The following is a 288,358-nucleotide window of genomic DNA, read 5'->3' on the forward strand; positions in this document are numbered from 1 at the left end:
TATATAGTGCCCCCAGTAAATGCCCCCATAGTGCTCCTCTCCCCCCTTTCTTCCTAGTGCCCCCCATAATGTACCAGTATAAAATGCCCCATATATAGTGCCCCAGTAGATGCCCTCAGTGTCCCCCATAATTTGCAAGTATAAAATACCCCTTCTCAGTGCCCCCCATAGATGACCCCATAGTACTCCTCTCCCCTCTTCCCCATAGTACCCACCATAATGTGTCCCAGTATAAAATGCTACTGTACAGAGCCCCCCCATATAAAATATCCCTTCTTTGTGGCCTCAGTAGATGCCCCTATAGTGCTCACCAATAATGTGCCAGTAAGAAGTGCCCCCAATAATGTGCCAGTAATAAGTGCACCCAATAATGTGCCAGTAATAAGTGCCCCCAATCACATGCCAGTAATAAGAGCCACCCATCATGTGCCAGTAACAAGTGCCCCCCATGTGCCAGTAACAAGAGCCCCCCCATGTGCCAGTAACAAGAGCCCCCCCATGTGCCAGTAACAAGAGCCCCCCATGTGCCAGTAACAAGATCCCCCCACTATTGTACATATAAAAAAAAAAAAACACTTATACTTAACTCCATGTCAGCGATGCAATGCAGGCCTCTTCCGGCCTGTGTCCCGCGCTGTATGGCTCAGGCGGCGCGGTGACGTCATCACGACACCTGCGTCGGCCTCTGATAGGCTGCAGGCACTAGGCCGGCAGCCTATCAGAGGAAGGGGAAGGGACACGCCTCTCCCTCTCCTGCCGCACTAGCAAAGGCATCTGTATCGCTGTCCTGAGGACTGCTGCTCCCCCCCCGAGCTGCTCGGTTGGGGGGGCACATGGGGGGGCACAGCGTGATGTAGCGGGGCCGTGGCCCCCTCTGGCCCCCCCTTGGCGACGCCACTGATCACTATTTTGTGGAAGCTGATATATGGCAGGCCTCAATCAGTTATTAGTTGAAGCTGGTATATCACCCTCAAGCAGTAATTTGTGGACGCAGGTATATGGAAAACCTCAATTACAATTTTGTGGAAGCTGATATATGGCAGGCCTTAATCAGTATTTTCTGGAAGCATAGAAATGCATTATAATATACTTTCTATGTTAGAAAGTATGTTATAAGTATATCATACAACTCTGTGTATCACACCTATCGATAGCACAACGTTACCAGTCCTTAAAAGGACTTTTGTGGCCCTATTAGCTAGCTTTTGGTGTTCCTAAGTTCCCAACAGCCTGCTCTGCTCCAAAATGCAACCTCTCCCTACACTGGCAAAACACATAATGTAAAATGGCTGCCAGATTGGGTTCTGTTATCGGGTTGGGGGTGTGTCCATGTGCTGAAATGTCTCAATTGGCTGTCCTGTCCCACCTGATGGATGTGTCATGGGTCAAAGTTCAGTGCAATGTAAAAGAATATGGCGCGCGCGGACATCGCCATATGTTCGCATGTTTAGCGGATCGCAAACGCGCAAAGTTCGCCGTGAACTGCCCGCTGGGCAAACCGCAAGGCCATCACTACTCAGGATATGAGAGGAAAATTTGGATGAAAAATTCCTTCCCAACTGAAAGACAGGCGATCTATTCTTTCTGGTGGATCTGCTGTATTCAGGGAGCAGAGCTTCTTGAGCTTTGTATAGGAGGCTTTCCCCTTAGAATCTAAATGGGGGTACCCCATCTGCACACAATCTGTTAAAAATACAGCCGGTGAGACTTCATCTATGACCTAATTAACAGATCCGTCTGAATATTCAGAATACTTTCAATGTGGATGGCTGTCTATGGTTTAACATTCCACTGCCCAAGTCAAAATTTGACTGCATTGACTGTACCCTGGATCAGAGCGAGTCCTGTGCCAATTGTTGATATAGCACATGGTGGAGATTATCTATTTGCTCCCCCACTAACTGATTTTTGAGACTCTCCTAAATGAAGAGCTAGATATATTGCTCCCAGGTCTCTGATATTGGATCACAGATACATCTCGAGGAGACCGCCTCCCCTGAACTCAAAGAATGTGGAAGTGTACTTCCTGACCAGAGTTATTGGAATGGCCAGAAAAATCTACTTTGTTCAGTATTTCTACATGTCATCCAGAGTTTCTGGCTTAATCCCCACAAGACGAACCAGACTTGATAAACATCGGTTTCTTCCTGAAACAATGCTGGTTAGCAATGTACACTAATGGCCATGTTACGGTTTCTATCTAAAAGGTCAGGAAAGTATATATTTGTAGACAGAGCAACTGCCTGGCCTGATCTGATAGCGATCTTGACTAGTGACAGGAGCAGCGGTTGCACGTGAGGAGGGGGGCTTGCACAGAAAATGCTGGGGGAGCCCTGTGATGGACAATTAGAACTAGTTTTGAGCGAACTTGTGTTTTAACCACCTCAGCCCCCAGAGCTTAAACACCCTTAATGACCAGGCCACTTTTTACACTTCTGACCTACACTACTTTCACAGTTTATTGCTCTGTCATGCAACTTACCACCCAAATGAATTTTACCTCCTTTTCTTCTCACTAATAGAGCTTTCATTTGGTGGTATTTCATTGCTGCTGACATTTTTACTTTTTTTGTTATTAATCGAAATTTAACGATTTTTTTGCAAAAAAATGACATTTTTCACTTTCAGGTGTAAAATTTTGCAAAAAAAACGACATCCATATATAAATTTTTCTCTAAATTTATTGTTCTACATGTCTTTGATAAAAAAAAAATGTTTGGGTAAAAAAAAAATGGTTTGGGTAAAAGTTATAGCGTTTACAAACTATGGTACAAAAATGTGAATTTCCGCTTTTTGAAGCAGCTCTGACTTTCTGAGCACCTGTCATGTTTCCTGAGGTTCTACAATGCCCAGACAGTACAAACACCCCACAAATGACCCCATTTCGGAAAGTAGACACCCTAAGGTATTCGCTGATGGGCATAGTGAGTTCATAGAACTTTTTGTCACAAGTTAGTGGAAAATGATGATTTTTTTTTCTTTTTTCTTACAAAGTCTCATATTCCACTAACTTCTGACAAAAAATAAAAACTTCCATGAACTCACTATGCCCATCAGCGAATACCTTGGGGTGTCTTCTTTCCAAAATGGGGTCACTTGTGGGGTAGTTATACTGCCCTGGCATTCTAGGGGCCCAAATGTGTGGTAAGTTGTTTGAAATCAAAATCTGTAAAAATTGGCCGGTGAAATCCGAAAGGTGCTCTTTGGAATATGGGCCCCTTTGCCCACCTAGGCTGCAAAAAAGTGTCACACATGTGGTATCTCCGTACTCAGGAGAAGTTGGGGAATGTGTTTTGGGGTCTCATTTTACATATACCCATGCTGGGTAAGATAAATATCTTGGTCAAATGCCAACTTTGTATAAAAAAATGGGAAAAGTTGTCTTTTGCCAAGATATTTCTCTCACCCAGCATGGGTATATGTAAAATGACACCCCAAAACACATTCCCCAACTTCTCCTGAGTACGGAGATACCACATGTGTGACACTTTTTTGCAGCCTAGGTGGGCAAAGGGGCCCATATTCCAAAGAGCACCTTTCGGATTTCACCGGCCAATTTTTACAGATTTTGATTTCAAACAACTTACCACACATTTGGGCCCCTAGAATGCCAGGGCAGTATAACTACCCCACAAGTGACCCCATTTTGGAAAGAAGACACCCCAAGGTATTCGCTGATGGGCATAGTGAGTTCATGGAAGTTTTTATTTTTTGTCACAAGCTAGTGGAATATGAGACTTTGTAAGAAAAAAAAAAAAAATCATCATTTTCCGCTAACTTGTGACAAAAAATATAAAATTCTAGGAACTCTCCATGCCCCTCACAGAATACCTTGGGGTGTCTTCTTTCCAAAATGGGGTCACTTGTGGGGTAGTTATACTGCCCTGGCATTCTAGGGGCCCAAATGTGTGGTAAGTAGGTAAATGACCTGTGAAATCCTAAAGGTGCTCTTTGGAATGTGGGCCCCTTTGCCCACCTAGGCTGCAAAAAAGTGTCACACATGTGGTATCGCCGTATTCAGGAGAAGTTAGGCAATGTGTTTTGGGGTGTCTTTTTACATATACTCATGCTGGGTGATAGAAATATCTCGGCAAAAGACAACTTTTCCCATTTTTTTATACACAGTTGGCATTTGACCAAGATATTTATCTCACCCAGCATGGGTATATGTAAAATGACACCCCAAAACACATTGCCCAACTTCTCCTGAGTACGACGATACCAGATGTGTGACACTTTTTTGCAGCCTAGATGCGCAAAGGGGCCCACATTCCTTTTATTAGGGCATTTTTAGACATTTGGATCCCAGACTTCTTCTCACGCTTTAGGGCCCCTAGAATGCCAGGGCAGTATAAATACCCCACATGTGACCCCATTTTGGAAAGAAGACACCCCAAAGTATTCAATGAGGGGCATGGCGAGTTTATAGAAATTTTTTTTTTTTGGCACAAGTTAGCGGAAATTAATATTTTTTTTTTCTCACAAAGTCTCCCTTTCCGCTAACCTGGGACAAAAATTTCAATCTTTCAATTTCTGCCCCTCACAGAATACTTTGGGGTGTCTTCTTTCCGAAATGGGGTCACATGTGGGGTATTTATACTGCCATGGCATTCTAGGGGCCCTAAAGCGTGAGAAGAAGTCTGGAATATAAATGTCTAAAAACTTTTACGCATTTGGATTCCGTGAGGGGTATGGTGAGTTCATGTGAGATTTTATTTTTTGACACAAGTTAGTGGAATATGAGACTTTGTAAGAAAAAAAATAATAATTTCCGCTAACTTGGGCCAAAAAAATGTCTGAATGGAGCCTTACAGGGGGGTGATCAATGACAGGGGGGTGATCAATGACAGGGGGGTGATCAATGACAGGGGGGTGATCAATGACAGGGGGTGATCAATGACAGGGGGGTGATCAATGACAGGGGGGTGATCAGAGAGTCTATATGGGGTGATCACCCCCCTGTCATTGATCACCCCCCTATAAGGCTCCATTCAGATGTCCGTATGTGTTTTGCGGATCCGATCCATGTATCAGTGGATCCGTAAAAATAATACGGACATCTGAATGCAGCCTTACAGGGGGGTGATCAATGACAGGGGGGTGATCAATGACAGGGGGGTGATCAGGGAGTCTATATGGGGTGATCACTCCCCTGTAAGGCTCCATTCAGATGTCCGTATGTGTTTTGCGGATCCGATCCATGTATCAGTGGATCCGTAAAAATCATACGGACATCTGAATGCAGCCTTACAGGGGGGTGATCAATGACAGGGGGGTGATCAATGACAGGGGGGTGATCAGGGAGTCTATATGGGGTTATCACTCCCCTGTAAGGCTCCATTCAGATGTCCGTATGTGTTTTGCGGATCCGATCCATGTATCAGTGGATCCGTGAAAATCATACGGACATCTGAATGCAGCCTTACAGGGGGGTGATCAATGACAGGGGGGTGATCAATGACAGGGGGGTGATCAGGGAGTCTATATGGGGTGATCACTCCCCTGTAAGGCTCCATTCAGATGTCCGTATGTGTTTTGCGGATCCGATCCATGTATCAGTGGATCCGTAAAAATCATACGGACATCTGAATGCAGCCTTACAGGGGGGTGATCAATGACAGGGGGGTGATCAATGACAGGGGGGTGATCAGGGAGTCTATATGGGGTGATCACTCCCCTGTAAGGCTCCATTCAGATGTCCGTATGTGTTTTGCGGATCCGATCCATGTATCAGTGGATCCGTAAAAATAATACGGACATCTGAATGCAGCCTTACAGGGGGGTGATCAATGACAGGGGGGTGATCAGGGAGTCTATATGGGGTGATCACCTCCGTCATTGATCACTCCCCTGTAAGGCTCCATTCAGACGTCCGTATGCGTTTTGCGGATCCGATCCATCTATCAGTGGATCCGTAAAATTCATACGGACCTCTGAATGGAGCCTTACAGGGGGGTGATCAATGACAGGGGGGTGATCAATGACAGGTGGGTGATCAGGGAGTCTATATAGGGTGATCAGGGGTGATCAAGGGTGATCAAGGGTGAATAAGGGGTTAATAAGTGACCGGGGGGGGGGGGGTGTAGTGTAGTGGTGCTTGGTGCAACATATTACTGAGCTACCTGTGTCCTCTGGTGGTCGATCCAAACAAAGGGGACCACCAGAGGACCAGGTAGCAGGTATATTAGACGCTGTTATCAAAACAGCGTCTAATATACCTGTTAGGGGTTAAAAAAATCGCATCTCCAGCCTACCAGTGAACGATCTCCGCTGGCAGGCTGGAGATCCACTCGCTTACCTTCCATTCCTCTGAGCGCGCACGCCTGTGTGCGAGCGTTCACAGGAAATCTCGCGTCTCGCGAGATGACGCACGGATGCGTCCAGGAGGAATGAATCAACCACCTTCCGGACGCATCCGTGCGTTAGGCGGTCGGGAGGTGGTTAAGTTCAGCGTCTAAAGTTCGGGTTCGGGTTATCGAAGAATCGCGTTATGGATTCCACTACCACGGACCATAACTTGGTCCGTGGTAGCGGAATCCATAACGCGATTCTTCGATAACCCGAACCTGAACTTTAGACGCCGAACTTAAAACACAAGTTCGCTCAACACTACTTAGAACTAACATCCACCTTGATTTCTGGATCCGCTCCTTTAAGAGCTTAAGCAACTAGTTTCTGGAGTCTAACTGGAAGCTAAGGGCTGAGTTAGTGCCACCACTTAGTAAAAACACCAGGCAATGAAACCAAAGGCCATTGAATTGAAGATTAGATACCCTGGTGAGTGATGGCCAACCTGAGAACTTGCGATGAGTTGGCAGTACGTGCATATAATATATATGAGATCTTGGCTATAAAATCGTCCTGCTGGTGAATGTTACATAATGAAATTGTTCTGAGAAGGTATTTATTTAAACACAACCTCCATCTTACCTGTGGTTTTGGCACTGCATACACTCTTGAAAAGACCCCAGAAATGTCCTTGGAAAGAGGTCAAGATTTTCCTGTGAATTCAAGAAACAACCACCATATGAGGCTTTGTGAAGGGTTGACCATTTTGCCTTGGGGAAAACTCTTTAACCTGAGGGAGTGACCTGGGTCCAAGATTCCAACCAGGAGTCCGACGTAATCCTTGCCCAATTTGAGAAAAGGTTCCGTAAGCCTGGTGTCCTAAATTTGATGTTTCCCTGTTCCAAATTTCTACTTTCTAGTGCTTGGAGAGACTGAACACTTAGAACTTACTCTTCTCTATCTGACCCTTCTGAGCCCCTCTAAGGTGATCTTTGAAATGAAAATACAAGAATAAAACTAGACCTAGAGGTATATTGTGGAAAGGAGACCCCTCTGTAACAAAAATTTATTCTAAATATAATTAATTTGGTGCGGACAAAAAATGGCACTAACAGAATGTCCCTCTGCACAGAGTGTCTATGGGGATCACATTAACTGAGAGGGACATAATCACATGAAGTTATTTTTTCATTCCGACATGTCCCGCAATTTGCAGATCCCATGCGGACCCATTATTGCAATGGAACTGACAGACACGAACAGCACACAGTGTGCCGTCCACATCAGCACATCTATTTCGCGGCTCCGAAAGAGATAGAAAATGTCCCACCCTTTTCCATATTGCAGACAAGAATGGGCATTACCATATACACAGTGGATATAAAAAGTCTACACACCCCTGTTAAAATGTCAGGTTTCTGTAATGTAAAAAAATGAGACAAAGATAAATAATTTCAGAACTTTTTCCACCTTTAATGTGACCTATAAACTGTACAACTCAATTGAATAACTGAAATCTTTTGGGTAGAGGAAAGAAAAAATATAAAAATAAAATAATATGGTTGCATAAGTGTGCACACCCTTAAACTAATACTTTGTTGAAGCACCTTTTGATTTTATTACAGCACTCGGTCTATTTGGGTATGAGTCTATCAGCATGGCGCACTTTGACTTGGCAAGATTTGCCCACTCTTTTTTGCAAAAACACTCCAAATCTGTCAGATTGCAAGGGCATCTCCTGTGCACAGCGCTCTTCAGATCACCCCACAGATTTTCAATCGGATTCATGTCTGGGCTCTGGCTGGGCCATTCCAAAACTAATCTTCTTCTGGTGAAGCCATTCCTTTGCTGATTTAGATGTATGCTTTTATGCTTTGGGTCGTTGTCATGCTGAAAGATGAAGTTCCTCTTCATGTTCAGCTTTCTAGCAGAAGTCTGAAGGTTTTGTGCCAATATTGACTGGTATTTGGAACTGTTCATAATTCCCTCTAGCTTAACTAAGGCCCCAGTTCCAGCTGAAGAAAAACAGCCCCAAAGCATGATGCTGCCACCACCATGCTTCACTGTGGGTATGGTGTTCTTTTGGTGATGTGCAGTGTTGTTTTTGTGCCAAACATATCTTTTGGAATTATGGCCAAAAAGTTCAACCTTGGTTTCCTCAGACCATAACACCTTTTCCCACATGCTTTTGGGAGACTTCAGATGTGTTTTTGCAAAATGTAGCCTGGCTTGGATGATTTTCTTTGCAATAAAAGGCTTTCGTCTTGCCACTCTACCCCATAGCCCAGACATATGAAGAATACGGGAGATTGTTGTCACATGTACCACACAGCTAGTACTTGCCAGATAGTCCTGCAGCTCCTTTAATGTTGCTGTAGGCCTCTTGGTAGCCTCCTAGACCAGTTTTCTTCTCGTCTTTTCATCAATTTTGGACGTCCACTTCTTGGTACATATTTTCACCACTTTATGATGACTGTCTTCACTGTGTTCCATGGTATATCTAATGCATTGGAAATTCTTTTGTACCCTTCTCCTGACTGATACCTTTTAACAATGAGATCCCTCTGATGCTTTGGAAGCTCTCTGTGGACCATGGCTTTTGCTGTGGGATGCGACTAAGAAAATTTCAGGAAAGACCAACTAGAGCAGCAGAACTTTATTTGGGGTTAATCAGAGGCACTTTAAATGATGGCAGGTGTATGCTGACTCCTATTTAACATGATTTTGAATGTGATTGCTTAATTCTGAACACAGCTACATCCCCAGTTATAAGAGGGTGTGCACACATATGCAACCACATTATTATTATTATTATTTTTTTCCCTCCACCTAAAAGATTTCGGTTTGTTTTTCAATTGAGTGGTACAGTTTATAGGTCACATTAAAGGTGGAAAAAGTTCTGAAATTATTTATATTTGTCTCATTTTTTTACAGCACAGAAACCTGCCATTTTAACAGGGGTGTGTAGACTTTTTATATCCACTGTATATATATATATACAGTTGCAAGAAAAAGTATGTCAACCCTTTGTAATGATATTGATTTCTGCACAAATTGGTCATAAAATGTGATCTGATCTTCATCTAAGTCATAACAATAGACAATCACAGTCTGCTTAAACTAATAACACACAAATAATTAAATGTTACCATGTTTTTATTGAACACACCATGTAAATATTCACAGTGCAGGTGGAAAAAGTATGTGAACCCCTAAACAATTGACATCTCCAAGAGCTAATTGGAGTGAGGTGTCAGCCAACTGGAGTCCAATCAATGAGATGAGATTGGAGGTGCTGGTTACAGCTGCCCTGCCCTATAAAAAACACACACCAGTTCTGGGTTTGCTTTTCACAAGAAGCATTGCCTGATGTGAATGATGCCTTGCACAAAAGAGCTCTCAGAAGACCTACGATTAAGAATTATTGACTTGCATAAAGCTGGAAAGGGTTATAAAAGTATCTCCAAAAGCCTTGCTGTTCATCAGTCCCCGATAAGACAAATTGTATATAAATGGAGAAAGTTCAGCACTGCTGCTACTCTCCCTAGGAGTGGCCATCCTGTAAAGATGACTGCAAGAGCACAGCGCAGACTGCTCAATGAGGTGAAGAAGAATCCTAGAGTGTCAGCTAAAGACTTACAAAAGTCTCTGGCATATGCTAACATCCCTGCTAGCGAATCTACGATATGTAAAACACTAAACAAGAATGGATTTCATGGGAGGATACCACAGAGGAAGCCACTGATGTCCAAAAAAAAACATTGCTGCACGTTTACAGTTTGCACAAGAGCACCTGGATGTTCCACAGCAGTACTGACAAAATATTCTGTGGACAGATGAAACCAAAGTTGAATTGTTTGGAAGAAACACACAACACTATGTGTGGAGAAAAAGAGGCACAGCACACCAACATCAAAACCTCATCAAAACTGTGAAGTATGGTGGTGGGGACATCATGGTTTGGGGCTGCTTTGCTGCGTCAGGGTCTGGACGGATTGCTATCATCGAAGGAAAAATGAATTCCCAAGTTTATCAAGACATTTTGCAGGAGAACTTAAGGCCATCTGTCCACCAGCTGAAGCTCAACAGAACATGGGTGTTGCAACAGGACAACGACCCAAAGCATAGAAGTAAATCAACAACAGAATGGCTTAACCACTTAAGGACCACAGGTTTATACCCCCCTAAAGACCAGGCCCTTTTTTACAAATCGGCACTCCACAATTTTAGCGGTTTATTGCTCGGTCATGCAACTTACCACCCAAATGAATTTTACCTCCTTTTCTTCTCACTAATAGAGCTTTCATTTGGTGGTATTTCATTGCTGCTGACATTTTTACTTTTTTTGGTATTAATCGAAATTTAACGATTTTTTTGCAAAAAAATGACATTTTTCACTTTCAGTTGTAAAATTTTGCAAAAAAAACGAGATCCATATATAAATTTTGCTCTAAATTTATTGTTCTACATGTCTTTGATAAAAAAAAAATGTTTGGGTAAAAAAAAATGGTTTGGGTAAAAGTTATAGCGTTTACAAACTATGGTACAAAAATGTGAATTTCCGCTTTTTGAAGCAGCTCTGACTTTCTGAGCACCTGTCATGTTTCCTGAGGTTCTACAATGGCCAGACAGTACAAACACCCCACAAATGACCCCATTTCGGAAAGTAGACACTCTAAGGTATTCGCTGATGGGCATAGTGAGTTCATAGAACTTTTTATTTTTTGTCACAAGTTAGCGGAAAATGATGATTTTTTTTTTTTTTTCTTACAAAGTCTCATATTCCACTAACTTGTGACAAAAAATATAAAGTTCTATGAACTCACTATGCCCATCACGAAATACCTTGGGGTCTCTTCTTTCCAAAATGGGGTCACTTGTGGGGTAGTTCTACTGCCCTGGCATTCTAGGGGCCCAAATGTGTGGTAAGGAGTTTGAAATCAAATTCTGTAAAAAATGACCAGTGAAATCCGAAAGGTGCTCTTTGGAATATGGGCCCCTTTGCCCACCTAGGCTGCAAAAAAGTGTCACACATCTGGTATCTCTGTATTCAGGAGAAGTTGAGGAATGTGTTTTGGGGTGTCTTTTTACATATACCCATGCTGGGTGAGATAAATATCTTGGTCAAATGCCAACTTTTTATAAAAAAATGGGAAAAGTTGTCATTTGCCAAGATATTTCTCTCACTCAGCATGGGTATATGTAGCATTGCCTGTTATGCTAACATCCCTGCTAGCGAATCTACGATATGTAAAACACTAAACAAGAATGGATTTCATGGGAGGATACCACAGAGGAAGCCACTGATGTCCAAAAAAAAACATTGCTGCACGTTTACAGTTTGCACAAGAGCACCTGGATGTTCCACAGCAGTACTGACAAAATATTCTGTGGACAGATGAAACCAAAGTTGAATTGTTTGGAAGAAACACACAACACTATGTGTGGAGAAAAAGAGGCACAGCACACCAACATCAAAACCTCATCAAAACTGTGAAGTATGGTGGTGGGGACATCATGGTTTGGGGCTGCTTTGCTGCGTCAGGGTCTGGACGGATTGCTATCATCGAAGGAAAAATGAATTCCCAAGTTTATCAAGACATTTTGCAGGAGAACTTAAGGCCATCTGTCCACCAGCTGAAGCTCAACAGAACATGGGTGTTGCAACAGGACAACGACCCAAAGCATAGAAGTAAATCAACAACAGAATGGCTTAACCACTTAAGGACCACAGGTTTATACCCCCCTAAAGACCAGGCCCTTTTTTACAAATCGGCACTCCACAATTTTAGCGGTTTATTGCTCGGTCATGCAACTTACCACCCAAATGAATTTTACCTCCTTTTCTTCTCACTAATAGAGCTTTCATTTGGTGGTATTTCATTGCTGCTGACATTTTTACTTTTTTTGGTATTAATCGAAATTTAACGATTTTTTTGCAAAAAAATGACATTTTTCACTTTCAGTTGTAAAATTTTGCAAAAAAAACGAGATCCATATATAAATTTTGCTCTAAATTTATTGTTCTACATGTCTTTGATAAAAAAAAAATGTTTGGGTAAAAAAAAAATGGTTTGGGTAAAAGTTATAGCGTTTACAAACTATGGTACAAAAATGTGAATTTCCGCTTTTTGAAGCAGCTCTGACTTTCTGAGCACCTGTCATGTTTCCTGAGGTTCTACAATGGCCAGACAGTACAAACACCCCACAAATGACCCCATTTCGGAAAGTAGACACTCTAAGGTATTCGCTGATGGGCATAGTGAGTTCATAGAACTTTTTATTTTTTGTCACAAGTTAGCGGAAAATGATGATTTTTTTTTTTTTTTCTTACAAAGTCTCATATTCCACTAACTTGTGACAAAAAATATAAAGTTCTATGAACTCACTATGCCCATCACGAAATACCTTGGGGTCTCTTCTTTCCAAAATGGGGTCACTTGTGGGGTAGTTCTACTGCCCTGGCATTCTAGGGGCCCAAATGTGTGGTAAGGAGTTTGAAATCAAATTCTGTAAAAAATGACCAGTGAAATCCGAAAGGTGCTCTTTGGAATATGGGCCCCTTTGCCCACCTAGGCTGCAAAAAAGTGTCACACATCTGGTATCTCTGTATTCAGGAGAAGTTGAGGAATGTGTTTTGGGGTGTCTTTTTACATATACCCATGCTGGGTGAGATAAATATCTTGGTCAAATGCCAACTTTTTATAAAAAAATGGGAAAAGTTGTCATTTGCCAAGATATTTCTCTCACTCAGCATGGGTATATGTAAAATGACACCCCAAAACACATTCCCCAACTTCTCCTGAGTACGGAGATACCAGATGTGTGACACTTTTTTGCAGCCTAGGTGGGCAAAGGGGCCCATATTCCAAAGAGCACCTTTCGGATTTCACTGGTCATTTTTTACAGAATTTGATTTCAAACTCCTTACCACACATTTGGGCCCCTAGAATGCCAGGGCAGTATAACTACCCCACAAGTGACCCCATTTTGGAAAGAAGAGACCCCAAGGTATTCGCTGATGGGCATAGTGAGTTCATGGAAGTTTTTATTTTTTGTCACAAGTTAGTGGAATATGAGACTTTGTATGAAAAAAAAAAAATAAATCATCATTTTCCACTAACTTGTGACAAAAAATAAAAAATTATAGGAACTCACCATGCCCCTCACGGAATACCTTGGGGTGTCTTCTTTCCAAAATGGGGTCACTTGTGGGGTAGTTATACTGCCCTGGCATTTTCCAGGGGCCCTAATGTGTGGTAAGTAGGTAAATGACCTGTGAAATCCGAAAGGTGCTCTTTGGAATATGGGCCCCTTTGCCCACCTAGGCTGCAAAAAAGTGTCACACATCTGGTATCTCCGTACTCAGGAGAAGTTGGGGAATGTGTTTTTGGGGTGTCATTTTACATATACCCATGCTGGGTGAGAGAAATATCTTGGCAAAAGACAACTTTTCCCATTTTTTTATACAAAGTTGGCATTTGACCAAGATATTTATCTCACCCAGCATGGGTATATGTAAAAAGACACCCCAAAACACATTCCTCAACTTCTCCTGAATACAGAGATAACAGATGTGTGACACTTTTTTGCAGCCTAGGTGGGCAAAGGGGCCCATATTCCAAAGAGCACCTTTCGGATTTCACTGGTCATTTTTTACAGAATTTGATTTCAAACTCCTTACCACACATTTGGGCCCCTAGAATGCCAGGGCAGTAGAACTACCCCACAAGTGACCCCATTTTGGAAAGAAGAGACCCCAAGGTATTCGCTGATGGGCATAGTGAGTTCATGGAAGTTTTTATTTTTTGTCACAAGTTAGTGGAATATGAGACTTTGTATGAAAAAAAAAAAAAAAATCATCATTTTCCACTAACTTGTGACAAAAAATAAAAAATTCTAGGAACTCGCCATGCCCCTCACGGAAAACCTTGGGGTGTCTTCTTTCCAAAATGGGGTCACTTGTGGGGTAGTTATACTGCCCTGGCATTTTCCAGGGGCCCTAATGTGTGGTAAGTAGGTAAATGACCTGTGAAATCCGAAAGGTGCTCTTTGGAATATGGGCCCCTTTGCCCACCTAGGCTGCAAAAAAGTGTCACACATCTGGTATCTCCGTACTCAGGAGAAGTTGGGGAATGTGTTTTGCGGTGTCATTTTACATATACCCATGCTGGGTGAGAGAAATATCTTGGCAAAAGACAACTTTTCCCATTTTTTTATACAAAGTTGGCATTTGACCAAGATATTTCTCTCACCCAGCATGGGTATATGTAAAATGACACCCCAAAACACATTCCCCAACTTCTCCTGAGTACGGCGATACCAGATGTGTGACACTTTTTTGCAGCCTAGATGCGCAAAGGTGCCCAAATTCCTTTTAGGAGGGCATTTTTAGACATTTGGATACCAGACTTCTTCTCATGCTTTGGGGCCCCTAGAATGCCAGGGCAGTATAAATACCCCACATGTGACCCCATTTTGGAAAGAAGACACCCCAAGGTATTCAATGAGGGGCATGGCGAGTTCATAGAAATTTTGTTTTTTGGCACAAGTTAGCGGAAATTGATATTTTTTATTTTTTTCTCACAAAGTCTCCCTTTCCGCTAACTTGGGACAAAAATTTCAATCTTTCATGGACTCAATATGCCCCTCACGGAATACCTGGGGGTGTCTTCTTTCCGAAATGGGGTCACATGTGGGGTATTTATACTGCCCTGGCATTCTAGGGGCCCTAAAGCGTGAGAAGAAGTCTGGAATATAAATGTCTAAAAAATTTTACGCATTTGGATTCCGTGAGGGGTATGGTGAGTTCATGTGAGATTTTATTTTTTGACACAAGTTAGTGGAATATGAGACTTTGTAAGAAAAAAAATATATATATTCCGCTAACTTGGGCCAAAAAAATGTCTGAATGGAGCCTTACAGGGGGGTGATCAATGACAGGGGGGTGATCAATGACAGGGGGGTGATCAGGGAGTCTATATGGGGTGATCACCCCCCTGTCATTGATCACCCCCCTATAACGCTCCATTCAGATGTCCGTATGTGTTTTGCGGATCCGATCCATGTATCCGTGGATCCGTAAAAATCATACAGACATCTGAATGCAGCCTGACAGGGGGGGTGATCAATGACAGGGGGGTGATCAGGGAGTCTATATGGGGTGATCACCCCCCCTGGAAGGCTCCAGGAAGACGCCTGTATGTGTTTTGCGGATCCGATCCATCTATCAGTGGATCCGTAAAAATCATGCGGACGTCTGAATGGAGCTTTACAGGGGGGTGATCAATGACAGGGGGGTAATCAATGACAGGGGGGTGATCAGGGAGTCTATATGGGGTGATCACCACAGTCATTGATCATGCCCCTGTAAGGCTCCATTCAGACGTCCGTATGCGTTTTGCGGATCCGATCAATCTATCAGTGGATCCGTAAAAATCATGCGGACGTCTGAATGGAGCTTTACAGGGGGTTATCAATGACAGGGGGGGTAATCAATGACAGGGGGGTGATCAGGGAGTCTATATGGGGTGATCACCACAGTCATTGATCATGCCCCTGTAAGGCTCCATTCAGACGTCCGTATGCGTTTTGCGGATCCGATCCATCTATCAGTGGATCCGTAAAAATCATGCGGACGTCTGAATAGAGCTTTACAGGGGTGTGATCAATGACAGGGGGGTGATCAATGACAGGGGGGGGTGATCAATGACAGGGGGGTGATCAGGGAGTCTATATGGGGTGATCACCACAGTCATTGATCACGCCCCTGTAAGGCTCCATTCAGACGTCCGTATGCGTTTTGCGGATCCGATCCATCTATCAGTGGATCCGTAAAAATTATGCGGACATCTGAATGGAGCTTTACAGGGGTGTGATCAATGACAGGGGGGTAATCAATGACAGGGGGGTAATCAGGGAGTCTATATGGGGTGATCAGGGGCTAATAAGGGGTTAATAAGTGACGAGGGGGGGGGTGTAGTGTAGTGTAGTGGTGCTTGGTGCTACTTTACTGAGCTACCTGTGTCCTCTGGTGGTCGATCCAAACAAAGGGGACCACCAGAGGACCAGGTAGCAGGTATATTAGACGCTGTTATCAAAACAGCGTCTAATATACCTGTTAGGGGTTAAAAAAAATCACATCTCCAGCCTGCCAGCGAACGCTCGCCGCTGGCAGGCTGGAGATCAACTCTCTTACCTTCCGTTCCTGTGAGCGCGCGCGCCTGTGTGCGCGCGTTCACAGGAAATCTCGGCTCACGCGAGATGACGCCAATCGGCGTTAGTGTGACCTGGGAGCGCCGCAGAAATGACGCCTTTCGGCGTTAGCGTGACGGTAAGTGGTTAAACAGAAGAAAATACGCCTTCTGGAGTGGCCCAGTCAGAGTCCTGACCTCAACCCGATTGAGATGCTGTGGCATGACCTCAAGAAAGCGATTCACACCAGACATTCCAAGATTATTGCTGAACTGAAACTGTTCTGTAAAGAGGAATGGTCAAGAATTACTCCTGACCGTTGTGCACGTCTGATCTGCAACAACAGGAAACGTTTGGTTGAAGTTATTGCTGCCAAAGGAGGTTCAACCAGTTATTAAATCCAAGGGTTCACATACTTTTTCCACCTGCACTGTGAATGTTTACATGGTGTGTTCAATAAAAACATGGTAACATTAAATTATTTGTGTGTTATTAGTTTAAGCAGACTGTAATTGTCTATTGTTGTGACTTAGATGAAGATCAGATCACATTTTATGACCAATTTGTGTAGAAATCCATATAATTCCAAAGGGTTCACATACTTTTTCTTGCAACTGTGTATATATATATATATATATATAAAAGTATATATTGGCTACAGAATTTTTTTTGGCCTTCTTTAAAAATTTGGACTATGTGCAAGGATAATCATTATTATCTTCCTTTTCATTGATGTTGATAGACCTGTGAAATAATACACTGAAAGTACCAATAATGGCTCATGCACACAAAAGTAATTTTTTTTGTGCGTCCGTTCATTTTTTGGTTTTATTTGCTGACCGTATGTGGAACCATTCACTTCAATGGGGCCGCAAAAAAACGGAAATTACTCCATGTGCATTCTGTGTCCGTATGTCCGCATGACCATTCTGCAAAGAAAATAGAATATGTCCTGTTATTGTTACGGACAAGGATAGGACTGGTCTATTAGGGGCCAGCCATTCTGTTCTGCAAAATGCGTAATGCACATGGCCAGTATCTGAGTTTTTTGGATATAAAATTTGCAAACAACAATACATCCAACGCCCGTGTGTATGAGCCCTAACAGTGATTACTGACTACTACTGTAATACCAGGAATAGTGGAAAGTTTAATATATTCATTGGAAATTCATTAGGCAGTTAATTTGGCCACAAAATATATAAAGCATGTAAGACCACAAGGAGGGGACACCCTATTTTTTATGCCATGTGATTTTGCTACATTTGGTGCAATTTTTTTCTGTGCTGTAAAATCACGCATACATCTAAAAAAAAATACCTCCCATATTTGCTAAAGTTATAACTAGAGATGAGCGAATCGACTTCTGATGAAACATCCGAAGTCGATTCGCATAAAGCTTTGTTCTAATACTGTATGGAGCAGGAGCTCCATATAGTATTAGAATGTACTGGCTCCGATGAGCCGAAGTTTTTGCTTCGCAAAGTCTCGCGAGACTTTGTACAATAACTTCATAAATTAATTTATTACTGTAAAAAAACATTTCCCAAACTCAGGTTCAGTTCCAAGTGTTACCTTGGAACCGAACCAAAGTTCGGGAAATGTTTTTTACAGTACAAATTAATTTATGAAGTTATTGTTCGAAGTCTCGCGAGACTTTGTGAAGCAATAACTTCAGCTCATCGGAGCCAATACATTCTAATACTGTACGGAGCTCCTGCTCCATACAGTATTAGAACAAAGCTTTATGCGAATTGACTGTGGATGTTTCATCCAAAGTCGATTCGCTCATCGCTAGTAATAACTATTGGACACAATTCTTAATCACTGAATTCAGGTGTTTCATTCAGTTCCATTGCCACAGGTGTATCAAGCACCTAGCCATGCAGTCTGCCTTTACAAATATTTGTGAAAGAATGGCTCATTCTAAAAAGTTCACAGAATTTCAGTGTGGTCTTGGAATAGGATGCAAACATTGTAATAGGTCAGTTTGTTAAATTTCTATCTCCTAGATATACCACTATCAATTGTGAGTGGTATTTATCACAACGTCTGTTCATGTGGTTCTTGTATGCTGTGTGGGCTAGTTGCTGGTGGGGTGTATCTAGGGCCATGTAAGTGGAAGAGAAAACCACGGCACTCAAGTTGCTGTTTCGTTAAATGCTTATTTTTATTATTATTGAAGCTCTTTTGATTTTTTTGAACTTGTTTATCCATCCAGAGAAAAATATTTAGCCACTGGCAATGCTTCGGTCAATACTAGACCTTGATCATGGCCTTGGTCATGGTGCAAGGAGGTTTGTCAGGTTTGTTCAGAACTTCCTGCCCTATATGGTAATGCCCATTCTGACAAACCTCCTTGCACCATGACTAAGGCCGTGATCAAGGTCTAGTATTGACCGAAACGTTGGCCAGTGGCTAAATATTTTGATCTGGATGGATAAATAAGTTAAAAAAAATCAAAAGAGCTTCAATAATAATAAAAATAAGCATTTAACGAAACAGCAACTTGAGTGCCGTGGTTTTCTCTTCCACTTGCATGTACTTTGCATACCACTGAGCACCATCTTCACCACAGAGGTGTCCCGATCAACTTTCTCCTCATATCTAGGGCCATGTGTCAGTTTGGCAGCGCACACCTGCCTCTGTCTCGTGCATACTGTCCATGGATACTTGTGGTGTCCCATTGTATGCCATCTGGGCTGGTTGCCGTATACTGGTGGATATGTATCTAGGGTCATGTGTCGGTGTAGCAGTGCTTATTCACCTCTGTGTTGTGCGTACTGGCAAAGGATATTTTGTGGCATGAACATGACCAATTTTATTAGCTGTGTCTTCATTAACCTTGTTTCTTGTACATCATAGTACACAAGACCACCCAAAAACAGCTAAAAGATCTAAAAATGTAAAAATTAAAATGCCTGTTCAGTTAATAATGCATGTTATGCACAGGAATTCTGTTAGAAAAGCTATTTTGCCTCTTATTAAATACACAGTAAAAAGTATTAACACGTGTTCTCATTCCTTTTTCCTTTCTGATATTTGCTTTATATAGTTTTGGATGATCAGACAGAATCATGGGCTCTATATGGGTTGGTAGTGTTTTTTTTTTTATCATGGAGATTATTTCCTATTGGAGGAAATATTGTGCATTTACATTGCCCTATACACTACAACTGTATTATTTACCTCTAAAGATGAAGAAAAGTCAGAAGTGACTGCTTTTATGAATAATACCTCCCCAATAATGGTTGAATAAATTTAATGGCATCTGTCATTTTTACCTATGAAACTGGCTGACCTGTTATATGTGCACTTGAAGACATCTGTGTTGGTCCTATGTTCATATGTGCCCGCCTTGCTGAGAAAATGGATGTTTTCATATGTGCAAATAAGCCTCTAGGAGTAATGGAGATGTGGCTGTTACTCTCAGAGACTCTGCCCACTCTGCAACTGCCGCGCCCTCTCGACTTTGATTGACAGGGCCAGACGTGATTATATTTTCACTGCCTGGCCCTGTTAATGAAAGTGCAGAAAGTGTGGCAGCTGCAGAGAGAGCTGAACCCTTAGGAGTAACAGCAACGCCCCCTTTGCTCCTAGAGACTCATTTTGCATATAGTAAAACATCATTTTCTCAGCAATACAGGCGCATATGAACATGGGACCAACACAGATGCCTTCAGCTGCCAAGCGCAGATGTAACAGGTCAGCCAGTGTCATAGGTACAAAGCTGATGTCAGATGCCCTTTAAATGTATGTTTTTTTCTTTCCAGATTTTTTAACATTTTCAGATTTATGTGATACTAACAATAGGGTATACAAAGTATTGGGTTGAATCTAAATGATAAATCATGGGTATTGGGTTTGTAATGATAATTCATTTATTGAATTAGGATATGATTATGACAATCAAATGGCATATCATTTTGGGAAAAAAATAACTAAAATCTAATCTGGCAACATCATAGAAAAGATGCTTTATTAAAGTTTCAGAATTGTACAAATGATAAAATAACAATAAAAAAGCTGTACACAAATAAGAACACATATTGTACAATGATATCTAAAGAAATGGTTTGCTGTAATACCTACAATATTCATAATACTCAGTAGTACTGACCAGCTTACATCATACACTGTAAACTGCATTCCCTATAGAAATAATTGTGCTTTTACCTACATAACCAGTACTTATAACAAGAAATGTGCAAATATTATAAAATTAAAAAAGGCAAAAAGGCTCTTCGCTTATTCAAAATCTATCAGTTTGCGTTCGTTTGCTATAAACTTAAATTTAGCTACATATTATTAGCTTCATTATTAACAAAGGTAAAGTAATGCTTCTTCAGAGTAAAAGATCTACTTCCACAAAAGATGAATGCAACAATTTACAATACATTTACCAAACACGTTTTACTGTTTAATAGTGAGAACAGAATTATTTGTATCGTTTCTCAAAGAAAGAAAGAATCTACTTGCAAGGTCTTGACTTTGGCATATCCAAACATATGGTAAAATATGCTCTTTGTCAATGAAGGGGAATAAAATAATGTATAAATTATTGTATGACAGTGATGTCAATATATCTGGAATATACAGTGGTAATTCAGGTCAATTTAATGTCTAAGTATCATTGTACACGGACTGATATGTCAGGCAATTATCAGGAATGAACCAGAAGCTCCCAATAATTGCCTGATTAACAGTGGTGATGAGGCCAGCGTTTACATACAGGAATCACCTCCGCTGTATGAGGACAAGCAATCACTACAGCGATCGGCCCCATAGAAAACCATTGTTCCTGGGCAGCAGATCACCTTGTAGACAGTACGACCTGCTGCACAGGAACAACGATTTTTGGTGCCATCAAAATAATACGATCACCCGATGAACAGGTTATCTCTGGCACCTTATACACAGGAAGTTATCGGGAATGAGCATTTATACAAATGCTTATCTCCAATGATCAGCCTGATTATTGGTCCGTATAAAAGCACCATAACAGAGCAGACTATCAAGACCATAAGAATTCATACAAAATGGTATAATGTCTGCAACATTCAGCTTATGGGGCACAGCATGTAATATATCCTAGAATCTACAGTAGGTTCTCCACCTGTGGTGCATGTACCCCACAGGTTACATGTATACTGTTGTGGCTGCACCTCAATTCTAGCACAATTTGCAATAAATTTTGACACAGTTTGGCACTTCTCATTTTAGACATATTTATCAAGCAAGTAAAGCTACTTTCACATCTGCGTTTTTGCTGGATCCGGCAGGGCATGAGCATAAACGTATCCGGTCAATAATACAACCGTCTGCATCCATTCAGAATGGATCCTGTTGTATTATCTTCAAAATGAACCAGATGGATCCGGCGCTCATTGACTTAAAATCGTTTTAGTGGCGGATCATTTTTTTTTTTTCCGTGTACAAAAAAACTAATCCAGCACCATTGACTCCCATTGTGTAATGCCAGATCCGGCTTGATCAAAACAAACCAAATGTAACGGAATGCATTCTGGTGCACTCCGTTCCGGTTTGTCCAGTTTTGTCCCCATTGACAATGAATGGGGACAAAACTGAAGCCTTTTCCTCCGGTTTTGAGACCCTGCACCGGATCTCAAAAACGGAAAGGAAAACGCAGATGTGAAAGTAACCCAAGGGAAAAAACGAATCCACTGTGCTTCGCTAACCCACTGGGTGTGGTTTAGCAAAAAAGGGAATGACTTAAAATGAGCCCAAATTTTGGTGTTGCAAAGTAAGTCAATCAATAAGTGGCATTTAGGCCAGTATCTAGCCATCAATATTAAAATCTCGGAAGCTATTTATAGGTTTCACTTTTTCTACAACTATCTGTCATTACACGAAGGTGAAAAATGAGCTTTGGTAAAAATAAAACATGAGTAAAGCTCAGAAATTAGAACAAAGATGAAAAGTCTCCACATCAATTTAAAGATTACCATCTGTTTCTACCCAACATCTATCATATCTACGGTACATTCTTATTACAGTCCAGTCATGTGCAAACAGCATCATTCACTTATATAAAATCACACCGTCTATCTGATAAGTTAGTCCACTATAATATCGCTGTAGTAAAGGAATATACTGTAGGCGGGGTTGGACCAATCACAGAAGCTAAATAGCCAGTATTCCTAGGAATTTGCTACTGGTATGTAACCTCTTGAGCTGATGAACATTTCTACTGTAATTATTCCAGTGATTTTTCTTCCCCTATAAAGATCGGTGTAAATGACAAGATTTCTATTGTATATAATAAAATGATTACTCTGTTACCAGGTCACATGATAGTAAACCTAAGATTGAATTCATGCCTGAAACTTACATTATAAGTCTATCTGATAGCACATGGATATCCATCTTCTACTATAGCACTGATCTGTGAAATATATTTTAATATATTATTTTTTCCATACTTATTATGATGTAATGTAATATGTTTACTTTAAAGGGACCTCCCACAATTAGAAAAACGAGTGTGCCATCCATGGGCTGCGTCTGATATTTCAGCTCAGCCTCAGAATGGGCTTTCTGAAAAGAACAGCAGTCTAATCTTGGGAAATCTCTTTAATATTAAGGCAGCGGATGATTTTTATAGCTACACATACTGAATTTTCATGCAAATATGCCTATTATGCTTATGCATGCCCATATGCAAAACTATTGATGAAGCACCTCAAAACCAGCCACCATGCATGAAATGTTAAATATTATTTTGGAGGAGAGTGATGCATTCTGGAAACTCAGGACACTGTATCACAGATGGGAGTCATTGCTACTTATTTTTGAAAACGAGGAGTTGCAGATGGCAAGTCGTTGGGTCATTGTCAGAGTAATGTTATGGGCTATCCGCTTTCATCAATTTTGCAGCAGAGAGGTAATTGGAGTGTGATCTGTAAGGTGATTCTACAGCCAGAGAATTAGCGCAAACATGGAAAATTATTGTGTAAAAAGGAAGTACTGCTGGTATCTACAATCTAAGTCACTTGTATGCTGCTCTAAAAAAACACTCATGAAAAGTTTTGTATATTGCACATGGTCAAATCAAACTTTTTAAAAAATGTAATCAAGTCTTATTCCTACTCTCTCAATAGGTTTTTAAATCTATAGGTATTAGTAGTATATTCTTTATATACGTCAAAGAATCAAACTAGACAATGGAGAAAATGTCCATATGATGTTATTTCTACTCGTAAAGGTTGACTGGCTGACCTGTTACATGTGCACTTGGCAGCTGAAGATATCTGTGTTGGTCCCATGTTCATATGTGCCGCATTGCTGAGAAAAATGATGTTTTACTATATGCAAATTAGCCTCTAGGAGCAACGGGGGTGTTGCCGTTACACCTAGAGGCTCAGCTCTCTCTGCAACTGCTGCACCCTCTGCACTTTAATTGATAAGGTCAGGCGTTGTGATGTTTTCCCTACGTGGCCCTGTCAATCAAAATGTAGAGGGTGTGGCAGCTGCAGAGAGAGCAGAGCCTCTAGGTGTAACAGCAACACCCCATTGCTCCTAGAGGCTCATTTGCATATATTAAAACTTCATTTTTCTCAGCAATGCGGTCATATATGAACATGGGAACAACACAGATGTCTTCAGCTGCCAAGAGCACATTCAACCAGTCAGACAGTCTCATAGGCACAAATCTGCTGACAGATGCCCTTGAACTTCAAAAGAGGGATTATAAATGCATGATTGTATAACTCTATACATTTCATAATTTCTATAATTCAAAAGATAATAAACAAGGTAAATAAAAATCAGCTCTAGAAGATTTCTGCATACTGCAAAAGTGATACTACCCTCCCGGTACTAACTTTTCTATCCTCGCTCCCACCAATCATTATTTTATTTTTACTTACATAGCGCTAGCATATTCAGCAGCGCTTTACAGATATTACAATCACTTTCTGTCTCCAGTAAAGCCCATAATCTAAGTTCTCTATCAGTATGTCTTTGGAGTGTGGGACGAAACCGGAGTACCCGGAGGAAACCCACACAAACATGGGATGAAAATACAAACTCCATGTATAGACATTGATAAGGATCAAAATCACAATCCAATGTTTTGTCCTGCGCAGGTTTTTTTTCAAGCAGGGGATGTACCAGGTATTGCAGAACATCAGCCCACCCCCATGCAAGTGACTAGAACTGAGCTGCAATATCAGTCAGAACCCATGGACCAGAGCGAAGTACAGATGAGAGAATCAATTCTAAACAAATTCAATTTGTTACGAATTTCCCAACAGTCTTTGAGTCCAAACATTTTGGGATTCGTCCCACACAAAATGGCAGCCACAGACACAGGGGCACAAACTATGATCTTGATCCAACAATACAGTATCTCCTAGAACAATGGTGTCTAAAGGACGAAAGCACATCTTTTTTCGGCTTAAACAAATGATTACAAGTTTATATCACCTTTTTTGGAAGTATTACATTACATTAAATTATTAGCTACCAAATACATGATAGCCTTAAAGTCTATGGACTCCATTGAAGGCATTTTCTTAAACTATCAGGCAGCTGTTCTGAAGGCCCGTTCTGTAGTCCTTACCTCTGAACTCCTGATAGCACTTAAACACTCAATAAAGCCAAATTTGTATCAAACTGGTGGGAATTTAGCTATAATGAGTGTTTATGAGCTGTCAGGAAAGAACAGATAAGGGCTACAGACCGAGCAGTCAGAGCAGCATCCTGACAGATTTACTGTAAACAGCAGATATCTTGAAAACGAAAGCTTTAGAGAAAAAAACTCTTGAACATTTTTAATAATGGCCAATTGAAAAAACTATTTTTATCCCAAACGTGTAAAATGCTATGAAAAAAATTCCCCCTCAAAGGTATCCATAGCCTTTAAATCTATTTCCTATACAAAACAATTGCATGGAAGGCCATTGTGAAGTAGGTCAAAAGAAAAATACCATTCCGCTTTATGAAAATAAAAAGATTGCTAATTAATAGATGAAACATATGTACTAAGACCTATACTTAGGCTTATGATCAGGCGATAACTATTACTGCACTGACTGAAAATATTATTTATTCAGGGTAATCTCTGGATATCATTTTACAGTTTATTTATGGATATCTGAATAATTCCTTTACGTATTTTGCACTTGTCTTAAAGCACATGTATTATAGCCTACTGCTGCATTCCCATTTCTGTAGATTTTGCCACTGGAACCAGTCTACAGTTTGTCAGTAGGCACATTCTTTATACCATAAGGCCATTTCCATGTAGAATTTTTCAAACCGCTGACATATTTGAAAACCAGTAGCAGCATATGCATTATAAATCTGATGATGGAAAAGCAACAGGCTAATGGAGGGTTTACACAGGCCGAGGAGCAGCTGATCATCGGGAAGGAACTGGCTGTTCCCTCAGTGGAGGTGAAGCTCTGCATTTACATGCAGCAGTCACCTCCACAGTATGAGAACGAGCGATCACTCGTCCTCATACAGCTGCATTGTTTCAATAATTTAGGTGCTTGCACAAATAACAGCTTCATCCCATGAACAAGCATTTTTCTCGTTCATCGAGTGATCGGCTGCACCTTTACACGGGCAGACTGTCAGAAATGAGCATTCGCGGGAACATTCAACATTCGGGCTGTGTAAACCTGCCATAAGGTTGGAAAGGCAGGGTTACCCTGAAAAGGACGCTGCCCTGGAAGTAAGATGGTATAGGGCAGTTGGCTTGTTCATTTTATGACGCCTTTTTGTCCGTAAGTTCTTTCCTTTCTTATTAGAATGTTTGGTGGCAGGTTGGAGGTTTTCAATACTCGTCAGTCATATTGACTGTCGCCATATCAGTGTAGTAACAGTGTCATTCGAAGTACTGCTTCTTGAGCCATATTTACTGATACCACTAATGATCAGTTCAGATTATACAATAACTGACATGATTGCTCAGAAATGAAGAAATTGTAACAATTATTGCTACTGTACATGTAAACAGGTCTTCAGCTGAACACCTAGATAATATTCTAGGGGAGGGGGGTAATTTTATTTGTGTGTAATTACTACATATTATCAACACCTTTATGAATGGAGACACTGAACTAGCAGGCGGTATCGATGCTGTAGCAGAAAAATACAATTTGAAAAAGATCTTGTTAAAGAGCACCCATCAGCAGGGTCATCCCTATTAAACCAGACATACTGCCTGGGAAGGGGGGGGGTTGATCCTGCTATATGATACCTGTCCTATGGAAATCAGTTGTGGCATTCCATGCGTGGTCAGCATTGGAAAGCTTTGGAGCTGAGGTGCACCAACTTTTAGTGCACTATAGCCCTCATTTGCATAAAGAATAAAAATCTTTTTCTCAGTTTTCACGAGACAGGTATCATTTTAATCAGAATGATCAACCCTACCAGGTGATGGGTTGATCCTGCTGAGTGATGCTCGGGAGTACAGTTACTAAAATCTTTTATGTAAACTGCAAAATAATGCTTCAAAGTGAAATGTTTTCATATCTACCATGCTTTACTACATACAGGATGGAAGGAAATAGTTTTTTTCATGAGTTGTGTTTTTTTATGTATTAATGCAGCACAATATTGAAATGAATACTCCAACAACTGCTCCTCATTAACATTTAAATAAACATACAAAATATGATTTTTCAATAAACACATTTAAAACAGAATCATATAATAAACATAACTGATATATATCTATTCCAGCAGCATAGCTTCGCAATACTATAAATGTACTCTAGATTAAAAAAAAATATAATAATCAAATTAAAGAACACAAATATTTATACAAAATCACTGAAATCTTTGGTACCAAAAGTAAGGGCACCTATGTCTGGTAACAAAATTCTGAAAATTCACATAAAACTTAGAAATGTATTTGCTGCTCTACAGTAATACCATAGCTGATCTGAGGATCAGACAGAACTAATAAACGGCTTTAAGGAGGATATTCCAGAGAAGCCTCCTAACACTGAAATGTACGATCAAATCTAGAACCCATCGCCAACACTGGATGCAGCATTCTGTGGGTTGGTGATGAGACTGAACATTGGTGCACAATCTGTAACTTCCACGATATCTGTCAGTATATTCATGAAGTCAATCTTGTCCACAAAATGTTTCCAGTGCCGTCTGCTAAGCTAAAAGGTTCACTTTGAAATAATGTCAGATGTAAAGGAGTTTATAATTGATAGCCATTATCATAGCTATTATTGTCATTTCATTTTCCTCTACAAATTGGTCTCTGTCCTAATCTGCTCAGTTGTCTATGATTTTGTTCTCAGTCACATGTTGTACAAAAGGCAGAGTCACTCACATGGTTTATACCAACCTCCATGATCATGCTAGAGAGTCTACATCAAGTGACTCTTCATCATTACCTTTTGCAACATTCTTTTTGCTTCTACTCTACAAAAATGCTTAGAAAAATTACAAATTTATAATACAAGAGCAATCAAAATGAAGGGTCTAACAGCATTAAATGAATCCACGTGAATACTGATCGAAATGTGAATGTAAACTAGGTGCCTTAAGTTCTATCACTTGTAGTTCCATCATGTCAGCACAGACTCATCTTCATTCTTCCAGTTCCAGTGATTGTATATTCAGGTCTTGTAAACACTAGTAAAACATTCGAGTTTTCAACTCAGTGGCACTTACTCTGAACCAACACTGGTTTATAGCACCTTGAAACTAACACATCAGCTGGAACCCAACTGTGAGCAGGTATTCTAAAATGTCACACCATATTCTCTTCCATTAAAAAGAGCACAGCTCTAAACATTTCCCAGAAAATATCTCGACTGAGATGCTTTACTGATTGCATTTTAGTAAACGTTATTGCTGTTCACATTTCCCAGTGGTGAGTTTTAATGCCCCTTTGTTATGCAATAAATTTAATGTCTTGAATTCAAGCGGCATCCTGTGGGGTCCAGCATTAGAAAAGTATTTGTATTTCAGCTCATCGTAATAATGATATTTTACTAGGTTTCCATAAACATCCTTGGGGAAAGGCCAAAATCCGTAAAGATGGATTTCATCGCAAAACCGTGTAGCCAGCGTGTACATAAGAAGACCGGTGCTGGGTCTCTTGATCTGAACCTTGTTTGTTATCCAGTACCTGGAAAAAATAAAAAAGAGCAGATATTGAATACCGACACTTGACTACAATGCCAATCTATTCAGACATTCATGAAATTTCAAGAATTATTCCATTCCCAATTCAGCCTTTCATGGCTGAGATGAGAATAACCTTGGTAAGAGACAGTGGGCAGAGTCCTGAAAACATCTGAGACAGCTGATGCCCTGCTGTTTTCATAACTTCCACAGCAGTGAATGAGAGCTACACAAATAGTGTAGCACAACTATCCATGTTGTTTCTGGTAACTCGGGAGTTATGAAAACTGCACAGCTCACTGTCCTACGCTGTTTGATGGCTACTAATGGAAGTTATGAAGACACCAAAGCACAACCCTCTCAGGAGATTCGGTAACACCAACCTCCATCAGGTGCTTACTAAGATTTTTACAATCTCGACCATGAGATTAACAGCTTAGCTTGAACTTTGTCACCGTCACCTGAGCTCCCACAATGTATATCATAGTAAAAAGTGGACATATGAAGCATATATAGAATGATGTGATTTTTTCCCCTAACTATCTGGATACAGCAACTTCTCAAGTAGTGGTCAAGAAGCATGAAAATTATCATATTACTAAAATAGAGAGAGAAAAGAACCATCAACTTAAGGCAATTACACACATTGGATTAATGTAAGCTGAATCCACTGATTCCAATGGGGGCGGGTGTCATCTTCTCTTAATGGCAGATGACCAACAATGGAAAGATCAGACAAGTTGGATTTCAACATGTCAGATCCTTTTTTCTCAGGCGAGAAGTGTCTGGCAGGAGCTTACTCCCTGCTCCCATTTCAAAGCATGTGTATGGGGGGGGGGGGGGGATCAGGTGAAATATCTGTCAACCAGTTGACAGTCATCAAAAGTGTGTTGCAAGCTTTACTCTGAAAGCTTATGTAATAAAATGTTCTCAGAAAATTATATGTTTGTCTATTAAAAGGTAGAATAACCAACAAAAAGCATCAATATCAGATTGGTGGGGATCAAACACCTGGAACCCCATCGATCAGCTATTTCGGGAAGTGACCCTCGCCGGAAACTATACATATATATATATACAGTGGACTGAAGGATTGTCCACTGTGTAGTTTGCGATGCTAGTGTACTGCATCTCAGAATGTGAGGAAAGATGGATGGAGTCTTCTGTTTCCAAATTTGTCCACTGTAAAACGGTGGACGATGAAGGTGCCTCATGTTGGATCCACACCGATCAGATGTTGATGGCATATCCTCAGGATAGGTCATCAGTATCTATAGCCCAGATAATCCCTTTGTAGAGAGGGATTGATGAGTGTAAATGAACCCTGTAATTAGGAAGGCCGAAGTCACTTTCAAAAGCCCTAGTAAAACATGAATACTACTAAAAAATAATTGTCACATACCTTTCAAATTCCTGTGACTCTCCAATGCCATTTTGGTGTTTTCCCATTGGTTAAAGGTTTATTAGGATGCAGCAACATTGTGCCATATTCTTTAGCAACAGTGGAGATGTCGGTATGAATGGCACAGCACCGATCCAGCCAGCGATTGGCTAGCAAATTCATGCATTAAGTATGGCACATCGTTGCTGTAGTCTAGTAAACAAAAACTGCCTGGGTATCATTTAATCACTGACATCTGAGCACTAGAGAATTTGAGGGCTTAGTACCTGACAAATTGTTATTTTTAGCTGTATAATTATTATACTCAGAATTACAAAAAAAGTTTGAAACACCTCTTTAAAGGAGTTGTCCCAGTTATTTAAAACTAGCCCAAAGTCACTAAATGTGGGAAGTTTAAAAAAATGTAACTATACTCATCAGTTAATTCCAATGCCATTTCCAGCACTGCAGTTCCAGTTCTTCCCGACGGTCTTCCCGAGGGCCTCACATGACTTCTGCTGCCAACCACTGGCCTCAGCAGTGTTTTGTCAATACATGAGTAAAATAAATAAAATATACTGCTGAGGCCAGTAATTGGCTGCAGTGGTCATGTGAGATATATGGGCATGTCACTGCTGCAGCCATAATAAACAAAGGCTAATAGGAAGGATCAGAGCTATGTAACTGGAAAAGTTGGGGGAATAACTGGTGAATATATTGTTGTTGTTTTTTTTATCATATTTAGTTTTAATCACCTTTAGTGGCTTCATTTTTTTTATATAATTTGGACAACTCCTTTAAAAATAAAAAACATTTTTTATTTATCCCTCTTATTAAGAATATGAAGAATATGAGGGGTTTGTTATGCAAAGTAAAATCACATTGTCTTTCCATCTCCACTGAAGTGAGACTAACATGTTCGCCACATTCTATGCAATGTACAGGCCACTGGTAAAGTGCAAATAGAGGCTTATTGCTGCAATGAAATGAATGTGGGCACTGGTTTTGTGTACTTGCTTCAGATACTAAAATAAAATTGAATGAAAATTATAAAGCATTACTGTTTTAATCCAGTTTATTCTAGTATCCTGACAAACAGTGGTTGTCACGGCTGTGTCACGGTCGTGTTGTTGTTCGCCGTGACACTATAGCCATGCATGCTGTTTGCCTGGGGCAACATGTTGTTTGCAGCATGTGTGTACACTTTCCCTTTATGGTTGGTTCCCCTTCCCTATCTGGTGTGGGGTTAACTACCTGGCTGGGTGTGGTCACTAGGTGCTTATATTGCCTGTAGCTGGTAGCAGGAGTTTAGTTGTACTCCAGCCTTGGTGTGTGCTGGAGTTATGCTCCTGTGCTGGATATTTTATCTGTCCACATGAGGGTCCAGGCAGTTACTGGTGTGCTGGATTCAGTGTTTGTTGCCTGTACTGCGTCCTGTATGGTGTTCAGGTTCCAGTAGATATGCATGGATTCCAGTTTGCTACTCACTGTCATTTCTATATGTTTCTAGACCTGAGGGAGACTTCTGTTCATCTGTATCATGGAGGACCAGGTCGTCTCTAGTTCCTGACATTATTTCCAGGGATCATCAGGGCGAATCAGGGTCCGAGGTTCCGGTGTATGAGCCGTACTACCATCTAGGTTCACTCATATGGTTAGGAGTCAGGGCTAGGATGATGGTGGCATTAGGAGGTGCCTGCTGCCTTTCCCCGGTGTTCAGGCCTAGTTTCTGTTCCTGTTTTCCTACGGTGATCCCCCCCCCCCCACTCCCCACCGTGACAGTATGTCCCACAAGGTGGCCCTCAAGGACTGGGCAGATGGAATATCCAGCACAGGAGCATAACTCCAGCACACACCAAGGCTGGAGTACAACTAAACTCTTTCTACCAGCCACAGGCAATATAAGCACCTAGTGACCACACCCAGCCAGGTAGTTAACCCCACACACACCAGACAGGGAAGGAAAACCAACCATGAAGGAAAAGTGTACACACATGCTGCAAACAACACTTTGCCCAAGGCAACCAGCATGGATGGCTATCGTGTCACGGCGAACAACAACACAACCGTGACACAGCCGTGACAGTGGTATCACCCAAATGCATGCAGCCAAAAATTAAAAAATGCATTTCCTCATCAAGCCACCATGAGTGCATTAACAGAACTTGATAAACAGGAACATTCTTACAGAATCTCTTGATATGGAGCTAATACTGTTGTCTGTACTATCACATTTAACAGAAGAAAACTGAAGAGGTCTCTTCTCGATCATATAAAGAATTTCATTTATTTGCTGCCTAGAGAAAAATTCTTGACTTTTTCTATCACTATCTTGAAAGCTTATGTAATGAAATGCCATGAGAAAATGATACGTTAGTCTACTAAAAGGTGGAATAACCTACAAAATACATATTTTGTACCCGAGAGTCTTTTCTTCAAGTTGTATGGTTACAAAAAAAAAAATAGAAATTTAAGCTACATAGTTGAAGTGGGAAGAAAACAGACAACTGTAAATCCAGGAACAATCCACTGCGAAATACACTAAATTGAAAACATTAGCCACTTTAGAAGATAAGATAGCAGTTAGTACCATGAGGAAGCTCATGTTTTTACCTAGGGTATTGTTACATGTGATATTTGGACAAAGTGATCTCAGTTTTCCAGCCGCCAATAATTTTCAGACAAAGACTTGCAAAAATGTCAACGTTCATAAAACCGCGACTTTGTTTTCTATTTCTTTTCACATGCACACTGTCACAACCTATTGCCATCTCCAACATTTCCCTCAACTGCCCCGAGATGACCAAAATGTTGATTCATGAATTTACGATACTATCATGTGTCTAGCAATAAACAGACTAAAGGCTGCATTACACAGGTAGATTTTCTGCCAGATGATCACTAACAAGCGTTCATAGAAACGCTCGTAAGCGATCATCTGACAGCATAATACTGCCACTGATTACCCGATGAACAAGCAAACAATCGTTCATCGGGCAATCATGATCTTTCAGCCTGCTAAACGAACGTGATTTGCCAGTGGCAGATCGTGCTGTCTAATCACGATCTGCTGCCGGCAAAATAGAAATTATGGGAACGAGTGATGGGATAACAATTACTCCTCTCCATGCTGTGGAGATCGCTGCATGCTAGCGAGCAGGCGATTGCTGGGAAGAAACGTTTCTCTCCCGACAATTGCCTGTATGATAGCTAGGTCTAATACAGGGTTAACAGCTCTCCAATCTGATCTTGATGCAAATGTGCAGCTCATAATTACCTATATTATAATATGTCATATACATAGATTAGAAGAACGTATTAGTGAGGATCTGGGCACTGAGACACCCACCATTTATAAGGTAAACAGGCTTTTTTCCGAGTCTGTCCTCATCAACTCCACTGTGGAGAGATGATGATGACTACAGTCTTTCATAAGAAGGGTTGTCAGCTAACATTTTTACAGATTGGTGAAAAAACAAAAGGAATCATTAAGATTATAAGTGATACGTGGCTAGGGTTATGGGAGAGCCATGGCTCAGTGGTTAGCACTAGTGCCTTGAAGTGCTGGTGTCCTAGGTTCCAATCTGACCAAGGACAACATCTGACTGGGGTTTGTATGTTCTCCTTGTGTTTGTGTGGGTTTCCTTCCACTGTCCAAAGACATTGTGATAAGCAACTAAAGCTACTTTCACAACAGCGTTTTCCTTTCCAGTATTGAGATCCATCAGAGGATCTCAAAACCAGAGGAAAACGCTTTAGTTTTGTCCCTATTCATTGTCAATGGGGACAAAACTCAACTGAATGGAGTGCACCAGAATGCTGTCTGTTCTGTTACAATCCCATGACGCACACAAAAGCGCAGCGTCTTTAAGTGCGTCATGGGATACCGATCAAGACAGATTCGGCATATATTCGTTTTTTTAGACACAAAAAAAAAATGGATCTGGCACCCATTGACTTACAATGGATCTAGTGCCGGATGTGTCTTGTTCATTTGGGAAATAATACAACCAGATCCGTTCTGAACGGATGAAGACTGTTGTATTATATACTAGATGCGTTTTTGCTGATCTCAGCAAAAACTCAAATGTGAAAGTAGCCTAAGACTATGAGCTCCATTGGAGACGGCAAGCAATGAAGATGCCTGTAAAGTGCTGGAGAATATGTTGCTGCTATATATGTGAGTAAAGTAAATGAATGGCTGAAAATACTGGTATCAATATATTGGCAGCAATTTCTGTGAGCTGTACTATAAAATGATGATTATCACAATAACCTGTACAAGCTTCCCCCAGCTTCAAAAAATCCTGCAGCATTTTCCAAACATAGAATGGTCTATTGACATCTGTCAATGAAAAATAAAGCACAAAGATGCAAATTCACTTCAACTGCTTTCTTAAATCAACTTCCTTCTTATGCCATCCACCACTCAAGCCTCCAGACGCATTTTAACCCCTACAGCCACCTTGACATACCTGTACGTCACAGTGACGGGCTTGAATGGAGCCTGCTCCATACGTGGTAGGTGCTGGCTGTGTAATACAGCAGGCACCGGGCTGCAATGACCAGGATCGGCTCCAATGCTGAAACCGGTCATTTGACCCCTCAGATGCAGCAGTCAGTACCGATCGTGGCATCTGTGAGGTTAGGCAGAGGGATGCGGCTCTCTCTGCCTTCTGATCGGAGCCCTGGCAATGAAATTGTGGGGCTCCAATCAGTTACCATGACAGTCTGGGCCCTGGTGAAGGTTCTCCGGCATGTCAAGGTAACCTGCCTGCTAAGGTGCACATGAGAAACAGGTCAACAGGTAGAGCGGCACAATCACTATAAGAGATTTCTATTATGGCGAATGGGATAAGGGATCAAAAGACCCAGGTTCTAGCACAGGTGGGTAAAAGTAAAAAAATTAAAAAAATAAACCTATTTTACACATAAAAATATGTAAATAAAAAAAAACATAACCACGTCCAAAAATGTCTGAACTATTAAAATCTGACAATTGCGAGAAGAAATATCCGGACTGGAACTGATGACCCCCCACTCTCTGCGGCCAAGCCCTAATATAAATAAATTTTCAATCACCTCTAAATAATAAATAATCATTACAACTAGTCCACATTAAATAGGATCTGCCCCTATGAAGGTTCGAGAAATACCCTAGAGAGGGGCATGAGCGTCCTACCGCCCCTCGTGGCGGCCGTACCAGGCCAGGTATGTTGGGGGGGAGTGGGGGGGGTTCTGGTGTTTGGGGGGGGGGGGGGTTGGCTTTGTTTTGATATGTGTGACAGAGAATTGACATTAATTTAGGGTATCTTTTGATTTAGATGCCTTTGTATGTATGTACGTTGCCTAGCACCAAAGTAACACATTGTTTAAATGTACCTGTTAAACGTGCTCATTCTCTGTGACCAGATATCTTTTTTACATTGTTTTTATTTAAGAAAAGCAATAAAGACATTTATAATAAAAAAAAATCTGACAATTATATTCCAAATAGATACCTTTTAAAACATAACTTTTATTGGTATACAATTAAATCCCTAAATATAATGATATACACCATACGCTGCGCCAGTGGCTTGTGGCAGCAACATTGCCACATGTAAAGTGGAGCTTTTTAAAGGACGCCATGAGCGGCAACCCACCTCCTTCCCTCAGCGGTCCGTCACGTGACCGAGTCATGTGTATAGCTCGATGACGCGCAGAGACAGCTGCCGCCTTCCCCATTGAATCACGTGACCGCCGGGCCTGCCGATCATGTGTGAGGCTCTATAATGCGCGAGTCACGTGACCCTCGGGGAGTGACGTCAGGGAGGGAGTGTCCTTTCCCTCTTATCCCGCTGACGGAGAAAGGTATAGACCGGACAGCTGAGGTGAGGGAGCGGTCTGGCGCTCATGGCGTCCTTTAAAAAGCGCCACTTTACATGTGGCAATGTTGCTGCCACAAGCCATTTTGCTGCCACAAGCCACTTTGCAGCCGCATCCATGTGGATCGAGACATCACTTTGCAGCCGCATCCGTGTGGATAGAGACATGGGGGGCAAAGATGAGTATTGAGACTTATATGATTTAATGCATTACCTGATGGGGATTTAATTTCCCTTTTGCATGTGGATGTTTGTATTGTAGGCCAGTGTTAAGAGGTAGAACAACAAATCCCAGCAGCTGTGTCTTTTGCAAGTAGGTTTCTTTTATTTCATTCAAGAAAGAAAATGTCCTATAACCAGGACGTGTTTCGGTATGCAAGCCTTTCTCAACAGGTACATCCAACAAAAAAATCACAAACTATATATAGGTCTAGTACCGCCCACAGGGACGTCCTCACCCTGATGGGTGGTGTTTATAAATCTGTCAATCAAGTAACAAGACAGAAACAAATAAATGACATTTGGTAGAGATTGTTTCTAAACATCTTTTCATCACGAGGCGGAAGTCTAGAAGGGATACATAAAAAGTATATTAAGTATATGTGTAGATATGGAGACCTCATAAATGCATGACCTCATAGTCTCTATTCAGGCCCCTTGGGTGCAATGTATCAAGGGTGTGTATCCAAAAGGCCTCTCGTTTGAGGAGAAGCCTTTTGATGTCACCCCCCTCTCCCTGTTCTCTTCACCTACTCTAATACTTGAAACCGTTTCAAGTATTAGAGCAGGTGAAGAGACCAAGGAGAGGGGGTGACATCAAAAGGCTTCTCCTCAAACGAGAAGGCTTTTGGATACACACCCTTGATACATTGCACCCAAGGGGCCTGGATAGAGACTATGAGGTCATGCATTTATGATGTCTCCATATGTACACATATACTTAATATACTTTTTATGTATCCCTTCTAGACTTCTGCCTCGTGATGAAAAGATGTTTAGATTCTCCAATAAGGTAGAAACAATCTCTACCAAATGTCATTTACCGTATTTTACGCCCCATAAGACGCACTTCCCCCCCCCAAAAATGGGGGGAAAATGCCCCTGCGTCTTATGGGGCGAATGCTGACAGTTTTACATCACAGGCTGCGATGTACGAGCAAGCGGGGAGGGACTGGGAGGAGGAGCTGGTGCAGTCACTGTAGTCCGGCCCCGCCGCTCCAGTGCTGCACTATTCAAATATAAAATGTCTTATTCAATTAAAAGTGATTAAACATGCCCCCTCACTCCTAATATTACCGTACATCCTAACCGCTTCTGTAGAATGCAGGCAGGCAGGCCGGGCGGGCGGCAGCGTAACTCCCTGATGTCACGTGCCTGCGCCGCCTACTTTATGAATGAAGCAGGCGGCGCAGGCAAGTGACGTCAGTGAGTGACGCGCCGTCCGTCCGGCCTATAACAGTGTCCGTCATCCACAGATCCCCCCATAACAGTGTCCGTCATCCACAGATCCCCCCATAACAGTGTCCGTCCACCACAGATCCCCCCATAACAGTGTCCGTCAGCCACAGATCCCCCATAACAGTGTCCGTCATCCACAGATCCCTCCATAACAGTGCGTCATCCACAGATCCCCCCATAACAGTGTCCTTCACAGATCCCCAGTAATAGTGACATCCACAGACCACCATTAGTTCCAAACCCACCAAAAGCACACCTTTTGGTTAAAAATTTTTTTTTTCTTATTTTCCCCCCAAAAAACCTAGGTGCGTCTTATGGGCCGGTGCGTCTTCTAGGGCGAAAAATACGGTATTTGTTTCTGTCTTGTTACTTGATTGACAGATTTATAAACACCACCCATCAGGGTGAGGACGTTCCTGTGGGTGGTACTAGACCTATATATAGTTTGTGATTTTTTGTTGGATGTACCTGTTGAGAAAGGCTTGCATGCCGAAACACGTCCTGGTTATAGAACATTTTCTTTCTTGAATGAAATAAAAGAAACCTACTTGCAAAAGACACAGCTGCTGGGATTTGTTGTTCCATTATCCGTTGGAGGTTGCTCCTCTTCCGCGTGCAATTTTGAGCGAAGTGCTGGCCTGTTTCCTTCCTTGAGTGTTAAGAGGTGAGCCTGGGTTTGGGTGTGCAGTTAAAAACACAGCCCAACACAGGGATCACCACCTCTGAAACTGTAACTGAGCCTATTGTTAATAGGTCCCCTGATGAGTTGGACTGATGTCCAACGAAACGCGTTGGAAGGTTTAGAAGGACCAATCGTAGTACACGTATTATGACCAGAAGACCGATCTACTGGTAACAGGGCTCTCCACCACAGCGTGACGAAGCTGGGCAGTCTCCATTGCTGCGCAGGGACAGGGAGGGCCTTATAGGTTTCCACCGACAACTATGGGAATTGATGTGGATGGTGCCACTGACACCCTATATCCAATGTAGGGAGAGACTAGCTGTTAGAGACCCAGTATTAATCTCCCCCATCCCTAGCTCCTGGTTACCACTGGCGCAGCGTATGGTGTATATCATTATATTTAGGGATTTAATAGTATATCATTAAAAGTTATGTTTTAAAAAGTATCTATTTGGAATATTATGGTACCAGATTCTTTCACCAAGCAGTGACCAGTGCACAATTTGGTTGTGTTACAAACTGACTATTAAAATCTGAAATAATATTTCTCCTGTGCGGTATACTACGTAACTAAAAAATAAATATAAAAACAAAAACACACAATTCACCATTTTTGATCACTTTATCCCACCAAAAAATTGTATAACAGTGACCAAAAGTTGTATGTACCCCAAAAATGGTACCAATAAGAACTATACAGTTAATCCTGCAAAAAACAAGCAATCACACAGCTCTGTGGACAGAAATATAAAAATTACATGTCTTTCAGGAAATGACGAGCCAAAGAAAATTTAGATTTTTCCAAAGGATTTTATTTCTTTAAGTAGTAAAACAAAAAAAGCTACACAAAATTTGGCATTGCCATAACCATATTGAACTGCAGAATAAGGACGTCATGTCATTTGTAGCGCACAGTGAACGCTATCATATCAAAACCCAAAAAACCTTGCTGGAATTGTGGGGTTTTCTTCAATTTAACCCCACAAAGATTTTTTTTCCTTTTTGGAATACAAGACATGGTAAATTAACCCCTTCAGGAGCCTGCCATTTTTCACCTTAAGGACCAGGCCATTTTTTTCAAATGTGACATGTGTCACTTTATGTGGTAATAACTTTAAAACTCTTTTATTTATCCAGGCCATTTTGAGATTGTTTTCTCGTCACATATTGTACTTCATGACATAAAATTGAGTCAAATTTTTTTTTTTTTTATTTATAAAAAAAATGCCAAGTTTACAAGAAATTTCAATTTCTCTACTTTTATAATAGATAGTAATACCTCAAAAAAAAGTTATTACTTTACATTCCCCATATGTCTAACTTCATGTTTGGATCATTTTGTGAATGCCATTTTATTTTTTGGGGATGTTAGAAGGCTTAGAAGTTTAGATGCAAATCTTGAAAATATCCAAAACCCACTTTTTAAGGACCAGTTCAGGTCTGAAGTCACTTTGTGAGGCTTACATAATGGAAACCACCCAAAAATGACCCCATTTTGAAAACTACACCCCTCAAGGTATTAAAAACTGATTTTACAAACTTTTTATAACCCTTTAGGTGTTCCACAAGAATTAATGGAAAATGGAGATAAAATTTCAGAATTTCACTTTTTTGGCAGATTTTCCATTTTAATCAATTTTTTAACACTAACAAAGCAAGGGTTAACAGACAAACAAAACTCAATATTTATTGCCCTGATTCTGTAGTTTATAGAAACACCCCATATTTGGTTGTAAACTGCTGTACAGGCACACGGTATTGCGCAGAAGGAAAAGAACGCCATATGGTTTTTGGAAAGCAGTTTTCACTGGGATAATTTTAAGCTGCCATGTAACATTTGAAGACCCCCTATTGCACCCCTGGAGTAGAAAAAAAAAAGTGACCCCATTTTAGAAACTACACCCCTCAAGGTATACAAAACTGATTTTACAAACTTTGTTAACCGTTTAGGAGTTCAACAAGAATTAATGAAAAATAGAGATACAATTAAAAAATTTCACTTTTTTGGCAAATTTTCCATTTTAATAATTTTTTTCCAATTACAAAGCAATGGTTAACAGCCAAACAAAACTCAATATTTATGGCCCTGATTCTGTAGTTTACAGAAACACCCCATATGTGGTCGTAAACTACTGTACGGGCATATGGTTTTTGGAGGGCAGATTTCACTGGGATAATTTTAACTTACCATGTCCTATCTGAAGCCCCCCTGATGCACCCCTAGAGTAGAAAATTCAAAAAAGTGACCCCATTTTGGAAACTAGGGGATAAGGTGGCAGTTTTGATGGTACTATTTTAGGGTACATATGATTTTTGGTTGCTCTGTATTTCACTTTTTGTGAGGCAAGGTAACATAAAATAGCTGTTTTGGCACTGTTTTTATTTTTTGTTATTTACAACAATCATCTGACAGGTTGGACCATGTGGTATTTTTATAGAGCAGGTTGTTACGGACGCGACAATACCAAAATATTTTTTTGGTTGTTTGTTTCAGTTTTATATAATAAAGCATTTTTGAAAAAAAAATATTTTTAGTGTCTCCATATTCTGAAAGCCGTAGCTTTTGTTTTTTTTGGGCGACTGTCTTGTGTAGGGGCTCATTTTTCACGGGATGAGATGATGGTTTGATTGGTACTATTTTAGGGTGTATATGACTTTTTGATTGCTTGCTATTACACTTTTTGTGATGTAAGGTGACAAAAAATTTATATTTTTTTTCTACGGTGTTCACCTGAGGGGTTAGGTCAAGTGATATTTTTTAGAGCAGGTTCTTATGGCTGCGACGATACCTAATATGTCATTTTTTTTATTTATGCAAGTTTTACACAATAATATCAATTTTGAAACAAAAAAAATGATGTTTTAGTGTCTCCATAGTCTGAGAGCCATAGTTTTTTTTGTCTTAGGTAGGGTATCATTTTTGTGGGATGAGATGACGGTTTGATTGGCACTATTTTGGGGTGCATATGACTTTTTGATCGCTTGCTATTACACTTTTTGTGATGTAAGGTGACAGAAAATGGCTTTTTTTGACACCGCTTTTATTTTTTTACGGTGTTCATCTGAGGGGTTAGGTCATGTGGTATTTTTATAGAGCAGGTTGTTACGGATGCGGCGATACCTAAGGCTACTTTCACACTGGCGTTTTGGCTTTCCGTTTTCCAGATCCGTTCAGGGCTCTCACAAGCAGTCCAAAACGGATCAGGTTTTCCCTAATGCATTCTGAATGGAAAAGGATCCGCTCAAAATGCATCAGTTTGCCTTAGTTTGCCTCCGTTCCGTCTCCATTCTGTTTTGGAGGCGGAAACCAAAAAGCGTTTTGGTGTCCGTCTGACGAAACTGAGCCAAACGGGGGACGGATCAGTTTTCTATGACACAATATGGCACAATAGAAAACGAATCTGTCCTCCATTGACTTTCAATGGTGTTCAAGACAGATCCGTCTTAGCTATGTTACAGATAATACAAACGGATCCGTTCTGAACGATGCAGATGGTTGTATTATCTGGACGGATCCGTCTGTGCAGATCCTTGACGGATCCGCACCAAACGCGAGTGTGAAAGTAGCCTAATATGTATACTTTTTTTAAACCCAAAAAATCATGTTTTAGTGTCTCCATAGTCTGAGAGCCATATTTTTTTTATTTTGTAGGCGATTGTCTTAGTTAGGGTATCATTTTTTTTTAGGATGAGGTGACGTTTAGATTGGTACTATTTTGGGGGCATACGCCTTTTTGATCGCTTGGTGTTTTTTTTTTTAGCACCATTTTTATTTTTATTTTTTGACTGTGTTTATTTGAGGGGTTAGGTCATGTGATATTTTTATAGAGCCATTCGATACAGAGGCGGCGATACCTTATTTGTCTACTTTTCTTTTTTTCCCTATTTTTTACAATTTTGTTTTACTTTATTTTGGGAAAAGGACGCTTTTTTATTTACTTGAAACTTAATTTTTTTTACGCTTTATTTTTTGTCCCACTCTGGGACTTCAACTTTTGGGGGTCTGATCCCCTTTACAATGCATCACAATACTGTATTGTGATGCATTGGCTGTGAGTGTATTACCACGGTAATACACTTACAGTCTGCTTGCCTGTGAGATCCAGGGGGGTCTGGATCTCCCAGGCTCTCCCAGAAAGCATCCACGATGCCTAAGGAAGGCATCGGACTGCCTTCCACGCCATCGGGTCTCCGTCACAGCAGCGCGGGGACCCGATGACAGCTCCGATACCCGCAAGAACATCGCATGTGCCGCGGTCAGCGCTGACCGCGGCACATCAAGGGTTAATGCGCTGGCAACGGTGATTTCACCTATCAAGCGGGGGTCCGGCTATCAGTACATGTACGGTGCTGGTCCTTAGGTCACGGACATCTGCACCGTACATGTACAGCGCGGGTCCTCTACGGGTTAAATGATGCCATTAAAAATACTACTTATCCTTCAAAAAATAAGCCCTCATATGGCTATATGAACAGAAAATTAAAGTTATGGCTGTTGGAACGTGGGGAGAAAAAAACACAAATGGGCCTGGAACATAAGAGGTTAAAAACCCACTTCTTCCAGGAAGTTGTGACATAACTTGTCATAACATCTCCTCCTAGCTTCCAAACGTGCAGATAAACTGTCGGATCCAGCATCAATTGATTATTCATTCTCCCATCATTTGTACCTACTTATTCCCCATACACTGTAAGCTTATATGGGCGGTCTCTCTCTAGTTTGCACATCCAGTTTCCACTGTGCTTACATACAGTAGGTCTAGTCACACTATAAAATATGCGCTTCTAGCAAATAAGTTGTAGATATATTAAATGTTACTAGTGTAATATAAATACAAGCAGTTATATCATTTCAATAAACATATGCTAGACATTATTACAAACAGGAATATTATGAGTAATCTGGTTTCACAATAACGATGACCTATCCTCGGGATAAGTCATCAATATCAGATTGGTAGCTGTCCGACTCCCAACACATCCACCGATCAGTTGTTAGATGCGGCCGCAGCGCTGCGTTCTTTTAGTGTTTGCCTGCATTGTGATGGCGATACAGAGTACAGTAATTACATGTTGTCCCATTCACTTGAATGGGAGAGGAAGCTGTAATTACACTGCACCACCGCTACAATGCAGACGGTAAGCAGGTAAACACTGAAGAGGACCTACCTGATATTTATGACCTTTCCTGAGGATAAGTTATCAATATCAAGATTCATACAATCTCACTGCACTACTTGGAAAGCTCTTTAAAAGCTATTTATTATGCTATTTATTATGCTGCATTTCCGACTTATTCATGAATGTATGGCAGAGCCTGGATGGTGTTCAACAATAAATGAGGTTTTATGATTACATACAGATAATCCAAGTGCTCATTTAAAAATAGACACAGCGTTCCCTGCTAGGACTAATAATATCAGGCTATCATTGAAACAATGTGTTCTGAAATGTTACCGGCTAGTGTATGTAAAGGGAAAGCAACAAAAATAGAAAAAAGAAAAGCAAACATGCTTTGTCAGCTCAAAGGCTAGCTGTGGCCTGTGATTGCAAGAGCATGCAAATATATTCTCAGTGGGATAAAGGCTTTGAAGTTGCCCAAATGTTGGTAACAATGTTTGAAATTCTAACAGACAAGCTTAGTTCCTTGATCTTTGAGGCATGAGTTGCTTTCTTTGTCAAGCATATCAAAATTATGCAGGAAGAATGTGAAGAAAAGAATGAGAGAATATAGAACTTCTAGAGTAAATATACAAATGTTAGACAAACGTAGTTAAAATTTAATAAAAAATACATATACAGGAACGGCTACATATTGGCTTAATAGCTGAGCTGTCATTAAAGAGGGCAAGGAAATGGCAGTGGGAGTGCATCGGAGCTCAATTTGCTATCAACAGTTACACTTGAAGGATGACAAATCAAAAGAAAAGGAAAATAAAGCATTGTGCGAAAGACTGATTTAAATTACCATTTTGCTGAGGCTCAATATGATACAGACAGGAACTACCAGAACCTTTTGGAATGCATATGAGTCTGTCAAGACTGAATCATAAAGAGGCAACATTTTTTTTTCCCAATTCTGAGCTTGTTATTCCATAGAAGTATTCTGTTACATCTATTATATATAAATATTGAGATCCACAAACCTTAGAGATCATAAAATGAGCAGGCCAGGCTGCTTAAAGCATACCTGAAACATAAAAACGTCATAGTGCTCTTGGATGCTTATGTACCAAACCTCGGTGGTGTCTTTTCAGACACCTGCTTACTTCAAGCTACTAAAAGGAAGATGTTATCAATGTCTGCGACGTTATAGATATAGTGGAGAGGCAGCTCAGTCACGGTTATAATTTCTAAAAGCCTGATAGCTCACATTAAACTTTCCCTTCTTCCTCTCTCAATTGTTAGTACACTTATATGGTTAGACTGCTCTTACATAGCATAGACTGCTTGCTTGAATTAGTGCCAATGCTGCTGTAATCACAGGGCTTTATTAAAGGGGTGCTGCACTTTGTTTAAACTGGATAGATCATCTGGATAGATCATCAGCTTCTGATCGGACCAGAATAGGCATATTCTAGGCATATTCTATTAGTGCCGGCAATGTGTGGTCCGCAAAATGCGGAACGAACATTGCCGGTGTCCGTGTTCTGCGGATCTGCCGATCCGTGGATCGGCAAAACACACATGGATGTGTGAATGGACCCTTAATAGTAGGACTAAGGGGTATTCCAGGTGGAAGAAGGTGCACTATGTCCACTGGATAGGGGATAATGATTATATCTGTGGAGGTCCGACTGCTGGGACCTCCACCTATTGGGAAAATAGGGAACCTGTGCCCTCTGTAGGCATGGAGTCGCATGTCATGCATGCAAGCAAGTTAGTTAGTTAGGTATCAGGTTAGTTTTACAGCGAACATCATAGAAACAAAACCTATAAAACTATGACTATGACTTTTTTCCAGTGCCACCCCAATTGGATTTTTTTCCCTGTTTTCCTCTACATCAGGGGTGGGGAACCTCTGGCCCAAGAGCCTCATATGGCCCCCGGGATCAATTCATGTGGCCCCCAGCACCTTGCCAGAACATATAGTGGAAGCGGTCATTAGCATGCGGGAGGCAAGGGAGGTGAGAACAGCGCTGCACTGGCTGTCCTCACCTTCCCTGGTCTTCTTCCAGCCCCGCCCTGTGTCCTGACACATACAGCATCTGGACACATATGTGAACTATGACCTGACGCTGTGTGCTGTCAGGTCACAGTACAGTGCGGCGGGAAGAAGACATGGGAGGGTAAGTGAATATGCCAAGTGGCAGCACTGTCCAAAGCTGAAGAGGTAAGTTAATTTATTTTTTTAATCACCTGATCTGAGGTCTGATTGGATGCTGGGTGGGTCTGATAGAGGGCTGATCTTAGGTTAACGGAGGGTGGGAAAGGTCTGATCTGAGGCTTGGGGACTGATCTGAGGCTAAGGGATCTGATGGGGGCTGATCTGAGGCTAATTGAGGGTGGGAAAGGTCTGATCTGAGGCTTGGGGACTGATCTGAGGCTAAGGGGTCTGATGGGGGCTGATCTGAGGCTGGGGAGTGTTTGATATGACACTGGGGGGTCTGATAGGGGCTGAATCTGAGGCTAGGGAGGGTCTGATGGGGGTGTGATCTGAGGCTGGGAGGTCTGATGGGGTCTGATCTGAAGCTGGGGGGTCTGAAGGGAGTCTAATGTGTCTGATCTGAGGCTAGTAAGGGTCTGATGGGGGTGTGATCTGAGGCTGGGGGGTCTGATCTGAGGCTGGGAGGTCTGATAAGAGTCTGATCTGAGGCTGGGGGTCTGAGGGGGGCTGATCTGAGGCTAGAGAGGGTCTGATTTGAGACTGGGGGTCTGATCTGAGGCTGGGGGGTCTAATGGGACTGATCTGAGGCTAGGGAGAGTCTGATGGGAGTCTGATTTGAGGCTGATGTAGGCTGGGGGGTCTGATAGGAGGCTGATGGAGGTGGGGAGGTCAGATCTGAGACTGAGAAAAGGACAAAGGCAGGGACCGTTGCAAAGGAAGAGGCAGGGACAGTGGCAGGGAGAGTGAAAGCTGGGTGAACCCCTTTCTGGACCCCTCTGGGTTTAGCTAGGCTACCATTAATGCCAAATGAAGAACTAAATAAATTACATTCTTACCTAAAAAATTAGACTGCTATATGTGGTCAAAATGGTGCCTGTATTAAATGTAATATACTGTACATACTGCAGGCGCCATTTTGTGCTGCAAAAATACAGCACTCTAGATTTTTATTTTTTATTGAAGGACAATTTTTGTAATTTACCCCTTAGTCAGTTATATGTTTGACCAAATATAGCAGTCAAATTTTTAAGTTAAGAATTTTGTATGGCCCGCAAAGTATGTTACAAATATCCAAATGGCCCTCGGCAGCAAAAAAGTTCTCCACCCCTGCTCTACATCATATGCAATATAAAATGATGCGATTAATAAGGACAACTTGTCCGCAAAAAAAAAAAAGGCCCTCTTACGGGCTATGTGAATGAAAAAATAGGCAGGGTGTAAAAAATAAATATATTATGTACCTGTTATTTAAAGATACTTTCTATTAGTTACAGATGACACTTTTTAACCTCTTACGGACACAGGGCGTACAGGTACGCCCTGATGTCCTGGTACTTAAGGACACAGGGCGTACCTGTACGCCCTGCGTATTTCCGATCACAGCCGCGCAGCGGGCGGTGATCGGAACTGGGTTCCTGCTGAAATCAATCAGCAGGCACCCTGGGTCAATACCGAGGGGGGTCCTGTGACCCCTCGTATTGGCGATCCCTGCGGATATAACTTTTCTATGCCGCTACCGCGGCATAGAAGGGGTTTGTGTTTGAGGGAGCCCATCGAGTCCCCGCGCTACTGTGGCGGGGACTCGATATCTCCGAAGGCAGCCCGATGCCATGCAGAGGCTGCCCAATGCCTTGCACGGCTTTGGGGGCTGCCTTCTACGGGAGCAGAGGAGATCCAGCCTCAGGCTGGGTCTCCTAGGCAACCTGTTTGTGTACTACTCACTGTGATGCATTACAATACAAATGTATTGTAATGCATTGAAGAGGGGATCAGACCCCCAAAAACGAACATCAGAAATAAAGTAAAGAAAAAAGAAGTTACAAAAAAGTTTTAAAAAAAAATTATAAAGTAATAAAATTAATAAAGTAAAAAAAGAAAAAAAAATGCCCCTTTCCGCTTATTTTATAATAAAAAACAGAAAAAAAAACAAAAAACATATTAGGTATCGCCGTGTCCGTAATGACTGGCTCTTTAAATATATCACATAATCCGCCCTGTCCGATAAATACCATCAAAAATAAAAATAAAAACCTTTTTTGTCACCTTACATCACAAAAAGTGCAACACCAAGTGATCAAAAAGGCATATGCCCCGAAAATCTAACCATAACCTCATCCCGCAAAAAATGAGCCTCTACCTCAGCCAATCGCCCAAAAAATAAAAAAAAATATGGCTCAGAATATGGAGACACTATAACATCATTTTTTTTTTGTTTAAAAAATGCTATTATTGTGTAAAACTTAAGTAAATAAAATAAGTATATATATTAAGTATCGCCACATTCGTAAGAGCCTGCTCTATAAAAATATCACATGACCTAACCCCTCAGGTAAACACTGTAAAAAAAAAAGGTGTAAGAAAAAGCAATTTTTTGTCACCTTACATCACAAAAAGTATAATAGCAAGCGATCAAAAAGTCATACGCACCCCAAAATAGTGCCAATCTAACCTTCATCTCATCCCGCAAAAATCATACCCTACCCAAGATAATCACCCAAAAACTGAAAAAACTATGGCTCTCAGACTATGGAGACACTAAAACATGATTTTTTTGTTTCAAAAATGAAATCATTGCGTAAAACTTACATAAATAAAAAAAGTTGACATATTAGGTATCGCCGCGTCTATAATAACCTGCTCTATAAAAATATCACATGAACTAACCCCTAAATACTGTAAAAAATAAAAAAAAACAGTCACCTTACATCACAAAAAGTGTAATAGCAAGCGATCAAAAAGTCATACGCACCCCAAAATAGTGCCAATCAAACTTCATCTCATCCTGAAAAAAATTAGCCCCTACACAAGACAATCGCCCAAAAAAATAAATAAAACTATGGCTTTTAGAATGTGGAGCCACTAAAGTATAATTTTTTAAAAAAATGCTTTGTTATGTTAAACTGAAACAAATAAAAGTAGTCATATTTGGTATTGTCGCGTCCGTGACAACCTGCTCTATAAAAATACCACATGATCTAACCTGTCAGATAAATATTGTAAATAACAAAAAATAAAAACAGTGACAAAACAGCTATTTCTTGTTACTTTGACTCACAAAAAGTGTACAGGGAGTGCAGAATTATTAGGCAAATGAGTATTTTGACCACATCATCCTCTTTATGCATGTTGTCTTACTCCAAGCTGTATAGGCTCGAAAGCCTACTACCAATTAAGCATATTAGGTGATGTGCATCTCTGTAATGAGAAGGGGTGTGGTCTAATGACATCAACACCCTATATTAGGTGTGCATAATTATTAGGCAACTTCCTTTCCTTTGGCAAAATGGGTCAAAAGTAATAAAAATAGAATGGGCACTCATATACCTGGTACACTAGGTAGGCAATGCGACTCAAACAATGTAATAATAATATATTAATTTATTGATAGTGATTGTGTATATCAATATACAATTAATACCCTAATAGTTATACCCTCTAAATAAACCTAAATGGTTAAAATACACATAAAACTAATTGATAAAATGAGCATAAATCTATCCACTGTTATAGCTAATGGAAAGTCGGTCCAGCGTTAATAGAAGGCCCACACTAGTAGATCTTCCGTTATCTACAACAGTGGCTGACAGCAAATATGACTTCAGTGAAAATATAAAATGTGGATTATATAAATAAATAAATAAAAATTCAAGAGTGAAATTACGTGATATAGCACAGTGACTTGAAATGTCCAATAGATAAAATGTGACAATCTACTGGATCAGCATAATATAGTGCAAATGGTTAATAAAATAGTGAATATATAAATATATAAGTGTATAAATAACTCTAAGAAATCAATACAATCGCTGTCTCCCACTGGTAGTTCTATTCCTAAAATAGTCCTTCTTAATATTAGAACGTGTGACCTGAATTACGGCTTCATCCACATATTTGTCCGCAGGTAAGCTCAGTTTGAGCTGATAGGTTGTATAATTGAACAGCCGCAACAAATACGGCAAAATGCTTGCACAGTAGTATTAAAGTGTCCAATAATGTTGCAATGCAATCAAACAATAGTGCCAATGTAGCAAACAGTGTATCAGAATAGTTAAGCAGCAATGAACATATGTCCAGCAATATTAGGCCGATTCACATATATCGGAGCTGATAGCTCTTACTTACATATACTCCCACCGTGGCGTCCCACGTGGTGTAAGTTTCAAGCAAACTTGCCTTTCTGTAGCGCAGCTGAGCTGTCTGTTACGATGCTGTATCCTCCCGACTGTGAACTGGAATACTGGCTGTGTCACGCTGCAGGTGCACGTCCGGTTTCTTTTGGATATTTCACCTGTTTGGGTCAGTACTAATGCTGAAATCTTTAACCCATCAGTCTCTGTATTGTATCCGAGGAGACCTGCAGTTGAATAGTCCTTAGAACCGCAATTTTTGGGTTCCTTTAGAAAACCTTTAGAAAGCGCTTTCTCAATCCAGTATAGTATAAAGTTGTTGCCGGTATATTGTCAGATCCAATTATTCCTCACCAGACGCGTTTCAAAGGCTACCTGCCTTCTTCCTCAGTGGCTAATTTGGAACTGACTATGCCGGCTTTTTATCCTCCATAAGGCTCTTGATTAAACCTGAAATGGACCTGAAGGATCTGGGTTTCACAAGTACAATTGTTTTATATTGCGGTAATGTTGCGGTATGTTTGGGGTATATAGAAAAACCGCAAACATACCGCAACATTACCGCAATATAAAACAATTGTACTTGTGAAACCCAGATCCTTCAGGTCCATTTCAGGTTTAATCAAGAGCCTTATGGAGGATAAAAAGCCGGCATAGTCAGTTCCAAATTAGCCACTGAGGAAGAAGGCAGGTAGCCTTTGAAACGCGTCTGGTGAGGAATAATTGGATCTGACAATATACCGGCAACAACTTTATACTATACTGGATTGAGAAAGCGCTTTCTAAAGGTTTTCTAAAGGAACCCAAAAATTGCGGTTCTAAGGACTATTGAACTGCAGGTCTCCTCGGATACAATACAGAGACTGATGGGTTAAAGATTTCAGCATTAGTACTGACCCAAACAGGTGAAATATCCAAAAGAAACCGGACGTGCACCTGCAGCGTGACACAGCCAGTATTCCAGTTCACAGTCGGGAGGATACAGCATCGTAACAGACAGCTCAGCTGCGCTACAGAAAGGCAAGTTTGCTTGAAACTTACACCACGTGGGACGCCACGGTGGGAGTATATGTAAGTAAGAGCTATCAGCTCCGATATATGTGAATCGGCCTAATATTGCTGGACATATGTTCATTGCTGCTTAACTATTCTGATACACTGTTTGCTACATTGGCACTATTGTTTGATTGCATTGCAACATCATTGGACACTTCAATACTACTGTGCAAGCATTTTGCCGTATTTGTTGCGGCTGTTCAATTATACAACCTATCAGCTCAAACTGAGCTTACCTGCGGACAAATATGTGGATGAAGCCGTAATTCAGGTCACACGTTCTAATATTAAGAAGGACTATTTTAGGAATAGAACTACCAGTGGGAGACAGCGATTGTATTGATTTCTTAGAGTTATTTATACACTTATATATTTATATATTCACTATTTTATTAACCATTTGCACTATATTATGCTGATCCAGTAGATTGTCACATTTTATCTATTGGACATTTCAAGTCACTGTGCTATATCACGTAATTTCACTCTTGAATTTTTATTTATTTATTTATATAATCCACATTTTATATTTTCACTGAAGTCACATTTGCTGTCAGCCACTGTTGTAGATAACGGAAGATCTACTAGTGTGGGCCTTCTATTAACGCTGGACCGACTTTCCATTAGCTATAACAGTGGATAGATTTATGCTCATTTTATCAATTAGTTTTATGTGTATTTTAACCATTTAGGTTTATTTAGAGGGTATAACTATTAGGGTATTAATTGTATATTGATATACACAATCACTATCAATAAATTAATATATTATTATTACATTGTTTGAGTCGCATTGCCTACCTAGTGTACCAGGTATATGAGTGCCCATTCTATTTTTATTACTATTGTTTTCTGGTGATTGGGTACAACATCTGTTTGGAGCACCGTGCCATCCTAAAATCAGAGGTGAGCCGTCTCCTACTCTCGTTTTCTCAAAATGGGTCAAAAGAAGGACTTGACAGGCTCAGAAAAATCAAAAATAGTGAGATATCTTGCAGAGGGATGCAGCACTCTTAAAATTGCAAAGCTTCTGAAGCATGATCATCGAACAATCAAGCGTTTCATTCAAAATAGTCAACAGGGTCGCAAGAAGCGTGTGGAAAAACCAAGGCGCAAAATAACTGCCCATGAACTGAGAAAAGTCAAGCGTGCAGCTGCCAAGATGCCACTTGCCACCAGTTTGGCCATATTTCAGAGCTGCAACATCACTGGAGTGCCCAAAAGCACAAGGTGTGCAATACTCAGAGACATGGCCAAGGTAAGAAAGGCTGAAAGACGACCACCACTGAACAAGACACACAAGCTGAAACGTCAAGACTGGGCCAAGAAATATCTCAAGACTGATTTTTCTAAGGTTTTATGGACTGATGAAATGAGAGTGAGTCTTGATGGGCCAGATGGATGGGTCCGTGGCTGGATTGGTAAAGGGCAGAGAGCTCCAGTCTGACTCAGACGCCAGCAAGGTGGAGGTGGAGTACTGGTTTGGGCTGGTATCATCAAAGATGAGCTTGTGGGGCCTTTTCGGGTTGAGGATGGAGTCAAGCTCAACTCCCAGTCCTACTGCCAGTTTCTGGAAGACACCTTCTTCAAGCAGTGGTACAGGAAGAAGTCTGCATCCTTCAAGAAAAACATGATTTTCATGCAGGACAATGCTCCATCACACGCGTCCAAGTACTCCACAGCGTGGCTGGCAAGAAAGGGTATAAAAGAAGAAAATCTAATGACATGGCCTCCTTGTTCACCTGATCTGAACCCCATTGAGAACCTGTGGTCCATCATCAAATGTGAGATTTACAAGGAGGGAAAACAGTACACCTCTCTGAACAGTGTCTGGGAGGCTGTGGTTGCTGCTGCACGCAATGTTGATGGTGAACAGATCAAAACACTGACAGAATCCATGGATGACAGGCTTTTGAGTGTCCTTGCAAAGAAAGGTGGCTATATTGGTCACTGATTTGTTTTTGTTTTGTTTTTGAATGTCAGAAATGTATATTTGTGAATGTTGAGATGTTATATTGGTTTCACTGCTAAAAATAAATAATTGAAATGGGTATATATTTGTTTTTTGTTAAGTTGCCTAATAATTATGCACAGTAATAGTCACCTGCACACACAGATATCCCCCTAAAATAGCTAAAACTAAAAACAAACTAAAAACTACTTCCAAAAATATTCAGCTTTGATATTAATGAGTTTTTTGGGTTCATTGAGAACATGGTTGTTGTTCAATAATAAAATTAATCCTCAAAAATACAACTTGCCTAATAATTCTGCACTCCCTGTAATATATAGCAAACAAAAATCATATGTACTCTAAAATAGTAACAAAAAAACTGCCACCCTATCCCGTAGTTTCCAAAATGGGGTCACTTTTTTGGAGTTTCTACTCTAGGGGTGCATCAGGGGGGCTTCAAATGGGACATTGTGTCAAAAAACCAGTCCAGCAAAATCTGCCTTTCAAAAACCGTATGGCATTCCTTTCCTTCTGCGCCCTGACGTGTGCCCGTACAGCAGTTTACGACCACATATGGGGTGTTTCTGTAAACTACAGAATCAGGGCCATAAATATTGAGTTTTGTTTGGCTGTTAACCCTTGCTTCAAAACTGGAAAAAATGGATTCAAATGAAAAATCTGCCAAAAAAGTGAAATTTTGAAATGTTATCTCTATTTTCCATTAATTCTTGTGGAACACCTAAAGGGTTAACAAAGTTTGTAAAATCAGTTTTGAATACCTTGAGGGGTTTAGTTTCTAAAATGGGGTCATTTTTGGGTGGTTTCTATTATGTAATCCTCACAAAGTGACTTCAGACCTGAACTGGTCCGGAAAAAGTGGGTTTTGGAAATTTTCTGAAAATTTCAAGATTTGCTTCTAAACTTCTAAGCCTTGTAACATTCCCAAAAAATAAAATGGCATTCCCGAAATGATCCAAACATGAAGTAGACATATGGGGAATGTAAAATAATAACTATTTTTGGTGGTATTACTATCTATTATAAAAGTAGAGAAATAGACATTTGGAAATTTTAAAATTTTTGGTAAATTTGGTATTTTTTTTATAAATAAAAATGAATTTTTTGGACTCCATTTTACCAGTGTCATGAAGTACAATATGTGATGAAAAAACAATCTCAGATTGGCCTGGATAAGTAAAAGTGTTTTAAAGTTATTCACACATAAAGTGACACCGGTCAGATTTGCAAAAAATGGTCTGGTCCTTAAGGTGAAATATGGCCGTGTCCTTAAGGGGTTAAAAGGACCTGTCACCACAAAATGCAGTACAATCGGAAAGCACCATGTTTTAGAGCAGGAGAAGCTGAGTGGATTGATATATAGATTTTTTAGAAAAGATTCAGAAAAACTTGTAATTTATTAATTTATATCTTTGCTCCTTGGAACAGCTATCAGTACAGGAGGGACTGACAGCTATGTATGTATGAGCCTGAATAATTTAGCCTAAAAGCTAAAACGCCACATGGATGGGAATTGATCTCTATTACAATAACATAAAGTTACATTTACAACAAAGTTTTAGGCAAATATTATTGAAAATACTGTAAATGTTTCCTGACACTATTGTAATTATCAATAACTAATTTATATTAGTTATATCAATTTGACTGCATACAATCAAATGAGTATATCAAATTTATGACATTGTTTACACGTTTCTGACCAGCTCTGCAGGACGTGACTTAAGCCCCAGCGCCGTACAGGTATGGCACGCTGATCAAGTGGGTGCAGGAGCTGCGCTCGCCCAGTTAGCAGCAGGGGCCTGGCAGTCACTGACAGCCGAGCCACTGCTGTATACGCCGGCATTGGTGAAAACACTGATCCTGGCGCTTTAATCCTCTGTATGCTGCAGGTAGCGCTGACCGCGGCATGTATGGGGTTAGTGGAGGAAGGGGGCTCACTCCCTGTCCCCATTGGGTCCACGCACTGCGGTGACGGGGATCCTATGGCTGTGAAGGCACCCCAATGCCTTTCACAGACATCAGGGCTGCCTTCTATGGAAGCCTGTGAGACCCAGCTTCCTGGGGCTGGTAATTATACTGTTAATACACTGACAGTTGATGCATTACAATACACATTGTATTGTAATACATTGTAGCGGGGGAATCAGACCCCTAAAAGTTGAAGTCCCACAGTGGAACAAAAAACAGAAAAGTGTTTTGCATAATAATAAAATAAAAGCCCCCCCCCCACAATGCCCATGTCCCATAATAAAGTAATCTAAAATTGAAAAGATTTTGGGAAAAAATAGACATATTAGGAATCGCTGTGTCCGTATCGACTAGCTCTATAAAAATATCACATGATCCACCCCATGAGGTGAATGCCGTAAAAAAAAAACTAAGTGAAAACAATGCAAGAACAGACATTTTTTGGTCCCCTTGTCTCACAAAAAGTATAACACCAAGCTATTAAAAAGTCATATGTACCCCAAAATTGTAAGAATGAAATAGTTATCTGATTCTGAAAAAAATTAGACCCTACATAAGGCAATCGCTCAAAAAATACAAAAAATATGGCTCTCAGAAAATGGCAACAAAACAAGATATTTTTCTTTCCAAAAATGCTTTTACTGTTTAAAACAACCATAATAAAATAATTAAAAAAATAGACAAATTAGGTATTGACGCATCCGTAACAACCTGCTCTATAAAAATATCACATGCTATACCCCCTCAGGAGAATGCTGTAAGAAATAAAAATGAAAGGTGTGCCAAAACAGCCATTTTTTGGTCAGCTTGCCTCACAAAAAGTATAATAGCAAGAAGTCGTATGCACCCCAAAATGGTACCAATCTAACTGCCATCTCATCTAGCAAAAAATGAGCCCCTACCTAAGACAATCACCGAAAAGTAAAAAAAAATATGGCTCTTAGAAAATGGCAAAACAAAAACAAGATTTTACTCTTTTCAAAAATGCTTTTACTGTGTAAAACTTAACAAAAGTAAAAAAATATACATATTAGGTATTGCCACGTCCGTAACAACTGGCTCTATAAAAATATCACTTGATCTACCGCTGTAAAAATAAATAACTAAAAACAGTGCCAGAACAGTCATGTTTTGTCACCTCGCCTTACAAAATGCGCAATCTCGAGTGATCAGAAAGTCATATGTACCCCAAAATGGTACAAATTAAAACGTCACCTCATCCAAAAATGAACTGCAACATAATACAATCACCCAAAAAATAAAAACCAATAGCGCCAGTACACCAATCCATCAAAACTGCAAAAGCTGTGTGGCACTCCTTCCCCTTACCACAACATATGGGGTTTTGTCATATTCGGGGGAAAATGGGTAACAAATTATGGGGTTCATTTTCTCCTGTTACCCCTTGTAAAAATGATACACAAACCCTCATATATTTATGTAATTGGTAGTGGTGTATACTGAGACAAAATATAAAAAAATCCCAACATCCTCAAGGCTCATATTGGCATAAGGGGTTAAGTATGTGTGAAAATGTTTTCAGAATTCTGATTGTTTTCTTCATGCATACGTCCTTTATTCTTCAAGGAGAAACTAACAGAAAAAAAAAAAGGTAGGAAAAGTTTCTGTAAGGAAAAAAGAAATAACTCAATGTTCGGCAGCAGAGGTAAAAATACTAATTAATTAATGAGCTTTTCCATTGCTGCTGTTTGCTGTCTTTGCTTTAGGTCAAGAGAATCTTAGGAAGGGGAAATCTGCACAAGTCTAGGGTTTCCTCTAGAGTTCTCGTTGTAGGAAATGCACAGTGTTTAAAATGGACTCCTGGGGTTTATAAAGGGACAAAAACAAATGTAACAGAGGAAGAAGAAATGGGTATAATATGTGACTGTACAAACATTATAAAGCAGCTTCTACAAACTGTTTATTATATATATATATATATATATATATATATATATATATATATATATATATATATAGTATATATACACTCAACTAAAGAATTATTAGGAACACCTGTTCTATTTCTCATTAATGCAATTATCTAGTCAACCAATCACATGGCAGTTGATTCAATGCATTTAGGGGTGTGGTCCTGGTCAAGACAATCTCCTGAACTCCAAACTGAATATCAGAATGGGAAAGAAAGGTGATTTAAGCAATTTTGAGCGTGGCATGGTTGTTGGTGCTAGACGGGCCGGTCTGAGTATTTCACAATCTGCTCAGTTAGGCCTCATGCACACGACCGTTGTGTGCACCGTTTTGCAGCCGCATCCGTGATCCGTGTTTCCTGTCCGTCAAAAAAAAAAGGACCTGTCCTATTTTTTTGACGGACAACGGTTCACGGATCCATTCAAGTTAATGGGTCCGTGAAAAAACACTGATGCACACACGATTGCCACCCGCGTCCGTCATCCTTGTCCGTAGGCTACTTTCACACAGACGGATCCGCTGATCTGTCTGCATAAAAGCTTTTTAGATCGGATTTTTCACTTCGTGAAAACTTAGATCCGACAGTATATTCTAACACAGAGGCGTTCCCATGGTGATGGGGACGCTTCAGGTTAGAATACACTAAAATAACTGTGTACATGACTGCCCCCTGCTGCCTGGCAGGTGCTGCCAGGCAGCAGGGGGAAGACCCTCCCCTCCCCCCCTGTATTTAACTCATTGGTGGCCAGTGCGGCCCCCCCTCCCTCCCTTGTATTTAACACATTGGTGGCCAGTGCGGCTGGCCCCTCCTCCCTCCCTTGTATTTAACACATTGGTGGCCAGTGCGACCGGCCCCCCCTCCCTCCCTTGTATTTAACACATTGGTGGCCAGTGCGACCGCCCCCCCCTCCCTTGTATTTAACACATTGGTGGCCAGTGCGGCCGGCCCACCCCTCCCTCCCCCTAATTAAAATGACCGACCCCCCACCATTGGTGGCAGCGGAGAGTTCTGATCAGAGCCCCAGTTTAATCGATGGGGCTCCGATCGGTTACCATGGCAGCCAAGACGCTACTGCAGTCCTGGCTGCCATGGTTACTTAGCAGTTTTAGAAGCATTATACTTACCTGCGATGTCTGTGACCGGCCGGGCGCTCCTCATTCTGGTAAGTGAAAGGTCTGTGCGGCGCATTGCTTATAGCACAGACCTGTCACTTACCAGTAGGAGGAGAGCCCGGCCAGTCACATACATCGCAGTTAAGTATAATGCTTCTAAAATTGCTAAGTAACCATGGCAGCCAGGACTGCAGTAGCGTCCTGGTTGCCATGGTTACCGATCAGAGTCCCAGCGATTAAACTGGGACTCTGATCGGAACTCTCCGCTGCCACCAATGATGGGGGGTCGGTCATTTTTATTAGGGGGGGGGGCCGCACTGGCCACCAATGTGTTAAATACAAGGGAGGGAGGGAGAGGGGGCCGGCCGCACTGGCCACCAATGTGTTAAATACAAGGGAGGGAGGCCGCACTGGCCACCAATGAGTTAAATACAGGGGGGGAGGGAGGGGGGGTCTGCCCCCTGCTGCCTGGCAGCACCTGCCAGGCAGCAGGGGGCAGTCATGTACACAGTTCTTTTAGTATATTCTAACCTGAAGCATCCCCATCACCATGGGAACGTCTCTGTGTTAGAATATACTGTCTGATCTGAGTTTCACGATCTAACTGAAATCCAATGGTATATTCTAACATAGAGGCGTTTCCCATGGTGATGGGGACGCTTCAAGTTAAAATATACCATCGGATTGGAGAAAACTCTGATCCGATGGTATAAAAGGGACTCCTGACTTTACATTGAAAGTCAATGGGGGACGGATCCGTTTGCAATTGCACCATATTATGTCAACGTCAAACGGATCCGTCCCCATTGACTTGCATTGTAAGTCAGGACGGATCCGTTTGGCTCCGCACGGCCAGGCGGACACCAAAACTACTTTTTTTTCATGTCCGTGGATCCTCCAAAAATTAAGGAAGACCCACGAAAGAAAAAACGATAACGGATCACAGAACAACGGAAATCCGTTTTGCGGACCGCAAAAAAAAACGGTTGTGTGCATGGGGCCTTACTGGGATTTTCACGCACAACCATTTCTAGGGTTTACAAAGAATGGTGTGAAAAGGGAAAAACATCAAGTATGCGCCAGTCCTGTGGGCAAAAATGCCTTGTGGATGCTAGAGGTCAGAGGAGAATGGGCCGACTGATTCAAGCTGATAGAAGAGCAACGTTGACTGAAATAACCACTCGTTACAACCGAGGTATGCAGCAAAGCATTTGTGAAGCCACAAGACGCACAACCTTGAGGCGGATGGGCTACAACAGCAGAAGACCCCACCGGGTACCACTCATCTCCACTACAAATAGGAAAAAGAGGCTACAATTTGCACGAGCTCACCAAAATTGGACTGTTGAAGACTGGAAAAATGTTGCCTGGTCTGATGAGTCTCGATTTCTGTTGAGACATTCAAATGGTAGAGTCCGAATTTGGCGTAAACAGAATGAGAACATGTATCCATCTTCTGATGGCTACTTCCAGCAGGATAATGCACCATGTCACAAAGCTCGAATCATTTCAAATTGGTTTCTTGAACATGACAATGAGTTCACTGTACTAAAATGGCCCCCATAGTCAACAGATCTCAACCCAATAGAGCATCTTTGGGATGTGGTGGAACGGGAGCTTCGTGCCCTGGATGTGCATCCCTCAAATCTCCATCAACTGCAAGATGCTATCCTATCAATATGGGCCAACATTTCTAAAGAATGCTATCAGCACCTTGTGGAATCAATGCCACATAGAATTAAGGCAGTTCTGAAGGCAAAAGGGGGTCCAACACCGTATTAGTATGGTGTTCCTAATAATTCTTTAGGTGAGTGTATATATATATATATATATATATATATTATTATTATTTTTTTTTACAGTGTAGGTACTTCAGGGGAGGGGTATCAATTTTCAGTTTACCTGCCGCGATAGGTGTTTAACAACCAAGGATCACTGTGTAGCACTGCAGCCATAAAAAAGAATTGCTGTGACCCGACCCCAAAATCCAACCCTGAGGTCGTGGCACACTTGCAAGTTGCATTGTGACCCCATTCATTTCTATGGATGCACTGCTACACTGCAATCCTCGGTCACACAGCACCTGTCATGCCCAAGATCACCATGTAGCTCTAGCCTTAAAGAAGAGATATAACTACAAAAGGATGTTGGGAATATTACTGGGCATGGAGATGTTCTCTTGCAGACTGAGTAAATATCTTTAGGGCAGGCATGCTCAACCTGCGGCCCTCCAGCTGTTGTAAAACTACAACTCCCACAATGCCCTGCTGTAGGCTGATAGCTGTAGGCTGTTCGGGCATGCTGGGAGTTGTAGTTTTGCAACAGTTGGAGGCCCACAGGTTGAGCATGCCTGCTTTAGGGAAACAGGTTTGAAATACATATGTTAGGCTGTGCTGTGAACTCCGGCAGTGTGTTCCAGCGGAGGAACAGACATCCGGAGTTCACTATATCCGGCATATCCGGATTCCACCGCGTACCGCCGGATCCCTATTCACCATAATGGGATCCAGCGGTAATCTGTCGTCTTTCAGATATATATATGCCGACTTTCAGCTGGACAAAAAATGTTGCTTGTAGCATTTTTGTCCGGCTAAAAGCCAGCATGTACGCCAGATACAGTGACTGGATTACAGTGCCAGAGTTCAAAACGCAGATGTGGACCCGGCTTTATAGATTCTGTAGGCTGTGGTCTCATTTACAGAAAATTATAGTAAATGAATAGTTAAATTATAGTAAAAATAGCCTGCAGCCAGGAATTTCATGCTTCATTGTGCTGGCAGCATAATTAAGTGTGATGAATTATTATATCTTTTATGTATATGTATCACTACACTACATATGAACAATGGTAGAAAAGCTCTTTTGGCACCAAAGAACCCTGCAAAATCATTCTCCCTTCGTCGCAGTATGTCACTTTGCCTGGTATATGTCTAATGGCTAAGTGACTTCACTTTTGAGTTTTACATTTTTGTGCAATCATCAGCTGAAAAATGTTTGCTCAAAGAAAAGTTGATGTAGATGAAAAAATCTTTATTTAAATCTTTCCTTATATAAATGTTCCCGCCCGGTGTTATTAAACATGTACTTCCAGCTTCGAAGACTGTTATCACCAATATGGACTAAAATATGATCGCCTCAATAGTCTACTGTTAAATCCTGGCCAAACATGTTCTATTTGTGTTGTCAATGATGAAAGATCACAGCAATCATCAGCAATGTACATAAATGGGGCACTACAGGTTGCGCAAAATGTATGGATGTCCTATATAGCCCTGTGAACGGCTATGCTTTAGTTGACGGGTATAGTTGTGCTTGACCACAGTGTCACAAGACTTCTGGATGTAAAGGAATATTTCCTGTTCGCATTCTACATTTCTACATTTCTGACTTCAGTTTTAAAGCTTTTGTTCTATTCTGAAATGTGGTTTCTCTTTATCATATCAAAACCTCCCTCATGTTTCCTCATTAGTCTGAGACCTATGTCCATCCACACAAGTGTCAAGAATCTGTTCTAATCTTAAAGGGGTCGTCCCATGAAACATATTCTACAGCTTTTAAACCAGCACCTGGCTCTGAATACCTTTGTAAATGTAGCATAGCCACTGAGTTATTCAATGAAATCTATCTGTATAGTGCCACCTGCTGTTTGTTCTTTCTAATTTCTCTGTCTACCTCACTGAGGTGGACTTACATCCTCAGTTCCATCCTTCAACTTCCACGAGCTACAGCAGACAGGAAACACCCCTTGAGAAAGGACACACCCATTGAGCTGCCAGCTTGAAATACATCTAACAAAGCAATTGGAGCAATGAATAGGAGAGCTCTGGATCCATGTGAGGTACAATGATGGTTCTAGTTTTGTTAGAAACAGGTTGTCATGTATTATACGATGTATTATTTTCATTGTTTGCATTAATCATGGGATTATCCCTTTAAGCGAATTGTTTCTTACTTTAGGTAAGAAATGTGGCTGCTGTTGATACATCCCCTATACTCCTAAACACAGTTATGTCAACCTTACCCTGTAGCATTCGTACAAATGTAGTAGTAAACAAAAATGTCACTTTTCAAGCCTCTTTGGCATATGTGCAGTGAGCCCAGGAGGGGGGAGAGCGAGAGAAGGAGAGTGGTTGTGGCAATAAAGGCAGTGGTAGCTCTCATGGTGGCATTCCTCCCTCTGGTGCTCCATGGGCAGTGCAGTGTTGCGAGGGCTGAACTTTTGGGGTTTCCTGCCTGGTAGTGGTTGGGGTTCCCATGATGTTAGATAGATGGTAAGGGGATGCAAGGAAGTAGAGCGAGTGCGGATGGAGGGCTGGCAGATAATAATGGAGACAATGAGCAGGCCTGTTTGGTTACAACAAAGTCTTTCTTTACTAAATAGATGATGGAGGTTGTAATACAAACGCAAGCAATACACACAGTTGTGCATACCACAGAGAAGGCTTTTCTAAATAGCTATGCATGTATAGCCAGTAGCAATGATAGTAGTAGTCCTCTCAGAGTCTCTTTCTATAGGTGCTAGCGATCTCCCCAATCAACCAAGGCGTGCAAGTCCTATTGTAGTGTGTGCCTGAAGCAATTTACCTTACCCACATGCAGCAAAGTCCAAGTTATCTTCACTGTCCCTGCACACACACTCATCTAGTCCTCTACCTGTCTATTCTGCTTTATCTCAGAGTTTGTCTCCTAGCACAGTTGCTTTTTACTCTGGCAACTTCACACTCCAAATGACTGGTGTATTCCTTGAGAAAATCTCTTTGCTTGGTTCCAGCTTCTACCATATCTAGACTCATAGCCAAGTCAGACTGTTATGTAAACCAGCCAAACATAGCTTGAAGGGATGACCAGACTGTTTCCTGCCCATACATAGCCATTTGGGATTACACATTGCATGTGATATAGATATGTTTTCAATCAGCAGGGTCAACCATACCAGGCATTATGGCTGGTTTATCAGAGTCAATATTTATGAGGTCAGAGCAGAAACCCCCTGCGGCACCTAGTGCAGGACTGTGACTGTGATGAGAGGACATCCACTGCGTCTGGAAGAAAGAAGGTTTTTACACAAATATAGAAGAGGATTCTTTATTGTCTTACTGATGATATCCCTAAAGAATATTAATTGGAAGGGAAAGTATTCCCCGAAACGCATTGTGTGAAGTATCTCTGAAAAAATAATAAAGAAACGTTTGATGAATACTCCTGCAACTTACAACTTCTGATTGGTTGGTTCGTTTTGCGCCGAAGGATGACTGTATCTATTTTTGCACAGTAACTCTCCGTGAGGCTTCAGGCATACTCATCAAGGAGACCTACATCCGTGGCTGCACACCGACCTTTTCAGGGAATTGAAATTATTCCCATCACGTCTACAATAGGGTTGTGCCTATTACTTGCACAACCCTCTAAGGCAGGGGTGGGCAATTATTTTTTCGATGGGGCCACATGAGAAACTGAAAATATTTTGGAGGGCCGGGCCAAAAGGCTAAACTCAATACTGCATAAAATCACCGCGTCCTGGCACAGGCAGGCGTGATGACATCATCATGCCTGCCTGCGCTGGGATTTCACTACCAAATAGACCTCAGGCCTGTAGCCTATGACAAGTCTTGTCGCCATCTGCAAATTTTAAGGCGCATTGGCGACCATTTTGGTCGCCATCTGGAGCGCTGTATTGCATCAGTGACATGAACACTCTCCACATAGAATGTTATATTACATCAGTGACATCACCGCTCTCCACATATAAGTGATATTTTACATCAGTGACATCACCGCTCTCCACATATAATGTTATATTACATCAGTGACATCACCGCTGTCCACATATAGGCGATATATTACATCAGTGACATCACCGCTCTCCACATATATGTGATGAGCGGTGATGTCACTGATGTAATGTATTACTTACCGGTATATGTGGACAGCAGTGATGTCACTGATGTAATATATTACTTATGTGTGGAGAGTGGTGATGTCACTGATGTAATATATCACTTATAAGTAATATATTACATCTGTGACATCACCGCTCTCCACATATAAGAGGCATATTACATCAGTGACGTCATCCCTTGGCGCTGGGGTGCGCAGCCAGGGCCGGCCTTAGGTGTTCAGGCGCCCTGTGTGAGCTAACCTTGTGGTAGTGTTACCTGCAGTCCTATGTAAAACCACAGATAACACTAGTGCTAAATAATGTAGTAGTGTTACCTGCAGTCCTATGTAAAACCACAGATAACACTAGTGTAGATCATGTGGAAGTGTTACCTTCGTCCTTAGTGTGCCTCCCTGTGTCTATCGCACAGACTCCATGCTGGCGCTGCCTCCTCTTCCATCTTCTTCCCCGCACAGAACGTTCTGAAGCAGCTGCGTCAAGACATAGGAACACTGTGGGCAAGGTGATACACACAGGGAGAGACATACACACAGGGACGGGGACACACACAAAGGGACAGACACACTCACACACACACAAAGGGACGGACACACACAAAGGGACAGACACACACGGACGGACACACACAGGGACGGGGACACACACACAAAGGGACAAACACACACACACAGGGATGGACACACACACACACACACAAAGGGACAAACACACACACACAGGGATAGACACACACACACACAAAGGGACAGACACACACACACAGGGACGGACACACACACACACACACACACAAAGGGACAGACACACACACACAGGGACGGACACACACACACTGGCACACTCAACATCAGCAGCAAGTCCAACCCTTAATGACCCCCACAATCCCTGGGGGGGGGGGGGGGGGGGTGATGTAGTAACAGGCAGGAAAGCACACACTGTCCCCCTGTCCTATATGAGCCCCCCCCACCCCCACCAAATACCTGTAAGTTCTGTTAGTTGCTTGGCTTTGGCTGTGGCTGCTGGCTGGGGCTCCGCCTCCTTCCTCTTTCTGCCTGTGCGGCAGCTGCATCACGCTCCAGCAGCCACTGGTCTGCTCTGTTAAAGAGACAGGCAGGCCAGGCAGCAGAGCGGAGCGCAGAGCGGCCGCGGGCCCCGCCCCCTCCTCACTCCGGACAGTGACTCCGTGCTGTTACAGGGCCGGCGGCGGCAACAAAAATGCCGGGGGCCGGATTAAAAGGTCCGCCGGGCCGTATACGGCCCGCGGGCCGTAGTTTGCCCAGGTCTGCTCTAAGGTGAGCCTCCATTTGGAGTATTCATTTTCTACTTGTGCATACGGTATTTACCCTATGGTGTGCCTTTCTTTGTTTATTTAGTAAACAACGCCTGTTGAACACTTTCTCTCAGAGTTTGCCTCCTAGCACAGTTGCTTTTTTCTCTGGCAACTTCACACTCCACATGACTAGTGTATTCCTTGAGAAAATCTCTTTGCTTGGTTCCAGCTTCTGCCATATCTAGACTCATAGCCGAGCTAGAGTGTTCTGTATGCCAGCCACACATAGCTTGAGGGGATGAGCAGACTGTCTCCTGCCCATACATAGCCATTTGGGATTACACATTGCATATGATATAGATATGTTTTTAATCATCAGGGTCAACCATACCAGGCATTATGGCTGGTTTATCAGAGTCAATACTGCTAACAGATGCCTTTTAATATGTTAAAAGGCTTCTGTCATCAGGATCATGGTTATTAAACTGGCTGGTTTTAGACATGTGCTAATGTCTGCTGAAGCTAACAGTCTGTGTCCCTTCTTTCTATGTGCCTTTGTTTTTGTGCCAAACTTATTTTATTCAAATTAACCTCTAGGAGCAATGGGTGTGTCGCCCCTACTACTAGAGGCTCTGTTCTCCCTCCTCTGGCCACATGTTGATTGACAGGGCCAGATAGGAAGATGTGAAGGCTGCCTGGCCCTGTCAATCAACATGAGGAGAACACGGAGGGATGAGGAGGGAGAATTGCATAAAATAAAATGTAATTTTTCACAAAAACTGAAGCACATAGAAAAAAGGGACAAAGACTATTAGCTTCAGCTGACATCAGAACATGTGTAAAGCCTACGGCATACATATTAGGACATACTCAGACATCATCCACATCTCCCTCCTCCGTGAGGCAAAACTCCATCCTCCGTCAGCCCAAACGCCATCAGTCCTCCTGCCTCAGACCAAACTCCCTCCTCTGTCAGACTAAACTCCCTCCTCCCTCATCCAAAACTCTCTCCTACCTCAGACGTCAGCCAAAACTCCCTCCTCCGTCAGGCAAAACTCCATCAGTCCTCCTCCCTCAGACCAAACTCCCTCCTCCTTCAGACTAAACTCCCTCCTCCGTCAGCCAAAACTCCCTCCTCCCTAATCCAAAACTACCTCCTACCTCAGACATTAGCCAAAACTCCTTCCTCCGTCAGGCAAAACTCCATCAGTCTTCCTGCCTCAGACCAAACTCCCTCGTCGCTCATCCAAAACTCCCTCGTCGCTCATCCAAAACTCCCTCCTCCTTCAGATGTCAGCCAGAATATGACATATTTTCAGTTGTTTCACACTTGTTTGTTATGTATATAATTCCACATGTGTTAATTCATAGTTTTGATGCCTTTATAGTCATGAAAATAAAGAAAACTCTTTGAATGAGAAGGTGTGTCCAAACTTTTGGTCTGTACAGTACATAACAAACAAGTGTGAAACAACTGAAAATGTCATATTCTAGGTTCTTCAAAGTAGCCACCTTTTTCTATGATTGCTGCTTTGCACAATCTTGGCATTCTCTTGATGAGCTTCAAGAGGTAGTCCCCTGAAATGGTCTTCCAACAGTCTTGAAGGAGTTCCCAGAGATGCTTAGCACTTGTTGGCCCTTTTGCCTTCACTCTGCGGTCCAGCTCACCCCAAACCATCTCGATTGGGTTCAGGTCCGGTGACTGTGGAGGCCAGGTCATCTGGCGCAGCACCCCATCACTCTACTTCATGGTCAAATAGCCCTTACTTTCAAAGTTTTCCCAATTTTCCGGCTGACTGACTGACCTTCATTTCTTAAAGTAATGATGGCCACTCGTTTTTCTTTACTTAGCTGCTTTTTTCTTGCCATAATACAAATTCTAACAGTCTATTCAGTAGGACTATCAGCTGTGTATCCACCTGACTTCTCCTCAACGCAACTGATGGTCCCAACCCCATTTATAAGGCAAGAAATCCCACTTATTAAACCTGACAGGGCACACCTATGAAGTGAAAACCATTTCAGGGGACTACCTCTTGAAGCTCATCAAGAGAATGCCAAGAGTGTGCAAAGCACACTGTACTGTATATATATATACACTGCTCAAAAAAAATAAAGGGAACACTTAAACAACACAGTGTAACTCCAAGTCAATCACACTTCTGTGAAATCAAACTGTCCACTTAGGAAGCAACACTGAGTGACAATCAATTTCACATGCTGTTGTGCAAATGGGATAGACAACAGGTGGAAATTATAGGCAAATAGCAAGACACCCCCAATAAAGGAGTGGTTCTGCAGGTGGTGACCACAGACCACTTCTCAGTTCCTATGCTTCCTGGCTGATGTTTTGGTCACTTGGCGGTGCTTTCACTCTAGTGGTAGCATGAGACGGAGTCTACAACCCACACACTCAGGTAGTGCAGCTTATCCAGGATGGCACATCAATGCGAGCTGTGGCAAGAAGGTTTGCTGTGTCTGTCAGCGTAGTGTCTAGAGCATGGAGGCACTACCAAGAGACAGGCCAGTACATCAGGAGACGTGGAGGAGGCCCTAGGAGGGCAACAACCCAGCAGCAGGACCGCTACCTCTGCCTTTGTGCAAGGAGGAACAGGAGGAGCACTGCCAGAGCCCTGCAAAATGACCTCCAGCAGGCCACAAATGTGCATGTGTCTGCCCAAACGGTCAGAAACAGACTCCATGAGGGTGATATGAGGGCCCGACGTCCACAGGTGGGGGTTGTGCTTACAGCCCAACACCGTGCAGGACGTTTGGCATTTGTCAGAGAACACCAAGATTGGCAAATTCGCCACTGGCGCCCTGTGCTCTTCACAGATGAAAGCAGGTTTACACTGAGCACATGTGACAGACGTGACAGAGTCTGGAGACGCCGTGGAGAACGTTCTGCTGCCTGCAACATCCTTCAGCATGACCAGTTTGGTATTGGGTCAGTAATGGTGTGGGGTGGCATTTCTTTGGAGGGCCGCACAGCCCTCCATGTGCTCGCCAGAGGTAGCCTGACTGCCATTAGGTACCGAGATGAGATCCTCAGACCCCTTGTGAGACAATATGCTGGTGCGGTTGGCCCCGGGTTCCTCCTAATGCAAGACAATGCTAGACCTCATGTGGCTGGAGTGTGTCAGCAGTTCCTGCAAGACGAAGGCATTGATGCTATGGACTGGCCCGCCCGTTCCCCAGACCTGAATCCAATTGAGCACATCTGGGACATCATGTCTCGCTCTATCCACCAACGTCACGTTGCACCACAGACTGTCCAGGAGTTGGCAGATGCTTTAGTCCAGGTCTGGGAGGAGATCCCTCAGGAGACCGTCTGCCACCTCATCAGGAGCATGCACAGGCGTTGTAGGGAGGTCATACAGGCACGTGGAGGCCACACACACTACTGAGCCTCATTTTGACTTGTTTTAAGGACATTACATCAAAGTTGGATCAGCCTGTAGTGTGTTTTTCCACTTTAATTTTGAGTGTGACTCCAAATCCAGACCTCCATGGGTTGAAAAATTTGATTTCCATTTTTTAATTTTTGTGTGATTTTGTTGTCAGCACATTCAACTATTTAAAGAACAAAGTATTTCAGAAGAATATTTAATTAATTCAGATCTAGGATGTGTTATTTTTGTGTTCCCTTTATTTTTTTGAGCAGTGTATATCTAATGTGTGAAGACAATGGTCTGTGGTGCCAGCGCTTGCTGTCAACATATTTTCCATTCTATTACTATTGGTGATGGAGTTTAGGCTGAGGGTTGACACCTGATGTTTGACCCCTGATGGATTTCAGGCTGAGGGATGACCACTGATGTCTGACCCCTGACGGCTGATGGAGTTTAGGCTGAGGGATGACAACTGATGTCTGACCCCTAACGGCTGAGAGCTGACACCTGACAGCTGATGGAGTTTGGGCTGATGGAGGAGGTATTTTTTGACTGACATCTGAGGGACAAGGGAGTTTTGGATGAGGGAAGAGGGAGTTTTGGCTGAAGTCTGAGGTAGGAGAGAGTTTGGGCTGATGGAGGATGCAGTTTTGCCTGACGGAGGAGGAAGTTGTGGATGATGTCTGAGGATGTACTAATATGTATGCCGTAAAAGCCAGCTAGTTTAATAACCATATGAGACAAGTGTGTGTTTGGTTTCAACACATAAAGACAATGGTTGTAAATGATAAAAAAAAGGAAATCAGCATTACTCACCTATAAGGGTTCCTGCACACGGTGCCGTTTATGTGCGTCTATTCCATGCAGATTCTCATGCGGAAAAACTGCAGCGTAATATAGTACCAGCAAAGCGTATGAGATTACACAAAATTACACTGAAAATCTGCACAGATTTCCCTGCAGTTTTCTGTGCGTTACCACACGAAGACTGCACCAAAAAATGCATATGTAACTTGCAGGTTGCAGTTGCACAATTTTTTATGCAGATATCACCCTTGGAATGCAAAAACAATTGATATGCTGCATATCCACACTGCGAGTAAATTTCAGCATGGAAGAAAAAAGTAAAGAGTACAGTAGATCTGTCTAATCTCATACACTTTGCTGCTACTGTATTACTCTGGGGTTTTACCGCATGGGAATTTGCAAGGAAAAATGCACATGATCAGTACTATGAGTAGCCACCCTTAGATCCAATGTTGCTGCTCCAGTTTTCATGCAGAGCTTTGTTTATCTGGCAGCAGCGATGACATCAATGTAGTTGATGTGATGTCATTGCTACAGCCAGGTTAACAAAACACAGTGGAGAGAACTAGAGTGATCGCACAGGATCAATTACACTTATTATAAAAATAAAATAAAATAAAACGCACCAAGGAGGAGTTGGATGGAATGAAACTGTAAACGATTCCAATAATATTAGAGTGAAATGATAAGTTTATTGGGGGAAACTGTACAATTGAAAGGAGGCTCTAGTACCCTGTTGGGCCACCTCTAGCCTGGATACAAGATAAGCTACGGTCGGGCAGGGAGGCATACAGGGTCAGTATCCTGTGCCACACTTGCCCACAGATGTTTTAGCTGGTCCTGTAGATCCACCTGCACAATTGTAGACTGTGGAATCTGGTGTCCCAGCTGGTCTCATAAATGCTCAACTGGTGATAAATCTGACAACTGTGCAGACCAAGGAAGTATTGCAATCTGGTAGAGAAATTCCTGGGTAACCCTAGCTGTATGGGAGTGAGCATTATCCTGCTGAATATTCCCACTTGGAACCCCTGCCATAGGATGTCCTGCACATACTGCTGAGCTGTTAGTGTCCATCATAGTACTAGGAGTGACCAACTGTTGTATGCCATGACTCCCCACCACCAGCAGCTGGGCTATATGTCCCTCCATAGCAAAGGCAGGACTGAGGCGCTCACCACGAGGCCTCAGTACTCGAACCTGACTTTCCTCGGTTTCCAAACAAAACCTGGATTCATCACTAAAGACGATACAGTTCCAGTCCGTAGCAGTACAAGTTTTTCATTCACCACATAACTGCAAACAAAGGTGATAGTGAGTGGCAGTCAATGGCGGGACACGTAAGGAACACTGTGACATGTTTGTCAGAGGATCACATGATTCATTCTACTGGTGGTCTGTCTTGGCCATCTGGAGCCAGTTTGCCATATGTGTGTGCCCTCACTGCTCCCAACACCTCCAAGCAGGTAGTTCAGAACAACCTAAATGGCTGGCAATTGGTCAAAATGACTATCTTGCTTCTAATGATGTGTCCCTTCTCAAAGTCTGTCAACCGGGCAAAATGTCTTTGAGTGTGTCATAGAGGCATATCTTGCAGCCAATGATCTCTCACACCAGGAGGTACACTACCCAAAAGTAACTTCTGAGGGCCTTTTTATAGGGCAACAGATGAGCACTTTTACGCTTCTCTCATGGCACAACCCAGTGTCTAATCAGACCACGCCTGTAACCATTTACATATCTGTCTAAGACATCACTGCATGCCGAGATTTGCTGCAATCCAAAAATTTTATTTGGGTGCGCTATTTTATGGCATTTCCCACCAATGCCCTTTTTCTGTTGAAACAGGACAACCCTTTTACAGTACTTCAAAAGTGTAGCTTTTTCTTACTGACGATCCATCCTCTGGACAGATCATCAGCATCTTATCAGCGAGGGTGCGACACCCAGGGATCATTCGCTTCATTGGGGCTTAGCCAAGCCGAGGCCAGTGATAGTAGTCGTGACGTCACTGGGCCTGTGGGAAACAGCGAAAAGGCCGTGGCGCTACTCCCAGCACCGCTGCCTTCTCAAACAGCTGATCAGCGGGGGACCTATGTGTCAGACACCCGCCGATCAGATGCTGATGAACTATCCAGAGGATAGATCATCAGTAGGAAAAAGCTACAGGACCCCTTTAAGTCTACACTCATCTGCAATTTAACACATGCCTAATTAAAACAATCTGTCTCCCCATTTATATGAACATTTTCATAAAATTCCTAAAAAGTTCAACAAGCAATATACAAACAAAAATGTCTTGACTAAACAGGAACTGGAAGACATCTCTGAATGGCTGTCTTGGCTCAGTTGTGTTACATTAAGACTGTTCAATGCCTCCGAGCAGCTATCATCACCTCAGTACATTGCCAGTAAATATCACTGGATAAATTCTGCATACTGTGTGCTCCTTCTTCATCCTTGAGCAACACATTATCCTGTGTTTCCACCCTAGGCCCTGATAACATAATAGCATATGAAAACCCATTACTACAACAGACACACAGAATGTAAGGAAGAAATAAAGATTAATTGGCCCATTTCGTTTGTCCAATAATTTGTTTTCTTCCTGTTTAATGACTCTTTTCAGTTTAATCTCAGACAAACTATATCCCATGGTGATGTATATTACTTAGGGTACTTTCACACTAGCGTTTTGGCTTTCCGTTTGCGAGATCCATTCAGGGATCTCACAAGCGGTCCAAAACGGATCATTTTGCCCTAATGCATTCTGAATGGAAAAGGATCTGCTCAGAATGCATAAGTTTGACTCCGTTCAGTCTCCATTCCGCTTTGGAGGCGGACACCAAAACGCTGCTTGTGTTCGTCTGCTGAGCCAAACGGATCTGTTCTGACACACAATGTAAGTCAATGGGGACATATCAGTTTTCTATGACACAATCTCGCACAATAGAAAACGGATCCGTCCTCAATTGACTTTCATAAGTGTTCAAGACGGATCCGTTTTTGGCTATGTTAAAGATAATACAAACTGATCCGTTCTGAACGGATGCAGACGGTTGTATTACCTGACGGATCCTCACCAAACGCGAGTGTGAAAGTAGCCTTACATAAAATTGCATGCTCACACAATACAGGGTTGGTAGCATCACATATACATCCTTATTAAAATGACTGCTGTTAAAGTTTACATAAAACTTTTTTGTCATGTATTACGGGTCTGAAAATAAATGTAGTGTGAAATGTAGTGCAACCTTGTTTATTCAAGGTAACAGTAGCATTTTTTTTTTTCCATGATAAGGGTGTCCTTTGCTTTAATGCTGGGCAACCCCTTTAAGCTCTTCTTTGGTTATAGAAAACTCACTTAGGCTACATGCACACAACCGTATGTATTATGCAGTACATAAACTGCAGATTCACAAAATACGGATACTGACCATGTGCATCTGCATTTACCTAATAGAACTGCTTATTCTTGTCCGCAAAATGAACAAGAAAAGAACATGTTCTACAATTTGCGAAACGGCCATATGAATGCGGACAGCATACGGATGACATCTGTGTGCTGTCCAAATTATTTGAATGGGTCCACATGAGATGAAAAAAATGCGGATCGAACATAGGACCTAAATGCGATCGTATGCATATTGTATATTAGGGACTAGAATATCTAACAATTCCCTAAAATGCACATTTTATTAAAACGATCCCCCTTTTGAACAGGAATAACCTAATAATAAAGTCAGCTTGTTACAGGAAAATATCCACACCTTCCCTGCAGCCTGTCAGCAGACATAGACTGTCATGTCTGCTACTACACATATAGAGGGGTGCCTGGTAAACAATGAAGGGGACATGGAACCGTAAAGCAACTGCCCGATGGGGATGCAGGTAGTCAACATCAAAGTCCTGGAAAACCCTTTAGCTTCCAATTTTCAAGTGTTGGTATATCTGCTTGCTGATCAGTTCCAATCGGTGGACCTCCACCGATCTGATATTGCCGGCCAATCCTAAATGTAGGCCATCAATGTCCTGGAAAATCAGTTTAAAGGGGTTACCAGGAAAAGATATTTATGACTTATCCTCTGGACAGGTCATCATATCTGCGGGAGTGTGACAGCCAGAACCCCCGCTGATCAGCTGTTAAAAGAGGCCTTGAGCACTGAATCACATTACCATATACTGGTCACATTTAGATCAATAGGGCTGAGTTGCAATAACAAGCACTGCCACTATATGATGTACAGCACTGTTCTTGGAGCCAAATCTGCTTGGAGCCTGCATCGCAACGGTTCCCTGAATCAGCTGATCGTCGGGGATGCTGGGACTTGGACCCCCATCCAAAAGGCAATGATGACCTATCCCGAGGATAAAGGCAGATTTACACTGCCCAATATTTGGGCAGATTGTCAGAAAAAATGTTCCCACAAATGCTTGTTCCCAATAATCTGTCTGTCTAAATGTGCCAATGACTGAGCGAAACGTTCATTCATCGGATGATCCTGTTCATGGAGGCACACAAATTATCGCTTTTTGGGCAGCAGATCATGCTGTCTAAACAGCGATCTGCTGCCCAGAAACAATGATTCCGTATGAGGATGAGTGATCACAATGGCGTTCACTCCTCCCATACGGAGATTGACTGCTCTTTGACTGAATGAGCAGCAGACTGTCAGGAAAGATGGCTTCCTTCCCAACAATCGGCTGTTACATCAGGACACGTAAACCCGCCCGTCATCATTATCTTTTCTAGGATAACCCTTTAATCTCTTTTACTCTTGTTCACTCAGAGCAACACAAGTCAAATCTAGCATCTTTTAAGTAGTTGATTTTTATCTTCCCCCGAAAATGCCCTATTAGTTCAAGGTCATTAAAACTCTGTGGTTTGCTTACTGGAATTACTTAGTAATTATTTTTCTTGGCAACTACTAGAAACAGCGGCAAATCATTTTAATCAATTAAAGCCCTCATTTGTACTCTGTAAAATTCAACTTTTATATTAGTCTGGTTATCTGGGATATTTGTTTCTTTGTGGATACATCTGCATTTATAAGAAAATTGTGGAAAAACAAGAGTGATGCATGATAATGAGAGCCAAGCCACAGGAAAAAGGCTCATACAGTGGCTAACACTCTGCTGTATAATAACACAATAACAATACAATAGCGCTATCTCCCTTCTCCTGCCCAATAAATCTTAATAACTTATAATATCTTTAGCTTTCACTCATACATCTTACTATTATATTTATTTATTGCTTAAAATAAAAATAAATTCAGAATGACCATTAAGAGTGGGGCAGTCACAAAATACTGACCTAGAAAACTGCAGACAGCCTTTGCAATTACACCCTCTTGGCATTATTTTGGAAGCTAAATATTTTCAGTGTTGCAGCAAGGCTTTTCTTCTCCTGGGGCAGAAATTATCTATGAACCTTGGCCAACATAAGGTGGCTTATTGGCACCCTCCTTGGCATCCATTACACAAAGCATGTGCCATGCCAGCCACCACTGCCAGACAGCCCTTCAACCATAGTGTTAACACTGTTACCTTACCAAAACAGCCAGATCAGCATATCTACCATCCTAGCAAGTAGCCAGCAGAAAGCCTTATGCTGCCCATATACTTATTTTAAGCCCCCTAGGGGGCTTTAACAGTTTATAGCAAAAATGCTGTGTTACTCTTAAGCCTCGCCTCAGGTAGGGCTTAATAGGAACTTTAACCCCTTAGTGACCACCAATATGCCTTTTTTAAAATAATCACTACAGACATTTTGGCTGGGCCAGCCCACATTTTTACGTCAGCCTAGTCTAAGAGCTGCGGGTCTCCCTTGCAGCAGAAAGTGGGAGCTTGGCTCTCACATAAGATCAGCAGAAGCATCGATCCAGGCCACATAACCCCTTAGATGCCATTGTTAATAGCGCCTATTACATAGGTTGAAGACTCCCTATGTTTCTCATCGGCACACAGTAAAAATGAACAACGCAAAACTTATAACGTAAAAACTATGTGGCAGTATTGCTGTTTTGTTCATCCCCCAGAAAGCGCTAATAAAAATTAATCAGTAAGTTATATGTACCACAAAATGGTTCCATTAAAAACTACAACTTGTCCTGAAAAAAAGTCCCTATACGACTACATCGACAGTAAAATAAAAAAGTTAAAGTTCTTGGAATGCGACCAAGGAATAATGAAAAAATCACTTGGTCATGAACTCCCAAAACATACTTCTCCCAGTTGCCATAGTAATCAAAGTGCTCTTGCGATCTTGTAGCAGAGGGACCATTTGGTCATTTGAGGGAGCCCCTTAACTTAAATGACTGCTCATGTCGTGGTCAGAGTTGTCTCCAATCATGGGGATGGATGTCTGCCACGTTGAACTTCAGGCACTCACTGGATATAGTGCCCGATCATCTCTCGAGCAGGTGCCATATTTAAAGACCTGACATTCGTAGTACATATATGGCAGAGATTGGAAAGGGGTTACATTCACATACTGTTAATTTTACAACCACATCTGCTAGAAGATTTTTCCAAGCGTCTGCTACTCTTTCTATAAAATAAAATACTGTGACACTGCTTCTGACCTTTTCCCCAAGGAATTTCAGATTCTGCCCATTGTTCTATTGCTGTTTATTAAAAACATCCCTCCCGAACCTAACTAAAACTATTAACATACTTAGTGATGACTGTTTTGATCATTTTCATAGATTTTCCATGGTCAGGGCCCACACTTTCATACAAACGAGTTGAGTTAGAAATGAGCGTCACTATCCATTTCCACTAGAGGAACATGAATGTCACGTCATCAACAGGTAAACCATATATAAATTCTATTCAGTTATACAGTAGTAATGCTTTTTCCTTATCCAATGATTTCAGGCACAATTTCTGACATTGATATTCTGTAAAGACTTGGATATCTTTGTAATCTTTGATTCCTAGCAACAACATTAGCGGATGATGACAAGTTAAAGACATCAGCGCAAAGTCAGACAACCTAACATTCAGGAAAGTGAGAGGCCAACGGTACCGCTTGGAGATACCAAATCCAGCATGATCTGAAGAGACAAGGCACTTAGAAGAGCACTGTGATTCCTCAGTTTAAGCTATCTCTGATTTGTGTATACTTTACCACAGGTAGATAAAACAAGAAATACGGCAGCTCTGCAAATGAATAATAGAATACGGGTGCACACTTCAAGTCCCAACAAAAATATAAAAAGTGGAAAAAAGGCAGCATTTCAAAGTGGAAAAGATGAGAAACAGTTAGACCTTTTTCACACTGGCGTCCCGTGTGAGGGCCAGATAAGATGCGGGGGCGATTTTTCCACGCGAGTGCAGTATATTAATGCGTTTTGCACGCGAGTGAGAAAAATCGGCATATTTGGTACCCAAACCCGAACTTCTTGACAGAAGTTCGGGTTTGGGTTAGGTGTTGTGTAGATTTTATTATTTTCCCTTATAACATGATTATAAGGGAAAATAATAGCATTATTAATACAGAATGCTTAGTAAAATAGGGATGGAGGGGTTAAAAAAATAAATAAAAAAATGTAACTCACCTCATCCACTTCTCTTCTTTCTTCTTTGATGAGCTGTGATGGATCATGTGATGGACCATGTGATGAGCGCAGTGACGTCACCACAGGTCCTTTTCCTCCTGGTCATCAAAGAAGAAGACAGAAGAGAATCCAGTCTGCGCGAACAAGTGGATGAGGTGAGTTAAATTTATTTATTTTTTTAACCCCTCCATCCCTATTTTACTAAGCATTCTGTATTAAGAATGCTAATATTTTCCCTTGCTCTCACTTGCTTGCGGATGCTTGCGATTTTCACACAGCCCCATTCACTTCTATGGGGGCCTGTGTTGCGTGAAAAACTCAGAATATAGACCCTGCTGCGATTTTCACGCAATGCATAAGTGATGCGTGAAAACAATTGCTCATGTACACAGCCCCATAGAAATGAATGGGTCCGGATTCAGTGCGGGTGCAATGTGTTCACCTCACGCATTGCACCCGTGCAGAAAACCCGCCCGTGTCAAACGGGCCTTAGGGTTGAGTGAACCCGAACTGTAAAGTTCGGGTCAGTACCGAACTTTAGGTTTTTTTTGCACTCGGACACGAACCCGAACATTTTCGTAAAAGTTCAGGTTCGAGTTTGATGTTCGGTGATTTAATGCCGCTTGTTGAAAGGCTGCAGGGCAGCCAATCAACAAGCGTTTAACTCGTGTGCCCTTAGAAGCCATCACAGCCATGCCTACTAATGGCATGGCTGTGATTGGCCAAGTGCAGCAATGTGACCCAGCCTCTATATAAGCTGGAGTCAGGTAGCGCCGCACGTCACTCTGCTCTTAATAGTTGTAGGGATAGGATGCTGCTGCTGTGAGGGAGAGATTAGGAAAGACTCTGATATCTGCACTTAGTGTGAAGTCTGCGATCTACAGCGTTTTTTTGTTTGGTGGTGCAACATTTTTGTACCCTGCCCTGAGCCCAGTGAGACAGAATTATTTTTTTTTAATCCGTCTGTTAGTTAGGTGGGCGTCGGCGGCCATTTTGTGCACCGGCAGTGCACCAGCACTGCATATGTGCCAGGGACAATCATATAATCATGTTCTTGTAGTTCAGTGGCCGACATATACCCATTTTTAAAATGCACCTGCACTGCATATGTGTCAGGGGAAGGGAAAATAATACCGTCTGTGAGTTCAGGGACCCAGGGGGTGACATATCCCAATTTTCTTCTGTAAAGTACCCCTGTGCTGCATTTCTGAGAGTGAAATATAATCAGTTAAATCCATCTGTTCCATTGTGGGGTGACATATTTAACTTTATTGTTGTAAAGTACCTCTGAGGCCTGCACTGCATATGTGACACGCAGGCACATAAATTCAGCAAATCCATCTGTTCCATTGTAGGGGTGACATATCCACAATTTTTTATGTAAAAAAAACCCTGTGCTTCATTTGTGAGAGTGCAATATATTCTTAGTTAAATCCATCTATTATAAATAAAGTACCTTTTTGCCCTGTGCTGCATTCCTGACAGTCCAATAAAACCGCCAACTACTGCAGTTACATTTATTGTTGAAAAATTCAAATTGTTGTTGCTAGAAAGTACATTTGCGGCCTACACTGCATTCCTGTCAATCAAATAAAACCAGTAAATACGGCTGTTACATTTTCGGGCTTCAAATTCCCATTTTTGGGTGTAAAGTACCTCTGAGGCCTGCACATGTGAGAGGCAGGCACATAAATTCAGCAAATCCATCTGTTCCATTGTAGGGGTGACATCTTTTTGTCCCGTGCTGCACTTCTGGTAAAGAAATACAGTTAAATCCATCTGTTTCATTGTATGTGAGAAAAAAACTTTTTTTTGGCAATAAAGTACCTTTGCTGCCTGCACTGCATAGAAGACCGGGCAAAAAGTTTAAAAAATTTGTCTGTTCCATTGTTGGGTGACATTAACCCATTTTTCCCATCAAAATACCACTGCTCTGCCTAGGTGACAGGGACCTAAAATTTGTCTGTTCCATTGTTGGATGACATTAACCCATTTTGGTTGTCAAAAAAACCCTGTTCTGCATTGTTCACAAGAAAATTTTGTATAAACGTCTGTTACTTCGGTGGGTGACCGCAAAAAATTTGTGTCAAACAAGGGACATGGCCCTGGTCGTGGTGCTGCTGGTGTTGGTGGAGCTCCTGTTGCAGGGAGAGGACGTGGTCGATCTGTGCCAGCTACACACCCAAGTCAAACACCTTCCTCAGGTGCGAATAGGTGACAGAACCTTCAGCAGTATTTGGTCGGGCCGAATGCGGCTCTACGAATGGTGAGGCCAGAACAAGTACAGGCGATAGTAGATTGGGTTGCTGACAGTGCCTCCAGTTCCTTCACATTGTCTCCCACCCAGTCCCCTGCTGAAAGATCAGAATTTGCACCTGCAGCCCATGGCCATCAGTCTTTCACCTCACCCCCTTGCAAATCAGGCAAGCAGTCTGAGCCCCAAGTCATGCAGCAGTCTCTTATGCTTTTTGATGACTGCTGGCAGGGTTTCCCAGGGCCATTCACCTAGCTCTGCCCCAGAAGTGGAAGAGATTGAGTGCACTGATGCCCAACCACTTATGTTTCAGGATGAGTACATGGGAGGACCATCGCAGCACGTCTCGGATTATGACAAAACACAGGTGCCAACTGCTGCAGCTTTCTACAGTCTGCAGACCGACAAGGAGGGCAGGGGTAAAGAGTGGGTGGAAGATGATGTGGAGGATGATGATGTACTAGATCCCACATGGAATCAAGGTCATGCGAGTGACGTGTGCAGTTTGGAGGAAGAGGCGGTGGTCGCACACAGGCACCAGCACAGCAAAAGAGTGAGCAGGGTGCAAAAGCGTCTGCTCTGCATAGGTGACAGGGACCTAAATTAAAAAAAAAAGTCAGGTGACATTTTACCATTTTTGCCGTATACAAACTCCTGCTCTGCATAGGTGACAGGGACCTAAATTTTGTAAAATAGTCTGTTACATTGATGGTTGACATTAACCCATTTTTACTGATTGGAAGATGTGCGACTACAAGTGCACCCTGGTAGACACGCTGCTGATGGCATTCCCACATGACAGCGGGGGCTCATTGGAAGCACAAGGCGAAGGCTGAGGAAGAGGAAGAGGTTTCCAACTCAGCTGGGGCACCGCCAGCACCTCAGAAGGCAGGGTTAGCATGGCCGAAATGTGGAAAAGTTTTGTCAGCACGCCATAACAGCCAGCACCACCAGCTGATATGGAACGTCTTAGCAGGAGGCAGTATTTCAGCAACATGGTGGAGCAGTGTGTGTGCACACGCATACAAGTACTGAATGATGGGTCTGCCCTCTTCAACTTCTGGGTCTCCAAATTGGGCACATGGCCTGAGCTTGCCCTTTATGCCTTGGAGGTGCTGGCCTGCCCTGCAGCCAGTGTATTGTCTGAACGTATGTTTAGCATGGCAGGGGGTGTTATCACAGACAAGCGCAGCCGCCTGTCCACAGCCAATGTGGACAAGCTCACGTTCATTAAAATGAACCAGGCAGGGATCCCACAGGACGTGCAGAATAGACATGCATACCGGCCTCACCCAGCCATTGTTGTACTCCAGTGCACTTTCTCTTTGTTTTATTTTTTTATATTTCCCAATGTTTTGGGGTCTACTGAAATTTAAACAAAAATAAATAAATAATAAAATAAAAAACTAAACAAAAAAACTGTGTATGCTACCTCCTCCACCGCCGCTTCCACCTACACCGCCACATCCACCACCTCCTCAATCTCCTACTCCATATGGACTTCCTCCTCAGGCTGGGTCCCCTAGGCAACATGTTAGTGTATTACTCTGTGTAATACACTAACAGGCAATGCATTACAATACAGATGTATTGTAATGCATTGCAGAGGGGATCAGACCCCCAAAAGTTGAAGTCCCAGAGTGGGACAGACAAAAAGTTTTAAATGAGCCCCTACATAGGACAATCGCCCAAAAAAAAAAAAATATGGCTCTCAGACTATGGAGACACTAAAACATAATTTTTTTTGTTTCAAAAATGCTTTTATTGTGTTAAATGTACCGCGTCCGGTAACAACCTGCTCTATAAAAATACCACATGAGCAAGAGATCAAAAAGTCATATGCACCCCAAAATTGTACCAATCAAACGGTCATCTCATCCCTCAAAAAATGATACCCTACCTAAGAGAATCGCCCAAAAAAAAAAAAAAAATATGGCTCTCAGACAATGGAGACACTAAAACATGATTTTTTTTTTTTGTTAAAGAAATATTAGTGTATAAAACTTTAATAAATAAAAGAAGTATACATATTAGGTATCACCGCGTCCGTAACAACCTTCTCTATAAAAATATCACATGATTTATCCCCTCAGGTGAACACCGTAAAAAAAGATAAAATAAAAACGGTGTCAAAAAGCCATTTTGTCACCTTGCATCGCAAAAAGTGTAATAGCAAGCGATCAGACAGTCATATGCACCCCAAAATAGTGCCAATCAAACTATCATCTCATCCCAAAAAAATAAAAAAAAACTATGGCTTTCAGACTATGGAGACACTAAAACATGATTTTTTGGTTTATTTCAAAAAAGATATTATTGTGTAAAACTTAAATAAATAAAAAAGTATACATATTAGGTATTGAAACATTACTAACGACCTGCTCTATAAAAATATTACATGACCTAAATTTGGTATTTTTTTTATAAATAAAAATAAAATATTTTGATTCAAATTTACCGCTGTCATGAAGTACAATATGTCACGAGAAAACAGTCTCAGAATGGCTTGGATATGTAAAAGCGTTTTAAAGTTATCACCACATAAAGTGACACTTGTAAGATTTCCAAAAATCTGGTCCTTAAGGTGAAAAAGGATCCGGTCCTTAAGGGGTTAACAACTGGAAGACACCTATTAAATGAGAATGGACTTTTATAACTGCACACTTCCCCTTTAAGACTTCTGCATTTCACTAGTTTTGTCTTAAGCTGATCTACCTTGTTCCGCTTGGAAAGCTGAACAGTTAATAATTGAGAAAGTCAAATAAACACTTATCAGAGAAAATATACCAAGTTCTCTGCATGAAGAAGCGAAGGAATGTATGCATTTCAGTGTTGCTGTAGCTAAAGTTCAGTAGTAATGCTAAGTACTCCCCTGATGACTTGTACTGTATTACAGCACCAGAAAGAGCAGCTGGCAGAGACACAGATGAGTAGTGGCCAAGAATGCACTGAAGCAAATATTAAATTCAAATCTGAACACAGTTCACTGCCCCAATCAGAGAGGAGGAAGAACAACATTTGTATTGTGCTTCATATGCAGTGAAAGAACCACAGAGTGGCTATAATAGGCATATTTCTGGCGCACATTGCGGTGCAAAGGTAATTTGTGCCACAATCTGCGACTTTTCCCCCCTTACGGAAGGAAATGGCAGGCTACATTCACACCACCGTAGTGTTTTGTGGATCCGCGTTCCACAATTTGCAAACAGCACATGGCCGGCGTTATCATAGAAAATGGCTATTCTTTTTCGCAATTGTGGACAAGAATAGGACATGCTCTATTTGCGGCCCTATTGAAATGAATGGGTCCGCATACGTTCCGCAAAATTGCGTAACGGAAGCAGACTCATTTAGACGGTCATGTGAATGAGCCCTTAAAGGGAGTCTTTCACCTCCAAAATCAGTTCCAAAGAAGGCACACTCCTATGTGGGGTAAAAGCCCTGAAACATAAGCATACCTTTCTTGTAGAATCCAGTCCTCCAATCGTAAGAATTTTTTTTTTCTATGCAAGTAAGGTTTTTTGGTGCACCATGGGCAGGACTGCTCCATTTGGTTCATGTAGCTTTACCTGTATCAATGCTATGGAGTCTGAAATTTCAGGGACTGTCAATTAAATAAGAGGGGGAGGCGGAGCATTGGTGCGCTAAACGGAGTGGCCCTGCCAATGTTGCACTGAAAACCTTATTTGTATAGAAAAAAAAAGTATTTCTCAGGATTGGAGGGCTGAATTTTCACAAGAAAGGTAAAGTCATGTTTTGGAGTACCTACCACACATGGTGTTATGCTAACTTAGAAACAGACTCCCTTTAAATGTATAAGTTACAAAATTTGATGAATCTTTTTCGACAAAACTACCTGCTCTGCTCTTTCTGGTTTATAACCTGCTGCCAGCATAATGCACTGCATTTTGTGGTGATAGGTTCTCTTAGGTCTATACAGGAATATAAGGTACAATTTCTGTTCAGATATTTAACCCTCTAGCGCTGCAAAATCCTGGACACAAGTGAGCAAAAAGTCCACACAATAAAATAGAAAAAATGGATTGCGCTGCAGGAGAGTATGCTAAAATAATAAAGTCAAATGTATCTTTTTCTTTCTTGTGTAAATCTTCGGTCAAATGGGGTCATCCATATACATCAAACATAACTGTGGTGTAGAAATCTGGAAAAATAGAAACCGCACAATGGTGTAGTACTTCTAGAAAGGAGTATCACCTGGCCGCAGGTTATACTTACAAAACTCAGATGGTAATAAGCGTAGAAAACCAGCTCAGCACTTTCATCCACCCAGGAGCTGCACACCTCAGATGCCGTTCAGTAAGCCGCACAAACGAACAGGATCCGAACCGCTTGTGAGAAAACTTGCACAGGCACAAGCTGGATCTCAAATCAGCAAGATGTTACCAAATTTGCACTCTTCAGGGTCTCGGAAGAAGGATATCAACCAATGGTGAAGTACGTACAGCAAGGTTGGATAAAAAGGATTTATTATACTCACAAAAACAGCAGATTTGGGAGCAATTTAAAACAAGTACAAAGTGCCCGACCCGGGTCAGCATCTGAGGTGTGCAGCTCCTGGGTGGATGAAAGTGCTGAGCTAGTTTTCTACGCTTATTACCATCTGAGTTTTGTAAGTATAACCTGCGGCCAGGTGATACTCCTTTCTAGAAGTACTACACCATTGTGCGGTTTCTATTTTTCTAGATTTCTACACCGCAGTTATGTTTGATGTATATGGATGACCCCATTTGACCGAAGATTTACACAAGAAAGAAAAAGATACATTTGACTTTATTATTTTAGCATACTCTCCTGCAGCGCAATCCATTTTTTCTCTCTTAGGTCTATGTTCACACCTGTCTTAGAGGCTTTGTTAAGAGCCTTTATTAGCTCCATATAGACTCGAGTCCTGAAGCCTTAGAAATGGCTTTGTAACTACAGACTAACATATTTTTACCATATTCTTTTCTCATTTCTTTTGCTTTTAGCCTAATATTTTTAATAATATAGTAATTTTTATAGTACTGCAAATACAGTTCAGTAAATATATATATATATATATATCTATAAAAAAATGTGCATGTATTTTTATGTGCTTGACTATAGGCTTTTTCACATCCCTGTAAAAACACTTCAGAGACAGTAATCAAGAACTGAATAAATATCTGCAACATAACTCATGACTGATCCTGCACGATATCGTTTTCGGTTAGTGTTATCAAAGAAAAGGCATGAGAATGCAGAAGGAGAGATAACATTAAAGCAGTAACGTACCCCTCCTATCTCACATAAATGTCTGACATACACGTCTCTGTTTTAGCACAGTAACTACAACCCCAATTCCAGAAAAGTTGGGACGCTGTAAAAAATGTAAATTAAAACAGAATGCAATAATTTGTAAATCTCATAGACCCATGTTTTTTTCACACATATCACACATTGAAAGCGAGACATTTTACCATTTCATGAAATTTTTTTACTCATTTAGAACTGGATGGCAGCAACGCGGCTCAAAAAAGTTGGGAAATAGAAACAAAAGGCTAGATAAGTAAGTGGTACTAATAAAAAAGTAGCGATTATCTAAGTCACTTGACATTACTGCTATTACATAACAATGCAAGTCATTACTTGAACATGATTTTTAGCCCAAAATAAATAAAATGTCTCACAAAGTTGTCCATAGCCTTTAATTAATAAAAATAAGTTGAATGATATACATCATGGGATGCTTGGCACATCCTATATCATTGTCTATGAATCCCCTTGGAAAACTAAGTGATATTATTATTAAAAAAAGAGGTGCACTCAAGCATTGGTACTATATAACGCATGGTTTGAATACGAGTATTGTGGACTTATTAAACTATTTTAAAAAAATTATGAATATACAGTAAATTAAAGGCTATGGACACCTTTAGGGGCACATTTTTATTCTTGAATTCTACTTATCTTGAACTAAAAATCATTTTTCCAGTTGTATTTATGAATGTATGTTGTATGTATATTTATATATGCAGTGTAGGCATCAGTCATCGCAGTAGTCTGGACATGGCAAGCTTACTATGACAAGTACTTGTCACCCCATGATTCTGTTCGCGGGGTACCGATCAGAGGAGACAGGGAGCTACCTCCCTCTAACTGCTCAGATGCTACAGTTGCTATTGACAGTGTCATCTAAGGGGGTAAACTGCCGAGCCTGGCACTGAGAGCTGAGTGCAAGGTGGATGACACACACAAGCGATTTTATGGGCACCCAGCTCCTGAGTCCACCATGATGTAATAATACAGCACAGAACTTCTGTATCTACTAATGTGCTATGATGTAATTTTCAGCAGTTTGCCTTCAATAGCTTTCAGTTCCACTGCATCTGCAGACTGTTGCTTCTGTTTCTCTGTGAAACTCGTCAGACATCTGGTCAACAGCTCGATCTATAGCCCTTATCTCTTCACTACTGACAGCTCATAAACACTCATTTAATCTAAATTATGATCAAACTGATAAGAGTTTTGAGCTTGAATGAGTGTTTATGAGCTGTAAGAGAGCTAGGAAGTGTTGCAGATCAGGCCATCAGTGCAGCTCTCTGACAGTTTTCATTAAGAAGGAGAAGCAACAGTCTGCCGATACAGTGAAACTGAAAGATGTAAATGAACTGTTGAAAATTTTTAATAAATGCCAGTTGGAAAATTGTCAGTAGAATGCAATAATAAAAAAAATTGCCCCCAAAGGTGTCCATTGCCTTTAAGTCTCTAGTAGTAGGAACTTAAAAGGGTTGCCCAGGTTCAGAGCTGAACACAAACATAACCCCTTCTTCACCCCTCCAGCCCCTATGAATGGAGAATTGGAGCATTTTATGCTCCAATGCTCCCCCTTGCCCTGCACTGCATCGCACAGGGCAAGGGCTGTTTGTTTATACAGTACTTTTACACTGCCAAGCAGAGGCTTCCACCTAGCAGTGTTCCCACATACGTCACCGGCACTAATGGGCGGTCTTTAGCACTGTCCTAACCTGTTTAATGGTACAAGACCGCTGAGACCAATAATTGACTGCAGTGGTCATGTGGAGTATAGGGCACCTAAGTGCTATAGCCAAGTAACCATAGACCATCGGAGAGGACCGGCGCATAGTGCTGGAAGCAGCAAGGGAATAAACTGGTGAGTATAGCCTCTTTTGTTATTTTATCACAATTCCTAGTGGTGGGCCAATTTTTTAATGACCCAGAATGCATCTTATAACATTTTATGCACAACTATTCTATAGACAGTGGTAAAATTTGTTTGGATACTCTTTAAGACTACTTCAGGGCCCGCAAAGTCTACCAAACATGGCTGGAACCTAAAACATAAGCAGTGCTGTCCTAGTCTACCACTGGCGCTCATATTTCAATGTTCCATTGTTTTAGACTAGCAGTGCAAAGCTACAGGTTTGTACTTTATAGGTATAATAAATCATGCACCTAGGGAACAATATGGTGGTGAAGGAAGCTGGAGATATGAAAACTATGAGAAAAAATGTTAAATATGAAGGACGCATAAGGACACATGAGAATGAAACAATGTATATACAGCATGTGATCTATTCCATATTCAGCCTCTCCTAACTTTTATAGTCATTCTCATTTCAGCGAGATAATATGAATAGCTGTTCCATTTTGCCCGCTGTGAAGTAACGCAGAGAATAATTATCCATCCTTTGTTGAAACACAACTTAATATATTTAAATCTTTCACATTATGGTCATCTTTCTCCACAAAGCTGCAACCATGACAAAAGGTTAAACACTAATGCGTGGTATAATATTTCTTTATAGCATGGGTTCATGCTTTCACCATAAATCACTACATAGCATTATTCTCAATTGTAAAGTTACTCTACAAAATGAACACGCCACCAGTCAAATTATATATTCCTTTTCAAGCCTTCCCATAAATCATTCTTTTAGATAAAAAGTTACTTGAGAAATCAACTGTAACAATTGAAACTAGTCATTTTCAAGTACTTACCCTCTGACAGCGTGAATGAGCCTTAGCGATGGATAGGCAGTTCGTACTCTGAGTTTGTTTTTAAGAATTAAAGCATTAACCCATTCCACATGCTTCTCTCCACCTTTCACCATGAAAGCTGGTATCCAAAGGACGCTGTCATTAAGCATGGAAAGTCTATGAACAAATTTTGCCCGGTCGCTTTCATTGCGAAATCCCCCGAATGCTCTCTGTACCACTGATGGGTTCATGGTTATGAAGTCTGATTTGGTTCCAACATCGGCAGCAAATTCGACTACAGGAGCTAAATTGCACCTATATGAATGAAAACAAGAATGAAAACAAGAATGAACACGACATTGTACAAAAAACACTTTTGTCAGCAGTAAGTCATTTCATACATAAACATGTTGTCCGCTTGACTGTATTAGCACCTAAAATCTAAAATGTTGGTCCCTTCGGTGCCAGTTCCATTTTGGCCTGGGGAATCAGTGAGGTGGGTGGGGCCTATCCAAAGGGGTGGGTCTTGAAGGGCATCTATCAGCAGATTTGTACCTATGAAACTGGCTGACCTGTTACATGGGCACTTAGTAGCTGAAGGCCTCTGTGTTGGTTCCATGTTCATATGTGTCCCCATTGCTGAGAAAAATAAGGTTTTTAACCACCTCAGCCCCCAGTGCTTAAAAACCCTGAAAGACCAGGCCACTTTTTACACTTCTGACCTACACTACTTTCACCGTTTATTGCTCGGTCATGCAACTTACGACCCAAATGAATTTTACCTCCTTTTCTTCTCACTAATAGAGCTTTCATTTGGTGGTATTTCAATGCTGCTGACATTTTTACTTTTTTTGTTATTAATCGAAATTTAAAACGATTTTTTTGCAAAAAAATGACATTTTTCACTTTCAGTTGTAAAATTTTGCAAAAAAAAACGAGATCCATATATAAATTTTGCTCTAAATTTATTGTTCTACATGTCTTTGATAAAAAAAAAATGTTTGGGTAAAAAAAAAATGGTTTGGGTAAAAGTTATAGCGTTTACAAACTATGGTACAAAAATGTGAATTTCCGCTTTTTGAAGCAGCTCTGACTTTCTGAGCACCTGTCATGTTTCCTGAGGTTCTACAATGCCCAGACAGTACAAACACCCCACAAATGACCCAATTTCGGAAAGTACACACCCTAAGGTATTCGCTGATGGGCATAGTGAGTTCATAGAACTTTTTATTTTTTGTCACAAGTTAGCGGAAAATGATGATTTTTTTATATATTTTTTTTTTTCTTACAAAGTCTCATATTCCACTAACTTGTGACAAAAAATAAAAAGTTCTATGAACTCACTATGCCCATCACGAAATATCTTGGGGTGTCTTTTTTCCAAAATGGGGTCACTTGTGGGGTAGTTATACTGCCCTGGCATTCTAGGGGCCCAAATGTGTGGTAAGGAGTTTGAAATCAAATTCTGTAAAAAATGACCTGTGAAATCCGAAAGGTGCTCTTTGGAATATGGGCCCCTTTGCCCACCTAGGCTGCAAAAAAGTGTCACACATCTGGTATCTCCGTACTCAGGAGAAGTTGGGGAATGTGTTTTGGGGTGTCATTTTACATATACCCATGCTGGGTGAGAGAAATATCTTGGCAAAAGACAACTTTTCCCATTTTTTTATACAAAGTTGGCATTTGACCAAGATATTTATCTCACCCAGCATGGGTATATGTAAAAAGACACCCCAAAACACATTCCTCAACTTCTCCTGAATACAGAGATACCAGATGTGTGACACTTTTTTTGCAGCCTAGGTGGGCAAAGGGGCCCACATTCCAAAGAGCACCTTTCGGATTTCACTGGTCATTTTTTACAGAATTCGATTTCAAACTCCTTACCACACATTTGGGCCCCTAGAATGCCAGGGCAGTATAACTACCCCACAAGTGACCCCATTTTGGAAAGAAGACACCCCAAGGTATTCCGTGAGGGGCATGGCGAGTTCCTCGAATTTTTTATTTTTTGTCACAAGTTAGTGGAAAATGATTTTTTTTTAATTTTTTTTTTTTCATACAAAGTCTCATATTCCACTAACTTGTGACAAAAAATAAAAAGTTCTATGAACTCACTATGCCCATCAGCAAATACCTTGGGGTCTCTTCTTTCCAAAATGGGGTCACTTGTGGGGTAGTTATACTGCCCTGGCATTCTAGGGGCCCAAATGTGTGGTAAGGAGTTTGAAATCAAATTCTGTAAAAACTGACCAGTGAAATCCGAAAGGTGCTCTTTGGAATATGGGCCCCTTTGCCCACCTAGGCTGCAAAAAAGTGTCACACATCTGGTATCTCCGTATTCAGGAGAAGTTGAGGAATGTGTTTTGGGGTGTCTTTTTACATATACCCATGCTGGGTGAGATAAATATCTTGGTCAAATGCCAACTTTGTATAAAAAAATGGGAAAAGTTGTCTTTTGCCAAGATATTTCTCTCACCCAGCATGGGTATATATAAAATGACACCCCAAAACACATTCCCCAACTTCTCCTGAGTACGGAGATACCAGATGTGTGACACTTTTTTGCAGCCTAGGTGGGCAAAGGGGCCCATATTCCAAAGAGCACCTTTCGGATTTCACTGGTCATTTTTTACAGAATTTGATTTCAAACTCCTTACCACACATTTGGGCCCCTAGAATGCCAGGGCAGTATAACTACCCCACAAGTGACCCCATTTTGGAAAGAAGAGACCCCAAGGTATTCGCTGATGGGCATAGTGAGTTCATGGAAGTTTTTATTTTTTGTCACAAGTTAGTGGAATATGAGACTTTGTATGAAAAAAATAAAATAAAAATAAATCATCATTTTCCACTAACTTGTGACAAAAAATAAAAAATTCTAGGAACTCGCCATGCCCCTCACGGAATACCTTGGGGTGTCTTCTTTCCAAAATGGGGTCACTTGTGGGGTAGTTATACTGCCCTGGCATTTTCCAGGGGCCCTAATGTGTGGTAAGTAGGTAAATGACCTGTGAAATCCTAAAGGTGCTCTTTGGAATATGGGCCCCTTTGCCCACCTAGGCTGCAAAAAAGTGTCACACATGTGGTATCGCCGTATTCAGGAGAAGTTGGGGAATGTGTTTTGGGGTGTCATTTTACATATACCCATGCTGGGTGAGAGAAATATCTTGGCAAAAGACAACTTTTCCCATTTTTTTATACAAAGTTGGCATTTGACCAAGATATTTCTCTCACCCAGCATGGGTATATGTAAAATGACACCCCAAAACACATTCCCCAACTTCTCCTGAGTACGGCGATACCAGATGTGTGACACTTTTTTGCAGCCTAGATGCGCAAAGGTGCCCAAATTCCTTTTAGGAGGGCATTTTTAGACATTTGGATACCAGACTTCTTCTCACGCTTTGGGGCCCCTAGAATGCCAGGGCAGTATAAATACCCCACATGTGACCCCATTTTGGAAAGAAGACACCCCAATGTATTCAATGAGGGGCATGGCGAGTTCATAGAAATTTATTTTTTTTGGCTCAAGTTAGCGGAAATTGATATTTTTTATTTTTTTCTCACAAAGTCTCCCGTTCCGCTAACTTGGGACAAAAATTTCAATCTTTCATGGACTCAATATGCCCCTCACGGAATACCTGGGGTGTCTTCTTTCCGAAATGGGGTCACATGTGGGGTATTTATACTGCCCTGGCATTCTAGGGGCCCTAAAGCGTGAGAAGAAGTCTGGAATATAAATGTCTAAAAAATTTTACGCATTTGGATTCCGTGAGGGGTATGGTGAGTTCATGTGAGATTTTATTTTTTGACACAAGTTAGTGGAATATGAGACTTTGTAAGAAAAAAAAATAATAATTCCGCTAACTTGGGCCAAAAAAATGTCTGAATGGAGCCTTACAGAGGGTGATCAATGACAGGGGGGTGATCAATGACAGGGGGAGTGATCATTGACAGGGGTGGTGATCAATGACAGGGGGGTGATCAGGGAGTCTATATGGGGTGATAACCACAGTCATTGGTCACGCCCCTGTAAGGCTTCATTCAGACGTCCGTATGCGTTTTGCGGATCCGATCCATCTATCAGTGGATCCGTAAAAATCATGCGGACATCTGAATGGAGCTTTACAGGGGGTTGATCAATGACAGGGGTGTAATCAATGACAGGGGGGTGATCAGGGAGTCTATATGGGGTGATCACCACAGTCATTGATCACGCCCCTGTAAGGCTTCATTCAGATGTCCGTATACGTTTTTGCGGATCCGATCCATCTATCAGTGGATCCGTAAAAATCATGCGGACATCTGAATGGAGCTTTACAGGGGGTTGATCAATGACAGGGGTGTAATCAATGACAGGGGGGTGATCAGGGAGTCTATATGGGGTGATAACCACAGTCATTGATCACGCCCCTGTAAGGCTTCATTCAGACGTCCGTATGCGTTTTGCGGATCCGATCCATCTATCAGTGGATCCGTAAAAATCATGCGGACATCTGAATGGAGCTTTACAGGGGGTTGATCAATGACAGGGGTGTAATCAATGACAGGGGGGTGATCAGGGAGTCTATATGGGGTGATCACCACAGTCATTGATCACGCCCCTGTAAGGCTTCATTCAGACGTCCGTATACGTTTTTGCGGATCCGATCCATCTATCAGTGGATCCGTAAAAATCATGCGGACATCTGAATGGAGCTTTACAGGGGGTTGATCAATGACAGGGGTGTAATCAATGACAGGGGGGTGATCAGGGAGTCTATATGGGGTGATAACCACAGTCATTGATCACGCCCCTGTAAGGCTTCATTCAGACGTCCGTATGCGTTTTGCGGATCCGATCCATCTATCAGTGGATCCGTAAAAATCATGCGGACATCTGAATGGAGCTTTACAGGGGGTTGATCAATGACAGGGGTGTAATCAATGACAGGGGGGTGATCAGGGAGTCTATATGGGGTGATAACCACAGTCATTGATCACGCCCCTGTAAGGCTTCATTTAGACGTCCGTATGCGTTTTGCGGATCCGATCCATCTCTCAGTGGATCCGTAAAAATCATGCGGACATCTGAATGGAGCTTTACAGGGGGTTGATCAATGACAGGGGTGTAATCAATGACAGGGGGGTGATCAGGGAGTCTATATGGGGTGATAACCACAGTCATTGATCACGCCCCTGTAAAGCTTCATTCAGACGTCCGTATGCGTTTTGCGGATCCGATCCATGTATCAGTGGATCCGTAAAAATCATGCGGACATCTGAATGGAGCTTTACAGGCGGTTGATCAATGACAGGGGTGTAATCAATGACAGGGGGGTGATCAGGGAGTCTATATGGGGTGATAACCACAGTCATTGATTACGCCCCTGTAAGGCTTCATTCAGACGTCCGTATGCGTTTTGCGTATCCGATCCATCTATCAGTGGATCCGTAAAAATCATGCGGACATCTGAATGGAGCTTTACAGGGGGTTGATCAATGACAGGGGTGTAATCAATGACAGGGGGGTGATCAGGGAGTCTATATGGGGTGATAACCACAGTCATTGATCACGCCCCTGTAAGGCTTCATTCAGACGTCCGTATGCGTTTTGCGTATCCGATCCATCTATCAGTGGATCCGTAAAAATCATGCGGACATCTGAATGGAGCTTTACAGGGGGTTGATCAATGACAGGGGTGTAATCAATGACAGGGGGGTGATCAGGAAGTCTATATGGGGTGATCAGGGGTGATCAGGGGCTAATAAGGGGTTAATAAGTGACGGGGGGGGGGTGTAGTGTAGTGTAGTGGTGCTTGGTGCTACTTTACTGAGCTACCTGTGTCCTCTGGTGGTCGATCCAAACAAAGGGGACCACCAGAGGACCAGGTAGCAGGTATATTAGACGCTGTTATCAAAACAGCGTCTAATATACCTGTTAGGGGTTAAAAAAAACACATCTCCAGCCTGCCAGCGGCGATCGTTCAAACACATCTCTCTTACCTTCCGTTCCTGTGAGCGCGCGCGCCTGTGTGCGCGCGTTCACAGGAAGTCTCGGCTCGCGCGAGATGACGCGTATATGCGTGACTCTGCGCAGGGCTGCCACCTCCGGAACGCGAATCTGCGTTAGGCGGTCCGGAGGTGTATATGCAAATTAGCCTCTGGGAGTGTTGCCGTTACACCTAGATGCTCTATTCCCTCTACAACTGCCGCACCCTCTTCACTTTGATTGACAGGACCAGGCGTGATCACGCTTACACTTTTAACCATGTATCCCCTAAAAAGGTGCAAAAATTATGTACACAACAGAATGGAGAAAAAAGTTATGTATTTGACAGATACATACTTAAAAAACAAAAATGTATCTAGTTAGGAATGAGGGTAAATGTCCCGGTCTTGAATTTGTTAGGCCTCTTTCACACTTGCGTTGTCCGGATCCGGCGTGTACTCCACTTGCCGGAATTACATGCCGGATCCGGAAAAACGCAAGTGTACTGAAAGCATTTGAAGACGGAACCGTCTTCCAAATGCGTTCAGTGTTACTATGGCACCCAGGACGCTATTAAAGTCCTGGTTGCCATAGTAGGAGCGGGGAGCGGGGGAGCGGTATACTTACAGTCCGTGCGGCTCCCGGGGCGCTCCAGAATGACGTCAGAGCGCCCCATGCGCATGGATGACGTGATCCATGTGATCACGTGATCCATGCGCTTGGGGCGCCCTGACGTCACTCTGGAACGCCCGGGGAGCCGCACGGACGGTAAGTATACTGCTCCCCGCTCCCCGCTACACTTTACCATGGCTGCCAGGACTTTAGCGTCTTGGCAGCCATGGAAACCATTCAGAAAAAGCTAAATGTCGGCTCCGGCAATGCGCCGAAACGACGTTTAGCTTAAGGCCGGATCCGGATCAATGCCTTTCAATGGGCATTAATTCCGGATCCGGCCTTGCGGCAAGTGTTCCGGATTTTTGGCCGGAGCAAAAAGCGCAGCATGCTGCGGTATTTTCTCCGGCCAAAAAACGTTCCGTTCCGGAACTGAAGACATCCTGATGCATCCTGAACGGATTTCTCTCCATTCAGAATGCATTAGGATAATCCTGATCAGGATTCTTCCGGCATAGAGCCCCGACGACGGAACTCTATGCCGGAAGACAAGAACGCAAGTGTGAAAGAGCCCTAAAGGAGGTCACCTTATGAAGGTGAAGAGACCCAATGCAAAGTGAATTAGATTTCTAAATCGCTCCCCCCTTCCCCTCACAAATAATGGACACTATATAATAGGATATATAGATCATTTATGGGCATACATGATCACATCAGTGCCTTTTTATTAACCTAATTGTCTTTATTTCATTAGTATCTAATGCATGTCCATCCAATACTGAACCTTATGGTCTGTAGACTAATAATCCCATTCCCTTAAGAAGGTTTACATATTAGAACAGGTAATCTATTGGTCTGACTTTTAGTTGCCACAATATTTCAAACTTGTAACATTTTGTAACTTTTAACTTAATTGAGTAATAAAATTTGAACGCAATAAATGAAACATAAAAAAGCAGTTAAAACAGATTGAATCGAGCCGTTTATGTGCTACCGTTAATTGATAATTTACAGTGTGTTACAAAATGCATAACCTTGCTACTAATTAAAATGCATGGAACATGCAAATGGCATGATATGTTTCATAATAGACAAACATAAGCTATTTAGTGAGATTTGAAAGAATCCATGTACGTGACTCCATCTAATATATAAAGCTGAATATATGTGTGTGTGTATGTCCGCTAAAGGAATCCGCACCGTCGCATTTAGAATCACAAAATCAGGTGTCCGGGAAGGTTTTAGACCAGGTCTCAGCTCTCTAGGACGTACCGTTCCTGAGATATTCCCAAAAAATGCATTAGCCAATAGAAGCTTGGTCACATGACCCTTATCAGCCAAAAGAAGCTCGCAGGCCCTTAGTCTCCACATACACAGTTTTATTCGGTTTCCATAAGAACCCAGCCATTTATCTTCACTGCTGTAGGAGAGCTTTAAAGGAAATGTGTCACCAGGATAATAGCTATTGAAGTAAAGCCATGGCCTAATAGCACTTAGTACCTTATTTTAAGATGTCCCTTTGTTCCAGCAATAGATGTGTTTAATCTCAGAAAATCCAGTTTATTTGGTATGAAAATGAGCCAGTAAGGTGCCCAGAGGGGCATCACTCTTGCAAGAAGGAGCCCAAACACGCCCCCTGCCACAATGTGTCCACCCTCAAAATACTTAAAACCCTTTTCCCATGCCCTCTAAGCCAAGCCCTTTATCTGGTTGGGCCACTCCTGAGCCGACGGGAATTGAAAAAATTAAGGTAAAAATTAGGGGTGCACCGAAATTCCGGCGGCCGAAAATATCGGCCGAAAATGGGCCCAATCCATTTCGGCCGATATTGTTACATATCGGCAGAAAATATGGGGTTTGGGATTTGTGGGATTTGTCACCCGCGCCGGGCGGGCGGTTTACTTTAAGTCACTGCATCTTTATTTTACCTTACAATCGTGACGCTCCAGTAACAACTCTGCAGGCAGAGCGGAGGGCGGCGTAACGTCACTTACTCACGTGACGCGCCTGCTCCGCCTCCTTCATTCATAAAGTGGGCGGAGCAGGTGCGTCACGTGAGTAAGTGACGTTACGCCGCCCTCCGCTCTGCCTGCAGAGTTGTTACTGGAGCGTCACGATTGTAAGGTAAAATAAAGATGCAGTGAGTGATTAGTCTGCTGTGAGCAGCAGGGCTGGGGCTGTTATGGGTAGTGGGATCGGTCTATGGCACTGCTATGGGGAGGGGGGATCTGTGCACTGCTATGGGGAGGGGGGATCTGTGCACTGTTATGGGGAAAGGGATCTGTGCACTGTTATGGGGAAAGGGATCTGTGCACTGTTATGGGGAAAGGGATCTGTGCACTGTTATGGGGAAAGGGATCTGTGCACTGTTAAGGGGAAAGGGATCTGTGCACTGTTATGGGGAAAGGGATCTGTGCACTGTTATGCCCATAACAGTGCACATATCCCCCCCTCCATAACAGCGCCACCTACAGATGAATTTCATTCATGAAAAAGAATTATTAATAAAATCATTAAAAAAAAAGTATTTTAAAAGTATTTGGGCAAAAAGGCAGTTTCGGTTTCGGTTTTCGGTCAAGGGCATCCTGAATTTTCGGTTTCAGTTTCGGACCAGAATTTTCATTTCGGTGCACCCCTAGTAAAAATCTACTTCTGTCAGCTGCAAGGGTGGGAGGGAGGGTGACTTTTTCCCTGCAGCTTACACTCAGACAGCACAGTACTGTGGTCTTAGAGTGAGCTGTTCAAAAGGACACGCCCACGATCCAGTTAGGCCACGCTCCATATCCAGTTAGGCCACGCCCCCTCCCTCTTCTCAGCCGACTGAGATTGAAAAAATGAAGTTAAAAATCAACTTCTAGGTCCCGCTAAGCTATGCCCCGATCTGGTTAGGCCATACCCCTTCCACTCCTCAGCCAACAGGGATTGAAAAAATGAAGGTAAAAACCAACTTCTGTCAGCTGCAGAGGTGGGAGGGAGGGTGACTTTCTCCCTGCAGCTCACACTCAGACAGCACAGTGCTGCTGTCTTAGAGTGATCTGTTCAAAAGGACACGCCCCCGAACCAGTAAAGGCCACTGTTAAGGGGGCGGGCCCCTATGGAGGTCACTGTCAAGGGGGTGGTATGCTTTGAAAGTCACTGTTAAAGGGGAAAAGCTGCTGTAAAGGTCAAAGTTAAGGGGGTGGACTGCTGTAGAGGTCTAATTTTAAGGGATGGGCCACTGAGGGGGGGTCAGTGTTAAGGGGCGGGGTGCTGTAGATGTCACTGTTATAGTGGATAGTGTTGATATGTTTTAACGACACACAAACATTAAATGAAATAGATTTAATATACCCAAGCTAATCCGGGTCCTTCAGCTAGTGTATTATAAAGAATATTGGGTGATTAAAGGAGCACACGCATAGCACTGTAAGGCTTAGTTCACACTTTAGGAACTTTAGGAAAGGTACATGTATTGGTTTTCTCTTATCTATTGTTGAAAAAAGAGCCATTTTTGCAATCTTTTGGTTCAAAATGGTTTCCACTAAAATCAGGGGGTTTGGTTAGTTAGATGTCCATTACCCTCCAATTTTTTATGGCAGAAGGCAAAGGGAACAGACAGAAACCACATACACATGTGAACTAGCACCAAGTGGAACTATTACTGTGAAAATCAAGATTTCTTCAAGATTTTCCAAAAATAGTTTTGAAGTAACTTGAATGAAGCCAAATGGTACAGTTAAAAGACTCTAATATGAAACTCATAAAACTAAATTATGTATGTGCCTCTTTTTATTTTACTGTTAATAAAAATAGCATTACGCTTATAATGGGAAATTTTAAAAGGCTCCAAAGGCAAAGCTGTTCTGGACATCTGTTTTTTTCTTAAAGGGATTGTCCAACCAAAATGTGTTCAACATAAATAAAGATAACCACTGACTTGTTCACCATCGCTACGTTCCAGCGCTAAGGATACTATTCTCCCTTGTTTCAGTCCCTTGTGGACTGGAAGTGTGATCCATCCTTCATCATGTGCACCACTGCAACCATTCAGCCTCACCAATGCGTTGCTGCAGCGGTGCCTGTGACAACGGACAAGACATCACACTTCCAATTCACAAGGGACTGGAAGCAGCTGGGACCCTCAGCAATGGAATAGAGCATCGGTAAACAGGTGCATAGCTTTCTTTTTTATGTTAGAGCTATTATAACCCTTGATTCCTTTTAGTTTGGGGGTCAAACAAGCTCTTTAATAAACCTAATGTGGCGTTTGAAAAAGGGACTTACAGTGCCTTGCAAAAGTATTCACCCCCTTGACTTTTTTTTTGGTATTTTGTTACATTACAGCCTTAAGTTAAATGTTTTGTTAATCTGAATTGTATGTGATGGATCAGAACACAATAGTCTAAGTTGGTGAAGTGAAATGAGAAAAATATATAAATAAAACAATTGTTTAGAAATAGAAAACAGAAAATTGGCATGTGAGTATGTATTCACCCCCTTTGTTAGGAAGCCCATAAAAAGCTCTGGAGCAAGCAATTACCTTCAGAAGTCACATAATTAGTGAAATGATGTCCACCTGTGTGCACATGATCTGTCATTACATACACACAACTTTTTTTTTAAAGGCCCCAAAGGCTGCAACACCTAAGCAAGAGGCATCACTAACCAAACACTGCCATGAAGACCAAGGAACTCTCCAAACAAGTAAGGGACAATGTTGTTGAGAAGTACAAGTCAGGGTTAGGTTACAAAAATATATTCAAATCTTTGATGAAAGATTTGGAAAGAACATGGCACAACAGCAAACTTGACAAGAAACGTCCCACCAAAACTCACAGACCGGGCAAGGAGGGAATTAATTAGAGAGGCAGCACAGAGACCTAAGGTAACCCTGGAGGAGCTGCAGAGTTCCACAGCAGAGACTGGTGTATCTGTACATAGGACGACAATAAGCCGTACGCTCCATAGAGTTGGGCTTATGGCAGAGTGGCCAGAAGAAAGCCATTACTTTCAGCTAAAAACAAAAAGGCACGTTGTGAGTTTGCGAAAAGGCATGTGGTCTGATGAGACTAAAATTTAACTTTTCGGCCATCAAAGAAAACGGTATGTCTGGCACAAACCCAATACATCACATCACCCAAAGAACACCATCCCCGTAGTGAAACATGGTTGTGGCAGCATCATGCTGTGGGGATGTGTTTCAGCAGCAGGGACTGGGAAACTGGTCAGAGTTGAGGGAAAGATGGTGCTAAATACAGGGATATTCTTGAGCAAAACCTGTACCACTCCTTGCGTGATTTGAGGCTAGGACGGAGGTTCACCTTCCAGCAGGACAATGACCCCAAAAACCCTGCTAAAGCAACACTTGAGTGGTTTAAGAGGAAACATGTAAATGTGTTGGAATGGCCTAGTCAAAGCCCAGATGTTAATCCAATAGAAATCTGTGATCAGACTTAAAGATTGCTGTTCACAAGCGCAAACCATCCAACTTGAAGGAGTTGGAGCAGTTTTGCAAGGAGGAATGGGCAAAAATCCCAGTGGTAAGATGTGGCAAGATCATAGAGACTTATCCAAAGCGACTTGGAGCTGTGATTGCCGCAAAAGGTGGCTCTACAAAGTATTGACATTAGGGGGGTGAATAGTTATAAACATTGACTTTTTCTGTTATTTTGTCCTACTTGTTGTTTACTTCACAATAATAATAAAAAAAACATCTTCAAAGTTGTGGGCATGTTCTGTAAACATTTCAATCAAAAATGCTCAAACATGATGCAAAAATGTTAATTCCAGGTTGTGAGGCACTAAAATACGAAAAAAGTCAAGGGGGTGAATACTGTTTCAAGGCACTGTATTTAAAGCCATTACATTTCATTTTTTGTCTCCTGTATCACTGTAAGATTATGCTCTACCAAGTGGTGTCTCCTGGACAGTCATGAGAGCCCACAATCTGAATTTATTCGGATATCAAAATGGATGACTTCTAAGACATGACATGTTGTCCTTCTTGGCCCATGGGTTGTCTTCCTTGCAGGATAGATAGAATGCAATCTAAGCTGCCTATAGACATGCAATATCTGCAGGTCATATGTGTCTGGCCGTCAAAAAAAATTAGATTGTCAATAGATCTCAACAAATTTAGCTGTCAATGGTCTGCAGATACATATTTGTGCTTTAAGTTGACCATATACAGTCCTGATCAAAAGTTTAAGACCACTTGAAAAATGGCAAAAAATCATATTTTACATTGTTGGATCTTAACAAGGTTCCAAGTAGAGCTTCAACATGCAACAAGAAGAAATGAGAGTGAGAAAAAACATTTATTGAGCATTCAATTAATTGAAAATAACGATTAAACTGAAACAGGCTGTTTTTCAGCTGATCCAAATTTTAGGACCACATGCCTTTAAAAGGCCAAATCTGTGCAAAGATGTGGATTCATTGTCCTTTTCTGTCAGGTAGTCACACGTTGTGATGGCAAAGGCAAAAAAACTCTCCCTTTTTGAATGTGGTTGGGTTGTTGAACTGCATAAGCAGGGTCTCTCACAGCGCGCCATCGCTGCTGAGGTGGGACGCAGTAAGACAGTCATTTGGAATTTCTTAAATGATCCTGAGGGTTATGGAACAAAAAAGTCAAGTGGAAGACCCAAAAAAATGTCATCAGCACTGAGCCGGTGGATCCAATTGGCTGTCCGTCAAGACACTGGACGATCCTCGACCCAAATTAAGCCCCTTACTGGTGCTGACTGCAGCCCCATAACCATCAGGCGGCATCTGAGATTGAAGGGCTTAAAAAACAAAAAACGTCTTCAAAGACCTCGTCTCCTTGAACGCCACAGAACTGCTCGTTTGGACTTTGCAAGAGAGCACCAAACATGGGACATTCAAAGGTGGAAGAAAGTTTTTTTCTCTGATGAGCAAAAATGTAACCTTGATGGTCCTGATGGTTTCCAACGTTACTGGCATGACAAGCAGATCCCACCTGAGATGTTTTCTACGCGCCACAGTGGAGGGGGCGCCATAATGGTCTGGGGTGCTTTTTCCTTCAGTGGAACAATGGAGCTTCAGGAAGTGCAGGGGCGTCAAACGGCCGCTGGCTATGTCCAGATGTTGCAGAAAGCATTCCTCATGACTGAGGGCCCTCGTCTGTGTGGTAACGGGTTTTTCAACAGGACAACACTACAGTACACAATGCCCGCAGGACAAGGAACTTCTTTCAGGAGAATAACCTCATTTTTTTGGCCCATCCTGCATGTTCCCCTGATCTAAATCCCATTGAGAACCTTTGGGGATGGGTGGCAAGGGAAATTTACAAAAATGGACAACAGTTCCAGACAGTAGATGGCCTTCGTGCGGCAGTCTTCACCACTTGGAGAAATGTTCCCACTCACCTCATGGAAACGCTTGCATCAAGCATGCCAAAACTAATTTTGGAAGTGATAAACAACGGCAGAGCTACTCATTACTGAGTTCATGTTTGGAAGTTGGATTTCTGTTTTGGGGGGGTTTAGTTTTTTTTGGAGGTGTGGTCCTAAAATTTTGATCAGCTGAAAAACTGCCTGTTTCAGTTTATTCGTTGTTTTCATTAAATTGAATGCTCAAAAAATGTTTTGTCTCACTTCCATTTCTTCTTGTTGCATGTTGAAGCTCTACTTGGAATCTTGTTAAGATCCAGCCATGCTAAATATGATTTTTTGCCATTTTTCAAGTGGTCTTAAACTTTTTTTTATTTTTTATTTTATTTTTCAATGCTTTATTGAAAAAGTGATTCAGTAGTACATATAGATTTAAGTAAATGAACAATATGCAGTTGCATACAATATCGTACTGTGTAGCTACAAATATAGTAACTAAATTAACAAGGTAGATGTCACATTGTATAAGCGATAATAGTTGTAACTTATGTTTCTAATATAAGTAATATATCATAATACAATCAATGGTCATTGCTAAAGTACCAAAGGGCGCAGAATTTATTATGGGAGCGGTTTTCCCAAGCAGCTAAATCTTCGAATCTATAAATGGTATCCACCTTGTTTATTCAATGATCTAGTGATGGGAGATCCGGGGATAGCCAATATCGAGGAACTAAGAGGCGTGCTGCCGAAAGCAGTTTTTTAAACAGTGGTGTGACGCCGGTGGATGTGTGGGAGGCCTAAGAGGGCCAGTTGAGGTGAAAGCGGGGTTTTGGTTTTGCAAATTAGATTGCATTGTTTAAAGATTTCAGTCCACCATTTATACATTGGCGGGCAGGACCACCAGATATGAAAGAACTTGCCGCCCCCCTCACCACACCTCCAGCAGGCGTCAGAACCCGTATCATTGTATCTACAAGTGATTTCAGGTGTTTTATACCATCTGGTGAGGATTTTATAACAGTTTTCTTGTATCCTAACACACCTGGAAGAGATATGGGGTTCCCTGTAAAATCTCAGTTTGTCTTCCTTGGAGTGGGTTTTGAGCTAATAAGGCTTTCAAACCAAGTTAGGGGTCTCAAAAGGGCTTGATAAGGAACATTTTTTTATAAACTGGAGTGGAGAAATGAGTAGAGAGAAGGAAATGGTTTTGCTTCAGGAAAAAGGGAGATAAAGTGTTCCCTGCGTACCATTTTGCCATCTTCTCCAAAAAGGGAAAGTCCCGAGGTTTTAGAGTTTCGGACGGATGCAGGGGTACTCTGCTTCAGTTCTGGTGGGGCCAGGTCAATTAGGTCTTTTACCTGAATAAGTGGGGAGGGCAGTGGGATACCTCTGTCAGATTTTTGGAATTTGTCCCATGCTTCTAGTGTAGCCTTAATATTTGGGCTAATATTTTTGGAATTTGTCCCATGCTTCTAGTGTAGCCTTAATATTTGGGCTAATATTTTTATAATTAATTTGGCTCTTTTGGGAATGAACCAGAAGGACTCTAAACGAGGTGTGAGCTAGGGTGGTTTCCATACTTATCCAAGATTTGTGTGGGGGTTCTCTGAACCAGTCTATAACTCTGGTTAGTAGGGTGGCTGTGTTATAAAGCGAAGGGTCCGGAAGGGTAATACCGCCGAAGGATTTGGGGTTTTGTAGAATAGAGAGGCGTGTTCGGGCTTTCTTGCGGCTCCATATGAAAGAGCGAATTTCCCTAGCAAGGGATTTGAGGTAGGAGTTGGGGATAGAGAGAGGTAGAACTTGTTGCAGGTAATTCAGTTTAGGAAGAACTAATGAAGTGAAAATATTTTTGCGACCAAACCAGTAGAGTGTCTGAAGGTGGAGGTTGTTTAATTGATTTTGTATGGATTGTAATAATGGGGCGTAATTGAATTGGAATAGTTTGGTGAGATCAGTTCCAATTTTGATTCCCAGATAAGTTATGTAAGGGGTATCCCAATTAAAGGGAGATCGGGCTGCAAGGTCAGCTTTAGTTTGGGTACTCAATCCTATGCTCAATATGTGAGATTTTTTCATATTTATTTTAAGATTGGACAGTGGGTTAAATTTTTTTAGGGTGTCGTATAATAGTGGTAGAGACACTTTTGGATTAGAGGTAAGGAGTAGGAGGTCATCGGCGAACGCAGCAGTTTTATGTTCGTGGTTCCCTAATTTAAAACCCTCAATTTTAACATTTTGTCGGAAAGTTTGAAGGAGTGGCTCCATAGTCAACACGAAAACCAGGGGGGAGAGTGGGCACCCTTGGCGTGTTCCATTCCTAATAGGAAAGGAAGGGGAGATAGTTTAATTCACCAGCACAGACGTCGAGGCATTGGTATACATAGAAACATAGAAACATAGACTGTGTCGGCAGATAAGAACCATTTGGCCCATCTAGTCTGCCCAATATATCTGAATCCTATGACTAGTCCCTGGCCCTATCTTATATGAAGGATAGCCTTATGCCTATCCCATGCATGCTTAAACTCCTTCACTGTATTTGCAGTTACCACTTCTGCAGGAAGGCTATTCCATGCATCCACTACTCTCTCAGTAAAGTAATACTTCCTTATATTACTTTTAAACCTTTGCCCCTCTAATTTAAAACTGTGTCCTCTTGTGGTAATTTTTCTTCTTTTAAATATGCTCTCCTCCTTTACCGAGTTGATTCCCTTTATGTATTTAAAAGTTTCTATCATATCCCCTCTGTCTCTTCTTTTATCCAAGCTATACATATTAAGGTCCTTTAACCTTTCCTGGTAAGTTTTATCCTGCAATCCATGTACTAGTTTAGTAGCTCTTCTCTGAACTCTCTCTAGAGTATCTATATCCTTCTGGAGATATGGCCTCCAGTACTGCGCACAATACTCCAAGTGAGGTCTCACCAGTGTTCTGTACAGCGGCATAAGCACTTCACTCTTTCTACTGCTTATACCTCTCCTTATACATCCAAGCATTCTGCTGGCATTTCGTGCTGCTCTATTACATTGTCTTCCCACCTTTAAGTCTTCTGAAATAATTACTCCTAAATACTTTTCCTCAGATACTGAGGTCAGGACTGTGTCAAATATTCTATATTCTGCCCTTGGGTTTTTACGCCCCAGGTGCATTATCTTGCACTTATCCACATTAAATTTCAGTTGCCAGAGTTCTGACCATTCTTCTAGTTTTCCTAAATCCTTTTCCATTTGGCGTTTCCCTCCAGGAACATCAACCCTGTTACATATCTTTGTGTCATCAGCAAAAAGACAAACCTTACCATCGAGGCCTTTTGCAATATCACTTATGAAGATATTAAACAAAATTGGTCCCAGTACAGATCCCTGTGGAACCCCACTGGTAACATGACCTTGTTTTGAATGTTCTCCATTGACTACAACCCTCTGTTGTCTGTCACTCAGCCACTGCCTAATCCACTCAACAATATGGGAGTCCATGCTCAATGACTGCAGTTTATTGATAAGTCTTCTATGTGGGACAGTGTCAAAAGCCTTACTAAAATCTAGATATGCGATGTCTACTGCACCTCCACCGTCTATTATTTTAGTCACCCAGTCAAAAAAATCTATAAGATTTGTTTGACATGATCTCCCTGAAGTAAACCCATGTTGTTTTTCATCTTGCAATCCATGGGATTTTAGATGTTCCACAATCCTATCCTTTAATAGGGTTTCCATTAATTTGCCTACTATTGATGTCCGACTCACTGGTCTATAGTTGCTCGATTCCTCCCTACTACCTTTCTTGTGAATGGGCACGACATTTGCCAATTTCCAATCTTCCGGGACGACTCCTGTTACTAATGATTGGTTAAATAAATCTGTTAACGGTTTTGCCAGCTCACCACTAAGCTCTTTTAATAATTTTGGGTGTATCTCATCAGGCCCCTGTGACTTATTTGTCTTCACTTTAGACAGCAAACTTAGAACATCTTCCTCTGTAAAGACACATGCATCAAACGATTTATTAGTCATCCTTTCTAGTGGAGGTCCTTCTCCTTCTTTTTCTTTTGTAAAAACTGAACAGAAGTATTCATTAAGGCAGACTGCTTCAATAAAGGGCGTGGGTAGGCCGAATTTTACCAGAGTAAGGGTCCATTCACACATCCGTTGTTTCTTTCCTGATCTGTTCTGTTTTTTGCAGAACAGATCTGGACCAGTTCTGTACCCATTCATTTTCAATGGGTCCTGAAAAAAATCGGACAGCTCAATGGCAGATTTTTTTTCAGGACCCATTGAAAATTAATGGGTACAGAACTGGTCCAGATCTGTTCCGCAAAAAACGGAACAGATCAGGAAAGAAACAACGGATGTGTGAATGGACCCTAAGGCATAGAAAATCCCAACTGATTCTGTCAAAGGCCTTTTCGGCATCGGTGCTGAGGAGAACTAGGAGATGGGAGAATTTAGTAGCGTAGTGTATGGCGTTGAGAATTCTGACTGAATTATCTTTGCCCTCCCTGCCAACCACAAAGCCTGTCTGGTCGCCATGAACCAATGATGGAAGGATAGGGGAAAGACGGTTGGCCAACATTTTGGCTAAGAGTTTTAAGTCAAGATTTAATAAGGAGATGGGGCGGTAGTTTGCGCAGTGAACTGGGTCTTTACTTTCCTTGGGTATAATGGTGATAAGAGCTCTAGTCATATCCAGGGTAAGTGGAATGCCTTTAAGCGATTGGTTGCATATAGTTAAAAGATAAGGGGCAATGGAATCACTAAATGTACTATAGTAGAGGGCCGAGAGACCATCTGGGCCCGGGGCCTTATTTTTTGGGAGTTGCTTTATGGCATCTTTCAGTTCATCAAAAGAGAAGGGAGTTTCTAATATCCTTTTATGAGAGGGGGTGAGTTTGGGAAGTGAGACTGTGTCTCGAAATCTGTTAATGGCCTCTATGTTGGATGGGACATTGGCTGGAGGAATAGATTGGGGAAGGTTATACAGTGACTGATAAAAAGCTGTCACGGCTGAGGATGGGGGAAACCCTCAGCCGTGCGGTATCAGAAGATGGATGGTTGATGCAAGGCCAGGACAGGAATCAGGGAGCAGGTCACCTCCTATCAATCCCTAATTCTGACCCTGTCTCCTAGCCGTATGAGCCGACCCTGATGGTGGGAGGGCTCATACTCCGGAACCTAATATTCCTACTCGCCCTCAGGGTGGCCCTGGACTAGGAGAAGGGTAAGACTACCTGTTCCTCCAGGATACGGACGAACAGGAGTCTCACTGGCCAAGCTATAAAGAAAGGGGAAACATGAACAGCTTATGGCAATGGCAGGTAAATGCAACAACACAACACCTACCTGCCACAGACACAGAGCCTGGAACCTATGTGTAAGTGCTGCTGTCCACAAGAACTCAAACGGACACAGCACACACCACACCTCACACAGGAACTCAGGACCATAAGCTGCAATAACAAGGAGACCAAACACACACCTTCATAACACCATGTAACATAACTTATGACCACAAGGGTGGCCCTCACTGGCAGATGGTATATAACCAAGGGGATGACTTCAGCAGACCATGGCTGAAGTACCCCTCAGAGTCTGGCATCCAGCAGGAGCTAAATATCCCCAAGTGGCCACACCCACACACACACACAGTGTTCACACACAAATAAGGGAGTTAACCCTTCCTACACCAGGCAAGGGAAAAAGCCACTAAAAGGGGAAGTGTACAAACAACAATCACACCGCAGCTGTTACCGCCGGCAACGACATGCGTTGCAACCATGTCCTGGGAGTTAGCCAGAAGGCCAAGACACTGCCACCACATGTACACAATACAACACGTTGCCACGGGCAGCCACAAGTGAAGGGAAGTGCCACAGTGCACACCTACATAAACCTTGTGCACACCAGACATACAAAGTGCATACATACACACACACACACACACACACACACCCAACCAGGTGTAACCGCATGCACTTGACAGCAAGCTGCCTAGCAACAGCTCAGGCTGCTATACTGCCAAGTACAATCATGTTGCCAGCGGCAACCACACGTGAGGCAACATACAAGCAGCACTCACCATGTGGTTGACAACAGACCAAACCGCAAGCAACTGCATGCGGATCCAGAGTCGCGACCATGACCATGGTCGTGACAAAAGCTTGGAATTGGGAGGCAATATCTTTAGATGTTATGGCTATTTCTCCATTTTTTTATGGATTTTGCAGATATAGTTGTGTGTTTTCCTTTGTTTTATCCTATTCATTACAAACTTAGACGCTTTATCGCCATGGGCAAAGTACTTGACTTGGGAATTGAGGAAAAATTTGGCCGACATTGAGTTTAAGTGTTTTTTTAGTTCAGAGCGAAGTGTGTTGAGCTTGTAGAGTTGTTGGTCAGAGAGAGATTTTTTGTGGATAGATTCAAGTTTTCGTATATCCAGTAGGAGGTCATCAATTCGGGCCTTTCTTAGTTTTTTAAGATGAGAGCCTAGACTAATGAGTTGGCCCCGTATGTACGCCTTATGGGTGTCCCAATGGATGTGGGGGGAGGTACCAGGGAGAGCATTTAAGGAGAAGAAATCATTGAGGGCTTTTTGGATTATGGTTTTGGTTTTATCTCCAACTAGATGTCTTAGGTGACATTTGAGGGGTGGATAAAGTGATAAAAATTGGGGAGTGATCAGATAGGTGAATAGAATCTATGTGGGCTTTAGAGCATAGTTGGAGATGATTTTTAGTGACTAGTAGGTAATCCAATCTCTGATATGAGCCATGAGCGTTTGAAAAAAAGGTGTAGTCTCTTTCAGTGGGATTGAATATTCTCCAAACGTCAGCCAGGTTCAGGTTGTGGAATTTGTCACATAGGGAATTGAGAGTTCTCTGTGAGAGAGCAGATTTTTGTGTTGAAGAATCTAAAACAGGGTTCAGAGTGACATTAAAGTCACCTCCCATGATGACTGTACCCTCTTGGAAGGATTCTATGATTGGATAGATTTCATTGAACCAAGAAGCCTGGTTGACATTGGGAGTGTAAATATTGATCAAAGTATAGACCTGGTTGGCTATAGATCCTTTTATCATTATATATCTTCCATCCGTATCCTGAATGTGCGAACAGTATTGGAATGATGTGTTTTTGCTAAAGCCAATACTAACCCCTTTGGAAGAGGAGGAGCCTGAACCACAGTGGAACCACACAGGGAAACTGGAGCGAGATAGATCCGGATAGCGATTGAACTTAAAGTGAGTTTCTTGCAGGAATGGATGTGTTCCTCTTTTTCAAAAGCGAGAAAATTTGGCACCTTTTAGAGGGGGCATTAAAGCCCTTTACATTAAATGAGGCTATCGTTAAGTATACCATTCCGCTTCAATTTGTGTGTTGGTCCACCGCGATTCAAACTTCCAAAAGCAAAAAATATGTACCATGGAAAGTATATCTGTAAATATGCAAGTTAACAATAAAAGTGCAATTATAAGGTTCTGTGACTGAGAGGAGATGTTGAAGCAATTTGAGAGGCATCTACATAACAAATATGTAAAGTATAAACTAGAACAAAGAAAGAAAAGAAAACTTATATAAGAAAGCAGGTGCGCTAGTGCGCAAAACTTCGAGTAAATGAGTAGAAGGGGAATATTAATAACATGTAGTTATCACCCTATGACAGGATATAGATCCAGTTAAGGACGGAACGGATCAAGGAATATGAGTAGGGGTAGGGAAGGTAGGGCGAAGGGGAAGGATTATAGGTGAGAGGAGAAAGAGTCAGGCGGATAAGATACATTAGAAGGGTTGGAGAGAGGATAAATGGATCTCATAGAAGAGACACATAAGCGAAAGTCCATCTCACTCTCCTAGGGGTAGTCTTCTAGGCGTAGAGTGGGAGGCGTCTCTCCTGTTCTTGGAGGATTTTGGGGTGAGTTGTTTTTCCCATTGATTAGGGATAGGCAGGTCTGGCAAGGATGATAAGTCCTGGACCAAGTCCCAGTTTTGTATATCCAATGGACTGATGTTAAGGTGGTCGTAAACCTGGTCCAGGTCTGCGAACGTGGAGATATTGATCCTGCGACCTTCATAAAAGAATGACAGCCCAAAAGGAAAAGTCCATCTGTATGGCGTATTATGTGATCTAAGCCAATCCGTCAGGGGCTTCAGGGATCTCCTCTTCTTCAAAGTAGTTTGGGCCAGATCCTGATAGATAACAATTTTGTAACCGTCCCAAGAGATCTCTTCTGCTGAGCGGGCTTTATTTAAGATGGCTTCTTTAACCGGGAAGCTTAGAAATGTACATACAACTGCGTGCAGAATTATTAGGCAAATGAGTATTTTGACCACATCATCCTCTTTATGCATGTTGTCTTACTCCAAGCTGTATAGGCTCGAAAGCCTACTACCAATTAAGCATATTAGGTGATGTGCATCTCTGTAATGAGAAGGGGTGTGGTCTAATGACATCAATACCCTATATCAGGTGTGCATAATTATTAGGCAACTTCCTTTCCTTTGGCAAAATGGGTCAAAAGAAGGACTTGACAGGCTCAGAAAAGTCAAAAATAGTGAGATATCTTGCAGAGGGATGCAGCACTCTTAAAATTGCAAACCTTCTGAAGCGTGATCATCGAACAATCAAGCGTTTCATTCAAAATAGTCAACAGGGTCGCAAAAAGCGTGTGGAAAAACCAAGGCGCAAAATAACTGCCCATGAACTGAGAAAAGTCAAGCGTGCAGCTGCCAAGATGCCACTTGCCACCAGTTTGGCCATATTTCAGAGCTGCAACATCACTGGAGTGCCCAAAAGCACAAGGTGTGCAATACTCAGAGACATGGCCAAGGTAAGAAAGGCTGAAAGACGACCACCACTGAACAAGACACACAAGCTGAAACGTCAAGACTGGGCCAAGAAATATCTCAAGACTGATTTTTCTAAGGTTTTATGGACTGATGAAATGAGAGTGAGTCTTGATGGGCCAGATGGATGGGCCCGTGGCTGGATTGGTAAAGGGCAGAGAGCTCCAGTCCGACTCAGACACCAGCAAGGTGGAGGTGGAGTACTGGTTTGGGCTGGTATCATCAAAGATGAGCTTGTGGGGCCTTTTCGGGTTGAGGATGGAGTCAAGCTCAACTCCCAGTCCTACTGCCAGTTTCTGGAAGACACCTTCTTCAAGCAGTGGTACAGGAAGAAGTCTGCATCCTTCAAGAAAAACATGATTTTCATGCAGGACAATGCTCCATCACACGTGTCCAAGTACTCCACAGCGTGGCTGGCAAGAAAGGGTATAAAAGAAGAAAATCTAATGACATGGCCTCCTTGTTTACCTGATCTGAACCCCATTGAGAACCTGTGGTCCATCATCAAATGTGAGATTTACAAGGAGGGAAAACAGTACACCTCTCTGAACAGTGTCTGGGAGGCTGTGGTTGCTGCTGCACGCAATGTTGATGGTGAACAGATCAAAACACTGACAGAATCCATGGATGGCAGGCTTTTGAGTGTCCTTGCAAAGAAAGGTGGCTATATTGGTCACTGATTTGTTTTTGTTTTGTTTTTGAATGTCAGAAATGTATATTTGTGAATGTTGAGATGTTATATTGGTTTCACTGGTAAAAATAAATAATTGAAATGGGTATATATTTGTTTTTTGTTAAGTTGCCTAATAATTATGCACAGTAATAGTCACCTGCACACACAGATATCCCCCTAAAATAGCTAAAACTAAAAACAAACTAAAAACTACTTCCAAAAATATTCAGCTTTGATATTAATGAGTTTTTTGGGTTCATTGAGTACATGGTTGTTGTTCAATAATAAAATTAATCCTCAAAAATACAACTTGCCTAATAATTCTGCACTCCCTGTATAATGTCCCTTGGTGGGGCTGATGCAGCTGGTTTAGGCCTTAGGGCCCTGTGAGCCCTTTCAAGGATCACTTCATGAGCTGAGTCAGGACCCAAGATGGAAAGGCAGATTTGGGTTATGACATGCTGAATATCACCTGCAGCTGTCGATTCTGGCACACCGCGGAAACGCAGGTTGTTGCGCCTACCGCGATTTTCCTGGTCTTCAATGGCGCAATAGAGGGAGTTCAGGTTGCTTTGTATGGAGACTAAGTTGTTAGTGACCCCCATTTGGTGACTCACCAGGACCGACTGCAATTCCTCCAGGGCCTCGACTCTTCTTCCGATTTGTCGGACGTCCTGTTTGATCGCTGTGAGATCGGTGCTTAGAGGCTCCAGAGCTGCTGCTAGATAGGAGGTTAGAGCGTCTTTGAGGTATGATCTTGAGATAGGGAGATTATCTGTCTCGACCTCACCCTCTTGTGCCGGATCCAACGGATCTTTCTGTGAGCGGCTTGTGATGCGTGGTGAGGCCGGCTCCATCTTGCCATCACGAGCCACATAAGCGGAGGCAGCTTTTTTGATAAATTTGTCCATGTCACCTTTGCACACCGATGTCTTGTGCTGCTCTGCGGTGTCACCGGACTTGGATCCTCCGAATTTAACCATAGCTGGATCTCCAGGCGGTATATACAAGCTGTTAGGGTGATTTTATGTACGGAGCGTTCACTCAAGCAGTCATCTACTGCAGGCGCTAGCTCCGCCCCCCCCCCCCCCCCCCAAGTGGTCTTAAACTTTTGATCAGGACTGTACATCAGATTACAGGGGTTGTCCCATGAAAAGTATTACTCTGCAATGCATACAACAGTTCAAATAAAGTATTATTGCAATACACACTCAATATAAACCTCTTTTTTATTCCAGCGGCTGAAATTATAGTCCACCTTCTCCTGCATTTAGTGGTGGACTAAGGTGCTCAGTAGCTTCAGTAGTAGTAGTGTGTGTGAGAGAGGCTACTTTCTACCGTATGTAGGGGAAGAACAAGTGCTGGCTGCAATGTATTCTGGAAGATGTAGGTACTTGAGTGTCACATGGGACAAGCTGATGCTTATCCACTAAAACTAAGGAGACAAGAGCTCCAGAGAGGTGAGTAAAAACATATTAAAACAAGGGTGAAAATTGCACTGCAGAGCAGCACTTTTTGCATTGATATACTGTTGCAAGAAAAAGTATGTGAACCCTTTGGAATTATATGGATTTCTGCACAAATTGGTCATAAAATGTGATCTGATCTTCATCTAAGTCACAACAATAGACAATCACAGTCTGCTTAAACTAATAACACACAAAGAATTAAATGTTACCATATTTTTATTAAACTCACCATGTAAACATTCACAGTGCAGGTGGAAAAAGTATGTGAACCCTTGGATTTAATAACTGGTTAAACCTCCTTTGGCAGCAATAACTTCAACCAAACATTTCCTGTAGTTGCAGATTAGACGTGCACAACGGTCAGGAGTAATTCTTGACCATTCCTCTTTACAGAACTGTTTCAGTTCAGCAATATTCTTGGGATGTCTGGTGTGAATCGCTCTCTTGAGGTCATGCCACAGCATCTCAATCGGGTTGAGGTCAGGACTCTGACTGGGCCACTCCAGAAGGCGTATTTTCTTCTGTTTAAGCCATTCTGTTGTTGATTTACTTCTATGCTTTGGATCATTGTCCTGTTGCAACTCCCATCTTCTGTTGAGCTTCAGCTGGTGGACAGATGGCCTTAAGTTCTCCTGCAAAATGTCTTGAAAAAACTTGGGAATTTATTTTTCCTTTGATGATAGCAATCCATCCAGGCCCTGACGCAGCAAACCATGATGCCCCCACCACCATACTTCACAGTTGGGATGAGGTTTTGATGTTGGTGTGCTGTGCCTCTTTTTCTCCACACATAGTGTTGTGTGTTTCTTCCAAACAACTCAATTTTGGTTTCATCTGTCCACAGAATATTTTGCCAGTACTGCTGTGGAACATCCAGGTGCTCTTGTGCAAACTGTAAACGTGCAACAATGTTTTTTTATACAGCAGTGGCTTCCTCTGTGGTATCCTCCCATGAAATCCATTCTTGTTTAGTCTTTTACGTATTGTAGATTCACTAACAGGGATGTTAGCATATGCCAGAGACTTTTGTAAGTCTTTATCTGACACTCTAGGATTCTTCTTCACCTCATTGAGCAGTCTGCGCTGTGCTCTTGCAGTCATCTTTACAGGACAGCCACTCCTAGGGAGAGTAGCAGCAGTGCTGAACTTTCTCCATTTATAGACAATTTGTCTTACCGTGGACTGATGAACAGCAAGGCTTTTAGAGATACTTTTATAACCCTTTCCAGCTTTAATTCTTAATCATAGGTCTTCTGAGAGCTCTTTTGTGCAAGGCATCATTCACATCTAGCAATGCTTCTTGTGAAAAGCAAACCCAGAACTGGTGTGTGTTTGTTATAGGGCAGGGCAGCTGTAAACAACACCTCCAATCTCATCTCATTGATTGGACTCCAGTTGGCTGACACCTCACTCCAATTAGCTCTTGGAGATGTCATTAGTCTAGGGGTTCACATACTTTTTCCACCTGCACTGTGAATGTTTACATGGTGTGTTCAATAAAAACATGGTAACATTTAATTCTTTGTTTGTTATTAGTTTAAGCAGACTGTGTTTGTCTATTGTTGTGACTTAGATGAAGATCAGATCACATTTTATGACCAATTTGTGCAGAAATCCATATCATTCCAAAGGGTTCACATACTTTTTCTTGAAACTGTAGTTAAACTTATAGTGTGCATTTTTTAAATTTATGGGATCACCCCTTTAACACTGGACAAACCAACAGATTTTGGCAGGACTGGATTTCAATGTCATGAACTTTACTCTTGTGGCAAATGTTGGAGGAAAGAAGTATTGCTGGATTTTAACAAGCCTGATCCTTTTCTTGGGAAATAAACCAGCCACTAGAGATATATGGCAACAACATTCTCACCTCACCCTATTCAGAACACAAACTCACTCGGCTGAGCCAAAGGGTCATGTGTATAGGTTGCTGGGAGGGATAGTGTATGGCCAGCCTTATATATTTCTTGTTTGCAGACCTGGCCACCTCTCCATTCACTGCTATGGGACTGCTAGTAAGATCCGAGCCAGTGCTTAATTAATTTTTGGAAGTCCTATAGCAGTGTACGGAGCGTGGCCATGCATGCTTGGCTGCTCTCCCTTTACTTCTTAGTCCCCATTCTAGCGATAGGAGCAGTGTCGGACTGGGGTACTTAGGGCCCACCAGTGTAACGGATTCTGGGGGTCTATCTTAGGGCTCCTGCACACAAACTTATTTTTTTTCCCCATGTTTATACTGTTCCCTTCACTTCAATTGGGCCGCATAATGTGGAATGCACACACCCGGTATCCATGTTTTGCGTATCCGCAATTTGCAGATTGCAAAACATCCTACGGTCGTGTTCATGAGCACTTACAGTGATAACAGAAATATTAAAGATGAAGTATGATGGCAGACATTCGCAGCAAAATACACAGACATGACAGAACAGACATGTGGCAGAATTTACACATATATGGATATGCTGCACTTAAGTTAGTCAGAAACAAGACACATGCAGTGCACCCAAATCGCTCATTGGACACATGTGGGACACAATACACTTGGGTCACATGCCAAAGATGCATATGTCACATGCTGCACATACACCACTGATACATAGATCATATATAGCACACACCAATCACACATAGGAAACAAGCAATGCACACACCAAGACATTTATGCCTAACAGTATTAAGTATAGCACACTTAAAGGGGTTTTCTCACAGCAACTGGCATTTATCATGTAAAGAAAGTTAATACAAGGCACTTACTACAATGTATTGTGATTGTTCATATTGCCTAATTTCCATCACAATATACACAGCACATATCCGTGGTTATTACCACCGTGTAATTCAGCAGCAGTGGTCGTGCTTGCACACTATAGGTAAAGGTGTTGGCCTATGCGCACTTCCAGCCTTTCCCTATAGTGTGTAAGCACAGCCACCACTGCTGGATTACACGGTGGTAATAACCACGGATACGTGCTGTGTACAATGTGATGGAAAGGAGGGAATATGGAGTATGACAATACATTAGTAAGTGCCTTGTATTAACTGCATGATAAATGCCATTTAACGAAGTGAGACAAACCCTTTAACTCCTTTAAGCATAAATGTCTGGCATGAAATTTACCAAATCGTAACCTCCTCAGATTGCACATAATCTACAGTATATTTAAAAGGGTTGTCCCACCATAATGACCTTTTGCCTATCTACAGAATAGGTGATATCAGATTGCTGGGGTCTGACTGCTGGAACACCCACTGATCATGAAAAAAGGGGTCCTGAGACATTCAATTACATTACCACCAATCTATGTACACAAGAGTCTTAAGACCACGTTCCCTTGATAATGGGGGTCCCAGCAGTCAGACCCCTACCAATCAGAAACTTATCACCTGTTCTGTCATAGGTGTTGGACCTTTTCACATTCCCTATCTTTAAAGGTTTTCTTTGGATGTAAAAAAAAAAAAGAATAATTAAAAGTCTGACCCAAAATATGTGTCAAACTAAAATAGAAATGCTTGCCTGTTGAAGGGCCTGTTTCCACTTTTCTAGTTATCCTCTATCCACAGGATCGGGGATAACTAAGTGATCCGTGGGGTTCTGAACGCTGGAGCCCCCACTGATCCCCCTTCTTGATTGAGTGGCAGGTCGACCATATGCCCTGCCTCTCTATCCATTCTCTATGGGGTCACTGGAGATGGCGGAGTACAGCGCTGGCTATTTCCAGTGGTCCCAAAGAGAATGAATGGAGCAGCAGGGCATATTTGTGGCCTGCCACACCATCAAAAAGGGGGAACAGGACCCTGGAATCAGTGGGGGGGGGGGGTCGCAGAATCGGACCTCACTAATCATATAGTTATATCCTATGGTGTGGAGAGGATAACTGGAAAACCTGGACAACCCCTTTAAATCCTCCACCACTCCACCAGTATCTCTTTACATGGCAGCAGTGATGCCTGTAAATACAGAATATCATCACTACCACCATGTAAACCATTCGTGTCTGGAGAATGTGACACACTGTGCAGAATTTTTCAGTCGTAAGTCCAACCCCCTTTGCAGGTCATAACCTTTAACAAAGCCCAAGCAAAGGTGCTAGAGGAGCAATGTGAGCAAAGGGCATAAACAGAGAGTCATAACTGAAACAGAGGCATTAGGGTCACATGAGGCAGGGTAGTAGTATGGATCCTGGAGCAGGGGTAACTGGAGAAGAGGCAATATTAGCAGTGCATTTATCGTGGGGGCATCTGGAGCTGGGGCACTAATGGGGGTGAACATAAAGCAGAGGCATTAGGGTTGTTTCCTGAGGCGATCTGAGGTAATTCAACAACAACTTTATTCAGACACAAACAATATAACAAAGGTTATAAACTGTCATATCTATATAGCCTACAGGTGGCAGTTAACATGTTAACAAGTCTAACTTCTAACATCCTCCCTTTCTTGTGAAATCAAGTAATATATAACATAAGATGATTGGATACCACAATACATTCCAAAGGTGACAATGTTTTTTTATAATGTATCTAGCATACAAAATCCTTATATCTTGTTGGTGTTCTAATAACCCTAGTTCTAGTACGTCTTGGTGTGGCAGGAGCTTCACATTGTTGCATATGATCAACCATCCCTGTTTCTTTGGGAGTTGTCTCATCTGGAGATGTACCTGGTGTAATCACTTCACTTATTTCAATGTCAGATTTGTCATCTGCAGTCCTCAGAAACTTCCTATTCCTTCTGTACAACTGTCCATTTGCTTCCACTTTATAAGATTGTGGAGCAACTTTCTCCAAACAAATACCTTGTCGCCAAATTTCATCTGTTGACGACGGCGATGGTTGTATTCGCACTGGCTGACCAATTCTTAGTTCGGGAAGTTCCTTGGCTCCTTTATCATAATATGCCTTTGCTTTTTTGCGTCTTTCAGTTAGGTTCTCGACCACTCCTTTTATAACCTTTGGAAACAGCAGTTTCTGAGCAGTCGGAAGTAAAGTCCTGGTCCTTCTTGACATTAGCCGTTGTACAGGACTACTGCTGGTGCCTTCTGATGGGGTATTTCTCCAGTCAAGAACTGCCTTCCAGATATCCTTGTCATCTCGTTTAGCTTTCTCTATGAGTGTTGAAAATCTATGATTGAATGTGGTCCATCTAACTGAAGATTTTTCCGAATGTAAGAAACAGAAAATAATAGGAACATTTAAAAGAATCCTCTCTTGCAGCGCAATCCTTTCTCCTATCACATGCTTCTATTCCTAAGTGGCTAGAATGAGTCCTCGCTATCATTTCTGGGCGCATGTTTTTTGGTATGACGACTCTGTGTCCTTTATACAGAATTCCATTTTGTATGCTTATCTCATCTCTAAAGCCCCAGTAGTCCCTGATACAAATCTGTATTTTTTCTTTTTGGTCTGGCCATCCTGTAAGAACAGTAGTTTTTAATGCTTGTAAGACTTCATCTTGTTCTGTGAACTTCTGAATTTGTTGTAGGCGCAAATCAGACACTCTTAGATATTCTGCAAAGTTTATCTCTTCCAGTTCCTTAGAAAAGGCATCCTCTGATTGCATCAAGAAAATCTCATAATCTGGGGTGTCCTTGTCCATTGTTTTGTGAGGTAATGCTGCTCTTGATAAGAAGTCTGCAATATACATTTCTGATCCTTTTTTGTAAACCACATTAAGGTTGTATTTTTGCAACTGTAGCATCATGCGTTGTAGACGTTTTGGTGCTACTAGGAGAGGTTTTTAAAAAAATGCTCTCTAGTGGCTTATGATCAGTCTCAATGTTAATAATATTTTTTCCATGTAAGTACTGATTAAACTTCTGGCATGCATATACAATGGCAAGACATTCCTTTTCAATCTGGGCATATCTTTGTTCTGTTGAAGACAGTGTACGTGATGCAAACGTCACTGGCTGACCTCCTTGCAAAAGTGTTGCTCCAAGACATTTTTCACTGGCATCACATTGGACTGTTACTTCCTCATTGACATTGTAGTATCTCAAAACTGGATGTTTAGGAACAATATCTTTTATTTGCTTGAGGGCTTCATCATGGCTGGATTGCCAGGCCCACAAGCTGTCTTTGTCTGTCAGTCTGCGTAGTGGTTCACATACATCCGAAAGATGTGGTAAGAATTTTGAAAGGTAGTTTACAAACCCTAGCAGTCTCTGAACTGCTTGTACATTGTCAGGCTTTGGTACTTCTAAAATTGCTCTGACTTTTTCTGGATCAGGACGCAGGCCTTCTGCTGTGAGTAAATGTCCCATGTATGGTACCGAAGATAGCCTCAATCTCAGCTTTTTTTTATTGAATTTTAGGTTCAGCTTTCGTGCTCTCTCTAAGAGTCCAATCAAATTCTTGTCATGATCCTTTGTGGCCTCCTCTGTAGTGTCACCACAGCCATACACCAATATATCATCTGCAATAACTTCCACTCCGGGCAGGTCTTCTACTGCTTCATGTTGTCTACGTTGATATTCTTCTGGTGCAGTAGCAATCCCAAAAGGCATGCGTAGCCATCGGTAATGCCCAAAGGGAGTCCAGAATGTAGTGAGATAACTGCTTTTAGTGTCCAGTTTTACTTGCCAGAAGCCATCCTTAGCATCTAAGACAGAAAATACTTTTGCATTTGTTAAACTTAGCAGGATTTCCTCTATAGTGGGCATTGGATAATGTGAGCGTTTTAGTGCTTTATTTAAGTCTTTGGGATCAATGCATATTCGCAGCTTGCCTGGTTTCTTAACAGCAACCATACTACTTATCCATGTCGTAGGTTCTATGACCTTTTTTATCACTCCCAGTGTCTCTAATCTCTCTATTTTCGCCTTTAAGTCTGCTTTAAGTGGAGCCGGCACTCTACGTGGTTGGTGTTGAACAGGAGGTATTGCTTCATCTATTTCTAGGTGATACTCTCCAGGTAGACACCCTAGTCCTTTGAAAATGTTTCTGTATTCAGTTGTGATCATTTCATAAGAAAAGGGTGAAGTTGTAGTTGTTTGCTGGTCATCATGTAATAATACATTATGTTCTACATTCTGTGTAAGGAGGCCCATTTTCTGACATGTTTCTGCTGAGAGAAGTGGTTTGTGTTTACCTTGGACAACTTGGAATTGCAGTGTATATGTTTTATCTTTATATGTACAATTTAGATTACATTGGCCCATAGGTATCATATAGGTATCATTGTACCATTTTAATTTGACATTACTCTTCTGTAATGTTGGCTTTCCTTCTTTAACAATTTTGCAATAGTCTTTGTATGTCATAAGGTTGCAGGTGGCCCCACAGTCTAACTGACAGTGTAACCTTTCCCCTGCTTCTCTGTCAATGCTGAGTTCTAGTGGTACAAACCACTGTGACCCCGGACTGCTTACTGCTCCAATTTGATGAATAATAGTGAATATGGATTCTTCTGAGCTGCTGTTCTTGATCTGTGCAGGCATATGTATTCTGGCATTTGCTTTCTGCCTGCATAGAAAAATGGTTTTGCTTTTTGCATTTACTACAGGTTTCTCCATATGCAGGACATATGCAGGTCATATGTTTCGCCATATGCAGGTATAACTCCTAACAAGGGTCACCTGAGGCAAGGTAAAAGTGGTGATCCTGGAGAAGAGGTATTAGGGGGGCAACTGGAAAAGATGCAATATTAGGGGTGCATTTAGAGTGGGGGCATCTGTAGCCTTGGCACTTATGAGGGTGCATCTAAAGCAGAGGCATTGGGGGGACCTAGGGCAGAGTTACAGTCTCCTACAGCTCACTACTGTCACACACCTGATAAATCAGCCCAGCACCGCAGAGGAGTCCTTCTCTCCAGCAGCAACAGTTTTCTAACAGCAGGGAGGGCAGGAGGATGGCCAGGCATGTTCTCTCCGCCTTCACTGCGAGCATCCGGGAAGTTTAGAAGATACTGCGGGGCCTTGTGTACAATTTACACCAGTAGGAGGCTGCATCGCTGTGCAATACTACCACCTAGTGGCTACAATAATTATCTCTCCTGAGAAACAAGAGAAATAATTACTCCTCCGTCTTATCTCCGGGCGCGGGAGACTGGGGGCCCACCGAGGAATCCCCTGCCTCCCCGGTGGGCCAGTCTGAGCCTGGATAGGAGTGGGTCTCAGAGTTGGAACCCATGCCTATCTGCCATTTTATGGCATAAGCTAGCGATACGCCATACATGTTGTAATGGGAAAACCTCTATAATGAGATCTAATAATATGCTAGAGAACCTAAAAAGGAAGGTCAGATATAGCAAGTTGCTTGGCAGCCCAGGATACCTCCAAGATTTTTATGCATGGATGAGTGAAAAGTTTTAGGTGCATAAGCTCCAACACACATGCACTGGTTAGATAAACTGTTTATATTCAGTGCATAAAACTGCAGCCTAGGAATAGCTGTATTGAACTTCGTCTTAACAAAGGTTGCAAAATAGGAAATCTCAGAAAGCTCCATGAAGAAAAGGACTGCTACGTGGTTTATGTACAGAGTGAAATGTAATTGCCATTTATAATCAAGACAGTACTCTGGCACAGAGAGTCACACCAAGACCAGAAGTAAAATACTGAGGAGTGAAAGACAATGAGGAAATTCTAAAAATATACCCCGCGACTTCCCCCCCAAAGCTTTAGTTTCTGTTCACACTTCCGTCATAGGACTTTGGCAGCAGAAATACCGTAGAACAATCATCAGCACTAATCTTGACATCAAACAAGCAGGAACCCCCCAAAGCCATTATGAGTCAATAAGGTCAGGATTTATTACAGATTACAGAGTATTTTACTTTCCTCCTGAAGGTTCAATACTGTTACACATGAATATTATATACTTTCTGACCTTTATTTAATATTTGATAACCCTGCAACTATCAGGTCCCCTTTAATGCCAGTCTAAAATAATTTTACCGTCAGGGGTGGCCATAGAACCTACATGGAAGGTAATAGTCTAAAGCGCCAACAGTTAATTAATGCTGGGGGAGTCAAGAATTTGTATATTTGGCCGGCAGCTGCAGGTGCCTTCCTGACTCCAACTGTATTAACATCATGAGGCAGTAGAAAGATGGAACGTGGCAGATGGTGCTGGCCACCACACAGGGGAAGATTCTTGGGACGTATTTTGTGCTGCTGGGGCATTATTTTGCAATGCATTGTGGTATTTGGTTGTACTGGGGCAGTATACTGTGCTGCACTGTGGTATATTGTGGTCTGCTGGGGTAGTATTCTGTGCTGCAATATGGTATTGCTGGGCCCACCTACTTGTGTTGGCCCTGTCATCTGTCAATCTGGACCCTAATACAACATGCCCCCAATTTTTTTTTTTTTCCCAGGGCGACTTTAAGTTCCCAATCCGCCCCTGTTTACCGTACATGGTGCTCATCATATATCACAAATTTAGGGTTGTCACGATACCAAAATTTTGATTCGATTTCGATACCATAAAAAAGTATTGTGATACTCTATACCATTCGATACCACACGAAAAAAATTAAAACACCAAAAAAGCTGTGTGCATTTCCTATTTTATGGAACGTCCTGCCCATTTTTGGGGGGGACAAGGTGAGAAAAAAATGTCGGATCGCGCGTTTTTTTTTTTTTTTTCTGTTACGGCATTCACCGCATAGGAGATACCGTATTTTTAAATATTTTAATAGTTTGGACTTTTCGGGCATGGCGATATGTAATATGTTTATTTATTGTTTATATATTTTAAATGTAATTTTTTTTTAGCTTTTTAAAAAAAACATTTTATTTAATAACTATTAGCCCCCTTAGGGGCTAGAACCTGGGATTTTTAATCCCTTGTTCTATTCACCCTAATAGAGCTCTATTAGGGTGAATAGGACTTTACACTCTCCCTGCTGCCCTGTGCTTTGTGCACACAGCAGCAGGGAGCTTACCATGGCAGCCAGGGATTCAGCAGCGTTTCTGGTTGCCATAGTAACCAATCAGAGCCCCAGGATTTCACTGCTGGGGCTCTGATCGGAAGCTACCACTGCACCACCAATGAAGAGGGGGGGAGGGAACCATGTGACCACTGCCATCAATGATTATACTGGGGGGGTTGGGGAGGGGGGGCACTGCACCACCAATGAAGATAACTAACCTTTTAATACAAATATTGGCGGCGGGTGAATCACATACCCGGCACCCAGCCTCTATGACAAGGACCTGCGATCTCCGTCAATTAACCCTTAGGTGCGGAATCTGAGGGGTTAATTGCCGCGGATCGCAGCGCCTTGTCATAGAAGCTGGGTAAGTGTTACCGCCAGCACCCGCCGCCTACATTTGAATTAATGGGTTAGTTATCTTCATTGGTGGCGCAGTGGCTACAGTCCCTCCCCTGCTCTTCCCCTCTCTCTTCTCATTAGTGGCAGCAGCGACATAGTGGGGACGGAAGGAGAGACTGCATCCTTCTCCACTGTGCTGCTGAGTAGTGTTGAGCGAACTTCTGTTTTAAGTTCGGCGTCTAAAGTTCGGCTTCCGGTTAGCGAAGAATCCCGATATGGATTCGGAATTCCGTTGTGGTCCGTGGTAGCGGAATCAATAATCGGCCATTATTGATTCCGCTACCACGGACCCCAACGGAATTCCGAATCCATATCAGGATTCTTCGCTAACCGGAAGCTGAACTTTAGACGCCGAACCTAAAACAGAAGTTCACTCAACACTACTGCTGAGGAGAACATGGTGCGCAGCTTAGTATCGGTAAATGGCAAATCCCGGTATCGTATCGATCTGGATAAAAAAGCTAATTCAATACCTGTTGCAACCCTAATCACAATTGCATTGGATGTAGACATACAGCAAATCAGCAGCTGATCTGGACCGCATAAAGCACAATGGATTTGCCATGGAGGGCTTTAAGATGAGCTGCAGCCACAGTGAAATCCTTACTCCAGTACAGCACTGACAGATCAGCTCTGTACTAGAATAATGACTTTAAGGCTTTATAGCAACCAGGACTTTGGGTGCCTTTTTAATTAGGAAAACCACATACTTGAATAATAAAGTATGAGGGATCGGTCATGTCAAACTAATTTAATCAGTTTCTATGAGGAGGTAAGTTCTAGAGTTGACAGCGGTGAATCAATGGATGTCGTATATCTGGACTTCTCCAAAGCATTTGACACTGTACCACATAAAAGGTTAGTATATAAAATGAGAATGCTCGGACTGGGAGAAAACGTCTGTATGTGGGTAAGTAACTGGCTCAATGATAGAAAACAGAGGGTGGTTATTAACAGTACATACTCAGATTGGGTCACTGTCACTAGTGGAGTACCTCAGGGGTCAGTATTGGGCCCTATTCTCTTCAATATATTTATTAATGATCTTGTAGAAGGCTTGCATAGTAAAGTATCAATTTTCGCAGATGACACTAAACTGTGTAAAGTAATTAACACTGAAGCGGACAGTATACTACTACAGAGGGATCTGGATAGACTGGAGGCTTGGGCAGATAAGTGGCAGATGAGGTTTAACACTGATAAATGTAAGGTTATGCACATGGGAAGGAAAAATGCAAGTCACCCGTACATACTAAATGGTAAAACACTCGGTAACACTGACATGGAAAAGGATCTAGGAATTTTAATAAACAGCAAACTAAGCTGCAAAAACCAATGTCAGGCAGCTGCTGCCAAGGCCAATAAGATAATGGGTTGCATCAAAAGGGGCATAGATTCCCGTGATATGAACATAGTCCTACCACTTTACAAATCGCTAGTCAGACCACACATGGAGTACTGTGTACAGTTCTGGGCTCCAGTGAACAAGGCAGACATAGCAGAGCTGGAGAGGGTCCAGAGGAGGGCAACTAAAGTAATAACTGGAATGGGGCAACTACAGTACCCTGAAAGATTATCAAAATTAGGGTTATTCACTTTAGAAAAAAGACGACTGAGGGGAGATCTAATTAATATGTATAAATATATCAGGGGTCAGTACAGAGATCTATCCCATCAGCTATTTATCCCCAGGACTGTGACTGTGACGAGGGGACATCCTCTGCGTCTGGAGGAAAGACGGTTTGTACACAAACATAGAAGAGGATTCTTTACGGTAAGAGCAGTGAGACTATGGAACTCTCTGCCTGAGGAGGTGGTGATGGTGAGTACAATAAAGGAATTCAAGAGGGGCCTGGATGTATTTCTGGAGTGTAATAATATTACAGGCTATAGCTACTAGAGAGGGGTCGTTGATCCAGGGAGATATTCTGATTGCATGATTGGAGTCGGGAAGGAATTTTTTATTCCCCTAAAGTGGAGAAAATTGGCTTCTACCTCACAGGGTTTTTTGCCTTCCTCTGGATCAACTTGCAGGATAACAGGCCGAACTGGATGGACAAATGTCTTTTTTCGGCCTTATGTACTATGTTACTATGTTACTATTAGAAAATTCATTTTTGGGCTATTTAGAACAGTTTTAAATACATTTTTACAAAAGTTTAGTCACTCTTTAAAGGGGTTCTCCAGGCTTTTAATATTGATGACCTATCCTTAGCATACGGTAGGTCATCAATATCAGATCGGCAGGGGTACAGCTCCTGACACCCCACCGATCAGCTGTATGAGGAGATGGAGTGTGCACGTCTCCCTTCTCTCTTCCTGTTCACTGCTGCTGTCTATGGCAAAGCAGCAGCAGCGGGCAGGAAGAGAGACTGGAGACGGCACAAGCACACTGCGCGCGCCGTCTCCTCATGCGCACGTCGGACCCCGCCAATCTGATATTGATGACCTATCCTGAGCCTTTTTAAGTGAATGAAACAGAAACAACACGAGTAGCATATTGTAAATATACACACAATGATATATTCTTGCTGGAAAGTGCTAAATAAAAAGTATAAAATATGCAATAAAAATAATTGTCGTTTTTTACTGTATGCTGAGTCTTTGCAAGTGATTCCTCACATAATATGTCATATGAGGTCATTTTTGGCTTGATGGTTGCCACTTGTATTGGGGCCTAGGAGCTACAAGTTTCAACTATACAGTGCTGCCCATAATTATTTATACCCCTGGCAAATTTTGACTTAAAGTTACTTTTATTCAACCAGCAAGTAATTTTTTGACGGGAAATGACATAGGTGTCTCCCAAAAGATAATAAGACTATGTACAAGAGGCATTATTGTGGAAAAAAAAAACATTTCTCAGCTTTTATTTACATTTGAGCAAAAAATACAAGATGTTCCGCACGGTGGAAAATCTCAGAGGACGTGGTCGGAAGTCAAAAGTGACACCTGTGCTGGCCAGGAGGATAGTTAGAGAGGTGAAAAAGAATCCAAGGATCACCACCAAGGCCATCCTGGTGAATCTGGGCTCTGCTGGTGGCAATGTCTCAAGGCAGACAATCCAACGGACACTGCACACTGCTGGGTTCCACTTCGGCAGACAAGGCACACAAAAGCTCGCTTGGCCTTTGCAAAAGCTCATCTGGACAAAGAAGACTTCTGGTCTTCTGTGTTATGGTCAGATGAAACAAAAATAGAATTGTTTGGTCACAATAATGTTTCCTTCATTTGGCGTAAAAAAGGAGAAGCCTTCCACCCAAAGAACACCATCCCCACTGTCAAACATGGTGGTGGGAACCTAATGCTTTGGGGGTGTTTTTCAGCCAATGGACCAGGGAACCTAATCACAGCAAACAGCACCATGAAAAAAGAGCAATACTTGAGGATTCTCAACGACATCAGGCAGGCTGCAGAGAAACTTGGCCTTGGGCACCAATGGACATTTCAGCATGACAATGACCCAAAACACACAGCAAAAGTGGTGAAGAAATGGATAGCAGACAACAACATTAATGTTTTGGAGTGGCCCAGCCAGAGTCCAGACTTGAATCCAATTGAGAATCTGTGGAGGGAGCTAAAGATCAGGGTGATGGCAAGAAAACCCTCCAACCTGAAAGATTTGGAGCTCATTGCTAAAGATGAATGGGCAAAATACCTGTGGAGACATGCAAAAAGCTGGTCTGCAATTATAGGAAGTGTTTGATTGCTGTAATAGCCAATAAAGGCTTTTCTATTGATTATTGAGAAGGGTATGAATAATTTTGGACTGGACACTTTTTGCTCAAATGTAAATAAAAGCTGAGGAATGTTCCCCCCCCCCCCCCTCCCACAATAATGCCTCTTGTACATCGTCTTATTATCTTTTGGGAGACACCTATGTCATTTCCCGTCAAAAAATTACATGCTGGTTGAATAAAAGTAACTTTAAGTCAAAATTTGTCTGGGGTATGAATAATTATGGGCAGCACTGCATATACTGATTTTTAGATGCTCTTTATAGCATATTTAGATTCATCTGTGTAGCTCAATTCTGACATGTAATAGGAGGGTTTAATGACTTCATTGACTGATGAGAGAATAAATGTCGGTAAAGCACAGAAGCTCAGCAGCAGACCAGAACTATCTTGTACACACGTAAACGTACCTGTTCCTTCCCAACATTCTGCGAGCTTTTAAAATTATTAGTGTGGTCACAGGGGGCTTAGAGAATTGTTGTCAAGGCAACCGACTGGCTGACAAATCCTATGATTTTCTTGTTTTAACTGATTCTGAGATTCATGTAACCCTAAAATGTTATTTCGACTGCATGTCCTCACTATCCCTCCAGCTTTCCCTCAAGGGTGCCTGTATCTTCACCAATATGGACTACTGGGTCATATCTCCTTGTCTTCTTCAAATTGTCTTAGTTCAAATAGAAACAACATATATTATAAGACAATGACAACACAGTTATAGCTTTGATAGGAAAACGGTGATTTGTGCAGTGTGTAACAATTAAACAGCTTAAAGGAGTATTCCAATATTACACAAAACCTGCTGTCACATTAAAATGGGAAAAAACATTCCCGAAAATATCATTATTTTTTTTCATTATAAGACTTTGAAATTGAAATCCCTGGCAGGCATTTTTTGACCAGAAGAAGTTGTGCCCGGTCAAATATTCCCCCTGTGTAATACTGTACATGGACTAATGAAATGATTGGCTTGCCATGTAATACATGAAAGGTAGGATCCATCAAAGCAAGAGCGTCTCATTGCAACCGGCTCTCAGCTCTGGCTCATATACTCGTAGAGCCTGCACTTTTAATGACTCAGTGCACTTTTAATAACTCAACTTCTGCTCCTTCTGCATTTGATTCAAACTTATTCCAGACACAGTAAAACTGCTTTACAGAAATTCATTGGAGGGATTTATCATGAGGGTAATATTTGAAATCAGTTCTCCTTAAGTCTGCATTGGCATACTTTGCACCAAAGTTATCAATCGTTCCATGCTTGTTAAATTTTGGCACATCTTTAAACCTTAAGCTTTTGTCTAGAAATGTCACTCCAGTTTTTCTACACCCCCCCCCCACTACTGGAGAACAACAGTCCAGAGTACAACACATTTTTATAGCTAACCGTGGCATACTGTCTTACCCAGTTTTCCAAACTGGAGTGAGCGGTGTAAAAATGCAAACTGTTACATAATTTCTGTGTACGTAAACCCAAGAAGTCACAAGAACCTATTATGCAACTTTTTAAAGCCACAATTCTGAAGTGCAGGTTGTTATAAATTTACCCCAAGGTTTTTTACTTTTTACATTAATGACTGACTTGAAAACTGTACTACTTACCAATATACTGCTAGTCATATAAGACCTTCTTTTCTATTGTGCCCCTAGCAGGAATCCTCTGCAGCTAATCACAGTGAGAAATAGCTCTAAACACAGTTTGTGTAAAAAAGCTAGACCTACTTGATGATGAAACTAAGTTACCAGGACACAAAATATGAATGTGCATGACACATCAACCATTACTGGGCTGATTTCCTGTGACATTGGGTTTTTAAAGAGAGGGGAGCAATGAGGAACTGCTATGTTCACTCTCCACTATAGATATGGGGATAGAAGACTGATCCCTGAGTCCACTGTGCTTATATCCATTACTAAAGCTCTAAGGATGTGTAAAGACATGGACACTTCAGTTTTCATCATTTACAATACTCTTTTAGGCCAATATTAGTTCTGTCTGCTCGCAGCTCATCTGCTGCTCTACACTAGTTTGTTTCCATTTCCGTTATTAACGAAATAATAGGAAACGTTCCTTACCACAGAGGAGGAGTCAACAGTTGGCAGACTGTTATTTAGTTACAGAAAGTGTTTACTACTTCTCAACATATGCTGTACATTTTTGCCATTTTTTAATGTTTACACAAAACATCTGGAGTCTACTGCGTTACTGTCTGATCTTTGGTACTTATCTGCAAGAATTAGTTACCAGCACTCACAATTCTGTACTTCTAAAATAAAGCTGTCGCTCTTATAAACCACCTACTCATTTCCTTCATGGCTAGTACTGAGAAAAGCAGATGTTTTCTACTTGGTACAAGAACAATGTAGCTTTACGCAACTCAAGTGGAATAACTGCCTCATAGAATAAAGCTACTCATCACTAATACTATTGAAAGGTTCATGTCTGAGAGTTTTAATATAAAGTGAACTGTCACAATTTAATTATATTTGTTGCACAGTACCCATCCACATGCTGGAGATTTGTATAACCAAACACTTTTTATGTTTCTATTTTTCATTTCCAATATACAGTTCCCAGGCTATATGGTGTACCCAGGTTTAGACGAAAGAGCACAAGGCTCTGCTACAAATGCGAGGCCTGTAGTTACAGAAATACATTATATAGCATAAGAAGAAAAAATAGGTTTTGTCCAGCTTGTACTTGTGGCAATCCAAAGGCTTTTATTCAATAATCAGTAAAATCCAGGTACAAGAATGCAAGTCTACATGTTTCGGGCACAATGCAATTTTAGCCCTTACTCATGAGTAAGGGCTAAAATTGCATTGTGCCCGAAACATGTAGACTTGCATTCTTGTACCTGGATTTTACTGATTATTGAATAAAAGCCTTTGGATTGCCACAAGTACAAACTGGACAAAACCTATTTTTTCTTCATATCTGCATATTTCTCCTGTTCCGGGTGAAGGAGTTGGTCCGTGCTATACCAGTGGAATCCTTGGCAGGTGAGAGCTGCTCAAACCCCTGACTTTCACAATATTATATAGCATAAGTACTGTGAACGTTCTCATTTCCTTTGCCTACCAATCAAGTTTCGTAATTTGTAGGCTTTTATGAAGTCTAACCTAAACAAGGAGCACAAGAGGAAACTACAATACCCATGTAGGAAAAGTAAAAACCAGTAAACACCCATGTAGATGGCGTTAGTTAGATTTAAACTAGGACCTCTTTGCTTTATTGTTTAAATGCCAAGTACCAGGCTATTGCTGCTTGCGTTGTTGTTTTAATTTTTCCCATAAACAACTAGTACATGCAAATATAAGAAACTGTGCAATATATCTTATCAGAAAAAAAATTGAGATGCAGAATGCAGAGGAAAAATCTCTAAAAATGGCAAATACAAACAATGGCCATATACAGTGCCTTGCAAAAGTATTCACCCCCCTTGACTTTTTTTGTGTTTTGTTACATTACAGCCTTAAGTCTAGTTTCACACTTGCGGCAGGACGGATCCGACAGGCTGTTCACCATGTCGGATCCGTCCTGCGGCTATTTCGCCGTGCCCCCGGCCCGCCGCTCCGTCCCCATTGACTATAATGGGGACGGGGCGGAGCTCCGGCGCAGCACGGCAGTGCACGGCGAAAGCCGCCGGACTAAAAAACCTGACATGCAGTAATTTTAGTCCGGCGGCCTTTCGCCGTGCTGCGCCGGAGCTCCGCCCCCGTCCCCATTATAGTCAATGGGGACGGAGCGGCGGCCCGGGGGCACGGCGAAATAGCCGCAGGACGGATCCGACATGCTGAACAGCATGTCGGATCCGTCCTGCCGCAAGTGTGAAAGTACCCTAAGTTCAATGTTTTGTTAATCAGAATTATATGTGATGGATCAGAACACAATAGTCTAAATTGGTGAAGTGAAATGAGAAAAATATATAAATAAAACTATTTTAGTTTAGACATAGAAAACAGAAAATTGGCATGTGCGTATGTATTCACCCCCTTTGTTAGGAAGCCCATAAAAAGCTCTGGTGCAACCAATTATCTTCAGAAGTCACATAATTAGTGAAATGATGTCCACCTGTGTGCAATCTAAGTGTCACATGATCTGTCATTACATATACACACTTTTTTTGAAAGGCCCCAAAGGCTGCAACACCTAAGCAAGAGGCATCACTAACCAAACACTGCCATGAAGACCAAGGAACTCTCCAAACAAGTAAGGGACAATGTTGTTGAGAAGTGCAAGTCAAGGTTAGGTTCTAAAAAAAAAATATCCAAATCTTTGATGGTCTCCAGGAGCACCATCAAATCTATCATTACCAAATGGAAAGAACAAGGCACAACAGCAAACCTGCCAAGAGACGGCCACCCACCAAAACTCACGGACCGGGCAAGGAGGGAATTAATTAGAGAGGCAGCATAGAGACCTAAGGTAACCCTTGAGGAGCTGCAGAGTTCCACAGCAGAGACTGGAGTATCTGTACATAGGACGACAATAAGCCGTACGCTCCGTAAAGTTGGACTTAATGGCAGGGTGGCCACAAGAAAGCCATTACTTTCAGCTAAAAACAAAAAGGCACGTTGTGAGCTTGCGAAAAGGCATGTGGGAGACTCCCAAAATGTATGGATGAAGGTGCTCTAGTCTGATGAGACTAAAATTAAACTTTTCGGCCATCAAAGAAAACACTATGTCTGGCGCAAACCCAACACATCACATCACCCAAAGAACACCATCCCCACAGTGAAACATGGTTGTGGCAGCATCATGCTGTGGGGATGTATTTCAGCAGCCGGGACTGGGAAACTGGTCAGAGTTGAGGGAAAGATGGATGGTGCTAAATACAGGGATATTCTTGAGCAAAACCTGTACCACTCTGTGCGTATTTGAGACTAGGATGGAGGTTCACCTTCCAGCAGGACAATGACCCCAAACACACTGCTAAAGCAACACTTGAGTGGTTAAAGGGGAAACATGTAAATGTGTTGGAATGGCCTAGTCAAAGCCCAGATCTCAATCCAATAGAAAATCAGACTTAAAGATTGCTGTTCACAAGTGCAAACCATCCAACTTGAAGGAGCTGGACCAGTTTTGCAATGAGGAATGGGCAAAAATCCCAGTGGTAAGATGTGGAAAGCTCATAGAGACTTATCCAAAGCGACTTGGAGCTGTGATTGCCGCAAAAGGTGGCTCTACAAAGTATTGACTTTAGGGGGTGAATAGTTATGCACATGGACTTTTCTGTTATTTTGTCCTATTTGTTGTTTACTTAACAATAAAAAATAAAAAATCATCAAAGTTGTGGGCATGTTCTGTAAATTAAATGATGCAAATCCTCAAACAAGCCATTCCAGGTTGTGAGGCACCAAAACATGAAAAAAGTCAAGGGGGAGGGGGGTGAATACTTTTGCAAGGCACTGTTATTCCTCATGCACACAATAGCTTATCTGAAACAACAGTTACACTTAGGTTTAGAAGAAACAACATGTTACTTGCCTTAGGACAAATCCACCATCTTTTGTTATCTCCACAGTGGGTACATTACACAGGTATGACTCGATACACACAAACTGGCATACGGCCGTTTCACGTCAGCAGGTGCTTTCTCAAGGCCTTTAAGGGGAAACTGTCATCAACTTTATGCTGCCCTTACTGAAGGCAGAATAAAGTAGTGACAAACAGGCTAATATCAGTGGTGTATTACTCATGAGCTAAAAGTAAGTGGTTGCTGAGAGCCGCCATTATAATTACCGCAATCCAGGCCTGGAAAATAGTCACCACTGCTTGAGAAAAATATACATGATATACATGATTTCCTGCTTTCCCCAACCACCTACCGATGATTGCCAATTCTCTGCTAGGGATAAAACCAATAAGACAGCTGCCAATCATCAGCAGGTAGGTGGGGAAAGCAGGAAATCATGAATAATCATGACTCTTCTCAGACAGCCCTGACTCTTTTCCAGGTGCTGGCTGCAAAGATCAGAATGCGGGTTCTCTGCAACCACTTGGTTTTAGGTCATCAGTGAGATGCCTCTGAAATCAGCATATTTTATTCTGCCATCAGTGAGGGCAGCATAAAGTCGATGACAGATTCCCAGAGGGGATTCAAATACCCAGAGGTCCCACAGGAGTAGTTTGTATGTATACATTTCTGCTCCACTGAATGAGGAAGCTAATGGTGTTTTGACTCGGTAGTTCCACTGAGGTCAAGTGCTCCCAATTTTGCTTCTACCTGGTAAATACCCACCAGTAATTCTACCTCAAAGAGCAGGCCTGGGATTCTAGCTACATTAGAGATGTCTGCACATCTCAGCCAACACTACAGACTGGCCAAGAGCAGTATATAGAAAGCCTCAGGGGCAGATTTAGAGAATATATATGCCTGTCCCTGACTGCGTTTCTGAGTGTTGACAGTGTGGCTTATGTACTTAAAGGAGAGGCAAGGGGGTACCATACAAAGAAAAATTCTTTACAGGACACAACGTGAGTTTTATGCTACCCATCCCTTGATTTCAATCCTGGATCTTCCCCTTACCTCTTTATAAAAAAAAAACAATAAAAGAGCCCAAGAATATAGTGCTAAAACCTGTCCTAATTCAGAATACAAAATGGCCACTGTAAGACACAGAAACACCACAACATAAAACTATATAATTATGTAATGAACAAAGCAACAGAATTTAAACCATTATAACAAGCTCTGTCTGCTTCTGTACGCACAAAGAATTACAAGTTATCCGTGACAGAAGTTTTACCTGTATTTCCCTGCAGTCACTCGAGTCCCAACCTCGGCGTGTCCTTGAGCCTGAACATTCAATTCTACTCATAGAATGATTACCGCTATATCTTCAGCCCATCCTCTGTAGTGCATTTCCCAATAGTCTGAGAGAACAGAAGAATGCCCAACAGGCAAGGGTTCAACCATCCATATAGTATTTACAAGCGCTTAAGTGGAGATGAAAGAAATCAATTTGGGCTGAAAGCCAGAAACCCCAAAAACTCCAGAGACTAATGATATCACTTCAGTTCCAGAATCAGGACTATGACAGCATAAAGCATGAGAACCAGAGATGTGTATAACTGTGAAATGTGATAAATTCATCCTCATCAGATCATATCATATGAAGGGAGATATTATAGGAGACATTTTTATGTTTCATCATGATTTATTGAATTTCATGAAAAAGAATATAAATGTAAACAGTCTCGCAGGACTGAATACATACACCAAATTAACAGTAACAATCATGATAATACAACAGTACCATACAAGGTCTGAAACCGCTGCCTGCTCACCCCTCCTATAAGACTGCATCAATTGCCTCAGTAGTACTGACATCCAAGTTTTGATTGTCGGCTAAGACAAGCCTCCCCCCACAACCTTGAAAGATAAACAAAAAACTGCCCCTCCTGGATGTAGGCTGCTCAAGTATAGAGAGGGGTAAGTCTGAGGGAACCCAGAACAAAGAACGCAATGCATAAAACACCAAACAAAACAAGCATAGAAGAAAAGAAAGAGAAAGTGTAAGAAAGAAAAGCAAGTGAGAAAAATAAAAAGAAAGAGAATGAAAAAGAGAACGAGAAAAAAACGGGGGAGACTAGGGAAAGCAAAGAATTTTGGACTAAAACTGAATGCTTGTTGCTTCCGAAAACAGGTGAAGAATGTAACCTGAAAGGATTAACTGTAATCAAGGATTTTCCACCACTCTCCATCCAAGGAAAGATGGACTGAAGAATAAGGGGGTAAGCGGACTAAACAGTCTAGATAATATTTTCCTTTGTACCAACCCATTCCAAAATTTCAGCTTGATGTGTGCAGTTAATTTAAAGGAGATTTTTAATCCTGTTTCACCTGTGTCCTGAAATGCCAGTCTATAAAGTGGATGTGAATAGAATAATAGTAGAGTCTCAGATTTCAGAATCCCGCCATACCCTCAAATTTAGGGCGAATCAGAGTGTGCAATACCACTCTGGGCATTGATCTTCCCCCAAAAAAATGAAGTGCTGTCCATAATCTTTGAAAAGGGCTGATGGGGGTGCTACTAGTGCTGCCTGCAAAAGGAAAACGGCACAAATATCCATTTAAAAAAAAGTTCATCTGCCTAATAGAATGGTTTTATTAGCAATTCCCCACTTCTGCATCCGCCCTGTCTCTGAGTTGTTAAAGGGGTTATCTAACACGAAAAGAGTGGCCCAAGCCTGCCTGACCCAAGGTGGGGATGATACTCACATGATCCCTGCCACTGGATCCGATCTTTTGGGCTCTCGGGCAGGCAGTTCCGCTCCCATGTGCGCTGAGAACAACATCCATTGATGGAGACACACATGACCACTACAGCCAATCACAGGCCACAATGGTGACTTGCTCCCTTTGCGTCACATGTGACGCAGGGGGAGCAGGTCACTGCTGCGGCCTGTGATTGGCTGCAGTGTTTACGTTTGCCCCTGTCAGCGAATGTTGTCCTGAGCGCACGTAGGAGCGGAACTGCCTGTCTGCGAGCCTAACAGACCAGATCCAGTGGCAGGGATCAGGGGAGAATCATGTGTTGGGCAGGTCTGGGCCACTCTTTTAGTGTTGAATAACCTTTCTAACCACTGTAATATCTAGTGATGGACTTGCTGTGGTAGCTATATAAGCATCAATACGTTCATTGAGAGAATTAGGATCCATATCGGGGTACTGTTCATTAATATGTTCTGAGTAGAAATTTGATCTCTGGGACAGCAAAGCAATACGTGTTCAATATCCATGCAGTGCCAAAGCATTACACAATACTTCTGATATTATACGGCATACTAATACTAACTAAATAACTTCAAACTTAAATAAAAGGCAAATACAACCTTTAAGTGGAAATAATTTGGTTACAGTACTTATTAACTGCATCAGAAAATTCACTTATTATAAAGCAATTTTACCCCTTGTTAACCACAAGGCTGTGGCTAGAGATGAGCGAATCGAAGTTGACGAAGTGGAATTTGATCCGAATTTCAGGAAAAATTTGATTTGCACCAAATCGGAATTTCCTCACGCTTTATGGTAACGAATCACATTTTTTCCTAAAATGGCTACTGCACGTGTTAGGACATGGAGCAAGGAACTCTGGGAACGACGAAATCACCCACAATGCCATCCATGCAGCCAATCACCAGCCAGCCCTGTGATGTCACAGCCCTATAAATAGCCTCAGTCATCTTGGATTCAGCCATTTTCCAGTGTACTTAGTGCAGGGAGAGACATTAGCAGGCGCTAGGGACAGTGCTAGGAAAGACTTGAAATGTATATTTTGCTCAATAGAAGTTCAGGGAAAGAGCATTAGAAGTGTAGGGAAAGGATAGGGAGGAATTATTACACAGTATTGAAGCAGAACAGGGTTTAGTAAGGGAGTTTACAGCCTGGGTAATAGGATCAATCCTATTACACCTTGCTGCACTGTCTGCAGATCCAAATTGCCATTATACAGCTCTGTAATTCAGCAAACCGTTCCTGTAATTGAGGTGCAAGTGCTGTTTGATACAGCCATTAACAGGGTTTATTACAAGGAAATATTTTTACGTCTTAGTTGCCCTTGTGCGGTGCAGTTATATGTTTTAAAGCATTTTTTGGCTTGTATTAGTGGGGAAAAAAGGGCTTATTGTGTGATAAAGTGAGAAAATGACAGCCCTTTTTAATGTGTATTAGTGGCAAAAATTATATATTTGCGGTTGAGGGGTGCAGTTATATGTTCTAAAGCCCTTTTTGGCATGTATTACTACCCAAATTTTTTTTATTATTTCACGTTCAGCGGTGCAGTTATATGTTCTAAAACCCTTTTTGGTGTGTATTAGTGGCAAAATATATATATATATATATATTATTTGCCGTTCAGCGGTACAGTTATATGTTCTAAAGCCCTTTTTGGCGTGTATTAGTGGGGGGGGAAAAAGGGCTTATTAGCCATTGTGTGGTGAAGTGAGAAAATTTACTAACTTTTTTGGGGTGTTTTAATTTCCTTTTTATTTATTTATTTGATCTAACAGTATGTCAGACAGAGAAGTGCCAGGCTCTGCACAGGGGAGTGGCAGAGGCCTAAATGTTTCTGGAGCAGGCACAGGTCGCGAAGAGTAAGGGTGCATGGCAGCAGGAGTCGCAGCAAGAGGCCTGAGCTTCCGCTGTCATCTAGCGGTCGTGTCTTGACCAGCAACCCAGCGGTTCTTGAATGGTTGACTCAGTCATCCACTTCGTCCCAAGTGTCGGTGGGTTCCTCTGACACTTAGTTGGCATGGCCCGGGAGCAGGCCCTATGCCCTCACCCGTACTCAACCTGCCTCTGTCCTTTTCTGTTCCCTCAGCCAGACAAGTATTATATGCTGTGGGCTCAGCTCCACTATACAGCGAGGACGAGCTACTAGAGGACAGTCAGCAGCTACTGGCCAGCCAAGATGTGGTGGAGACATCCGCCGCTTCCTCCGCTAGGCGGGCAAGTAGTGATGAGGAGAGTGGCATGGGAGCTGGTGTAGCGAGCGGTCAGGCTCCTGACCCAGAGACTGTTGAAGAGGACATCAGTGACGTGCAGACAGTACTCGATGATGATGATGAAGCTGATCGCACTTGGGAGCCGGATGAATTAGGGGCTTCATCATCATCGGGAGAAGAAGGTGGCAACTTGCCCGTGAGGCAGTGGCGGAGCCAGAAAATCGCTAGCGTGGCCGGGAGTCAGCAGGGTGGCAGCAGTGGGAGGTCGGGAGCCAAACGTGCCCAGGGTAGACCACCAGCATCGCAGAAGCCTACCTGCCCTGAAAGTAGTGGTGCAGGGGTTCACGGAAGCAGCTGCAGTAGCAGTCAGTCAGTGCGGAGTATTGGGGGTAAAATCACCTACTCTGAGGTGTGGCAGTTTTTGTTAAGCCGCTGGAGGAGGTGAACATGGCCATTTGTAGAATCTGTGGGCAGAAGGTGAAGCGTGGCCAGGGTGGCAAAATTAGTACCACGGCCCTGCGTCAACATATGCAGTGTCACCTTAAAGTGGCCTGTGATGTGGTGGTCCAGCCTGCCGCAGCAACCACTGCATCACCCAGTGGCATGCACCCGATATCAGGCAGTCAAGGCTCCACCACCTCAGCCGAAGGGAGCTGTCTGTGCTTCCCATCATCTGCTGATCCTGATGCTCCTGCTCCTCCTCCTACTCCTTGTCAGTCGTTCTGTCAGCAATCAATCACCAAAGCAATTGCCAAGAGATAACAGTATGCGTGCACTCATCCAACGGCGCAGAAGCTGAATATGCTCCTGGCCAAGTTGCTGGTGCTGCAGTCCCTCCATTTCCAAGTGGTGGACTCTGCACCTTTCAGAGAACTGATGGCTTGTGCTGAGCTGAGGTGGAGAGTCCCAAGCCGTAATTTCTTGGCCAAAAAGGCAGTACCAGCCCTGCACTTGTATGTAGAACAGAAGGTGGGCCAGTCCTTGAGCCTGTCGATGTCTGACAAAGTGCACGGCAGCGCCGACGTGTGGAACTGTAACTACAGTCAGAAACAATACATGTCCTTTACAGCCCATTGGGTGAATGTGGTTCCTGCACAGCCACACCAGCAACTTGGCCAGGTGATGCCGCTTCCGCCTCCACGTTTTCATGTCGTTGGTCCTGCGACAATGTCCGCCTCTGCCTCCTCGCCCTCCACCGTTTCCTCCACTGCAGGGACAATTCACAGTGCCCCTCCAGCATACCACATGTGCAGGGCACGGTGGAGTCACGCTGTTCTGCACCTAATTTGCCTGGGTGAACAGAGTCACACAGGGGAGGAACTGCTCCGTGTCCTTCATCAAGAAACCGAATTCTGGCTTTCTCCGCGACAACTCAAAATCGGAACCATGGTGACCGACAACGGGAATAACATGCGTCAAGGAGGGCTGAGCCATGCGCCCTGCATGGTACACGTGTTCAATCTGGTTGTCAAGCAGTTCCTGAAATCTTCCAACCATCTGCAAGACATCCTAAAAATGGCCAGGAAACTTTGCATGCACCTCGGCCACTCGTACACCATAAAGCACACCCTCCTTGAGCTGCAGGGGCAGAACAGCATCCCCCAACATAGGCTGATATGCGACGTTTCCACCCGTTGGCATTCCACTCTCCATATGTTGGACCGACTATAGGAACAGAGAAAGGCCATAAATGAGTTCTTGATGATCCAAGCGGACAGGAGTACTCCCCTGTGTAACTTAAATGTCAGCCAGTGGCAGCTCATGCGTGACACCTGCCGTTTGCTCAGGGCCTTTGAGGAGGCCACGATACTTGTCAGTCGCCAGTACTACAGGATGAATAATGTCATTCCACTGCTTCCTGTCCTGGAACAGATGCTGGTAAATCTGGCTGGTCAGGGGACTGGAGAAGTGGCGTCTAGATCTCATGGCCACATGAGACTTGTGGGGGCTGAATTGGAGGAGGAGGACATTGGAGCACAAGCAATGTGTAGTGAAATGGGTGGTTTTTCTAAACAGGTGACAGGAGAGGAGGAGCAGGAGCAGCCAGAGGAGCTACAGGGGCGATGAGGAAGACGAGGCAGAGGACCCAGACACACTGTGGCAGTATGCAGTGGAGATGGAGGCAGGGAGTCCCTCCGAGTCACTTGCACAAATGGCCCGATGCATGCTCACTTGCTTGCGTAGTGACAGCCAAATTGTCACCATTCGGCAGGGGGATGACTTCTGGCTCTCCACCTTGTTGGACCCTCGCTACCGGTCCAAAATGGGGGCATTTTTTACACCCGCTGAGAGGGAGGACAAACTGAACTACTATAGAGACATCCTATATAGTCAGTTGGCCGCTGCCTATCTGCGCCATTGTCTATCCTCTCGCAGGTCTGACCGGGGGGGCCCTCTGCGCTCACGTTTCTCTGCCATGGCTGCTGTGGCAGGGTGGGGGGTGGGAGCAGTTCCAGCTCCATCAGCAGCAACTTGAGTTTAGAGTCGCTGATGAGCAGCTTTGTTCACCCGCCTAGTGAAGAAACTACTCACCAGCAGCAGCAGCAGCTAGACCTGGAGCAGGACCTGAACCAGCAGGTGGTGGCATACTTGGACAGCACCCTGCCAACCCACATTGAAGATCCGCTGGACCACTGGGCAGCCAAACTGGATTTGTGGCAGCAACTGTTTAGTGCGGCGGGGGCCATAGTTATCCCAAGAATAACTTGCCTGTCCACCCAAAATGTGGACCTTTGTCAAGATGAATCAGGCGTGGATCAGCCAGGATTTCCACCCACCAATGCCTGATGCATCAGACTAGATCATCCATGGTGCCATACCAACACGTTAACAAAAGAGACCGGTTTCTTCTGGCTACCTGCCTCAGCTACTATTCTGATGCTGCCACCCGCCTGATGCCACACATCTGATGCCAAGTGCTCCTTCTTTCACCCACCATCTTAGGCTGGTACTGTTATTGTCACCCACCTCTCCACTCTGTCACCGGGTCACTCTGTGGTCTCCTGATGCTGCTGCCATCTCCACACTATGTCACCTTGCCACTGTGTGGTCTCCTGATGCGGCTGCCACCTCCACACTATGTCACCTTGCCACTCTGTGGTCTCCTGATGCTGCTGCTGCTGCTACCTCAACACTATCACCTTGCCAGTCTGTGCCCTCCTGATTCTGCTGCTGCCACCTCCACACTGTCATTGTGCCACCCTGTGGCCTCCTTCTGATGCTTCTGCCGCCACCTCCACACTCTGAAATGGTGCCACTCTGTGGCCTCCTGATGCTGCTGCTGCCACCTCCACACTGTCATTGTGCCACCCTGTGGCCTCCTCCTGATGCTGCTGCCACCTCCAGACTCTGTTAATGGGCCACTCTGTGGTCTCCTCATGCTGCTTCCACCTCACCACTATGTCATAGGGCAACTCTGTAGACTTCCCATGCTGTTTCCACCCTCCCCACTTCATGACTGGGCCACTATTTTGCCTTTTGGCCTGGCTGACATCATCATTTATTTGACCCTTCTTCTGATCTGTCAGAAGGAAGGAAAAAAGAGATGCACAACGGATCCTGTCTATGTAACAGCTGTAAGGCCTGCATGACATGGTCCCTATTTTGCATCAGAATTGGCTTATGATTTGGTAGGCAAAAGCAGGAGTGGGTACAACACACAGAAGACATGCAAATATTCCATTCGCGTGTCATCTTGTTTTGGATCCTGTTTTCTTTGGCTTTAGCAATACTGATGGATTTCTGACCAAATGCTGACCAAGTGAAGGAGGATGCTTCACAGACAGGATCCTTTTGTTGGGGGTTATTGTTCTGACAGATTAGAGGAAAGGCAAAATAATCAGTGACGTCAACATGAACTTACTGCCGACACCCTCTCCACTCTGTCGGGGGGGGGGGGGGTCTCTACTTGTATAAGCATTTAATAGAACAGGTTCTGTAGAGATCTATGTGGAATCAGCTGCCAGCTGTGTAAATGGAGTGCACTTCTTCTTGACGCTAACATTGACCTGTAAGGCTGAGTTCACACTTGAGTTATTTGGTCAGTTTTGGCCCCTTAACTGCCCAAATTAGTGAAGTGTGCAGTCATTATAAGAGCGACGCCTGTTGTCACGGGTAGAGTCACGGGAATCAAGATAGAGCGGAGATGCACCCCCTGAGCTGCCACCCAGTCCCCTGTCCCTGCCTACTTGCACCACACACCCTTGGTGACGGAGCACAACTGGGCGACAGTCCCTAACCTACTAAGTGCAAGCAGAGAGAAAGAGACAGCAGGGAAGAGGACAGCCACTGAGAAGTTACAATAAGCGGACAAGAGATAGAACAAGAACGGAAGGCGAGGCGGGTCAACTAGCCGAGGTCAGTCCAGGAGGTCACGTCAGAACAAGGGAAGAGGCAAAGACAAATCCGTAAACAAGCCGAGGTCAAAATCCGAGAGGTAGCGTCAAGGTACAGGGAGCAGGCAGAAGAGGTGTCAAGAGGCGGATCGAGGTTCAATTCCAGAGGTAGCTTAATAACAATAAAGTACACAGCCTATAGGATGAAAAACACAGGCAACCTGTAGCCAGTAGGCCGCCTGTATTTATAGTGGGGAGTGAGGGTCATGTGACGTGGCCAGCGTCACATGACCGACAGACAAGCAAGTTGAGCACCGAGTGATCAGCTCGGCGCTCAAGACAGACCTAGGAGCAGGGAGCCTCCCAGCTAGCAAGGCCGCCCTGGCAACGAGGCCAAACAAAGATCCTCGCTCCCGAAGCTAAGCAGCAGGTATTAAAACTGAAGCCTCACGCTGGGGGGCAGCGTGAGGCTTCAGTTTTAATACAGTGCAGTGTGCAGCCCCAAACAGCATAAGGGGAATCGCAACACTAGGTCTATAGCATGCTGGCAGCGCGCAGCCAGCTGCATCATTGATGATTAGGAGCGACCTGTACCCCACATTGTGAAAGGGGATGCTGTATAACACTATAGTAACTGCAATAGACAAGTGAGGACTGCGACGCACTGGAATTTTTAACATTTAATCAAGTTACCAGTTTATTTTACTAGCACACCAATAAAAGTTAAGTATTAGGTACTTTGGAATAGGTGCTGAATTAATAGGTGTATATTAGTCCTTTGGACATCAGTAGTTATTATTATTTTTGGAGAAAGAGAGGTTCGGATTATCCATTAGTACAGATGAATTGGGCCAACACACTAAAAAGACCTTTTACACTGTCCTGCTATTTAAAAGAGTTGTCTAAGATTTTGATATTGATGATCTATACTCAAGATAGGTCATCGCTATCAGATCGTGGGGAGGCTCTGACTTCCAGCACCCCCGCTGATCATCTGTTTGTGAGTGCCGCAGCCCCTTCCTAGGCCAGTGACATCACGTTCATCGGTCACATGGCCTAAGCACAGCTCAAGGGAATGGGGCTTACCTGTAATACCAAGGACTGCAGCTATACAATGAGCAGCCCGGCCTCCTCAAACAACAGATTGGTGGGGGTGCCAGGTGTCGGAACCCAATCGAATTGATAATGATGACCTATCCTGAGTATAGGTCATCAACATCAGACACTCAGAAAAGCTCTTTAAGTTGCACCTCAAAGTTCAGATAATTCACAATAAATATGTGTTGACTACAGATGGAATAATTGACAGGTGTTAAACACATACAAACTACAGATTCAAAACTAGAGCCCCACAAGTGTGGAGAGGGAAAGCAACCGAACAAAGATCAAGAGCAGCATGTTAACAATACAGAAGCATAAATCGTCCATACATAAGGTTAATATGTAGGGGTGGCTCTAAACATATGTTAACAAGTACAAAAGTATCAATTCCCCTGTTGTCTTCAGAGCTAATGAGGCTAAATAGAAGAAAGAGGTAATACAAATACCGTATTTTTCGCCGTTTTTGAGGAGGAAAATAAGAAAAAAAGTTTTTTAACCATAAGGTGTGCTTTTGAACTAAGGGTGGTCTGTGGATGACACTATTATGGGGTATCTGTGGATGAGACTGCTATGGAGGCGATCTGTGGATGACACTGTTATGGGGGATCTGTGGATGGTTCTGTTATGGGGGGGATCTGTGGATGACACTAATGAAGGGGATCTGTGGATGGCACTGTTATGGGGGGGATCTGTGGATGGCACTGTTATGGGGGATCTGTGGATGGCACTGTTATGGGGGATCTGTGGATGGCACTGTTATGGGGGATCTGTGGATGGCACTGTTATGGGGAGGGGGCTGGCACTGCTATGGGGAGGGGTATCTGTGGATGACACTTATGGGAAGGGGGATCTTTGGATGACACTGTTATGGGAAGGGGGATCTGTGGATGACACTGTTACGGGGGGATCTGTGGATAACACTGTTATGGAGGGGATCTGTGGATGACCATGCTATGGGGGGATCTGTGGATGACATTATATAGCATCTTATGCTATATGTGTCATCCACAGATCCCCCCCATAACAGTGTCTCCCAATACTCTGGGCCATGCCGCTCACAGCAGTATTCATATGTAAACAGTAATCCTTAACCGAGTAAGGCAACTTTAACTTTAAAGCAGCGCTATCCTGTTTACAACCTTACAATCAAGCTCTCGTAGCAGGCAGGCCGGGCAGCAGCATAACGTCACTCACGTCACGCTCCTGCTCTGCCTGCTTCATTCATAAAGTGGGAGGAGCAGGTGCGTGACGTGAGTGCGTGACGTGAGTGCGTGACGTGAGTGCGTGACGTGAGTGAGTGACGTTACGCCGCCGCCCGCTCTGCCTGTTACCGGAGCTTGATTGTAAGGTAGATTGTAAGGCTGCGAGTTGCCGGCCTCCAGCCCCTCCTCCCTCCCCGCTGAGACATTGGTGCGCTATGGAGCCTCGCAGCCGGCGATGTATCAGTGTTAGCAATGCAACACTGGAAGCATTTGCCCCATAAGATGCACTGCCATTTCACCCCCTTTTAGGGGGGGAAAGTGCGTCTTATGGGGCGGAAAATACGGTAGTTGTACATAACCCATACAACCATAGTTTGTTAAAGGGAATGTGTCATCAGAAAATGATCTATTGTTTAAATCACTTTTTTTTTTTGTAGAATTTTTGATGATTTTTGGTTTAACTTCCCATGTCACTATATTTAAAAAAGGTACGGATGTAGCATCGCAGTCATAATGCGTTAACTAGATGTGATAACTCACCAAGTGTGTGACTGCTAACTCTCCGACATCTGTACCTAAATGCATGTAGCTTTCACACTAGTGATTAGACCTTATAGACCTTATTGTATACATAACACAGGATCCAGCATTCACAATCAGTGATATCACAGCTTATCTACTCCCTCCTGATCTCTGCACAGGTCATAGAGTATGCCTAGAAAAATCTCCCATTGAAGTCAATGAGGTCCCCTCGCGTCCATATGGCCCATATGGCTGCTCTCAAAGAACAGGAAGTCATGATATTTTTAAGCCTAGTGGCAAGTATGACAATTACATGATTTAGTAAAAAAAAGTCTTAGAGATATCAACCATAGATGGAGGAAGGAACCCTAAGCACCACCTCCTCTAAAGCATTGGTCTGAAGTGTCTGGAAATATACTGCATGAAAGAGTCTTTGGGGCATCAAATGCAGCACCAGCACAACCATATATCCTGCCTTAGACACTAACTGATAATTTGGAGACCTCACTACCATGTCTTGCCAATTCGACAATATCCATTCCTGTGGGCATATAATCTGGAGATGCTCTCATCTCCATCCGCCTCCAACTGCATTTAAACAGATGAAGCAGTATAGTTCTGTGTATGATGAATGAACGTGTTTATTATACTCACAGTATATAGCAATGACATATTCCGCTTTACAGACATCACTCTGTCCCCAATGGGCCCACGTATTTTCTATTTATAGGTCTCTTTATTTTCCACATTTGCTGGTACACTGCCGATCGCCATTATTTGTCTGTACAAGGTCTCTGCTGTCGAGACACAGCATTTTAGTTATTAGACCTATTTACAGTGGTGTCTCACTTAGCTACCACTACATGGCCATCACCCAGCCAAGCCCTGGCCGAAATGCAGGCAGGAGCTCAGTGTCCCTTCAATATACTAATGAAATAAGGCAACAAGTTAACACTTGATAACACATGGACATGGAGTTTTTGGCCACACTGTGACCGCGTTTTGCCCCCTAGCTCGACCATTCGATGACTGCTATATGGGACACGGATCCTAAGGTAATGGGGCTTTGCTGCAATATTTTTGTAATTGATACCACAGGCACCAAAAGTGCTTATAAAAAGAACAAAGCAAAAAAAAGCTCAATACATTATATTATGATTTCATTAGCATCAAACACATACATATTTAGATCGGTATCTCTAAATAAAGATAAACTCTACAGATAGGCTGAACCAATATTCAAAATAATTCATCAAGCAAGCGGTCTATGAAAGCGATCTCGAAATTGTCTAGGAATAACCACATATCTCATTGAGATTACTGATCCCTCGGGAATAGGAAGGCTGTGTTCGGAAAAAAATTGCTTAGCCCGCAACATAGTGTTTACACTTTGTGTAGGCGACAAATAGACTTAGATGTTTCCTGCTACTGAGAGTGAAGTCTAGCTGGATAGTGAAGCATTTTATACTTCATTTTACCATTTTTTAAACAAAAGCAAAACAATTAAAGTTGTATACCGTGTTATCCCAGAGACTGCAGCAGCACCTGCAGCATTTCTTTCTGGAGATAATCACATATTGTCACTTATGTGAAGGTCCCTTTACATGGCCCAATGGTGCAGGCGATTCCATTTTCCTTCCCAGCAATCTCGCCTGCTCATAAGTGGAAGAGACCGCTGCTATTACATGCAACAATCTCCTCGACAGTATTAAAGCCATCGCTCGTCCCCATACAGAATCATTGTTTAGACACCACGATCTGCTGCCGGGAAAAGATGACTTAGGTGACCACACCAAGGACCCTATTACCCAATAAACAAGCGTTTCGCTTGTTTATTGGGTAATCAGTGGCCCCTTTACACCATCAGATTATGGCTAACGTGCGTTCATACGAATGCCCATTAGCCATAATCCGCCCGGGCAGTGTAAAGGATATTTAACATTTCAATTCACTTTGTATCTTCCAGCAATTTTATATACTGCAGTATTTACTTATCTCACGGATGACCAATCACTGTGTTCATCTTGAGAATAAAACACAAGCCATATAGATCCACTGCAAAACTAAGGCTGTGCTAAAATTTGTGCTGTAGCCCTCCACTGCAAATGCCAACAGATTTTGGATGCAGCGTTATTCTTCCTGTCAAACGACGGATAACATGACAGAACATGATAGACCCCACAATTCAATGGGTTCCATTGGATGCTGGTGGTATCCTGATATCTATAAGCTGGACCCTACACTTCACCATGACTCCTGTTACATATGGAACTCACAAAGCAGATGTGAACAGAACTACAGCTATAGAAGAATGTGAACACTGTGGTAGTGAAGCTGTAGCTTACCCATGTGGATTTACATTAGGGTCCATATGGCATACAACAGCTAGCAGCAAAGGCCATCACTGAAAATTCAACAACTTTTAGATGAATATGAATTATTAAAAACTGCACTTAAAGATTTATATTCTCTTTTTTTGTTGTTAGAGAAATACTTGACAGTTTTTATGACAGTTGAATGTACCCTGAAATTGAAGGTTACATGTTTGAAAAAAATCGGTCTCAGAGCTGAGATCTGTGAGCATTCTGAGGGCTTGGGGGACAGAATCTCATTGAAAATGAGTAAAACATAGAGACACAGCTGTAACATCTAACTCCAGCGGAGAGCATCAGATCTTTGGTCAGGACTAGGGATGAGCGAATCGACTTTGGATGAAACATCCTAAGTCGATTCTCATAAAACTTTGTTCTAATACTGTGCGGAGCATCAGCTCCGTACAGTATTAGAATGAATTGGCTCCGATAAGCCGAAGTTATTACCTTGCGAAGTCTCACGAGACTTTGCATAACAACTCCATAAATCAATTTCTACTGTAAAAAAACATTTCCCCAACCCGAGTTCGGTCGATTCGCTCATCCCTACTCAGGACAGCCAGGAAAGGAGATTCAGCCTGAATAGGAATTTGCCAGGGAATACTGCTTCAGTGTGTGCCCATGTGTACAGAGACTGGGTGGGTAGCTCAGTGAGAACCAGATCTCAGGCACCAGACTGGAGCTACAAGAGGAGAAGATATGGCCTCCTGGTCCGGATGCAAAGTATTGACAGGAGAGTGTCAGAACTAGCCAGATACCAGAACAGATGGTAGCTTAAAGGAGCCCGTAAGTGTACAAGCCACAGTACTGTGAGTACAAAGGCAATCACATCCCCTGGTCAGACACAACCAGAAAAGGGCACCTAATGTATGCTGAAGCTAAGAACCATATTGGCCTGAAGTTGCCCTCAGAATAGTCAGTTGCAGAGACTATTGGTCATTTATCAATGTTTTAGGCTATTTTTTTGGCATAAAAATTTTGCAGATTTTGGGTGCAGCTCAGCAGAAGAGTGGGGGCCACCACAGCCTAACACAAGGATCAGCAACCTTCGGCACTCCAGCTGCTGTGAAACTACAACTGCCAGCATGGACACCTATTTGGCTGTTCTTGTAATTCCCATAGACGTTGGGACAGAGTGAGGGGTTGTGTCTGGCAAGGCAGGTATTTTCCTCCCAGCATGTGCGGCTGGGCTGGTTTCCAGCCAGGTGAGGTCAAATATCGGACCAAAGTTTAAGTGCCAGTACAGGTTTTGGCAGCACCTGGCTTTCCTTAAATAGGCAGCTGGGCTCAGCAGAGATGTCTCTGTTTTTGGGATCTGAGGCTTTGTGCCGTGCTGGAGGGCTGAGAGCCACATGCTGGGGAAACAGGCCCCCTAAAGCCTGCTGTGGACTACTGGAGGCAGGACTGCCAGCAAGGTGACTTGTGTTATATGAATTTTCCATTGTGTGTGAATTAACACCAAGACTGCAAAGTTACGTGCTGTTTTGTGCAATTGCCTCAAGTGTGAATAAATACTGACGTTTTGAGTTAAGAACTTGTATTGTGCCTCTGTACTGCGCCCGTTTACCCTATTTACTAGAGCGAAACCCCACAAAATGAAAAGAGGATTCTGGGAGTTGTAGTTTCAAAACAGCTGGAGTGCTGGAGGTTGCTGATCCCTGGCCTACCACATTTGGTATGCTCATGCACACAACCATAATTTTTATCCACAACCACTTTTTGCGGATAGTACATTGGCTCATTCATTTCATATTTTTTTTACAGGTCTGTGCAGCTGTTCCACAAATTATAGAACATGTCCCATTCGTGTCTGTATTGCATAATCTACTCAAGATTTCAGTTGTTGGTGCATGGACAGCAGAATAACTCCTCTTGCACAAGACCGTATGTATTTTGCGGTCCACAAAAAAACAGATGACATCCGCGTGCATTCCATATTTTGCGGAACGGAACAGCTGGCCCTTCATAGAACAGTACTATCCTTGTCCGTAATGCGAACAATAATTGGACAAGTTCTATCTTTTAGGCCTCATGCACACGACAGTGTTTTTTCACTGTCAGTGATTTGGCTTCAGTGGTCCGTGTCAGATTTTGCTTCAGTTGTATTTCCTTGTGTCTTCCTTTTTTTTTGTCTGACAGGGGAAAAAAAGGAAGGTTAATGAAAAGTGTAATTTTATTGCACCAAGGTCTTGTAGATAAAAACGGACGCGGACACGGATGACATACCAGTTGTGCATCTGTTTTTTTTGACGGACCTATTGACTTGAATGGGTCTGTCCTCCGTTTTCCACTGACAAGAATAAGACAGATTTATTTTTTTTGACGGACTGGATTCACGGATCACGGACGCGGAGAAAAAAAGGAGGACTATCAGTTTTTTTTTCACAGCTCCATAGAAATAAATGGGACCTCCGCTAAACTGTGAAAAATGACGGAACGGACGCGGATGTACACAACGGTCGTGTGCATGAGGCCTTAGCGGAATGGATATACGGAAATACGGAAACGGAATGCACACTGAGTACATTGCGTTTTTTTTTTTCCAGAACCATTGAAATGAATGGTTCCTTATAAGAACCACAAACGGAAACCACAAAAAAACGGAACGGAAACGGAAATAAAATACGCTTGTGTGCAAGAGGCCTAAGAGACACATTTTTACTTTGAGGTTGGATCTTCCTACAGTGGGGTTTTTACCAAGTCGTTAGTTATTGACCCCCATTATGTTATCCTGATTGCTGTTGTAAGTCATATAAACACTGTTCTAAATGTATATAGAAGTTTTATTGAGGCTATTAGGGCACCTGCACACAAAGCAGATTACGTGCATTTATTTCTCGCAAATTTTCATGCAGAAAAAATGCTACGTAATACACGTTGCTTATTTTTTAATTGTGGAAATTGAGCTGCCGTTCAGATTTTAAAATGTGCACCGTCAATTGTTTGTGTGATTCCACACCTTATATATAGTTCTTTTCCCCATATACTTCAATATTAAACAGAAAATCTGCACCAAATTGCTCAATAAAACCACATAAAAACCCACACAAAAAAACAACCAAAACCGCAATAAATTGGGTGGATTTATGTGTTTTCTATGTGGTTTCTGTGGGGATTTCAGGCGGGTTTTCTGCATACAAATATGCAACATGTGCAGGTGGCCTTACAGGTTGAATCTGCTTACTGCATCTTCTTCAGTAGAGAAAGAGTTCATCACAAACCAGTCTATTATGTTCACATGGCGTCTTTTGCAGTGGAACACTGGTGCGGACACTCGTGCTGAAATTTGCTGTCATGTAGTTTCTGCCTCCTATTCATTTCAATGAGAGGCAGCGCTGAGCATCGTGAAGTGGCAGCTTAAAGCCGTGGCCGCGCAGAGATGGGACAAGTCTGCTCTTGGAGCAATCCTCAGCGCTGCCTCTCATTCAAATTAATAGGAAGCAGAAAAGACGTGGCTGCCGGCAGGATTTCGGTAAAATTTATTCACGGCTGTCCCAAATTCCACAGTAAAACCTGCCGTATGAACAGCCCCTTGTTTGTCGTGAGTCCACCTTACAAATGGTATTTCCATGTGACCCATAAAGAGATCAATCGAAGGAAATAAAACCGAATCACAAATAATACATAGAATTTAAGGTATTGTAAACTCTATTTCCAATGCTTTCAAGAAAAATAAATCTGCCACAAAATGCAGCTTTCTTGAAGGTGAAAAATAGCATTAAGTACATCGCTCCATCTAGCCCAGGCTCTTTTCATTTTGTGACTTTGATATATCGTCGTCAAGTACCAGAGACTGATAAGCTCCTATGATACATATGAAGTGATAATCTCTAGAAACAGACAGCGGCTCACCTTATTACAAAGTCATGGCTGTCAATCTCCTTGCCACATCCGCTGCCGAGAAGAATTCCAGAATTCCCCACCACTGCACAGGTCTGAAAACGCCGGCTCTTCATCGGTGACACTTCGGGCAGAAGACTGTGCAGATTCTGTGAAATATTTAGAGTACGGCGTCTATCCAGAACATAATGAATTACGTCTCCCGGCTTGAAGCTGCTTTTAACAACAGATACGTCTCTCTCTGCGTCCAGAAATCGGAGAATATCTTTCCTATGAGAAAAGAACATAATAAGCATATCAGCATAGCCGAAACGCAGATTATACATACGCCAAAAACTCCAGCTAAAAACATAATTCAGCTATTTCTTGGTTAATTTTACTTGCAACCATCCAAAGGGAACGTGCTACGCTATACACGTATTCCTATCTGTGACTAGCATACTATACAGCAGGAGGAGCTGAGAAGATTACCGCATTTTTCGCCCTCTAAGACGCACCTGCCCATAAGACGCACCTAGGTTTTAGAGGGTGAAAATAGGTGAAAAAATATATTTTGAATAAAAAATGTGTTAAAACTTTTAATAAAATAACAGACCAATATTTCAATATTAATAAGGGGGTGACTTTATTAGTGGGGGTCAGTTTATTGGGGGGTGACTTTATTAGGAGGGGTCACTTTATTGGGGGGGTGACTTTATTAGGGGAAGTCACTTTATTAGGAGGGGTCACTTTATTGGGGGGGGGTCAATTTATTAGCAGTGGGGTCATTAGCGTTACCTTACAGAATCTTTCTGTCAGGGCACAGCTCTGCACTTATCCAGGAGCACGTAGTCAGGAGCAGGCAGTGTGACGACTGAGAGGCGGAGCAGGAAAGTGTGACAGGGAAGTCTGCTCCGCTCCTCGTCTGCCTGCTCCTGCGCTCCTCAACTTTCCTCCTCCTCCCTCCTCCATAACAGCGATTCGGGCCGGCCGGTCTTTACCACCCAGCACTTGCTGAGGCCGGCCAGTCCCGTCCACAGACAGCCCGCAGAAGTGACCAGTCCCTGCACCACAGCGGCGTCTGGTACCTGCCACTGAATACCCGTGGTGTGTCTGGCTCCTTCGGCAAGCACCAGCAGTGCGGCCAGCCCTTTGATCATCGCAGCGCAGCAGCGCGGAAGGTACACTGCTGTAATGCCGGACATGTTATTTCCCTATATTCACCCCATAAGACGCACTAACTTCGTGCGTCTTATAGGGCGAAAAATACGGTAATATATAGCAGAGGTCAGCCACCTCCGGCACTCCAGCTATGAAACTACAACTCCCAGCATACTCTATTCACTTCTATGGGAGTTCTGAGCATAGCCAAGCAAGCGTACATCCTGGGAAACGTAGTTTCACCACAGCTGGAGTGCCGCAGGTTGTAATAGATGGTAATGATGTGATTGATCCTGCCTATGATATGCCATCATGGATGAGCAGCCTGGCAGGAAAACTCACCGATATGTAGTATATGCAAGTGCCAAAGCTCGTCTCTGCAAGTAGAAACAACCAGTCCCGCTCACATTCTAGGACAGGTTGCTGGCAGCTACTTTAAATAATTCCCGAAGAGCCCCTTGAAATCACTGTTCTTTTTAGGCTTAAGGGCTCATTCACACGACTGTATAAATGAGTCTGCATCCGTTCAACAATTTTGCAGAACGGGTGCGAACCCATTCATTACAATGGGGCTGCAAAAGATGAGGACAGACACAAAAAAAATGGAGCATGTCCTATTCTTGTCCGTAATTGTGGACAAGAATAGGCATTTACTATCATAGTGGCAGCCATAAGCGGTCCGCAAATTGCGTAACGCACACGTGCCGATATCCGTGTTTTGCAGATCCGCAAATTGTGCACCGCAAAACTGTACGGTCGTGTGAATGTAGCCTAAGAGTCATGTGGGTGGTCCTATTCAGTGACTGAGAGCCTTCCTTGTACAGATGTAGCTGTCAATCACTGAACAGGACCGCCCATTGGACTCCAAAGCTCAGAATGAGCAAAGAGTTGAATGAATAAATTACAAGTTATACTGAATCTTTTCCCATAAAACTATATATCAATCTGCTCAGCTCCTCCTTCTGCCTGAAGATTAGAGAACATGTTCAATGTGACAGGTTCCCTTTAGGTTGTTTAAGTTAAGGCTCACACATCAGCTGTATGACAACCACTACTGTTTTACTAATATCAATGGACGTCAACAACATGATCTTGTTAAAGGGGTCGTCCGGTTTCAGGAAATCAGACAACACATGGGATCCTCCTGCAGGACATAAATTAGCATCACTTAGGCTACTTTCACACTTGCGGCAGAGAGATCCGGCAAGCAGTTCCGTCGCCGGAACTGCCTGCCGGATCAGGCAAAATGTATGCTAACTGATGGCATTAGTAAGACTGATCAGGATCCTGATCAGTCTTAAAAATGCCTGATCAGTCGAAAAAATGCATTGAAATGCCGGATCCGTCTTTCCGGTGTCATCCGGCAAAAACGGATCCGGCATTTATTTTTTCACCTTTTTTTCAGTCTGCGCATGCGCATACCGGAAGGACGGATCCGGCATTCCGGTATTCTGAATGCCGGATCCGGCACTAATACATTCCTATGGGAAAAAATGCCTGATCCGGCATTCAGGCAAGTCTTCAGTTTTTTTAGCCGGAGATAAAACCGTAGCATGCTACGGTTTTCTCTTTTGCCTGATCAGTCAAAACGACTGAACTGAAGACATCCTGATGCAAACTGAACGGATTACTCTCCATTCAGAATGCATGGGGACATACCTGATCAGTTCTTTTCCGGTATAGAGCCCCTGTGACGGAACTCTATGCCGGAAAAGAACAACGCAAGTGTGAAAGTAGCCTTACCTGACAGTACCGCCGCTCTGTTTACCCAGCTGAAGTGGTGATGTCACGTTGACAACAAATGACCACTGCAGCCAATCACTGGCCTCTACAGTGCACCACTAAAGCCAGTGATTGGATGCAGCGGTCACATGTTGTCAACATGACATCACCGCTGAAGCTGGGTAAACAGATTCTAGCCAGGAGAGCCGAAACAGCGCAGGATCTGTCAGGTAACTAACCCTAATGAAGCTGTATGATCTGTAACAGCGATACACATGGCGTTCAGCCCCACAGCATTCTCAAGGAGGTCTTTGCCTTATTTCTACAAGTCATACAGTATTTGCACAGTGGATTTGTTTTTTTGCACACTGTAGTTGCACTTTGTGCCTTTTGAATCATGTGATGTCACGCCTATTATGAATTACTTTTGCACTAGCACTTTGTATTTCCCAAATGATGTGATGTCATATTTATAATGAATACTTCGATCATATTTCTATTAATATTTTTAATTTTTTCTTTTTTGCACATTTCCATGTGAATTGGATAGGGTTGGTTCTTTGGATTTCTATCTGACATTTTTCCACTTTAGTTTATTTATTTGATCCACTTATTAGACCCCATATTTACTATATGCATTATGCAGTGGGGGGAGGGGGAGGTCTCACATATATCTCATTTGAGACCCGCTGGTTTCCTGTGTTGGTTTTTAATGAGTGTCCAATAAAGCTACGGTATATTTTATCATACAGTGTGCATTGGCCTTGACGTACTTTTTCTTTTGTCTTGCAGTTTTACATGTGGGTGGCACCTGAATTATTAGTATTATTAGTGGTGCCAGTCCTCTTACATATATGTGTGTGTGTATATATATGCTGCTGGTTGGGTGAATAAATCTTCCACTTTCTTCACTATTTGGAGTGCTGCCTTCATTTTTTTGCCATATATATATATATATATATATATATATATATATATATATATATATTGTAACTAATGCTGAGTTAACTTAGCAGAAACAGGACGACCCGTTAATATTCTGTCTGATCAATTACTTTACAGAAACCTCCCATCTATTTTAAAGCCCCTAATGATTTTTAAAACATGTGAACACATTTTCAAGTATGTTGAGCTGCCCACACACATAAGACTGGGTTCACTTTTTTGTACAAATGATGTATGTGTGTAAGGGTTTTGAACTAATGGTGGTCTGTGGATGACACTATTATGGGGATCTGTGGATGACACTATTATGGGGATCTGTGGATGACACTATTATGGGGATCTGTGAATGACGCACTGTTATGGGGGTCTGTGGATGACACTGTTATGGGGGTCTGTGGGTGGCACTGTTATGGGGCATCTGGGGATGGCACTGTTATGGGGGCATCTGGGGATGGCACTAATATAGGGGCATCTGGGGATGGCACCCTTATGGGGCATCTGGGGATGGCACCATTATGGGGGCATCTGGAGATGGCACCATTATGGGGGCACCTGGGGATGGCATGACACTGCTATGGGGGGGATCTGTGGATGATACATAGCATCTTATGCTATGTGTCATCCACAGATCCCCCCCATAACAGTGTCCCTGTGGGTCGGCATCTTGTTTTGTAATGGCACTGATACATCGCTGCCGGCGTGTGTATCAGCGGGAGGGAGGAGGGACTGGGGGCCGGCATCTTGTTTTGTAATGGCATCGGGGCCCGGTGCAGTCACTGTATTCTACTACACTGGGCCCCGCTCACTGTAGTAATCATATAGGCAATGTTAATTCAAGAATGAAGCAGGCGGAGCAGGCGCGAGACGTAGTGAGTTACGCTGCAGGCTCCCGTCCACTCGCCAGGCCTCCTGCCTGCTATGCAAGTTAGTAGTAAGTACCGTACTAAAGCCTGGATAGGAGTTGAAATAACATTGCCTATATGATTACTACAGTGAGCGGGGCCCGGTGTAGTAGAATATAGTGACTGCACCGGGCCCCGCTGCCATTACAAAACAAGATGCCGGGCCCCAGTCCCTCCCTCCCGCTGATACACACGCCGGCCGCGCTGTGCGGCAGCGATGTATCAGTGTAAAATTGCAGCATTCACCCCACTTTTGGGGGGGGGGGGGGGGGGAGTGCGTCTTATAGGGCGAAAAATACGGTATCTCAAACATATGCCTCAGATTGATCACCATAGGGTGCCATTGTAAAAAAAAAGTATCTGTTTATTAAAAAAAAAAATTTTTGCTGCACTCTGCAGGATGGCAAAGCACAGTATACTAGGTTTTTGTGCTTTTTTGTTAAACATGGGACAAAAACATGATGTGAACACAGCCTTCAATAAAGTTTGGAAAAACACTTGTTTAGATAAAAATTAGCTCCTATGCAAGCTCCACCACCCACCTCCATAGGTATTTATCTAATGTGTGTGAGAAGTTTAAAGGGGTTGTCTCACTTCAGCAAATGGCATTTATTCTGTACACGTTAATACAAGGGCACTTCCTAATGTATTGTGATTGTCCATATTGCCTCCTTTGCTGCCTGGATTCATTTTTCCATCACATTATACACTGCTCCTATCCATGGTTACGACCACCCAGCAATCCAACAGTGGTGGTCGTGCTTGCACACTATAGGAAAAGGCGGCAGCCTATGTGCACTCCCGTAGTCCTGGCCAATAGAGACTAGCGCCTTTTTCTATAGTGTACAAGCACGGCCACCGCTTCTGGATTACAGGGTGGTTATAATCCCTGGAAACGAGCAGAGTATAATGTGATGGAAAAATGAGTCAAGCCAACAAAGCAGGCAATATGGAGAATCACAATACGTTAGTAAGTGCCTTGTATTATGTCTACATGATAAATGTCATTTGCTGAAAAGTCCTGTGGCATATTACAAGATGTCGTTGAAAAGAGCTTCTCGGTCCCCATGGTAAGCCTTCCTGCTCTGTGGACTGTCATCTTAGTATTATTACGGGGACCTAGCTAATGAGAATATCTTTTTGTTATGTGGCCCAATGTTCTTACAGTATGATAACATTGAGCGTACACAGACTGCTGATAACTAAAACAACTTACTATTCACATCACATCTCCTAGTAGCTCTTCTTCATGGAAATAAAATTCCTTTTAACCTCCAGTGCAGACACGTCGGTAGAATAAAGGCACTTGTTAATGGCAGACTGTATAAGAATATCTTTATCATGGGAACCATGCCTCTTGTATGGGTGCACGTAAAGAGGACCTGTCACCGCTCCAGACCTGCCTGTTTTAATAGTGTCATATATTCCCCATGTACTAACAATTCTGGAGCATCTATTCTTATGGCTCTATGTTGTGTCATTCCTGTATTATTTCTACTAGAAGTTATGAATGAATTGCTATTAGCCTTCAGTAAGGGTACAGAGGGGTGGTAACCAGTTGGGGGGTGTACCTGCACAGACTGAAAATGGCAGCACTGATAGAGTGAGTCTGTACAGGTACACCCCCCCAACTAGTTACCGCCCCTCTGTACCCTTACTGAAGGCAAATAATAAAGAAACGGCACATCAGAGTCATAAGAATAGATGCTCCAGAATTGTTAGAACATGGGGAATATATGAAGCTATTAAGACAGACATGTCAGGGGCGGTGACAGGTCCTCTTTAATGTAAATACATACTGGAGCAAGCGGTTTTGTCACTTCAGCAAATAGCATTTATTAGGTAGAGGTACTGAATACAAGCCACTTACTAGTGTATTGTTATTAGCCATATGGCTTCCTTTGCTGGCTGGATTCATTTTTCCATCACATTATACACTGCTCGTCTCCATGGTTACGGCCACCCTGCAATCCATCAGCAGTGGCCGTGCTTGCATACTATAGGTAAAAGCACCAGCCTATGCTTGTTCCCACCGTTCCGGCCACTAGAGAGGCTGACACTTTTTCCTATAGTGTGCAAACACAGCCACCACTGATGGATTGCAGGGTGGTCGTAACCATGGAAACGAGCAGTGTATAATGTGATGGAAAAATTAATACAGCCAGTAAAGCAGACAATATGAATAATCACAATACATTAGTAAGTGCCTTGTATTAACTTCCTCTATATAATAAATGCTATTTGCTGAAATGAGACAACCCCTTTAAGTTACAGTCCAAGAAATCTACTCTCACTTAGGGACAAGCTTGGACAATATATACATGTCACCAATTTGACCCACTAAAGGAACTTCAGAACACGTCTTTATATTTGGAGCTTATTCGCTATCACAATCACAATCCTCATTGCGCACACTGCAAGACGGTTTTGCATGGTAACACATCTTATACTGTAAGACGATGGAACAATTGCATTCACGCAGAACAATTTGCTGCTCTTCTGTTAGCTGATCAGCTACATTTTTACAGCCCCTGAAGATAAACTAGTCATCTACGAGTTTTTTACACATTGAGAAATTATCATAATTAGTACATATCATCGACCATGCTCTGGTCTTAGTATAAAGTCCTTTGGTGTAAGATGTGCCAAAATAATTAAGAGGCACACATGGGTGAGGATCTGGAGTAGAAGCATTAATAAATGTTCCTCATGGACCTTACGCTTCTATTATTTTCTCAAATAAAAATCTGTATATTTGTGGGATATTTACTGATACACAGAAACCCCGACAAGTTGGTTGATGTCTTTTATTGCATTTTTAAAGGGGTTCTCCGGGAATTAAAAAAAATTAAATACCTAAATATTACTTTATTATAAATACATTCTCAAATACCTTTCATTAGTTATAATGGCTCGTTTTGTCTGGGGAGCAATAATCAGGAAAACAAAATGGCCACTGTCCCATTAGTTCACACAAAACCTGTCCTAATCACACATGTTACTTCACAACACTGAGGTAAAGAGTTGCCTCCTCCTCCTCCTTACTTGTCAGGGATTATGATCCTGAATACAGATGATAAGATGTTTACCTGAATCTCTGGGGAATTTAGTTCATGAGGAGACATAAGGTACAGAGAGAATAGACAGGATAAGCTGTGGTAATGGAGACTGTAAACAAGTGCTGCTGCTCATTAGCCACACCTCACCCTCCTCTCATGTGTCCTCATCTTCTCCATTCCCACAGAGATTCACCTGTATTCAGGATCACGATTCTTGACAAGCAGAGCAGAGAGGAGGATGAGGCAGCACTATGGCTCATTGTGGTGAAGCACCTTGTCCTCCTGTGTGATTAGGACAGGTTTTGTATGTACTGATAGGACGGCGGCCATTTTATTTATCCTAATGATTGCTCCCCAGACAAAACAAGCCATTCTAAGTAATGAAAGGTATTTATTATAAAATAATATTTAAGTATTTTCATTGTTTTAATTCCTGGAGAACCCCTTTAAGCAAAAAATTTCAGCTCCATGTGATTAATGCAAGGAAGCCTATGGGAAGTATTAAAGTATTTTGTAATTTTTTTTTCATACTTGAGGTGCGTAAATTTTTAAAGTGCACCATGCTCTGGGTCTAGCATTTTTTTTCCCCACTGTCTGCTGTTTTTCTTCCTTAGACCTCCTTTGGTTATTTTTTTTTGTAGTATAAAAAAATGCATTTGGAATGTGTGTTGATGTGTTTTAATGGCATTTTTGCATAGTGTTTTTTGTACCACTGTATTTTCTTCATACTGCTACAGAGGAAGAGACGTTACAGGGGGTACATACTTTTTTTATAAAAAATAAAAAAAACACAGGCAAACAAAAGACAAGTGAACACAGCTGTTGATAAAACACACTATATGAGCAAAAATTGCTCAAAAACGCTTTAAAAAAACAAAAAAAATACAACATACTGTGTACAGAGCAAATTGAGGCTTTCTTTTTTTTTTAACCCAAATACACAACACACAAATCTGTATGTGGCAGCACCCTAACACAAATGAGAACAAGATACAAACAACCACATGCTCACCCGTCCAAGGACTGGGGTCCTCTCATTATGGGACCCCAATGTAAACACCTGCATTTCAGCCACACCCCCACACCTGGTAACAGGAGCAAAACCAATCATAACCATGATGAAAGCTCCATTGGCAGGACTAGACTGACTATTTACCTGTAGGACATCTGGCCTTTTGTAGAGTAATCTATAAGGGTGATTTATTTAGAGTAAGGCCTCTTTCACACGGGCGCCATGTTTTTGGCCCGGATAAGATGCGGGTGCGTCGCGGGAAAATGCACGATTTTTCCGCGCGAGTGCAAAACATTTTAATGCGTTTTGCATGCGAGTGAGAAAAATCGGCATGTTTGGTACCCAAACCCGAACTTCTTCACAGAAGTTCGGGTTTGGGTTAGGTGCATTAAGGCGAGTTAAATTATTATTATTCTTTTTTTTAACCCCTCCAGCTCTATTGTACTATACATTCTGTATTAACAATGCTATTATTTTCCCTTATAACCATGTTATAAGGGAAAATAAAACAATCTACACAACACCTAACCCAAACCCGAACTTCTGTGAAGAAATTCGGGTTTGGGTACCAAACATGTCGATTTTTCTAACGCGCGTGCAAAACGCATTTAAATGTTTTGCACTCGCACGGAAAAATCGTCCATTTTCCCGCGACGCACCCGCATCTTATCTGGGCCAAAAACATGACGCCCGTGTGAAAGAGGCCTAAATGTAGTCTCTAGTCTGTGGGGTCACTCTTCAAGGCTGCTTCTCTGCAAAAGATCATTTCAGTGCTAATTGCCTAAGGACTTCTTTCAGGCATCCATAAGTCTCCACTTAGATACCACCACTGGACATGAGGAGACCTCAACACTCAAACACAATTCATATTGAGAGTGGTGAGTTTTGACATATTTTATGTACTCTCCCTAAGGCTACATGCACACGACCGTATGTTTTGCGGTCCGCAAATTGCAGATCCGCAAAAAAAAGAATGACGTTTCGTATGGCATCCGTTTTTTTTTGCGGATCCATTGTAATAATGCCTATCCTAGTCCGCAAACTAGAAAAAAATCAGACATGCACTATTTCTTTTGCCGGGCAACGGAACAGACATACTGATGCGGACAGCACACGGTGTACTGCCCGCTTTTTTTGCGGACCCATTGAAATGAATGGGTCCGCATCCTATCCGCAAAAAAAACGGAACGGACACGGAGACAAACAACATTCGTGTGTATGTAGCCTAATACTGTGGTTGTGAATAGAGATGAAAGAATTGATTGTAAACTAATTGAATTCTTCTTAAATCTCCCCCAAAAATCTTCTTGAATTTCGGATCCCAATATTTTATAATCCAGAAGACAGAGAAGAAGGTATCTGCTGCTAAAAAAGGGATAATTTGTGGACCAAATTACACATAGCCATATACACTCACCTAAAGAATTATTAGGAACACCTGTTCTATTTCTCATTAATGCAATTATCTAGTCAACCAATCACATGGCAGTTGCTTCAATGCATTTAGGGGTGTGGTCCTGGTCAAGACAATCTCCTGAACTCCAAACTGAATGTCAGAATGGGAAAGAAAGGTGATTTAAGCAATTTTGAGCGTGGCATGGTTGTTGGTGCCAGACGGGCCGGTCTGAGTATTTCACAATCTGCTCAGTTACTGGGATTTTCACGCACAACCATTTCTAGGGTTTACAAAGAATGGTGTGAAAAGGGAAAAACATCCAGTATGCGGCAGTCCTGTGGGCAAAAATGCCTTGTGGATGCTAGAGGTCAGAGGAGAATGGGCCGACTGATTCAAGCTGATAGAAGAGCAACGTTGACTGAAATAACCACTCGTTACAACCGAGGTATGCAGCAAAGCATTTGTGAAGCCACAACACGCACAACCTTGAGGCGGATGGGCTACAACAGCAGAAGACCCCACCGGGTACCACTCATCTCCACTACAAATAGGAAAAAGAGGCTACAATTTGCACAAGCTCACCAAAATTGGACTGTTGAAGACCGGAAAAATGTTGCCTGGTCTGATGAGTCTCGATTTCTGTTGAGACATTCAAATGGTAGAGTCCGAATTTGGCGTAAACAGAATGAGAACATGTATCCATCCTTTGATAGCTACTTCCAGCAGGATAATTCACCATGTCACAAAGCTCGAATCATTTCAAATTGGTTTCTTGAACATGACAATGAGTTCACTGTACTAAAATGGCCCCCACAGTCACCAGATCTCAACCCAATAGAGCATCTTTGGGATGTGGTGGAACGGGAGCTTCGTGCCCTGGATGTGCATCCCTCAAATCTCCATCAACTGCAAGATGATATCCTATCAATATGGGCCAACGTTTCTAAAGAATGCTATCAGCACCTTTTTGAATCAATGCCACGTAGAATTAAGGCAGTTCTGAAGGCAAAAGGAGGGTCCAACACCGTATTAGTATGGTGTTCCTAATAATTCTTTAGGTGAGTGTATGTTGCTGTCACTGTGACATTACTAATGCTGTCTTGGTGTTGAAGACCTGGAAAGGGGTTGGATGCAGTCCTAGGAGACTCCAGAGTGCCATACGTGAGTTTTCAGGGCTATCTGAGCACTTTCAATTCACATTGAATTTATCTGTACCAGAATCAAATCTGCTGACCAATTTAATCCCAAATTCATTTTAAGTAATTTGCTCATCTCTAGTTGTGACATTTTTATAGAAACCACTCTCAGCATTGATAAGACTGTTACAAGCACTGGTGGAAGCACACCATCCCTACACTTTCTACTCAGATATCAGCAATGTTGACGTGATTGCTAGTGGAGGCACACTAACTGGATGGGTATTACTGTTTGACCCTTCGGGCCCGTCCTCGTGCACAGAGGGCCACAGCGTCCCCTGTAAATGTCATCACGGTACTCATCGCTAGCACTGTTCCGGAGCTTCAGTGATCTTTACACCACTGTTTTTGAATTTATCTTGACGTGGAATCATTTTTTTTGCCTAAACATTTTTCAAAAGCTAATGTTAAAATGTGTTCACAATTTTCCGCAATCCTAATACCTTCAAGTGAAACTCAAACTGCCAGCTCCAGATGTTCCCATACATCCCCAGTGACGGCTGCAGACAGTCACTGCTACAGAACCATACACTACTGCAACTTACACAAATCTCAAATTTAAACTCAGCGGTGTAGTGATTTTTTCTGATGTCAGCAGCGCTGTCCGATCCAAGAGCGGGGGGAGGGGGGTCTCACAGTGTACTCTAAGAAGCTAGTGGCCATTGAAGTAAAAACTAGGAATAGATAGGACTAAAAAGTTAATTCTACATTACCCATGTTAGTGGTTGTGTCACAAAACATATTCTGCATTTTTCATACCAGCACTAGATCTGAACTATTTTGTAATTGGATACAATTAAAAATGTATACACCCACTGAATTATTAAATAAAATGTATCTGTACAGCGCCACCTGCTGTTTGTTCTTTTCCCTCATTTTTTGTGTGTCTCACTGAGCTGGTCGAACGTGCTCAGTTCAAATCCTCAACTGTTACCAGCCATATGTTGTGTTAGAAGCTGTGGCAGTTACAGGGAGAGGGCTGCAGAAGAAAGCGGCCAGGCTAAAGACAATCTAGCAAAGTGATGGCTAACCTCCGGCACTCCAGCTGTTGTGAAACTACGACTCCCAACATGCTCTATTCATTTCTGTGGAGTTCTGAAAATAGCCAAGCAAGTGTACATCTTGGGAGTCGTAGTTTGAGAACAGCTGGAGAGACGGAGGTTAGCCATCACAGATCTAGCAGAACAAGTGGAGCAATGAATGTGGAGATCTCTATATCTATCTGCAGTACAGGGCTGGTTCTAGGCCCCATTCACACGACCGTATTTTATATCCGCATCTGATGCACATTTTTTTGCGGAAGGAATGTTGGACCCACTCAATTCAATGGGTCCCCAAAGAATGCAGAAAGTACACCGTGTGCTGCCCGCATCTGTATGTCCTTTCCGTATCTCCGCAAAAAAAAAAAAAAAGAACACGTCCTATTCTTGTCCGTTTTGCCGAGAATAGTCATTGTTACAATGGGTCCGCAAAAAAAAATAAAAAAAAAATGGATGCAACATTGACATCATCCGTATTTTTGGCGGACTGCAAAATACATATGGTTGTGTATTATTATGTGTGATTTTCATTTTTTACATCAATTCCGGCATAACTCCTACTACTGATGTGATCAAATTCTATGCTTTTTGATAAATATACTTTTTTCTTTTAGAGAAATAGCAAACCAATGATTAATACGTATTGGCTATTTTGATTGGAAACTTACAGCAGAAGTAAACCAGAGAAGTGGTTCACATGGTTTATGTAAGATTTTAGTTTTAATTCCTCTTTGTAAAAATATTCCATATTTCTTAACATTAAAAACAGAAGTTTTGTCGTCATTAAGTTATTACAAATTAGTGAATGAATTAGATTATATTGTGTTGCCACTTTCTCTCTAAATTGAACTAATAAAAAGTGTCAATTTTAATTATCAAAACCCGAAAAATACAATTTGCGTGAACTGAGAGCAGCAGATGAAGAGTAATAGCTACTGGTGGCATGTAAACATGATCCATTCTGTGTTAATAAGAGATATAATGGAATCACTCGCTGGTACTTTTTACTCATTAGCTCCATCACATTCAGTTTGCTTCTCAGAGATAACACATTGCATACAAAGCTGTAATTGTTACTCTTAGAGATGCAGCCTGTTAATAGAATGAGACTTGATGGAGATATTAATGAGCACATTAAATGCCATGTTCTGGTCTCTCTTCTTGGCAAGAGCACAATCCATGACACTGTATGTTAGAAACTTAGGTTCTAGTTAGTGATGAGCAAAGTATTTAAAAATTCGGTTCAGCTGCTTCGCCGAATTTAACAAAAAAGTTTGCTTTGCGATGAATTACTTTGTCACGTCTTTTTAAGTAGTGGGTGCAATTGCGCCGCTCCCCGTCATTGTACCCCTCAGATACCGTGTTCATAGCTGATCGTGGCATCTGACAGTAATAGAGTGTAAAATAAAAAACTAAATAAATAAAACTTACCTCATCCATTTTATCGCGACGAGCCAGCTGCCGCCATCTTGATAGAAGATTTAGCGCAAAGTCTCGGGCGGCCCGTGGTGACGTCATACATCATTGCTCACGGGATTTCGTGCGAGATCTTCAATGAAGACAGAGGTGGCTGTCTCGTCGTGATTAAATGGATGAGGTAAGTATTTATTTTTATTTTTTACTGCCATTAAGGGAAACAGGTTCTGAGTAATATTAAAATGGGTTTATTTTTTATATTTACTTTAAAGGGGTTGTCCGAGTGTTTTATACTGACGGCCTATCCTCAGGATAGGTCATCAGTATCTGATCGGTGGGGGTCACTCCTGGCGCTCGCAGCTGACTCTAGGCCAGTGACATCACGTTCATCGGTCACATGGCCTAGTCGCATCTCAGTCCCATTCAAGTAAATGTGACTGAGCTGTGATACCAAGCACAGTCGCTATCCAATAGACGGCGCTGTGCTTGGAACTCTGCAAGGTTCTCACTGCTTCTCCGAGACCTCTTCAAACAGCTGATTGGTGGGGGTGCCAGGAGTCGGACCCCCACTGAGCAGATACTGATGACCTATCGTGAGGATAGGTCATCAGTATACGGCCTCATGCACACGACCGTATGTATTTTCCGGTCCGCAAAAAATGGATCCGCAAAAAATACAGATGACATCTGTGTGCATTCTGTATTTTGCGGAACGGAACCGCTGGCCCCTAACAGAACAGTCCTAATCTTGTCCGCAATGTGGACAATAATACAAAATGTTCTATTTTTTTGTGGAACAGAAATACCGACATACGGAAACGGAATACACACGGAGTAACTTCCATTTGTTTTGTGGACCCATTGAAATGAATGGTTCCATATACGGTCCACCAAAAATATGGAATGGACACGGAAAGAAAATACGTTCATGTACATGAGGCCTAATGGTCCCTTCACACGGGACGACAATCTAGCAGATTATCGTTAAGGAAGCATTCCTTCCCGACAATCTGCTGCTCGATGGTGGAGGAGACTGCTGCATTAACACGCAATGATCTCCTCCAGAGTATGGGAAGGATTGATCGCTAATGGCATCGCTCTTCCCCATATAGACTCGTTTCCCGGAAGCAGATTGTGTTTAGACAGATTGATCTGCAACTGGGAAACGATGACCGCCAGATCATCACTAACGAGCGTTACTAATAAGACTAGTTAGCGATGATCTGTTCAGTTGTTGGCCGTGTAATGGGCCCTTAAAACACTTGAAAAACATTAATATCCTTTGGATATACCATCAATATCCTGTCGGGAGGAATCTGGTGAGGGTGCTTGGAGTCAATCATGTGAGTAAAGGGGCCACAGTGCACGGACGAGTGTTTCTTCATTGTGTCCTGGGAGCAGTGTTGTACATTCTGTAGGTTCCTGAGGTTGCCTAACAAACAATGAGCGTGCTAAGAAGTCCAGTGAAAATGAATTAAATTATCACTCAACAGAGTCACTGTCCTCGTCAAAATCTGTTCAGTTATGCTCCAATATTAATTATTAACTAATTAATTATTAATATTAAATTCCTGAGTTGTTTGAGTCAATTTACTATAGAAATACTATATAATAACTACATTTTCTAAGAGGGTCATAACACTGTGTGTCTTTGGCAGAGGTAAGGCTGAGAATCTGCTGCAATGCTGGGACAACCCAACAACTTTGGCTGCGACAGAGCATGACCAAAGCTCACGGTGCAGCACTACAGCCTCATAAGATAATGGAGTAGTGTGACCTGCAAGTTGCCACGACCCTGACCTGATGATCGTAAGGAATCACAATTTTTTATGATTCTCAGGTCACAGGTAACTCACTGATTGCAACACAACCCCCATTTGTTTCCATTATGTTGCAAGACCTTAACTGCTAAGGAAAAAATGCATGTGTCAGGCTAGGTTCACATCACAGCTTCGTTTTCCGTTCTTTTAATCCTTCCGTTTGCATCCGTTTTAGCCATTTCTACCTGAGATCCATTATTTTACATGGGAGAAAAAGTCATCCACCAAAATAACAAATCTCAGAGGGAAATGGCTAAAAAGGATGCAAAATGAGCATAACGGATACTCAAAATAAAGGACCATTTTTTTTTTGTTTTGTTTCCTGTTCTTCTGACGGGATCAGAAGAATGGACAACGAAATGGTGATGTGAACCTGGCCTCACATGTGGATTTTGCCTGTGAATATTACAGCAGATGTCATTCATAGCACCATCATTTTGCAGACATAAAAATCTGCAGAAAGACCTAAAAATCCAGTGGAGAAATCCAATACCTGTGAATGGAGTTTTAAAAATCACATGTAGCAGTTTAATTTCCAAGGGTAAAACGAGGTTACAGACACAGGCGTGTTTAAGTAGACACTGATCATTCAATATAAGGCTCTATCTTCCTGTCTATAGTCCCATCTCTCTGCATAAGCATGCTGCTATGGGAACTGTCATACAACATTTATAGAAGCTGTGAGAAATAATATACACGTATGCTGCCTTGCAAATTCAGAAAGATTATCAGAAATCAGTCTCAAATTTACAAAGATATCAAACTGCAAGTGAAATAAGAATATGAGTAATTTCAAAATTATTCAAGGTAAAGCATTATTAATGGTGACAATTATTAGGCTTAATTCACACTTAGACTAGTCTAATATTACGCCAGATTAATCACAGTGACTGATGCTGGATGATGAATCTGGTGCACCTTTATGCTGTCTAACTTTACACGACCTACGGCATTAGTTGGCTTACTTTATGCCAGAATTGTGCACCAGAAGTTTGGCAATTGTTTGGTGCATGTTGTCTCTCTGTAAACCATGCCTCCTTTCTTATAGCCCACATCCCTTCCCAGCAAAGCCACATCCCGTTTTCCAGATGAACCTGATAAAGTGTCTAATACATAAATGTGGCGCAAAGCATGCACACCAGTTTTTATGCAAATTACTCCAGAACTGTGGAAAATGTTGCTTAATAAATCTCCTCCATTGTCTGCAGCTGTTTTCAAGCGAGGTGTTCACGCATCATGAAAAACTGCAATATCTCGATGTTTTGTACAAATGTGAATGGGAAATCTGTACCCCGTTGTAAAGGAATATGGTAAAATGGACCAACAATCACTACTTCCTGTCTTGGGAGCTTAATTTCTGGTAATAAAGAATCATTGTTAAAGGGGTTGTGCCAAGTCTTGAATTTATGCCCGATCCATGGCATATGGGGTAAGTAAGTGATTGGTAGGGGTCCAACCACTGGGACCCCCACCGATCCAGAGAGAAGAGGTCCAGTTTTGCTAATCTGATGGCGCGGTAGGTTAAGCACGTGCCCTGTTGCTTCATTCATTCTGTATGGGAGTGCGCGAAAACAGTCCAATAGAGAAAAAATGGAGCAGCAGGACGCATGCCAGACCGGTCTTTCCATCAGATTGGGAGAACTGGACCCCGTTCTCTTGGGCTATTGGTATGGGTCCAAAAGGTCAGACCCCAACCATCAGTTATCCCCTATCCTGTGTAGGGTCTGAGCCCCTTGTTCCTCCTCACTGCACAACTAACTGCATCAAGTAGACAGTCACTGAGAACCTGCCACGATAAGAGGACTGCATATGTTGCCATCTTCGAGACAAAAGGTTCATTATTTCTCTTTATGTCGCTTGACAGTCATACTGATATAACCCCTTCCCCCCCCCCCCCCCCCATAAATATTAAAGGGGTTCTCCGGGAATTAAGAAAATTAAAATACTTAAATATTACTTTATGATAAATATATTCCTGAATACTTTTCATTAGTTATAATGGGTTGTTTTGCCTAAGGAGCAATCATAAGGAGAAATAAAATGGCCGCCGTCTTATTACTACACACAAAACCTGTCCTAATCAAACAGCAGCACAAGTTACTTCACAACACTGATCTGTAGAGCTGCCTCATCTTCCTCTCTGCTCTGCTTGTCAGGGATCATGATCCTGAATACACCTGATGAGATCTCTATGGGAATGGAGATGATAAGGAGACATGAAGTACAGAAAGGAGAGTGGGGTGTAGCTAATGAGCAGCAGCATTAGCATGCAGTCTCCATTACCACAGCCCCACATTACCACAGTCTTTTCTGTCCATGCTCTCCGTACTTCATGTCTCCTCATGAACTAAATTTCCCAGAGATTCAGGATCATAATCACTGACAAGCTGAGCAGAGAGGAGGATGAGGTGGCTCTTTAGCTCAGTGTTGTGAAGTAACTTGTCCTCCTGTGTGATTTGGACATGTTTTGTGTTTTTTGTAGGGGTGCACCGAAATTCCGGCATCCAAAAATATCGGCCGAAAATATGGGGTGTAGGATTTGTCACCCACCATCTGCGGGCGGGCGCCGGGCGAGCGGTTTACTGCATCTTTATTTTACCTTACAATCGTGACGCTCCAGTAAGAACTCTGCAGGCAGAGCGGAGGGCGGCGTAACGTCACTTACTCACGTGACGCGCCTGCTCCGCCTCCTTCATTCATAAAGTGGGCGGAGCAGGTGCGTCACGTGAGTAAGTGACGTTACGCCGCCCTCCGCTCTGCCTGCAGAGTTCTTACTGGAGCGTCATGATTGTAAGGTAAAATAAAGATGCAGTGAGTGATGCTGTGAGCAGCAGGGCCGGGGCTGTTATGGGTAGGGGGATCGGTCTATGGCACTGCTATGGGGAGGGGGGATCTGTGCACTGCTATGGGGAGGGGGGATCTGTGCACTGTTATGGGGAAAGGGATCTGTGCACTGTTATGCCCATAACAGTGCACATATCCCCCCCCTCCATAACAGCGCCACCCACAGATCCCCCTCTCCATAACAGCGCCACCCACAGATCCCCCTCTCCATAACAGCGCCACCCACAGATCCCCCTCTCCATAACAGCGCCACCCACAGATCCCCCTCTCCATAACAGCGCCACCCACAGATCCCCCTCTCCATAACAGCGCCACCCACAGATCCCCCTCTCCATAACAGCGCCACCCACAGATCCCCCTCTCCATAACAGCGCCACCCACAGATCCCCCTCTCTATAACAGAGCCACCCACAGATCCCCCTCTCCATAACAGCGCCACCCACAGATCCCTCTCTCCATAACAGCGCCACCCACAGATCCCCCTCTCCATAACAGCGCCAATCATTAAAAAAAAAGTATTTTAAAAGTATTTGGGCAAAAAGGCGGTTTCGGTTTTCGGTCAAGGGCATCCTGAATTTTCGGTTTCAGTTTCGGACCAGAATTTTCATTTCGGTGCACCCCTAGTTTTTTGTGAACAGCAGCAATTTTGTTTCCTCTAATGATTGATCCCCAGATAAAATGAGCCAATATAAGTAATGAGAGGTATTTGGGAATATATTTATTATAAAGTAATATTTAAGTATTTTCATTTTCTTAACTCCCGGAGAACCCCTTAAATGTATTTTTGGCTTAACTTCTATGGAGCAGTCAACAATCTAATGTGTACGGGGAGCCCTCAACTCTTACTGGACAGATGATGAAGAGGTTCTGTAAAAAATGTAAAACATTTTCCTAAAGCTGTGACCCTCACTTTAAGTCTCATAAATTCTAACACTGCAGGTCTTCTGTCTGAAATGGGAGATCACAGGGATCTTGATCACCTAATACTTGCTGTTTAATTGCAATAGAAATGTTCAAATAATGATGTGGAGCCATTAAAATCAATAGCTGTGTGCCCAAAGTGTCCATTTTTCTTTATGTTCACAGAAAAAGTGCAATGTAATCCCAAGTAAAGCAGTACTGGATTCTGTTTTCTCAGTGACATACCTCTTCTAGTCTGTATATCTGATCACACTGGTTTATCAAATGGTATGTCAGTTTTTATAAATACATGCAGTATATAAGGCATATTAGATTTGATGTGACTATGCAATATTTAAAAGACCCCTGCCTAGAAGGACAAGGGTATTACAATCAGTGTGTGTGGAACTACTGTGTTAACTAACCAGTTTGATCTTGGGATAAATCTAGGGGCATTACCCTGGCAGTCTCCTAGTATTCACCTGCTGCAGGGTAGCCACCAGACCACTACCTTTTGCAACAGCCCCAGTGTGATTGACATCTGACCCATAGGAGTCAGATACACTGATGGTGTGCACTGAGGAAACAGGCAAAATTCATAGTCAGTAACAGGCTTAGGGCAGGGCAGGCAGAGTTTGTGCAAATCTGTGAAACAAGTCTGAAGGTCATGGCGGGCAGCAAAGGGTTAGTACGGTGATCAGGAATGGGTTAGGTGAGGCAGCAGAGGGTCAGAATCCAGGAATCAAGGAGAAGTAGGTACACAGGCAGACAAGCAGATTATAGCACCCATGCAGGATCTAGAAAGCTAGTAAACCTATTGCTCAGGCAGAGTGGGAAATACAGCACAGCATACATAGAAGAGCTGATTAACACATTAGAAGCAGCTGCACACAGAACCCAAGGAGGGTTAACCCTTGCAATACTGCTGTCACGACAGAGGGTAGGGATAAGTGCATCCCTAAACTCCACCCCACCTCTGTCCCTGCCTACTTGCACGGCCCCTCCTAACCGACAGCGTACAACTTGGCGGCAGTCCCTAGCTTAGATACGTGCAGGGGCCTAAGAAGATAGAGAAGTACCGTAACAGAGTCAGGCAAGCCAAAGTCAAAGCCTGGAAGTCACGCAGGTACACAGGGAGCAATACAATAACGAGGTCAAAACACAATCCGGAGTCAGATGCCAAGAAGTCACGTCAGTTCCAGGGAGGTCGCAAGGTCGAGGTCAAAAACAGAGCCGAGGTTAAAAACACACACAGAAAGGCACAATACAAAAATGCTGCTGAGGGTAACAAGACCAATCACAGGCAAACTGTGGCCAGAAGGCTGCCTGTTTAAATAGCCCTAAGTGATAAGTCACATGACGTGGCCAGTGTCACGTCACTCATGTTACACAATTCAATACAGCTGAGTGCCGACTCACCATTATCATCGCTCAGCTCCCCTGCAGCTCGTTGTCAAGGGGATGGAGGAAGCCGGCTGCGCTGAGGAGGAGTGCGCGTCCGGGTCCTCCCCGCCCCCTGGTTACTGTGGAGACGAGGACAACGGCTGCGTCTCCACTCCACTACATGCACTGGATGCCGGCAGCGCTGCAAAGGGGAAGCCCGTCGCCGGCTCCCTGTTACAAGTGCAGAATGAGGTGTGGTTCAATGAAAAATATCTCCTATGGACACAAGGACGCATGCACCCTGGAGAAGCAGGTTGGCGGTGGGCATGAGGCACCAGTATAACAAAGGGTTTTGGACAGTACCAACTATGGGGTTTCGCTCTGGTAGATAGGGTAAGCGGACGCAGTACAGAGGCAAAAGACAAGTTCTTAACGCAAAACTTCAGTGTTTTCTTCACACTTGAGGCAAATGCACAAAACAATGCGTTACTTTGCAGTCTTGGTGTTTACCTCACACACAATGGAAAGTACATCTAAGACAAGTCACCTTGATATCAGTTCTGCCTCCAGCAGTCCACGGCAGGCTTTAGGGGGCCTGTTTCCTCAGCCCATGGGTCTCAGCCCTCCAACCTGGCACTAAGCCTCACATCCCAACACAGAGATCCTGCTGCTGAGCCCAGCTGCCTATTTAAGGACAGCCAGGTGCTGCCAAAAACCTGGACCCGCAATTAAAATCCAGTCCGGTATTTGACTCCACCTGGCTGCAAATCAGCCCAGCAGCACACGCTGGGAGGAAAATACCTGTTTTCCCAGACCATTCCCCTCACTGTGTCACACACCATATACGCATGAAGGAAAAGTATCAGACATCGAGAACACTAGGGTTAGTTACCACTTAATAAGCATCCGATAGTTGTTCTTTGGTTCGAATCATATAGATTGTGTACAGGCATTCTACCTACAATTTGTACAGGTCACTTTCTGAGAAAGTAATATTCAGATCTTCTTTCCATACAAGGAAAACTGGAAAGGAGTCCATTATCTAGAACTGTTTTGTATAGCACTGAAATACATTTAGAGAGTGTAGATGGTTGTAATATTAGCTTTTCTACTATTGTATTGTGGGTGTGTTTACCTGAGAGGTGAGTTTAACCTTAGAAACATTCTTAATTAATTCTTCCCTACTATGCAGTATCAGATTTTTTTAACACTTACTAATGTATTGTGAGTGTCCATATGGCTTCCTTTGCTGGCTGGATTCATTTTTCCATCACAATATACACTGCTCTATTCCATGGTTATGACCACACTGCAAACCAGCATTGGTGGTCATGCTTGCTCCCATGGTTCTGGCTATCAGAGAGGCCGGCACTTTTTCCTTTAGCATGCAAGTACGACCACCACTGATGGATTGCAGGGTGATCGTAACCATGGAAACGAGCAGTTTATAATGTGGTGGGAAAATGAATGAAGCCAGTAAAGGAAGCAATATGGACAATCACAATACATTAGTAAGTGGCTTGTATTAACTTTCTCTACATGATAAATGCCATTTGCTGAAGTGAGACACCCCCTTTAATTCTGAGACTACCCCTTTGAAGCAGACTCACTCATCAGCAGTCAAAGCCATAGCCCGCCAAGAGATCCACTAGAGGCTATTTACAACAGATTAGGACCTAGTCGCCCCTGACAATCATCCGAACACAAAACCCTCCACTTCGGTATCTTTTTTAGCATTACCCCCCCCCCCCCATACTAACCCCCATCATGACTTATCCTATTCTAAAAAGTCCAAAAACCACCACCATAACAGATAGGGAGATCTGTCAGAAAGACCGGGATCGTCGAACGGTGTGTTGTCTTCGCGGATCGGGTTGACAGATTACTGGGAGGGGCTGGAGAAGATCCAGCGGTCATGGTCCATATTGGAAACAATGATAAAGTTAGAAGTAGGTGGAGCGTCCTTAAAAATGATTTTAGGGATTTAGTTCAAAAGCTTAGGGCAAGGACCTCAAAGGAAGTATTTTCCGAAATACTCCTGGTACCACGAGCCACACAAAAAAGGTAGTGGGAGATTAGGGAGGTTAACAAATGGCTCAAGAACTGGTGTAAGAAGGAGGGGTTTGGGTTCCTGGAGAAATGGGCCGACTTCTCTGTCGCTACAGGTTCTATCGTAGGGATGGGCTGCACCTCAATGGGGAAGGGGCAGCTGTGTTGGGGGAGAAGATGGCTAAAAGGTTGGAGGAGTGTATAAACTAGGGACCTCAGGGGGGATTTACGTTATAGGATGGGAAGAAGTGCAGAAAGAAACCGGGGGTGAGGTAACAGGACTGGGGGAGGAATGGAAGGAGTGACTAGACAGTTCAGAAGGAAAAGTGTAGGGTAAAAAATATACATAAATATATACCAGAGTCCACAGAAAATCTACTACTAAATGAGATAGACGAGGCTGCAAATCATAATGGGACAGTTATTATGGGGGACTTCAACTACCCAGATATAGACTGGGAAACTGAAACCTGTATATCTCATAAAGGAAACAGGTTCTTGGCAATAACCCAACTGGTTCAGGACTCGACTAGAGGGATGGCCATACTCGACTTAGTATTAACCAATAGACCTGACAGAAACACAGATGTGCAGGTTGGGGGACACCTGGGAAATAGTGACCATAAAGTAATAACCTTCCAATTATCATTCAAAAGACTTTCTTCAGGGAGGAACAAAAATACCAAACTTCAAAAAAGCAAAATTTAGCCTAACTAATTGGGACAAAGTCGTCAAAAATAAAAATACAGCCACAAAATGGGATATTTTTAAAAGCACCCTAAAATCTAATTGTGAGAGGTACATACCTTATGGGAATAAAAGGTTAAGGAACAAGAAGAAACCAATGTGGATAACTAGAACTGTAAAGAAAGCAATAAATGACAAAAATAAAGCATTTAAATCACTAAAACAGGAGCAGAGTGAGGAAGCACTGAAAAACTATAAGAAAAAAAATTGAATATGTAAAAAACAAATAAAAGCAGCCAAACTAGAGACAGAGAGATCAATTGCCAAAGAGAGAAAAACTAACCCTAAAATGTTCTTCAATTATATAAATGGTAAAAAGTATAAATCTGAAGGTGTGGGCCCTCTACAGAGTAATGAGGGGGGAGTTGCAGAGAGCAATGAGGAGAAAGCAAAGCAATTAAATATTTTTTCTCCACTGTATTCACTGAAGAAAATAAACTGTCAGATGAAATGCAGAAGGTAAAAGTTAATTCCCCATTAAAGGTGCCCTGTCTGACCCAGGAAGAAGTACAGCGGAGACTTAAAAAGATTGAAATAGACAAATCGCCAGGACCAGATGGCATACATCCCCGTATCCTGAGAGAATAAGGTAATGTCATAGCCAGACCCTTATTTCTGATATTTAAGAACTCTGTACTGACAGGGAGTGTATCACAGGATTGGCGCATAGCAAATGTGGTGCCAATATTCAAAAATGGTACAAAAGCAGAGCCAGGAAACTATAGGCCGGTAAGTTTAACATCTGTCGTAGGTAAACTGTTTGAAGGTTTTCTAAGAGATGCTATCTTGGAGTACGTCAATAAAAATAAGCAAAAAACCCATATCAGCATGGCTTCATGAGGGATCGGTCATGTCAAACTAACTTAATCAGTTTCTATGAGGAGGTAAGTTCTAGACTTGACAGCGGCAAATCAATGGATGTCGTACATCTGGACTTCTCCAAAACATTTGATACTGTACCGCATAAAAGGTTAGTATATAAAATGAGAATGCTTGGACTGGGAGAAAATGTCTGTATGTAGGTAAGTAACTGGCTTAGTGATAGAACAGAGGGTGGTTATTAACGGTACACACTCAGATTGAATCACTGTCACTAGTGGGGTACCTCAGGGGTCAGTATTGGGCCCTATTCTCTTCAATACATTTATTAATGATCTTGTAGAAGGCTTGCACAGTAAAATATAAATTTTTGCAGATGACACTAAACTGTGTAAACAGTGTCAGGTGAGGTTTAACACTGACAAATGTAAGATTATGCACATGGGAAGGAATAATGCAAGTCACCAGTACATACTAAATAGTAAAACACTAGGTAACACTGACATGGAAAAGGACTTAGGAATTTTAGTGAACAGCAAACTACAGTGAGCTGTCGAAACCAGTGTCAGGCAGCTGCTGCCAAGGCCAATAAGATAATGGCAAAAAAAAAATCACAGAAATAAGATAATAATGCACTTAGTAAAGTAGATGCAAGTATTATATATGGACAAAGTCCTCACTCTGATATGATAAAATCTGAGACATTTAGCCAATATATTTTGATCAAAACACATCTGTGCCCGCCTACCAAGCACCAAGGTGGTCTCAGGTCAGGCGGGTCCTACGCTAAACCTACCTAAGCCATTGGGCTTCTATGTTCAGGAGCGCAGATGCCGCACATATGGTGTGCTGCTCCAAGTGATTTTCTTTGATAATTAACCGCATAATCCATGTCTTAATCATTTTTCCACATTTGCACTCTATGCCCCCCCCAGGGTCTCTATATATATTCATCTTCTCAATCCTCTGTGACCTTATCCAGCCTACTAATTGCCCAATATCTTCTTAGTGCAGATAGTACCAGCGAGGCAGCACGTGACTCTCTTAGTCACGCTCCTCCAGTGTGACTGACCGTCTCTCCCTGCAGCGTCCTGGTGAGCTATAGCAAAGGTCACGTGATCGGAACCATTGCGATCACGTGACCTATGCCTCTTTGTTCTCCTCCTCCACGTCTCTCCCTGCAGAGTCCTTGTGAGCTATGGCAATGGTCACGTGATCGGAACTGATGTGATCGCGTGACCAAGGCCCACCCATCCTCCATCCATAGTCCCCGGCCACAGAAACACTCAGGGTCACCATGGAAATGAGCTGGCCACCCCGTGATCCAAGCCCGCCTCAATTTCCTCAGCAGCTTTACAAACGATCATAGGAATAGTCACGTGATCGGAAGAAATAGTCATGTGACCATAGAAAGAGTCACGTCACTGTGTCATGTCTTTGTGTCCCACTGAACTATGTGATCGGTATAAAACCGGTCAGGTTGGTTACAGACTCCCTTCAAATAGGAGTCAGAATACACCTGCCATCATTTAAAGTGCCTCTGATTAACCCCAAATAAAGTTCAGCTGCTCTAGTTGGTCTTTCCTGAAATTTTCTTAGTCGCATCCCACAGCAAAACCCATGGTCCAGAGAGAGCTTCCAAAGCATCAGAGGGATCTCATTGTTAAAAGGTATCAGTCAGGAGAAGGGTACAACAGAATTTCCAAGGCATTAGATATACCATGGAACACAGTGAAGACAGTCATCATCAAGTGGAGAAAATATGGCACAACAGTGACATTACCAAGAACTGGACGTCCCTCCAAAATTGATGAAGAGACGAGAAGAAAACTGGTCTGGGAGGCTACCAAGAGGCCTACAGCAACATTAAAGGAGCTGCAGGAATATCTGGCAAGTGCTGGCTGTGTGGTACATGTAACAACAATCTCCCGTATTCTTTATATGTCTGGGCTATGGGGTAGAGTGGCAAGATGAAAGCCTTTTCTTACGAAGAAAAACATCCAAGCCAGGCTACATTTTGCAAAAACACATCTGAAGTCTCCCAAAAGCATGTGGGAAAAGGTGTTACGGTCTGATGAAACCAAGGTTGAACTTTTTGGCCATAATTGCTTGGGGGCTGTTTTTCTTCAGCTGGAACTGGGGCCTTAGTTAAGCTAGAGGGAATTATGAACAGTTCCAAATACCAGTCAATATTGGCACAAAACCTTCAGGCTTCTGCTAGAAAGCTGACTATAAAGATGGACTTCATCTTTCAGCATGACAACGACCCAAAGCATACATCCAAATCAACAAAGGAATGGCTTTACCAGAACAAGATTAAAGTTTTGGAATGGCCCAGCCAGAGCCCAGACCTGAATCCGATTGAAAATCTGTGGGGTGATCTGAAGAGGGCTGTGCACAGGAGATGCCCTCGCAATCTGACAGATTTGGAGTGTTTTTGCAAAGAGTGGGCAAATCTTGCCAAGTCAAAATGTGCCATGCTGATAGACTCATACCCCAAAAGACTGAGTGCTGTAATAAAATCAAAAGGTGCTTCAATAAAGTATTAGTTTAAGGGTGTGCACACTTATGCAACCATATTATTTTATTTTTATATTTTTTCTTCCCTAAAGGATTTCAGTTTGTTTTTCAATTGAGTTGTACAGTTTATAGGTCACATTAAAGGTGGAAAAAGTTCTGAAATGATTTATCTTTGTCTCATTTTTTTACATCACAGAAACCTGACATTTTAACAGGGGTGTGTAGACTTTTTATATCCACTGTATGTACAGTGCCTTGCAAAAGTATTCAACCCCCCTTTGACTTTTTTCGTATTTTTTTTTACATTACAGCCTTAAGTTCAATGTTTTGTTAATCTGAATTGTATGTGATGGATCAGAACACAATAGTCTAAGTTGGTAAAGTGAAATGAGAAAAATATATAAAAAAACTATTGTTTAGAAATAGAAAACAGAAAATTGGCATGTGCGTATGTATTCACTCCCTTTGTGCAACCAATTACCTTCAGAAGTCACATAATTAGTGAAATGATGTCCCCCTGTGTGCAATCTAAGTGTCACATGATCTGTCATTACATATACACACCTTTTTTGAAAGGCCCCAAAGGCTGCAACACCTAAGCAAGAAGCATCACCAAACACTGGCATGAAGACCAAGAAACTCTCCAAACAAGTAAGGGACAATGTTGTTGAGAAGTACAAGTCAGGGTTAGGTTATAGGTTATAGGCTTTCAGGCACCTTTGTATACAGGTGAAGGATGTATAGATTCTGGCAACCTCACCATTATTTACTACAAGTACAGAGAGTTCATCTGTTTGTTACACTGAAGTAGAACAGTAGGGTCAGAAGCCACCGTTTTACTGAGGTCGGTATCAGGCAAGGAGCTGCATATCGGAAAAGCACATACAGTACAGACCAAAAGTTTGGACACACCTTCTCATTCAAAGAGTTTTCTTTATTTTCATGACTATGAAAATTGTAGATTCACACTGAAGGCATCAAAACTATGAATTAACACATGTGGAATTATATGCATAACAAAGAATTGTGAAACAACTAAAAATTTGTCATATTCTAAGTTCTTCAAAGTAGCCACCTTTTGCTTGGATTACTGCTTTGCACACTCTTGGCATTCTCTTGATGAGCTTCAAGAGGTAGTCCCCTGAAATGGTTTTCACTTCATAGGTGTGCCCTGTCAGGTTTAATAAGTGGGATTTCTTGCCTTATAAATGGGGTTGGGACCATCAGTTGCGTTGAGGAGAAGTCAGGTGGATACACAGCTGAAAGTCCTACTGAATAGACTGTTAGAATTTGTATTATGGCAAGAAAAAAGCAGATAAGTAAAGAAAAACGAGTGGCCATCATTACTTTAAGAAATGAAGGTCAGTCAGTCAGCCGAAAAATTGGGAAAACTTTGAAAGTAAGGGCTATTCGACCATGAAGGAGAGTGATGAGGTGCTGCGCCAGATGACCTGGCCTCCACAGTTACCGGACCTTAACCCAATCGAGATGGTTTGGGGTGAGCTGGACCGCAGAGTGAAGGCAAAAGGGCCAACAAGTGCTAAGCATCTCTGGGAACTCCTTCAAGACTGTTGGAAGACCATTTCAGGGGACTACCTCTTGAAGCTCATCAAGAGAATGCCAAGAGTGTGCAAAGCAGTAATCAAAGCAAAAGGTGGCTACTTTGAAGAAACTAGAATATGACATATTTTCAGTTGTTTCACACTTGTTTGTTATGTATATAATTCCACAAGTGTTAATTCATAGTTTTAATGCCTTCATAGTCATGAAAATAAAACTTTTGGTCTGTACTGTATCTCTCTACACAGCCTGAAGTTCTAGGCACCCATACAGCCTGTTACCTGGATTTACAGAATACCACCCTCAACCTGCATATAAGACTGTTTATTGTCGAATGTCAATTGCTGTTAAAAACCCTGCGTACAGTATAGTTCCTGGTTGGAGTTTACTACTGTCTTCTTCCTCATTTCCACACCAACTACCCTCATCATTTTGCACCACCAAGGTGCTGGCGTCACGATTTTACTCACTTCAGGGGCCCAGCAGCACAAGCACGCTGAAATCTGAATGCTGAAGTTTATATATCCCCACATGCATCACATGCTTGTTTATAAATGCTAACCTGATGAAGGGGATCATAATTCCCCGAAACGCATTGTTTTTATACTGCATGCATTTTAAATGAAATAAAGAAGATCTTATAACCAAAGACTGTCTTGACCGGGTTTTGAAGCGCCAAAGTAGGATTCTGAATCCTCCGTAAAAACACCTTTCTGGAAGGACTGGACATCCCTCTGCAAAGGAACCCCGACCTGCGGCAGAACACCCGAAGACCAGATCTTGCCTAATAAGCCTACAATAGGGTTGTGCCTATACTAGCACAACCCAAAAAGGTGAGCCTCCATTGTCTATTGTTCTTATCATATACAAGTCTTTGAACATACTACCCTATTGTGCGCCTCTTTCGTTGAGCTCTAGGCACGTCCACACTTCAAAGAATTTACCTCTTTAAAGTTAACAGATATGACATAATAAAAACCATATTACTGTATAAAGAATTTTGAGAAGAAAATATATTTCTTGGCTCGAGGCACAATCCACTTACATTGTTAACATTGTGTGTTAATAAAGGGAACAGCTGCACTTAGCAAGATCATATAGTAAAATTGCTCTTAACTGCAGCGCTAGTAAAATGACACATATAAAAAAAGCTGTATAAGTAATAAAAAGGATAATAATTTTATTAAAAACATGTAACTTTCTCCGTATGCTTCATTTTTTTTCCAGTGCATTAGCTGGAAAACAATTCACATGTTCAGACTAAAATTCTGACATCAGCTCTCGCATATGCCCAGGACGGCAGTGTTAATAAACAAGTCATCAAGCGTCTCCCGCACCCACACTCAATGCATACAGCGTTAAATAATAGATGCAAGCTGCTCCCGTCCGCAATATTACAGAATAAAATGGCCCTGAAGACGTTTCTATTTTTAACACCCCCGCTGCCACCAAGACCTTTCAGTTCTTTTAGTTATGCAGGTTTATACAATACACATTTAGGGATGAGCGAATCGACTTCGGATGAAACATCTGAAGTCGATTCGCATAATACTTAGTTTGAGTACTGTACAGAGTGAGCGCTCCGTACAGTATTAGAATGTATTGACTCCTATGAGCCGAAGTTATTACCTCGCAAAGTCTCGCGAGACTTCGCATAATACCTTCACGAAGGTACCATTTAGAACCGAACCTGAGTTCGGGAAATGTTTTTTTACAGTAGAAATTGATTTATGAAGTTATTATGCGAAGTCTCGCTAGACTTCGCAAAGTAATAACTTCGGCTCATAGGAGCCAATTCATTCTAATACTGTATGTAGCGCTCGCTCTGTACAGTATTCTAAGTACTATGCGAATCGACTTCGGATGTATCATCCGAAGTCGATTCGCTCATCCCTATACACATTTCTGCAAGGCTCCATAAATTGCACTTAAACTTGTATTTTATGACTTTTGTAAAGTGGCGTTGAACATTTCGTTCTCTAAGCATGCAATTGGCAATCTTTAAAAGGCATATTCCCATCTTAAGCACACAGGAAAAACAAAAATGCTTTATGGAAGCGCTCATTAGTACCGGAGGACCGGGAAGCAGTGAAGGCGCTGTACTCACCGCTTCCTGGTCCGCGGCTGTCAGCTGTGCTGTGACTGCGCACAGCGTGAGGGCCCTCTGTGATCTCATGCTGTGCGCGTCGGGTCACAGCATATCCGATGGCAGGAAGAACAAGAGAGAGCGCTAGAGGCGAGGATCGGCAGTGTCCAGAGCAGGAGAGTTATGGCTGGAGGCATGGGGGGCTGATCTATGGCTGCAAGCATGGGAAGCTGATGTGAGGCATGGGGGTCTGATCTGAGATCTGAATGGGGGGGGTCTTATTTATATTGGGGCTCTTACCTGAGGTCTGATTGGGGGTCATTCACATTGAGGTTTGAGCTGAAGTCTGATTGTGGGTCTGATCTGAGGTCTTATTGGTGTCATTAACATTGGGGGTCTGATCTGATGTCTGAATGAGGTCGTTATTAACATTGGGGGTCTGATCTGAGGTCTAATGAAATATATATATTTCTTATAGTCCTCCTCTAAAACCTAGGTGCGTCTTATGGGCCAGTGCGTCTTATAGGGCGAAAAATACGGTACCTAATCCACCAATGTGCCTTTGTAGGATAAGATCTGAAATAGTTGCCTCTGGGTGTGTGTTATTGAAATATTAAAATACCAACTAAAACCGTGATCTAACAGTAATAACAGGAAGCTTTACTTCCGCTGAAGATGACACTATGTAAACATGATTTCATGCATGCACCTCTGGTCTTGGCTGTCAATCTTGGGAAAGAGGGGGCTGGTTCTGAAGGAAAGGGGCGTCAGTATGGAGCACCAGGGGCATCGCTGGAGCGGTACTCAAACTGCATAGGCCCGCCTCCTGATGCTCCAATAGCTTATTTGCGTATTAATAAAAGTTCAAATTTCTCAAGAAGCTTACATAGAAGCTTCATCAACCTGATCAGGCTATATGCCTGGTTGTATAGAGTTGATCCTGATGACAGAGCCACTGTAATATAGAGCTTCCAAAACTGCATCAGAAACCTGACCGTATGGCTGTACCCCAAAGTTATGGACACACGTGGTGGGTCATAGTGATATACTGCGGATTTAAAATCCACACTGCATGTTAAGCTATGTGTGGATATTGTCGAGAAACATTTCCTCAATACGTGGAGGGCGTTTAAAAAAAGCCCATCCACTTCTCTGCTGCTGTAAACATTGCGGATTTTCTGCATGCAACACGGTACCTATAGGTGGGTGGTTCATGTCTGGGTGGAGGTCTGTGTTCTTTGATGGCAGCACATGTATCCAGTGATGTGTGCCTTTTCCACAGACTCTTGGTCCGCAGGAATAGTATAGTAGTGCTCCAGCTGTTGGAAAAATACAACTCCCAGCATCCCCAATTCATTTCTTTAAAGAATAGCCAACATCTGGCTTGCCGGAGGTTGTTGCCCCCTGTACTGGACTGAATTTTGACAGGAGACAGGAATATATAACATGCCCCTTAGATACAGTTTCAATATTCAATTGTGTTACTGATATTTAAACTGCCTCTGTCAGCAGATTTGTGCCTATGACACTGGCTGACCTGTTACATGTGCACTTGGCAGCTGAAGGCATCTGTGTTGGTCCCATGTTCATAGGTGCCCGCATTGCTGAGAAAGATGATGTTTTAATATATGGAGCAACAGGAGCGTTGCCATTCCACCTAGAGGCTCTGCTCTCTCTGCAACTGCCGCACCATCTCCAGTTTTATTGACAGGCAGTGAAAGTATCATAATGCCTGGCCCTGTCAATCAAGGTGCAGAGGACGCGGCAGGTGCAGAGAGAGCAGAGCCTCTAGGTGTAATGGTAACGGCCCTGTTGCTCTTAGAGGCTTATTTGAATATATCAAAACATCATTTTTCTCAGCACTATGGGCACATATGAACACGGGACCAACAGCTTCAGCTGCCAAGCGCACATGTAACAGGTCAACCGGTTCCATAGGTACAAATCTGCTGACAGAAGCCCTTTAAGAAAAGAGAAAATCTTACAATAAGACTACATGTACACGGCCGTTGTTTTGGTCCGCATCCGAGCCGCAGTTTTTGCGGCTTGGATGCTGACCCATTCACTTCAATGGTCCGCATCAGTGGCTCCAATCCGTGGCCCGCAAAAAAAATATACCATGTCCTATTCTTGTCCGCGCTTTGTGAACAAGAAGAGGCAGTTATATTAAAGGCTGTCCGTGTCGTTTCGCAAATTGCGGAACGCACACGGACGCCATCCGTGTTGTGCATATATAGCCTAACTAAAAGTTTTCTCCAGTCGGCCAAAACTTTGCAGTAACTTGGGACTAAGTGACCTGACATTTAATAGAAACTACTGCACAGCATACTGTACCTATAGAAAATAATGCGTGCTTCTGGTTAGAGAGATTCTCCTGCCATTGTTCTCGATGCCCTGTGCTAGATTTCTAAATGGACTCACTAATAACAGCGCCAGCGGGAAGCAGCTATCTGATCTGAAATAACCAGAGGTGGCAAGTTCTGTGGTTTAAACAAAATGTAGATAATATAATGAACGGCCCCTATTAAGATCAGAGCTCAAGAAGCTGCTTTCCTGAAACAAGCCAGTTCATATTACCCAATTCACTGAACAGAAAGCTCTGCTCTTCGCAACGACAGTAGAATAGAATTGCACAATGTCAATTGAGAAACTTGCTGTGTCTAAAAACTGACGCCGTCTGCTAAACGTCTCACACATCCAGAGCTGCAAAACTAATGATGTAAAGCTCCCGTGAAACCGCTCTCTAAAAGCTTTAGTGCCGTCACCGGCTTCCTTCATCTACTCTTGGCGCCATGGCATGATTCATATTGGTATCAGACCCATCTTCAGATTGTACAGTGTGCTTTTCAACGACTCTCTTTAGAAGTGCTAAAACGTGTGCACGCCTTGGTCGTTCCCGTGCATTCTTGTGAGCTTAAGGCCTCATGCACACGAACGTATTTTGTTTTTGTGTCCGTTCAGTTTTTTTTTTGCAGATAGGATGTGGACCCATTCATTTAAATGGGTCCGCAAAAAATGTGGACAGCACACGGTGTGCTGTCCGCATCCGTATGTCCGTTCCGTAGCCCCGCAAAAAGAATATAGAGCATGACCTATTCTTGTCCGTTCTGCGGAGAAGCATAGGCATTGTGTCCAACAGATCCGCAAAAAAACAGATGCAACACGGATGCCAAACGGACGTCATCTGTATTTTTTGCGGATCCGCATTTTGCTGCCCGCAAAATACATACGGTCGTGTGCATAAAAGATTTTCTAATTTTCAATGTAATTTGTCAAAATGGTATATACCGCCAAGAATGTTCCATACAAGCATGCATGACTGTCTACTGCCCCCCAGCTGTCCTAATGGAGGCCCCCGTCTGCCCCATTTCCAGTTCAGTAAACATATTCACCAGTCATCCTCCACGTCCATGGGCTGCATGAAGACGGTGACCGCTCCCTCTGCCTGTTCTAGGGTAATTTATATTCTGCACAGGCGCTGAATGGAAAAAGGACACATCCTGTACATGCGCAGTTACAAGCAGCAGAATTCCCTTTATCGGTGCATGCGCCTGACGTGTCTAATTACCATCCAGCGCTTACGCAGCACAGAAGGTAACTTAGAACAAACAGAGCAAGGGGTCACTGCCCTCTTGCAGCCCATGGATGTGGAGAATGACAGGTAAATAGGTTTACTGCACTGACACTGGGGCGGTCAGGGGCCTCCATCTGAACAGCTGGGGGACAGTAGACAGTCATGTGTGCTTGTATGGCGCATACATGACTGCATATGTCACTTTGAGAAATTACATTGAAAATTGGCCAAGCCCTTTTAAAAGGTTGCCATTTTTTAAAGGGACACTTCTGTCAGAAAGGGGAATTTTTCTTTAATACAAAATCTTTTTTTTTTTTTTTTTTTTTTTTTTTAGCAGTTCTATGCCAATGACAATTAAATATAAAATATTTTCCAACACAGAGAAAGAAAACTCCTATATGGCTCAGTAATCCATTGTCAGTTTGCTGCTGCTGTGAGGGGAAGATGATAACTGAAGGTTAAACCTCATGATAATAGTAGGTGTAGAAATGGGATAACAGTGTGACATTGTATTGTTCGCTTGAAAGCCTTGTATAAGGATGCCCAAAGAGGTGCATTACACTGATCTAACTGAGTCACTACAAGGGACTCTCTCTGATCATAGTGATAGCCTGACTAAGGCTACTTTCACACTAACGGCAGCCTTCTCCGGCAGGCTGTTCACTTGCCGGATCATTGCATGCGTACCGCCGGAGGTCCGCTCTGGCCCCATTGACTATAATGGGGGCGGGCTGCAGTTTCGTAGCTTTATTCCGGCCGCCTCTTGGGATGTTTGCCGTGCTGCCGCCGGAACTCCGGCCCGCCCCCATTATAGTCAATGGGCCAGAGCGGACCTCCGGCGGCACACGTGCACTAGCGGCAGCACGGATCCGGCAGGCTGTTCACCCGCCGGAACAGCCTGCCGGAGAAGGCTGCCGCTAGTCTGAAAGTAGCCTGAGAAAGTAAAGCAAGACAGTTTGCCATGCTAAAAGTCCAAAAAAGAAGAAGTTAAAGAGCCAGGATGGAAAGTGGAATACATGGTGTGATTTAAAAAAATTCTATCAAGGCATCCATCAACTTTTTTTTTCTTTAAATACATCAAATATTCACAGAAAGGTTATCTGATTTAAAAAATTTTACCGTAAGTGTGCATTTAAGAAAGAAACCAGATAACAGCTGATCCCCAGCAATCACTTGTTATCACTGGGGAAGCTGCGGAAAGTTAAATGCTTTGCTTGCAATAGCCACTTTAGTATTACATGGTGGACATTCAAGTGTGTGGTCATCTATGTAATGCAAGGGCAGACCTGGTCCACCAGACCTCTGGATTACAGAGGGAGGTCCTAAATGGGGACAACCTTCTTTGAAGCCCCTATGCCCTACTGTCTTGTTGCGAGAACCGCTTTTTAGTTAGCAAATGACAAAATGGACAACTGATGCACAAACTACATCTATTTCTGCTGTCTATCCTTCCAATAGGTGGACAACTTAACTTTTTTAACTTAAATTTTTTATGTATTTTCCAATATTCACTATTCAAAATGTATTTTTGTATTTACAATGTACTTTACTCATTGGGATTCAACGTAAAATAAACACAGTATGCATAAAAAGTACAGGACAAAAAAAAAAAAGCAACAATGCCGGGACTCATGACGGAAGTGCTTCCGCTGTTTTGGCTGCTTTGCTCCTATAACAGAGCAGAACAATGGAAATAAAGAATGTCAATGTGAACACAGCCTAAGCCTATCCTTTTTCATGCTATGTAAAGTCCATTTTTAGAAGCAGATCCATCCCGTAACATCTATTTTTCTCTTCTCGTTCGCAAGGTGGGTTATTAGGTGGGTAAGTGGATCCAGATTATGGCTGTATGTTATTGTGGGAGATCAGTTAGTTAATAATAATTGCATTAGATGATTTTCATCAAAATGTGCAACAGCTGGAAATGACGAGATTTAGTTGTGGTTTCAAAAGTACAACCACAAGATGCAATGAGTCGATAAAAAAGTGTGTTGTAAAGAATACACACATTTCAAAACATTACTTAAAGGTGTATACGGACATATGGATGAGAAACCTAAAAGAATTCTGCAGGTTCACTACATACAGAGCACTAATACTACATCCTAAACATTTTTGGGTCACATGGTTTTCCAATTTGTCCGTGAAAAATGTTGGCTGTCCATGATTTTGGGATAACCCTAACCTCTGCTGGCCATTGAGGCAGAAGCTTTGAGGCCTCAGGAGCCAGGAGAATAGTTCCTTGGCTGAAACTAAGTCAGACTAAAGAGTGGAGTGCAGCATAACAAAGGAATCAAAGTTACTAAGCTAGCCTGTCAGTACAGTTAAGTTGAGTTTGCCTGCCAGTTCATGCTAAAGCCTGCTGGAACCAACACAAAGCCTGAAAACTATTTGAAGAAACGTTTATTCAAGTAAAGCTGCCATTGAACTTCATCTCAAGGTCTGGACTCAAGTTATTCTTTCAAATCCCTCAATTATTCCCCCTTATTATTGCTTCAGAGCCAAAGCCTGTAGTCCAGCAGTGTCCAGGTAGGAGCAACGTGGCACACATGAAGAGACATTTAGGTTGCACTACACCACTCAACAATTCCTACTACACCTGGGACGCAATAGAGGGCCTGGGGGGAGGCGGCTCGTTGCACTGGCACCTGTTAGAAATTATGTATTCCTGGACAACCCCTTTCAATGCTCATTTGTATATGGATTGGGAGGACTTTTTCTCCAGAATGAAGCAGCGTATCACTAAGTGAAAAGTATCATTACATTCAGCTGAGTCTGGTTAAACAGTGAATTTTCTGCAAGCAATACACTTTAAATTGTAGATAACCCTAGAGACAGGTGTTCAAATTCCTGCAGTGCCACCACAGGAAAAATGAGGCATTACACAGGTAACACTGAAATCAATAGTCAATAGATGTGATACGTACTTGACGCTCTTTTCAGTCACTCTGACTAATAGACTGTTGAAGGGGGCTCTATAGTAACTCAGAATACCATTGAAAATGAGTTTTCTAAACCAGACAACCCCTTCAACGCCCCAACAGTAAATCAACAGGTTTAATTTCGATCTCAAGGTTTCTACGCATCATCAGTTACAATAAGGTTGACAATGTTATATAAACTTTAATCACGGTAAGTTACACTTTGGGTCACTCACCTTATTTCCAAAGCCAATGAAGAATTGATCTTCCAGCCTGCTCCGGCATGGCTAAAGACTGCTGACCCTTCTTTTCTCAAAATCTTATCTGAGCTATTCACCATCAGTCTACTCAACGTGAGCTCACCGTCACTGAAAAGTAAGAAAGACACAAGAGCTAATTAGCTTCATAGTCAATAAATATTGTTTATGCATGAGACGCTGAAACAAAGGAAGTTTATCTATCATCAATACATGAAAGACGAGGCTCATGGAGGTATTGTGCTTAAAGTGGTTCATAAATAATGATAAGCATAGCTACCCTTCATCAAGCCTTTAGTTACATAAGCTATTTTGGAAATTGTTGTCATACATTGTCCTAAGTAAACAGGAGAAGTCGGTGTCAGATGTGCCATAATTATTAAAAGGTGAAGGTCTCAATAATTGTGGTGTATTTGTGAAGATCCATGAGACAGCAAGGGAGCTGGTGTAAATCCTAGCATAGATTACAATAAATGTGCTGGCCTGGGCTGGCTATGCCTCCTTCTCCTCCCCCCTGACAACTTTTTAGAAAAGTGGCAAGAGAGGATGAAAAACCCAAAAGGTTACACAATTTTGTACAAGCGGGGAGTGTAACTTGTTGATGCCAGTTTTTGGTTTTTTTGCAGAAAGGGCTTGATAAATGTCCCCCAAATACTAAAATAAGAGGTTATTGTATCTGTGTGATCCCAAGTCTTCAGTGATGGACTGAACATGGACAAAACACCTATAAATAGCCATGAGTTTAGGATAATATCTGGTACACCTGTGTGGTTGACTAGGATAAGAATAAAATGTTTGCCTTTTTTCAAAAACAGCACCACTCCTGGTCAAAGATGGTCCCAGCAAAAAGGGCTGGGCTGCAATATCAGAATCAGCAAGTGTGATTCTGGAAAAAACCAACCTGTGTTCCTTATCCTGGACTACTCTTGATACATTTGAAGTTTGCAGTGTACATAGAAGGCTACTTTCCCATCTGAGTTTTCAATTCCGCTTTTGAGATCCGTCATAGGATCTCAATAGCGCAAGAAAACTCTTCAGTTTTGTCCCCATTCATTGTCAATGGGGACAAAACTGAACTACCCGAAACGGAATGCACCAAAATGCATTCCGTTCCGTTTGGTTGCGTCCCCATCGTGGACAGAAAAACGCTGCAACTGGATACGTCCATGACGGGTGCATGCGGTTGTATTATTGCAACGGAAGCGTTTTTGCAGATCCATGATGGATCTGCAAAAAACGCTAATGTGAAAGTAGCCTTAGCATCCACCTGCATGATTCAGCCCAATAGGAGAAGAAGGACACATATGTGCTATTTCTCAGTATCTTCATGTTATTGATACATTGGGGCAAATTTAATAATGTCATTGAAGCTAGACCTTGTTGTAAAAAGATGTACAATTTTGTGCATTTCTAGCACACGTCGTATCAGGTTTGAGAACTATTTACATTCAGTATTTTCCAACTGTCCGAAATTTGACAGGACTGTCACTGGTTTTCAGAGACAGTCTCAGAAAATTTCTGCTGTCTCATGTGGGTGTTCCCAGGTAGAGTCGGTGTGCTCCCAGGGGCAGGTTTTAGATGCCATGAATTTACCAATTTAAATGATCGTAAGGATGCTATTTATTAAGCGAATTGGCCAAGAATAATTTGCCTAAGGCTAATCTGAACACATATTTTATTCTGGACACAATAATGCCACATGCTGTGCTATTTTGCCCGCATTTTTGACACAATCTGTGATGGAGGTCTCAACAAAGCCTAAAACACAGACGTGATCACAATCTAGTAATTATGCTGCACATATGGGAGAACTTAACACCCCCCGCAAATACACCTTATTATTTTAAATATATCAATGCAAAAAAAATTATTTTTACGCTTTCTGACTTCTGTACTCACCCCTCTGCAGCTCTTGTCTCCTCACTTTCTGTGATTTTAGAAGGAGGAAAAAATGACTGTAAGGTGTCTGGTCTGTGTCACTATGATGTCACTACACCAGCATTCAGAGGAGGAGAAGAGGGAAGCTACTGAGCATGTCAGTCCACCACTGAATGCAAAAGGTGGACCAGAATTTCAGCCACAGGAGAAACAGCAGGGCGCACAACCAGAAAGGAAAATGTACATATAAAACCTAACAATATTTTTATATCATGTATATTGCAATAATACTTCATGTGAAATGCCCTGTTCACTGGAGTGCAATACTTTTCGTGGGATAACCCCTTTAACAATTCATTACTACTATAAATGATACTATGCCGCAAAAAGTACACATTAAATGTCTTTCTAACATAATAAAAGGTACCATGTGGAAGAAGTAAAACTACTGTTTAATAGAAATATGTTACAGAAAAAAATAACTTAAAGAGGTTGTCCGGGTTCAGAGCTGAACCTGGACATACCTCCATTTTCACCCCGGCGGCCCCCCTGACTTGAGCATCAGAGCAGTTCATGCTCTGATGCTCTCCTTTGCCCTGTGCTAAATCGCGCAGGGCAAAGGCATTTTTTGGAGATCCGGTGACGTACCGGGGCTCTCCATGGGGCTGCCAGGAAGCCCGGTGACGTCACCGGCACTAATGGGTGGGACTTAGCACTGCCCTAGCCAGTAAAACGGCTAGGGCAGCGCTAAAGCCCACCCATCAGAGTCGGTGACGTCACCGGGCTTCCTGGCAGCCCCATGGAGAGCCCCGGTACGTCACTGGATCTCCAAAAAATGCTCAGGTTTCCGCCCGGCAGTGTGTTATTGAAAAAAAAAGAGACCTTGCCCTGCGCAATTTAGCGCAGGGCAAGGGAGCGCATCAGAGCATGAGATGCTCCGATGCTAACATCAGGGGGGCTGCCTGGGTGAAAATAAGGGTACTCCTTTAAGTATTTCCAGTTATTGATAGACGCAACTTCATCACTTATTACTGGTGCACAAGATTCATATAAAGCGTAATTCAATAAGTCAACATAAATTACTGTATTTTTTGCCTTATAACACGGATAGCAACCAATCAGATTTCACCCTTCATTTTCCAAAGGAGCTATGAAAAATGAAAGGTGAAATCTGATTCATTGCTATGGGCAACTAAGCCAGTTCTACTTTGATAAATCCCCCCCCTTAGTCCTTTAAAAGCTTTAAAGGGACACTTCTCTCAAAAAGGGGTATTTTTTTCATTTAATATTCATCGATAAAATGAATTCTGGGCTGTTTTTTTTTTTTATCTAAGCTGTACTATGCCATTAAAAACTAAATATATTGTCCTTCTCTAGCAGTGATCAAAGAGAGATATAAGTACCTTATCTCCAAGGTAGTCGCATTTTAATAGTAGGTGGAGAACTGGAAGGACTGGCAGAATCACAGCTCTACCATTCTCTTCATGGGCCAAGATAAATATGTCGTAGACAGACAAGGACCACAAAATGAATAGAAATTCATAGAACTATCATTATACAAGCTATACACAGCTGCCATAAAACATACGCAACAAAATATCCATTACTAGGTGGAGAACATGAAAGGCATTATTAAAGGCAATCAAAATGATACATAAGTATACAAAGGACAGTATGTCAAACCATAGTATTGAGAACCTGAATAAAATACAAAAATCTGTGTATACTGATACACCCGACTATGTATTCAGTATCATAAATGTGTTTGCACTAGCCACACTAAGTAAGCGGGCTGTGCATGCACTTACAAACAGCTTGAAAGGCACCAGCAGTCAGCACAAAAACCTAGAGTGACCGAACTGAGACATGTCTGGAGGCAGACTCAAGCATCCTATACCACAGCCTCCATTGTGAGGTTTGACATGTGCCTCCTTTGGGAGTGTTTACTCCACATTTATGGTATTTAGCTAATATTCTTATTGAGTCAATATACACAGCATTGTATTCAGGTTTTGAACACTCTATAATCATGGTTTGACTTTGGGCTCATGCAAACGAACGTATTTTTTCTGTGTCCGTTTTTTTGCATCCTGTAAGCAGAACCTTTCAATTTATTGGGGCTGCAAAAAAAGATGAAAATGACTCTTACTGGTAATTCGATTTTCCCTTAGCCTCCACAACGGCACTTCCAACGTATAAAAGCCCCCTCCCCTTTACCATCGCCAGTTAATAACCTAGAACTCCAAGGTAGATGCATCATTTAATAAGGTTAAGTAATATAACAATACACATGAAAAAGGGTCAACAGCCCACAAAATACCAATCCCCTGTGCCGTTGTGGAGGCTAAGGGAAAATCGAATTACCGGTAAGAGTAATTTTCATCTTTTCCCCATGCCGCCACAATGGCACTTCCTGGAGGAATAACAAAGAACCCAATGTGTTATGGAAGCCTTGCTAGCTGCTCTACCCTGGTTAGTGCCCAGGTACTGGACCAATAATTGATTTGTCCTTCTGAAGTCCTTTGTAATTTCCAGATACAGAAGAAGACATCTTCTTACATCAAGGTTACTGAATTTCTTTTCCACTTCAGAGGTAGCCTGAGGACAGAATGAAGGGAGAGAAATTTCTTGACGGCAATGAAATTTTGATGCCACTTTAGGAATAAATTCGGGAGAATGTTTTAAAACAATTCTATCTTCCAGTATTGTAAGGTAGGGAGGCTGAAAAGAGAAGGCCAGAAGCTCCCCGACCCTTCTAGTTGTTGTAATAGCTAGTAAAAAAAACTGTTTTAAAGGTCAAAAGCCTCATAGATAAATCTCGAATGGGTTCAAAGAGGGAATCCGAGAGGACAGAAAGGACTAGATTTAAATCCCATGGTGGGATGTAGGATCTGAAATTTGGGTGTAATCTACTAGCGCCCTTGAGAAACCTTTTAATCAGATCCGTTTCAGCCAGTTTCTCACCCATAAAAGCACTTAATGCTGTCACTTGTACCTTTAAGGTGTTTATTTTAAGACTTGGTCAAGTCCTGATTGGAGAGAATCTAGAATTAGTCCCAAGTCTGGGGGCCTAAACAGGTCCCAGGAAGTCTTAGAAAAGGCCAGGAAGGCTTTCCAGGATCTTAGATATATTTTTGAAGTAACTGGTTTCCTGCTGTGCATTAAAGTATTTATTACCTTTTCGGAGAGTCTCTTCTTTCTCAAGATGAGAAAAATAGCAGTGAAATCCAGCTTCCCATAAAAAGATAAACTTTATTTACTTGTGGTAAAATCCAGACATCACTTGCACGTTCAGTCCATTCTCATGTACAGTCATGACTGTGACTATGACTGTACATGAGAATGGACTGTACGTATAAAGTTTATCTTTTTATGGGAAGCTGGATTTCTCAGCAATTTTTCTCAAATTGGTGTATGGCTGTGTTCAGGCCTTTTCCGTGCTTCCCCAAGAACAACATAGGTGAGCGCTGCAGTTTTTTCCTTTGTAAAGATTCTTCGCTCAGTTTCCAGGCTGTCAGATGGAGTTGATGGATGCTGGGATGGGTGACCTGACCCTGGAGTAGAAAATTCGGAAGAAGGCGAAGGATCCAATAATTCTCCCCTGCCAGGGACTTGAGAACCGGAAACCAAGCCCTTCTGGGCCAATTCAGAGCTATTAGTATTATCTGGGACTTCTCTTCTATCGTTTTTGTCAGGACTTTTGGAATTAGAGAGAAGGGTGGGAAGGCGTACAGGAGACCGTTCGGCCAACTGTGCGCTAAAGCATCCACGTGCAGAGGTCTGTCTTTGTAAGAGAGGGAATAAAACCTGCTGACTTTCTTGTTTTTTCGTGAAGCAAACAAGTCGATTTCCGGCATCCCCCATCTTGCCGAAATTTGGTTGAATATTGTCTCGTTCAAGCTCCATTCCCCTTGTCTCAGTTTTTCTCTGCTCAGGACGACCGCTAGATGATTTTCTTTTCCCTTTATATGGACCGCCGTCAGAGATCTTAGGTTTGCTTCGGCCCAAATATCTTTTCTGCCAATGCCAAGAGGAGAGGACTTCATGTTCCCCCATTTGTTCACATAAGCAACCGTGGTCGAGTTGTCGGAGAGTATCTTCACATGACTCTGGACCAGGGATGGAGTGAAAAATGTTAGCGCTTGCCAGATAGAGATGTCGCGAACATAAAATTTTCCGTTCGTGAACGGCGAACTCGAGTTTCCGCAAATGTTCGTGAACCGGGCGAACCGCCATAGACTTCAATAGGCAGGCGAATTTTAAAACCCACAGGGACTCTTTCTGGCCTCAATAGTGATGGAAAAGTTGTTTCAAGGGGACTAACACCTGGACTGTGGCATGCCGGAGGGGGATCCATGGCAAAACTCCCATAGAAAATTACGTAGTTGACGCAGAGTCGGGTATTAATCCATAAAGGGCATAAATCACCTAACATTCCTAAATTGTTTGGAATAACGTGCTTTAAAACATCCAGTGTGTGTATACGATCAGGTATGATGTTGTATCGATCAGGTAGTGTAAGGGTTATGCCCGCTTCACAGTGACAGACCAAACTCTGACAGACCAAACTCCCCGTTTAACGCACCGCAAACAGTCCATTTGCACAACCGCAAACTCCCCATTTGCACAAAGTTGGATACCAAGCTAGCCATGTCCCGTTCCTTGTCCTGACTGACGTCATTGAAGGTCTCTTCCTCCACCCAGCCACGTACAACACCAAGGGTCCCCGAAAGGTGACAACAAGCCCCCTGGGACGCCTGCTGTGGTTGGTCTTCCACCTCCTCAAAGCCACCTTCCTCCTCTGACTCCTCTTCTTCAGACTCCTCTCTCTGCGTTGCCGCAGGTCCAGCAATCGACGACGACAAGGCTGCTTCTGGTGGTGATGGTGACCATAACTCTTCCTCTTCATGCTCATCTACGGCCTGATCCAGCACTCTTCGCAGGGCACGCTCCAGAAAAAACGCATATGGGATGAGGTCGATGATGTTGCCTTGGGTTTGACTGACCAGGTTTGTCACCTCCGCAAAAGGACGCATGAGCCTACAGCCATTGTGCATGAGCGTTCAGTAACGCGGCCAAAAAATACCCAGCTCCGCAGAGGCTGTCCTCTTTTTTTTAAATTAAAATAATCAGTTCTTACCAGTTTAATCTCTGTTTTGTCCCCTATCAGGGGCCGGTGTATGGAATAGATTTTAGGAACCGGGAGATGGAAAATGATGGCTGGTCGGTCCTCTTACTTCCAATTTGGGGCACTGCGCGTGCGCCGTGCAATGTACTGTGCCACCCTATATGAGTGGTGTGTTAAGTAGCACTATTCCTATCAGTTTAATCCCTGTTACATCCCCTATCAGGGGCCGGTGTATGGAATAGATTTTAGGAACCGGGAGATGGAAAAAGATGGTTGGTCAGTCCTCTTACTTCCAATTTGGGGCACTGCGTGTGCGCCGTGCAATGTGCTGTACCACCCTTTATGAGTGGTGGGCACTGGCAGTGGGCACAGTACAGTCAGTGGGCCTGACACACACTGGCAGGCAACTGCAATTATATTACAGAGAAAAAATGAAATGATTTTTTTATCTGCAAGGTACTGTGCCACCCGATATGAGTGGTGGGCAGTGGGCACAGTATAGTCTGTGGGCCTGACACTCACTGGCAGGCAACTGCAATTATATTAGAGAGAAAAAATGAAATGACTTTTTTATCTGCAAGGTACTGTGCCACCCGATATGAGTGGTGGGCACTGGCAGTTGGGGTCATAACAGTCAGTGGGCCTGACACACCCTGGCAGGCAACTGCAATTATATTACAGAGAAAAAATGAAATTACTTTTTTATCTGCAAGGTACTGTGCCACCCGATATGAGTGGTGGGCAGTGGGCACAGTACAGTCTGTGGGCCTGACACTCACTGGCAGGCAACTGCAATTATATTATAGAGAAAAAATGAAATGACTTTTTTATCTGCAAGGTACTGTGCCACCCGATATGAGTGGTGGGCACTGGCAGTTGGGCACATAACAGTCAGTGGGCCTGGCACACCCTGGCAGGCAACTGCAATTATATTACAGAGAAAAAATTAAATAACTTTTTTATCTGCAAGGTACTGTGCCACCCGATATGAGTGGTGGGCAGTGGGCACAGTACAGTCTGTGGGCCTGACACTCACTGGCAGGCAACTGCAATTATATTACAGAGAAAAAATTTAATGACTTTTTTATTTGCAAGGTACTGTTCCACCCGATATGAGTGGTGGGCAGTGGGCACAGTACAGTCTGTGGGCCTGACACTCACTGGCAGGCAACTGCAATTATATTACAGTGATAAAATTAAATGACTTTTTTATCTGCAAGGTACTGTGCCACCCGATATGAGTGGTGGGCACTGGCAGTGGGGACAGTACAGTCAGTGGGCCTGACACACACTGGCAGGCAACTGCAATTATATTACAGAGAAAAAATTAAATGACTTTTTTATCTGCAAGGTACTGTGCCACCCGATATGAGTGGTGTGCACACAGTACAGTCTGTGGGCCTGTGGCCTCTCACACACGGGCAGGCAACTGCAATATATACTGTATATATAAAAATTAAAAAGCAGACTGATGTACCAGCCCTAAAAAGGGCTTTTTGGGGTGCCGTCAGGACGCTGTCCTTACAGCAGATGAGTCTGAGGACTGGAGTGGACACAGAACACTGGCCTAGCTAACGATTTCCCTATTAATTCAGCAGCAGCAGCACTCTCCCTGCTCTAACTAACACTGCAGCTTCAGAATGAATCTAAGATGGATGCTGTCCTTGCTTTTTGATAGGAGGTGGGAGGGTCTGGGAGGGAGGGTATGCTGATTGGCTGGAATGTGTCTGCTGACTGTGAGGTACAGGGTCAAAGTTTGCTCAATGATGATGTATAGGGGGCGGACCGAACATCGCATATGTTCGCCCGCCGCGGCTCGCCGGAAACTGTTCGCCGGCGAATAGTTAGGGACATCTCTATTGCCAGACTGCCTGAAGCTCTCGCATGTTGGAAGATGGCCGGATAGGGCTTTTCTGCCATAGAACTCAACCTGTCTTGCCATTCAGGTGAGCTCCCCAGCCCTGGCCACTTGCATCTGTAGTGACCACTAGTTGTTCCGACTGCCGCCATTCCACGCCTCTAGAATGGTTCTCTTTTTTGAGCCTCCAGGAGAGAGAGTGCCTTACATGGAAAGGAATCTCCAATTTCTTGTTTAACCCCTTAAGGACCGGGCTCATTTTCACCTTAAGGACCAGGCCATTTTTTGCAAATCTGACCAGTGTCACTTTAAGTGCTCATAACTTTAAAACGCTTTGACTTATCCAGGCCATTCTGAGATTGTTTTTTCGTCACATATTGTACTTCATGACACTGGTAAAATGAAGTCAAAAAAATTTATTTTTTTGCACAAAAAAATACCTAATTTACCAAAAATTTGAAAAAAATTAGCAAATTTCAAAGTTTCAGTTTCTCTACTTCTGTAATACATAGTAATACCCCAAAAAATTGTGATGACTTTACATTCCCCATATGTCTACTTCATGTTTGAATTGTTTTGGGAATGATATTTTATTTTTTGGGGATGTTATAAGGCTTAGAAGTTTAGAAGCAAATCTTGAAATTTTTCAGAAATTTACAAAAACTCAATTTTTAGCGACCAGTTCAGGTCTGAAGTCACTTTGCGAGGCTTACATAATAGAAACCACCCAAAAATGACCCCATCTAAGAAACTACACCCCTCAAGGTATTCAAAACTGATTTTGCATACATTGTTAACCCTTTAGGTGTTGCACAAGAGTTATTGGCAAATGGGGAGGAAATTTGAGAATTTCATATTTTTGTCAAATTTTTCATTTTAACCCATTTTTTCCACTAACAAAGCAAGGGTTAACAGCCAAACAAGATTGTATCTTTATTGCCCTGACTCTGCCGTTTACAGAAACACCCCATATGTGGCCGTAAACTGCTGTACAGCCACACAGCGGGGCGTAGAGGGAAAGGTGCGCCGTTTGGTTTTTGGAAGGCTGATTTTTATGGACTGGTTTTTTGACACCATGTCCCATTTGAAGTCCCCCTGATGCACCCCTAGAGGAGAAACTCCCTAAAAGTGACCCCATCTAAGAAACTACACCCCTCAAGGTATTCAAAACTGATTTTACATACGTCGTTAACCCTTTAGGTGTTGCACAAGAGTTATTGGCAAATGGGGATGAAATTTGAGAATTTCATTTTTTTGCCTAATTTTCAATTTTAACCCATTTTTTCCACTAACAAAGCAAGGGTTAACAGCCAAACAAGAATGTATCTTTATTGCCCTGACTCTGCCTTTTACAGAAACACCCCATATGTGGCCGTAAACTGCTGTACAGCCACACAGCGGGGCGTAGAGTGAAAGGTGCGCGGTTTGGTTTTTGGAAGCCAGATTTTGCTGGACTGGTTTTTTGACACCATGTCCCATTTGAAGCCCCCTGATGCACCCCTAGATTAGAAATTCCATAAAAGTGACCCCATCTAAGAAACTACACCCCTCAAGCTATTCAAAACTGATTTTACAAACTTTGTTAACCCTTTAGGTATTGCACAAGATTTAATGGAAAATAGAGACACAATTTCAAAATTTCACATTTTTGGCAGATTTTCCATTTTAATACTTTTTTTCCAGTTACAAAGCAAGGGTTAACAGCCAAACAAAACTCAATATTTATGGCCCCTATTCTGTAGTTTACAGAAACACCCCATATGTGGTCGTAAACCGCTGTACGGGCACACGGCAGGGCGCAGAAGGAAAGGAATTCCATACGGTTTTTGGAAGGCAGGTTTTGCTGGACTGTTTTTTTTTACACCATGTCCCATTTGAAGCCCCCCTGATGCACCCCTAGAGTAAAAACTCCAAAAAAGTGACTCCATTTTAGAAACTACGGGATAGGGTGGCAGTTTTGTTGGTACTAGTTTAGGGTACATATGATTTTTGGTTGCTCTATATTACACTTTTTGTGCAGCAAGGTAACAAGAAATAGCTTTTTTGGCACGTTTTTTTTTTTTGTTATTTACAACATTCATCTGACAGGTTAGATCATGTGGTATTTTTATAGTGCAGGTTGTCGCGGACGCGGCGATACCTAATATGTATACATTTTTTTTTATTTATGTAAGTTTTATACAATAACTTCATTTTTAAAACCAAAAAAATGTTTTAGTGTCTCCATATTCTAAGAGCCATAGTTTTTTCAGTTTTTGGGCGATTATCTTGAGTAGGGTCTCATTTTTTGCGGGATGAGATGACGGTTTGATTGGCACTATTTTGGGGTGCATATGACTTTTTGATCGCTTGCTATTACACTTTTTGTGACGTAAGATGGCAAAAAATGGCTTTTTTTACACTGTTTTTATTTTTATTTTTTTACGGTGGTCATCTGAGGGGTTAGGTCATGTGATATTTTTATAGAGCCGGTCGATACGGACGCGGCGATACCTAATATGTATACTTTTTTTTTATTTATGTAAGTTTTACAGAATGAGTTCATTTTTGAAAAAAAAAAAATCATGTTTTAGTGTCTCCATAGTCTAAGAGCCATAGTTTTTTCAGCTTTTGGGCGATTATCTTGAGTAGGGTCTCATTTTTTGCGGGATGAGATGACGGTTTGATTGGTACTATTTTGGCGTACATGCGACTTTTTTGATCACTTTTATTACCTTTTTTGGGAAGTAAGGTGGGCAAAATTTCAATTTTCTCATAGTTTTTATTTTTTTATTTTTATGGCGTTCACCGTGCGGGGAAAGTAACATGACCATTTTATAGATCAGGTCGTTACGGACGCGGCGATACCTAATATGTGTAGTTTATTTTATTTTTTTAATTTTTATTCAGTGATAAATGTTTTTTTTTTTATCTTAACTTTTTTCACTTTTTTTTACATTTTTGTGACCCAGACCCACTTGGTTCTTGAAGATCCAGTGGGTCTGATGTCTGTATAATACAGTACAGAACAATATATATTGTACTGTACTGTATTTTACTTACACTGAACAGATCTATGCTTTCAGCATAGATCTGTTCAGCACCATGGACAGCAGGACGCCTGAGCAGGCGTCCTGTTGCCATGGGAACCCTCCCCGTCTGCTCAGAACTTCGCAGACGGGGAAGGGTAAGCACGGGGCTGAGGGGGGCTCTCTGGGGGCTCTCTCCCTCTCCATCGGGGGGCTGCAAAGGCACAGCAGCCCCCCGATGGAGAGGGAGGGAGCTCCCTGACCGATGACAGTTAACTTTTTCCATACAGCGGTCCGTACGGACCGCGGTATGGAAAGGGTTAAACGGCTGACATCTTCACAGATGTCAGCCGTTTATACCAGGGTGCCAGCAATGTGCTGGCACCCTGGTACAACCACTAGAAGCCAACGATCGTTCATGGGGAGGCGGGCGGGGGATCGCGATCCCGCCTGCCGCACCGCCCGCCTCCCGCAACGCCCCCACCGCCTGCGACACCCCCCCCGCACCACCCTCCGGCATAAAATCGTGCAGGGGGGGGTGAAAAATATTTATTTTAGCCACTCTAAAGTTTCTGATCCCCGCGGTCAGGGACCGCGGCGATCAGAAACTGCAAAAAGCGCAGCAAACCGCAGGTCTGAATTGACCTGCGGTTTGCTGCGATCGCCGATACGGGGGGGTCAAATGACCCCCCCCTGCATTGTTACGGGATGCCGGCTGAATGATTTCAGCCGAAATCCTGTTCCAATTAACCCCTGGGGCGCCGGAATACAGATTTTAAGTCAGGACGTACCGGTACGTCCTGGGTCCTTAAGGACTCGGGAAATAGGGCGTACCGGTACGTCCTAGGTCCTTAAGGGGTTAAAGATATTTGTTTTCGGTCCCAGGACCGTAACAGGAAGGACTGTAGCGTTCTTGTGTGAGCCTGGGCCCATTTCACTGATGATATTGTGGAAGTCATGACACCCAGAATCATCATGATCTCTCTTATAGAGGTCTTGCGTAAACTTTGAAACCTTGCTACTCTTTGGATCAGGTTTTCCTGTTTTCTTTCAGGAAGAAAGGAGGACATTAGATGAGAATCCACAAGTACACCTAGGAATATCTTCCGGTAATCTGGAATCAGGTCTGACTTTTTTATATTGATGATCCATCCTAAATTTGACAATGTCTGGACTACAGTCTGTATCTGCAAGAGAAGGGATTCTGTCGTCGAGGCTGCGACCAACAAGTCGTCCAGGTATGGAATCAGGACCATCTCCGACAGATGGAAGAAGCTTGAAATTTCTGCCATAACCTTTGTAAATACCCTTGGGGCAGAGGATAGGCAGAAGGGAAGTACCTGGAATTGGAAATGACTGATCCTCCCCCGAATCCAGACTGCCATTCTTAAATATTTCTGGTAATGTCGATGGATTGGAACATGGTAATAAGCATCGGAGAGATCTATTGTTGTCATTACCCAGTCTTTGGATATTAGGTTGATTGTGGACCTGACTGTTTCCATCTTGAACTTTTTGTATCTTATGAATTTGTTTAAATTTTTCAGATTTATTATCAGTCGGAATGACTCTGGTTTCTTTACCAAAAAGATTGGAGTATTGTTGATCCCGAATATTCTAATTGCGAATTTTTATCGCGAATATAGGTACTTCGAAAATTTGAGAATATTTAGAATATAGTGATTTTTTTTATTGCAAGTTTTCGTAATGCGAATTTTCATCGCAAATTTTTCAATTGCTGAGAAAAAACATGATTCCTCCCTGCTTCTTGCTTGTGGGCCAATGACTCATTAGCCCACAAGCAAGAAGCAGGGAGGAATCATGACTTTAAATGGGAAAAATGATGAATATTCTAAAAACGAATATATAGCACTATATCGAATATATTTGTTTTTTCGAATATTCGTAATATACTAAAACAAGAATATATAGCAATATAGCGAATATTCGAGAAAAAAGCGAATATAGAGCAATTTAGCTAATTTAGTGCTATAATCTTCTTTGTCTAATAGTTGTAATTTTTTTCTCATCTGAAGCTCAACTATTAAAAAAAAAGATTATAGCACTATCAGCTAAATTGCTCTACATTTTTTTTTTCAAATATTCGCTGTATTGCTATATATTCTTGTTTTAGAATATTACGAATATTTGAATATATTCGATATAGTGCTATGACTCATTGGCCCACAAGCAAGAAGCAGGGAGGAATCATGTTTTTGCTAGGCAATTGAAAAATACACAATAAAAATTAGCATTACGAAAATTCGCATATTACGCGATCATTACCTTGTCGATTTTTTGAGTAAAAAAATCCTAGAATATAACGAATATTGGAATTTGCAAATATTCGCCGAATATTCTACAAAATATTCGCAAAATATTGTGAATTCGAATATGACCCCTGCCGCTCATCACTAGATTGGAGAATAGAAGCCCCTTTTCTCTTCCTATGGAGAAACTTGGACTATTGCCTTTTTCTAAAGTAGAAGTGCAATCTGTGACTAGTCTAGAGCTTCTTGTTTCTCCTTTCTTAATCTTGAATTTTCCAGGTACTGTACCTGTCTGGCGGAACATTTGATAGCTCCAGCCTGTATCCTGATGTTATTACAGACAGCACCAAATGTGATGCTTGAATTTGTACCTAGGCCTGGTTGAATTTTTTTTATCTTTCTGGCGTCATTGTGTGGTATTTGGACGGGAGGACTTATCTGAAAAGAGGAATCCCCTATTCTTGTTTCTTGATGATTGCCATGAGGATCCCTGATTCTTCTTTTTCTGATCAAATGCAGGATGTCTTTGGGGGCGAAAATTACGTCTCTGATGGAAGAATCTTGATTCAGTAGGGAAGCCCTTTTTCCTATCGGAGGCCTTTTCTAGGATATCGTCCAGGGTCTTCCCAAATAAACAATCCCCTTCACAAGGGATGGAACAAAGTCTATTTTTTGATGCCGCATCCAGGGGTGTATCTTGGTTTTGTGCTGCCCTAGGCGAAACTAAACTCGGGCACCCCCCTAATATAAATTTTATCCACCCCTTCCTGTCAAGGCCAAACCCCTTCCTCTGCAAACCCCACCCCTTCCTTTTTAGGCCCCACCCTTTCCTGTTAGAGCTTCACATCTTCCTTTCTGTATTTAAAAGTGAATAACGAAGGCCAATTTTTTGTGTTTTCTGTACCAAATGTTGCATCTATTATTTTAAGAGAATCTTTACATATAATAATATAAAGTGTAAATTCAACCACTTTACAAAGATCAGTAATCCAGGTCAACTATACTATATTGATCACAGACACTCAAATTGTTTGAATTAGCACGTGGTCAGTCCACATGAGCAGTAACAGCACCAAGGCTTCAACAGCTGTTACTGGACATACATACACAATTTGTGTCATTCATACAAGACAATGCCACTGTACATATCAACACATCCAGTCCATTACATTACTTTAGCCATTGGTGGCCGGGGCCTGGCCTCAGTGTTCACGGTGACCGTGTGCAGGATCCATTCTGCAATTGGAGGAGATAAGGCTCACCCTAGCGTTGCCGGCCCGTGACTCCACCTCCGTGTGACGTCACGACGGCAAAGCGCGGACGCAAAAGGCAGGGTAGGTCGGGAGGAAGTCAGGAGGAGGAGGAAGTAAGTCTTTCAACTTCTTCACTATGCGGCGTCGGCAATGCCGCTTGCATAGTGAAGGATCGGACAAGGGGCAAAAAAGTTTTTTAGCATATTGTGTAACTATCACTAAGCAAACAAGGCATTTTGCCGCCCCATTAGCAAGTGCCGCCCTAGGCAAATGCCTTATTTGCCTTGTGATAGATACACCCCTGGCCGCATCTCCATTCCATGATCTTAACCAAATTCCCCTACAGGAGGCGTTTGATAAAGCTGTGGTCTTTGCAGATAATTTCACGACATGAAAGTTGGAAGCTTGTTTCAGGATCAGGATGAAAGCTAGAATTTCCTCTCTTGGAGTGTCCGACTGAATGTGCTCTTCTAATAGAGTCAGCCATAACGATAGAGTTCTTGCAGTATAAGTAGCTGAGATTCCTGGACGTAATGTAGCCATAGAAGATTCCCAAGACTTCTTAAGCAGGGATTCACACTTTTTAACCATCGGATCCTTAAGGATTCCCAAGTCTTCAAAGGGAAATGCAGACTTTTTAGAAATTTTAGCAACTGGGGCATCTACTCTTGGGATTGTATCCCAAGAGCTGGAATCCTCCTCAGCAAAGGGATACTTCCTTTTGAACATTTTAGATGCTGCCTGTCTCTTTTCTGGATCCTTCCATTCGTTCAAGATTACATTTTTAATGTTGGAGTGAAGACCAGTTTCTTTTTCTCCCCTAGTCCTAGGAACATCTGATCCTGGATGGTCAAAGGTTCTTTTGATTCTTCCATATTTATTGTCGCCCTGATGTTCTTAAGTAAGCTCTCAGTCTCTTCAATGGAACACAAAGGGCGACCTGAGGAGCCCTCATATACACTAGAATCTGTATCTGAGGAAGCCTCTTGTTCATCCAGATCAGATCCCTGTTCTTCAGTCACAGAAGGAACCATTCTGGATGTGGATGGCTTAGGAGAGACTACTGCTAGTCTCGCATCGATAGCTGTCCCAATCTTTTCCTTAATTAAGGATCTCAGACTATCCACAATAGATGGAGATTCCTCGGAAACTACTCTATTTATACACTTTAAGCAAAGAGATTTTTTAGTGGCAGCGGATAAAGTTATTTGCACATTTGACATTTTTTATTCTGTGACGGATATCCAGATGATCTTAGACTCTCCCTCCCCTAAAAAAAAAAACCATGAGGGTGGAGAGTCAGAATTTTGGATATCCAAGGAAAACTTTTTATAGAAGAGCCATCACCCAGAAGATAAGACATAACACCCTGTGCACATATAGGGTGAATTTGACAATCTAAATGTCCTCAGGGAGGACACTTACCGGGCTGGAGGGCCTGGGGGCATCAGTGGTCTTTTTTGTCGACTCAATTTCTCCAGGGGTAGACATTGTGGTGCGGATGAGAAAGCCACTGTATCCTACTCTAGCACTGCGTTCAACAGTGGAACGCAGCGCGCCGCAGCCGGAAGTAGGGTCGGAGCGCTCCCAGCCCAGGAACGCCCCCAGCCACCGAATATCCAACACATGGCCCTCTTCTATAGCAGGGAGCCCAGGGCTGCCAGCACATGGCAGACTAACGCCATAGGGGAAGGAGGAGCAGCATAACAAAGCTCCAGGATCCTTCCCCCTGCAGTAGCCCTCCGGAAAAACCCGGGATAACTTACCAAAGGCTCTGCGCACAGTCAATCTCCACCTGCTTTTAGAGGGACAGGAAAACAACTGGCGAAGGTAAAGGGGAGGGGGCTTTTATACGTTGGTCTCCATTGTTTTCCTGTCCCTGAAGAGGCGGGTACCCTCCAGGAAGTGCTGTTGTGGAGGCGTGGGGAAAAAATGGAACTGTGCATTCCGTTTCTGTATGTCCGCATGGCGGTTCCGCAAAAAAAAGAGATCATGTCCTATTATTGTCCGCATTATGGACAAGAATAGGACTGTTCTATTAGGGGCCTGCTGTTGCGTTCCCGTAAAATACGGAAATCACACGGCTGGTATCTGTGTTCTGTGGATCCAAAATTTGCAGATCGCAAAACCATGGTCGTGTGCATGAGCCCTTACTCTGTACTGTCCTTTGTATATTTAAAAGGAGAGGGGCAGAGTGTGAGAGAGCAAAGTCCACAGAGTAGCAGTGAGAGTAATGTGAAAAGTCCTCCAGACTAGCCATACTGCTGGGATAGCATAGGGTAGTTGTAGTCTTGGCTTGAGTGCTGGTCTGACTGAGAGAGTTTAAGGGATTATCCCATGAATAACGTAAAAAAATGAAAATCAGACAGCATACAGTATATGACAATCTCTTATTAACAAAGCTAGAACCAGCCCTGTACCTCACATGGATCCAGAGATCTCCCCATTTATTGCTCTGCTTGATTTATATCCAGCTGGCAGCTCAATCAGAGTGTCTATTCTGCTGCAGCTCATGGGGTATGTTCATGTTTTCCCTATCATAGAAACCTAGAATGTGTCGGCAGATAAGAACCATTCGGCCCATCTAGTCTGCCCAATATACTGAATACTATGAATAGCCCTTGGCCCTATCTTATATGAAGGATGGCCTTATGCCTATCCCATGCTTAAACTCCTTCACTGTATTTGCAGCTGCCACTTCTGCAGGAAGGCTATTCCATGCATCCACTACTCTCTCAGTAAAGTAATACTTCCTGATATTACTTTTAAACCTTTGCCCCTCTAATTTAAAACGATGTCCTCTTGTAGCAGTTTTTCTTCTTTTAAATATTCTCTCCTCTTTTACCTTGTTGATTCCCTTTATGTATTTAAAAGTTTCTATCATATCCCCTCTGTCTCGTCTTTCTTCCAAGCTATACATGTTAAGGTCCTTTAATCTTTCCTGGTAAGTTTTATCCTGCAATCCATGTACTAGTTTAGTAGCTCTTCTCTGAACTCTCTCCAAAGTATCAATATCCTTCTGGAGATATGGTCTCCAGTACTGAGCACAATACTCCAAATGAGGTCTCACTAGTGCTCTGTAGAGCGGCATGAGCGCCCCCCTCTGTCTACTGGTAATTCCTCTTGCTATACACCCAAGCATTCTGCTAGCATTTCCTGCTGCTCTATGACATTGTCTGCCTACCTTTAAGTCTTCTGAAATAATGATCCCTAAATCCCTTTCCTCAGATACTGAGGTTAGGACTGTATCACTGATTTTATATTCTGCTCTTGGGTTTTTACGCCCCAGGTGCATTATCTTGCACTTATCAACATTACATTTTAGTTGCCAGATTTTTGACCATTCCTATAGTTTTCCTAAATCCTTTTCCATTCGGTGTATTCCTCCAGGAACATCAACCCTGTTACAAATCTTTGTGTCATCAGCAAAAAGACACACCTTACCATCAAGGCCTTCTGCAATTTCGCTGATAAAGATATTAAACAATATGGGTCCCAGAACAGATCCCTGAGGAGGCAGTTGAAGGATGAAACTGAGCATGTGCGGCCATCTCAGTAAGCAGGACAAAGAAATAATAAAAAGAACAAAGAGCAGGTGGTACTATACAGATTTCACTGAATAACTCAGTGGCTATGCAAATTTTTTTATTACATGCAGTTACAAAAGTATTCAGACCGAGGTGCTGGTTTCAGAACTGTAGAATATTTTTTTGTGGGACAACCCCAAAAATGTAAAATTCCAGACACAGAGGAAGTTAAAGACTCTGGACAGCAAGTAGTATACATGGAGTGACTTCGAAAAATAATATGCAGAAAAACATCCATTATAAGTAAAAAATACATTAAACAATGCTAAATGTTTGAGGGCAGAGTCCCTTTAAAGGGAACCTGTCACCGGGATTTTGTGTATAGAGCTGAGGACATGGGTTGCTAGATGGCCGCTAGCACATCCGCAATACCCAGTCCCCATAGCTCTGTGTGCTTTTATTGTGTAAAAACATTGATTTGATACATATGCAAATTAACATAAAGGAGTCATATCTTACTTGTGTGACCAGAGAAGAGTCATATTTTCAAGCTCTGACTCATCTCAGGTTCATTTGCATATGTATCAAATTGGTTTTTTTACACAATAAAAGCACACAGAGCTATGGGGACTGGGTATTGCGGATGTGCTAGCGGCCATCTAGCAACCCATGTCCTCAGCTCTATACCCAAAATCCAGGTGACAGGTTCCCTTTAAGCCCTTACAGTTATTTTGGTAGGCCTGCCAGCCCTGAGAGGTTTTAGTACAAAGTCTTCCTCATTTAGAGATAATTGTGCCCGCTGCGGTTTGATGGAGTAACCTTTAATAGATATTTTATAAGAGTATTTTTTCATCGCTTTTGGATCAGAAACAAGCAGTTTGTCTATGAACACCAATCAGTGTTCCTTCTGCACTGAAGCTGCTCTGTAGAGGAATGAGTTGAAACAGGAACATGAGCATCAATTATAGGAAGCGATCGGATGCAATTATTTCTGTACTGGGACCTATGCTTCCCCTCATAAGCAATATACATACTTACCGGTGATCAATATTAATCCTTGCTTGATGTCACAGTCGTAGATCAGCACTGGTGGTTTGGTTATGTACAGAATGTATATTGTGCTGGTATCACCAGAAGGTTGATAGTTCCTTCTGGTGGCATTGATACCACTTTATCCACCTTTGGCTCCTAACCTCTGGTTCTTCAGGAGCAAAAGGGGCTGAAGCAGAAAAACGAAGGAAGGGATTTATTATGAAAGGAATCTTTAAAGTCAGTTTCACAGGAGTCTTCATTACCGTAATCTGGGCCAAATTTATCGAATGTCGCATGATGTTGGGTAAATTTAGTGTATCTTTAAAGGGGCTGTCCATTTGAACTCATTGAAAGAAATCATACCCACCTGCTCTCCGTTGCTCTATCCAACTCCCTGGATCCGTTCAGCAACCTTCCTAACTTCTGAACTGAGTCAAGTGTGCCACTGTTGCCATTCACTGGCCTCAGCTGTGACGTGTCCTCAAGCGGCTCATCACTGCTGGGTCATGTGCTGCTCGAGGACACATCACCAGTGAGGCAAGTGATTGGCCACAGTAGCGCATGTGACCCCCATGCCGCGGCAGGAAGACCGCTGAACAGAGCAGTGGGAAACAGGTGAGTATGATTTTTTTCAATAGGTACAACACAGAAATGGCAGAAAGACTGGACAACCTATTTAACCACCTCAGCCCCCAGTGCTTAAACACCCTGAAAGACCAGGCCACTTTTTACACTTCTGACCTACACTACTTTCACCATTTATTGCTCGGTCATGCAACTTACCACCCAAATGAATTTTACCTCCTTTTCTTCTCACTAATAGAGCTTTCATTTGGTGGTATTTCATTGCTGCTGACATTTTTACTTTTTTTGTTATTAATCGAAATTTAACGATTTTTTTGCAAAAAAATGACATTTTTCACTTTCAGTTGTAAAATTTTGCAAAAAAAAACGACATCCATATAGAAATTTTGCTCTAAATTTATAGTTCTACATGTCTTTGATAAAAAAAAAATGTTTGGGTAAAAAAAAAATGGTTTGGGTAAAAGTTATAGCGTTTACAAACTATGGTACAAAAATGTGAATTTCCGCTTTTTGAAGCAGCTCTGACTTTCTGAGCACCTGTCATGTTTCCTGAGGTTCTATAATGCCCAGACAGTACAAACACCCCACAAATGACCCCATTTCTGAAAGTACACACACTAAGGTATTCACTGATGGGCATAGTGAGTTCATAGAACTTTTTATTTTTTGTCACAAGTTAGCGGAAAATTATGATTTTTTTTTTTTTTTTTTTTTTTCTTACAAAGTCTCATATTCCACTAACTTGTGACAAAAAATAAAAAGTTCTATGAACTCACTATGCCCATCAGCGAATACCTTGGGGTCTCTTCTTTCCAAAATGGGGTCACTTGTGGGGAAGTTATACTGCCCTGGCATTCTAGGGGCCCAAATGTGTGGTAAGGAGTTTGAAATCAAATTCTGTAAAAAATGACCAGTGAAATCCGAAAGGTGCTCTTTGGAATATGGGCCCCTTTGCCCACCTAGGCTGCAAAAAAGTGTCACACATCTGGTATCTCCGTACTCAGGAGAAGGTGGGGAATGTGTTTTGGGGTGTCATTTTATATATACCCATGCTGGGTGAGAGAAATATCTTGGCAAAAGACAACTTTTCCCATTTTTTTATACAAAGTTGTCATTTGACCAAGATATTTATCTCACCCAGCATGGGTATATGTAAAAAGACACCCCAAAACACATTCCTCAACTTCTCCTGAGTACGGGGATACCAGATGTGTGACACTTTTTTGCAGCCTAGGTGGGCAAAGGGGCCCATATTCCAAAGAGCACCTTTCGGATTTCACTCCTCATTTTTTCCTGAATTTGATTTCAAACTCCTTACCACACATTTGGGCCCCTAGAATACCAGGGCAGTATAACTACCCCACAAGTGACCCCATTTTGGAAAGAAGACACCCCAAGGTATTCCGTGAGGGGCATGGCGAGTTCCTAGAATTTTTTATTTTTTGTCACAAGTTAGTGGAAAATGATGATTTTTTTTTTTATTTTTTTTTTTCATACAAAGTCTCATATTCCACAAACTTGTGACAAAAAATAAAAACTTCCATGAACTCACTATGCCCATCAGCGAATACCTTGGGGTCTCTTCTTTCCAAAATGGGGTCACTTGTGGGGTAGTTATACTGCCCTGGCATTCTAGGGGCCCAAATGTGTGGTAAGTAGGTAAATGACCTGTGAAATCCGAAAGGTGCTCTTTGGAATGTGGGCCCCTTTGCCCACCTAGGCTGCAAAAAAGTGTCACACATCTGGTATCTCTGTATTCAGGAGAAGTTGAGGAATGTGTTTTGGGGTGTCTTTTTACATATACCCATGCTGGGTGAGATAAATATCTTGGTCAAATGCCAACTTTGTATAAAAAAATGGGAAAAGTTGTCTTTTGCCAAGATATTTCTCTCACCCAGCATGGGTATATGTAAAATGACACCCCAAAACACATTCCCCAACTTCTCCCGATTACGGAGATACCAGATGTGTGACACTTTTTTGCAGCCTAGGTGGGCAAAGGGGCCCATATTCAAAAGAGCACCTTTCGGATTTCACAGGTCATTTTTTACAGAATTTGATTTCAAACTCCTTACCACACATTTGGGCCCCTAGAATGCCAGGGCAGTATAACTACCCCACAAGTGACCCCATTTTGGAAAGAAGAGACCCCAAGGTATTCGCTGATGGGCATAGTGAGTTCATGGAACTTTTTATTTTTTGTCACAAGTTAGTGGAATATGAGACTTTGTATGAAAAAAAAAAAAAAAAAAATCATCATTTTCCACTAACTTGTGACAAAAAATAAAAAATTCTAGGAACTCGCCATGCCCCTCACGGAATACCTTGGGGTGTCTTCTTTCCAAAATGGGGTCACTTGTGGGGTAGTTATACTGCCCTGGCATTTTCCAGGGGCCCTAATGTGTGGTAAGTAGGTAAATGACCTGTGAAATCCTAAAGGTGCTCTTTGGAATATGGGCCCCTTTGCCCCCCTAGGCTGCAAAAAAGTGTCACACATGTGGTATCGCCGTATTCAGGAGAAGTTGGGGAATGTGTTTTGGGGTGTCATTTTACATATACCCATGCTGGGTGAGAGAAATATCTTGGCAAAAGACAACTTTTCCCATTTTTTTATACAAAGTTGGCATTTGACCAAGATATTTCTCTCACCCAGCATGGGTATATGTAAAATGACACCCCAAAACACATTCCCCAACTTCTCCTGAGTACGGCGATACCAGATGTGTGACACTTTTTTGCAGCCTAGATGCGCAAAGGTGCCCAAATTCCTTTTAGGAGGGCATTTTTAGACATTTGGATACCAGACTTCTTCTCACGCTTTGGGGCCCCTAGAATGCCAGAGCAGTATAAATACCCCACATGTGACCCCATTTTGGAAAGAAGACACCCCAAGGTATTCAATGAGGGGCATGGCGAGTTCATAGAAATTTTTTTTTTTTGGCACAAGTTAGCGGAAATTGATATTTTTAATTTTTTTCTCACAAAGTCTCCCGTTCCGCTAACTTGGGACAAAAATTTCAATCTTTCATGGACTCAATATGCCCCTCACGGAATACCTGGGGGTGTCTTCTTTCCGAAATGGGGTCACATGTGGGGTATTTATACTGCCCTGGCATTCTAGGGGCCCTAAAGCGTGAGAAGAAGTCTGGAATATAAATGTCTAAAAAATTTTACGCATTTGGATTCCGTGAGGGGTATGGTGAGTTCATGTGAGATTTTATTTTTTGACACAAGTTAGTGGAATATGAGACTTTGTAAGAAAAAAAAAATAAATTCTGCTAACTTGGGCCAAAAAAATATCTGAATGGAGCCTTACAGAGGGGTGATCAATGACAGGGGGGTGATCAATGACAGGGGGGTGATCAATGACAGGGGGGGTGATCAATGACAGGGGGGTTGATCAATGACAGGGGGGTGATCAGGGAGTCTATATGGGGTGATCACCACAGTCATTGATCACGCCCCTGTAAGGCTTCATTCAGACGTCCGGATGCGTTTTGCGGATCCGATCCATCTATCAGTGCATCCGTAAAAATCATGCGGACATCTGAATGGAGCTTTACAGGGGGGTAATCAATGACAGGGGGGTGATCAGGGAGTCTATATGGGGTGATCACCACAGTCATTGATCACTCCCCTGTAAGGCTTCATTCAGACGTCCGGATGCGTTTTGCGGATCGGATCCATCTATCAGTGCATCCGTAAAAATCATGCGGACATCTGAATGGAGCTTTACAGGGGGGTGATCAGGGAGTCTATATGGGGTGATCACCACAGTCATTGATCACGCCCCTGTAAGGCTTCATTCAGACGTCCGGATGCGTTTTGCGGATCGGATCCATCTATCAGTGCATCCGTAAAAATCATGCGGACATCTGAATGGAGCTTTACAGGGGGTTGATCAATGACAGGGGTGTAATCAATGACAGGGGGGGTGATCAGGGAGTCTATATGGGGTGATAACCACAGTCATTGATCACGCCCCTGTAAGGCTTCATTCAGACGTCCGGATGCGTTTTGCGGATCCGATCCATCTATCAGTGGATCCGTAAAAATCATGCGGACATCTGAATGGAGCTTTACAGGGGGGTAATCAATGACAGGGGGGTGATCAATGACAGGGGGGTGATCAGGGAGTCTATATGGGGTGATCAGGGGTGATCAGGGGCTAATAAGGGGTTAATAAGTGACGGGGGGGGGGTGTAGTGTAGTGTAGTGGTGCTTGGTGGGACTTTACTGAGCTACCTGTGTCCTCTGGTGGTCGATCCAAACAAAGGGGACCACCAGAGGACCAGGTAGCAGGTATATTAGACGCTGTTATCAAAACAGCGTCTAATATACCTGTTAGGGGTTAAAAAAAACACATCTCCAGCCTGCCAGCGAACGATCGCCGCTGGCAGGCTGGAGATCAACTCTCTTACCTTCCGTTCCTGTGAGCGCGCGCGCCTGTGTGCGCGCGTTCACAGGAAATCTCGCCCATCGCGAGATGACGCATATATGCGTGACTCTGCGCAGGGCTGCCACCTCCGGAACGCGATCCTGCGTTAGGCGGTCCGGAGGTGGTTAAAGGGGTTTCCTCACTTCAGCAAGTGGCATTTAACACGTAGAGAAAGTTAATACAAGGCAGTTACTAATGTATTGTTATTATCCATATTGCTTCCTTTGCTGGCTGGATTCATTTTTCCATCACATTAGACACTGCTCGTTTCCATGGTTACGACCGCCTTGTAATCCAGCAGCAGTGACCGTGCTTGTACACTATAGGAAAAAGCCCCAGCCTATGTGTGCACCCACGGTCCTGGCCACCAGAGAGGTCAGAGCTTTTTCCTATAGTGTGCAAACACGACGACCACTGATGGATTGCAGGGTGGTCATAACCATGGAAACGAGCAGTGTATAATGGGATGGAAAAACTAATGAAGCCAGCAAAGGAAGCAATAGGGATAATAACAATACATTAGTAAGTTTCCTGTATTAACGTCTTCTACATAATAAATGCTATTTGCTGAAGTGAGACAACCCCTTTAGTCTAACACTTCCGTTTTCAAATGTCACTCTGCTTTCTGTTCCTTAGTGGAATATGACTTTTAATAAATCTGAGTTGATAAGTCTGGCTAAACATGTCCACTTTACCATTCAGAGTAAAAAATATTTTTGGCAAGTAAGCCCCAAAGTCTCAAAGCTCTATTTGGAGAATTTGTAAATACAGAATTCAGGAGTCCAGAGCTTAAAGGGGTTTGAGGGAAGTGGTGGCAACCCCGATCCTTGAGCAGACCTGTGAAGGGAAGCCTATTTTCCTGCTACTTCTCGCTCCAGCCTCAGCTGCTCCACTGTGCTCCCGGGATGTCAACATCCGTCTAGACATTGCTGCAGCCAATCTCTGCCCATAGAGATGACCTGCTCTCCTTGGTCATGTGACACTCGGGGCGCAGTTCACTACTACAGCCACTCATTGGCTGCAGCTGTGTTAAAGGGAGTCTGTCACCAGATTGTGACCTTATAGACCGCTTACATAGCGCTCTAGCATAGCAGTCTATGATTCTAATGGTACCTTTGATGTTTTCTTGTGAAGTTCCCCCAAGGCAAAAACTGACTTTTATTCATATGTAAATTAGGGCTCGCAAGTGCCCAGGGCGGCGTTCACCTCGTTGGTGCCCAGGCTGTTCTGCCTCTTTTCGCCATATCCCCGCCCCAGCCTCTTCCTCTGCCCGCCCCGCTCTTCATTTGCGTCCTCCTTCTCTGCAGCGAGATCCCGCGCCTGCGCTATCCATTGCTTGGCCGGGGCATGCGCACTGCGATGCCCATTGTGGGTGTCTCTGGTCCGCCTCCTCGCCGCTGTTTCTCGCCGTTGGCCGGCGCAGTAGCTACTGCGATGCCGTGCCCACAATGGGCATCGCAGTGCGCATGCCCCGGCCAAGCAATGGATAGTGCAGGCGCGGGATCTCGCTGCAGAGAAGGAGGACGCAAAGGAAGAGTGGGGCGGGCAGAGGAAGAGGGTGGAGCGGGGATATGACGAAAAGAGGCAGAACAGCCTGGGCACCAACGAGGTGAACGCCGCCCTGGGCACTTGCGAGCCCTAATTTACATATGAATAAAAGTCAGTTTTTGCCTTGTGGGAACTTCACAAGTAAACATCAAAGGTACCATTAGAATCATAGACTGCTATGCTAGAGCGCTATGTAAGCGGTCTATAAGGTCACAATCTGGTGACAGACTCCCTTTAATATGGATGTCGACATCCTGGGACCACAGTGGAGCAACCAAGGCTGGGGAGAGAAGGAGCAGGGAGCCAGCGCCGGGAAACAGGTAAGGTCTGCCTAATAGAGGGGGTTTGTCAACCCAACCCTTCCTCAAAGTGCACAACCCCTTTAATAAATCCCCCAATGCATTCTGCACACGGTTGTACCCGTATTTTGGTCCACATGCCACGGATCTGCAAAATATGGATACTTTCCATGTGCAGGCAGTGATTATATGCCTTCCATGTGCACTAAGAATTTTTCTGACTTCCATCAATAGAAAAGACTATCCTCGCCTGCAATACAAACAAGAAAAGGACATGTTCTATAATTTACAGAACAGCTGCACGGATCCTCAAAACGTATAGATGTGTGCATGGCCCGATAAAAAAAAGAAGGGGTCGTGTGCTGTTCACCAAAAAATGCAGATAAGACACGGATGAATAAGATGGTCTTGTGCATGAGGACTAAGGATGTATTCTACAATTTTACATAAAGCAGCCAGAAATAGGCTGCCCTTGTGTAGCCTGCTGCCAGTAGAGGGTGCACGGAGTGCGTGGAGTTGAGCACAGGGAGAGGCGGCTTTATGCACGTCGAGGAGTGGGGTGCTAGGCGCATTCCTGTGCTGTGACTGCTTGTTGTGGAAGTGGCAAACCCTGCTGTGACCACTAGGGGGGTTGCTGTGAAAAGTAAAGTGAGGCTTCTGAGATTGCGGTACTGGGAAAATGGGCACAGGGGGTAGCGGCTATTTTGTCCATATATTAGTGACTGCCTTTGAGGATACTCTACACATCATGAGCAAAAGTTTCCCAACAGCCTCAGTGAAATATTAAATGGGTTTTTGTCACCTCAGTAAATAGCATTTATTATGTAGAGGAAGTTAATACAAGGCACTTACTAATGTATTGTGATTAGCCATATTGCCTCCTGCTGGCTTGATTAGTTTTTCCATCACATTATACACTGCTCGTTTATATGGTTACGACTAGGGATGAGTGAATTTCATGTTATGAAATTCGATCACGCTTCGTTTTGGTGGTAAAAGCAGAACTGCGTTATGGATTCAATTACCACGGACCACAACGGAATTCTATGACGGAATGCCCTTAGAGGATAGAATTGCGTTATGGTCCGTGGTAACGGAATCCATAACGCAATTCTGTTTTTACCACCAAACGAATTTCAAAATATGAAATTCGCTCATCTCAAAGTTACGACCACCCTGCAATCCACCAGTGGTGGTCGTGCTTGCACACTATAGAAAAAAAGCACCAGCCTATGTGCATTCCCTTCATCTCAGCCACCAGAGAGGCCGGCACTTTTTACTATAGTGTGCAAGCACGACCACCACTGATGGATTGCAGGGTGGTCGTAACCATGGAAATGAGCACTGTGTAATGTGATGGAAAAAGGAATCCAGCCAGGAAAGGAAGAAATATGGATAATAACAATACATTAGTAAGTGCCTTGTATTAACTTTCTCTACATTGTAAATGCCACTTGCTGAAGTGAGACAACCCCTTTAAGCTGGCTTCAGAAATGGGACATCGAGCAGTCTACACATGGACAGCCAAATGATTCTGTGACGGTCCTTTTGGCCAATATCATCAGAAATATATATGACCATGCACAGACAAGGATCACCAAATGCAGAAATGGGAAGAGAAAGTGAGAAAAACTCTCCTTTCACAAGGAGAAGTTGTTGATCAGATGATCCCACCGTAAACCACCATCAGTTAAAGACTTCTTTTTTCCAAAATGTTAAAAAATAGATGACCAGAGTGAAAACTGCCCAGTTACTACACCGATACTGTGAGATCGCACTTTTAAACGGTATTCTTAATGCAGAGCGGCATTCTGATCCGAGTTCACCACAAGAAAGAGAATCGCTCAACATATTCTTGTGGTTTTCCACATGCTCCATATATCATGGTCTTGACAGCATGGGTGGCCCAGCAGAGAGATTAATAGACCTATATGTCATGGCATATAGCTGACGGATTCCGCGAGTTGTTTTAATTTAGAACACAAACTGAAAAACCACCGTACAAAGAAACGTTTCATACAAAGCGAGAGATTTTATCAAAATGTGCGCTCAGTCAGAGAAGTTCAATTTCCTGTTAGGAAAAGTTAAAAGCGGACTTATTAGAGGAATCACCCCCTTCATGAGCTTGTGTGATCAGAATTGGAGCAGGGCAGCGGTGAGTGAGTAAACTGCCATCCCACATATATAATAAAAGCTGCTGCATTGTGGCTTCTGTGTCGCACCGCAACGATGGACACCCCAAAGAAGTAATACTGTGGGGCACGTGTAACACCAAACAGCCTTCAAGGAGGATTCCTGCAATCTCAAGTTATTTAGAGTTATCCCCTATCCACAGGATAGGACATACCGACCACATCAGTGGGGCCCCGTAGGAGTAGCAGGTCCAGTATGCACACTGCTGCTCCATTCACCTCTATAGTACTTCTGGAGATAGCCAAGTACAGTGATAGGCTATTTTAGGCCTCTTTCACACTTGCGTTGTCCGGATCCGTCATGTACTCCATTTGCCGGAGGTGCCCGCCGGATCCGTAACACCGCAAGTGAACTGAAAGCATTTGAAGACGGATCCGTCTTCAAAATGCGTTCAGTGTTACTATGGCAGCCAGGACGCTATTAAAGTCCTGGTTGCCATAGTAGTAGTGGGGAGCGGGGGAGCAGTATACTTACCGTCCGTGCGGCTCCCGGGGCGCTCCAGAATGACGTCAGAGCGCCCCATGCGCATGGATGACGTGATCCATGCGATCACGTCATCCATGCACGTGGGGCGCCCTGACGTCACTCTGAAGCGCCCCGGGAGCCGCACGGACGGTAAGTATACTGCTCCCCACTACACTTTACCATGGCAACCAGGACTTTAGCGTCCTGAAAGCCATGGCAACCATTCAGAAAAAGCTAAACGTCGGATCCGGTAATGCGGCGAAACGACGTTTAGCTTAAGACCGGATCCGGATTAATGCCTTCCAATGAGCATTAATTCCGGATCCGGCCTTGCGGCAAGTGTTCAGGATTTTTGACCGGAGCAAAAAGCGCAGCATGCTGCGGTATTTTCTCCGGCCTAAAAACGTTCCGGTCCGGAACTGAAGACTTCCTGATGCATCCTGAACGGATTTCTCTTCATTCAGAATGCATTAGGATAAAACTGATCAGGATTCTTCCGGCATAGAGCCCCGACGACGGAACTCTATGCCGGAAGAAAAGGACGCAAGTGTGAAAGAGCCCTTAGTCAGGCCCCATAGAATTGAATGGGGCAGCAGTGTGCACGCCCGACCTGCCCCTCTGTTCATTTCAGAGGGTCCTGCTTTGCACATGGCCATTGTTCTTATGTTCAGATAGTTGTTCCCTATTATACATTGATTGTTTTGCATCCACAAGGTCCAAAGTCAGGCTATGTGCCAATGTTTTTTTTCACCATAGTTATTCATTTTTTGGTGTCCGCATTTATTTATTTTTTAATCAATTTTCTAAGAATTGGACAAGTGACAGACAGAACACGCACTCTGTTGGTGGTTTTCACAGGACCTATAAGCTTGATTGGGTCGTGTTTTCTCTGCAACACGGACCAAAGTAGTGAATGTTTTCTTTTTATCCACTAACCCACAGTCCAGAACAAAGACATGTGACTGAACACGTTAAAATCAATGAATCCGTGTGCTGTTCGTGGATACGGGCTCGTGCACATGGCCATAGTTTCTGTCCGCATCTGATCTGCAGATCAGACGCGGCCCCATTTACTTAAAAGGGGCCGCAAAAATTCGGACAGCACATCGTCTGCGGTCTGAATCCATATGTCCATTCCGTGGCCCCACAAAATAAATAAAAAGAGATAGAACATGTCCAATTCTCGTCTGCTTTGTGGACAAGGATAGGACATTTCTACAGAAGTTTAAAAAAAAAATGGTGGCATGCACTCGGCCGGGATCCCAAAACACTTAGGCTTCATGCACACGAAAGTATATTCTTTCCGTGTCCGTTCCATTTTTTTTGCGGACTGTATACGGAACCATTCATTTCAATGGGTCCGCAAAAAAAACGGAATTTACTCCGTGTGCATTCTGTTTCCGTATGTCCGTATTTCAGTGGTGCAAAAAAATAGAACATGTCCTATTATTGTCCGCATTACGGACAAGGATAGTGCTGTTCTATCAGGGGCCAGCTGCTCTGTTTGGAAAATACGGAATGCACGCGGATGTCATCTGTATTTTATGCAGATCCGTTTTTTGCAGACCGCAAAATACATACGGTAGTGTGCATTAGGCCTTACTGCCGTGTGCATGCGCCCTAGCACGGAGAGCACACAGACTCGAATCAACGACATGCGGATCTCAATAAAACCAGTAAAATGTGCAGATGTCTGGGTCTTTGGATCTAGGCTGCTGAAGAATTAAAGACACAAGATGAACATTCTTCATTAATGAAGTTGCCTCCCTATGTGCGGTGGGTTTCTGGGCAACAATTGGAAATTCCCATTTCACCACAATCTACCAATTTCAAGATCTTACCTGGGGTTCTGTGACACAAGGATCTCGGTCAATTTTTCCAATCTGCTTCCTCTGGTTCATGGCAGGTCCAGGACATACATAGAATGGTGTCAGAAAATGCCCCGTGGTCTCCAGCATATATGTCCCCATTGGTAACTATTAGATACCTGCACATGGGCGCAGGTTTACAAACAGAATTTCAGAGCAGATCTGGTGCGGATTCCTAGGCGATTGTGCACCAAATCTGCACCAAAATACGCATACGTTGCTGGCGGATTTCAATGTGGTTTTGCCCTGATCTAACCATTTACATTGTAATAAAAATCGCCAGAAACAATTGACATGCTGCAGGCTACAAAATCTGCCCAGAAGGTCCATTTCCACAACATATGCAAATTGAACATGAGATGTGTCAAACCTCATTCACTTTCCTGGTACTGTATTAGGCCTCCTGCACACGAACGTATTTGTTCCGTTCCGTGCATTGGGGACCGCAATTTGCGGTCCCCAATGCACAGGCAACCTCCGTGCGGCCGCCGGGATGGATTCAGACCCATTCAACTTGAATGGGTTGGCATCCGTCCATTCCACAAAAAGATAGAGCAAGTTCTACCTTTTTGTGGAACGGAACCCCACGGAAGCACTCCATAGTGCTTCAGTAGTATTCCGTGCTTCCGTTCCGCATCTCCGGATTTGCGGACCCATTCAAGTCAATGCACACGGAACGGTGCCCGTGTATTGCGGATCTGCATATGCGGTCTGAAATACGGCAACGGGACACCTACGGTCGTGTGCAGGCCTTATGCTGCAGTTTTTCCACACAAAAATCCGCACGTAATCCGTAACGCGTGCAGGTACCGTTATAGGAATATTCTTGCATTAGAGAAGTAAACTTTCCATGCAAGTTCTGAAGGTGTCATGAACCAGAAAGCAGGCAGAGAACAAAACTTAGAGATCTCCACTAGACTGGAGAACCTATGTAAGGCTACTTCCACACTTGGGTTTACATTTTCTGGTATTGAGATCCGCCATAGAATCTCAAAACTGGAGAAAAATGCTTCAGTTTTGTCCCCATTCATTGTCAATGGGGACAAAACGTAACTGAACTGAACTGAAATGTATTCCGTTCGCCTGCGTCCCGATCGCGGACAGAATAACGCTGCAAGCAGCGTTTTTCTGTCCGCGATGTGGTGCGGAGAAAGACAGATCCGTCCTGAAACACAATGTAAGTCAATGGGGACGGATCAGTTTTCTCAGACACAATAGAAAACAGATCTGCCCCCCATTGACTTTCAGTGGTGTTCATGACGGATCCGTCTTGGCTATGTTAAAGATAATACAACCGGAACCGTTCATAACGGATGCAGATGGTTGTATTATCAGTAACGGAAGCGTTTTTGCAGATCCCTGCCGGATCAGGCAAAAATGCAAGTGTTAAAGTCGCCTAAGCGAAACCTAAATTTTGCAATTTTGTATGATCTTCCATTATAAAGTCGGGTAATATATATATTGTGGGGTTTCACTCTGGTAGATAGGGTAGGCGGGCGCAGTACAGAGGCAAAATACAAGTTCGTAACTCAAAACGTCAGTGTTTATTCACACTTGAGGGAATTGCACAAAACAGCACGTAACTTTGCAGTCTTGGTGTTAATTCACACACAATAGAAAGTTTATATAACACAAGTCACCTTGCTGGCAGTTCTGCCTCCAGTAGTCAACAGCAGGCTTTAGGGGGCCTGTTTCCCCAGCGTGCGGCGCTCAGCCCCCCAGCACGGCACAAAGCATCAGATCCCAAAAACAGAGACATCTCTGCTGAGCCCAGCTGCCTATTTAAGGACAGCCAGGTGCTGCCAAAACCCGGATCGGCACTTAAACTCTGGTCCGGTATTTGACCTCACCTAGCTGGAAACCAGTCCAGCTGCACATCCTGGGAGGAAAATACCTGCCTTGCCAGACACAACCCCTCACTGTATCACTATATATATATATATATATATATATATATATATACAGTACAGACCAAAAGTTTGGACACACCTTCTCATTCAAAGAGTTTTCTTTATTTTCATGACTATGAAGGCATCAAAACTAGGAATTAACACATGTGGAATTATATACATAACAAACAAGTGTGAAACAACTGAAAATATGTCATATTCTAGGTTCTTCAAAGTAGCCACCTTTTGCTTTGATTACTGCTTTGCACACTCTTGGCAATCTCTTGATGAGCTTCAAGAGGTAGTCCCCTGAAATGGTTTTCACTTCACAGGTGTGCCCTGTCAGGTTTAATAAGTGGGATTTCTTGCCTTATAAATTGGGTTGGGACCATCAGTGGCGTTGAGGAAAAGTCAGGTGGATACACAGCTGATAGTCCTACTGAATAGACTGTTAGAATTTGTATTATGGCAAGAAAAAAGCAGCTAAGTAAAGAAAAGCGAGTGGCCATCATTACTTTAAGAAATGAAGGTCAGTCAGTCAGCCGAAAAATTGGAAAAACTTTGAAAGTAAGGGCTATTTGACCATGAAGGAGAGTGATGGGGTGCTGCGCCAGATGACCTGGCCTCCACAGTCACCGGACCTGAACCCAATCGAGATGGTTTGGGGTGAGCTGGACCGCAGAGTGAAGGCAAAAGGGCCAACAAGTGCTAAGCATCTCTGGGAACTCCTTCAATACTGTTGGAAGACCATTTCAGGGGACTACCTCTTGAAGCTCATCAAGAGAATGCCAAGAGTGTGCAAAGCAGTAATCAAAGCAAAAGGTGGCTACTTTGAAGAACCTAGAATATGACATATTTTCAGTTGTTTCACACTTGTTTGTTAAGTATATAATTCCACATGTGTTAATTCATAGTTTTGATGCCTTCATAGTCATGAAAATAAAGAAAACTCTTTGAATGAGAAGGTGTGTCCAAACTTTTGGTCTGTACTGTATATATATATATATATATATATATATAGAGAGAGAGAGAGAGAGAGAGAGAGATTTGCTGGACCTGCCTACAATTCATACAGCCTTTTCATCTAATCCATATTATTCAGTATGGATCAGTTCTTTATTTTCATGACTATGAAGGCATCAAAACTATGAATTAACACATGTGGAATTATATACATAACAAACAAGTGTGAAACAACTAAAAATATGTCATATTCTAGGTTCTTCAAAGTAGCCACCTTTAGCTTTGATTACTGCTTTGCACACTCTTGGCATTCTCTTGATGAGCTTCAAGAAGTAGTCCCCTGAAATGGTTTTCACTTCACAGGTGTGCCCTGTCAGGTTTAATAAGTTGGATTTCTTGCCTTATAAATTGGGTTGGGACCATCAGTGGCGTTGAGGAGAAGTCAGGTGGATACACAGCTGATAGTCCTACTGAATAGACTGTTGGAAGACCATTTCAGGGGACTACCTCTTGAAGCTCATCAAGAGAATGCCAAGAGTGTGCAAAGCAGTAATCAAAGCAAAAGGTGGCTACTTTGAAGAAGCTAGAATATGACATATTTTCAGTTGTTTCACACTTGTTTGTTATGTATATAATTCCACATGTGTTAATTCATAGTTTTGATGCCTTCATAGTCATGAAAATAAAGAAAACTCTTTGAATGAGAAGGTGTGTTCAAACTTTTGGTCTGTACTGTATATATATATATATATATAGAGAGAGAGAGAGAGAGAGAGAGATTTGCTGGACCTGCCTACAATTCATACAGCCTTTTCATCTAATCCATATTATTCATGCCGACATTTAGCATGCAGATCTTTAAACAGACAACCCTAGAAACATATTGACCCATGAAGCAGTTTCAGAAGGTGTGCCAAAGCAGAAATATTGGAAAACCAATTTCACCGCCTCGAAAACAATAACCGTAAATGCTTTCAGATTCTTTTGGCGTGGAATTAAAGAAATAATTGCTATTCTGCATTCTCCCAGTAACAATAGGCTTCCCGCATTAAATTTTTAAGTGATGAAACTTTATGAACCACAAGTTTCAGCCAAGTTTCAGAAAGCAGGACTCAGGACTCATATTAGTCACTTCCATCAGTGGAATAAGGACAATGATCGCGGCGAAGATTTCGGCAGCCTTCTTACGGCAGGACGCAGATGTGTTTTTCTAGCCAAGGACAAACACAAACACATGAAATTGTGTTTACTTAGGAAAAAAAAAAAAAAAACATGTCTGTGATAATCAATAGACATGATACATAGTTGCATAATAGAACCCCAATTACTTTTGTAGAAAGCAGAAGTGTTGTGCTAATTACCACAGTCACAATCTGGATTGATAAAAACGTGCATGGTGATGCTGAAGGAACCTGGATAAGGTCCAAGCCTCCTTCTGGAAGAAGTGGAAGACGGAATGGGCATAAGATGGGACTCCTTCTAAATACTAATGTCCCCAGGAGGTAGTTTACTTTTACAGCTGAACATTTGTGGTCTTTAGCGTTGACTATTGTTAGGCTTTAGACCTGGAGTGCCACCAATCTGCCTCAGCCCGCCGCTTTGTAATTAATGCGGAGTGTGCTGCTCGACGAACTAATTACCGACACAAAACCCTTCCCCGAGCATGGGTGCCTTCTTTACCACCAGAGCAGATGGGATTTTTTTTTTTTTCTTTTCCTTCAAATGACCTGACTTAGAATAAAGGAGTGAAATCAGCGAGAGTGGATGGACAATTAAAGGCTTAATGACAGTAATCCCATTGTCATGATACCAGATTGCTCTCCGTGCCAGGCCACAGCCCCTCTCCCCTCTTGGAAATAGATGAGAACTGGGCGACTGACAGCTCCGCTTAATACTAGTCAGCACGTCTCGCACCTATCTCGCTCGTCTTTTCAGACACGATTGATCCATTATGTTGCCCGTTGAATGTCTGCCTGTGTATACCGTCTGTTCTGACCGCTACAATTCACCAGACTTTCACTTTTGCAGGGAGCAATGTGTTCCTTGATGGACCCTGGCATGTTCTGCTAGCAGATTCTACACCTCCCCGCACCTTCCTCCTTTGTCCCTGGGAGCGCAGATAGCCAAGGGTGGCCGGATTTCTAGATAGTCACCCTGTGGCCTGCTGCTTTGTCTATCCGTTTCTTTGTTTCTCCCATTCTCCGTGCCTGTTTCTTTGTCTGTGTCTACATGTCAGGCTCTTCTGGTTTTGTGCGTCTCCCTTTCTCTGCTCTGCCTTTTACCCATTCACCAAGCGGCGGTCTCTTTTATTAGCCGGCTCTGTATTCTTTAGCCTCTTGACTCCTCTGACCTTCCATTTACACTCATCTAGATTTTTCCTTCTTGGGATATACATCCCCCGGATCACAATTCACTGTCACACTTTATTTTCCTGACCATAACCAGAGACGAAATGTTGTGCTTGAACCTTTTCTTCCTGCTCCTCTCAATCATACGCTTTATAGCGCTATTACATTGTAGTTCAGCAGAAAATGACGGTACTTAGCTAATGTGCCCATTTTATGGCAGCCCCTGTCAGCAGGAGGCTCACGTCTGTGTGTCAATATAAAGACAGCGTATGTCAGCGCGCCCTCACCGCACTCCAAAAACCCAATAAAGTACTAAAAAAATCCATGTGACAGTCACATAACCTGTGACGGGGACCAAGATCCAAACTAAGTCCTCCCACTATATTACTATTATACTGCTCAGTCTGGACATTGTGTGACTACCCATTTTTGTTTTTAACGTAACCAGCTACTCCATACACAAGACATTCGTACACGGCAACTTGACGTCGCGTGACACATGTCAGACCCTAAGGAAATCCACGGCCGGCTTGTCCACTCATTACGGTGACAATTGTAAGAAGGTCCCTTGATCCGATCACTCTCATCAATCACGACCATTAAGGGAAGATTGAGAAAAGTGGTTCCCCTGATGGACATAAACCTAAATCATAAAGGATCCCAAAGATGAAGAGACCAAGGAGTGCCATCAGTCATAGGGAAAAGTTACAGGAAGTGTGCAGACTATGAGACATCACTTCAGCAGTGAGCAAAACATGAGGAAGGGGGACATCACCACAATGACACATGGTCAGACATAGGAAATCCTCAGCACAACACACACAAAGCACTGACAGCCGGGGGGAAGTTGCCCTTTGTTACCAGGCATGCTAGCCAGCCTCTAGTGCGCCCCCCACAAGGCACGGGTGGCAGTGGGTACCCTCAGTGCAGGCGCACGCTTAGACATTTACCCATTGAGAGGAGAATCCTGATGCTCATCGGTCCGCGCGATCTCCGTGGTTTTGTAGAAGATGAGGAGGATACTTATGGTGCAGATAGTCCACCTCTTCCTTATAGAACGCATGTCTTATAGTCCCTGGCATACAAGAGCTCCAGCGCCTTGGTGTAATAGCAAGTGATGGGAGGAATGAAGTGAAGGAGATGCTGTGGTCTCCTGCGAGCTGCAGCCTCCTCGGAGATGGACAGCCGGCGCTCGGGCATAGAGAGTGGCAGCAGCCGCGGTTCGTACACTCAGCAGCAGCAGCAGCAGGTTCCCTCCTTCGCTGCTCACAGACTTGCCCGACCCTCTAGCCTGCTGCGGCCACGCCCCCGCTGTCGGGAGAGCTTTCGGAGCGGCCCGACAGGTGACGTCACTAGGTGGCTAGTCGGTGCCGCTATAGACCTGATAGGTGTGAGGGCACAGGGCGCCACCTGAGGGACCCTGCACTGCTCCATAAGGAGTACAGGGCGCCACCCGAGGGACCATGCCCTACTCAGTAAGGAGTATAGGACGCCACCTGAGGGACCCTGCACTGCTCTATAAGGAGTACAGGGTGCCACCTGAGGGACCCTGCACTGCTCCATAAGGAGTACAGGGTGCCACCTGAGGGACCCTGCCCTACTCAGTGAGGAGTACAGTGTGCCACCTCAGGGATCCACCCTGCTCTGTGAGGATTACAGGGTTCCACCTGAGGGACCCTACCCTGCTCCTAGCAGAGTACAGGGCGCCTTCTGAGGGATCCTTCCCGGCTCCATAAGGAGTACGAAATGCCAACTGAGGGACCTGTCCTGCTCCCAGAGGAGTACAGGGCGGCGCCACCCAGGGATCCCGTCCTGCTCTGTGAGGAGTACAGGGCGCACCTTAGGGATCTGCTCTCCTCTGTGAGGAGTACAAGATGCCACCTGAGGGATCCTTCCCTGCTCCATAAGGAGTACAGGGTGCCAACTGAGGGACCTGCCCTGCTCCCAGAGGAGTACAGGGCGTACCTGAGGGATCTGCCCTGCTCAGTGAGGAGTACACTGCGCCACCCGAGGGACCTGCCCTGCTCCATGAGGAGTACAGGGCGCCAACTGAAGGACCCTGCCCTACTCAGTGAGGAGTACAGGGTGCCACCTGAGGGACCGTGCCCTGGTCCGCAAGTAGTACACAACGCCACCTGAGGGGCCTGCCCTGCACCATGAGGCGTACAGGGTGCCACTTGAGGGACCTGCCCAGCTTCATGAGGCGTACAGGGCACCACATGAGGGATCTGCTCTTTTAGGAGTACAGGGTGTCACCTGAGGGACCCTGCCCTGCTCCATGAGGAGTACAGGGCTCCACCTGAGGAACCTGCCCTGCTCTGTGAGGAGTACAGGACGTCACCCGAGGGACCTGCCGTGCTCCATAATGAGTAGAGGGCGCCACCTGAGGGATCTGCCCTGCTCAGTGAGGAGTACACTGCTGCACCTGCCCTGCTCCATGAGGAGTACAGGGCACCATCTAATGGACCTGCTCTGCTCCATGAGTACGGGGCGCCATCTGAGGGATCTTCCCTGCTCCGTGAGGAGTACACGGCGCCACCTGAGGGACTTGCTGTCACAGTGGGGAGTGGGGAAAACCCTGCACTGTACAATGTAAAGGGATAAAGGGGAAGCAGCTAGGCCAGGATGCCGGAATAAGGGAGCAAGTCACCTCCTATTGCGTCCCTAATCCTCACCCTAACTCCTCACCGTATGAGCGGACCTGGATGGTAGGACGTCTCATACCAGGATACCTATGGCCCTGAGTCGCCCTGATAATCCCTCACATAGGAGCAGGGGAGAGACGACCTGTTCTTCCCAGACATGGATGAACAGGAGTCTCAAATGGCCCAGCAGCAGGGAAAAGGGAAGCCCATACACAGGTAGAGGATCGGCAGGTAAGAACAAAAAGACAACTCACCTGCCGAAGCCTCCACAACTGGAACCCGTGCATATGTACAGGAGCCCGAACACACAGCAGGTCACAGTACAAACAACCACATAGGAATCCAGCATACCAACTCTGCCAGAGCCCCCCATGCTCACACAGTGCATGGCAGCACTGCATACAGGCTTATGGTTCACCCCTCCGGGAAACCAGCCCCCTGTCACCGCCACTTCTGTGAGAAGGTCTGACAGACGTCCTTCTCTACTTCTTGTATGATGTTCTTTGTTTTGGTTTCACTTTCTCATCTCATTTTCTTCTCCCAGGTGTCACCTATTTAGACTAATCCTCTTTCCTTTATATTCCCTCCCATACTGCCTCACTTTGCGGTTTATACTACTTCCTGGATTGAAGTGTTCACTGCTGGAGTCTTCTGCTGCTGCTTGTTCAAATAAGTCCTTTCATGTATTGTGTTTCCTTGCTGGCTTGATTCTAGGTGACCCTGACTCCCTCCGTATGAAGTGCAGGGAGCCGGTGGTCGTGTCCCCTCACTATTATAGGGTTTTCAGGTGTCACAAAGTCCTAGGTACGGGGGCATACAATCGTCTACCTTTGAGACCCTTGTATGTGCTTAGCAGTCAGGGTAAGCTCTTAGGGTTTTATAGGGGTCACCTATATGCTCCTTAGTTTGGGATCAAGCCAGTCGGACGTTTATTCATAAGACACAAATACGGTTTCTGTGTGGTGTCAGGCACAGTTAAAGCAGCAGTCCCAAAAATTGGAGTTAGTCCCTTCTCCAAAAGAACAGCAAAAGTACATATATATATGGGTCCGCGCTGGGCTTGAAAAGGCAGGTGTTTCACTAACAGGAGGATTTCATGGACATTCCACTATGTCACAAGTACATCCCCAATGTCACTCTCGATACCGACCAGCAAAGTTTTCTCCTTCAGGAGAAACAATTCATAGTGCAATACCCGGATGTTTAATATTCAGTAAAATTTATTGTACTTACAAACATCGACTTGTACACAGCGTGTAAAATTGCTTATGATTTGTTTCTCCTGAAGGAGAAAACTTTGCTGGTCAGTATCGAGAGTGACATTGGGGATGTACCGGTGACATCGTGGAATCTCCATGAAATCCTCCTGTTAGTGAAACACCTGCCTTTTCAAGCCCAGCGCGGACCCATATATATGGACTTTTATTCATAACTTTCAGCTATCTGCAACTTCATCCGTGACACCCCCTCGCGAAGGAGGAAGCTCCAGGTAGCGCTGCATACAGGCTTATGGTTCCCCCTCCAGGAAACCAGCCCCCTCCGGAGGTACAACACACACAGGGAAAACATCTTGCACACATGCAGGGACAAACACCAACAGCCCAGACATGTAACAACAAACAAGACGTACAATAAACCAACACCAAACAAATAAGTGAGGTAGGGTACATAGAGGATACAAGGGAGAAACTGGGAAGACCTTGATGATCACAAGGGTAGCCCTCACTGGACAGATGGTAAAGCCAGGAGCAGTGAACCACAAGCAAACACCAAGCCTGGAGGAACACTGAGCTACAGACTTCCAGCAGAAGCTAAATAGCCCAAAGCGACCACACCCAATCAGGGGGCAAACCCTTACAGCACCAGACAGGGGAAGGCTACAACTTAAAGGGGAAGTGCACACACCAGCCACCACGTTGCCAGTGGCAACCATGTCACAGCGCACACAGCCAAAGCCAAGACACTGCCTCCACATGCCATAACAGCAATACGCCACCAGCAACAGCATGCATGGCAACCATGTCACGGCGCACACAGCCAAAGCCAAGACACTGCCACCACATGCCATAACAGCAACACGTTGCCACCGGCAACTGCAAGCATGGCACAAGTGTCACGGCGCACACAACAAAGGCCTTGACACCTGCCCTGCTCTGTGAGGAGTACAGGGTGCCACTTGAGGGACCTGCCTGCCTCCATGAGGACAGGGTGCCACCTGAGGGATCTACCCTGCTCCCAGAGGAATACAGGGCACCACCTGAGGGACCTGCACTGCTCCCAGAGGAGTACAGGGCACCACCCGAGGGACCTGCACTGCTCCCAGAGGAGTACAGGGCACCACCTGAGAGACCTGCCCTGCTCCAAGAGGAGTACAGGGCGCCACCTGAGGGACCTTGCCTTGTTCGCTGAGGAGTACAGGGCGCCACCTGAGAGACCTGCCCTGCTCCCAGAGGAGTACAGGGTGCCACCTGAGGGACATGCCCTGCTTCCAGAGGATTATTTTTAGCCCCAAATTTTTCATTTTCAAAAGGAGTAATAGAAGAAAATGCACCCCAGTATGTGTCACCCATTTTCTCCCCATTATGGCAACACCCCATTTGTGCTTGTAGCCTGATGTATGGGTGCACAGCAAGCAAACTGCAAAATATGGCAGGCCTGAATTGGCAGACATGGATTTTGGGTGCCATATCACATGTAAAAAATGCCTCAGGTCCCCAGAAATTGAAAACCTCAAAAAGTGACCCCCACTTTGGAAAGTGCACCACTATACAAACATTTTAAGAGGTGGAAAGGGCACCTTTGACCAAACAGGTGTTTCAAAGAATTCAAAAGCACATGGCTGTGAAAATGGAAAATTACTACCACACCCCAATTTTTCACTTTCACAAGGGGTAACAGTGAAAAATGCACCCCAGTATGTGTTACCCATTTTCTCCCGATTATGACAACACCCCACATGTGCTTGTAGCCTGCTGTATGGGCACACAGCAGGCAAACTGCAAAATATGGATTTTGTTGGCAGACATGGATTTTAAATGCCGCATGTAAAAAATTCCTGAGGTCCCCAGAAATTGAAAACCCCATTTTGGAAAATGCACCCCTGTATGAACATTTTAACGGGTGGAAAGGGTTTCTAAATATGTAGTAAGTTGGTGGAAAGGGAATATGTAAGCTATGCAGACTATCTGAGAAAGTAATACACTGCGTGCAGAATTATTAGGCAAATGAGTATTTTGACCACATCATCCTCTTTATGCATGTTGTCTTACTCCAAGCTGTATAGGCTCGAAAGCCTACTACCAATTAAGCATATTAGGTGATGTGCATCTCTGTAATGAGAAGGGGTGTGGTCTAATGACATCAACACCCTATATTAGGTGTGCATAATTATTAGGCAACTTCCTTTCCTTTGGCAAAATGGGTCAAAAGAAGGACTTGACAGGCTCAGAAAAGTCAAAAATAGTGAGATATCTTGCAGAGGGATGCAGCACTCTTAAAATTGCAAAGCTTCTGAAGCGTGATCATCGAAAATCAAGCGTTTCATTCAAAATAGTCAACAGGGTCGCAAGAAGCGTGTGGAAAAACCAAGGCGCAAAATAACTGCCCATGAACTGAGAAAAGTCAAGTGTGCAGCTGCCAAGATGCCACTTGCCACCAGTTTGGCCATATTTCAGAGCTGCAACATCACTGGAGTGCCCAAAAGCACAAGGTGTGCAATACTCAGAGACATGGCCAAGGTAAGAAAGGCTGAAAGACGACCACCACTGAACAAGACACACAAGCTGAAACGTCAAGACTGGGCCAAGAAATATCTCAAGACTGATTTTTCTAAGGTTTTATGGACTGATGAAATGAGAGTGAGTCTTGATGGGCCAGATGGATGGGCCCGTGGCTGGATTGGTAAAGGGCAGAGAGCTCCAGTCCGACTCAGACGCCAGCAAGGTGGAGGTGGAGTACTGGTTTGGGCTGGTAGCATCAAAGATGAGCTTGTGGGGCCTTTTCGGGTTGCGGATGGAGTCAAGCTCAACTCCCAGTCCTACTGCCAGTTTCTGGAAGACACCTTCTTCAAGCAGTGGTACAGGAAGAAGTCTGCATCCTTCAAGAAAAACATGATTTTCATGCAGGACAATGCTCCATCACACGCGTCCAAGTACTCCACAGCGTGGCTGGCAAGAAAGGGTAAAAAGAAGAAAATCTAATGACATGGCCTCCTTGTTCACCTGATCTGAACCCCATTGAGAACCTGTGGTCCATCATCAAATGTGAGATTTACAAGGAGGGAAAACAGTACACCTCTCTGAACAGTGTCTGGGAGGCTGTGGTTGCTGCTGCACGCAATGTTGATGGTGAACAGATCAAAACACTGACAGAATCCATGGATGGCAGGCTTTTGAGTGTCCTTGCAAAGAAAGGTGGCTATATTGGTCACTGATTTGTTTTTGAATGTCAGAAATGTATATTTGTGAATGTTGAGATGTTATATTGGTTTCACTGGTAAAAATAAATAATTGAAATGGGTATATATTTGTTTTTTGTTAAGTTGCCTAATAATTATGCACAGTAATAGTCACCTGCACACACAGATATCCCCCTAAAATAGCTAAAACTAAAAACAAACTAAAAACTACTTCCAAAAATATTCAGCTTTGATATTAATGAGTTTTTTGGGTTCATTGAGAACATGGTTGTTGTTCAATAATAAAATTAATCCTCAAAAATACAACTTGCCTAATAATTCTGCACTCCCTGTAAAGTGGAAAAACTACAGGGAGTATTAAGGATAAAATGAATACTGCATGGATCAGTGGTAGACTCTGAAACTATTCTTTATGCGGAGGCCAGGTTTATCAGGGCAGGTTTCTCAGTGATAAGTGGTGTCTTTTTGTAACAAACCCTGCGTCTTTTTGGGTCCTTCCCTTCCTCGTTGTTTGGGGGATTTTACCAGGGAAATGTTGCCCTGTTGCAACACACTTCCTGACGTACGAGATCCCTCCCCTTCCTGATTTGGGAAAATTTGGGCCTTGATGGCAACCTGTTGGAACTGAAGGAGCTTTCTTATGTGGCCCGCAGATCGATGTAACACGTACGCATTGTACATTGTCATCTGTACAATGTGCACGGCCAGTTTTTTGTACCACACCTTAGTTTTTCAAGTGGAACTGTATGGTTTTAGAACTTGATCTGAAAGATCATTCCCTCCCATGTGCCTGTTGCAGTCTAGGATGCAGTCTGGTTTCGGGACAGTGGTAGTGGTACCTCGTACAAGGACAGGGATACTAGTGTTAGTGTGAATGGTGGTCAGTACAAGGACATCCCTCTTGTCCTTGTAATTAGCCACCAATTCTTATCGAGGAGAGCCATAATGCCGTCTTTTCTAAGTAGTTGCCCTACCAGGGATCTAGGAAGGTCTCTCTGATTTTTGCATACTGTGCCACAAGATACAGTACCTATGGCAGTTAGGGACATATATAGGGGCATACTGGTATAATAGTTATCTACAAAGAGGTGGTAACCTGTATCCACCAGTGGTTGAATTAAGTCCCACACTATTTTTCCACTAACTCCTAGGCCAGGGGGGAATTCTGGGGGTTCAATCCAAGAATCTTTCCCATCATAAATCGGAACATGGGGGTGTACCTGGAGGTACTCTCACACAGCTTGTACATTTTAATGCCACACGTTGCCTGCTTGCTGGGCAGATACTGGCAGAATTTTACCCTTCATTTAAAATGTACAAGGCACTCGTCTATGCAAATCTGTTTTTCAGGGGTGTACACCTAATTTTAAATAGACGGTCATATTGTGGGTCATTATGGGGGAGGGGGGCACTGTGTATTATCATTGTAATACAAACATTTTAAAATAGATTAAAATCTTGTGCGGGACATGGCCATATTGTAAATTGGAGTCTGGTACAAAACATCAAAAGTCCATTATTGTCTAATCTGTGGCTTTTAAAAAAGGGCCATATGCAGTACGAGCCCCCCAAACATCATCATCTCTGCTGCATTTACAGGGGTCCAACCAAGGGGTCTAGCATATGAGGTATGGGGTTCTGGGTTATAAATTGTTGGTCGTATAAATCTGTTTGGTAGTCTGTTCCTTTAGTTAAGATGACTGCCTGCCATGCAGAGTAGCCATCTTATCCCGGTCACCGCATGATAAGCCGTGGTGACCAGAGTTTGCCATGACCTACTAATACGTCAAAAGTCATCAAATCATTTGCCGCCAAGACGTACTAGTACATCAAGGGTCGTTAAGGGGATAATTTTGAAGATCTTACATATGGCTGTGGTTTTTAGTGATGAGCGGCAGGGCTATATTTGGGCGAATATTTATCATATATTCGCGAATTCGAGATTATTTTCTTGATTGCAGGTCTGCATGTATAGTACAGACCAAAAGTTTGGACACACCTTCTCATTCAAAGAGTTTTCTTTATTTTCATGACTATGAAGGCATCAAAACTATGAATTAACACATGTGGAATTATATACATAACAAACAAGTGTGAAACAACTGAAAATATGTCATATTCTAGGTTCTTCAAAGTAGCCACCTTTTGCTTTGATTACTGCTTTGCACACTCTTGGCATTCTCTTGATGAGCTTCAAGAGGTAGTCCCCTGAAATAGTTTTCACTTCATAGGTGTGCCCTGTCAGGTTCCACATGTGTTAATTCATAGTTTTGATGCCTTCAGTGTGAAACTACAAACTCTTTGAATGAGAAGGTGTGTCCAAACTTTTGGTCTGTACTGTATGTATAGACAGTAGAACCTATCACACTACCTAACACACTGCACTACAACAGCTACACTATATCAGGATATAACCTATACTGACTATCTCCCACTAACTATCTGTATTATATATAAAGGCTAACTAACTAATGTAATGACACAGGAAAGCACAGAGCACAGCAATGACGCTGCTATCTCTGTCAGATCTTCAAAATACTGCATACAGGGGGTGCTGGGGAGGTTCTTATATAGTAAGGGATAGGCAACTTTCCTATTGGTTGCTAGGGATGTTGCTAAGCTCAGACAAAGACATTGCAGCCTTCTCATTGGCCCACAAGCAAGAAGGGAGGTTACTGATGAAAATAAAATCTAGAATATTCGAAATTACGAATATATATCACTATATTCTAAATACTTGTGAATTCTCAAAGTGCAGATATTAACAATTAATATTCGCGATTCAAATATTCGCGCCCAACACTAGTGGTTTTGTCTGCTGGCCTTGTGGGGAAAAAAACACCATACTCGCATAGAGCTAGAGACCTGGCCTTGGTCTGGCACATTTTGACCCTGCACCCACAGTACAAGAAGCATCACCAGTTCCAAAGTTGACCACAATAGAAGCATTTCTGGTGGTAGAAACCCTTTAAATGGTGCTAGCATAATTGCAAGTTTTTTTTTTTCCTGTAATTTACAGAAAGAAGTGCCATTAAATGCTCCTCCCCTTCAACAAACACACTGTACACTGGTATTGAGAGTGTTTTCCAGTAAAATGTTTTTGAACTATGCATTCACTAACGGGTATAGAAATTCAATTTTTGTAGTAAAATGTCTTTCAGCTACACGGTCTGAAGCAGTAAGGCGTTCAATAACATGTTTGCAGTAAAATGCCTTGGAACTACATGGTCTAATCTATTTCCAAAAGTGTGGTGAAAATGAACATGGTCTTGCTGTGTGAATAACTATAGTTAAAGTGTAACTATCATTCTTTTTTTTATTTTTGTAATGTGCAGGGGCAGTTATACTGACAATTTTTGTAATATACTTTAAAGGTGTTTTCCCATCATATACAATAGGGCATATCGCTAGGATATGCCACCATTGTCTGATAGGTGCGGGTCCCACCTCTGGGACCCGCACCTACAATGAGAACGGAGCGGGGAAATTAATGCATGCGCAGCCACCCTTCATTCATATCAATGGGGCTGCCGAAAATAGCCAAGCGCTTGCTTGGCTATTTCCGTCTGCCCCATAGAAATGAATGGGAGCAAGGGCCGCCAGCCACAGCTCTCCCTGCTCCGTTCTCCTTGTAGGTGCGAGTCCCAGAGGTGGGACCCGCTTCTATCAGACAATGGGGGCATATACTAACGATATGCCCCCATTGTATGTGATGGGAATACCCCTTTAATTACTGAAATTGCACATTTCTATTAGAAAAACAGCTCTAAAGTGGCCCATTTTGAGCCTTAGCAACGCTCCTCTGTCTTCTGTTTACATTACAGTGGAGACTTGCTAACACTGACAGTTATGAAAACAGAAGACAGAGGAGCATTGCTAAGGCTCAAAATGGGCCACTTTAGAGCAATTTTTCTAATAGAAATGTGCAATTTCAGTCATCAAAGTATATTACAAAAATGGTTAGTATCACTGCCCCTATACATTACACAAATGAAAAGTTACACTTTAAAGGAGGTCTTCAAGAAGGGGGGAAAAAGTGATACTCCTACTCACAGATCGTCCAATGCTGCCAACCTGAATACTACATATTATATGTAGGCACTAGGGTAAGTGAAAACTGTGCATATTTGTGCCCTAGTGGCAATTGCATAATTGCTGTTAGCTTCCAGCTACCAGTAATGGGGTCTATTTGTGGGACTTACCTTGAGTTGACCAAAGTGTTTTGCTAAAATCAGTATCAGAGTCAACTCAATTCACTGCATAAGCGTGGCAGTCATATTCATGAGTGCCCCCTCCAACCCCTCATCTTCCTATGCACATTATAGGACTGCATAGAACCGGTGACAGTTTCCATTTAACTGGACGCAAACATTGTGGCCCGTGAGATCAGCACCTCAGCCTGCTCCATACATTACCTTAATGCAAATGACGTACATGGATGTCATTTTGCTTTAAGCGATTAAAAGCTTTGGGCAGCTTTTGGACTTTTTTTTAACTGTCTACCCTAGCCTTATGGTTACAAAAATTATACTCAGCTGCTTCCAGCTACTCAGTTCCATCCAGGGGCAGACTGGGAACTTAAAGTGACCATGGAAAAAATCTAAAATTGTTCCAGTGTCGTAGGCAGATCTAGATTGACAAAAGGTGGGGCAACACAAGTAGGCAGGGACAACTGAAGTGGGAGCCAGCAGTACCTTAGTGCAGCACAAAATGCTGCCCCAGCAGAACCAAATATCACAGTGCAGCATAAAATACTGCCGCTCGCATGTCAGTATTCACCTGTATTCTTGTCCTGAGGATGGTGGAGGGCACCTGTGCATGCTGCCAGCCAGGCGCATAAGTACCTGATGCTCCTAGTATTAAATGGGTTGTGCAGGGGTTTTATATTGATGACCCATCCTCAAGATCATCAATATCTGATCGGCGAGGGTCCCACACCCAACACCCCCACCAATCCGCTGTTTGAGGGTAAGGTGGCGCTCCATGCGAGCGCTGCTTCCTCTTCATTACACTGCCTGTTGTCTTGGAAGCGAGTGTAAATACAAGCACTTGCTCCATTCTCTTGAAAGGAGTGAATACTTGTAATAACAGTACGCCGCCACTGCAAGGGAGACGACGGGCAGTGTAATAAAGAGGAGGTAGCACTTGCATAGAGAGCCGCCTCTTCTGCAATAGGTCATCAATATAAAACTCCTTCACAACCCCTGAGAGCATCAGATCATTATGTACCCATCAGCCATGAGGAGGGATTGAGCAATCCCCTGGGCATCAACCCACTGGGAAATTTCCCTGTAGGCTCTATGACCAGTCCACCCCTGGATCTGTTTCTCCAACTCTTCAGCGATCCTTCGGTCTCCGTCCTGTAAACTTCTGAATAGATGATCATTAGGATAGGCCACTAATATCAGATCGATGAAGGCCCCACTCCCAGCACCCTGACTGATCAGCTGTTAGAAGGCTACAGCCCTGGAGGGAGTGCAGCATACAATTTACAGCTTACTGTATTCTGTCCTATTCAAGGGAACAGAGTCAACAGAGCTACATGCAGTACCATGCACAGCCACTACAGAATGTACTGCACTGTGCTTAATGATGAAGAGGGCGCTGCACTACCGCAAATAACACCGCCCCTTGAAACAGCTGATAAATGGACGTTGAAAAAGTTGTACCCCAACAATTGGATATTAATGGCCTATCGTATAGATAGATCATCAATATTTAATAATGGCCTGTCTTTGTGATTAGGAAGCGTTATGGTCTTCGAGACTACTTTTCTCTTACACAGTTTGCACACCTGGTGTCAATTCTGCCCTGCTTTCAGGCTGTTATATTGGTACCTAGTTGAACTTGTTGCCTACACAGTCCTCTGATTCATTTTAGTGGTATCTTATAATTAAGATAGAAACAGCAATTATCACATTTCTCTTGTTTTCACAGAAGGAGCAGCATTGTCAGCGACAGTTTTCACCCATTAATGTAGACACTTAGCTTTAGATAAGAAAAATAAAATTGGAGTTTAAAGGGAATGTATCATGAGAAATGACATATGCTATAAATCAGCTACATATTTATATTACAGTTTTGCTGTATTGCTGACCTCTCTATTGTATTGCTGGAGAGCTTTGTGTACGTTTCCCCATCACTCTCTGGTCTCTGGGGACGTTGGCTGTACTCACTTCCTGAAGACTGTAGTCATTTATCAAATTTCTCTTTTAATTTACTCTCATCCAGTTAAGCTGCTGCTACAAGCACACATTACAGAAAGGAAGTGTGTGTCTCCAATATGGCTGCCCCCAGGCAATAAAAGAACAACAGCATTTATGACAGCAAGGTCCTCTTCTCAAGATCTAAGTAGGTCCCAGAGGTGGGACTTGCACCAGTCGGACATTTATGACATATCCTGTGGATATGCAATAAATGTCCAGATGGGAATACCCCTTTAAGATACAACTCTAATTCCAAAAAAGTTGAGATGCTGTAGAAAATGTAAATACATTGAATTGAAAACAGAAGCAATGCAATGATTTGAAAATCTCATAGACCAATTTTGTCTTCTCTGAGCCAATGCTCATTTAAAATGGACTGAGGCAAAATGGAAAACTGTTCCATGGTCAGATAAATAAAATTTGACATTCTCAGTGTACTGTGGACTCAAGAGGAGAGGAACCATCCAGCTCTAGCATCCATTTAGTGCACAATTCAAAAGCCTGCATCTCTGATAGTATGGGGTTGCATTAGTGCCTATGGCGTAGACAGCTTACACATCTGCAAAAAGGCACTACCAATGCTGAAAAGTATATCGAGGTTTTAGAGCAACATATGCTCCCATCCAGGCAATGTCTCTTTCAGGGAAGACCTTGCATATTTCAGCAAGACAATGCAAAACCACATACTGCCACCATCACAACGGCTTGACTTCACAGAGCAAGAGTCTCGGTCAGTGTTCCTCAACTCCAGTCCCCAAGGCCCACCTGGCGGTCATGTTTTCAGGATTTCCTTAGTATTAAGCTGGTGATATAATTAGTGTCAATTCATCAGGACTTACCACAGGTATTCATTCACTGGTATATTCTCAAATCATGACCACCAGGTAGGCTCTGAGGACTGGAGATGAGGAACATTGGTGTAAATGCTGAACTGGTCCGCCTGCAGTACCACTTTTCACCAAAAGAAAACATTTGCCGCATGATGAGATGAAAAATCCAGCAACGAACACCCAGGACTGTTGAGCAGCTAGAATCCTACATCAGACAAGAATGGGCCAACATTCCTCTCCCAAAACTCCAGCAATTGGTCTCGTCACCTCCCAGAGATTTACAGACTGTTGTTAAGACGAGGGGAAGCTACACAATAATAAAGATAGCCCTGTCTTAACTTTTTTGAGATGCGTTGCTACCATCAAGTTCTAAATTAGTTATTTTTTTCATGAAATGTTAAAATGTCTCACTTTCAACATCTGATATGTGAGCTATGATCTGTTGTAATAAAATAAGGGCCCATGAGATTTGCAAATAATTGCATTATTTTTTATTTACATTTTACACAGTGTCCCAATTTTTTTTTAAATTGGTGTTGTAAATGTACCAGAATTCTTGTCAAATTTATGGCAAAACCTTGCCTACATGATTTACACCACATATATCTTGTGTTTTAGACACTTTTATGCCTCATTAGACAAGGAGCCTTGGCTTAGTGGGGAACTGATGTGACTTAATGGAACAGTGGGCATGGCTTAGCGTGCACCCACCTGCACCAAAATGTAGCTAACATTTTGAAGTAAAGTAAGCCAATCATTAGGTGGTGTAAGGTTAGGAAAAAAAGTGTCTAAAGATGCACCGGATTTATCATCCAGCATGAACCACTTTGGTTAATTTGGAGTGTGAGATTTTGATTTGATTTGATTCAACTTTATTGTCATTACACAGAGTAACGAAATACAGTTTGCATCGAATCAGAAGTGCAAAGAGCAGCAAGTGCAATAAAAACAAGTTATATACAGATAAGGATAGTGTAGAAAGTAGGACTAGTTATGTACAGATTAGGTACAGATAAATTAAGTATACAGGTGTTCAGTGTCAGACTGGAGTGCCTTGGGCCCACCGGTGGAATTGATTCTGGGGTCCCACCGTACAGCTACCATAAATGCAGTGGCGTAGCGTGAGTTGCCAGAACCCGGGGCAAGCCAAGTATTGTGCCACCCCCCCAACCTGTGGCCATGCCCCTTTTTACAGATAACATATTAGATATTACTTGCAGTCCTATGTAACACCACAGATAACACAGTAATAGCTTTCTGAGTACAGATAATGTAGTAGATGGGTGTGAGCCCCCAGATTTCAGACCACGCACACAGTGTGACCTGAAGTCTGGAGCCAGGGTGGGCCAAATTCTATAGCCACCCTCCCATCACTACAGAACATACAGGGTAATACAGCGCACATACCTCTTATATCCAGTGACCTCTCCTTTGATGTAGATGATCTCTTTCCTCATCTTCTCCTTTCAGACCAGACCACCATTTTTCAGCCATTTCTCGTATCTGCAGTTTGACAAAAAAAAATCTTAGTTTACTACTTTCCCATCATCCTCCCATCTTCTGGACAAATCATCCTACCACCCCCAATACTGTGCTGCTCTGCTTCCCAATACTAGACTGCAGAAACAGATAAACCCCCTGATAATACTAGTACCCCCATGATAATGCCCCCTTCAATAATTATTGGCACACGGTGCCCTAAAATAACTGTGTCCAGCAAATAGTGCCCCTGACACTAATAATGTAATCATAACATCCCCAAAAAATAATTGTGGTAAGCTGATAATGTGCCAAGGTGCCCCCACAGCAATAGTGGTCCCAAAAGTCCCACCAATAGGAATAATTCTCTGCTAGAGCACAAATGGTAGTAATAGTGCTCCTACAGTGCCCTCAACATGTCCCCACTGTGCCCCAGAAATAATAATGCTACCATAGTGCCCATACTAGTAATCATGTTCCCCATAGACCCCTAGTAGTAATAAAGCCCACCATAATGCCCCCTAGTAGTAATTATTCTCCTTATAATGTGACAGTAAAAAAATGCCCCCTTTTAATGGCCCCCAGTTGAGCTAATGTCCCCATAGTGCCCCCATAATGTGCCAGTATAAAATACAGCTATATAGTGTCCCCAGTAAATGCCCCCATAGTGCTCCTCTCCCCCCTTTCTCCTAGTGCCCCCCATAATGTTCCAGTATAAAATGCACCATATATAGTGCCCCAGTAGATGCCCTCAGTGTCCCCCATAATTTGCAAGTATAAAATACCCCTTCTTAGTGCCCCCGTAGATGACCCCATAGTACTCCTCTCCCCCTTCTCCATAGTACCCACCATAATGTGTCCCAGTATAAAATGCCCCTATACAGAGCCCCCCATATAAAATACCCCTTATTTTTGGCCTCAGTAGAAGCCCCCATAGTGTTCCTCTTCCCCCATAGTTGCCCCCATATAAAATACCCCTTCTTTGTGGCCTCAGTAGATGTCCCCAATAATGTGCCAGTAAGAAGTGCCCCGATAGTGCCCCCCAATAATGTGCCAGTAAAAAGTGCCCCTATTGTGCCCCCCAATAATGTGCCAGTAAGAAATGCCCCCATAGATGCTCCCACAGTGCCCCCCAATAATGTGCCAGTAAGAAGAACCCCCATAGATGCCCCCACAGTGCACCCCAATAATGTGCCAGTAAAAAGTTCCCCCATAGTGCCCCCCAATAATGTGCCAGTAAGAAATGCCCTAATAGATGCCCCCACAGTGCCCCTCAATAATGTGCCAGCAAGAAGTGCCCCCATAGATGCCCCCATAATGCCACCCAATAATGTGCCAGTAAAAAGTGCCCCCATAGATGCCCCCAGAGTGCCCCGAATAATGTGCCAGTAAGAAGTGCCCTATAGATGCCCCCCAATAATGTGCCAGTAAGAATTCCCCCCATAGATTCCCCCCAATAATGTGCCAGTAAGAAGTGCCCCCCATAAATGCCCCCCAATCATGTGCCAGTAAAAAGTGCCCCCCACAGCGCTCCTCTCCTATATTGTGCCATAGAAAAATAATAAACACCTATACTTACCTCCATCATGCTGGCAGCGATGCGATGCAGGCCTCTTCCGGCCTGTGTCCCGTACTGTACGGCTCAGGCGGCGCGATGAGATCATTGCGCCACCTGCACCGGCGTCTGATAGGCTGCAGGCCTAGTGCCTGCAGCCTATCAGAGGAACAGGGAAGGGAGACGCCTTTCCCCTGCTCCGCAGCATCCATCTGTATCACTGTCCTAAGGACAGCGATACAGATGACTATAGAGATGAGCGCTTCCACAATGGAAGTACTCATCTTCCTGTGCCCTGCCGCTATACCACTGCTTGCTGGTTCGGGGGCTTACCGAGGATTTACCCGGCTCCCCGGTGGGCCAGTCCGAGCCTGCAGGTGTTTATATTGCTATATAGAGCAAATATACAGATGTACTATGGACAAATATACAGATGTACTGATGTATAAATATATACAGATATGCAGATGTGCTGATGTATACAGATATACAGATGTACTATACAGACGGCAAATATACAGATTTACTATGAACAAGTATACAGATGTACTATGAACAAGTATACAGATGTGCTACGTATATATACATTTACAGATGTATAGTAATCAGATGTGCAGAATGCTATGAATATAGCTTCAGTAGTGTAAGAGTAGCGCTATGAACAGACTATAATAGTGAACAGTGTAAGTGTATGTACTATAAGTTTAAGTATGTACTATAACAGAGATTAATGCTTCGTCAGTGTACCAACTATAGCAGTAACCAATGTGAGAATGAATGACAGTCATGATCATGGTCATTGGGAAGAATAGAGGGGAGGAGAAGTGTAGAGGGTTAAGTGAGTGTGGATGAAAAGGTTCAGCGGGGGACTGAGTTCAGTAGGGTAACAGCTGTGCGGAAGAAACTGTTCCTAAACCTGCTGGTTTTAGTCTGAAGGGTCCTGTAGCGCTTTCTGGAGGGGAGGAGCTGGAAGAGTTTATTGGCAGGATGAGAGGAGTCCCTAAGAATGATGCGTGCCCGACGTAGACATCTCTTCTTGTGAACATCCTCAATTGCAGGAAGTGGAGTCCCTATGATGCATTGTGCAGTTTTCACCATCCGCTGCAGTGCCTTGTGGTCAGCAACAGAGCAATTCCCATACCAGACTGTAACACAGTAGGTCAGGATGCTCTCTATCACACAGCGATAGAAGTTTCCCAGTATGTCAGCAGACAGGTGGTTTTTCTTCAGTGTCCTCAAAAAAAAGATGGTATGACAGGCTGGTTAAAACTGTAAAAAAACAGATGGGCACAACATAGGGTAATTCTGTGGGTATACAATTATAAGCAGAGAGAACTAGCAAGGCTCACCTTGTGTGGTTGTGCAAATGTAGGCACAACACTATTGTGGGTTTGTCTAACAAGCCTGGACGTCTGGATATGGCGGTCTGCAGACACGGGACCACGAGGGATCTTCAAATGGGGAAGCCTGGAGCCCCCAAGAAGATGATGAATGCAAGAAAACAAAATGCGTCCCACGGTGCGAAAATACCGTCAACCAGTCACCAGGATCAAGAAGGAATCTTTTATTGCAGCGATACAACGCGTTTCGGGGAATCACTCCCCTTCATCAGGTACAAAGAAGCTGCACAAGTGTAACAGCATAAAGCTACACACATTTATACATACAAAAGTACCGCCTTAGGGAGGTCACAAGGTCAGGAGTGTTGCCTAAATAGATAGGGGCGAATATGATATGCATATCGGCAAGTCCTTAAAGCGAGCTGCCGATGTGCACATCCCAATTGTATTTATACAATATGTGGCAAAAAAATCACACTGGTAACAATCTGTTTGGTAAGGATCTCACATGACTGCGCCCATAAAGGGGCCGACCTTGAGGTGCATACAATTGGAAGCGCATCAGAAAGCGCATCAAAGCGGCCCATAATCGCGTGTACTGATGATGCGGTCCTCTTGAATGTTCAGGACCCGCATCACATGAGCGAGGTCAAGTCACGTGAAGACCGTTACCTGGTTACAAGGACGCTTCGACGGCAGAGAAGCCGTCTGCTATAGAGAAACTAGTTGGCGTCTTCCGGCCCGACGTCACGTGATGATGACTGGGTCACGTGGAGGCCGCTACTAAGTAACAGAGGACGCTCTCACCTGGAAGCCGCTGCTATGTAACGGGGACGCTCTCAGGATATGAGAGCAGTCCGCATGGGTCTAATTTATGATAAAAAAAAAAATGAGGATCAAATACATGTTTTGGTGTCCTACAGACACAATAATTAGATTCCTGAAGAAAAAGCATTGCAAATACATACAAATATGAGGAAGTGGCATGATATAACCTTAAAAGAACATAAAAAAATGTTAATAAAAGAATATATATATAAATAATACAATTATATAAAAGTACAATTGTGTACACACTTCTAAAATTATAAAAATGAAATTAAATGAATTATGCCACTCATTTAAAATGCCAGCTAAAACATTCTTTCTGGTGGAGAGAATATAGACATTATGTGATCCAAGCACATAATAATAAATGACGGTCACCAGTATGGAGTCTGTGGGATGGAGGTGGATGCACGCGTGCAGTTGTTGAAAATACACGCATACATCCACAGTCCCCCCCAGGCCCCAAATGGTGCGACCGCCACTAAAAACTGCCATATTAATATTGCAGCCTACTAATGCACATATTGATACATTAAAAAAAGGGTTCAAGACGACAGACGAATGGTTAGGGTCTGGATCTAATACGGTTGAAAATAACTATTTCTCTTACTACACCATTAATTGACTGATGCTGTTAATGGTTAATTACGTTGGATCTATAAATTAATTTCAAATGCCTCATTTAAACCCTGAGAATTCAGGCTATTAAGTTTATAAATCCAGAACATTTCGCGTCTTTTGATTGTTTGTATAATGTTCCGGCTATCGGCATGAATTTTTTCTTTAGGTAAAACGGAAATACTTGAGAAGAGACCCTGATGTTTATCCGTAATGTGTCTTGATACACTATGCTGCATAAATTTCTTCTTGGTGTTTGAATGATGCTTGTTCAACCTGTTACGCAATGTTTGTGTAGTGCGACCTACATACTGTAATCCACACTGGCATTCAAGTATGTAGATCACATTATTTGACCCACAATCCATTGATTGTTTGATATTAAAAATTTCGCCAGTAGTGTTATTACGGAAGGAGGTAGAATTTCGTATGGAGAGACAACATAGACATTTGGGTTGTCTACATTTTGTACTACCCACTGGTCTGGATGGCACAAGTGGACTGACAACTGACCCAGCTACTTTATTGTGGTGTAGTTCGCGTAACTTACTGGGTGCCAACAGATTTTTAAGGGTTTTTGCTCTCCTGAAAGTTAGAGGCGGATGGCTTGGTAAGGATTTGCCTATATAAGGGTCTTTTTTTAATAATGTGCCAATGTTTGAAAAGAATGTTTCTCACATCCTTATGGTTGCTACTATAGGTAGTGATGAAATTGGCACTCCATTTGTTATTTTGCTGTTTATCCTCTGCCTGGTATTTATGACTGGCTGATAGGCAATTTTCTTGTGTAAGGGCCTTAGCTCGGTTATAAGCCGCCTCAATAATTCCATGGGGATAACCTTTTTTCTGAAATCTTTTACGGATTATCTCACTTTGTGAGATAAAATCCCTAGTTAGAGAACAATTCCTTCTTAATCTCTTGAATTGGCCAAAAGGGATGTTCGTCTTCCACTTTTTGAAGTGAAGACTGGAATACTCAAGGTAACTATTGCAGTCAACCTTTTTAAAAAACGTACGTGTTACAATTTCATAACCATTGGCATTCATTTATAAATCCAAGAATTCAATTCCAGAGCGATCATATGTCCCAGATAGAGTTATACCCCAATCGGAGGAATTCAGGTGTTTAATGAAATTCTTGATAGAATCAAAATCTCCATCCTATATAAAGAACAAGTCGTCTATATACCGTCGATATAAGACAATATTATCTGACCACTGGGTGGACTTGTAAATATATTGATCTTCGAATGCTCCCATGAAAAGGTTCGCAAAGCTGGGCGCAAATCTCTTGCCCATTGCGGTACCTTTGCACTGGAGATATAATTGTTCAGCAAAAGAGAATGTATTGTGTGTCAGAATAAATTGGATGGATTTCAATATAAACAACATCTGATCAACAGGTACAGAGGGATCTTTGTCAAGAAAAGTATCCACACACTTAATCCCCAATTCATGATTGATATTAGAATATAGGGCCACAACATCAAGGGCCATCCACGAATATGTGTCTTTCCATGTGATTCCTTTGAGTGGAGACATATTGTGTTATAGTGAGGCTCCATCTACCTCAGCAATAACACAATATGTCTCCACGAGTTTAAAACCCCCCTCAACATTTTACCCAACTCATCATAAGGGGAATTTTATAGACACTTTCTACCATTTAGTGATGGACGATTTTCGATCCATCCATCAGAAACCTATTTTGAACCACAATCTCAATCCCAAAGAATCTAAGGCAGTAAAAAGCCTATATGAAAATACCTCAATTGTTATCCGTAATGCCGACAAAGGTGGAGGCGTGGCATCCAAAATAGAGATGACTACGTTAAAGAAGCTCTCCACATTTTGTCGGATACCGACTACTATCTTCCTCTGGAAAAGGATCCTTCTGGGGAACATAAGGTCGCATTGAGGACTTTGATTGACTCAGCAAAACATATACTGAGTAAAAAAGAACAAGAATACATTCTCAAAACAGATTCAGTAATGGCACTCTTTTACCATCTACCCAAAATTCATAAGGATATTCAGAATCCTCCGGGCCGCCCCATCATTTCCGGGACATCCTCTTTGACCTGCAATTTGTCCCATTATGTGGACATCTTGTTACAAAAATATGTTATTCAACTACCTTCCTATTTGAAAGATTCCACTTCCTTAATAACAACACTCAAAGGAATCACATGGAAAGACACATATTCGTGGATGGCCCTTGATGTTGCGGCCCTATATTCTAATATCAATCATGAATTGGGGATTAAGTGTGTGGATTCTTTTCTTGACAAAGATCCCTCTGTGCCTGTTGATCAGAAGTTGTTTATATTGAAATCCATCCAATTTATTCTGACACACAATACATTCTCTTTTGGTGAACAATTATATCTCCAGTGCAAAGGTACCGCAATGGGCACGCGATTTGCGCCCAGCTTCGCGAACCTTTTCATGGGAGCATTCGAAGATCAATATATTTACAAGTCCACCCAGTGGTCAGATAATATTGTCTTATATCGACGGTATATAGACGGCTTATAACCGAGCTAAGGCCCTTACACAAGAAAATTGCCAGTCATAAATACCAGGCAGAGGATAAACAGCAAAATAACAAATGGAGTGCCAATTTCATCACTATCTATAGTAGCAACCAGAAGGATGTGAGAAACATTCTTTTCAAACATTGGCACATTATTAAAAAAGACCCTTATATAGGCAAACCCTTACCAAGCCATCCGCCTCTAACTTTCAGGAGAGCAAAAACCCTTAAAAATCTGTTAGCACCCAGTAAGTTACGCAAACTACACCACAATAAAGTAGCTGGGTCAGTTGTCAGTCCACTTGTGCCATCCAGACCAGTGGGTAGTACAAAATGTAGACAACCCAAATGTCTATGTTGTCTCTCCATACGAAATTCTACCTCCTTCCGTAATAACACTACTGGCGAAATTTTTAATATCAAACAATCAATGGATTGTGGGTCAAATAATGTGATCTACATACTTGAATGCCAGTGTGGATTACAGTATGTAGGTCGCACTACACAAACATTGCGTAACAGGTTGAACAAGCATCATTCAAACACCAAGAAGAAATTTATGCAGCATAGTGTATCAAGACACATTACGGATAAACATCAGGGTCTCTTCTCAAGTATTTCCGTTTTACCTATAGAAAAAATTCATGCCGATAGCCGGAACATTATACAAACAATCAAAAAACGCGAAATGTTCTGGATTTATAAACTTAATAGCCTGAATCCTCAGGGTTTAAATGAGGCATTTGAAATTAATTTATAGATTCAACGTAATTAACCATTAACAGCATCAATCAATTAATGGTGTAGTAAGAGAAATAGTTATTTTCAACCGTATTAGATCCAGACCCTAACCATTCGTCTGTTGTCTTGAACCCATTTTTCATGAATCAATATGTGCATTAGTAGGCTGCAATATTAATATGGCAGTTTTTAGTGGCGGTCGCACCATTTGGGGCCTGGGGGGGACTGTGGATGTATGCGTGTATTTTCAACAATTGCACGCGTGCATCCACCTCCATCCCACAGACTCCATACTGGTGACCGTCATTTATTATTATGTGCTTGGATCACATAATGTCTTAATTTATCTATATTCTCTCCAAAAGAAAGAATGTTTTAGCTGGCATTTTAAATGCGTGGCATAATTCATTTAATTTCATTTTTATAATTTTAGAAGTGTGTACACAATTGTACTTTTATATAATTGTATTATTTATATATATATTCTTTTATTAACTTTTTTTATGTTCTTTTAAGGTTATATCATGCCACTTCCTCATATTTGTATGTATTTGCAATGCTTTTTCTTCAGGAATCTAATTATTGTGTCTGTAGGACACCAAAACATGTATTTGATCCTCATTTTTTTTTTTTATCATAAATTAGACCCATGCGGACTGCTCTCATATCCTGAGAGCGTCCCCGTTACATAGCAGCGGCTTCCAGGTGAGAGCGTCCTCTGTTACTTAGTAGCGGCCTCCACGTGACCCAGTCATCATCACGTGACGTCGGGCCGGAAGACTCCAACTAGTTTCTCTATAGCAGACGGCTTCTCTGCCGTCGAAGCGTCCTTGTAACCAGGTAACGGTTTTCACGTGACTTAACCTCGCTCATGTGATGCGGGTCCTGAACATTCAAGAGGACCGCATCATCAGTACGCGCGATTATGGGCCGTTTTGATGCGCTTTCTGATGTGCTTCCAATTGTATGCACCTCAAGGTCGGCCCCTTTATGGGTGCAGTCATGTGAGATCCTTACTAAATAGATTGTTACCAGTGTGATTTTTTGCCACATATTGTATAAATACAATTGGGATGTGCACATCGGCAGCTCGCTTTAAGGACTTGCCGATATGCATATCATATTCTCCCCTATCTATTTAGGCAACACCCCTGACCTTGTGACCTCCCTAAGGCGGTACTTTTGTATGTATAAATGTGTGTAGCTTTATGCTGTTACACTTGTGCAGCTTCTTTGTACCTGATGAAGGGGAGTGATTCCCCGAAACGCGTTGTATTTCTGCAATAAAAGATTCCTTCTTGATCCTGGTGACTGGTTGACTGTATTTTCACGCCGTGGGACGTATCTTGTGTTCTTGCACTCAAAAAAAAGAGGGGCTGATGTGCCTTCTTCACCAGGCTGGAGATGTTGGTTGACCTGGACAGATTCTCAGAGATGTAGGTCCCCAGGAACTTAAAGCTGAAAACCCGTTCAACAGCCATGCCATTTATGTGGATGGGGTCATCATGGGTGTCTCTCTTCTCCCTCCTGAAGTCCACAATGAGCTCTTTTGTTTTGCTGGTATTCAGGAGCACGTTATTGTCAGCTAGGTGCTTTAACTCTTCCCTATATTCAGACTCATCGTTGTCACTGATGAGACCAATCATCATGGTGTCATCTGCAAACTTAATAATGGAATTGGATCCATACCTAGGACTTCAGTCATAATTGAAAAAGGAGTAGAGGAACGGGTTCAGCACACAGCCCTGTGAAGTGCCAGTGTTGAATGTGATGGTGGTGGAACAGTTATTTCCTGACCTAACATGCTGGGGTCTGTTGGTCAAAAAGTCCATGATCCAGTTACAGATAGGGTTGCTGATTCCAAGATCCACAAGTTTAGTGATCAACTTGGAGGGAATGACTGTATTGAATGCTGAGCTGAAATCAACAAACCGCATTCCTGCATAAGTATTCTTGTTATCCAGGTGTGAGAGTACACAGTGAAGCGCTGTAGATACAGCATCCTCTGTACTCCTATTACTTCGATAGGCAAATTAGTGAGGATCCAGTGTGGGGGCAAGCATAACTTTAGGTGTGCCAGGACCATTCGCTCAAAGCACTTCTTAACTATAGGCGTTCAGGCACATTGGTGATGAGTGTTTCGGAACTGGCACAACAGAGGTGGTCTTGAAGCACGCTGGTACTACTGCCTGGGAAAGCGACCGGTTGAAGATGTCAAGACCCCTGCAAGCTTCTCAGCACATGCTCGAAGCACACGTCCAGAAATGCCATCAGGGCCAGCAGCCTTGTGAGAGTTGATACTGCTCAGTGCGTTATGGACATCTGTGATGATAAGAGTAAAGGTATGGCAGTCATCAGGGGGTAACATTTTGGCAAACTTTTCCTTATTGTCCTTGTCAAAATGAGGGTAAAAATAATTTAGCTCATTGAGGGAGGACACAGTCATGGCTGTCTGTGTGGAATTGCTGGACTTATAGTCAGAGATGGCCTCAATGCCCAGCCACATGCGTGGGTCAGAGTTGACAAAGTGTTCCTCCACCTTCAGCTTGTAGCTGTGCTTGGCCTTCTTGATGCCCCTTTTCAGGTCTGCCCTGGACGTACTGTAGGCCTGAGTGTCACCTGATCTGAAGGCAATGTTACGTGCCTTTAGTAGAAGCCGCACTTCCGTGTTCATCCATGGTTTCTGATTTGGGTACATTGTGATCTGCTTTTCTGTGGTAACATTATCAATTGTGGTGTTGATGTATTCCAGTACTGAGTACGTGTAAGGCCTCATGCACACGACCGTTGTGTGCATCCATGTCCGTTGTTCCGTTTTCCGTGATTTTCTGCGGACCTATTGACTTTCAATGGGTCCGTTGAAAACTCGGAAAATGCTCCATTGTTCATCCCCGTCCGTGATCTGTGTTTCCTGTCCGTCCAAAAAATTATGACCTGTCCTATTTTTTTGATGGACAACGGTTCACGGACCCATTCAAGTCAATGGGTTCGTGAAAAAACACGGATGCACACAAGATTGTCATCCGCGTCCGTGATCCGTGTCCGTAGGCTACTTTCACACACTCAGATCTGAAAAAGCTCTGCGGATCCGTCTGCATAAAAGCTTTTTCAGATCTGAGTTTTAACTTTGTGAAAACTCAGATCCGACAGTATATTCTAACACAGAGGCGTTCCCATAGTGATGGGGACGCTTCAAGTTAGAATATACTACGAACTGTGTACATGACTGCCCCCTGCTGCATGGCAGCACCCGATCTCTTACAGGGGGCGGTGATCCGCACAATTAACCCCTGGGGTTAAATGTGCGTATCATAGCCCCCTGTAAGAGATCAGGTGCTGCCAGGTAGGAGGGGGCAGACCCCCCTCCCTCCCCTGTATTACATTCATTGGTGGCCAGTGCGGCCCCCCCTCCCTCCCTCCCCTGTATTACATTCATTGGTGGCCAGTGCGGCCCCCCTCTCTCCCCTGTATTACATTCATTGGTGGCCAGTGCGGCCCCCCTCCCTCCCCTGTATTACATTCATTGGTGGCCAGTGCGGCCTCCCCTCCCCCCCTCCTAATTAAAATCCCCCCCATCATTGGTGGCAGCGGAGAGTTCCGATCGGAGTCCCAGTTTAATCGCTGGGACTCCGATCGGTAACCATGGCAACCAGGATGCTACTGCAGTCCTGGCTGCCATGGTTACTTAGCAATTTTAGAAGCATTATACTTACCTGCGATGTCTGTGACCGGCCGGGCGCTCCTCCTACTGGTAAGTGACAGGTCTGTGCTATAAGCAATGCGCCGCACAGACCTTTCACTTACCAGTAGGAGGAGCGCCCAGCCGGACACAAACAGCGCAGGTAAGTATAATGCTTCTAAAATTGCTAAGTAACCATGGCAGCCAGGACTGCAGTAGCGTCCTGGTTGCCATGGTTACCGATCGGAGTCCCAGCGATTAAACTGGGACTCCGATCGGAACTCTCCGCTGCCACCAATGATGGGGGGTGGGGGATTTTAATTAGGAGGGGGGAGAGGGGAGGCCGCACTGGCCACCAATGAATTTAAAACTGGGGAGGGAGGGGGTCTGCCCCCTCCTGCCTGGCAGCACCTGATCTCTTACAGGGGGCTATGATACGCACAATTAACCCCTCAGGTGCGGCACCTGAGGGGTTAATTGTGCGCATTACAGCCCCCTGTAAGAGATCAGGTGCTGCCAGGCAGCAGGAGGCAGTCATGTACACAGTTCGTAGTATATTCTAACTTGAAGCGTCCCCATCACTATGGGAACGTTTCTGTGTTAGAATATACTGTTGGATCTGAGTTTTCACTATATAACTCAAATCCGATGGTATATTTTAACATAGAGGCGTTCCCATGGTGATGGGGATGCTTCAAGTTAATATATACCATCGGATTGGAGAAAACTCCGATCCGATGGTATAATAGGGACTCCTGACTTTACATTGAAAGTCAATGGGGGGGCGGATCCGTTTGCAATTGCACCATATTGTGTCAACGTCAAACGGATCCGTCCCCATTGACTTGCATTGTAAGTCAGGACGGATCCATTTGGCTCCGCACGGCCAGACGGACACCAAAACGACTTTTTTTTTTTTACTTTCCTTCATGTTTGTGGATCCTCCAAAAATCAAGGAAGACCCACGGAAGAAAAAACGGACACGGATCACGGAACTACGGAACCCGTTTTTGTGGACCGCAAAAAAAAACGGTCGTGTGCATGAGGCCTAAGAGTCAATGTTAGTGTGAGAACCACAGGTGGCCTGAGAGGCAAGTACTTGGGGGTGAGAAACAAAGAAAGGTGATCAGACTGTCCCAAGTGGAGGAGAGGAGTTGCCTTGTAGGCTCCAACAATGTTTGTATAGACATGTTGATGAAATTTAGGTAATACTGACTTTAGGTTGGAGTGGTTAAAGTCAACCGCTACAATAAATGCAGCCTCAGGGTGTGCAGATTGTTGTTTGCTAATGACCGCATGAAGTTCGCTCATAGCAAGTTTGGCATTAGCATCCGGTGGGATATATGCAGCTGTTATTATAGTGGAGGTGAACTCCCTCGGCAGATAGAACGGTCTACACTTAAACATGAGATACTCTAGGTCAGCTGAGCAGTGTTTTCCAACACCAAGCCTTGTTAACATAAATACACAGTCCACCGCCTCTTGTCTTACTGGAATCATCTGCTATTCTGTCCGCCCGGAGAGTATGGCGTCCGACCAGCTTGACAGCACTGTCAGATATTCCGCTGTGTAGCCATGTTTCCATGAGTATCATGACATTACAATTCATAAGTATCCTGTTGTCAGTGATCCATAGTCGTAACTCATCCATTTTGTTCACCAGGGAACGCACATAAGCAAGGAAAATTCTGGGTAAAGAAAGCCAAAACGGTTTTAGCCTTAGTTTAGCTGTTAGCCCGCTGCACTTCCCCCACCTTTGTTTGCGGTCTCTGCGCCATCTTTCGAGCACTTGTGGTTGGCCAGAAGCGTCGGGGGTTCTTCTTAATTCAGGGAGGAGTCAATGGTTGCTGATAAAACAGCCGGAGTTGTGTAATCCTATATCCAAAAGCTCTTGTCGGGTGTAGGATGTAAAAGCGAAGCTGCTCTGAATGAACAGACCCAAAATAAGCAGAAATAACACTGCTAACTTGCAAAATCTGAGGAGACGCCGGGCCTCACGTGATGCACGTGCCGCCATCTTGGATCTTGAACTTGAGGCCCAAGAAGAAAGAGCACATGGACTTTGTTTCCTTCCCCTCTGAAACTCCAGTCCAGATGGAAAACAGCTGGAAAACTGTTTGTGTATATTAAATTAAATGATCTGGACTGACATTCTGCTGTTTGTCCAAAAGATGACTCTGTTTTCTAAACACGGGTACAGACTGCTTATATTTCCATATTTATGAGAGGTGGAGTTACACAGAGCCTATAGAGGAAGAGAAAGTAGGCAGCCATCTTAGAGGGAGCTGAGACTGAGGAACTGTGTCAGCAGAGGATCCGACGGCAGCCAGGTGTGGGGGCATACCTTAGTGACCAGAGCGGCAGCTAAGTGAAGCTGATTGTGTCCAAGACTCTGATCCTGTTCAGAGGAATGAGGATTGCTTTCTGGAATGCTGATGAGAGCTGAGGAGCAAAGCGACATACACTGCAGGACCGTGTGCTTGTTGGAGAGGCATTTGTTCTGTTCAGAGTCATCAGTGGAGGCAGAGCAGACCTGGGTCGGTAAGATCGTGCACATAACTCATTACAGTGTTGGCGCCTAGAGACTGAGACCAGGCCTACAGTTTGTTAGATAGGGTCTCTGTTGGTGTCAGTCCACAAGTTTTGCTATTGTTCATTGCAAGGACTCCATAATTTAAAGGGACATTTCACACCGGAGAGCTGATAAACTTCCCCACAAACTCAAGCCAGGCTGGCATTTTGCTCAGATGGAATATTCAGGCACCTGCTACAACACCAGTTATGGGAGGAGGAATCCTGTAGAGCTTTGTAAGATTGTAAGCTGTTGTGCTGCACCGCAGGCTAGCCCGTACCACACACCCATACAGTTATTCTTGTTTTTTTAACCACGATTTCCTCCTTCATCCATCAGAGGGCGCCACGCTGTGCAGCACAAGGGTCTCAGCCTTCGGGCTGGGTGTATGTAAATTTATTGTATGATCCCAGCATTCGTGGTTGTGTTCATTACCACGTTTAAGTAAAATTTCTGTTTTGGCAAAAGCTGGTGGTGGAGTTGTTTTCCTTGTTCGTGACCTCGCTGTATCCTGGGGAGCCCACCCCGGTACACGGCTTACAGGAGCACGTTTAGACTGTCTAGTTTAAGATTACTCTATCTACTGTAAATATGTAAACTATCTAACTAGTAAATCTGCCTCATTTGTTCTCTTTGACACCGAGTTAAAAAATTAAATAAGCAGTGATCAAAAAAATCATATGTAGCCAAAATGGAATCAATGAAAACTACAGATTGCACCACAAAAAAGCAAACCTTTGCATGTGAATGGAACAATTTAGGCTGAGTTCACACGGGCGAGATTTCCGCGCGGGTGCAATGCGTGAGGTGAACGCATTGCATCCGCACTGAATCCGGACCCATTCATTTCTATGGGGCTGTGCACATGAGCGGTGATTTTCACACATCACTTATGCGTTGCGTGAAAATCGCAGCATGCTCTATATTGTGCGTTTATCACGCAACGCAGGCCCCATAGAAGTGAATGGGGCTGAGTGAAAATCGCAAGCATCCGCAAGCAAGTGCGGATGCGGTGCTATTTTCACGCATGGTTGCTAAGATGACAGTCTATTCACTGTATTATTTTCCCTTATAACATGGTTATAAGGGAAAATAATAGCATTCTTTACAGAATGCTTAGTACAAGGTCAATTGAGGGTTAAAAAATAAAAATAACTCACCTCCTCCTGTTGATCGCGTAGTTGCCGATCTCTTCTTACTTCTTTAATCATGAGCTGCCGGCTAAAGGACCTGTGGTAACGTCACATCAGTGATGGACCATGTGATTGGACCATGTGATGTGACGTCACCACAGGTCCTTTAGCCGGCAGCTCATGATTTAAGAAGTAAGAAGAGTTCGGCAACTACGCGATCAACAGGAGGAGGTGAGTTAATATTTATTTATTTTTTTTAACCCTCAATTGACCTTGTACTAAGCATTCTGTATTAAAGAATGCTATTATTTTTCCTTATAACCATGTTATAAGGGAAAATAATTACATCTACACACCACCTAACCCAAACCTGAACTTCAGTGAAGAAGTTCGGGTCTGGGTACCACATTCAGTTTTTCATCACGTGCGTGCAAAACTCATTGCACCCGCGCGATAAAAACTGAACAACTGAACGCAATCGCAGTCAAAACTGACTGCAATTGCGTACCTACTCACGCGGGTTTGCCGCAGTACACCCGGGACGCATCCTGAACAAATCCGTCACGCCCCCGTGTGAACTCAGCCTTACAGATTATGGTGCTTGGAAGGTAGGAGGTTAAAAATGAAAACCCAAAAACCAAAAATGGCTGCGTTATTTAAAGGGGTTGGCTAACTCTCAGTGTTCAGATCACTGTGCAAATAGACAGATCTTTCCTCTGAAGCACACTGTAATTTTCATGGAAAAGTAGGATTATATGGTTGCAGTGGCATACTTTAACCCTTCCTGACATGTGCTGCACATGTATGGCGCATTGATTGGGAAGCCTCAGAAGCTGTGCTTGTCCAATCAGCAGCAGGGGCCCAGCTGTTACTAACAGCCGATACCCTGCTGTAACAGCCAGCATAAGTGAAAACTACAATGCCGGTGCATTAACCCCTTATATGCTGTGGTCAACGCTGACCAATTCATCTGAGGGGTTTACAGAGGGAAAGAGCTCTCACTCCATCAGCTGGGTGATCACTGGGTTTCGATGGGTGCTAAGGCAGCCCAAGGTCTTACATAGGCTATGAAGGCCTATGAGGCATATTCCCCAGGCTGGGTCTCATAGGCAACTGTCAGTGTAATACAATGCAAAAATAATAAATAATCAAATAAATAAACAAACAAACAAACATAACAGACATATCAGAGCTGGAGTGAGTTCAGAGGAGGGCAACTAAAGTAATAACTGAAATGGGGGGACTACAGTACCCAGAAAGATGATCAAAATTAGTGTTATTCAGTTTAGAAAAAAGACGACTGAGGGGAGATCTAATTACTATTGTGACATAGAAAGGGGTTTTGTTTGGGAAGGCAGGTATTTTCCTCCCAACATGGCGGCTGGGCTGATTTTCCAGCCAGGTGAGATCAAATACCGGACCGGAGTTTAAGTGCCGGTCCGGGTTTTGGCAGCACCTGGCTGTTCTTTAAATAGGCAGCTGGGCTCGGAATCGAGGTCTCTGTTTTGGGATCTGAGGCATGGTGCCGTGCTAGAGGGCTGAGAGCCGTATGCGGGGAAACAGGCCCCGTAAAGCCTGTTGTGGACACTGAAAAAACCTGCTAACAAGGTGACTGTTTTGTTCTTTGGACTTTCCTTTGTGTGAACGAACACTAAGACTAAAAAATGTTGCTTTGTTTTTTCCTGCTGTGTGAATAAACAGTGAAGTTTTATTTTACAAACAGTTTCTTTTGCCTCTGTTCTGCGTCCGCTTACTCTGCCTACCAGAGCGAATCCCCACAATTGGTGGCCTGGAGCGGGCACACGCAGTGAGGCTGGCGTAAACGCCGAAATATTTTTTTCGGGTACGGCTGGATGTCCTGGATTAAACCAGCTAAATTTAAACCTGTGTGAGGCTAATCAACACCAGCAAGAAACAAACCAGCTGCTGTTACAACACGTGATGGCTTTACAGACTGCAGGAGCGTCCCAGAGTGTCCATGATGTCTGGAAAGCGGTCCGTGCGGCGATCCCTAAGATTACACCATCAGAAGACATCGAAACCTACCTAGCAATGTATGAGAAGGTGGCAACAATGGAGAATCTACCCTGAGATCAATGGAGTGAGGTCGTCGCTCCTTTACTGACATCCGATTCCCAGCGGGTGTATTTCAACTTGTCGGACAATCAAGCGGCCGACTACCAGAAAGTCAAGGGTGAGATTCTGGCAAGACTGGGGGTTAATGTGTTGGTCCGGGCCCAGTGGGTGCATCAGTGGGGGTTTAAGCCGGCTGAGCCCGTGAGACCCCAGTATTATAAATTGCTTAACCTCTTGCAAAGTGGCTACAGCCTGACGTGCTGAGCCCCACTGCTATGCTGGACCGTCTGTTGTCTGATATGTTCTGGAGTGCTTTGCCACCCCCTCTCCAGCAATGGATCGGCCAGGTCTCTCCAGGTAATGCTTTCGAGATGGTCGAACTGGTGGAGCGCTATGAGGCTACCCGGAATCTACAGGGGGGTTCTTTTGGGAGGGGGGTAGTCAAAACCCGTATCTCTCCACCCCAGACCCGGCGATTTGGGCCCACCAAACCCACCAGGGATGTACCCCCTGTGGACCTAGCTCCGATAGTCTGCTGGCGGTGTCGGGAGCCTGGCCATGTACGAGCTGACTGTCCACATCAAGTGGAACCCATGGACACAAACTATTGCTTCCGTCAGTCGTTATATGCTAGGAAGATGTGTGCAGCGGGTGCCCCGGAGACTCTGAATCACCTGTGCCAGGTGGAGGTGGGAGACACTCCAGCAGAGGCTCTGTTGGACTCAGGCAGTCTGGTGACCCTGGTAAGGGCTCCCCTGGTACGGTCCACTGAGTATACTGGCCGGAAAGTTGGGATCATGTGTATTCATGGAGACTTAAAAGACTACCCCACTGATATGGTGTCTCTATCCACAGTTGCCGGCAGGTGGACCCACTACGAACTTATAATAGGAAGAGACTTCCCGGGCTTCCCGGCACTGTGGCCTGCTAAGAGAGTGACTGATACCCATGAGACAGGGATAACCCTAGCAGAGTGGCCAGGCTCAGGGGGGAGACCAGAACCCTGGGAACCTGAGTCTGAAGGGCCAGCGGTAGGGGTGACCACACTTCGGTGAAAGAGGGGGAGACAACCCAGCTAAGTGTGAGACACGGAGGACTTGCCGCCGGGTCCTGAGCTGGCAGACAACAATGTCTCCAGGGATAATTTTGGTACCGCCCAACACCGGGACCCAACCAATCCCGAGCCTAGGAAAATGTATTAATAGTAGATGATGAACCACAACAACCAGGGGCACAGTCGGTGTTCCCCCGTTTTGTGGTTCATCAGGGTATGTTGTACCAGGTAAACCAACTGCGAGGTGAATCCATTAAACAATTGGTATCTCTGTAATTGTAGTGGCTGTAATTGCTTTTTCATTATTGTGCTTCCCAAAAAACAAAATAAAAAGGGAATAAAAAATATGTATGTATGCACCCCAAAATAGAGCCAATGATAATGACAACTTGTCCCCAAAAAAATGCTCTCACACAGCTCCATTGAGGGGAAAACTAAAAAAAAACACATGGTTCTCATAAAAATGGCAGTACTTATTGTAACAGAAGCCCTCTGTTCGTCTGTTGGAATATTGTGGATTTTGGGGTACTTTTTAATGCGTATAAAAAAAAAGTGGTTTTACTGTCTGGAAATGATTAGATTACCTACAATGTCTAAACTGATTTTCTCCCAGTCAGGGGGGAGACATTGTACGTCCTGTATGGGGGTCTTTATACACGATGTGGTTTTACTGTCTGGAGATAATTAGGTTACCTGCAGTGTCTAACCTGATTATCTCCCAGGCAGAAGGGGAGACATTGTGTGGGACTGTCTCAGATTGTGTGATTACTTCTATTGGTCTGTGTGTCTGTAACGCAGTTCTCCATCAGGTCCACGGGGGAGGGCCCCTTCCATGGAGACTTGTATATAAGGCCAAGGGTGGCACCAATAAATGTTGTTCTTCTTACCCTCAACTCGCAGCCTCGTCTCGTGTTGTAGGGAACAGCTATATCACTACTAGCTCTTGTAAGAGCTGCACAACTACTGGAAATCGCAACTCGGCTTGGAAGTCTTGGGAGATCTACAGTGCCACGCTGACCAGGGGAGAGGGGCGTCGCCAACGGTTGATACCGTTACACTAATAAACCCAGAAGCTGTTCAAATGCAACATGGTGTGCATAAAACAGTCAATCAAAATCTGCGCTGCAAAAGGTGGTCTTTCTCTTCTGAACTCTACAGCACACCCAAACAGCAGCTTACGTCCACATTTATGGCATTTTAGTGCCCAGTAGAACCCGCCTAACAAATTAAAGGGTGTTGTGTGTCTCAGATAGCTGGAGCTGGGCATAGCATATTGGGCAATAAAATGCCATATCTATGCTCACTCCACCCCTTGATAAATAACTTGAGGGGTGTAGTTTCCAAAATGGGGTTACTTATGGGGGGTTTCCACTTTAGTGGTACCTCAGGGGCTCTGAAAATATCATGTAGTGCCAAAAACCATTTCAGTACATTCAGAACATCCGTTCTCCAAAAAAAACAAATGACACTCCCTCTTTTCTGAGCTTTGCTGTTTTCCCATGCAGCAGCTTAAATCTATATTTATGGCATTTTCATTCCCAGTATAACCCACCTATCAATTCAAGTAGTGTGGTGTGAGTATCAGGTGGCACTAGCTGGGCACAACATATTAGGCACTGAAATGCAAGATCTGTGTAAAACTTGCAATTTTAACCTTGCACAGTTGGCTGTGCGTTCATTTCTGCAAAATACTTTACCCGTGGCATAAAAATGCTGACTCCATGCTTAATACCCTGAGTGGCAGAGTTTCCAAAATGGGGTCACTTTATTATTTCACCCCAAAGCCTCTTCAGTTGTCAGCACAAGATGCGTAAACCACCATATTGGACCTCAAATGCACATGGTGCCCTTTTACTCCGCTGCCCTATTGTATATCTAGGCAAAAGATTAGGGCAACATGTTGAGTGTGTATAAAAGCAGGAAGCATAGCTTAATAATGAGGGCTTGCTTTTCACACTGGCACACGCTGGGCACAACATATTGGGCACTGAAATGGCATATGTGTGTAAAAATTGCAATTTTCACTTTGCACCGTCTGCTGTGAATTAATTTTTGAAAAACACTTTTGGGATCAAAATGCTCACTACACACCTTGGTTAATTCTGTGAGGTATGTGGTTCCTAAAATGTGGTCACCTCTTTGGGGTTTCATTTTTTATTTAACCTCAGACCATTTGCATTTGCCAAACTCGACCCCAAGAGCCCACGGTGCCCTTTCTCTTCTGAATCATTGATTGTGCCAAAATAGCAGTTTTATGATGACAATGTTGCCATATTTTATGACACTATGGGTAATAAATTGTGGGGTCCTTTTTTCTACTGTTACCGCTTGTGCAAATAAAAGATCTGAGACTAAGGCTACATGCACACGACCGTTGTTTTGGTCTGTATCCGAGCCGCAGTTTTTGTGGCTTGGATGCAGACCCATTCACTTCAATGGGGCCGCAAAAGATGTGGACAGCACTTTGTGTGCTATCCGCATCCGTTGCTCCGTTCCGTGGTCCGCAAAAAAAATTCAACCTGTCCTATTCTTGTCCGTTTTGCGGACAAGAATAGGCAGTTATATTAATGGCTGTCCATGCCGTTCCGCAAATTGCGGAGCGCACACGGACGCCATCCGTGTTTTGCGGATCCGCAATTTGCAGACCGCAAAACACACAACGGTTGTGTGCATGTAGCCTAAACCTAAAAAAATTTATTTTTCATTTTCATAGCTGTTTCGAAATTGTATGAAACACCTATGGGGTCAAAGCACTCACTACACCCCTCAATAAATTCCTTGATGGGTGTTGTTTCCAAAATGGGGTTTCCAATGTAGTCATACCTCAGGGTCTCTTCAAATGTGACATGGCGATAAACATATCGACTCAAACTTACCACTAATATGAAATATGATGTTTCATGAGTAGGGTTTATCACGAATATTCGAATTGCTAATTTTTATTGCTAATATCGGCACTTTGAGAATTCGCGAATATTTAGAATATAAGGATATATATTCGTAATTTCGGCCTTCTCACTGTTTACTGCCGGCCCACTGACGTCACGACTAGTATCAACTAGCGTGGGCGGGGCTAAGCTCTGTTCACTTGAATGGAGTTTAGCCGCGCCCACGCTAGTTGATACTAGTCGTGACGTCACTGGGCCGGCGGTAAACAGTGAGAAGGCCGCGGCGTTGCTGGAGCTTCGCTGCCTTCTCAAACAGCTGATCGGCGGGGGTCCCGGGTGTCGGACCCCAGCCGATCAGAAGCTGATGATCTATCCAGAGGATAGATCATCAGTTAAATGAAACTGCAGAACTTCTTTAACTTTAGGAGTAGTGTTGATTGAGAATTTTCGTAATGAGAATCAATGAGGTTGTGAAAACTCAGATCCGATCGTATATTCTAACCACCAGGCGTTCCCATGGTGACGGGAACGCTTGTTGGGGAGGAGTATGCCAAAGTGGAACAACTGTATAGATTTTTTTTTTTAAAAAGACGAATATTCTAAAAAACTAATATATTTGTTTTTTAGAATATTCGTAATATTCAAAAACAAGAATATATTGCAATATAGTGAATATTTGAAAAAAACAAAAAACAAATATAGAGCAATTTAGCTAATATAGTGCTATAATCTTCTTTGTCTAATACTTGTAATTTTTTTCTCATCTAAAGTTCAGACTGGAAAAAAATTACAACTATTAAAAAAAAAGATTATTGCACTATATTAGCTAAATTGTTCTACATTTGGGTTTTTTCGAATATTCGCTATATTGCTATACATTCTTGTTTTAGAATATTACGAATATTCGAAAAACGAATATATTTGTTTTTTAGAATATTCGTCTTTTTTTCCATCTGAAGTCATGATTCCTCCCTGCTTCAGTAACTTTTTTTTAAAACATTTTTTAAAAATCGCATTCCATGAGCTATAACTTTTGAGTTTTTTCGTCAATGTACTTGTATGAGGTCTTATTTTTTTCAATTCCATTTTTTAATTCCAAATGGGGTGAAATTGCAAAAAAAAAAAGCAATTCCACCACAGTTTTATAGGTTTTTTATTTACGACGTTCTATGTACGATAAAACTGACCAGTTACTTTTATTCTACAAGTCAGTACGAATCTGGCGATATCTTATATGTATAGTTTTTCTTGCGTTTTGATAAAAAAATTAAAGTGGGAAAAAAAAATCTGTTTTATTTTTTTGTCACCATATTTTGACCCCTATACATTTTTTGTAATTATGTTTACGGAGCTGTTTGGGGGCTCATTTTTTGTGGGGCGATCTGAACTTTTCATTGATACCATTCCGGAGTGAATAAAAAAAATTTGTAGAAAATGACGCGACCAAAAAAGGCAAATCAGCCATTTGGACGCTTTTTTTCTGTTTTGCTATTTGTCATTTTTATTTTTTTAGTTCTTTTATTTTTATTTTGGGAAAAGGGGGGTGATTTGAATTTTAATGTTTTGTTTTGTTTTACTTTTTTATTTTATTTTACACTTTTAAGGGAACTTCCTTAGGGAACTATAACATGCAATCATTAGATTGCTATTATCATAGACTCCAATGCACTTGCATTGGATTCTATAATGATTTTACTACTATGATTTTCCTATGGAGCCTTATTACAGCCAAGGGCTCCATAGGAAATACTATGCAGCAGCGTTCTGTTATTCACAAAGACAGGGGCTGCTGCAGACACACTCCGGCTCCTCCGATTGCCGCATGGGGGACCTGGAGCATCACCGAAAACACGCGCTTCCGGTGTTTCACTTGCTCAGATGCCTTGGTCAGCACTGAGCCGCGGGTGTCTGCTATAAGAAGCAGGCGGCCAACCGCGGCTATGGCGCCCGCAGCACTCAGGAGCAGGCGCCATCTTTAAAGACTCTCCCAGCGCCGTACATGTACATGGGCGTTAAGAGGTTAAAGAAGACCTTTCATGGGTCCAGACATCAAATAAGTAGTGGGTTGTGTAAGGCATAGTGAAGGGATGTAAGATCGCTTACTAGTTTATCTGTGCGGAAACGGAAACCAAACGGAATGGCAAAACGGAATGGAAGCGGAAACACTAATGAAACAAAAAACAGAACAACGGATCTGTGAAAAATGGACCGCAAAATACTAAATTTACATACCAGGCAGGAAAAGTAAAAGGGGGAACAGCGCGAATGGATCTTAAATCCCTTCACTATGCCCTAAACAACCCAATACTTTTTTGATAATGCCTGACCCATAAAAGGTCCTCTTTAACATCCAGGTAAGTGCATAATTATGCCAACATGTTTCGGATGGGTGGTGGAAATCGATCCGAAACGCATTGGCATAAATTATGCACTTTCCCTGATCAGTGTCCGTTTTTTCTTCCGTGGGTCTTCCTTGATTTTTGGAGGATCCACAGACATGAAGGAAAGTAAAAAAAAAAGTCATTTTGGTGTCCACCTGGCCGTGCGGACCCAAACGGATCTGTCCTGACTTACAATGCAAGTCAATGGGGACGGATCCGTTTGACGTTGACACAATATGGTGCAATTGCAAACGGATCCGTCCCCCATTGACTTTCAATGTAAAGTCAGGAGTCCCTATTATACCATCGGATCGGAGTTTTCTCCAATCCGATGGTATATTTTAACTTGAAGCGTCCCCACCACCATGGGAACGCCTCTATGTTAGAATACACTGTCGGATATGAGTTCGATTTTGAAACTCAGATCCGACAGTATATTCTAACACAGAGGCGTTCCCATGGTGATGGGGACGCTTCAAGTTAGAATATACTAAGAACTGTGTACATGACTGCCCCCTACTGCCTGGCAGCCCCCGATCTCTTACAGGGGGCTGTGATCCGCACAATTAACCCCTCAGGTGCTGCACCTGAGGGGGGTTAATTGTGAGTATCATAGTCCCCTGTAAGAGATCAGGGGCTGCCAGGCAGCAGGGGGCAGACCCCCCTCCCTCTATTGTATTAATTTCATTGGTGGCACAGTGTGCGGCCCCCCCCTCCCTCCCTCTATTGTATTATTTTCATTGGTGGCACAGTGTGCGGCCTCCCCTCCCCCCCCCGATCATTGGTGGCAGCGGAGAGTTCCGATCAGAGTCCCAGTTTAATCGCTGGGGCTCCGATCGGTAACCATGGCAACCAGGACGCTACTGCAGTCCTGGTTGCCATGGTTACTTAGCAATATTAGAAGCATCATACTTAACTGCTGCGCTGTCTGTGACCGGCCGGGAGCTCCTCCTACTGGTAAGTGACAGGTCTGTGCAGTGCATTGCTTAGTGATCTGTCACTTACCAGTAGGAGGAGCTCCCGGCCGGTCACAGACAGCGCAGAAGGTAAGTATGATGCTTCTAATATTGCTAAGTAAGGGGAGGCCGCACACTGTGCCACCAATGAAAATAATACAATAGAGGGAGGGAGGGGGGGGCCGCACACTGTGCCACCAATGAAAATAATACAATAGAGGGAGGGGGGCCGGGGGAAGCCGCACACTGTGCCACCAATGAAAATAATACAATAGAGGGAGAGGGGGCTGGGGGGGGGCCGCACACTGTGCCACCAATGAAAATAATACAATAGAGGGAGGGGGGGCTGCACTGGCCACCAATGAAATTAAAACTGGGGAGGGAGGGGGGTCTGCCCCCTGCTGCCTGGCAGCCCCTGATCTCTTATAGGGGGCTATGATATGCACAATTAACCCCTCAGGTGCAGCACCTGAGGGGTTAATTGTGTGGATCACAGGGGGCAGTCATGTACACAGTTCGTAGTATATTCTAACTAGAAGCGTCCCCATCACTATGGGAACGCCTCTGTGTTAGAATATACTGTCGGATATGAGTTTTCACAAAGTGAAAACTCAGCTCTGAAAAAGCTTTTATGCAGACGGATCTTCGGATCCGTCTGTATGAAAGTAACCTACGGTCACAGATCACGGACGCGGATGCCAATCTTGTGTGCATCCGTGTTCTTTCACGGACTCATTGACTTGAATGGGTCCGTGAATCGTTGTCCGTCAAAAAATAGAACAGGTCCTATTTTTTTGACGGACAGGAAACACGGATCACGGATGCGGCTGCAAAACGGTGCATTTTCCGATTTTTCCACGGACCCATTGAAAGTCAATGGGTCCGCGAAAAAAGCGGAAAACTGCGCAATGGCCACGAATGCACACAACGGTCGTGTGCATGAGGCCTAATTCTAAGGGCTCCTGCATACGACAGTATGGCTTTTTTAGTATTTTGTGGTCTGTTCTTCACGGATCCGTTGTTCCATTTTTTGTTTCAGTAGTGTTTCCGCTTCCATTCTGTTTTGCCGTTCCATTTGGTTTCCGTTTTTTAACCCGGTTTTTGCGGATCACAAACTGAAACGGAAGCATCCAATAATGTTTAAACAACAAGTACATAAAAAAATTGGGATGGACATAAAATTTTCATTGGATGGTTCTGCAAAAACGGAATGGATACGGAAGACATACGGATGCATTCTGTATGCATTCCGTTTTTTTGGCAGACCTATTTACTTGAATAGAGCCACGGATCGTTATTTGCGTGCAATAATAGGACAGGTTCTATGTTTGAACGGAAATATGGAAACGGCAGGCATACGAAGTACCTTCCGTTTTTGTTTTTTTTGGCGGATCCATTGAAATGAATGGTTCTGAATACGGTCCGTACACGTAATGCAAAAAAAGGAACGGAAAGAGGCCTACAGTTGATTTAAAATGGACTAGTTCTACCAAAGTGAATATTTCTCGGTTGAATTTTAATTAACAATCATTTAGCTGACAGATGATAGACCATTATCTTTTGAAAGAAGTCGAGCATGTAATATTTTCATCTGATAGTTGGGCAAAAGATCTTTCTTTGAAAGAATGTTCCCAAAAGTTCTTTCATCCGTCACCCAATTTCACTGAACATGCATGGGCAGTTTGAACAGCTGTAATGGCCGATATGGATTAATGGCTGTGTCTGCATAACGAGCGTTCACCAGATGCTTAATCTACTAGTGTTCAACCATCAACCAACTTCTATCTAATGTGTGTTGCCAGCATTACTCGGAGAGTGATCACTTTTATCTGTGGTGTTACATAGGACTTCAGGTAACATCTGCTACAGTACCTGTACTCAGAGAGTTATCACTGTGGTATCTGTGGTGTTACATAGGACTGCAGGTAACATCTACAACATTATGGGGGAGAGTTATCAAACTAGTGTAAAGTAAGACTGGCTTAGCTGCCCATTGCAACCGATTAGAGTCCACCTTTCATTTTTCACAGCTTCTTTGGAAAATTAAAGGTGGATTCTGATTGGTTGCTATGGACAACTAAGCCAATACTACAGGGTGGGCCATTTATATGGATACACCTTAATAAAATGGGAATGGTTGGTGATATTAACTTCCTGTTTGTGGCACATTAGTATATGTGAGGGGGGAAACTTTTCAAGATGGGTGGTGACCATGGCGGCCATTTTTAAGTTGGCCATTTTGAATCCAACTTTTGTTTTTTCAATAGAAAGAGGGTCATGTGACACATCAAACTTATTGGGAATTTCACAAGAAAAACAATGGTGTGCTTGGTTTTAACGTAACTTTATTCTTTCATGAGTTATTTACAAGTTTCTGACCACTTATAAAATGTGCTCAATGTGCTGCCCATTGTGTTGGATTGTCAATGCAACCCTCTTCTCCCACTCTTCACACACTGATAGCAACACCACAGGAGAAATGCTAGCACAGGCTTCCAGTATCCGTAGTTTCAGGTGCTGCACATCTCGTATCTTCACAGCATAGACAATTGCCTTCAGATGACCCCAAAGATAAAAGTCTAAGGGGGTCACTGGATATGCGAAATTGCTACATGATGATGTGTTTCTCTCTTTATGCACTGAAGCTGGCACGTTCCCTGAGTTTTTCCAGCAAGATGATGCACCCACCACCACATTATGGGTGTCAGGTCCGAGCATTCCTAGATGAACAGTTTCCTGGAAAGTGGATTGGTCGTCGTGGGCCAGTTGAATGGCCACCAAGGTCTCCCAATCTGACCCCCTTAGACTTTTATCTTTGGGGTCATCTGAAGGCAATTGTCTATGCTGTGAAGATACGAGATGTGCAGCACCTGAAACTACGGATACTGGAAGCCTGTGCTAGCATTTCTCCTGCGGTGTTGCTATCAGTGTGTGAAGAGTGGGAGAAGAGGGTTGCATCGACAATCCAACACAATGGGCAGCACATTGAACACATTTTATAAGTGGTCAGAAACTTGTAAATAACTCATGAAAGAATAAAGTTACATTAAAACCAAGCACACCATTGTTTTTCTTGTGAAATTCCCAATAAGTTTAATGTGTCACATGACCCTCTTCCTATTGAAAAAACAAAAGTTGGATTCAAAATGGCCGACTTCAAAATGGCCGCCATGGTCACCACCCATCTTGAAAAGTTTCCCCCCTCACATATACTAATGTGCCACAAACAGGAAGTTAATATCACCAACCATTCCCATTTTATTAAGGTGTATCCATATAAATGGCCCACCCTGTACTTTACACTAGTTTGATAAATCTCCCCCTACATGTACTCAGAGAGTTATCACTGTTATCTGTGGTGTTACACACAGTGATGTTACACACATCTATGTACCCAGAGAGTTATCACCATGTAGCAAGTGGATGGCCCAGAGGCTCATTGATGTGTGAGAGGAGGTGTCCTGGAGAATGTTTTTTTTTTTTTAAATCTTATCTGAATACATTTTTGGGTCTGGTCGGGATTCTATGTAATAGTTTGATCAGGAATTTTGGGGTCTGGACGAGGTATGAATTAATTCTCAGTCTATTCTTGGGTTTGAATTTATTATGGGGTCTGGTCTTAGGTTTGTTTCCTCCCCATCCCACACCCTGTATTTACTTTTGTGACTGTGCGGTACCATTGTCCCTCAACGCTCCGATCATTTTTCAGGTCATACAACTCAACCCGCAAGTGTGCCGTCACCCTCACTTTTAAATGGATCTCTGATAAATGCATTAAAAAGTTTGCTATTGGGCCCAACATTTTCTAGTTGCGACTGCATGACTACCATTCAAATGATGACCCCCCCCATACAATGTATGAATGAGTGGGGTGTTACAGAGCATCTCTTCATCCTAGAAGATCCATGCCTGATTCATCTTCACAAAGGTCAGTCTTTCTATATTTTGGATGGACAGGTGATTTCTCCTTGGGGTAACTATGGCCCCTGCTTCACTAAACACCCGCTCTGATGCCACACCACTAACTGGGCAGGAAAGCTTATCCAGGGCAAACTCAGCCAGTTGTGGCCACAGATCAAGTTTGCCTTCCCAGTAGTTCAAAGGATCTTCGATGTGGGGTGGCTGGGTGCAGTCCAAGTATGCCACCACCTGCCGGTTCAGGTTCTGCTCCATGTCTAGCTGCTGCTGCTGGTGAGTAGTTTCTTCACTAGGCATGTGAAGAAAACTGCTCATCATCGACTCTAGACTTAAATGGGTTCTGCACTTTGTTTAAAGTGATGATCTATCCTCTGGATAGATCATCAGCATTTGATCGGCGGGGGTCCGACACTCGGGACCCCCACTGGCGCTCCAGCAGCGCCACGACCTTCTCACTGTTTACCGCAGGCCCAGTGACGTCACGACTAGTATCAACTGGCCTGGGCGGGGCTAAGCTCCGTTTACTTGAATGGAGCTTAGCCGCGCCCAGGTCAGTGATACTAGTCGTGAAATCACTGGGCCTGCGGTAAACAGTGAGAAGGCCGCGGCGCTGCTGGAGTGCCGCTTCCTTCTCAAACAGCTGATCGGCGGGGGTCCCGGGTGTCGGACCCCCGCCGATCAGAAGCTGATGATCTATCCAGAGGATAGATCATCAGTTTAAACAAAGTGCAGAACCCCTTTAAGTTGCTGCTGATGAAGCTGGTACTGCTCCTGCCCCCCCAGCAGTCATGTCAGTGGAACGTGAGCACAGATGGCCCTGCGTGAGGATGGGCAATGACGCACATAGGCAGCGGCCAACTTACTACATAGGATGTTTTGATAATAGTTAAGTTAGTCCTCCCTCTCAGCGGGTGTAAAAAAGGCCTCCAGTTTGGACCGGGAGCAAGGGTCTAACATGGTGGAGAGACAAGTCGGCTGTCACTAGGCAAGCAACTGAGCATGCATCAGGCCATTTGCGCAAGTGACTCGGAGGGACTCCCTGCCTCCATCTCCACTGCATACTGCCACTGTGTGTTTGGGTTATCTGCCTAGTCTTCCTCATCGCCCTGTAGCTCCTCCGTCTGCTCCTCCTCTCCTGTCACCTGTGTACAAAAACTACCCATTTCTCTATGCATTGCTTGTGCTCGAATGTCCTCCTCCTCCAGTTTAGCCCCCACAGGGCTCATGTGGCCGTGAGATGTAGGCGCCACTAGTGATGGACGAACGTCTGCCGGGACGGTTCGCTAACGCGATCAAATGTTCACGAACCGCAAGTTTGCGGTGGGCCCCATTCATTCTTCACAATGTAAAAGAATATGGCGGGTGCAAATATCGCCATATGTTTGCATGTTCGGCGAATCGCGAACACACAAAGTTTGCCGCGAAGCGACCGCCGGGCGAACCGCAAGGCCATCTCTAGGCGCCACGTCTCCTGTCCCCTGGCCAGCCAGATTTAGCAGCATCTGTTCCAGGACATGAATCAGTGGAATGACGTTGTTCATTCCATAGTCCTGGCGACTGACAAATAAAGTGGACTCCTAAAAGAGCCCAAGCAAACAGCAGGTGTCACGCTTGAGCTGCCACTGGCTAACATTGAAGTTACACAGGGTAGTACCTCTGTCCACCTGTGTCAAAAATAAATCGTTTATGGCCCCTCTCTGTTCATATAGTCGGTCCAACATATGGAGGGTGGAGTTCCAATGGGTGAAATGTATATTAGCCCATGTTGGGGAACGCCATTCTGCCTTTACAGCTCAAGGAGGGCATGCTTTGCAGTGTAAGAGTGGCTAAAGTGCATGCACAGTTTCCTGGCCATTTTCAGGATGTCTTGCAGATGGATGGAAGACTTCAGGAACCGCTTTACAATCAGATTAAACACGTGCGCCATGCAGGGTGCATGGCTCAGCCCTCCTTGACGCATCGCCGACACCATGGCCTTCCCGTTGTCAGTGACCATAGTTCCGATTTTGAGTTGTCGTGGAGAAAGCCAGGATTCAAATTCCTGATGAAGGACACAAAGCAGTACCTCCCCTCTATGACTCCGTTCGCCCAGGAAAACTAGGTGCAGAACAGCCTGACACTGCCGTGCCCTGCACATGTGGTATGTTGGAGGAGCACTGTGAATTGTCCCTGCAGTGGAGGCTGAAGTCACGGTAGAGCATGAGGCGGCAGAGGTGGACATTGTTACAAGACCAGCGGCGTGAGAACGTGGAAGCGGAAGCGGCGTCACCTGGCCAATTTGCTGGTGTGGCTGGGCAAAAACCACATTTACCCAGTGGGCCGTAAAGGGCATATATTGTCTGTAGTTGACCGTAGTTACAGCTCCACACGTTTGCGATGCCGTACACTTTGACGGACACCGACAGGCTCAAGGACTGGCCCACTTTCTGTTCTACATAGGTGTGAAGGGCTGGTACTGCCTTTTTCGCAAAGAAATGACGACTTGGGACTCTCCACCTTGGCACGGCACAAGCCATCAGTACTCTGAAAGGTGCAGAGTCCACCACTTGGGAAAAGAGGGACTGCAGCACCATCAACTTGGCCAGGAGCACGTTCAGCTTCTGCGCCGTTGGATGCACGCGTACTGTTGTCTCTTGGCAATTGCTTCGGTAATCGATTGCTGACCAAATGAGTAATGAGAAGTAGGAGGACGAGGAGCAGGAGCATCAGGACAAGTAGATGATGGGAAGGACAGGCAGCTCCCTTTGGCTGAAGTGGTGGAGCCTTGACTGCAGGAAAAGGGGTGCGGGCCACTGGGCGATGCAGCGGCAGACTGGACCACTACATTAGCACCACGGTTCTCCCAGGCCACTTTATGGTGACGCTGTAATAGGTAATGGGGATGGGAAAACACCAGATACCACACAGAAATAAATAGACCGAAGTCTAGGCCTCATAGCTAAGGGAGAGAGATGGTGACCTCCTAGGAATCCCAAAAACCTCTCCCTGACTCCTGCCAATATGAGTAGACCCTGAGTGTGGAAATACTCAAACACCGTAACCTTAGCCCTGGAGACCCTGGAAAGCCCTAGGAGTGGTGGCAGGGAATGAGAATACTGGTTCCTTCCCAGATAAAGGAACCAGCGTCTCCCTGAGGCCTAGAAAACAAACACAAGCGAACAACAAAATGCACTTAGCTTAAAGAAGAATGGAGGAGCAGGTGATCCAAAGGAACAACACACCTGCTTAACCAACTCCAGCAGGAAATATCCACCGCATGGTAAGCAGTATGAGTCCGAACTAATTAGAGACTCAGTAATGACCACAAGCTGCACCTGACAAGAGGTGTGATCATTACCAAACAACAACACTGCAAGAAGAAAACAGAGAGACTGTCAGATACCCACTCTCTCAGATCTTCTAACCTCTGTCATGGGAGGGACCTTGACAGTACCCCCCATACGGGTGACCTCCGGACACCCAGGGCCGACTTTATCAGGATGCGACCTATGAAAGTCCTTCACAAGGCGATTGGCATTAACGGTCGCAGGAACCCACATTCTTTCCTCTGGACCGTAACCTTTCCAGTGCACGAGATACTGAAGAGATCGACGGAGAATTCCTGAGTTCACTATCCTGGCAATCTGAAATTCAAGATTACCTTCCACCAAGACAGGAGCAGGAGGTAAGGAGGACGGATCAGCAGGCTCGACATATCTTTTCAGTAATGATTTGTGAAAAACATTATGAATTTTTAAAGCCTGCGCCTGCGTCGGGTGTAGATGTGACGTCATCGGCGCAGGCGCATTGAGGATGGAGCGGCCGAGCGAGCGTCCGCCTCTCAGTGCGCCTGCGCCGATTGAATACCATTACGGTGCAGGCGCAAGATCTTGATAGCAGACAGGGCCAGCAGAGAAAGATCCCGTCCGCTGGCCCTGTCAATCAACATGCGGAGGGGGCGTCATTATGATAGGAGGATGCGGCTGCTACCAGCAAGTAGCCGCCCTACTTGCTGGTAGACAGGTAATTTACATATTATAAAAGTATGTTTTTAGCAGAATCTACTGAACCAAAATGATTAATCACATTATGTATGGATAAATCGCAGTATAGGGATTATAAGTACACAAAAAAAAAAAACTGTTTAGTGGGGTGACAGAAGCCCTTTAAAAAAAATCTGAAGGTTTACAAACAACATCTAGCAACCATCAGTGAAAAACGCATTGCATCCGGACTACATCTGGATGCAATGTGTTTTTCACTGAAGCCCCATTCACTTCTATGGGGCCAGGGCTGCTTGAAAAATGCAGAATATAGAACAGACCGCGATTCTCATGCAACGCAGAACTGATGCGTGAAAAAAACGCTGATGTTCAGAGATCCATTGAAATTAATGGGTCACGATTCAGTGCAGGTACTATGCGTTCACTTCACGCATTGCACCTGCGCAGAAAATGCGCTCGTTTGAAAGAGGCCTAAGTCTAGAATGACACGTGCAGGCTCACAGGATTTCTTAGGACAAAATAACACTGACACTTACATGAATATAAAGAATTTTGGTTTGATTATTGATCTAGTCTGAACACCACTTGTGATCATTTCCTTTTAGGGCAGCCTGGCTCATGACTTACTGAATGTTTGTTTTATTTTTTACCTTCCCTTGAATCATTTGGGAGAAACAAAAAGTTTAGCTTTTCCCCTTCCCTTATCCACATCCTCTTTCTTCCCCTGGTTGGACTTTGTTATGTCTCTGTTTTCACAGTGCTAAATTTATAACTAAGTACAGTATGAAACAATAGATGATGGACACGGCTCAACACCTACGCCTTCGTGAACAGTCTTCTGACATAGGATCTTTTAGGTCCAGGTGCCTGATATAAAGAACATTTCTCAAAATGCTATTCACATTGGCATCTCAAGCAGGGAGTTTTTCCTGTAGAAAAAGAAAAACAGATTAGAAAAAATGGTGACTTGCTTTAGGCTCTTTTTTTCAATATTCTTACTATATATAACATGTCATGTGCCGCAGGCTGTGACTTGATTGAGAGGACTGGGCAGTTAATGTTATGACAGCCTCATTACCAGGTTTTTGTGAGATAGACCAGGAACATTGTGACATTCGCTGAGGTCATTGTTAGGTCTATATGCTATATGCTTTATCTAACAGAGAAAGGTGACAACATTAAAATTGACTGCACCATAGACTGAACAGTAGTGCCTTCACCTTGTCGTACAGTCCCTTTTCATGGAAAATTAATGGTAACATGTACTGTATAGTCATAAATTCTGAACAAAGACGAGCACCTATTAAAGCCCAGGTAGATTTCAGCATTTTTATTCATTTCTATTGAACAAAGTTCAAACTGAATTCCCTGTATACTATGTATCATAGACTTTCATCCACTACTGTAAGTCTGCTGCATACCTCTGACACATCAAGTGTAGTAGTGTTGATCATTACTGCCGCAGTAATGATAGGCATCAATCATCATTGCAATAAAATTACGTTCAATTTAATGTCTGTGAAACAAAAGGACAAATGGCCTTCCCTTTATATTTGGCATCATGTAGCAGCATGTTTCATATAGTGTTTCACCCCAATCTTTACATCCAGTCCTTAAAACAGCATCAAATTATCTTTATGGGCCAAGATACCAGGGCCAAGGGAAATAAAGTAAAAGTATAAAATTATATTAGTCCATTTAAAACGTACAGAACCCATGCTAGGAGCTAAATAGAAACTGGTCATACCTAAATGGTTTTACAGATCACAACTAGTTTAACCCCTGAGGAGCAAGGAGCACACCATAGAAATACAGTGCATTCGGAAAGTCTTCAGAGTCGTTCACTTTTTCCACATTTTATTATGTTGCGGCTTTGTGATGAAATAAAAAAATCTAGTTTTCCCCATTAATCTACAGTCGACCACCCTTAATAAAAAGATCAAAACAGAATTTTAGAAATGTTTGCTAACTTATTTAAATAGAAAAAATAAATTGTGGACATAAGTATTCATACTTTTTGCTATGACACATGAAAGCATATGATAGTTTGCAAAAAAGCACCTACAGTAAAGGACTCTCAGACTGAACTAAAACCAAGACTGAACTTTTTGGCATCAATTCTAGGCATCATGTTTTGAGGAAACCAGGTACAATACCACCCCTACAGTGAAGCATAGTGGTGGCATCATCATGTCATGGGCGTGTTTTTCAGCAGCTATGGCAGGAAGACTAGTCAGAGTTGAGGGAGAGCTGAATTGAGCAAAGTGCAGAGATATTCTTAATGAAATCATGATCCAGAGGGCTCTAGATCTCAGTCTGGGCCAAAGGTCTACCTTCCAACAAGCCAGTGATCCTAAGCACACTAAGACAACACAGGGACTGTGAATGTCCTTGAGTGGCCCAGCCAGAGCCCTGACTTGAACCCAATTGAACATTTCTAGAGAGACATGAAAATAGCTGTACACTGGTCCCCATCCAACCTAACAGAGCGAGAGGATCTGCAGAGAAGAATGGCCGAAAATTTACAAATCCAGGAGTGCAAACCTCATGGCATCGTACCCAAGAATTCTGGAAGCTGTAATCATTACCAAAGGTGCTGAGTGAAGCGTCTGAATATGTATGTCAATGCAAGATTTTAGTTTTTCCTTTTCAAGAATTTGCTGCAGGGGATGGAATAAAGATGTGCTCATAGATAGGGATGAGCGAACCCGAACTGTATAGTTCGGGTTCGTACCGAATTTTGGGGTGTCCGTGACACGGACCCGAACCCGAACATTTTCGTAAAAGTCCGGGTTCGGGTTCGGTGTTCGGCGCTTTCTTGGCGCTTTTTGAAAGGCTGCAAAGCAGCCAATCAAGAAGCGTCATACTACTTGCCCCAATAGGCCATCACAGCCTTGCCTACTATTGGCATGGCTGTGATTGGCCAGTGCAGCATGTTACCCAGCCTCTATATAAGCTTGGGTCACGTAGCGCTGCACGTCACTCTGCTGATTCAAGCATAGGGAGAGGTTGCAGCTGCGACGTTAGGGCAAGATTAGGCAGATTAACTCCTCCAAAAGACTTCATTCTGTGATCGATCTGCAGCTGTGGATCATTGAAGTGCTATTATTGACTTGCTCACTTTTTTGAGGCTGCCCAGAGCGTTTTTAGATCACTTTTTTTCTGGGGTGATCGGCGGCCATTTTGTGACTTGTGGTGCGCCAGCACGAGCTATCACCAAGTGTATTTAACCATCGATAGTGTGGTTATTTTGTGCTATATCCTACATCAGCTGCAGGCTGAGCCTGTGTCACCGAAGTGCATTTAACCATCAACAGTCTGGTTATTTTTTGGCCATATACTACATCAGCTGCAGGCTGAGCCTGTTTCACCCAAGTGCATTTAACCATCAACAGTGTGGTTATTTTTTGGCCATATATTACATCAGGGGCAAGTTGAGCCTGTCACCCAGCGCCTAAAAAATAGACCTGACATTTCTATTCAACCAAATCTGCACAGTTTTAGCTGGTCAAGTTATTTGTAGTGACCGTAAAAGCAGACTTTTTGTTCTGGGTTGAAAAAGCATTCCCAAAATTTGCCATTCTGAAAATAACTAGTTTGTGGTATTTGAGGCCTACTTGAAATCTATCCCAAAAAGAAAATCTTACATTGAAGTTATTGATAGTGTCATTCAGAAAAACCTAAGACACACGCTAGCGTGCTGATAGAAGTGTCATTCTGTGATTAAACCTATAACTGTCACACAGCGCAAAAAAAAACAGGTCTCACATCTCTATTCAACCAAATCTGCACAGTTTTAGCTGGTCAAGTTGTTTGTAGTGACCGTCAAAGCAGACTTTTTGTTCTGGGTTGAAAAAGCATTCCCAAATTTGCCATTCTCAAAATAACTAGTTTCTGGTATTTGAGGCCTACTTGAAATCTATCCCAAAAAGGATATCTTACATTGAAGGTACTGATAGTGTCATTCAGAAAAACCTAAGACACACGCTACCATGCAGATAGAAGTCTGATTCTGTGATTAAACCTTAACCTGTCACACAGTGCAAAAAAAAAACAGGTCTCACATTTCTATTCAATGGTCTGCCGGGTGTTCACTCCAAGGTCATGGAAGTCACGCCTGCGGCCACCCCGTTCTCCGAGGGATATGTCCTGAAATCCAGCTGAAAGCTGCAGAACATCAGTCGGAGGTCTCTCCACTACTGGCGGGCCTCTCTGGCGCCCTCTTCCCACAAGCAAAGGCTCGGCTGGTGGCTGCTGGGGTCTTTCAATGCGTCTAGGTTCTTGAGCCTCTTGCTCCTGTCCAGGCTGTCCTTGGCTGGGCTGCCCCCTGGCACATGCTCTTCCGCGGGCTCTGGCTCGTCCACTCATCTTCTATTCCTGAGAGGATATAAACCGCTAATAAGGTCAATCTGCCGCCTAGCAGCTCCGCCGTGGCACAATCACCTCAGAACTCGCACACTGGTGACTTTAGGTATCTTCACTGGTCACTTTGAGCAGAATGATGACATCCGAGTCACGGCACCAAATGTAACCCTCTTTTCCTTGCACCATCTGCGACACCTCCAGCTTTCACACTCACTCGGTCACCAGCTCCTCCAGGCATAAACTCTAAGTGGACTCTAAGGGACGACACTCAGGTCTTCTGTGGTTTAAAGCTTTATTGAGGTGTAGTGCACTTGGCTGGAGCCTGTAATACAACAGGGAAACACTGCCACTATGTGGTATACAGCCAGGTCACCAGCCCACCTATATCATAACAGGCAGTCATTATATTACATTCCCACATACATGTTACAGGATATAACAAAGCATACAGAAAAATGAACAAGAGAAAATCATTTACAAAGATATTGCAGCAGGGTGACCTGGAATACAGCATGTCTTGCAGCCATTTTAGGAAGAACACATGTCTCTTTAACTGTACATCATCTACTCAGCCTAGCATGTGCTGCAGGGTTTAAAGGCTGCTAAAAAACATACAGTCACCTCTTTACATTCTACAGAACTATTATGGGTATATATTATAACTTTTTACAATAGATAAATGAACTTTAGCTTTAGAGAACTTAGACAGAGATCCTACCTCCTTCACAGTAAATGTCTGCACTGAGGAGACCAAACCAAGTAGCAGAATACACAGGGGGCTTTCTGGAAGAGTCCACTGTAAAGACTCTGTCTGTTAAAACTTTCCTCAGTTATCTAATAGCACATTTGAAGAGGTTTATTTAGCATGTCCTGACTCTCTGCTAACAGCTTATGAATATATGGAACTATATTTAACAAGTGATCATTGCTGCAGCTCCTGTATATTGGTATGACCCTATTGCAAACCTGCAGACTGGATATTTGGTGAAACTTCATGTGGTCCATATCGACTGTACTACACCACTGACTTGGTGCCTGGGCCTAAATGTGTGACAGTGGCCTGTTCCAGTGGTGGGTGATGTGAAGCCTGATTCTCTGCTATGACATGAAGACAGATTCTGCGCTGACATAAGGCCAGATTCTCTGTTACGGGACCTCTCTCCTCTGCCTGGGCCTAAATGTGTGACAGTGGCCTGTTCCAGTGGTGGGTGATGTGAAGCCTGATTCTCTGCTATGACATGAAGACAGATTCTGCGCTGACATAAGGCCAGATTCTCTGTTACGGACCTCTCTCCTCTGCCTGGGCCTAAATGTGTGACAGTGGCCTGTTCCAGTGGTGGGTGACGTGAAGCCTGATTCTCTGCTATGACATGAAGACAGATTCTGCGCTGACATAAGGCTAGATTCTCTGTTACGGGACCTCTCTCCTCTGCCTGGGTGCCTGGGCCTAAATGTGTGACAGTGGCCTGTTCCAGTGGTGGGTGACGTGAAGCCTGATTCTCTGCTATGAAATGAAGACAGATTCTGCGCTGACATAAGGCCAGATTCTCTGTTACGGGACCTCTCTCCTCTGCCTGGGTGCCTGGGCCTAAATGTGTGACAGTGGCCTGTTCCAGTGGTGGGTGACGTGAAGCCTGATTCTCTGCTATGACATGAATACAGATTCTGCGCTGACATAAGGCCAGATTCTCTGTTACGGGACCGCTCTCCTCTGTCTGGGTGCCGGGGCCTAAATGTGTGACAGTGGCCTGTTCCAGTGGTGGGTGACGTGAAGCCTGATTCTCTGCTATGACATGAAGACAGATTCTGCGCTGACATAAGGCCAGATTCTCTGTTACGGGACCGCTCTCCTCTGTCTGGGTGCCGGGGCCTAAATGTGTGACAGTGGCCTGTTCCAGTGATGGGTGACGTGAAGCCTGATTCTCTGCTATGACATGAAGACAGATTCTGCGCTGACATAAGGCCAGATTCTCTGTTACGGGACCTCTCTCCTCTGCCTGGGCCTAAATGTGTGACAGTGGCCTGTTCCAGTGGTGGGTGACGTGATGCCTGATTCTCTGCTATGACATGAAGACAGATTCTGCGCTGACATAAGGCCAGATTCTCTGTTACGGGACCGCTCTCCTCTGTCTGGGTGCCGGGGCCTAAATGTGGGCCTAAATGTGTGACAGTGGCCTGTTCCAGTGGTGGGTGACGTGAAGCCTGATTCTCTGCTATGACATGAATACAGATTCTGCGCTGACATAAGGCCAGATTCTCTGTTATGGGACCTCTCTCCTCTGCCTGGGTGCCGGGGCCTAAATGTGTGACAGTGGCCTGTTCCAGTGGTGGGTGACGTGAAGCCTGATTCTCTGCTATGACATGAAGACAGATTCTGCGCTGACATAAGGCCAGATTCTCTGTTACGGGACCTCTCTCCTCTGCCTGGGCCTAAATGTGTGACAGTGGCCTGTTCCAGTGGTGGGTGACGTGATGCCTGATTCTCTGCTATGACATGAAGACAGATTCTGCGCTGACATAAGGCCAGATTCTCTGTTACGTGACCTCTCTCCTCTGCCTGGGTGCCTGGGCCTAAATGTGTGACAGTGGCCTGTTCCAGTGGTGGGTGACGTGATGCCTGATTCTCTGCTATGACATGAAGACAGATTCTGCGCTGACATAAGGCCAGATTCTCTGTTATGGGACCGCTCTCCTCTGTCTGGGTGCCGGGGCCTAAATGTGTGACAGTGGCCTTTTCCAGTGGTGGGTGACGTGAAGCCTGATTCTCTGCTATGACATGAAGACAGATTCTGCGCTGACATAAGGCCAGATTCTCTGTTACGGGACCGCTCTCCTCTGTCTGGGTGCCGGGGCCTAAATGTGTGACAGTGGCCTGTTCCAGTGGTGGGTGACGTGAAGCCTGATTCTCTGCTATGACATGAAGACTGATTCTGCGCTGACATGAAGCCAGATTCTCTGCTATGGCATGAAGAGACTGATTCTCTGCTGACATGAAGCCAGATTCTTTGCTATGGCATGAAGAGACTGATTCTCTGCTGACGTGAAGCCAGATTCTCTGCTATGGGACCTCTGTCCAATTGATATTGGTTCATTTTTATTTTTTTAATTTTTATTTTAATTCATTTCCCTATCCACATTTGTTTGCAGGGGATTTACCTACATGTTGCTGCCTTTTGCAGCCCTCTAGCTCTTTCCTGGGCTGTTTTACAGCCTTTTTAGTGCCCAAAAGTTCGGGTCCCCATTGACTTCAATGGGGTTCGGGTTCGGGACGAAGTTCGGATCGGGTTCGGATCCCGAACCCGAACATTTCCGGGAAGTTCGGCCGAACTTCTCGAACCCGAACATCCAGGTGTTCGCTCAACTCTACTCATAGATTTTCTATTAAGCCTGTCTCCTGCTGTGGGTAGAGAGAGTGCGCTAGGTGAGTCCTTCTCTCTCCTCATTATAGTGATCGTTGGGGGCCTCAGCATTCAAACTCCCACTAATCGAAATCTTTGATATGTCACTGTGACATACGTTTTTAATAGTTCAGTGACACTTTAAATAAGAAGCAGGCTCAGGGACAAGTGTCCACTGGGCGGCTCACCTCAGGCTTCTCGCCGCTGCATAGGTTCCCTTTAAATATCTGAACAAGTGAGAGCAGTTGATAGAATCCCAGACAATTAAAACATCGCCCAACTGAAAAGATATGCTGATGTACAAAAGACAAAGGACACATTATTTTTTAACAGTAAACCATTCCTTTTTCACTGTAGTATTGAAGGCACAAGAGAAATACAACCCACTGCAATCTTCAAATATGGTTTTCTCAGATGGCTTCCATGTGCTATTGAAGAACTCCTTGCTGTGTGTGATTTCAGGAAAATTCCTACCTTTTCTGTGTTGCCACTATTCATTGAGAACCAGCACAAAATGAAAAGGCCTTCATTGATTTTCTAATTTAAATTATATTCACACATTTCCTATCACACTCATGAATCAAAATTGGGAGATGTAGCATAGCTAAGTTTGTCAGATGGTATCATTGGTGGATACCATACCACTAGAACTGCAAAAAAAAAGGGGTTCAGTCAGCGCATCCCAATGCGCGGGTGCATCCTGCCATGGCTAGAAACACAAAGAAAAAAACACAATGCAACAGCACTCTGCAAACCAAATACAAGTACAATAATGCCATAGTTATAGAAAATATTCTGGTGCTAATGCTACGCTTATTTAATAAATTTAAGATTCTTGGCAAAAACATTTTATACAAAATTATTTGGGCCTGTCTGCCAAACGTCAAGGCGATCTCTAAAAGAGGGGAACCTAACACTAAATACTACCTGTTATTTGCCATAATGGCCACCATAAATTCAGGAAGTGCAGGTTCCACATGCATGCTGGGTCCACTCTGCTTTTTACCATTGTTGGTGCACCTGCGCATTGGGATGTGCTGACTGACCCCCTTTTTTTGCAGTTGTACTGGAGCAGGAGGTGTGGCTGACTCCAGTTAGTCTTGTCCCCCTAACTAGCCCCATAGGCTGATTTTAATCAGTTTAAGTATAAAGCTATAGCCTGCTCTCATTGTATTTATTGTCTGTCACCAGGAGAGGTATAGAGTGGGCTCAGCATGCATGATGGTACTTGCATTCCCTGGATTTAATGGAGGCCATTATGGAACCAAAAATGGTAAAAAGCAGAGTGGATCCAGCATGCATGTGGAACCTGCACTCCCTGAATGTTATGGTGGCCATTATGGCACATAATAGATAGCACGGTATTTAGTGTTAGGTTCCCGTCTTATAGAGATCGCCTTGACATTTGGCAGACGGGCCCAAATAATTTTGTATTGTGTTTGCCAAGAATCTCAAATTTATAAAATAAGCGTAGCATTAGCACCAGAATGTTTTCTATAACTCTGGCAGCATGGTACTTTATTTGGTTTGCAGAGTGCTGTTGCATTGTGTTTTTTTTATTCTTACGGTAGCCACTAGGGCAGCACAGTGCCTCAGTGGTTAGCCTTGGAATGCTGGGGTTCAAGATTCAAATTTTGACCAAAGAAAATAATTGTATGGAGTTTGTATGTTCTCCTTGTGCTTGTGTGTGTTTCCTGCCATGTTCCAAAGACATATTGATAGAGAATTTAGATTGTGAGCTTCACTGGGGGCAGCAAGTGTTGGCACTAAATGAATACATAAATTACACATTCATCTAATTATATAACAGAGATGACTCAGTGTCAGGATATCTACATAGCATACAACGTCAGAGTTTTCTCACATTTGTTCTTTTTGCAAATATGTTGATCACTGTACTTGGTCCATAACATCATTACTAAACTTAATACGAAAGTTTTTTTCCTACATTTGCCATCTGCTTGTGTCTTCAGTATACGTAAATTAGGCAGATCTTGTTAGTTATTAATAATCACTTGCAGATGCTCTGGACGCGTCCTGCCTATTTTTAATGAATTTATTTTTATCAATAGGAGAGGTGATCAAGTATTAAAGGGAAGGTTTAACTAAGGCTATGAAGTATTAAAGGAAAGATTTAACTTAAAGCTATAAAGTATTAAAGTAAAGATTTAACTAAAGCTAGGAAGTTTATAGAAGCACTCCCACTAAACTTTTTATTTTTGGACCGGTTATGAAAGGTACATGATGTAAACTGTAAAGAAGGTAATTTTCTTACTAGTGACTGTATTTATGAGTTATAACCCCCCTTCTGGTAACTAGCTGTGTCATGTGACCTCTGATCCAAAATTGACACAGAACAGGAAGTCAGTTACTTCTCTATTCATTCCTATGAGGCTGACATTGAGGCTCCCATTGGAATACATATAGAAACTGACTTCCTGTCCACACATAAGATGCTCTGTTATTTGGTCAGAGTGTTGGTCACATGACACAGTTGAGGATAAGAAGGGAGGTTATAACCCACAAATACAGTCACCTGTAAGAAGATTACCTTCACAAATGTTTACATCATGTACTTTTCTAACAGGTTGGAGAATAAATATTTTTGTGGCCCTTTGTTCCTTAACTGGATGTGAAAATATTTTTAGTAAGGCGATTATTTTAGGAAGGTGATTGAGCTAAACCAGCCTGAATTGAACTGTATTTATTGCACTGCTTAAAGTCCCTGAATGTACCCCAGAAAATAATCCTCCACCTGTTCATCGATCAAATCTCAGTGGGACCTCAGATAAATATGCTGACACTGCACAAACCCTTTTTAGGATAAGTTCAGTTCCTTTTGGAGCAATTGTTTGCAAAGGGGATTGCTGCATATACATTAGTCCCAACAATTGCACAGACTGTACATCACTATTGTGACCCTGCTATGATCTATCAACCTCGGGGATCCTACTCCTCTTATTTGAAAGCACATATGTTCCCCAAGTGAGGAGGTGTAATTACAGCTCCCCAGTCCCATTCACCTAAATAGGAAAAAGCCATCTAATTGAAGTGAATGGGACAGTATAACCTTGATTACAATGAAGAGAACACAGTGCTCGTGTGAGCACTACATTGTCTTCAAACAGCTGATTGGAGTGGGTGCTGGCAGTCGGTCCCCTTGCCAGTTGATATTGAGGACCTATCCTGAGAATAGTAAAACAAATATGGATAAGAGCAGCACACAAAGGTCCATTCGAGCAGTCATGGAATGCAACAGCTGTGCCAAACACCACGGATCCAATGCTTTGAAGTACCAGAAATAAAGAAGATTATTGGAGATGCTGCTGCAGCCTTTTTTTCAATTATTCTATCCTGAGAATAGGTCATCAATATAATAAAAAACAAACAACATATTTAAGAAACCACAAAAACAACAATGTCAATGTCTATAGATAACTCCCAGTAAAAGATCCCATAGCGAGCTCTTCAAAACAGAATCATTTAAGAAAATCTCTCAGATTTTTACATAACATTTTCTCTTATAAGGGGCCACTTGTTGGAAAAAGTACCCCAGAAGAATTAGTAAATAAGAGTACATAACCCCACAGACAGTTTTCACCATCCTGACAGCCTAATTTAGCAAATTTGACATGTCACTTTATATAATAACATTGGAATGTTTCTACTTATCCAAGCAATACTAAAACTGTTTTTTTTTTTCCATGACATCGTACTTCATATTAGATGGTAAATATGAGTTGATATATTGTACCTTTTAGTTATAAAAAAAAATAATCAAAATTTTACAATTTAAAATGTTGAAAAAATAGAATTTTCAGATTTTCTGCTTTTAACATTCACATTAGTGTATTTTATTTTGCTACCATCTTGTAAATGGTATTTTATTCTTTTAGGACTTTAGAAGGCTTGGAAACTTAGAAAAGTCCATCAAGTCCAACCTGTAATCCTGCTATATTGATCCAGGAGACGGGGGGAAAAAAACTATGAGAGAGAAAAAAATCCTTCTCCATCCAGAATAAATGCCTAGATCAATGTCCATCTTTTTAAGGAAGGAATGAGCCAAAGGGAAAGGGTGTGTAGAACATGATTTATATACATTTCCATAAGCCTCAATGTTTTTTTGAAATAAAAAGTCACCTCAACCTTTTTTGAAGCCATCTACTGTATTTGCTGTGACCAGCTCCAGAGGTATGGTATTCCAGAGAATCACAGGCCTTACTGTAAAAAATGTTTGTTGCCTCTTATGACTGAATTTTTTTTTCTCCAGATGTAGGCAATGGCCCCTTGTTTTTTGAGTGAGTTTAAGGGTACTTTCACACTAGCGTTTTTCTTTTCCGATATTGAGTTCCGTCACAGGGGCTCAATACCGGAAAAAAAATGATCATCCTAATGCATTCTGAATGGAGAGCATTCAGTTCAGTATGCATCAAGATGCATCAGTTCAGTCCCTCCTACGTTTTTTTTGGTCGGAGAAAATACTGCAGCATGCTGCATTTTTCTCTCTGGCCAAAAATCCTGAACACTTGCTGGAATGCCGGATCCGGCATTAATTTCCATTGAAATGTATTAGTGTACAGCCGTGGCCAAAAGTTTTGAGAATGACAAAAATATTAGTTTTCGCAAAGTTCGCTGCTAAACTGCTTTTAGATCTTTGTTTCAGTTGTTTCTGTGATGTAGTGAAATATAATTACACAGACTTTATACGTTTCAAAAGCTTTTATCGACAATTACATGACATTTATGCAAAGAGTCAGTATTTTCAGTGTTGGCCCTTTTTTTTTCAGGACCTCTACAATTCGACTGGGCATGCTCTCAATCAACTTCTGGGCCAATTTCTGACTGATAGCAAACCATTCTTTCATAATTACTTCTTGGAGTTTGTCAGAATGAGTGGGTTTTTGTTTGTCCACCCACCTCTTGGGGATTGACCACAAGTTCTCAATGGGATTAAGATCTGGGGAGTTTCTAGTCTATGGACCCAAAATTTCAACGTTTTGGTCCCCGAGCCACTTAGTTATCACTTTTGTCTTATGGCACGGTGCTCCATCGTGCTGGACAATGCATTGTTCTTCACCAAACTGTTGTTGGATTGTTGGAAGAAGTTGCTGTTGGAGGGTGTTTTGGTACCATTCTTTATTCATGGCTGTGTTTTTGGGCAAAATTGTGAGTGAGCCCACTCCCTTGGATGAGAAGCAACCCCACACATGAATGGTCTCAGGATGCTTTACTGTTGGCATGACACAGGACTGATGGTAGTGCTCACCTTTTCTTCTCCGGACAAGCCTTTTTCCAGATGCCCCAAACAATCGGAAAGAGGCTTCATCAGAGAATATGACTTTGCCCCAGTCCTCAGCAGTCCATTCACCATACTTTCTGCAGAAGATCAATCTGTCCCTGATGTTTTTTTTGGAGAGAAGTGGCTTCTTTGCTGCCCTTCTTGACACCAGGCCATCTTCCAAAAGTCTTTGCCTCACTGTGCGTGCAGATGCGCTCACACCTGCCTGCTGCCATTCCTGAGCAAGCTCTGCACTGGTGGCACTCCGATCCCGCAGCTGAATCCTCTTTAGGAGACGATCCTGGCGCTTGCTGGACTTTCTTGGACGCCCTGAAGCCTTCTTAACAAGAATTGAACCTCTTTCCTTGAAGTTCTTGATGATCCTATAAATTGTTGATTGAGGTGCAATCTTAGTAGCCACAATATCCTTGCCTGTGAATACATTTTTATGCAACGCAATGATGGCTGCACGCATTTCTTTGCAGGTCACCATGGTTAACAATGGAAGAACAATGATTTCAAGCATCACCCTCCTTTTAACATGTCAAGTCTGCCATTTTAACCCAATCAGCCTGACATAATGATCTCCAGCCTTGTGCTCGTCAACATTCTCACCTGAGTTAACAAGATGATTACTGAAATGATCTCAACAGGTCCTTTAATGACAGCAATGAAATGCAGTGGAAAGTTTTTTTGGGGGATTAAGTTAATTTTCATGGCAAAGAAAGACTATGCAATTCATCTGATCACTCTTCATAACATTCTGGAGTATATGCAAATTGCTATTATAAAAACTTAAGCAGCAACTTTTCCAATTTCCAATATTTATGTAATTCTCAAAACTTTTGGCCACGACTGTATTACTAGATCCAGCAGAGTATCTCCTCTAGTAGTATCTTCTCCAAAACTGACTTTTTTTTAAAGTCAATTCAGTTCTGAGGTGGGTTTGAGGGACTTACATAACAGAAACACCATTAAATGGCCCCATTTTAGAAACTACACCACTCTACATAACTTTAGATATTCAACAGGAATTAAAGCAAATGGAGGTGAAATTTATCCTTTTTATTTTTTTGAAAACTAATATTTTTTTTTTGTGGACCGCACATGTCCAGCCTTATGATAGAAATGCCTATTCTTGTCCGGACAAGAATAGGACATGCTCTATCTTTTTTAAGGGGTAGCGGAATGGAACTACAGATGCGAACATCACAAACTTGCTGAACGGATGTGGACCCAGAAATACAGTCATGTGAATTGACCCTAAGCCTCAATACTGATTACTCTGATTCTGCAGTTTACAGAAACAAACCACATGCAGTCATAAACTGCTGTATGGGCACATCGTAGGGCTCAGAAGTGAAGGAGATATTTGGCTTTGGCAGTTCAAAATCACATTTGCAGAGACCCTGAGGCACCCATACAGTGTAAATCCAATGGAATAGGTGAACCTATTTTAGAAACTAGATCCCTCAAGGTATTTATCAAGGGGTGTCAAATGAGCATTTTGACATCCAGGTATTTTGCAGAAACTAATAGGCAGGGGACCATGCAAATGAACATTTTTTCACACAGACAGCATTTCAATGTCAATATGTCATTGTCACGAATCAGCGGGTGTGAACCCACTGTGTCACGAGTCCCACCTCCTCTAAGGGTGCTGTCTAAGTGAACCCCTCGATTATTCACAGTACCCCTGATGGTGGGGATAGACTTTCCCGAGGGGAACACCAGTTCGCTACCTCTTGAGGAGGATAGGCACACGAGGCAGCTGGTCCAGGCGGATCCGGAGGTATCGGAGAAAGGTACCAGAAGTACAAGCGATGTCAGCAGGCGAGGTCTTTACCAGGAGCAACAGTGTAGGACTGAAGGACGAGGCAGAAGCAAAGTCAGACAGGCAAAAGGTCAGGGCAGGCGGCACAGGTCAGGCAATCCAGATCGGCAACAGGAGAGTCAAGGCAAACAGGCAGGGATCAGACGGGTAGCAGAATCCAGGAACAAAAGTACGAGTCAAGAACACAGGAACACAAGTGGTTATCAGGAACCTTAGCACAACACAAGTACTTTGACACTGAGGCATCTGGGAAGGGGGCTAAGCCACTTATATATGCACAGGAGGGCTAGGATAGGTCAGCGAGGTCACATGATCTAAGCCACAAAGCCTAAGAAGTGATGCAAGGAAGTGCAGCAGTAACAAACAGCAAGCATGCGGTGGCCAGGGCTGATAGCAAACTGTGGAGCGGATCCAGTACAGCAGCACCCACACAGACAGAGCCCAGGACTGCAGCGGTGAAATGGGAAGCAGCTGCAAGGGATCACCGCTGAACGTGGCACCCGGAACCGCGGCGGTAAGCAGGGGAACAGCGGCACACAGCATCCGCTGTTACAGTGTTCCCCCCCCCCCCTTACGCCCCCTCTTCTTGAGCCCACGACGAGACAGAAACTTTTTGATCAGGCTCGGAGCATGAATGTTCTCCTCTGGTTCCCAAGACCTCTCCTCAGGACCAAAGCCCTTCCAGTTAACAAGATAGTAGGTCTTCTTGCCATGCTTCTTGATGTCCAGGATATCTTTGACCTTAAATGTCTCGTTAGAATCTTCAGATACTGGAGTTGGAGTAGAAGGAGCCGTCGAGAAGGACTACTGGTTTTAGTAAGGACACATGGAAGGCATTAGGAGAGGCAGACGTAACTTGTATGTCACTTTGTTGATCTCCTCAATACTTCAAAAGGTCCAAGGTATCTAGGAGCAAACTTGCAACTGGGAACCCTTAAGCGAATGTTTTAGAGGAGAACCATAACTTATCTCCAGAAGAGAACTGAGGCGGTTGTCTTCTTCTCTTGTCCACATTCGTTTTCATGCGGGTCACCGCTTTGTTGATACAGTCCTTGGTGTCACGCCAAATCTTCAAAAAAATCCCTAAAAGAGGAATCTGCAGCTGGTACCCCAGAAGGTGTAGGAACAGGAAGAGGGGTACGAGGGTGTTATCCATAAACGACAAGGAATGGAGAGGATCTAGTAGACTCACTAGAGTGGTTGTTATAGGAGAATTCAGCCCAAGGTAGCAATTGTACCCAGTTGTCGTGTTGGGCTGAAACAAAATGCCGGGGATAGTTCTCTAATATTTGATTGACCTGCTCTACTTGCCCGTTGGTCTGTGAATGGTAACCAGAAGAGAAGTTCAGTTCAATTTCAAGCAGCCGGCAAAGAGCTCTCCAGAGCTTAGAGGTAAACTGGACTCCGCGATCTAAAAAAATATGCCGAGGTAGACCATGCAAGCGGAATATGTGTCTCACGAACAGTTTAGCAAGTTCAGCAGCCGAGGGCAGACCAGCCAAATGAATAAAGCGCATCATCTTGGAGAAGCGGTCCACGACCACCCAGATAGCTGTACATCCGACAGAAGAGGGCAGATCAGTAACGAAGTCCATGGCAATGTGTTGCCGTGGGGCATCAGGAACTGGAAGGGTTAACAACATCCCGGGTGGTTTAGTCCTGGAGACTTTATTCTGAGCACAGACAGTGTAGGCAGATACATAATCACGCACATCCTTAGACCGTGTGGGCCACCAGTAGTGGAGAGACAAAAGTTCTGTGATCTTGCGGATCCCTTGGTAACCAGCCAGAGTTGTGCCCCCAAGTTAGAATACGTTTTCTCTTGGCAGATGGCACGAATGTTCTCCCGGGAGGGATGTCTTTTACCAGGTCAGGAGCCAATGTGATCAAGCAAGCAGGATCTACAATGTACTGGGGCTCCTCCTGCTGGTCGGAGAAGTCAAATGACCGAACCAGAGCATCCGCCATAATGTTATTCTCGGCCGGCCAAAAGTGAAGCTCAAAATCAAAATGTGAGAAGAAGAGTGCCCACCTGGCTTGGCGAGAGTTCAGACGCTGGGCTGTCTGCAGATATGTAAGGTTCTTGTGGTCTGTGAAGATTATCATTGGATGCTGAGCCCCCTCCAATAGATAACGCCACTCCCTCAAGGCAAATTTTCTGGCCAGAAGCTCTCTGTCTCCTATACAGTAATTCCTCTTAGCAGGGGAGAAGACCTCAGAGAAAAATCCACATGTAAACATCCACATGCAGGGTCTTTCACTGGAGGTAGCAGATCTCCGTAAAACTGTGTCTCAGTTTCAGATGACCGGTTCTGCTTGCGTTCATGGAGTTTGTTCCGAGCCTAAGATCTCGCTTCCGGATACGTTCTCCGGGG

General features: G+C 43.1%; 1 protein-coding gene across 1 annotated transcript; it reads right to left on the minus strand.

Annotated features, from left to right (window-relative positions):
- Window positions 1–26,287: 26,287 nt before the first annotated feature.
- Window positions 26,288–224,502, minus strand: ST8SIA4 (ST8 alpha-N-acetyl-neuraminide alpha-2,8-sialyltransferase 4). Its single transcript, XM_040421582.1, has 5 exons — window positions 224,224–224,502; window positions 186,703–186,834; window positions 149,428–149,685; window positions 86,686–86,979; window positions 26,288–28,612 (listed from the first exon to the last, which is right to left on the minus strand). The coding sequence occupies exons 1-5, from the start codon at window positions 224,334–224,336 to the stop codon at window positions 28,330–28,332; spliced, it is 1,080 nt and encodes a 359-aa protein (XP_040277516.1). The 5' UTR covers window positions 224,337–224,502; the 3' UTR covers window positions 26,288–28,329.
- Window positions 224,503–288,358: the final 63,856 nt, after the last annotated feature.

Source organism: Bufo bufo, chromosome 2 (genome assembly GCF_905171765.1).
Source record: "Bufo bufo chromosome 2, aBufBuf1.1, whole genome shotgun sequence".
Lineage (NCBI taxonomy): Eukaryota > Metazoa > Chordata > Amphibia > Anura > Bufonidae > Bufo > Bufo bufo.

Coding starts and splice junctions, on each gene's coding strand:
- ST8SIA4 (XM_040421582.1), bottom strand. CDS start 224,336: ATGCGTTCTATAAGGAAGAGGTGGACTATCTGCACCATAAGTATCCTC. Junction 86,980..149,427: donor AGCCATGACTTTGTAATAAG/GTGAGCCGCTGT, acceptor TCATTCATATAG/GTGCAATTTAGCTCCTGTAG. Junction 28,613..86,685: donor CTCATTCACGCTGTCAGAGG/GTAAGTACTTGA, acceptor TATTTTTTCCAG/GTACTGGATAACAAACAAGG.